Here is a 288,358-nt window from a genome sequence, read left to right on the forward strand (position 1 = left end):
GGGGAATTGATCTCTGTTCTGGTCCCTGCTCGACTGTGACACTTCTCTTGGCTGGTCGACAAGTTGGCTTCAGTCCTCCCGCTTGATGAACAACTTCAAAAAACCTCGGTGTATCAGCTCCGCAATCTTGTTTTTGAGGTTATGGCAATTCTCAGTGTCGTGGCCGATGTCCCGATGGAAGTGGCAATATTTGTTGGGGTTCCTGTTGGTAGTGTTCCCTCTCATCCGAGGCGGCCACCTGACGTACTCGATCGTCTTGATCTGCATCAGAATCTCTCCCCTCTTCATGTTTAGTGCAGTGTAGTTATGGTTCTGGATGGGAGGGGTGCGAAAACGTTGATCCAAGGACCTATTGTTTCTGTACGGAGACCTGCTTCTTCGTGGCGCCCTACTACAATGGTTGCGGGGGGACTTGTTGCGCCTTGGTGACTTGCTCTTCCGACGTTGTTTGCTGCTCCCTAACTCGTCATTCGACCTATTCTGCTTACTGCTTAGCTCCAATCGTGATCCAAGTGCTTCTTCGGCCTTCGTAAACTTGGTCACTTGGTTGAGGAACTCCTCCATAAGGCCGGAGGGTTCTACTCGATCTCCCAGCGCAAGTCGGGATGCCAGACCCCGTTGCCTACTGTGTTGAGCTGGACAGTTGGGTCGGGGTTGGGAACCTAAAGTCGCTCCAGGTTGAATTGTTTGATGTAGTCCCAGAGCTTCTTGTCAAGTCTCTTGATGACATTCAACAAATAGATTGCCGACTTTGGGCACCACTTTCTCGTCATGAAGTGTGCATTAAACAGGTCGATGAACTGGTTCTAACGTTTCGAATATCACATCCGAGTTGTGCCCTAAAAGGTGGTTGGGAAAGTTGTGCAAAATTTTGCGTCGTTTTCCCTGTGTATCTGCATCAGAGCCTAGAAGCTATTGAGGTGGTCGACCGAGTTGATTGTCCCATTGTAGGACTCCAGGCTAGGGGCCTTGAAATCTTTCGGTCGTGGGGCTATGGGGATCTCAACAACCTGTGGTGAAGTTCGTGACACTGGCTGTGCTGACGAGGTGCTAATTTGACTCATTTCTTTCTTTTCTTCCTCTTTCCTTTCCGCCTCCTCGTTGTCATTCAAAGCCAGACGACTCCTTCCTGTGGTGAGATGTTTGCGTCTGTGACGCCTTCTCTGTGACCCCTCGGTCGAGCTGGTGGCCTCGGTCCTGATCAATGCTGTGGCTCGGATCAGTTCCTCAACTGGGACCTGGTTCTAGTCATTGAAGCAATGAGGTGGGTTAGGTTCTGGGTTCTTATTCTAGTTGTCGGGCTGCTAGTTTTAGTTATGACCTGTGTTCTACCAGTGGCCTAATCTCGCTAATGCTGTTGCTATTGCTTTTGCATCCTTGCTAGGGCGACAAAGCGTCATTGCTGTGTCCTAATTTGTAGATTTATCCCACGGACGTACTGCATCAACTCATTGAACTACCGCGCATCGAACCCGATAGGGATTGCTTAAGGCTCAACTAGTGGGAGAGGCATGTTCATGTTAGGCAAAGGAAAATTGGGATTCTACTTGATGGGGAGCATTGGTAGGGTCAGGGGCACAGTAAACTGTCCAATAGTCATAGAGGGGATCTTGGGGTGCAGAATGGGTTGATCCTGCCCCCCCTGTGACTGAGTTGTTGTTGTTAACAGGGTTGTTGATGGGCGTATTGCTGGAAGATGCCATTGAAGATATACTTGGAAAGGAAGTGTGAGAGTACAACTTTGTGTTTCCCATAGACGACGCCAATTGATGGTGCACGATTTGGAAGCTCTTTGTTGGAGGATAGCTTGGATGCCAGATAATGTAAGTCGCTTGGTCAAGCTGTAAAGAAAGAGAGAGGATAAGTACCCGTGCTACTTTACTCGGTGTGGGCACTCCGATGCTTCAATCAGCGAACTAGAGTTTTTTGAGAGTTAGAGAGCTTGAGTGCTAAATCGTGTGTATTTCTTAGAAAATGGGGGCGCCTTTATATAAGCATCAATTGGCATGAGCTTCACGCACCACGCCCAAGATCCCCGGGAGGACGTGACTTACCGGTCTGAAGTTCTCAGAGGTAGTTTCGCATGTGAACTAGGCTTTCGTGCCTTATTCAGTTGCCTCCGGAATGATCAGTGCGGGAGCTGACTTCCAGAGGACCTGGGAGTGATAAGACGCACACAAAGGTTGGCGAACACGTCTCGTAGGTCGCTACCTGGACCTCAGTTAGGTCAGTAAGTTATTTGGGGGAGGTCACTCTTTACGCCGAGGTCCCTTGGACCGGTATTGACAAGATACCACATGTCGAATCTAGATGAGGTGCTGCTAGCCGTTCTCCTAAGGTGCCTAAGCTATAGAAAATGCTCGGACTGGTTCCGAGGTGCACCTCCTTGATTTAGTGAGATCCGCAGTTGTTTATATGGCACTGAGGTGTAATGCGGCGGCCCTATCGTGTCACGTGTGTTGCGATATCATTGGAGGGACAAATCACCTTTCATCAAGGGTCAAAATTGAGAAACGGAAAGTTCATCCACTTGATTTGAGCGATTCCCGTTGAAAAGATCTAGTAAAATCAAGTTTGTCGGATCCGCATCCAGTGATGCCTACCGTGAGATGAATTTGGCATGAAATCCGTACTCGCATCATCCTCTCAGACCTCACTGCGGTGCATTTGAAACATCTTTGTACGTGTACATTTTTATTCATGTGAAATTCGTAATGCATGGAGGTCCTTATTTCTGATTCTTTCTAAAATGTTTTTTTCCCGCTTCATGGGGCTACACAACAGGGGGTGGCCCATCCCCTTTCCCTTAAACCCCCCAACCCTGGTGGCAACGGGATTTTATACCATGTCTCTACTTCGACGAGTCAAAGAACCTACCAACTGAGCCACCATTAGTTGGTATTTTCTAAAATGTTAATGTAACCAAAACTCATGTTTCAAACCATGGGAGTCCGGATCTCCTTAACATGTATAAAAGTTCAATTCCAACATGATCTGTGTCCCTACATCTCACCATGAAATTTTGAAATCTATTATATAGGCGTATATCATATATGAAATGTGTCGGTATCAAGGTTCAAAGTATCAATATGTATCGGGTTGTATTGGTTGATATATATCATATCAGGAGCTTTTCGATATGTCCCTACAGAGGGTGTATCAGGGTTTTGATCGATTCAAGGGGTGACTGAACCTTAAACTAATCCCTCTGAACCATATTTAAAAAAAAGGGAAATTGTCTAAAACTCACCATGAATTTTCAACATGTCTCTTAAACTCACCACAACTTTTCAAAGCGTCTAAAACTCACAATGTCAATAAGTTTTTATTTTTCAAAATTCACCTTCCGTTAGTGCACTGTTAATATTTCTTAACAGAGGTGTCCACGTCAGCATAAATAACAATTTTTATGACCAAATCACCCTTGAATGGTGAGTTAGAGGAAAATGGGTCTTTTTCATTTTTTCAACTTTCATTTTTTTTTTACATTTTAGTGTTTTGTTATAATTTATAATGTTTTTTTTTTACATTTTTCTATTTGATTATAATTTTCTATTTTCTACTACCTATACAATTTCTTGTATTTTTTGTTATTTATTTGAAATTTCTGTGTTTTTCTATGATTTTTGGTGTTTTTTCTACATTTTTTATTTTCTGATTTTGTTTTTAATTTCTATAGTTTGAAAATAATTTTTTATTTTGTGTGCAATTTCTATAATTTATATATATATATTTTGCAATTTCTGTGTTTTAATGTATTTTATATTTGAAAATATAATTTGAACTTTTCCTTTTTTCATATCTAAATATTGAAATATATGTATATATTTTATATATGTTTATATTTTATATTTAAGAGAAATGCTGAAAATTCATGATGAATATTTGACAATTTCCCTAAAAAAATAATAAAAAAGAAAACTATCCATACTAGATACATCTCTACCGGCGTATCAATATTTTGGCCGGTATAGATCATATTACAATTGTTTTCGGACGGTCTTTAATTTGTTGGAGGAGAACCCAACTCCAAAATATCATAGACTATTCCAGTCACACAGATTTTGTAATAATTTATAAGACAACCGTGAATCCAAAGGGTGGCTCGTTGGTAGGTTAATTGGTTTGCTCCAGTATCGACGTAAAATCGGCAATATCAAGAAAAAAGAAAAGAAGAGAAAAATGAGGTGGAGGTTGGAGAGAGCTGGAGAAGGAGATTAAAAGCCTGAAAGAGATACCGAGACACTGACAACGGTGGCATCGAAGTCTCAACGAGCGAGGGAGGGATATAGAAACTCCATCTGAAACAAAACGGGAAAAGGAATCGTAATTAACGGCTTTCCTTCTCATTTCCCCCAATTTTTTAATGCTTCTGTTAGGGTTTTTATGGCATTGACTTGCAGCAAAGAAACAAATCGAACCCTAAGCGCACGGTAGAGAGAGAGAAAGAGATTCCCCAACGAGGTAGGTTTGGTTGCTTTTTCTTTACAAAGGTCAGCCACCCCTTTGAGACATGTACGCATCTATAATATCAGAGCAAATATTTTTATCGAAGGAAACCCTTCCTTTTTTTCTGCTTCTTTTCTCCTTTCTCTGTTGCATTTTATCTACCTTTACACGTAAAACTCCTAACGTGCGCCTTAAGTTGATTTAATTTCATAACAGCGTAGTGTCATACTTGGTTGACTGTTGTCCCATATAATATATAAGAAAGATGATAAGGTTATCTGAAACTCCTTTTCACTCCAAAACTTCTTTTTAGATTTACCCTCTTACCCTCACTCTCATGCCTTTAGAGATCCCTTTGTAGATATTTGCTTTAGAAAAATGAATAGTATTTGTAAGATTGCAACAATGTGAGGAAGATAAAATAAATTAGAGGTACTTTTTGTTAAATAAAAGGAAAAAGAACAATGATGTTCGAGAGGCTTTGATCAATCAAACCCCAAATAAGTTGTTATCATGTTTTCTGGCATCAAAGTGAGTCTTACTATAGGAGTGCAATCTGGGTACGATTTTTGTCAAAATTTGAATGGACCAACCCGATAGCCCAGGCTCAAAAACCTGAGTTGCACCTTGCTCAGTCGTAAATTTTGGTATTAAAGGATAACAATGGTGCATGTAGATCAATTTTGTTATGGTCACCAAGAGACTAATGTTTTACTCCGGGGAGGGTACACATGCTATAAATAAAAGCTAATAAGGTGTCTTTAGAGTTAGAGGTGTTATTATGTTAAAATAAGTTCAAGAGAGTGCTAGAAGAGTGTAGGGAAGTTTCAGTAACTCAAATTGATATTTTGCTTTCTGTCTTTGTATATGTTGGATAGGCCAGTAACTAAAGCTTTCGCATCTTGGTTTCTAGAGCGGAGAACTGTACATGAGGCTGGTTTTATGGAGCATTGAACATCCGCCACTCTTATCATTGGCAGATAAATAGAGCCTGATCCAGCCAACCCGAAAAAACAGGGATAGGGTCTCATATTTATCTACTTGAATGTGAGAATGATCTGACCCGGAAAAATTAAGGTTGGGTTGGGTTGGATCATGAGTCAAATGCCGATCTGATTGTCAAGTCTCATTGGGATTATTTATTCATTATTAGAAGTTTCCACTCTTTAATTTTTTTTTATTTAGTCTTTACTCTTTATTGTTTACTCTTTAAATTGTTAAATATTCAAGTTTTTTTGTTTTATATTTAGAATTTTATGATTAATTCTTTTAATTTTGGCATTTTTTCATGTAGTTTTTTTTTTTGAATTCCACTTATTTTTTTGGGATGACCCGAATTGACTCATGGGTTGATCCTAACCCGAACATTTAGGGTTAGGGTTTAGCATTTGATAACCCAACCCGAAATCAACCCGAAGTGTCTTGACCCAACCTGAACCCGACCCACCCAACCCAATTGCCAGGTCTACTGATGAATAGGGGTGTAAACAGATCAAATTTGAAATGAATTAGGTAATATCTGAATTTGAATCCGATTAGAAAATTCTATATTTGAAATCAATTTGATTAATTAATTCTTTTATATAATTAATAAATATTTTATTTATATAAAGTATATGCATATATAAGTTATTATATATAAATTATATATAATATTTAAATATTTTATGTATTATATAAGAATTATATAATCAGTCAAATTCAGATGTTTATTGAATCGAATCAAGTCATATCTGAATTCAAATCCGATTAACTAACCGGTATGAATAGGATATTAGAATTCGACCAGTTACAACATTCAAATTATCTTAATTCGATTCGATTATGTCGAATCTCAAATTCAAAATCGAATTTTTGAATACCGTTGACACCCCTATTGGTGAATTTAAGTTTTGAATATCACCTTTAATTAAGAACCTGGTTCTAGTTGTGTTAAAGTAGAAGTTAGGGAAATTCATTCTAGAAGCAAAAATTTTTTAGACAATGTTTAATTTGAAAGAAAAAGGGGGGAAAATGTAGGGAAACTTTTACAATGAATGGTTTTTGTAAAGTGGAAACTAGGGCTGTCCATGGGCCAGGTTACCTGACAGAACTAAATTGATCAAACTGATTGTATTGGTTCTGGTTATGTGATTTTGTCCCAATTGAAAATTGGAAAGAGACCGGTTCTTGATGTCTCTAACTGATTCAGACTTGAACTGATTACTTAATGAATAATACATAAAAACATCATGGTTTTCTTGTGATTTTTGTTAATCACTTGTTTTATAAGGTCTATTTGTCTTTTAGTGAGTTGTACTATTGCTTACCTAAAAAACACTTGTTTTATCAATATAATCATTTTTATTAAGGTTATTTGATCAAAAATAAAGTTTTAAATTATTATTATTATTGAAAATTGTAAATCTTAAATAATAATCAGGTCTTATTGGGTCAGACCCAATTGTCCTTAATAAATGGGACAGTTCTAGTTCTGGAGCCAAATAATTGGCTTGGGACTCATACAACCTGTCCCGAACCAGACTGACCCATTCACAGTTCTATAGGGGTCAGGGGTGTTCACATTAAATGTCAAACCAATTAAACCGGTCCGACCCAACCTGAGTTGGTTGGTTTTGGTTTGTATGAGAAAATAAATTGACAATTCGATTTGGTTTCGATTTTTATACATGAAAACTGAAATCGAGACGAATCGAATTGATTCTATATGTTTAACTGTTTAAGTAATTATTAATTAGTTCCTACCCTATATGTTAAAGGTTGATATATTTTATTTGTGTTTGTTTGAACTTTGAAAAAATGGTTATTTATGATAAAAACTAAAAATGCAAAACCAATACAAATATAATACAATGGTACAATATTTATGTATAAATTTAAATATATATTGACAAAAAAAAATCAGTTTTACATAAAAAATTAATCGGTTTAAATTTATATTTTGATTTTGCATAAAAACTAAAAAGAAATAAACTTAAAACCAATACAAATATAATACAATGGTACAATATTTATGTATAAATTTAAATATATATTGACAAAAAAAATCAGTTTTACATAAAAAATTAATCGGTTTAAATTTATATTTTGATTTTGCATAAAAACTAAAAAGAAATAAACTTAAACATAATTAGATATTTTAGTTTAAAATATATTTAAAAACCGACTAAACCGATAAACCGACCCTTCATGTTTGGGTTGGTTTTGCTTCAGAGTCGATCGGTTTCGATTTAATCAATGAGTAAACCGACTAAATCAAATCGGTTGAAGAAAATAACTCAAACCGACCCAACCCGACCTATGAACACCCCTAATAAGAGTTTCTTAATTCAATGAAATACCCATCAGTGATCATTTATAACCTTATTTGCAAGTGATTTAACTTAGGTCAAATGAGTTCACTTGTGATGTTATAAATCAAATAAAAAAAATTAAAAGATATAAGAATTTTGCAAAAAATGAGCGTATTTATTAAGAAAAATCTATAATGCTGTAAAGATATTGGAAGAACTTTAGCCAATTAAAACCCATCCGTAAATTTTGATAATTACCAACTGATTGGCTACCATATTTATAATACTAGTTGATTTGTCACAAATTTTTTAGATAGTTAGTATATCCTTCCCGTATCAGTTTAAAAAAACTAAATATGATAGTTTAAATTATTATTATTATTATTATTATTATTTATAATGAGAATGGTTAAATAAAAAGAGAATTAATGTCTGATTCATCACCCACAGACAGACTCAGTAAAATGGTTCAAGAGTTCAACTGACTAGATCACGTGGTTGTTGATAAAACTAATGTTTTTTTCGTAACTAATAAATACACTCTGAAATTTGACCGGGTTGAAAAATCAACCGGTTGAACTGGTCAATTCAACCACAAGCCAAAAACATTGTGCAAATTATTGAAAATTAACAACATACATTAAGCATGGCCATTGGACTAAACTACCCATCTAAAATAGTCGCTTACCGAGAGAAGGGTCGTGATAGTGTCCTTTTAAGGAGTGGATCATACCAGATTACAGAGGCTGTGGTTTAATCTAGTAGATTGCGAAGATTTTCGTATAATACTGTTGGTTACTTAAATTTATTCTTTCTTGATTTTATTCATAGAATTAACACTGTTGATGATAAACCTCGGCACTACTACCGAAAAATTAAAAAAAAAACTCAGCACATTATATCAATCTGAGAGACTTAAATTTATTAATCAAATTCATTTAGGCTAAGGATTAAGGTGGACAGTCTTCACTGTCTACATAAGGACGACGCAACAATGGCCCTTTCGGCGTACTTCAGAAAGAAAAAGAAGGGGGGGGGGGAGAGAGAGAGAGAGAGAGGGAGAGACAATAATTCAATTTTTCTTTGGTTCTCTTTTGATACCCTCTGCAGCGTGCACGGTGCACCGTGCAGCAGGGCTCCTTCTTCGAACCGATCATTGTCAGCTGAAGGTCACATGGAGCCGGACCGGTTCGGATTCCGGCTCACCATCTCTATACAACTTCTGTTTTTTCCCCTCTCTGTCAACGCGAACAAAAAGAGCCGGAAGCTTCGTCCTTCCCCCCTCTCCCTCTTTCTATCTTTATATGAATAGAACGCCTGTGTTTGTATAATATATTTGTTGCCAGGAAGGTAGAGCTGTTTACCTTTCATTCTCATTCACACGTTCTGGGGACTGAAGGGCCAGGAGCTCAGCTAACAGGTAAATTTCCTGTAATCCTGTCTCAGATAGGTTCTGTTTCTCATCGATCGATTTTTGAATTTTCGAATTTAAGAAGCTTTCATCTTTACACCCCACTCCCCCAAAAGAAAAAAAAAAGAAAATAATTTATGAAGCTTTCATCGGGCATTTTCCTTTTCAAATAGGCTCATGCTTTTCTGTTCATGGAAACATTTTATTTTCTGGGTATATATGAGTTCTCTGTAAGGAACAGATAAGGGTAACCTGGATTTGACTATTCGAGGTTTTTGTTCCATATTTTTAATTTTGGTTTATGCCGCTTTTTGCGTTGTTACCTAATAATAATGCTTCTACTATTCCATCTTGGTTTTTGATTTTTGATTTTAAGTGCCCATTTTTTATCAATGAAGTTTTTTGGGAACTTGCTGAAACGTGCCACATGAAGTTCATCTCTTCTGATACCAAAAAAAGGTTCATCTCTTCTATCTAATGTCCAGTGTTTAGAGCTATTGATCGAAAAAGGTTTACCTTTTGCTGAAGTTTTAACAATCTTGTTAAAAGATGCTTGGTTTCTTTTTAAGGTATGATTGCAGCAGATGCGATTTAAACTATTTTCAGGTTCCCTGCCAGACTTGAGAGAGAGAGAGAGAGAGCGTTCTTCTGCTGCGACGTATGTAAAATGTTTTGGGGTTTTCGGTACATTGTTGACGAACTACATAACTGAGAAATTTCTTGGGGCTCTCTTATGTCTAAACAACAAAAAGAGACAAAAAAGAAGAGTTTATTTGTTCGCTTTGTGACGGTGACCTCTGTATTTCACATGTACTGACTCAAGAAGAGATCCTTATCTTGCGTTTTTTCTATTTTGTATGAACCGCGACTATTTTGCGGGTTCCTTCATTTTTCTCACACTTGGTCTTTTTGGTTCTTGGGTTGGAAGGACTGTGATAAAAATTTCTTAAAAATTCTGAGTTATCGTGATGAAGTTATTATTTCTTCCTTAATCTTCTGTTTCATTTAGAACTTTCATTCTGTATTTTTTTTTTTCAAAAAGAAAGGAGAAAAATCTAATTAATAAACAGAATTCTTGAATCTTGAGTTATAATTTTACGGAGTTGCTAACATCTTTTCATTTCTAACAATTTTGGTTTTCAAAACACAGAATTGTCTTAAAATAACATTTTCCCTAACTCGTCCCGCAAATTCTTAAATTTGATTTGATCCCCACGCATTCTTCTCTTATATTTTATTATTTCTAGTATCTACTTTCGGTGCCTCTGTTGACAGACAGAGAGATTCCTTTTACTGATAGAACTGTCATCTCCGTTCATTCTTGCAGTTTTTTTCTTATATACTCCCAATTCATGGAACGAGATCAGGGTTGGGCGTCGAAGAAAACCCGGAAGAGAAAACTACCAGAAGAAGAAGATCGTGGGATGTTGGACTTGTCGTTTGACGAGTTGAATCAGGACCTGCTCGAAAAGGTTCTTGCATGGCTGCCAACATCGAGCTTCTGCCGCCTTCGTTCAGTGTGCAAAAGATGGAGTTGTGTTGCAGAGTCTGCAACTTTTCTACTCGCTTGCTCTCAGATTCCCTCCCGGGATCCCTGGTTTTTTATGGTCGATCCCAATCTTGACCAATCCATTGTCTTTGATACTGCTGAAAAGAACTGGAAAAATCTCAATCACTCCCTTCATCTCCAACAAAACCCCGGCCACAATTCCATTCCAGTTGCCGCTTCTGGTGGTTTGATCTGTTTCCGCACCGTTTCAGGGGAATTCGTTGTCTGCAACCCAGTTACAGGTGCATACCGTGAACTTCCTCCGGTGTGTACAACCAATCAAAGTCAGACACTTGATGCCATTGCAATGGTTTCATCCGCCAACCGCTCCTCTTACAAGCTTGTCTTGGTCTGCGGTGACCTCCCCAACCTCTCCGCCAAGGTCTACGATTCGGGGACAAATCAGTGGGAAGAAGAGATTACTCTAATTCGGAACACCAACAGAAATTCACTAGAATCTGAGTCTAGCGGAGATGAGACTCTTTATTTTCTGAGTAAAGCTGGGGACGTTGTGGCTACCAACATGCAGAGGAGCCCATCTAAGCAATACTCATCGGTTATAACTGTTAAAGATGGCGAAGAGATTATTTATTTTCTTAGCTCAACGGGGACGGTTGTGGCATGCAACCTGGCCAAGAAGTGCTTCTCCGAATATCCGAGATTGCTGCCTCTCTATTTTGAGTATTCCATCGATGTCATTGAGTGTAGGGGTGAGATGTTGTTGGTTGTTTTGTCGGAATTACTGGAAAGCGCAAGTCTTAGGGTGTGGAGGTTCTCTGAAGAGAACCGATTGTGGCATCAGATTGCAGTTATGCCTCCGGCCATGTCACACGAATTCTATGGCGGGAAAGCGGATATTAACTGTGTGGGGTATGGAGATCAGATACTCATCTGTGTCAACTCCACGGGAACGGAGTTTGGTTCTTGTTTCTTATGTGATTTGGTGACAAATGGTTGGATTGAATTGCCCAAATGTTTTGTGAATGGGAAGCCTAGGGAGTTCATGTCTGCCTTCTCATTCGAGCCTAGGATTGAGGCATGTGTGTGAACTGTGAAGAGGGAGATGGCCGCGCGATTGGGGGAAGAGGGGATCAGTGTAACTTGTAATGTTTTCTTTATTTTTTTTCAATATTTTGTTTATTACTGCGGATTTTCTCTTTTTTATTATAAGATAAGATTCAGGCCTTTAGCTTTAGGGCCGGTTTTAACTGTCATACCTATATCTACAACTGTAGTATCATAAAGCTTTATGGATGTAAGGATTTTCTCTAGATGGTTTCAGCTATTAAATTCGGTAATGTACAACTGCACCTTCATCCATAAGCTGGGATCCATGACTCGTAACCTTGTCGAATAGCTCGCCTTATTGAAATTGCTTTGGGGGGTTGGGGTTTGAGTGTAAGGGAGAGATGCCTTTTTGAAGAGTTTCATCCTCTAAGAAAGGGAAAAGAGAAACATATGCGCATATACAGAGAGGGGTGCCCTCAATTCAGAATATCTCAGGAATCTTTATCTATCCATACTTTTGGTACCTTTACTTGTCAAAATATGTAGCTTCAACTCATCATTATTAAAGCTAAGTGGTGCCGTGGTGGTTCACATACATGGCCTCCTAAGAATCTCTTTACACTTTTGCAACGAATCCAGCTTGCCCACCTAAGAAAATGAAGCAATTGTCCTACTGATCAACTAACCTTCTCTGAACGTAAAGGTGCAATAGAATCAAAATGGGAATTGCCTTCTCGCCCTATGATCCTTCTACGTAAGTGCAAAGTCCCGACCCCATTTGAAAAGTATCGAGTGGGTGGGGTCGAGACTCCCTTCCCAGTTCCCACAATTGCCCAGCCCGTGATATTGAAGGAACTGCTACCTAAATTACAGTGCTCGTGATGTTGAAGCAGTTGCATTCTCGTGCTGATATTTTTTTATTGACCAACCTATAATGTTGCAAGTAGAATCGACAAATCAAACACAACTTAAGTGATTCTTCCTCCCTTATCTAGAAATCGGTGATTTTTAAAATAAGTGATTTTTGAATGATCACCAAATATTGTTGTTTGGTATCATTTATGTCATATAAGTAGTTTGTTTGGTACTGAATTCTCAAAGATGATTTTACTTTTCTTGGAATAATTTTTTGGAGACATGTTAGATGCCATGCCATGTCATCCACCAAAGAATGGAATCACCAAAAATGGTGATCCCTCAAGATGGATTGATTTCAGGAATCGCTTTGTTTTTTTGTTTTTTTTTCCCAAAAATCACAAAAAAAAAACAAATTAAAAATCACTAATTCTTCTTTATCCCATGTGTCAACCTCAGTTTTGCTTTTTCTTTCTCACATTACATCGTCTTCCCATTGTTCTTTCTTTGATTAAACTGTAGCTGGGATGTCAAATGATCGTGTTTGGTTTGGGACAAGATGTACTAATCTTGAACCAATTATTAATCGAGACAAAACCATAGACCATGAAGCGCCTGATTATTAATTGAGATAATCAGGTCTTACCCAATTGTACTGATTATGATTATAAGGACTTCAAACTTTATTTTTGATAATATAACCTTAATAAAAATGACAATAAAATAGTAAAATTTTATATATTAATAAATCAAGCATTTTTAACTAAAATGATCTTATTATCAAATTTGCTCTTTGAAATACAAAATATAATAAAAATTATAAAAAATAGAAAACTTTTATATATTATTAATTTAATAATTGATTTGGAGCAAGTGAGAACCAGAACTGATCCAATTACCAATCGGGACAAAATCACAGAATCAAACCAAAACCAACACTATCGGTTTGGTTTGGTCGGGTAGGGATTGAATGATCTGGCAACCCTACTTTCGCATCTTCTTATCCTATTGGCACATTAACCCAGCCCTTTGTATGATTGCCTCTCACTTATGCTCTTGTCCATTGAAATATATGAAACCGGATGGGCTGGAGACAAAATCACAAACACCGGTCTAGGTAACCTATCACAAGTGAACACACACCACTGTTCCATACACGTGGAATCCACACTTTATGCATCCATAACACTAGTGCTATTCACACATGATAAGTTGTCCAGTCCGATGTGTGCCAACTAATTTGAATTCCTGAAATACTATTCTTTATTTCTAACCTATTTGGAATAGATCTTACATAGTAGTTTCTGGCTTTATAAGGTGGGCCCCATTCAAATAATATAAAGCATTGTTTGGTGGGGTCTGAATCTGCTGACCATAACACAGCTTGCCATATTTACCCAACTGCACACCAGGAATATCAGTGAAATAAACAAAAAAAAATAAAAAATCGTTTTCCACACATGCATCTTTTTAGTAGCTTCTCCAAAAAAAAAAAAAAAACTCAATCAAATCTTTCAGCCCTCCTAAACAGACCCTTAATTGTTCTTATGAATCTAATTAATCATTTTATTAATAAAACTTTATGCTTGTGAGCTTTTCATTTCTTCTTCTTCCGACATTTCTATTTTTTTTATCTTATGGCTGCAAATAATAGTATCTAATTGTCTAAATTTGAATTTGATCTCATTAACGATATTCTGAATTCAATTAGTTTATTATTAGATCAAATGTGATTCCGCCCCTATTTGATTAGATAAAATCTAATTTGATTCAATTTATATATGTTTTATCACATATACTTAACATTAATATTAATGTATCTACTAATAATTGTTGGAGAATATGAACTAGTATGGCTGTAATAGAGATAAAACCAGAATCCAAACAAGCAAAACCGAACTATATGAAAATAAAATAGTAATATGATAAAGAACTGATGAAAATTTATCGGTGTAGCTGAGTCGTGGCAAGTGTCTGCTTTCCTTAAAACCAATTTAGCTGTCTCTTGGAGTATTTCTGTTAGTGCAGAAGGATTCTGGTGGTCGGCCTCCAAGATACAACAATTCTTAGTCTTGGCATTGTGTGCACTCACAATCCAAAACAGTGAACCGGTATGTTATGTGTGTCCAAAACGATTCAACCAATGAAAGAGGAAAAACACAGTACGGGAGAGCAAAAGTTGCATTCAGAAGAAGAGAAAAAGAAGTCCTCTAAAAGGGCAAAGTTCATGCAATATAAACATAGATGTCCTGACCACTAAGAAAACCCAAGAAAAAAATGTTTACCAACAACTCCCATAAACTTTGGGAGTTATTTTACGCAAAGGGAGAGTGGGTGGTTACAAAACATTTAGAAATGAACTCTTGGTTAAAGCGTTAAAGATTTAATGGAAAAAATAAAATAAAAAATAAATAAAAATAGGGCAAGAGTCATGGACCTATGTGCACGGCACAACACAAGACAGTGTGGCGGGCAGACACGCATAGAGGAGTGCTCTTCCTAACCCATGTAAGACTCAAGGTAATGCCCTAGCAGACAAAGCAGAAAGGATAAAATATTAAAAAGCAACAACAAAAGACAATTAATTTGAATCACACAAAAAACAAGAAAAATTACCAATAATAATAATTGCTTAAATGTTGTGTTTTTATTAAATTATCACATATTCAAGTTTCACACAAATAATTTTCAACTCATGTTCATAATATACAATATTAAAGTCATTTTAGTTGACTTTATTTATAATTAACATATGATATTTTGATCAATTTTAGTTTATTTTATAATACCATTCAATATCCGATTACAATTGTTTTGAATCCAGTAAATCCGATGGATAAGATTCAAATTTGCCTATTTTATCCTAGCAAGGTGTTTTTTTAGGTGTGGCTATTAGGGAATAAAAAGACATTATATGAATAAATTATAGTTACCTCTGCTCTTTATAGTGGTGAAACACCTAACCCATGTTATATTTTGATACATCTATTTATTATTGTCGATTTGGAGGGGGTGTACAGCTGGGCGTAGTCCCGCCTAAAAGTTTTTACCCACGAATAGGTGTGAGCAAAAAAAAAGCAAAAAAATTGAATCGATTGAAAAAATTGACTAAACCAAACTGAAAAATCGGTTAACTGAGTCGGTCAATTCGGTTTCGATATTTTTAAAAAACCAAAGGTACAGGTTTGGTTTTGATTAACCAATAAAGTAAATAAGCGGTTAACCGAACCGACCGGTATACATATGTTTCTGTATATCATATATATATTTATGTATATTATATATTTCATATTTTTTTATATATTATAAACTAATAAATATGTATTATATATAAATATATATTTATAATATATGATATATTATTTATTATTTAAAATATAATATTATATATTTTTATAAAATATATTGTAAAAATTAAAAAACCAAAAAATCGCTGAACCGAATCAATGGTTAATTGAACCGGTCAACTGGTTAACTGATTGGTTTCGGTTACTGGTTTTCCAAAAATCGATAAGTACTGGTTTCGTTAGAAAATATAACCCATGGTTCTGTTAATCGAACTATGAGCACCCCTACCCACAAACCCCACTGGGTGGCTATAGGTTTTGATCCCAAGCCTCCCTATGACTAACTAGAAAGAGTCTGGATATGTTCCTAACATAGCATGCCTCACACCAACCTCACAGCATGTCCTGTTTGCACATTGGGAACATCTCCCATACTTATATTTATTATTCATGGAGAGATGTTCCTAATACAAGGTGGGATGTGATTGTGAAGTTGATATAAAAGCATGCTTTGTGAGGAATGGATCCCAATTCAGCTAGAGACCCTACCAAGAGAGTCACCATCCCTTTCGTTATTTTGCATACTATGGGTAGGGAGATAAGGCTATGTATAGGGGTCTCCTTGAAGGACAAAGGAAAGTTGGGAGTAGGTGATAGGCTAAAAGATAGGGCAAATGAAGTGATAGAATGATGATCTCTCTATTTATAGGGAGAGATCCCAAGGTCCCGATAGGAAAGAGGCAAAAGTGTTTGATTCCTATTAGGGAAGGGAATCTTGGATTCGGTGTCAGTTGTCAGGGAACACTGCTAGGGTTTCGCCATGTGTCTTATGAGATATCTCAAGGACGAGCTTTCCTTTCATTTGAGGATTCTCATAATACAAGTGTGCTACTTCCTCTCGTGACCCTTTTAAATTGACGTGAAGTAGATGACATCACTACTTATCTCGCGTGTCCTCTTTAAGCCTACGAGGCATCCCATGACACGCGTTATTAGCGCACACGTATTTCATTTACTTGTTTCTGGCCTACGATAAACTTGCACATGTTGCGGTTGTGCGACGACCTTAATCTCATCGCAAGTTCACGTGGGTCCTAAGCTCATCTCAGGTCATAAGTTCATCGCATGCTTACGCGAGTTCCAAGTTCATCACAAATGTGTGATAAATCATTACAAACATTTGTATAATATTCGTTTAACATTGTTTGTGATGTACCTACACATACATATATCATACTTAGGTCACATGACCTACTACATTACCAAAAGGATAGATATTGCAGAATATCTCCATTTATACATCACATGCATTATTAGACAGTACTCAATTTCTATGGTGCGCTGTCCTACTTCGTACAACCCTTCACCAAATTATTGTTATCTATACTGTAAATTAAAAACTCAATTGTCCACCTAACCAACCCTCTTTGTTCTCTTTTATTATTTTACTAATTTTGTGAAATTTTTATAAATTTATTATTAATAAAAATCTAGATTTTAAGTAGACCTGTTCATGGGCCAGGTAGCCTGATGGCCTAGCCCGCACCCCGGTCGGGCTTGGACATGTAGTTAAGCTTGCGGGCCTGACCTCAAGCCCAAAACACCAAGCCTAGTTGTGTTTTAGGCTGGGCTCGGGATTTATCAAAAAAGTCTGGCCTGAGCCCAACCCGACTAATTTATATAATATAAAATCTATAATATTTATTATCATATATATATATTAATAATTTAATATATACATTTTTTTTTATTTTTTTCTCTCTCTGTTCAATGATAGAGCGACAAAAAGTTAAGCTTGACTTCGGGCTCGGGACCAAGGCCGGGCTTCAAGCTTTTTATGAGGGTCGGGCTTGGGCCCAAGTTGTAGGTGTTAGGCAGTTGTATGCCCTTAGCTACAATCAGTTTGATGTACTTATGACATTTATTGTAAATGTATAAAGTGCATATTTGATTCATGTTCTTGCGGTGTGTTTCTGTGTAATACCCTTAAATTGGACACTTATTGAGACACGTGTTAGTTTAGAATGTTCACAGCCGTTGGATAAGTCTGGGGAGATTTATCTTGCTAAGGCTGACGCTGGTGTGCTGCCAAGTGTTGGGGTGGCCTGTTTCAGCTGCCAGGGTGAGACCCAAAGCACATGCAGTGTAGGATCACTTGAAACCTTGAACCGGACTAGATTTCCAGTATTGCCCTGGACCTTGGAGATTAGTGGGCAAAACTGGAAAGTTACACCTGACCCCTAGACTCGATTATGATACTGCACTGGGTGTCGGATTGGGCTGTCTTTGATATGCCAATCAGTGAGATCCTTAGAGGGGGTCAAAACCTGGGTATGTTGGGACAGTCTGAGAATTCATCTGAGTGGGTGATCATAGTGTTAGGATCAGCCCCTTTGTCGGACAAAGGTAATGATCGGGGATGCACTCTCTCTGATGGAAACCAAGACTGCCGCAACCGATTTCAATCGTTGAGATTTGTTTTGCAAAATATATTTTATATGAGATATAAAAGTATATATATGTTACGGTTTCAAATTGTTTGTAAAATGTTTTAATTCCCGGGATCCTTGTGAGAAGAGAGTGCAACATTGTTCCTTGCAGCCGAGGGAGAGGTCTTCTCTTGTTGAGCAGTGTATGATCATTATGGGCTGAGAGGTTAAGTGTAAGACCATTGAGGGTAATACCTGATGGGCTAATCTTGCATCTGCCCACAGTCCCTGGGTGTTACAAGGTGGCTTGGCCCAGGGACCACTTAATGTAAGTGTTGGGCCCATAGAGTCCACATGATGGACTCAAGGGGTTCACTGGGTTTTCCAGTGAATTCGGCTAGGCCTTGTAACCAAAGGCTGGGCCAAACCCTTATGGCTGATGTGTAGATCAATGCTTGGGTCCCATGCCATACAAGGAAGCCCAACTGGGCAGCAATTTGGAAGGTTAAGTGAGCACATACTATTAATGGGCCTAAAGCCCATTTCGAACTGGGCTGATTTGATCAGTTAAAGAAGGGGCGAATCTGAGATTAGATTAGCAGATAGGATAGGGTCTTACCCTATCCACTCAGAGAGTCCAAATCTGAATACAGATTCAGATCTGGAAACCTCCTAATAGGATTAGGAGAGGGTTGATCTAATCTGCAGATAAGATAAGGGTTTACCCTTATCACTTAAAGGGAATTCTGATCCAAATATGATTTGGATCAACAATTCCTAATGGAATTAGGAGCTGATCCTTTTAAGGTTATAAAAGGAGGAGGGGGCGGCAGTATTTAGAGATTCAATTCACATTTTCTTCATAGCTGAAATCATAGAAGAAAGAATACAACACCATTGCGCTAATTCTTTCTTGCCGCTTCCTTCCTGTCGCCGCCACAACTGCCAGTTCGATCTCCTCTTCCCAGTAGGAGTGATCAAGATTGGATATTGATATCAGTACTTTGTGAAAGGACTGATTGGAAGTCATGCTCATGTGCGGTCTAGTTGATTCTTGCGAAGGATCTGGTTCTTTTGAAGAACGTTGCTGATTCTGCTCCATCTTGCACTGCGCCATCTTCAGTGGGCGCAATCTTTGGTTCCTTCCTTGGGCGTGAACACCTCCATTGGGAGATATTGTTTCTTCGTATCAGGTATATCCCTTTCCTACTGTTTTTGTTCAGATTTGGTTCGGTTCTTGGTTCAAGATTGATCCTTGAAAAATATGATTTTTCTAAAAGAGGGAAAGCCTGGCCCAATTTTAAGAGGCAGCTTGACTAGGTTGTTCCACGTTTACATCTATTGCAGTTGATGCTTATGTGAATCAAACACGAAATGATTGAAGAATGGAATTTGGATCTCGTAAGTCCTATCCACAAGAATCCTACCCATACCTCTATAGTTGTACATTGGGAACATCTCCCCATGAATGGGGACATGTAAATACCAGAGATGTTCTCAATGTACAACTCCAGTGACATGTGAGTCGGTTTTGATAAGCTTGTCCTGATCAAAACCGACCTCGAAATTGAAATCAACAGGAGTGAGATTTCATTAAGGCTGCAACTTGGGCCAGGTTGGCCTGAACCCAACCCGAAAAAGTTGGGTTGGGTTGGGTCGGGTTGATGTTCGGGTTAGGGTTAGGGTTGAAATTCATGAACCCGACTTTACTTCGGGTTGGATTAGGGTTGACCCCTTAGCCAACCCGACCCAACCCGAACCCGACTCTATAGTACATGTCATATATAAATATATGTTATATGTAATATATAATATACATTGATTTGTTTAGATGCATGATATTTGTATAGCCCCCACCACATAGTATCATGTATATCTTTTAAGATAATGACTTCACTTAATCCTAATCAGAAAGACTAAAACCTTAATAACATTATTTTATGTTTTTTGAAAATTTTATTCTTCATCTCCTCTATGTTGTTTTCCACCCAAGAAAGATCTATTGTAAGTCATAACTCATAATAAACTATAGTCATTTCTAACACTTGTTTTTCTAAATTTTGTACTAAATGAACAAAAAAATAATGTCAACAAACAAATGCTAATGAAACATAGGATTAATATATATAGTGAAAGTTGAGTTAATATCTAAAATCGAGAAATTCTATAAGGTTTTAAAGGATGGGAAGAAGGTTGGGTTAGGGTTGAAGGAATTTAGTTAGGGTTAGGTTGGTTGGGTTGAAGGTCGGGTTGGGTTAGGGTTAGGGTTGGGCTAGGGTTGGCCTCAACCCGACCTAACCCGGCCCGACTTGTAGCCCTAGATTTCATTCCCAAGAGAGGGGAAGGGAATAACCATTCCCTCAAATGGGGAATGCCATTCCACCAATAATGAGAATGGGATTCCAATTCCATCCAACTAAATAATTGGAATCGGAATAGTCCATTCCAATTCTGATTCCAGACCCCTGTTCTGGTGAACCTAATAGGGCCTTGAGAGGAGTTTGGTTTTGATTAGGGAAAGCCCGTGCTCACACCGTCCCGACAGCCTCTTTCAACCTTGCATCGTGAATATCTCCCCATGAAATAAATCACACAAGTGTGGAGATATTCCCAATGCAATTATGCAAGGCTATAAAGGCTGCTCGAACGAGCGTTACCCTGATGGAAGCCTAACTCTTTAATTTTCATTCTCATTCCTGTTTGAACCAAATAGACTATCGAAATAGATCATTTCAAAGGATTTTAATTCCGATTTTGATTCCAATTCTGACTATGAACCAAACGCACCCTATGTTTATTCAATGAATTGGGTTCTTTAAAATGTATCAGTGATGGTCAAAAACTCGTATATGGGGGAGTATTTGGGTTCCCAATTTAATCCTGATGCAAGGTTGGAAGAAGATAGATGTTGGAAGGTGAATTTGTTGCAACATTATTTTACAGAGTAGTAACACGATACACAACAACTCTATATTAGACGAGTTGATGTTGCTTCCGATAGTAGGCGTTGGATACCTGATGGTAAAGGGGCCTATACGGTGAAGTCTAGTTATGGTTTACAAATTAATGTGCCAGTTAGGGTGGACCAAATGTTATAGAGGAAGTTCTGGTCACCTAAATGCTATTCTCAAATTAAATTGTTTATATGGAAATTATTACAGGGTGGGATTCGAACTCGATCTTCATTGCTATGTGAGGGTGGTGAAACAAACTGTCTGTTTGGATGCATGGAGGAAGCAGTTAACTATTTATTTTGTAGATGCCTATTTTGCATATGTTGTGTGGTTTCAGACTGTTGGAAGCAGGGTTGATGGGTTTCACTCACCATTACAGCAATGGGTGGTGGATTTCATCTCTGCAGTTAATAAGAAGGATAATGAGGAAACCAATATGCTGTTATTGGCGTTTTGTGTATTATGGAAGTAATGTTTAGTACGCAGCAGATCGGTGTTTGATGGTGTATAACTCACTCCTTTGCAAACTGTTGACTCTATTCATCCATTTTGGTTGGAATTTCACACTTCTAATTCATTTCATGAGAAAATGGAGAGTATCTAACTTCAGTTAGAGTGTGGTTTGATGGTGCTTGTAAGAATGACAAGGTGTCTATTGCTTGTGGTTTGGGGATTGTTTATCCATGATTTCTTTCTTGCCAAACAGGTAAAGTACTCCACCTTGACGCTTAGCATTTCTCATTGCTGATACTTGTAGAATGGTTGGGCAATTTGGCTGTATCTCCTTTGTCTTTAAGAAGCAGTTTTTTTTTTTTTTTTTTTTTTTTTTTTTTTGGGGGGGGGGGGGAAATAGAGAGCAATTTAATAATGCGGCTCATTTAGGGGGTGTTCTATAATATGGATGAGAAATTAGTGGGTGTAGATTGATCCATATTATACTCTATGGCAGGGACCAATCCACACCACACTACTATTTTACAGTTATTTTTAGTTGTGGACGAAATTATGTAGATAGAAATTGTCTACACCCACAAGGCATTCTACCGATGTAACGTGGATTGGTTTGCACCACATCTATTGATTCCATACATTTTATGTACAAATTGTGGGATAATTTACACAATTGATCATGTCAGACTGGATGGGGGTGATTTGAATTAGATTCGATTTCAATAAAAAAATATGACAGATGGTTATCCGAATATGACAAAAATAGTATCGGATTTTAGAGTGATCCTATCCATTTGAACCTGTATGATCATGAATGAAAAAGAAACCTAATTTAAGCCAAAAATAATTTGAAATAATAATATAAAATAATAATAGACAAAATAAAACACCAATGCATAATAACTAACAAATATAAAATAAATATATTTGCCATTATGATATTTTCTTCACCAATAAATAATTTAAAATATATTAAACAATTAAATAAAATGAGAGTAGTTGGATTAATGTAACACAAATGTCCTCTTCCCACAAATTGTTCATATCATAGTGTGGTCTATCTATGAGAAAATACCGTGGATGATAAATTGGGGTGTGACTCGTCCTTGTTCATGCTATTTTGTGGACGATGACCATCCATACATCGCAAACACCACATTCTACTATGGATGAGACCGTTTTCACACTACTGAATGCCCTCTTACTAGTTGCATCAATTCCTAGTTCTGGGTGTATGGGAGGAGTGGCATGTCTGTATTGCTTCCATCGTTCATTTGGCTCAGTTTGGCAGTTTTGAAGGAGTACAAGTACAAATATGTAGAGTGCAAATCTGTGGATTTTTGTATTATTTTGCATGTATTTGCACTGTACATGTTTGTATTTGTACTTTTTCCATATTGAACCTTAATAAATTATCGGATTCAGTTATAACCAAAAAAAGGGTTCTTTGCCTTTAAACCTTTTAACCTCAAAAAGCTTAAACTTAGACACCATTTAATTCATGGGAATAGGGGTATGGAATCGGAACCGGAATGGGCTATTCCGATTCTAACTGTTTGGTTGAGTGGAATTTGAATCCCATTCCTATTCCTGCTGGAATGACATTCCCCCATTTGAGGGAATGACCATTCCCTACCTCTCCCTTGGGAATGAAATTCCTTTCTTACTGATTCCAATTTTTATTCTCATTCATGTCTAAACCAAACAGACTATAAGAATGGATCATTCCGATTCTAATTCTAACTACGAACCAAACAGACTCTTAATTATGTCAATTAGGCTTTGTTAAATGGATTAACTTATCTAACCTAATTTTTTCCTTAATTGAATTCATTAACTAACATACTTAATCTGTTTAACCTAATTAACCTAGGATAACATAAAACGTAGCTTGAAAGTTTTAGGATTAGGCCAAGGCTATGACCAATCAAACATGAGCTCAGCCCAGCTCGCAATATATTGATATATGATGCAGAATATACTTTATACATCCAATCATCCAATATCATGAAAACGGGAAACCAATCAAATGGTTTTCCTCAAAATTCATTGGAGCTTTTGATTGGTCAAACCTCATCTGTTTTGACATCAAACATTTATCTTATATAACATTTTTTTTAATGTTTTGACACATATAATACATATAATATAATATAAACTACAAACTAAAGGCATGGCCTTTGTTTGTTTCATAAGACTTATAACCTAATATCATTTAATAAATTCTGCCCATCGCATGGGTTTCAACTAGTTATGATCTAAATTCTAATGCTTATTCATATAGCATCACACCAGTCACCAGTGACTCTCAAATCCACAAATTTTGTAGTTTATAGTTTCCTTTCCCCTCGCCGCACATCAGTTTCTTTAGATTGATCTGTCTTTTCTTGTTTTAGTTACATTGCAGATAATTATCATATACCTTGGGGTGGCATAATTCCGTTAAATTAGTGTTATGGCAAAGGGTAAAATTATGAAAATACCCATCTTCGGACACTTACCGCCTTTGGTTTGTGTGCAAAAGTAGAAGAAAGATAAACAGCCAAAATATGGGTATCTTTGTAATTCGCCCTCATCGTAACGTTAATTTAACGAAAGGTAAGTCATAAGCGTAGAAGCCACAACAATGCAGTCCAATCTGTAGATGTAAAACGAAGTGAATTTTGAAGCAGCAGGACTTTTTTCTTCGGATCCATGGCTGCCAAAGCAAGCTCTGCACCTCTCCCCAAATCAGGTGCTGTTTCGAAAGGCTACAACTTTGCTTCTACCTGGGAGCAGGTATTCGAATTTAGCTTCCCCCCTTATCTCTTTGCTTCTACGAATACAATTATTCTTTAGGCCATAATTATCCTAAGCTTTATAAGTAATTTGGAGTGCTTTTAGAAACCCCAATTTTCTCAAATCAAATGCTGGAATTCTTATTGTGGAATGTAAAAACGAAAAACTTGCAGATCTGTATAGGCAATCTCGAAATGTTGCTCATTTTTTACCAGTATCTTGACTATTCCCACAAGAGCGCGGATTCGTTATTGTCTACTCCCTGTATTTCTCTCCATTTTACATTAACTGGAATAAATTGCGTAATCTGTAGTAAAGTTCAATAGCTGTTTCGCCTAAGCAATGGATGAATGGATCTCTTCACTGAAATGCAATATTCTAGATCTATATGAGTACAAGATGTAATTTTCCACTTTATCATGAAAAAAAAAAAGAGTTTCAATTTGCTTAGTTGCATTGTTCCGGAATTAGATTGAAATTGATAAAATATAGGTCGGTTTCTTTCTAGAAGGTTTGTTGTTTTGACAATTTCAATCTGGTGGCTTGAATAGATTTTCCATTTGGATAAAATTTAGTATGCAAATTTGGAATTTGGATGGTTGAGCAATTTATTTTGATCATATAATTTCATTTCTTTCTGAGCATAGAAGTTATACAAATACGCAACCGGTAACTTGCATTTTTCTCATCATTTGAAGTAATGAAGTAATCTTTTGTATAACATAACATTTATTACTTGGCTTTGGATAAATAAGTAATTTATTCGTGTAAGATGCATAACATCATGTACTCTGCTCTTTCATGATTGATTATTTTATCAGTTGCTTTTTTACTTCTCATCTGAGTCTAGCACATATTTTTGTCTTAAAAGTGCATTTCAGATTGTCTTCAACAGGTTTTTTGCCTTCTTTCTTGTCACTGCTTTACTCCTTGATTTATTGGTTATATTCCATTTGGCCACTTCCATTAACTTGAGTTATAGCAAATGTGAGCTTCATTGCTTTTGTTCATGTTCCTTAAATTGGAATTTCTTAGTTGGGTATTTATACTCTGCTCCCTGTTTTACCATCTAGTTTCCTTGAGCTAATTTGTATTAGGCTCTGTTTGGGAAGAGTGCAAATACAAATATGTACAGTGCAAAACTGTGTAGATGGTATTTCTAAACCTTGTATTTGCACTCTTCCCAAACCGAGCCTTAACTCCACATTTTTCAAGCTCTATTGTTTGTTCTTGTTTATGTTTCCTTTGGTTGTAGTATAGTACCAACCCAGCTTGTTTTAATTGAATATGCTCTTTCCCTTGGGAATTAGTGGTTTACTTCCTGCTTCACTGTTTGTTTTCTTGAGTTCACTTTCAAAACATCATTCTTTTCCAAATATGAACTTCATTGCTCTTGTTCACGTTCCCTCACTATATAATAGTATATATAACCCCATAATATATACAACTCTAGTAGGTAGCTTGCTTATCACCTTCTTGCAATCTTGTTTTGCAGAATGCTCCATTGACAGAGCAACAACAAGTGGCGATAGTATCACTCTCTCATGCAGTTGCGGAGAGACCATTTCCAATCAATGTGGTAGGCGTTTTTTTTCCACACTGGCTTTGTTAACAATACCAAATTATTTCTGAAAATGCTCTAGATGATTCTCTTGAATTCCTTTCCTTCAAGCTTAAATTTTCATTTCAGTGTTTCATCATTGATTTTGGAAGATTTTTCATTTAATGGTTTTTTTGGGTGTGTCTTGATTGATGCCTTATTTTGTTTAAGTACACAAGTGGTAATGGAATTTCTATCTATCATCAAATCACTATTGGTACATATTTTGCAGTCTCAAGAACATATTTCAGGGCAAGAGAATGGTTTGTCAACTTCTCCGAAGGACAAGACTTTAGAAGACTCGGGAGCTATTGAAGCAGTTTTGGTCAACACACATCAGGTTTGCTATTGGATTTCCATCATTGTTTTCTTGCCCTTGCTTTTTTATTCCCTGGAGCAAGTTATTCTATTCTTAGTGACTTGAAGAATGTAGCGAGGTAATAAAAGGGAGTTATACATTTCTTTGTAGCTACAAGGTGAGATGTTTTAGGGGAATGCGCAAATTCCCCTACAACATAAGCAATATCTAGGCAAGTCATAGATCAGTACACCAACTTTCCTACCAACCTTTGGAACTGTCTCACATCTAGTAGCACTTCACCGTTTCTCCCAAATTATGGTTGAGATTCATATGAGAATCTATAGGCCTAGACCCCAACTTCCTTGTATCCTTAAGAAGATCTAGGATGTACTTTGTGAAATGAAGATGTCTTTGTAAGACTTGGCAGCTTCAATTCCAAGGAAATACTTCAATGGACCTAGATCTTTTACTTCAAATTAAGTAGCTAAAAGAAAATTACCTACATCTTTTACCTACCAAAACAAGTAGCTAAAAGGCCTATCATCCGGTGGACTAGGAATGATAAGTTTGCAGCTAAAATGGAAAACTCTTATGGAGTTTTTGTTGTCAATTGGGGCAAATGTTTCAATGTAACCAACCCTGTGCATTTGGGTGAAGCCTTTGACTACTAAGTATGTGTTTGGTTCCTTCGGCGTTTATTGAGTAAACGTTTTGTACTTGATGTGGCTGCAAAACCAAGAAAAGCAATTAATGAGGGGGTTTATGACACATAGGCGCCATTAGGCATCACAGTAGCAAAAGTGCCAATAAATGCCTACCCGTTGGGGGAAGCTCCAAAATGAAGCTTCCTGAAACGGGAGAGGCGCATAGAAATCGATGTTTGCTTTTGCAAACATTGATACGTATGGATGCGCATAATGAGGCCTTTGCTGATGGGGCACCTATGTGGCAGCGTTTACTCAATAAACACCAATGGAACCAAACACATACTAAGTTGGCCTTGTATATCTTTGTAGATCCATCAACTTGGTATTTCAGTAAGAAAACCCATTTATTTGTTGCAAGTTTCTTTCCTTCAAGAAGATCAATCAACTCCCACATGTTCTTATGAAGATCATTCATTTCTTCTAGCATAGCTTTGCTCCATTCAGGGGAATCTAAAGTCTTTGCAACACATTTAGGAATAAAAACACTACAAATAGCTGATGCAAAGGCACACTAAATGTGGATAAAGCAGCAGAAGAGGTAAATCAAGCAATAAGATGTTTGTTACATGATCTAACACCATTATAGACTAAAATGTGAAGATCAAGATCACTGAATCCAGTTCTACTACCCACAAGACGCTACCCACACCCTCCCTACTCAAAAGACATTACAACCACACATCGGTAACATCTCTTGTGCTTGTATGTTTTCAGTCATGGGAGATGTTCCTAATGCGTGGATGTTTGTCTTGTGGGTAGTAGATTCAAGCTCCAAGATCATTAGGTAGGGTACCAAAATTACCTGGCTGAAGTGAGAAAGTATTACTTGTCTAGTAAGACTGCAATCAGTCCTTGTTTAGATGTGAAATAAACAAGGAAGAATGCAGAGAATAAAAAAAGAAGAAAGAAGAAGAGGAGAAGGAGAAAAGAGAACACGAAGAGGAGAAAAAAATTCAAAGAAGAGGGTGGGTCATAACTGAGGTTGTCGCCCCACTCAATTATTTATATTGATGATTTAAAACAGGGTAAAAAACCAGAATTACCCCTATTGCTTACATAAGCTAAAAGATAACAGAAAATAACTATCAACTAATCCAACTAACATACTAATATAAGCAACATAAACAGACATGCAGCAGTGGGGACCACATTATTGTTCTACATCTCTAAACTCCTCCTCAAGTTGGGATTAGATATTAGTCATTCCCAATTTGCATAAGTCTGTCTCCAACTTGGTCTTTGCAACTGCCTTAGTGAAGAGATCTGGAAGCTACATATTGGAGGTGATATATGGAAGACACTTCTTGGGAAGCAATTCTCTCTCTGATAAAGTGTCGATCCACTTCAATATGCTTAGTTTTGTCATGTTGTACCAGATTATGGGCAATGTCAATAGCAGCCTGATTATCACAATACAACATCATGGGCTTCTCATAAGCAATACCGAACTCAAATAGGGATCTCAACCATAACACTTCAGCCACACCATTCGCCATAGACTTGTATTCAAATTAGCATTGGAGCGAGCAACAACATTTTGTTTCTTCTCCAAGAGACAAGATTTCCTCCTACAAAAGCACAATACCTAGAGGTAGACCTCCTATCATCAACACACCCAGCTCAATCAGCATCTGTGTAAACTTCTATTTTCATGTGACCGTTATCTTTGAAGAATATACCTCTGCCTGGACATCTCTTCAAATAAGCCAGTATCCTCTCAACTGCAAGTAAGTGAGTGGTTCTGGGGGAATGCAAATACTAGCAAACAACACTGACTGCATAAGAAATGTCTGGTCGTGTGAGGCAAAGGTAGAGAAGTTTCCCAACCAACCGTTGAAACATAACTTGTCTTCAAGAGGCTCTCCACCTTCAGTGCTTATTTTATGATTTTGTTGAATAGGTGTGTCAACAGGTTTAACACCTAGCTTCCTAGTTTCTTCCAAAAGATCAAGAACATGCTTCATTTGGGAAACAAAAATCCCATGTTTAGACCGTGCTACCTCAATGCCTAGGAAATAACGGAACTCTTCCAAGTCTTTGACCTCAAATTCTTGGTGAATGAGTTGCTTAAGAGAGTCAATTTCACAGGTATCACACCCTGTCACCACAATATCATCCACATATATAACAAGTAGAGTTAAGGAGGAATCCATTTTCTTAAAAAAAAGGGTGTGATCTGATTGGGCTTGCACATGGCCGATTTTTTCAAGAGTCTATCTAAATCTATCAAACTAGGCTCTGAGAGACTATTTTAGTCCATATAAGGCCTTATTAAGCTGACAGACCTTCTTCATTGCTTTTGTACTATAGAATCTAGGAGGTAACTCCATGTACACCTCTTCTTGCAAATCACTATTGAGGAAGGCATTTTTAACATCCATTTGGAACAATTGCCATGAGAAATTGGCTACAATAGATAGTAAGACTCTGATAGTGTTCATCTTTGCTACTGGTGCAAAAGTCTTCAAGTAGTCAATGCCATATGTCTGTGTAAACCCCTTTGCAACTAATCTGGCCTTATACCTTTCAATGGAACCATCAGTATTACGTTTCACTGTAAACACCCATCTACACCCAATCGGTTTCTTCCCTTTAGGCTGATCAATTAACTCCCATGTATTGTTCTTTAGAAGAGCATCCATCTTTACCTTCATTGCATTCTTCCACTCAAGTACTGACAAGGCTTCTTGCACTGTTTTGGGAATGGAAATAGCAGTGGTAGATGTTGAAAAAGACTTGTAGGATGCAGACAAATGATCATAGGACAGAAATTGGGGAATACAATGAGCTGTAGATGGGGTACAACAACACTTCCTTTTATAGACTACAATTGGAAGATCAAGATCTTTCAATGGAGGAGGAGAAGGCTCATCAATGGAAGGTATTTCATCTGTAGTGGAAGATAAAGGAACTGTGGTACTTGGATCTAGAGCCGTAGAGGAAATTGGAGTTGGCTTGGACTGCTGATGGCCGAAACCAACTTGCCTCCACCGCTTGTGATATACCCTCAAATCCCGACACCTTTGACAACCCTCCTCACTACACTCCCCTTTATTGATTGGAACAAACAATGGAATTTCTAATGAATGAGACCCCATCTCACTACTCTCCCCCTAAGAAGAAACTCTAGGATAATCAAGTACATCCTCAAAAAAAGTGACATCCATAGAAACAAATCATTTCCCAGAAGTAGGTTCATAGCAACAATATCCCTTTTGATTTTGTGCATACCCAAGGAAAGTGCATTTTGAAGCTTTAGAATCAAATTTGGAACGATGAGGTTCAAGAATTTGAATGAAGAAAGTACATCATTAAAGTCTTAAGGGGAATAGTAAACAACTCCTGTCAAGACTGCTGGAACAGACCAACAGAAGGCAGTTAATCAGTTTTACAAGAGGAACAAAAGGCAGTTAATCAGTTTTACAAGAGGAGGCCACATCAGTACAACTGCCATCCACTTGTAACAACTGCCATCCACTTGTAACAACTGTAACAATCAAGATTGTAAAACTATAAGTAGTAGAGCAGAAAAGGAATAAGGGAAGGACTCTTTCAGCATTAAACTCTCTCTCTCTCCTTCCAAGAATTCAGGAGGTTGGCCCCTCGAAGAGCCCTGAGTTAGGCATGTTCCTAACAATTTGGTATCAGATCTAGCATGACCAACACAAGAAACACGTCAGTAGACACCCGAATGGATCAGATGGAGGTAGAGATCCATCGAATGTCTTCAGATCTCAAAGAAATGAAGGAAGGCTTCACTGCTCTCCTCCTTCGACTGGAGCAGGGGGCAATGAACACTGATAGAGGAAGCCAAGAAGAGCGCAGCAATGAAAACAACCGCAGAACAGGGGCGGCAACAAGAATAGCCAAAATCGACTTCCCCATCTTCTCAGGCGGCGACCCAACTCCTTGGATTCTCAGAGCCGAAAGGTATTTCGATTACCATGAAACACCGGGGCAAGATAGGGTAGCTCTAGCTTCTGCACATCTTGAAGGGGAAGCTATCCTCTGGTTTCAATGGTACAGAAGGGGGCACCCTCGTCAAACCTGGGCAAACTTCACCGATGCCATGACTGTCCGTTTTGGATCATCTGGGTTAGAAGATCTTGATGAAAATTTGGCAAAGCTGCGGCAGGTGGGATCAGTAAAGGAATACCAGATGGAGTTCGAAAGGCTGGCCGTGAGAGTCCAAGGGTGGACGAAGAAGGCGTTGGTGGGAAGCTTTGTCGACGGCCTAAAAGAAGAACTGCGACTGGAAGTGAAAGCGATGCAGCCCACTTCGGTCATCAATGCGGCAGCACTAGCAAGATTGTACGAGGACAAGTTCAGTCAAGCAAGAAAGGTGCAGCGACCATGGGGTCCAGAAGCAAGAAGGGAGCAAGAAAGGACGATAGCACCAGACAAGGAGGAAGGAGTACTAGGCCCAGACCCACTGGTTCCTTTCAAACGGCTGACCTGGGCAGAGATGCAAGCCCGTAGAGACAAAGGTCTCTGTTACAATTGCGAAGAGAAATTTGAGCCGGGCCATCGCTGCAGGAAACAACAAGCGTTTCTCCTTCAAACAGATGCCGAAGAGGAAGACAACATCACTGGTTGCGGAGAATCTAATCCAGGGTGGGAAATACAATCCAATGGCACGCCTGAAATATCCTTACAAGCCCTTACAGGACTTGCGTCCCCTCAAACAATGAGAGTTGCAGGGTTGATTCTAGGAAGCCAAGTGTCAATCCTCATAGATAGTGACAACTCCCTTAACTTCATAACTCAAGTCTTGGTGGATGAAATGGGACTTCCGGTTCAACCAACAACGGCCTTTACGGTTCATGTGGCCAACGGTAACAACCTATCTTGCAATAGCATTTGCATGGGCCTACCACTAAAGATTCAGGGTCATCAGTTTGCGGTGGACCTATATCTTCTCCATCTCAGTGGAGTAGACGTGGTGCTAGGCATTCAATGGTTAAGACAGTTAGGACCCGTGGTCTGTGACTGGGCCCGTCTCACCATGGACTTCACATCAGGAAACTCTACAGTCCATCTACAAGGGCAAATATGCAAGGGCCCAAGGCCCATAAGTCTTGCAACCCTGACAAAGCAAAGAGGAGATCCAGATCAACCCGTATTCATGCACATGGACTCAAATTTTCCTACTTAGATCTGTAATCAAATTTTCCTACATTAAACCTTGAGGGCAAGGTCGCTCTAAAGGAAGGGGGGATTGTCAAGACTGCTGGAACAGACCAACAGAAGGCAGTTAATCAGTTTTACAAGAGGAGGTCACATCAACACAACTAACCATCCACTTGTAACAACTGCCATCCACTTGTAACAACTGTAACAATCAAGATTGTAAAACTATAAGTAGTAGAGCAGAAAAGGAATAAGGGAAGGACTCTTTCAGCATTAAACTCTCTCTCTTTCTCTCTCTCCTTCCAAGAATTTAGGAGGTTGGCCCCTCGAAGAGCCCTGAGTTAGGTAGGTTCCTAACAACTCCTAATAGGGTAAATGGAACTTTCATGTCTAGAACCTGTGAAGAAACTCAGCTGATGAGATACACAACTATATGAATAACATCTCCCTAGAAATGTATAGGTACATTGGAGTTGAGCATAATGCTTCTAGCCACCTCCAATATATGCCTATTCTTCCTCTCAGCGACCCCATTTTGCTGAGGTGTATGGGGGCAGGTGCTCTGATGGATAATTCCATGGTCAAGGAAATATGAAGCCAATGGTTTTGCAAAATACTCTTTAGCATTATCAGATCTGAAAATTTTTATTTTGACCCCAAACTAGGCCGAAACCATTTGATGGAAGATCCAAGTCAAGGTAGGAACCTCATCTCGTGAACGCATAAGGTAAACCCATGAAAAACGAGTATAGTCATCAATAAACAACAAGAAATATCTGTATCCCCCCATAGCTATGATGTGATATGGTCCTTAAACATCAGTATGCACAATTTCAAAAGGAATGCTACTTCTTTTATTGCTCAAAGAATATGCTGTTCTACAATGCTTTGCAAGTTTACACAACTTTCACATTTCAAAAAAAACTTTTTAGCTCATTTTTCATGGGTTGTTCAACAAGAAATATCTATGAAAGTTTTCACAACTTTCACAAAGAATAGGCTGTTCTACAATGCTTTTTAGCTCCCTCCTTTGTAGTTCTGCTCAGTCATGAATAAAATTCATTGTTATTGATAAAAAAAAAACTTTCACATTTCAAACTAGACATATGGAATGACTCAAACAAACTGGGAAACAAACTCTTTAAAGACCTAAATGACAAATGACCTAATTGATTATGCCAAAGCATAACCTGACTCACAGGTTGAGAATCAAAAGACCTCCCAACTTCTCTATCTTCCCTATGTGAGCTCCCTCCAAGCAGGTAGATTCCATTAGTCTCACGAGTAATCCCAATCACCTTCCTTGTCTCCAAATCTTGAAAAACACATCGATCAAGAAAGAAAGTCATTGAACAGTTTTGATTTTTAGTGATGCTACTAACTGAAAGCAAGTTAGTACTAAGTTTAGGAACATGCAAAATTGAGGACAAAGAGATGGCATTAGACAATTTTATATCTCCCTTGCCAAAAATGGGAACAAGGGAGCTATCAGCAATAGACACTTTGTCTCTGCTAGAGGATAAGTAATTAGTAGTAAACAGTGAGGACAAGCTAGTCATATAGTCAGATGCACTTGAATCTATAACCCAACAAGGTTCATTTGTACTTGGGGCTGAGGCATGATATGCTGAAGCCCATGTACCTGAATGAGAAAATGCTGAAGTGGGAGTAGCAGATGTTGTAACTGGTGGTTGAGATGAGGATGCTAAGTGCCAGTTTCACTTTCCAATTGAGTCGGAGCAGCCCGGACAACAACTAAAGTGTCTAGGGATGCGGCTCTTGTGCTGGATGAGGGTGCACCATTAGTAGTGATAGCCACATTGGCATTTCCCTTTTTGTTTTTGAGCTTTGCTGGAATTAGATGTGGATGTAACTTCCAACAAGTATCTTTGGTATGCTTTGGTTTCTTGCAAGGTTCACACACTAACTTTCTCTTATCTTCCTTCTTCATATCCCTCTCCTTGTCACCCTCAAACTTTAGTTTCACTACTGCTAAGGCTGATTCCATAGGTTGATATTGGAACATAACCTTTCTCCTACTTTCTTCATTGTGCACTAAAGAGTAGGCTTGTGACAAGGTCACACTTTCTCTGGTGAGGAGTTGTTGTCTCACAATATCATATTCCGAATTCAGACTAGCTAGGAATTCAAAGACCCTATTGGTTTCAACTTGTTTTTTGTAGGTTTGTGCATCCCTATGACTTTCCCACTCAATTGTATCTAGGTGATCAATTTCATGCCACAAGGATTTCAAAGTAGAGAAGTAAATTGAGACTGGTTTCTCTCCTTGCTTAAGATTGTTTACTAAACATTTCAGCTCATAGGCCCTAGCAACATTAAATGGTTGGGAGTAAGTTTCTTTCATGATATCTCATATCTCCTTAGCGGTTTTTGCCCACAAGTAATTTCGGCTAATGTGAGGTTGCATGGAGTTGCGTAGCCAAGTCATGACCAAATGGTTCTCCTGAACCCATTTGGCATATGTTGGGTCTTCCTTGGTTGGTTCCTTTATATCCTCCATCACATAACTCAATTTTCCTCTACCCCCAATAGCCATCATGGCTGACTGAGCCCATTCCAAGTAATTTGATACGTCAAATTTGATAGTGGTAATCTGAAACGCGTTCTCAGTCATGTTTCCAGTACCACCAGCCCCCAAAACACTTTCCGCTTGATTTCTAAACTCCATTCCTGCCATCTCTTTCAATAAATTGATCAAAAGGGAGCCCCTTTAATGCTGAAACAGATGTAATTAGACCCAGAAAGCTAACAGCCGACCTAGAAGGTTGAAATAGGTCTAGCAATCACCTAGAAATATTGGGACAGGTCTAATAGTCTCCCAGAAATCAATATCACTCGATCTGAAATACTGAGGCAGGTCTAACTGTTACCCAGAAACTGATAACAGTCATAAATTTAGGATTTAAAAATGAGAACTGGTTGTAGGTAAAAAAAATCCTAAAAAATTCAAAGAAAATAGAAAAACTCCCAGCTACTCCTTCCAGATTACTCAAATCAAACTCTGATTGAAGTCGATCTCAAAAACAAACAGAAACTTTCTCAGAAAAGTCTGGTCGCCACCTCCAATCCACAGTCTGAACCCTAATCTTGAACTTTCTTCCTTTCCCCTGATTCTTCCTGATCATTGGACACATTCCAAGGCTCTACAATCCCTTGGGCATCTGCTTCACCCTACCAGCAATCTCCAAGAACTATCCAATTGACTTATCTTTGCTAAAACTTCTAACCCTAGGAAGTTCTCATGCAGTCGCCCTGATTAGACTCACATGAGAAGCCTTAGGTTGGCTCTGATACCAACTTGTCTAGTAAGACTGCAATCAGTCCTAGTTTAGATGTGAAATAAACAAGGAAGAATGCAGAGAAGAAGTCATAGAAGAGTGTGGGTCATAACTGAGGTTGTCACCCCACTCAACTATTTATATTAATGATTTAAAACAGGGTAAAAAACCAGAACTCCCTACTGCTTACATAAGCTAAAAGATAACAGAAAATAACTACCAACTAATCCAGCTAACATACTAACAGCAACATAAGCAACATAAACAGACATGCAGCAGTGGGGACCACATTATTGTTCTACATCTCTACAGCATTTACATTTGCCTCATGAGAGTTTGATGGCTTTTGAATATACACTTGATGGCATTGGTTGATCCTTGTGGCGGTGAATATACATGTTACTCTCAAGATGATGATGTGATGAAGGAGCTGACTTAAACTTTGGAATGGACAATTGAAACTATACTTGCCTCCTCTCCATACACTTTCCTTGAGGAGAGGTGCGAAGAATGGGTGAGACTAGAAGAATGAGACAACCATGGAGATAAATGTATTCTAAGAATTGATTGTAAATATGTACAAATGTACAAATACTAATTTTATACATGTACACTTGTACATAAAATTAGAAAAAAAGGTATTTTTATATAAATATAATACATATATGTATGTATTTGATTGGATGGGCTCGGTTGGTTGGGCATGCTCGGGCTACCTATGGCCTTAACCCAAGCCCAACCCAAGTTTGGGTCAGACTGAAGTTTTCTGGCCCAAGCCCAGCCTGCAACTCGAAAACTTAGGCCCAACTCATGCAAAAACTTGGCTTGGGTCCGGTTGGTCTCAGGTTGGCCCTGCCCAAGTTGCACCCCTATTTGTGGATAAAACACTTACAATTGAAGACATGGATGAGGTTTGGGTGTATTGCTTGGGTTTTTGTTGGGCTTTGGGCTATTGTGTTTTCTGTTTATTTCGTCTTTTTGCTGTCTTGGATTGTTATGGGTAAGGGGTTTTCGTTTAGTTGGTTTTTTTTTTTTTTTTAGTTTGATGGTTGATTTGGGTTTGTTTTGTTCTCATCGGGTTTTTGTTTGGTTTTGTCTTTCTTTCGGGTGATTGCTTATCACCTTCCTTGTATCTTCTTTTTTTGTTTCAATAAATTTTATGGTTATCTTCAAAAAAGAAAGGAGACTGAGGAAACAACAAGTTGTGCACAAAACACTTAAACTAACGACATGGATGGGAATGGAGTAAAAAGGAGATTGAGGGAACAAGAACTGGTAAGGAGCTTGAAACTATAACACTTCAATTAGCATGTGGTAATTAAGTCAAAACTACATCAGCCAAAAAACATTGAAGCATATTTATTTGGAACAATAAGCTATGTGCCACCTCCAATTGATGCTTGTTCTTCCTCTTTGCAACTCCATTTTGTTGTGGGGCTCTAAGACATGGGCTCTGAAGTAGTATACCTTCATCAACTAAGACTTTGGTCAAGTCACCTCTATAATACTCCTTGGAATTGTCAAATTGCATATTTCGTATCTCAAACATGAAATTGAGTGAATACATTGAAAATTTTGAATAATCTAGGGAACTTCATCTTGAGACTGTGTTAGGTAAATCCAGTGTAGTCATCACTTTTTTTGGAAAGATTACTGAGTGTAGTCATCAATAAAACTAATAAAGTATCATTAAGAATTAATGGAAGCAGGACCCCATATATCAGATTGCACAAAATAAAATAGACAAATATTTTATTAGTAAAAGGAAAGGGTTTCTACAATGTTTGCCTGCTGAAGTACCAGTTAGAAGAAGAAAGAAGGAACCAGGAGAAAAAAGAGAAGAAATCAAAGAAGAAAAATTTGATATATTTCCAATTCAAAACATAATATACAACCTAACATAATGCTAGATTTATAAGAAACCTAAAAAAACTGAAAATTACAATCATTCTCCTATTAAATATGAAAATCAAACGTAACCCCTCTGAGAAAAGAAAATTACAAATAAACCCAAATTCTACATTAAACAAAATAAATCCTAAAATAATGTCATCTGTGTCTAGTGTAAGTGGGAAACGTGTGTGGCTCATCAGTCTCAATGTGATCTCCATCATTGCCCAACTGTCAAGTTTAGACAATTACACTCAAGATATGGCATAGACATGGACTTAAAAACAATTAGTGAACAAACTTTTAACAAAGAAAAAGGCAAGTGACCTAATCGAAAATGCCATAGGTAAATTGGATTCTTATTACAATGATAAACACAAGTTTCAGGAAGAAAATTATATGAAATTTTAAGGATTTTGTAATACTACTGATAGAAAGGAGATTAATAGGTGTGCTAGAGCAGCCCTAGTTTGGACAGTTTGGGAGGAGAGGAATGCCAGAATTTTTAATGAGAAAGAAAGAAATGTGGGACGCTTTGTTGGATTGTGTTGTGAGTAGGGTTGTTCACTGGATTAACACTATGGAGGAATTGGGAAGCTGTAGCTAAGAGCTCAGCCAACTATAACAGGGCTGTGTCAGTTTGGTTACCACCTGAGGAAGGTTTTATAAAACTCAACTTTGATGGTAGCAGTCTAGGAAACCCTAGGCCTTCTGGAATTGGGGGAGTCTTCAAAAACAACTAAGGAAATTCCATTGCTTTATATTTGGGTCTAGTTTTCAAGGCGCCAAGGTGAGGCTAGGCGACAGGGGGTGCCTTGTCGCCTAGGCAATGGATCTTTTTTAAGTAAAAACCACATATGATAGGGTAGTTCCCTAGGTTCCATAACCATCTTTCCTTAATAACTATCCATAATTTTCAAAGCTTCATTTTAAGTCTAGAAAATCAACATATTTATGAGAAGAAAAAGAAGAAAGAACAGAATATTAAAAAAATATAGGGGCTGAACCCCTATTTTTGTTATAGGAAAAGAAGAAAAGAAGAAGTGCAAGAAGAAATTGTGTTGATTAGACAAAGTTCTCTTATTGGTTCAGATTTTGAAGTCTTTGAGGGTTCAATACAGCAGTTAGCAATGTTTGTGTTGATTAAACCCTAACAAATAAGAAAATAATAAAAAGAAATTAGTTTACAAACACAAAAATGAATGTTCTTATTTAATAGTGTCTATTTTATAATTATATTCTAAAAAAAATAACAATATAAAAGTGTTTTATATGACAGTATACAAAACTGCTTGGCAACTGGGCTAGGTGAGTCTCCAAGGGCGCCTTGTTGCCTAGGCGTCGCCTTGACAACTGTGATTTGGGTCCAGTAGGATTGGGGGGCTTGATAAATGCTGATTTTCAAGCAGTTTTACAAAGGGTACAGATTGCTAGAGAATTGAACTTTGACAGACCACTCATTGTAGGGGATTCCAAGCTGGTTCTTGGGTGGCTGAATGAGCTGGCCTCGGTAATTTGGATTTTGGATTTATAGGGATGCTATTCAATAGGTTTAAATGGCTGACCTAAAACATGGTTATATGAATTCAATGTGAAAGGAGGTTTGCAAATAGGATGGCTGATTAGCTAGGCGAGGGGTGAATAGAGACTATCTGTACTGGACTCAATTGTAATTTGTCCTTTGCATTTGAGGCTGCATCTTGCACCTCTGGTTGGGAAGTTTTGATTGTAAAATCCTTTGTTTTATTTATTTGAATGAAATATCTTTTACCTATCAGTTATCACAAAAAAAAAAAAAGAAACCAATCCGAAATACAAGAAGCAAAAAGGGCAGGAGATTAGCAAGTGATAGCATGTTTAATTAGGATAGAATCTTCACCTTTATCATCTAAGCCTTGTTCCAACTATATGGGGTCAACTGCATGAATCATGTTTTTGCCATTCTGTTCTGTTTAGTGCCATATGCATTGTTAAATTATTGACACAAACGATTTCTTATTACAACCACCCAAGTTCTTTTTTGTACTAGCTCTTCTAGCACCTTCAACTTGTACAGATCACTTTTTCTAACAGTTGCTGTAGATGGTCTTAAATGCACACAACCAAACCATCTCAATCTACTTCCTTTCATTTTATCACCTATTGGAGCTACTCCTAGGTTTTTTTTGTATGACCATTTGTTGGACTTGCTGTTTCTTGATTGCCCAACACCCTGCTCCATACAACATAGCTGGCCTTACAACCGTTTTATAGAACTTTCCTTTTAGGCTTTTATCTGAAGTGGTATTTACCTATCGCATAAGGCTCCAGATGTAACCCTCCATTTTGCCCACCCCCTCTAATTCTATGGGTGGCATCCTCCTCAATCTGTTCTTTGTTATGAATTATTGAACCAATGTAATTGAAAAGGTAACATTTAATTATCTATTGGTCTCCATAAGTGCACCTTAGTTTTCTGCCCTATTATTATTAAATTTATATTGCATATATTCTGTTTTGGTCCTATTTATTTTAAAATCACGTTTCAAATGTAGTTGTTTATAAACCTAGTTTTGCATTTAATGCTTTTTTAGTTACATGGCATATATTCTGTACATTGCATTCTTCACTTTTAGAACAGACATGTGCCTCTCTTCAGTGTGGCATATTTCCTTTTTATGAACTATGCACCATATCAGAAAATTTGGAGAAGAGAAAGAGTAAGCATGTGTTGGTTGTTGATGCTGTTGAAGGATTAACAACCAATGAGCATGAACTTGTTATGTTGCTATATGATAAATAATTGCCTTGATGTTCTTTCTTCATGACAAACTTTGGAAACCCTTTTAATTCTTTTTTTTTCCCTCTTTTCCTGTAAGTTCCTATTTTTCTTGTTTGGTAGCATATAGCTTACTTATACTTTTTTTTTTTTATTCAACAAGAAAGCTTTTGTAGTTTGAGAACTTAAATTCTTAATTCTGTTGTAGATTGCCAAATTCTTCTCTTTAATTTTGTGGGAGTTATGAATATGTATATCCCGGGGGGATTGCCTTCGCTCCCCTTTCTGGTTGTATATTGACTCTTTTTATGCAATAAAATTACCTTACCTTTTCTCAAAAAAATGCCAAATTCTTCTCCCAAAAATTTCAGTTCTGTAAACACATCATGAAACCTTTGCCTATCACTAAGCATTGGCTGTTCATTGTCTATTAATGTGCAGTTTTACAAATGGTTTACAGATCTTCAATCAGCGATGAAGTCCGAGGTAAGTGCTAATAGGTCAGTTTTTTCAGCAAATGCTGGAATGGAAAAATGGGCTTTATTGCGTCTGATGATTTTTCATTCTATAAACAGACAGAGGAGAAGTATCGCCACTATGTCAACACATTGACAGAACGCATTCAGACATGTGATGATATCCTTCATAAGGTAAGTATTAATTATATTGTTTCTAAAGTTTTATTATAATATGGTATTTCTGCTGGAAAAATATTAGGTTAAGTTAATTTGGGAAAATTTCTGACTGGTTACTTTTTAAGTTAGACTTCAAACTAAGGAAGCAGGATCGAACCTTTTGTGCGGCTTTTATAGGTTGCAAACTTTTACCCGCTAAGTGCTTCCCTTAACTTAAATATAGTTGCATTATATTTTTGATTAATCTCTCTTTCTAATTTTTTATTCCTGTTAGAGAGATAAAACAGCTATTGGGAGAAAGGTCTGGTATGAGGTATATTGGGAAAATCCCTCTGTCAAGTGCAAGAGAAGCTTTAGCATAAGCTCTGGTTGTGTTGTTGTGATTATAATGATGGTGGGTGCTTTTGTTTTGAGATAAACACTAATTGAGTATGCACAAGGGAAAAAGGAGTAATAACAGGAGAGGATATGAGGGTGAGATACATCAATAGAGAAAGGAGAAGAAGACAAGAATGGAGGTGAATATACTTTTAATGTTTTAGGGCAGTGAACATTTAATATTAGTGGGCATATTGAATGCTATGGACCTTTTTATAAAGCCAAACTGCTTATTGGATTCCCTTGCTCTAAGGCTATTAAGTAAAGTGAATTTTTTGCTTTCTCTTCTGTATAATTTACATCTATTGATTACTTAGAGGCCAATACTTTTCTATAATTGAATGGATATTTTTCTTGTTCTGTTCTTTTTTTTTTTTGTATTATATATACATGCTTAGTGTATTGTAGAAGTAAAACTAGTACCTACTTAACCTCGGTTATGGAATTAGACTTGAGTTTATCTATGGAGCTGATAGAATCACAGAAATCTAATTGAATGTGTAAAGAGACTGGGCCGAATGGGTCCTAGTATCTTCTCTTGTAATATTTTTTCTTTTATTGTTGGCTAATGGGCCTCTCTTAATCGGCCTGTTATTTCTTTTTGTTTAATCTCTTTATGTTACTGCCTAGCTGGCCGCCCACTTAAGGGCATACTTGTCATTACTCTAACTTTAATTCTTAATAAAAAAAGGATTAGAGGAGAAAGGGAAGATAATTCGATTCTTCTTTTTCTTCCTTCTCTTTTCGCCATCTTCTTCTCTTGTGTTGCTGCTCTTACTTCTCTTCTTCCTTTTTCTTCTAATATTCAAATTTACACCTAATATTTGAGGACTGATTTACATCTTGGTATCAGAGCAGGTCTATTTCTTCTTTTTTTTCTTTCTTCTTCTTTTCCCATACACCCTTAGATTAAGAGAGTGTATGGAGAGATAAATTCTCTATAGTTCAGACGATCTCTGGCCTAGTTGGTAGAGGGTTTGGAGAGTTTAAATCTAGCTGGATATTGCCAAGAAGCGGTGCTATTCTGTTGCTGCCCAAAACCCTAGCTGATTAGAGATTTTCGAAGGTACAGGTAAAGGTGAAGCTTTGGGTGTGGCGCTCTGTGCTTGGGAGGTGTCTTGTGACTCCTAAAGGAGGGCGGTTCAGGTTTGGAAGAAATTGGGAAGTTCTGGTAGGAGCGGCTGCATCTTCTTTCTTCCTCCCCAACAACTGGACGGAGTAAAACCCTAGTTTTCAAGCATCTGGGTTCTGGTTTGACTTCAAGTAAGTTTATATAGACAAAATTTCTGGTTCTTTGATTTTCGTTTGATTAATGGAGCCATACGGAAGTGAGTTCAAGCAAGTGTCGGTTTTAGGCCTTGGCTCGGTAGATTCCGTTTTGACTGGTGTAACCACAATCAAGCTAGATGGGACAAATTATCTTGCTTGGGCACAATCTATAAGAATTTGTCTGTAGTAAAGGAAAACTCGGGTATCTCACAGGTACCAAAGAGACAGACCCTGAATTTGAGAAATGGATGCAAGAGAACTATACTGTCATAGGATGGTTGGTCAATTCTATGCAACCTCATATAAGTCAACATTATCTCTGGATGTCTTCGGCTAAGGCGATATGGGACAGTGTTACTGAGACCTATTCACAGAAGTTGAATGTAGCCAGAGTCTATAAGTTGAAAAGTGATGTAAAGAACCTAAGACAGGGGGAGAAGAGTGTAGCAATCTACTACTCTATACTAAAATCCCTATGGCAAGAAATTGATGTTATGAAGACAGTTGTATGGGAGAGTAAGAATGATGCTGAAATGTATAGGAAGTTGGTGGAGAGAAATAGGGTGTTTGAATTTCTCACTGGACTCAACCCTGAGTTTGACATCATTTGGCAAAATATCCTGGCCAGATATGAGGTTACTCTTTCCCAGGCATATGCTATGATAAGCAGTGAGGAGAGTAGGCGGCAGGTTTAGTTGCAGGGTCCACCTACAGAACACTTTGCACATGTTGGAATAAAGCCAAAGGGTTCTACTGAGAAAAAGGAGCAGATATGTGAATATTGCAAGAAACCGAGGCATACAAAGGACACTTGCTGGAAGCTTCATCCTGATAGGTTTAAGAATAACAACAACTCTAAGAAGGGCAGTCAGGTAGGAAAGCCCAAGGCAGCTAATGTTGCTACAGTACCTGAAGGAGGAAATAAGGAGAGTGAAGAGAAATCAACCATTGAGCAGTAGGCAGCAATGAAGGCGGATTTTGAAAAGTATGGGAGGCTACTAAATCACTTGGAAGCTACTGTTTCTTCATCTCACTCTTCCAGCAACAACACATCATCTTCATCAGCATTTGCTCACTCAGGTATTCGTGCTTCTGCAAATCATGCTTCAGTTTCAGGTAATCATAAAATCCCTTGGGTTATTGATTCCGGTGCATCAGACCATATGACCAACTTGTCTAATATCTTCTGCTCATACCACCTTCTCTCTGGCAAAGAGAAAATATCCCTTGCTGATGGGTCTCTTGCTCCCATCTCTGGTAAAGGAGATAGAAAGACCTCTGACACCCTTTATTTATTCTCTATCATTCATGTCCCTAAACTTAACACAAACCTTTTATCTGTTAGCAGCTTAACTAAATCCATGAATTGCAGCATAACCTTTTTTCCCACTCATTGTGTTTTTCAGGACCTGCAATCTCAGAGGATGATTGGGAGTGGCCATGAGGTGAACGGAATATACTTGCTAGACACATCGGATCGAGCTTTGGGATCACCTCATGGAGTTGCCTTAGAGTCAGTTTTGTCAGAGTCTGTTAACAAAGTCTTGTTATGTCACTTTCGTTTGGTCATTTGTCATTTTCTACTTTGAGTCATTTGTTTGTAGATATGTTTAAGGGAGTGTCTTTATCAAGTCTTCATTGTGAGTCATGTGAACTGGCAAAGCATTGTAGACATTCTTATTCAGTAAGCAATAAATGATCTCTTTCTCCTTTTCATATTGTTCACTCTGGCGTGTGGGGGCCATATCATTTGCCAACTATGGGGGGTTACATGTACTTTATCCTTTTTATTGATGACTACTCTCGTTACACTTGGATTTATCTCATGAAATCTAGGGATGAAGTACCAACTATTGTGCAAAAAATTCATGAACTCATCCTCACTCAGTTTAACACTCATATCAAAATATTCCGTTCTGATAATGCTAAGGAGTATTTTGAGAGAACCCTCTCCACCTATTTTGAAACTTTTGGGGTTATTCATCAAAGTTCTTGTTCCTACACTCCACAACAAAACAGGGTGGCGGAAAGGAAGAACAGACATGTGGTTGAAGTTGCCAGATCCCTCTTGTTTTCATCCCATGTTCCTATAAAATTTTGGGGAGATGCTGTTCTTACTGCTACTTTTTTGATCAACCGTATGCCCTCCCGGGTCCTTGACTTCAAAACCCCCTTTAGCCTTCTCTTCCCGGATGAGGATATTTTTTCTCTTCCTCTCCGTGTTTTTGGGTGCACTTGCTATGTGCATATTCACAGTCTCTTTACAGAATGGGTTGCTCAAGGGTAGAGGCCTAATAATTTAATGTGGTATTTTTGTTGCCATCTTGTAGCATCTTTGGTCGATGGGTTGTTCCTGGTTTGTTGGTCTTTTTATGTTTTGTTTTTGTCATGGAGTTGGACCAAAGTAAGTTTTAATTGGATCCGGGTTATAAGTGGTATGGGGCTTTTGTATATCTGTACATTAATTGTTGGTCTTTGGTTGTGTGCTTAGGCTGCAAATATGACATCAGTTTTATATTCTCATTCTTTTCTTTTCTTTTATATATTTCCAATTATTATAAAAAACTTTTTTGATTGTTAAATAAAAAATTTTATTAAAAGGAAAGAAAAAAGATTACAAGAAAGGTGACAAGAAATCACCCTAGAGAAATAAAAGTAACCCTTCACCCAAGCAAAAAACTTCTGTTTGATTGCAATCTGTTTTAAATCCAAGGTAGAAAACAGAATAGGGAAGCCAATGCTGCACTGGATCATCAGTGTAAAATCAGACTGTTTATAGCTAAAGAACTTGCTTGTCTGCATACTGGGATGGAAGTAACCATAACCTATGGGAATTAAAGAAATAAAACATATCCTAGTTTTTGTTGTGGCTAGGATGTCAGAGCAATGCTTAAAACTAAGGCATGTAGCAAGGTCTGGGACCTTTAGATGTGCTGGACTTGTGCCTTATTAGTTACCATCTTATTAAGAAAAACATGAAACTAAAATGAGAATAAGTGTAGAACATGCACGAGAGGCAGGTGGCAGCAGAAAAATATGGATCCAGCAATAGAGGATGGGATCCAGGTCCAAGCTTCTCTCCTTTGGGATGTACAGTCTGGAGTGGAATCCACAAATCCTCCCTGAATTCCAAAAAGGCATTAAATATACGATTTGTAGGGGCAACATGGTTCTCTTTTGGACTGATAAATGGTGTGCTGACTCCTCCTTAGCTGAGCTTTTTCCTGGACTTCATGAAATTGCCCAGGACAAAAAAGCTACGGTAGAGGAAAGCTATGAGCTGGATGATGATGGGGTTATCTGGAGACCGGCCTTTAGAAGGAGCCTGAATTTCTGGGAAACCAATCCCATTGCTGAACTACTGGGTATCCTTCACTTTACATCTCCAAATTCTTCAGAAATTGACAAAAGGAATATTACAGGCCTTTTATTCACTGCAAATAAAATTATGACATAACTGTACTAAAGATGAATATTACAGGCCTTTTATATTCATGGCTACAACAGGAATATTGGGGTCTTGAGCCACATTTGTTTTTGGATACTGGACCCTATTCTCTTAGTTTGATGTTGGAAAGTGCTATATAGCAGGTGTAGGGGGCGTTCTTCAAAATCACCTTGGTGTGGTAGTGGCACTGTTCTCAGGACCAATTGGCTTTGGTGACTTAATTCAGGCTGAAATTTTGGCTCTCTGACAAGGTTTAAAACTTGCTGAGCATTCAGGAGCAATAGAACTGGAGATTGAGGGAGATCCACTCTTGGTTATATCTTGGGCAAAGAAAATCAATTCAGCACCATGGAAATTCAGATTTTCCCTTAGAGAAATTGACCTACTTGCAAAGAGATTCAATTCTAGTTTTGGTTGGGTTAAAAGGGAAGCAAATGGGTTGGTGGATGTTTTAGCCAAGCAGGGTGCTGATTGACCCACTCTTTTCTGGACATTATTGTAATCTGTTGTAACTTTGGTTACCTCCTTGCTAGAATGTTTGTACTAAATGAGTATCCTTTAAATTAATGAAAATATTAATTTGTTGCTCAAAAAAAGTGGTATGTACAGTCCCTCATTGTACATGAGCAGTTGTATATGCTCAAGGTTCAAAATATCGATACTCCCAATACGCCGGTAGGGGCGTATCGGGCTATATTGGTACTTTTATTTATTTATTTTTTTCAAAACCGGTTCAGGGGGGCCGATTTAAGGCTCCACGCCCTGAACCAGTCCGAACCCCGATACACCCTCTGTAGGGGTGTATCGGGGAGCTCCCAAAATGATACATATCGTGTCGATACTTTGAACCTTCTATATGCTGATAGTTTTGTAATTCTTCAATACAATATCATTTGAAAGAAAAGAAACATGCACGAGAGGAGCATATTATATACCATAGTTTTCAAGGTGCCAAGGCGAGGCTAGGCGACTGGGGGGCGCCTAGTTGCCTAGGTGATGGATTTTTTATGTTAAAAATATAGATCGTAGGGTAGTTTCCTAGGTACCATAACCATATTTCTTTAATAATTATTCATGATTTTCATAAGAAAAGTATAAATTTTATATTAAAGTATAGAAAATCAACATATTCATGAGAAGAAAAAGAAGGAAAATAAAATTCAAAAAATATAGGGGCTGAATCCTTATTTTTGTTATAGGAAAAGAAAAAAAATAAAAAGTATTGGTAGTAGTAGTAATGTGCTGATTAGATGAAATTTTTAGTTCTTCCTTATTGGTTCAGGTTTTTAAGTCTTTGAGGGTTCAATGCAGCATTTAGCAATGTTTGTGTTGATTAAACCCTAATAAATAAGAAAATTATAAAAAGAAATTAGTATATAAACACAGAAAATGATTATTTTAGTTTAATAACGTCTATTTTATAATTATAATTTCAAAAAAGAATGAATAAATTTTTTTTTTATAGTAGGAAGTAGTAAACTGTTAGGCGATTAGGTGAGGCGAGCCTCAAAGGGCGCCTTGTCGCCAAGGCGTCGCCTTGACAACTATGTTATATACACAAATTATTAATTATATGAACAAAATTTTTTAAAATATCAATGAGCTTATGGACCATTTAATAGCTATTAGAGTTTTAAATGTAAAATATTATCTCTTTAAGTGTGTATATGTACGCAAAGTAATACCTCTTTTAATATGTAAAAGAAAGGCATCTCAAGGTGTGAGGAATGTGCCTTATGCTTTCAGGCATGACCCTTGAGGCATTTCTTGAGTCTTGCATCTAGGCGGGCTGCAAGGTCTAAGCTTCACTCTTTTTAAAACATAGTGGCTTTGAGTTTTGGCTAGACAATCTGTCTGTATTTCCTATTGGTGATGAAACAGTTGCAGCAACAAAGACTGATAGTTAGCAGGCTCTAGTGCTACAGAGGATGAAGAAGTAAAAATTCATGTACAGGTTGGGATATCACTGTTGGAGATTTTGATTGGGAATATGCCTGGTTAAGTTGCTTGAACTGGGAAACTTGACTTGCCATTACTAGTGAAGGTGGCAATTTTGAAGGAGATGATGATGGGAGTTTTTGGTGTGATGTTGAAGGGAATCAGGAGCCCCACGGAAGATGGTTTGTTTCAATAAAAGCTTGCAATAGTATGTGCTTTGGTAGCCTCAGACGGGCATATCATTGATGAAATTGTTGATCAATCAAGAGAATGAGCTCCTTAATGGTCTCCTTTGTTATAGCCTCACTGAAAGCAGTACTTGGAATTTTTGAAAGGTGATGGTTTTCCTTTTCATTGTCAATGTGGGTTCTCCATCTTTGGCTGACAGGAGATGAATATGAGGAGGGTTGATTAGTCTAATAGCTATTTGTAGCCCTGGTTAGACTTAAGGAAAGGACAGATCAGGCACTTATTTGTAACCCTGGAAAATCCCCATAGTCTATCTTGAAATGTATCCATATGAGCTATTTTCCCAATTAATTTTGCATATCTTGCCATTTTGCCTCTATAATCAGTTGGAAGTTACTATCTTTGCAGGTGGATGACACCCTTGATTTGTTCAATGAACTACAACTACAACATCATGCAGTAGCAACAAAGACTAAAACTTTGCATGATGCATGTGATCGATTGGTAAAATCCTGCTCAAGTATCCTGGTTTGAATTTGTTGTTTGGCTTAGTTGTTTTATAAATTGTTGCTGTTAAACTTCAATGTCATGATTGGCTATGTTGACATTACAATACATGGATGATTGGTTTAAGGTATGTGTAATTTGCATGGATGTATCATGTCTATATCCATTGGATTTATATTTCTATATTTAGGTGTATCTTGTGATATTGAAAACCAGCGCCTGTAGGTGTATAGGATCTGAATTTAGTATAGTTGGTCTTGAGTATTTCATGCTGAACTAAAAGGTAGAGGCTATATTTAAGATTAAATACTAAATTAAAATGTTATAATAGCAGGTTTTGTCTGCTATTCAAGGAGAAAGCAAATTATACCGCAATGGTTGTTCCCTCAATAACAAGGGCATAGTTGTCAGGGCATATAAGCAATTCTATGTGACAGGGAGTTCCTAGTTCCTAGGTCTTGCCTAGGCAATAGAATTTTACAAGGAAAAAACTAAACTCTAGATTAGTTTGCTAGTTTTGTATACCAATCAATCTGCATATAAACTGAAAAAATATCAATGCTCTTTACAAATGACATTGATTTCCTATGAAAACATGGCAAATCATCATATTCCAAAGGACAAAAGCATGAGTATTTAATAAAGCAATTGCATGTGCCATTTATGAAGCAAAATGGCAGGATAGGATTCGTGTAGCAGGTCTCAAACAGTTGGGATTATGGATGAATTAAGTTTAGTATTGTTGAAGTTTGACCTGCCATAGAATTCTGTCTTGTTCGTTGACTGTAGAGTAAAGTAGACAGCAAGAAGTAGGAGAGGAAAGAAGAAAAGAGAGAAGAGAGAGAAGAGAGAAAGGCTGGTTCGAATTAGGGAAAAAAGTTAATCCCTTGATTCGGCCAGACCTGTTATTATATTATTAACTTATTGGAAAAGACTTGAGTGCCCTTCTTTAAGTAAGAGGCACTCGAACTAATATAACAGTACACATCAGCATTCTCAACAAGTACAAAGACTGAAATACCCCTTCACTAACACCACTAACACTCCCCCTCAAGCTGGTGAGTATATATCATATAATCCCAGCTTGTTACATATGTAGTCCACTCTCCCCCGACTCAAGCCTTTTGTAAACAAGTCTGCCCACTGGTTTCCCGTACTAACATATGCAGTTTCTATCACCCCATTCAGCACCTTCTCTCTCACAAAATGACAGTCAACTTCGATGTGCTTGGTTCTTTCATGAAACACTGGATTGGGAGAGATATGAGCCGCTGCCTGATTGTCACAATAGAGCTTCATTGGAGTACTGATGTCATATCCTATCTCCTGTAGAAGGTTCCTCAGCCACACTAGTTCACAAGCAGTATGTGCCATGGCCCTATATTCTGCTTCTGCACTGCTTCTTGCCACAACTGTTTGCTTCTTACTTTTCCATGTTACCAGGTTACCCCCCAGAAAGGTGCAATAGCCTGTGGTAGATCGTCTATCAGACATAGAACCTGCCCAATCAGCATCGGTGTATCCTTCTACTACCAGTTTTCCACCACTTCTGTACAGCAAACCACGACCAGGAGCTCCTTTCAGATACCTCACAATCCTTAGCACTGCATTCCAATGTGGGACCAAAGGTTTCTGCATGAACTGACTCACCACACTAACCGCAAATGAAATATCTGGCCGAGTAATGGTTAGATAGTTTAGTTTGCCTACAAGTCGTCGGTATCTGCCAGGCTCTTCAAACACTTCACCTATATCACTGCTCAGCCTCGTATTTGTTTCCATAGGTGTCTCAGACGGTTTAGTACCCAACAATCCTGTTTCTTCCAGTAAATCAAATACATATTTCCTCTGGCACAAATTAATGCCATGCTTAGATCTTGCTACCTCTATGCCCAAAAAGTATTTCAACTTGCCAAGGTCCTTTGTCTGAAAGTGTTCCTGTAGGAATGCCTTCAATCTGTCAATTCCCATTTTATCATTCCCAGTCACAACGATATCATCCACATACACCACCAATATTATTTTACCTGCCGAAGAGTCAAGACTGAAGACAGAGTGATCAACTTGGCACTGTTTCATACCAAACTTCTTGACCACCTCACTGAACCTACCAAACCATGCTCGAGGGGACTGTTTAAGTCCATAAATAGCCTTCTTAAGTCTGCATACCTTACCATCCTCCCCCTGAGCAACAAACCCGGGTGGTTGCTCCATGTAGACCTCCTCGAGCAAATCCCCATGCAAAAAGGCATTTTTGATATCGAGCTGATGGAGAGGCCAACCAGACATAGCTGCAAGAGAGATGACGACACGAACTGACCCTATCTTAGCAACCGGGGAGAACGTCTCCGTGTAGTCAATGCCATAGGTTTGGGAGTACCCTTTGGCAACCAGCCGCGCCTTCAGGCGCTCAACACGACCATCTGGCAAGTACTTAACACTATACACCCACTTACAACCGACAGCCTGCTTCCCAGGAGGAAGAGCGGTGAGATCCCAAGTGTGATTATGATGCAAAGCAGAGAGCTCTTCTTCCATAGCACGGCACCACTCTGGAGAGGTAAGGGCTTCCTGGACATCCTTAGGAACAACCACGGAGGATAACAAAGATATGAACTGGCGATGGGAAGCGGAGAGATGGGTAAGTGAAACAAAATTGGAAATAGGGTGAAGGGTGCAAGTATGCTTACCTTTCCGTAAGACAACAGGAAGATCTAGGTCGGAGGCTGGTGTCGGAGCTGGAGCTGGATCTGTCGACGGTGATGAAGCTGGAGGAGCTGCAGCCGGTACACGTGGGCGATGTGTATACACGTGACGGATGGGTGGACGGTCAACCAATGGTGGCACCGGAGGCAAGGACGTAGGCATGACTGGAACCAGAGGAGGTGGATCAGCCACAGGAAGAGGAAGAGGAGGTGGTGATGTGGGGGAAGCAGCAGCACCGGACTCCACGAAGAACGGAGTAGACTCGAAGAATGTAACATCAGCACATACCAAGGAACGACGAGAACTAGGATGATAACACTTGTACCCTTTCTGAGTTCGGGAATAAGCAAGGAAGATACACTTCACGGAACGTGCATCTAACTTGTCAGTCCCGGGACTCAGATTATGAACGAAGCAGACACACCCAAATACCCGAGGAGAAAGCGGAAACGGAGACATGTTGGGGAATAAGACACTAAAAGGAGAACGACCATCAAGGATAGACGTGGGCATCCGATTAATTAAGAAACAAGAGGTGAGCATTGCATCGCTCCAAAAAGTTTTGGGAACATTCATGTGGTGCATGAGGGAGCGTGCCGTTTCTACAAGATGGCGGTTCTTTCTCTCAGCAACCCCATTTTGTTGCGGAGTATAGGTACATGAAGTTTGGTGTATAATGCCATGTTGATCCAAGTATTCTCGAAAAGATGAAGACAAGTATTCACGACCATTATCAGAACGGAAAATTTTGATGTGAACACCAAATTGATTGCGGATCTCAGCATAAAATTTCTGGAAGATGGAAAATAATTCACTTCTTTCTTTCATTAAATAGAGCCACATCATTCTTGAACAGTCATCAACAAAAATAACAAAATATCGGTATCCATTATATGACATCACTTTATAAGGACCCCAAACATCTGAATGAATTAAAGAAAAAAGACTCGACACACGGTTATCGACCCTAGAACGAAAGGGAACACGATGGTGTTTCCCAAATTGACAAGACTCACAATCTAAAACAGAAAGTTGACTCAATGAAGGGACTAAGGACTGCAACACTTTCAGCGAAGGATGACCAAATCTACAGTGCCACTGGAGAGGAGAAATGGATGACTGAAGAGCCGTTGACGTTCGTCCACCACCATCAAGATAATATAGTCCACCGGCTTCATGCCCTCCACCAATCTTCATCCCCGTCTTGAGATCCTGAAAAACACACATAGAAGGGTAAAAAGTGATGGAGCACTTAAGGGACTTGGTCAGCTTACTAACAGACATAAGATTAAATGGAAGCTTAGGTACATATAAAACAGAGGATAGGGATACAGGGTCTAGGTCAACATTACCAACACCATAGATAGATGACGTGGAGCCATTAGCAAGGGTAACAGATTGTGATGTTGAGCAATGAGTGAGAGATGAAAACACACCTGGAGTTCCCGTCATGTGATCGGAGGCTCCAGAGTCAATAATCCAGGGGTTGGGTGTGGATGCCAAACAAGCCATACCTGAGTGTGCAAAGGAAGCTGTGTTCTGCTGCGACTTGGATTGAACAAACCTCTCATACTCATCACGAGGAACACTCACCATCTCCTTGCCTGGACCATCTGAGGGAGTAGAAGGCATCGGGTCAGCTGACCGTTTCTCCTGTGTAGAGCTGAAACTGGTGTCACTAGTCATGGCATGGTTGGCCCACGTCGAGGGAGGACCATGTAAGTCATAGCAGTAGTTAATGGTATGTCCATCCAAACCACAGTGAGTACACTTCCGTGGACCCGAGCCACGTCCTCTACCACGAGCTCCCCCTGAATCTCTGCCTCCAGTACGACCACCACCACGGATATGTGTAGATCCACCACTACCACTCCTGCCAGGCTGGGTTCCTCGAGTCCCACTTCTGCCACCTCGGCCTCTTGACACTGCAAATGCTGATTTATCGGAGACATTAGAGTCCATAGATCCAATGGAAGCCCTCCGAAGACGAGCAAACACCTCCTCTAAAGATGGAAGAGCAGATCCCCCTAGTATCTGGGCTCGTACAGGTTCATACTCAGACTTCAGCCCCACCAGAAACCGTGTCACATCAAGCTGCTCTCGCTGTTGCTGTTGAACTTTGACATCTGAAGTGAGAGGATGATAGACATTTAACTCATTACGGATATTCCTCACATTGGCATAGTACTCCTCAAGGCTCTGATTTCCCTGTTGCAGATTGAAGTATTCCTGATACAGTTGATATACCCTAGTGGTATTATCCTGACCTGAATACAGTTTCTTAGCATGATCCCACACCTCTTTGGCTGTGTCAAGAAACATGAAGTTCACACTGATTTTGGGTTCCATACTGTTCCACAACCATGTAATGATCTGTGCATCTTCCTGTTCCCAGTCTTCATACTCCTGAGAATTAGCGGGGGGTTTCTCCTCTCTTATATGCTTCACTTTCTTCTTCGCCTTCAGAAAAACCTCTACAGACTTGGCCCAAGGGACATAATTCTCTCCATTCAGTTTAATGGAGGTCATTTGGACATTCAGGTAGTCAGTAGATATCATGACACTAGGTTTACTATCACTGTTATCTGCCATTGCCGAACTCCCTTAATTCTGAGCACTGAATTAGGAGCACTACACACTGCACACTACACACAGACACTTCACCGAAATCTGCACACTGATTTCAACAGCTGAGAACTGCAACACCACAAACCCTACTCACCGAAATCTGTACACTGATTTCGGCAGTATTAAATGCTGAAAACTACAACACCACAACCCCTACTCACCGAGGTCTACACACTGATTTCAGCGATATCAAAAGCTGAAAACCACACTTGTAACACCACCAACATTAATCCACAACTATAGGAAGTTTCACCATTCAGTAGACACTATTGCCATTCGAATCACACACAAACCAGAATAAACCCTAGCATACTGCAATCTGAAAACCCATCATGCGAACTGTACTACACCTCTCATGTATTCCAAAAAAAAATATATAAAAAAAACTTTACCTCATCGCCTGAAGGCCAACCATACGAAGGGCTGAGACACCACTGCACCACACGTACCAGCCCTAACTAGGGCTTAGAAACCACAGCAACCAATCACCAACGACACAATCGGAGGCATAGAGACCTCCTAGGGAAGAGGGCGATCACTCCTTTTCAGCCCTTTTCCCAGTCTCCAACTCACAACTGAGAACCCCAAGTGAAACCCTAATTCGAATGCGCAGAAGGCAGAATTCTAGCAAGTCTGATTTGGTGAACCTAGCTCTGATACCATGTTGAAGTTTGACCTGCCATAGAATTCTGTCTTGTTCGTTGACTGTAGAGTAAAGTAGACAGCAAGAAGTAGGAGAGGAAAGAAGAAAAGAGAGAAGAGAGAGAAGAGAGAAAGGCTGGTTCGAATTAGGGAAAAAAGTTAATCCCTTGATTCGGCCAGACCTGTTATTATATTATTAACTTATTGGAAAAGACTTGAGTGCCCTTCTTTAAGTAAGAGGCACTCGAACTAATATAACAGTACACATCAGCATTCTCAACAAGTACAAAGACTGAAATACCCCTTCACTAACACCACTAACAAGTATAAAGAAGGCTATAATTTATACCAATAAAAAAAGGGAAAATAACAAGGGGCAGAGAGAAACTGTAGAAAAAAGAAGAAATTTTGTTCTTCTATTTTTTTTTTTGATCAGCAAGAAAAGCATTAATCTAATCTGCACCCACAAACAATCAGTTACAGTTCTTCCCAGTACAATGTAGATCTATTTGCCCCTTGTTTTGCTACGGTATCCGCCATCCTATTTGCGCTCCGTTTGACCCAACCAAACTGAGAGTTGATCCTCGTTGTAAGTATGTCAATTTCTCTGAAGATAAATTTGAGCTTCCAAGGTACTGAAGTTATGCTTTTAGCCAAAGAAATGACCAGTAGTGAGTCTCCTATTTCTAAGTCTGTTATTCCTATCTGCTCAGCCATCTTTAGACCTTGAAGTAGGGCTAGAGATTTAGCCTGTATTGAGTCACCAATACCTATTGGTCCTGAGAAGAGTGCCACCACCACACCCTGATGATTTCTAATCACACCCCCTATAATTTTGTCCTTCTATTTCTCTTCTCAAAACTCTTATAGGTTGTATCAACACACTTATTAATAAGATGTAGCCATAGTTATAATATTGTGAGGTGCCTGCCTTATAAGTTTTGATCTTATTTGTGTTTAGGCTAGGTGCCCCACCTTTAGGGCTGTCAATGGACTCTGAAAGTCCCATACCTGATTTGACTCTGAATCCAACTATCTTGGATTTGGTTGTTAGAAGTTGCGTCTGGTTAATAATCAGATTGGATGTGGATTTGATAATTGAAAATGATTTCATTAACCAGAAGGAAATAGATTTTACAGAAGCCCTTGGAGAGGCACGAGATGCAGCCTCCCCTAACCGTTACAAGAGATCAGAAATAAACTTACAATGCTGCCCAGAATAAATTGTCCCTAGTAGAACCCTGTTTGGCAAGATGATCAGCCAAAGCATTTGCCTCCCTACCCACCCACTGATATCTACATGTTATGTGCCTTGTTAACCATTAACTTTTCTGATGAGATCCCTATAACTCCAAACAACTGAGTCTGGATTTGACAGCCAGCCCAAAATCACCTTAGAATCCCCTTCAACCAATAGGTTCTCCACTCCTAGTTGATTAGCAATCTGAATTCCCTGTACTGCAGCCAATATCTCAGCTCTTGTAGAGTCCCCTATCCCTACCGGGCCTGAGAAAAAGGATATGATGTTGCCATTTTCATTCCTCAAAACTCCTCCAATGCCAGACGGTCCTGGATTACCCTGGCTGCTACTGTCAAAATTCAGTTTAAAAAAATCTTCTGGGGGAGTTACCCAAACTGTAGTGGCTCTGGTTTTTCTAACTGAAGTGTGTGCAACTGTGGTCCAATTTCTCCAGATATCATCAAAAGAAAAAGAGCTGAAAGAATCCAAGGATTTCAGCCAATGGATAGTTCTGGTTAAGATACATTCCTTCACTTCTGTCATGGACCTCTCTTTATCTTGGAAAATTCTAGCATTTCTTTCTTCCCAAATTGTCCATAAGGTGGCTGCTCTGAAACATCTCCACATACTCCTTCCTCTTTTTGTTAGGCAACCAAAGGTGGTTGATGCGAATAATGATTTTACCTCTGTTGGTTGATTCCACCAAATCCAAACAAAACAAACATCCAATCCCAAAGAGCTGCAGCAAAGGAACAAGAAACGAGTAAGTGGTAACAGTCCTCACTATGAGAATTGCACATTACACACCAGTTTGGGGACAAACAAATAAAAGGCTTTTTCCTTTGTAAGTTCTCCAAAGTATTGATCTTACCATGGTACACTTCCCAGCAGAAAACAACAATTTTGGGGGGCACAGGCTTTGTCCAAACTTCTTTCACTGGGAAAGGCTCAAAAGAAGTGCTCAAACAAAGGGATTTGAAGAAGGAAGCACAAGTGAAAGAACCTTTTGGGATAGGAGTCCACACCCTTTTATCAAGAGAAGAGGGGTCCAAACAAACACTCTCTAGAATGGATAGAAGTTCAGTAACACAAGCAAGCTCCTCCTCCCTTAAGCCCCTACAAAAACCAAAGTCCTAGCTCAAGGATAAAGGTAAAATTGGAGGGGGAAGAAGGACAAAGATAACCTCCTTTTTATGAAGGGAAAGGGCATACAGAGAAGGAAACAAGTCTTTTAGAGGTTGATTACCCACCCAAGTGTCTTCCCCAAAAAGAACCAAATTTCCAGAGCACGTATCATACCTTACATACTGAAGGAACTTGGGGAGGACACCATGTATTGCCTTCCACGGTGTTGTTTGGGTAGCCCGATGAGATACCCCAACATCCCAACCAGAGACAGAACAGCCGTGAATACTAAGCACAACCCTGTGCCACAAACTTTCTCTTTCCAAAGGCCATCTCCATAGCCACTTTCCCAATAAAGCTTCATTTTTTAAAACCAAATTCCCTAATCCCAAACCCCTTGCCTCTTTACTCCGACAAACTGTCTCCCAATTAACTATGTGATCCTTTTTCTCCTCCTCTGGTTCCCAAAGGAAATTTTTCATCATCTTTTCTAATTTCCTAGCCTCCCTATGGGGGATCCTAAACATAGAGAGGTAATAGACTGATAAATTAGAAAGTGTAGCCTTAATCAAAGTTACCCTTCCTCCCATAGTGATATAATTCTTTTTCCAAGTTGCCAACTTTCTTTCAAATTTCTCAACAACTGGGTACCAAAATCTACTTTCCCTAGGATTCCCATCCAAAGGTAAACCCAAATAAGTCAAGGGCCAAGAAGAAATAGAGCATTCCAAAGAATTAGCAATAGACTCAACTTCATTGTCATCCATATTGACCCCTACCACACAGCTTTTTTCAAAGTTGATCTTTAAATTGGAAACTCTCTCAAAGTGTAATACTAGATCTTTAAGGGTTCCCACTCTTCTTGGCTCACTTCCCTCACAAAAAATAATAATGTCATCTGCAAACTGGAGATGAGTTACAGAGACATTATTCCTTCCAATCTTCCAACCACCTATTACCCCCTCCCTCTCTGCTTTTGATATCAATATACTCAACTCATCCGCCACCAAAGTAAATAGAAAAGGAGAAAGAGGATCACCCTGTCTCAAGCCTTTGTAGGCTGGAAAGAAATCCTTTACCACTCCATTCACTAGCACAAAGTAATGAATCGAAGTGAGGCAACCAATCATCCATAAGCACCATCTCTCCCCAAACCCACAAGTCCTAAGTATCTCCAAAAGGAAACTCCAGTCCACCATATCATATGCCTTCTCAAGGTCCAACTTGCAAGCAAAGCCTGGGCCCCCTGATTTCCTCATATCCTCTACACATTCGTTTGCTATTAGGATTTGATCGGTTATCTGCCTACCTTGTATGGAGGCTCTTTGAGCTTGACTAATGATAGATGGTAAGACCACTTTGATCCTTAAGGATAGCACCTTTGCCAAGATTTTATAGATGCTTGTCACCAAACTAATGGGCATGTAGTCTTTTGGGTGTTTAGCATCAATCTTTTTCGGAATGAGAGCTAAAAAAGTGGCATTTATTCCAGGGCTAATCACATGTCTCTCTTCAAACTCCTTGAAAACCTCAACCAGATCCTCCTTAATTATTCTCTAGCAATCTTGGTAAAAGGCCATGGTGAAACCATCCAGGCCTGGTGCCTTTGATCTATCCATAGAGAACACTGCTTGTTTGATTTCTTCTTCTTCAAAGTTCCTTTCCAGCCACCCTGAAATGTTCTCATCTAGCCTTGGCCACTCTAATCCTTCCAGCCTCTCTCTAAAGTTTAGCGGTCCTCCCATCCTTGACTTGAAGTGATCCACAAAAATCCTTTCTATCTCTTCTTGAGAGGAGAATATTTCACCATCAATTTCTAATTTGGTCACAACATTTTTTCTCTGTCTCCCATTAGCCAAAGCATGAAAATATTTGGTATTCCCATCACCTTCCTTGATCCACTACATCAAAGATCAATATCTTGTTGGCATCATCACTCTTCCCCATGTCTCATTTGGACTTCAACTCATAGAAATCTTTACGAAGGCCATGACACGTCCTTACCACAAAATTTTAGTTGACAAACTAATGCTTCTACCTTGGCATCAATTTGGGGGGGGGGGGGTGTGCAGAGAGGGGCTGATTCTATTGGGAGCACTGTTTTACCACATGCCCTATGTATTGTATCTTTGCTCGTATATATGTTCTTTTATTAGTTTATTTTAGAGAAGGGCACAGTGGTCCTTTCTCATTAATGTACACTTTTAACATATAATATATTTCTTGGGTGTGTGATCTGTTAGACACACCCATTCAAACCCTTGTCTTTTTCGAACTGCTGTCTCTGACACTTCAAGCATCCTCAATTCCAATTAACTAGTCATCTATTTAGGATGAATTGCTATTTTTGGTTCATTGACCATGCTTAGTCTTTTTTTTTTTGTTTTGATCAGCAGGAAAAGGATTTTATTGATGTAAACTTAGGAGTTAGAAGAGATTGGGTTAAATTCCACCCAAAAACAACAAAAGATTACAGATTTTCCCAAAATGTTTGCTGTCTTACAGCCCCTTGTTTGGCCAAAGAGTCTGCCATTCCGTTTGCTGTTCTCATCCACTTAAATGCAACATTTGCTCCCTTGTTAGGCTTACAATATCCCTGGACTTATACCGGAAGACACAAGGAATCTGGGTACTGTTTCTAGTCCGTGAGATGATTACTTGAGAATTCCCTTCCACCTCTAGATTGTGGAAACCCAATTGTTTAGCAAGCCTTAACCCCTGCGGTAGACTGACCTGTTCTGCTGTCAATGCATTACTATGCTCAAAGGTCCTGAATACAGGCCACCATTCTTCCTTCTATATATCTGAAAACATTGACCTTGTTTAGTTCATTCACTTGATTACAACAGGTTAGTAGGAGAGGGGGATTCTGAGGTTGTGAGTGGCTGAGGATTGGAGGGGACAGCCCTTTGTTTCTCCTGCATCAACCTAGAGAAGCAAGGGCCTTGGCAGCTGGAAGTTACATATTTTTTTCCTGGGTTAGAAGATCATCTAATGAGTTATCTGACTCATTGGCTTGAAATTCAGGCTGCAACTTGGACGGGCTTGGGTTGGAATTTTGCCAACCTGAGTTGCACCCCTACTTGAAATGGAGTGGAGAGGGTTGAGCTAGTGTAGTGCCTGTCCTTTCTGAACCAGGCTTTTTTTCATCTTTTCAAATGGTTTATGGGAGCTTGGCATGCCAACCTGGGGTGATTTCTCTGCTTCTTTATTTTCTTGTCTTTGTATCAGGATTCCCTTTCTTTTTCTTAATTAACTTGTTGATCTGGTTACCAGTAAAATGGAAAAAGAAAAGGTTAGAAAATCCAACACTTAGTTTATACCCAGAGTCATGGTAGTTAGAAAAGAAATCAGCTCAGAGTTTTCATTTGTTAAAGTTGGTACAGACTGACATCTGTATCCTTGTATAACTGTTTTCTTTGGGTATTGTTATATTGGTAGTTCCTGTAAGAAAATGACTTCTTCATATTGTTGAATTTGGGTTAATTTTTATTTGGATACTAAATATTTCTTTTTTGGGATGCAGTTGATAGAGAAGCAAAGACTGATAGAGTTTGCAGAAGCACTTCGCAGTAAGCTTAACTATTTTGATGAATTGGAGAATGTAAGGTTTCATTGCTACCTTAAATGTTACAATTATATTTTACTTCATGAAGTATGATATATTCCAAATATATGTTTGACTTTCTATCTAAATTTTCAACTTTATGTGTGCTATTCAAATAAAAGACTTATAGAAAGAAATAACTTAAGTGGAGTTTGAGATTTACACCTACTAACCAGGGTGAAAACTAGACTACACTTCACCTACTCTATTTGGCAATAATCTGTTTTCGAATGAAAGTCAGTTATATAATACTTCTTTGTATTGCAAAGAATTTTATTAATAAGATAAAAATATTTGCAAGTAAATGTGGATGAGAAACCATGCAGTATAAAGCACAAACTATTCATAATATACCTCTAATTCTAGCTTCCCAATGTGTTCTGAAGTGAAACCTTCATAGGTCCTTGAATTTCTTTGATACCAGTGACCCGTCCATCAGCATGGCACGCACGTCTGCATACATCATTTGGAGATATCTAGATACATCTTTAAAAATTCTTCTGTTTTCTTTCTTTCCAAATCTCCAAGCATATGGTGAAAGATAATACCTTGCTTTCTTGGATCCTCAGATAAACCAATATAACCACTTGCTTGCATGAAGTAGGGTTAATAAAGATGTCTTGTATTATGGATTTTGCCTTCCCTCAATGTTTTGCCCTTCTGATTGACACTTCAAAGTTCTTCTAGTTTTTTTCTCTTCCATTATTAAACTTTTCTATTAACAACAGAAAAAGAATCTGCAAAGCCATGCCAACCAGGGCATTCAGTGTAATAATTTGACTGGCTGGACTGATTTGACCTTGTGAACTTTAGTTTGTTTCTTTTACTTATTAATCTTTTAATAATATTTCATAGCTATCCATGTATCAAATCACAATTATTCTACCTTATTCTTCTCTAAATGTTTCTCTGCCTGCATGGTATATTTTGCCAAGAGTTTCTTTTTCCTTTTATGCTTTTCTTCTGTGTAATGTTTGGCTGTTGAAGTTTGTGATTGAACCTAAGTTAAGCATCTGGAGTCCTATTGATGGGAGAATACCACTTAAGCTAAAATGAAAATTTTGTAAAATGGTTATAAGGCCAACAATATTATGGAGAATAGTGTTGTGCAGTCAAGAAACAACATGTCCAAAAACTAAGCATAGCAGAAATGTGAATATTGAGATGATGAGTGGGAAAACTAGAAAGGATGGGAGTAGAAATGAACTTATTAGGAACTAAGAGTAGCTTCAATAGTTGATAAAACGAGGGGAAGTTGTTAGTGTCGAGTATGTAGGGGTATTTCTGTCTTTGTGCTTATGTTTAGGTGCTGATGTGTAAGTTTATGTTAGATCTAATGTCCCTAACTTAAGTAGGGGCACATGTGACTTTTCCACAATATTTTAGTAATATAAAATAAATCTGGTCGAATGGGAGAGTTGACTTTTCCCTCATTCGAACTAGACCTTTTCCTCCTTGTCTTCTCTTCTACTCTTCTCCTTTCTCTCTTTCTCTCTTTCTCTCTTTCTCTCTTCTCTCTTTTCCTTGACTGTTATCAGTCTAACAGGTAGGCCGAACTCTAATATGGTATCAGAGCCAAACTGAGCAAATCGGATCTGCCCAGAATTTTGTTCTCTGCGCACTCAGTCTAGGGTTTTCTCTTGCTTTCTTTGCCAGTGGCACTGTCGATTTGGTCATCCTTCACTGAAAGTCTTGAAGTCTTTGGTTCCTTCATTGATTCATCTTTCTGTTTTGGATTGTGAGTCGTGTCAATTGGGGAAACATCATCGTGTTCCCTTTAGTCCTAGAGTTGATAACCGTATGTTGAGTCCTTTTTCTTTGGTTCATTCAGATGCTTGGGGTCCTTATAAAATAATGTCATACAATGGATATAAATATTTTGTCATTTTTGTTGATGATTATTCAAGGATGACGTGACTCTATTTAATGAAAGAAATGAGTGAATTGTTTACCATTTTCCAAAAATTTTATGCTGAGACTCGCAACCAATTTGGTGTTCACATTAAAATTTTTCGTTCCGATAATGGCTGTGAATATTTCTCTTCATCATTTCAAGAATACCTAGATCAACATGGCATTATCCATCAGGCTTCATGTACCTACACCCCACAACAAAATGGGGTGGCTGAGAGAAAGAATCGTCATCTTTTGGAAACAGCTCGATCCCTCATGCATCACATGAGTGTTCCCAAATCTTTTTGGAGTGATGCTGTGCTTACTTCTTGCTTCTTGATTAACCAGATGCCCACGTCTATCCTTGATGGTCATTCTCCTTTCACCACATTGTTTCCTACCTTGTCTCTGTTTCCTCTTTCTCCTCGTATTTTTGGGTGTTTTTGCTTCATTCATAATCTGGGGCCAGGAAAGGAAAAGTTAGATGAATGATCTATTAAGTGCATCTTTCTTGGCTATTCCCGGACTCAGAAAGGGTATAAGTGTTATCATCCTAGCTCTCGACGTTCCTTTGTGTGTGTTGATGTTACCTTCTTTGAGTCTACTCCATTTTTCTTGGGGTTTGTTGATGTTTCTTCCTCTTCATCACCTCCTCCCCTTCCTCTTCTAGTTGTGGATTTTGTTCTTCTTGTCCAGCTGTGACCAAGTCCTTGCCTTCGGTGCCACCACCTATCCATCACGTGTATACACATCGCCCTCATGTATCGGCTCCTCCTCCAGCTCCATCATCGTTGACAGATCTGGCAACCGTTCCCACACCAGCCCCAACCCCAGTATCTGATCTTGATCTTCCCATTGCCTTGCGGAAAGGTAAACGTAGTTGTACCCTTCATCCTATTTCTAATTATGTTTCACTGACTCACCTTTCCGTTTCCCATCGCCAGTTTCTCTCTTTGTTATCCTCGGTTGTTATCCCTAAGGATGTCCAGGAAGCCCTTGCCTCTCCAGGATGATGCCGTGCGATGGAAGAAGAACTCTCAACTCTAGCTCATAATCATACATGGGAACTCACCACTCTTCCTCCTAGTAAGCAGGCTGTTGGTTGTAAGTGGGTTTATACGGTTAAGTACTTACCTGATGGTAGTGTAGAGCGGCTGAAAGCTAGACTGGTTGCCAAAGGGTATTCCCAAACCTATGGTATTGATTACACATGGACTTTCTCTCCGGTTGCTAAGATTGGTTCAGTCCGTGTTATGATTTCTCTCGTTGCGATGTATGATTGACCCCTCTATCAGCTTGATATCAAGAATGCCTTCTTGCATGGTGATCTGCTCGAGGAGGTCTATATGGAGCAACCACTGGGATTTGTTGCTCAAGGGGAGGATGGCAAGGTGTGCCGACTACTGAAGGCCATTTATGGGCTTAAATAGTCTCCTCGAGCATGGTTTGGTAGATTTAGTGAGGTGGTAAAGAAGCTTGGTATGAAATAGTGCCAAGTTGACCATTCTGTCTTCAGTCATGACTCTTAGGCAGGGAAGATCCTATTGGTGGTGTATGTAGATGATATTGTTATTACCAGAAATGATAAAATGGGCATTGACAGGTTGAAGACTTTTTTGTAGGAACATTTTCAGACAAAGGACCTTGGTAAATTAATGTATTTCTTGGGGATAGAAGTAGCAAGGTCTAAGCATGGTATTAACTTGTGTCAGAGGAAATATGCTCTTGATTTGCTTGAAGAAACAAGTTTGTTAGGTGCTAAACCAGCTGAAACACCTATGGAAACAAACACTAAGCTAAGTAGTGATATGGGTGAAGTGTTTGAAGACCCTGGCAGATACCGGCGACTGGTAGGTAAATTGAACTACCTAACCATCACTCGGCTAGACATTTCATTCACAGCTAGTGTGGTAAGTCAGTTCATGCAGAAACCTTTGGTTCCACATTGGGATGCAGTTCCAAGGATTGTGAGGTATTTAAAGGGGGCTCCTGGTCGTGGTTTGATATATAGAAGTGGTGGAAAACTTGAAATAGAAGGATATACTAATGCTGATTGGGCCGGTTCTGTATCTGATAGGAGATCTACCACAGGCTATTGCACTTTTCTTGGGGGTAATTTGGTGACATGGAAAAGCAAGAAGCAGACAGTTGTGGCAAGAAGCAGTGCAGAGGCAGAATATAGAGCTATGACACATACTACTTGTGAATTAGTGTGGCTAAGGAATTTTCTACAGGAGATGGGATACACTGTTGATACTCCGATGAAGCTCTACTATGACAATCAGGCTGCAGTTCATATTTCCTCTAATCCGGTGTTTCATGAGAGAACCGAGCACATAGAGGTTGACTGTAACTTTGTTAGAGAGAAGGTGCTGAGTGGAGTGATAGACACTACATATGTCAACATAGGGAACCAGTGGGCAGATTTGTTTACTAAAGGATTGAGTCGGGGTAGAGTGGATTACATATGTAACAAGCTGGGATTATATGATATATACTCTCCAGCTTGAGGGGGAGTGTTAGTGTCGAGTATGTAGGGGTATTTCTGTCTTTGTGCTTATGTTTAGGTGCTGATGTGTAAGCTTATGTTAGATCTAATGTCCCTAACTTAAGTAGGGGCACATGTGACTTTTCCACAATATTTTATTAATAAAATAAATCTGGTCGAATGGGAGAGTTGACTTTTCCTTCATTCGAACCAGACCTTTTCCTCCTTGTCATCTCTTCTACTCTTCTCCTTTCTCTCTTCTCTCTTTTCCTTGACTGTTATCAGTCTAACAGGCAGGCCGAACTCTAATAGAAGTAAAATAAGATGATTTGTTTACATGCAGAGAAGATCATCTGCAGCACCAGTGAAAAGAATTGATGTGTTGTAATTCGAAGGGTCGGTCTATAAGAGCTAGGGACAGACCAAAAAATACATGAGTTGTAGCAGAGAAGGATTCATGTAGCTGAACCCATATAGTTGGGACAAGGCTTACTTGAGTTGATTATCTTTTGCATTAGGTCCTCAGATATCATATAACCCATCACAAGTAACTATTGGTTTGTGATCTATTCTCTTCTGCATACATTCTTACCCGTAGGATCAGATTTTGTTCCAACTCTTTGATTATCATAAGTTAAATTTGTTTTTATGTTGTTATTGATGGAAAATCTTGCACTGATGAATAAAATATTACCCTGTGCGTCTTTGTTAAATTATATTGATTGTTTAATTACATGCTTCTTACTTGTATGCAGGTTGCTACCAATTTTTACTCTCTGAACATGAATGCTGAAAATGGAAACTTTCTTCCGTTGCTAAAAAGATTGGATGAGTGTATTTCGTAAGTGAAGATAGATTTTCAAATCAGTGTATATATCACTATATCTATGTGCTTCTGAAAATTTTAATCTGAACTTTGCTGCTTTATCAAAACTGATAATCAATGGTTTCTTATGAATTTGTGAGGCATAGATTTTGCACTTATCTTTTTTTTCTTTGACAAGCTTAGGTATGTCGAAAGCAATCCACAGTATGCTGAATCAAGTGTTTACTTGGTTAAATTTCGACAACTTCAGGTAGCCAAGTACTTCTGATTTTTAAAAGTTTATCATTATGATCTAGTTGATTATATTAAAAGGCAGGTGGCCATGGGTAAAGCTTCTTTGGTTTTACATCCTCCTCTTGCATCCTTTTTACAGTCTCGAGCATTGGGAATGATTCGGTCTCACGTACTCTCTGTTCTCAAAAGTGCTTCTTCTCAGGTAGCTATTCCCCCTTCCAATGTTGATAAGTCTTTGCACAATGTATTGTTTTGGATATGTAGTATTTATTTTCTTTATCAGGTCCAGGCTGTAATTCGGGGTAGTGGTGGTAGCAAAATAGCTGTTTCTGAGGGTGTGGAGGCATCTGTTATTTATGTTCGCTTTAAGGCAGCAGCTGGTGAGGTATAATAGATTTTCTTTATTCAGCATGTTGGTTATGACTTATGACTTACAAGCTAGTGTACCTTACATACGTATCCATGCTTTTGGTGTTTAATACAGTCACTGAAATATGATAATTTTTTGTGAGAGTGATGATTGAAGCAAAGTGGGGGGATTAAAGCTGATGGTGAATTTGTTTGTGCAGATCTAATCTGAAAATCAATATGGACAAAAGTAGTATGGTGGGGAGGGTGCTCAGTTACATCGTGGCCTATGAACTATTTAGGTCTTCTGTTAGGTGCAAACCCCAAGGAGAGTAGATTTTAGAATCTAGTTGTAGTAAGGTTTGAAAGAGGTTAGCCATTTGGAAGTAGAATTACACCTATTTGGGGGATAGGATCACTTTGATAAAGTCCACTCTTTGCAATCTATTAGTCTACTATCTCTTAGTTTTTAGGATTCTTAGAAGGAGGCAAAAAAGTTAGAAAAAATCATGAGGGATTTTCTGTGGGAGCTAGGAGAAGGCAGAAAGGACCGTTTGGTTAAGTGGGAGATTGTTTGTAGAAGTAAGAGAAAGGGTGGTTTGGGGTTAAGGAATGTGATAAAGAAGAATACAGTTTTGTTGAGGAAATGGCTAGGGGGGGGGGGGGGGGGAGAGAGAGAGAGAGAGATGTTGGTATCATCCCTCAATTCTTTGGCTTTGTCATGGCTAGGAAGGTGGTTTCTGTCCTCGGGCAACTTTGGCTTTGTCATGGAAAGCTATCAATGGTATCATCCCTCAATTCTTAAGGTTTGTCAGGTAAGATGTTGGTACTAGGATTCTATCTTGTCTTGGGAAGATGTTTGGATTGGTAATTCTTCTCTTAAGGACCATTTCCCTGCTTTGTATTCTATTTCTTTGTTTAAAAATGAGCCTATTTTAAGGTTTCTCACTCATCCTTTGTTTCTTGTGAATTCTAATTGGGATTTTGGCTTCAGAAGGAGACTAAGAGACAGTAAGCTTACTAAGGTTGCCGAGTTGTTAGAAGCCTTGGGGAAAGCTTGTTTTGATTTATCTTTTCTTGATAGATGTGTTTGGACTCCCCATCCAACAGTTTTTTCCCCTCTTGTGCCTCTTTCTTTGGGTTTCTGTGTTCTTGTACCCTTGTTCAACCTTTCTCCAAAGAAATTTGTTTTAGTCCTATTCTCCCTAGAGTTGGTGCCTTTTGTTGGGAAGTTTTTCATGGGAAGATCAATACTTTGGATAATCTGCAAAAAAGGGGATGTCTTCTTTGTGTGTCCTTGAATTGGTGCATTCTTTGCAAGGCTGATGGGGAAAGTTGTTACCACATACTAATCTCCTGTCCATTTGTTGCAGGTATTTGGGAGTGGTTCATATCTTTATTTGGGTGCAAGTGGGCCACACCATTGGATATGAGTGGGTTGTTTGGTCCAACCACCTTTTAGCTCCCAAGGAAAAGTGGGAGAACTTTATGGAGATGTACAAGGGCAACACTGTTATGGGCCATTTGGGAAGAATTGAATCCAATAATTTTTCTTGAGCCAGCAAGAAGTAAGGAAGATGTGAAAAATTGTGCTATGACGAGGGTATACATTGGGTTAGAACATTGGATATTTTTTCATACCTCTCCTTTGATGACATTTGGAGAAATTGGGGTGAGGTGGCAAGAAGTTCTTCAAGAAGGGGGAGTGTGTGACTTTATCAAGTTAAACTTTGATGGAAGTAGCCTCGGTTACCCGGGCCCTCAGAAATTGGAGGGGTTTTCAGAAATAAAGATGTAAATATCATTGCTTTATTCTCAAGGCCAGTGGGCGTGGGGGACTCAAGGCTATAATTCAAGGGCTACAGATAGTGAAAGAAATGAACTTGAACAGGTTAATTGTTTAAGAAGACTCATTCCTATATTTTTTATCACACCAGTTAAAGTGTTGGCCATGTACAAGGACCCTTGGAGATGGCTTGACAATTAATTAACAAAGAGATCTAGAGAATGTAGCTTAAATTATATAAGAAATAGTTTTAGAAGGGAATAAAAATCACTGTTAGTGTGCAATTCAAAAGCCAGACTTTCAATGTAGATCTCTGCAATTTACGGGTCACAGTTCTTGGAGAAGAATACAATTGTATTGGTGAAGAGTAGGAGATAATTTCGAAGTACTTGCAGCTACAACAGTATCATCCTTCTTCCAACCTCCTCCTTACCGTTTCAAGATCAAGATGTTTCTGGACCAAACTTCTGTACCTGGTCGTATCCTGCAACTCCAAAAAAGTTCTTCTGCAGCTACCACGTAGTTTTCCTTCCTGTAAGTGGTATTCCAGCACAGTATGGAAATTATGTCTTTTTGCAGAACCTTGTTAAGTGAAAATTAGGAATCTGAGTATGGGTATTTATGTCAATTTCCTCTCAGCATAATGTCAGTTATGCAGAGTTGGACTTTTTTTGATCAATAACAAGTGAGTTTCATTAATCATTACTAAATTTAATACAAAAGGGGAGATAAACTATCTTAACTCCCCAAAGAGAGGCAGGGGCCCCATAAGAAAATAAAAAATACAGAACTACAGTTGAACCCAGAACAAAGAATCCCTAAGCACCCCTTGCTTGGCTAACCCATCTGCAAATGAGTTAGCAAATCTCTTCACCCAGCTGTACTTTATCTCAATGTCCTTAGCCAGCCACCTGAATCTTTTCCTTTCATTGCTGTAACTCCACATTCTGCCCAGTCTCCCACCTGGTTCAGATGAAACAGCTCTACTAAGTTTACCAGGGCCACTTCCTTTCTTGGCCACATCAGCATAAGAAAGCCTGCCCCATTGTCCTCCTTTAATTAAAAAAAGGTTGAATTTATTACCTTATATGGATGACTTGTTGATTGGTTTTCCTCTTTTGACTGTTCCACTTCCTTCTAAATTCTTTCCTTCGCAGCATCCTTCTCCTCCACATCCCTATAGCCACGTGTACTCCAGCCTGCCACCTCATTATTGTCTTCAACCTCAGTCTGTCTTTCCCACAGAGACGCTTCAGCTTCAGATGCCAACGATACCTGATACCAAGCACCATCTAAGAAAACTTCGAATGATCGAGGCATATTTTCTGGTTTTATTCCTGCAAATCGAAGCTCTACTGCACGCAAGTTCCTCTGATATATTTCCAGCAGAACTCCTCCCAAGGTTTTCACAATATTTCCAAGGATCAATTCATCCATAAATTAAGAGGAAGTCCTAACAACTTTAATATGAAGCTGCCTTCGAGTTCGATCTCATTGCAGATTGGAGTCCTGTTTTGAATCTTTACCAGACCTCCATCTACATTTACCATATTAAAACTAAGCTCCATGTCACTGACATCGAGAACTGTTTTCCTTTATGCAAACAGAAGTAAAACTGCATCTATTTCAATTCCTACTTTCTGTGCTACTGCATCCAAAATTTTTGTCCAATTCTTAATCACCTTATCAGCCGTTAGGGTCATTTGCCTAGTCCACTTATCTCTCCCTGCTTCAAACATCATTCTCCGCTCTCCAGTGCCCAGTTGAGCATGCTACCACCACAAGTCCTGCAGTGGGGGACTCTGTTCCTCACTATCCTCTTGTATGCTGGGATTTTCCAGAGCCACCTGACTCCCTTGGGTTTGCTCGTCGTTATCTTTGTTAACCATAATCTTATTTTCACTCACCTTCCTTTCAGCAGCTAGAAGAAAGAGATGCGGTTTGTTAGCAAAGGAGGTCCATCCCTGCCCCTTCATCTCCTCTGGCATGCAAATCATTTTTTTTTTCTTGGTGCCAAAGTTCTCTGTAACAAAAATATACCATCCCTTTCCATTCCTTCTCAACTCCACTTCAAAGCTTTCTCTGATAACACCATGGAGTTTTTCCAACCTTCTTCCCTGCAAGAATTAGCTGCACCATTGACAAAGCCCTTCAACCAGAGCGTTGCTTTTTCTGGTAGGAGGATTGTCTCTCTGCTGCCTTCTCTAATTTCAGCAGACTCTTACTTTAGACCAACTATGTTCGAACCTGAAGTTTTTTGCTTCAATCATCGGCTCAGATCACCACCTATCAGCCATCCTGAAATCACTGTTGCCTCTCACCTCTCGCTCCATTATCTGTGGGAGGCGATCTCAAGTGCTAGCAATTGAGCATTTTCATCCAACTTTGCCCTGTTCCAAGCCATGTCCCCAACATGAGAAATTGCATTAAAATGAAAAGCCTGGGTACCACAGGGGAGAAGTGATGGGAGTTGCCAGATGTCAAACCCTGTAAAGAAAAGAATTCGATTGATTATGCAGAGTTGGACTTGAATGTATATTTCTGAAAATTCTAGGTACTTGATTGTTGCACTTGAAAGTTCAGACCCTTAAGTGTTACTACCCCCAAAGTACTGGATGCCTATCTTGAATTTACCCTTTTTTTGTTTTGAATTAATGAGCTGCCTTTTTGAGGCTTGGTGTAGGATGGGTAGGGATCCCTACAGATTTAGCAATGGTGGGCTAGAAGGGAGTAAATCTGATATGAGATACAGGGAAGAGAATTAAATCTGTAAATAGTGAGATGTTCAAATCTGTATAGATGGAGAGAGAATAAGAAGCTTGACCTGGAATTATATCTAAACTCTAATTAGCAGAGTTTTCAACCTGTCATTGACCCGGATGGTTGAACCATTCAAACTGCCACCTGGTCTCAATTCCAGGTCCGGTTCTCCTAAAATCCAGAGTTCCTTGAAAACCCGTTTACTTGGTCAAGAACCATCCGACTCAGGCGGTTGAACTGTTGACCTGTTCAACCTGGTCAATGGGTCATGGGTTGCACACTAAAACTTATGGAGGCCATAACTTTGTTTTTGATTGTCTGATTGGGGTGATCTTTGTATTGGTGTAACTTTTCGCAAACTACACATCCCAAGGAGCTGAAGGCACCTTGCCCCTCTATTTTTGCCAAAAAAATCCTTTTGGGCTCAAATCCCAACTTTTAGCATTTTTATAAATAAAAAATAAAAACTGAAATAAAAAGATAAATTAAACATAAAATAATACTTATATATACATATATTATGTGTAGAATATAATTATACATTATTTATTAATATAATACATGTTTATACATATATATACACATATATGCATATTAATATGCATTATTATATGCTGACATGTCCTGGTCTGACCTGTCCGACCTGGACGGTCAAACTGGTGACCCATGACTTGGAGGCAAGAATGGTTCAGCCTCCAGGTTGGTTTTTAAAACATTGCTAATTAGAAGACAACAGAAAGAGTTCCAGATCTGTAATACTGAAAGAAAGAGAGGAGCAGAGAAGAGAAAAGAAGAGATGACAGAGAGAAGAAATCATAGTCTATTATTCAAATTCCAACTCAATTTTATTTCACATTCAAATTCATTGCAGTTAGGTCAGCCAGTCCAACAAGACACATCATCAAAGGCAGTATTTAAAACACTCCAAAACACCTAAACTAACAGATCAACACTTACTAATACGATTCACCATCATCACCTACTAGAATGCTTAGAGGCTTAAAATCAATAAAACTTAAATTACAAAATTTCCCTTTTGGTGCCCAAAGAATAGGTTGAATATTTTTCAAACTACTAACCTTATCAATATGCCCAAGACCATTGATAACTTAAATAGGACCTAATTTAGAGATCACTTAGGTTAGTTGGACACCTAGGAACCTTGTGTGGTCCCATGCGTGAAAACCCCAAATTTACCTAGGAGCCACCTGAAATGTGGAAATTGCATGAAGGCCTTTTTCCTTCTTTTTCTTATTTACCTGGCATTAAGGTCTGAAGTCCATTCCTTTCTTGATTTGATTTCCTCATTTTCGATTCTCCTCTATATGTTTGTAGAGCAAGAGCAAGTGAAGAGAGGAGAGGAGAAGAGAGAAGAGAGGTGAGTCGTGTGACTGAAAGCCCTCTAGAATTTAGGGGGCGAAAGAATGATTTTATTATTTATACAAGTACAGTCGAACAATATAAACAGAGGAGAAATTCCAATAGTACCCTTATGGTACTAAACCTGAATACATAAACAACTGTCAACACTCCCCCTCAAGTTGGAGCATAGATATCAATCATGCCCAACTTGTCACAAAGATCATGATGTCTGGAAAGGTTTAAACCCTTTGTAAAGATGTCTGCAAGCTGGTTCTCAGAAGTGACATGGGGGGTACATACTTCGCCTGTGATAACTTTCTCTTTGATAAAATGCTTGTCAACTTCGATGTGCTTTGTTCTATCATGTAGCACCGGATTGGCAGCAATGCTTATAGCTGATTTGTTATCACAAAATAGAGTTATAGGTTTGGTCACTAGGAAACCCAACTCCCCCAACAAATTCTTTATCCACATGCCTTCAGCGACCCCGTGGGCCATAGCACGATATTCAGCTTCAGCACTGGATCTAGCCACCACATTTTGCTTTTTACTCCTGACAAGATTCCCTCCTATAAAGGTGCAGTAGCCATTGGTAGACTTTCTATCACTTTGGGATCCAGCCCAATCTGCATCTGTATAAACTTCAACTTTCAAATGTCCGTGCTTTTGAAATAACAAACCAGTACCCGGATACTTCTTTAGATATCGGAGGATTCTCTCTGCTGCTTCAAGATGAGAAGACCTAGGAGCATGCATGAACTGACTGAGGACACCAACAACATATGCAATGTCTGGGCGAGTCATAGAAAGGTATAACAATCTCCCTACAAGCCTCTGAAACTGTTTCACATCCTTGAGAGATTCACCATAGTTGTCACCTAATTTATGGTTGGGGTCAATGGGAGAGTCAACTGGCTTCACCCCCATCTTCCCAATGTCCTGAAGTAAATCTAGGACATATTTCCTTGGAGAAATGAAGATACCCTTCTTTGATCGGGCAACTTCAATTCCAAGGAAATATCTGGCAGGTCCTAGATCCTTCACTTCAAACTGAGTGGCAAGAAAAAGTTTCAATTTCTGAATTTCATCCTCCCAATCACCAGTAACAATTATGTCATTCACATATACAATTAGAGCAGCAATTTTACCTTCTCCATTTTTCACAAACAGTGTGTGATCTGATTGACATTGCCTGTATCCTTTCTGCTGAACTGCCACATGGAATCTGCTGAACCAAGCTCTTGGTGATTGTTTCAGCCCGTATAAGGACTTCTTCAACTTGCACACTTTCTGTTCATTGCCATGGGCTAGAAAACCAGGAGGTTGAATCATGTACACTTCCTCTTCAAGGTCACCATTCAAGAATGCATTCTTGATGTCCAGGTGGTGTAAAACCCAATCCAGATTAGCCGCAAGAGAGAAAAGGACTCTAATGGAATTCATCTTGGCAACAGGGGCAAAAGTTTCTGCATAATCAACTCCATGCACTTAGTAAATCCCTTTGCCACTAAGCGAGCTTTATACCTTTCCACTGTTCCATCAGCCTTATGCTTGACTGTGAACACCCATTTACATCCAACTGAAACCTTTCCCTTAGGAAGATCAACAAGTTCCCATGTGCCATTTTTGTGAAGGGCATTAATTTCTTCCCTCATGGCATTTGTCCATTCAGGAACTGAAAGAGCTTTTGCCACATTCTTAGGGATAGGGACACTGTCAATAGAGGTAAGGAAAGCACGGAATGAGGGTGAAATGTTCTCATAGGAGACAAAGTTGGAAATGGGATGTTTAGTGGTGCACAATCTAACACCCTTCCTGTGAGCAATAGGACGGTCAAGATCATTAGCAGTAGAGGAATCATTTTCAATAGATTCAAGAACATCATTGGGAGCCAAAATACCTGACTGAGTATGATCCTCCCCCGAGGAGTCTGGTGGCACTGGAGGTACAATTTCCGGATTCTCTACAGCTCTTGAATTTGGTTGGTCTTTGCGACGACGAGAAAAAACACGAAAAGGTGGAGGGTCAGGGAGAGAGGGAAGCTGAACCAGTTTCTCCTCATGCCTACATTCCCCCTGAGGATAAACAGGATAGAAAGGCTCATCTTCGAAGAAAGAAACATCCATGGAGGCATAGAATTTACGAGAAACATGATCAAAACAACGGTATCCCTTTTGAGTGAAGGAGTAACCAAGAAATATGCAAGGGATAGCACGAGAATCCAATTTCCCATGGGTGGGAGACAGATTTTGGACAAAACACCGACAACCAAGGACACGAGGAGGAATAGAAAGAAGGGGAGCCTTAGGAAAGAGAAGTTGATGTGGGGCTTTGTACTCTAACCGACGAGAGGGCATACGGTTTATAAGGTAAGTGGAACAAAGAATAGTTTCAAGCCAAAACCGTTTGGGAACATTCATATGAAGTAGTAAACCCCGAGCCACTTCAAGAAGATGTCAGTTCTTCCGTTCGACCACACCATTTTGTTGTGGTGTGCGGGCACAAGAGCTACAGTGAAGGGAACTATGCGAAGCAAAAAATTCCGTGAGGTCATTATGAAAAAATTCTTTTGCATTGTCTGATTGAAAAATTTGGATTTCAGTTTGAAATTGAGTGAAGACCATCCGCTGGAAATCTTGAATGATTTTTGGTACTTCTTCCCTGGTTCGCATCGGGTATACCCAAGTATATCTAGAATAATCATCAATGAGGGTAATGAAATACTTGTAGCCACTCTCAGATGGTAAAGTAATAGGGCCCCACACATCAGAATGAACGATGTGAAACGGAGATTCATATTTACTATTTCTTTGAAGAAAATGAGTTCTACAATGCTTACTCAACTGACACGTTTGACAAGAAAAATAAAAAACAGACGTTGACTTAAACAGTTTTGGGAATACAACTTTCAAAGACTCAAAAGACAAATGACCAAGATGACAATGCCATAAATAGACTTTTTTCTTACAGGACTGACTCATAGACTGACTCATAGACTCTGTAACATGAAGACCAACCTTATTCTCCAGCATGTAAAGTCCATCAGCCATACGACCCCTATCAGTCGTCCTCCCCGAGGCCAGATCCTGAATCACACAATGAGAAGGGAAAAAATTCACTGAGCAATTCAAGGAATTAGTAACACTACTAACAGAGAACAAATTAATGGGAAAATTAGGAACATGAAGAACATCAGAAAGGGTAAGGCCAAGAGGAAGAAAGAGAGTTCCTTGACCAGTTATGGAAGAGTATGATCCATCGGCTAGTCTCAACTTGTCTCTTGCAGAAAGAGGGTGATAGGTTTGAAAGTAAGAGGACGTACCAGTCATATGTTTTGATGCTCCAGAATCAATGATCCATGGAGAGTTAGGGGTGTGAGAAGCAACATGGAAAGCAGTGGCAGGGTTACCTGACGTGGATGCAAATGAGGTTGAAGGAGGAGCATCCATCTGACGAATTGCTCTACCATAGAGCTCTAAATGGTCACGGAAGGAATTCATAATGTCCTCCCTTGGGTCCAGTGAGATGTGTCTGAGTCACAGTAGAAATGGGGGGCTGATTCTCCCGAGTAGCCATGTTGGCCATGTGATGTTTCTTTGTATTTTGCTGTCCGTACTTCTTATTCACCTCTGAACCTTGCTTCTTAGTCAGATCTTGAGCCCATTTTGGTTTCCCATGAAGATCCCAACAGGTATCTTTGGTGTGTCGGGGTTTCTGGCAATGAGTGCACCACAATTTTTCCTTATCTTCTGTTTTTTTCTGGAGATCTCCTTTCCGGGAAGAAGATCCCACACCAGTAGATACACCCCCTTTTGCAACCAACACAACAGCATCCCCACCAGGGCTGTTCATCAAATTTCTCCTGCTTTTCTTCAGACTGTACAAGAGCATAGACTTCCTGAACAGATGGGAGATCCTTAGAGCTGAGAATCTGAACCCTGATAGATTCATACATAGGATTCAGACCATGTAAGAATGCAAACACCCTTTGCTGGGAGACAAGCTGTTTGTACTTCTTAGCATCCTCATCACACTTCCAATCCACACTCTGGTAGTGATCCAACTCCTTCCAGACGAATGTTAAGTCAGAGTAATAGACCGATAAACACCTCTCCCCCTATCTACAAGTAGAAGATGCTGCCTGCAGTTGATAAATTTTGGCATAGTGTCGCAATTCTGAATATGTAGACTTTGCTTGTTCCCAGATTTCATTCGCAGTTTCAGCCCACATGAAATTCTTCCTGATTTGAGGTTGCATGGAAACCAAGAGGCAGGACATAACAATACTGTTCTCCTGATTCCATCTATCATATTCAGCACTCCCGGAGGATGGTTTTTTTATCCTCCCACTAATATAGCCTATCTTCCCCCTTGCAGTGATGTATAATTTGATCCCTCTTGACCACTCCAGGTAATTTAAACCATCAAGAGGGACAACAGCCATGGGAAAGGATAGGTCACCCCCACCCATTCCATTCAGCATTGAGGAAACTTCAGATGTGGTTGAATCTTCACTGCCCATGATATCTGAATAAAAAAAAATGAAACAACAACCAAAAAGGTACAGCCGTACAAGGCTATTTCAGAGATAGGTCCTTCTGACCACCGGTTTCACTGAGAGCAAAAAAAAAAAGAGCACTGCTGTTGGAGTACAAGAACAGGTCCTTCTGACCTACAGTTTCACTGAGAACAAACAATAAACTGAACACTGCTGTTGCAGTACTGAAACAGGTCCTTCTGACCTACGGTTTCACTGAAACAAGTCTGCACACTGCTGTTGCAGTACAAGAACAGGTCTGAATGACCTAATTAGTAGGCCTGATAGCTAACCAGTCAAGGAGATCAATAGGGTAGCTGAACAGTCAATCAATAAGATTAATATTGAGCAGACAATCAATCGGCTAAACAGACCATCAACAGTCCACAATACCAACAAAAAAAAGGTTTGAATACAGTTACTGTGTTAAGGAATACAGTCACTTAACAGTAGGGCAGCCGAACAGTTCATCAAACAGTAGGCAGTCGAACAGACAACAGTAGGGTAGCCGAACAGACAAGGATGATAGTACCTCTTTTAGTTTCAGATGATAGTCTCCCTTATGGTAAACCAGAACTCCTGCTGCGAATCCTCAAACAATAGGCAGCCGAACAGAAGATGAGCAATACTTCTTTTAGTTTCAGATGATAGCCTTTCTGAAGACAGAACACCCTCTACAAACTGCAAACAATAGTCTCTCTACAGTCGAGCAGACAGGAGGAGCAATTTCTGGGCTGGAAGACGAAAAGACTCTGTAACTTCTGGGTCGAACTGACTTCACCAGATTAGGAGTTCTATTGGAGACAGCACTGGATGCAACAGTAGTTAGCTTGACATCACCCTTCAGGCCTGGACGACTTGCTCTGATACCATGTTGAGCAAGAGCAAGTGAAGAGTGGAGAGGAGAAGAGAGAAGAGAGAAGAGAGGTGAGTCGTGTGACTGAAAGCCCTCTAGAACTTAGGGGGCGAAAGAATGATTTTATTATTTATACTAGTACAGTTGAACAATATAAACAGAGGAGAAATTCCAACAGTACCCTTATGGTACTAAACCTGAATACATAAACAACTGTCAACAATGTTTTTTTTTTTTTTTTTTCCCCTTGGTGCTTAATAATATTTTCTTTGTTGTCTATGGTGAAATAAAGCCATTTCTCTAGAATAAAAAATACCCACCTCTTGCCCTTTGTATGCATGTCTGGAGGTTTGGCGTTAACAACAGGACAAAATCTGGCAAAATCCTCATGACTGGGTCTTGATGCTATGGAGATTAAATTTTGATTGGTTGATCTCTCTTTTGTTTGACTAATAGAAAATCAGAGATGACTAAATTGTTTTAAAATTTTGCAGCTCAAGCCAGTGTTGGAGGAAATTGAAAGCAGATCATCAAGGAAAGAATATTCTCTGGTTCTTACAGAGTGCCACAGATTATACTGTGAACAGCGCCTTTCCTTGGTGAGTTGATGGTTAATCATTCTCTCTCTCTCTCTCTACATGCGCACACACATACGCACCATAAATAATACTATTTCTTCCCTTCTATTTAGTCATCTATTGCTATTGTAATAATTTATTCCTGTTTTGTTTATGGCCTTTAGGTACGAGGCATAGTGCATCAACGGATCTCTGAATTTTCAAAGAAAGAGGCTTTGCCATCATTGACTAGATCTGGATGTGCGTACTTAATGCAGGTGGACCTTACAATTAAAGTGTAGTTCTTTTTCATTCAAAACAGGATGTCCAGTGGCAAGTGGTGGAAAGAAAAAGATGTAACTGTTGTTCCATTTGTTTAAAAATTCATCTCTTGTCCTTCACAGGTCATTTTGTTTTCATGATAAGATCAGGATATTTGAGTATAATCTTTAGAAAATAATAGAAATTTTGTTTCTCCCCTTCTATAATCTATACACAAAAGGGATCAAAGTCTTTGGTTTTGCTAGCTTCAGACAATTTTGTTGACTAAAATTCTTATGGCACAATTTTAGATGCACAGATGCTCATGGTATAGGAATCTGGATTAGCTGCACTCAATGGCCGTGTCAAGGGCTGTTTCGCCAATAATAATGCCCCATGTCATCCATCAAGTGTATATGCTCCACAACCACTCAATGGTTGTGGGGCATATACACAGCCATCGAGTGCTGCTTATCCAAACTTGAATTTTAGCAACTTTTGTAAATGGGATGTGGCTCTTCTTACATGTATTAATACAATTTAGCTTATTCAAATTCATCTGTCCCTGTGATATGGAGTGCTTGTGTAGAAACCACTGATGTGGTCCCCACCTCTTTCTATTGTACTCGTATACAACTATTAGTTATTTAAGTCAGTCCACAATTAGTTATTAGTCTTTTATTAGGATTTTATTTATTAGTCTTTATTATGATTTTATTTTTGCCATGTAAGCAGTCTTATCCTTACTTCAGAATTAATATAAATAGAAAGAGGGGGCGGCAGATTAAGTTTCCTCTTCTTTTCTAAAACCCTTCCTTTGAATTCTTCTTCTTCTCTCTTTCTCCTCTCATTCTCTCCTCTCATCTTCTTAATTTCCTGTTGATTATACACCACAGCTTGGGCTGTTAGTAGTCTCATACGACTACAGCTTGTGCCTGTCCAGTAAATTGTTATTGTTACTTTGATTTACTGATTTTCACTGGTTGTTAAAAGCAAGATGTTTGGACAGTCGATGCTGATATCTACTTATGGTGTATGGTTGTACTGAAAAGATAATGATGGCTCTGTTCAATATCAGAAGGATGTAAAACACTTTCAGAATACCATTATACCTACAATTTCTTGTGGCAGATCATGTTTTTCAGAGTTTTGTTCTCAACAGCAGCAAATTATATTTGTCATTGATTTTGAAGTATTAAGAGCTAGATGTTTACGTGTTCATATGCTCTTGGTGTAAAGCTATCAGCCCCTTTTTTGTATGGTTTGATCTTGGAGGGTCCCTCTTCTTCCATCTATTATAATGTGATACTTACCTTCATAGAGAAACAAAAAAAGAAAAAAAAAACAATTTCTTGTGGCATACCTGAAGGGGGCTTGAGATCCACCGGTTTTTATGTCCTACATAGATCTTGTGATTAAAAACATATCTGACCTTTGGCATTAAATGGTTGGAAAATATTAAAATTCTTAGTTCTATATATCAAGTCAAAATTGACTTGAAAGGCTTGTAAGTTCAGTCCATTGAAGGGTGGGCCTCAATCTCCTTGAGGATTCCATTTGTATTGGAAAAGGATTACAGATGGAAGCTACTTCTGCAATTGAATGCTGTATATTTAATGAAGCCCTGTAGCACATCAATTAGGGTGGGCCTTGGCGAAACGGTTGGGTTGCTCCATTGCTACATGGGTGACCAGGGTTCAAATCTTGGAAACAGCCTTTCTGTATGTGTAGGGGTAAGGCTGCGTACATCTGTCCCTCCCCAGATCATGCATTGGTGGGAGCCTCATGCACTGGTCAAAACCCGCTGACTGACTAGTTTAATTGGAAAACCAGTAAGCTGGTCCTGGTTTTATAGAACCTCCCGGTCACCAAATGAATGGAAGTTTCAAAATGTTAATGATAAGGCTTGAACCCGTAACCTTTTTATTATGTGTATTGTCTAATTGCCATTAATCCATCTCTTTAATTGTATACACTTCCGATTCTTTATTGTATATATTGCTTTAATACACATGTTTTTTAAAGAAAATGCAAGTTAAAAGACTTGAACCCCGGTTATTTACTTTAAAAACTAAAGTTTTAACAATTTACCCATCACATTCAAGTACGATAACAGTTGTATAATGTATTTATATAATCTGCAATATATATGTATATATCATCATGGTTCAACCTCCAGTTTGACTGCAGTTGAACCATTGATTCGTGAACCTTTCCCTTTTCTGGTTCTATGCCCATTCCAGTTCTCTGAACATTGGTTTTATCATTATTTTGTGAGAAAAAAGGTGACTGTTAATTGTTTTGTGAGTAGTGACTATATGTCAAAAAGTAAGAAAATGACAAGATGCGTACCAATATGCATTTTAGGAAAAGACAGTACTCCTCTTTAACAAGAGACTAACCTCTAAGGATCTGCCACTGTACAAAAGGACTATCTAGCTAGGCCATCAATGGTTGTTCTTAAGTTCCTAGAGATCATTTAAGTTGAGCATTCATACTGGACACATTCTCCCTGTTCTCATTTAGATACTATTCCCCATCATTTGGCCCTATTTTATCTCTATGTAGAAGTTATATGATCATGCCTAATATAGTATTGAATATTAGAGATCTTGTTTTTTGTCGTTATTTTATATTCTTTATTCAATCTTCTATCAACAGTTTTATTTATTTGTCTTTTTTCGAAACGTCCTTTTTGCATCCTGAATCTGATTCATGGTGTGTATAAGAAACTTTTTATATGGTGTAAGGAAAGACACATTCAACCACACCACCCTATTTATCTTATAAACTACTTTTTGCAGGTCTGCCAACTTGAACACCAGCTCTTTGATCATTTTTTTCCTTCGTCATCTGAGGATGTATCAAGTTTGGCTCCTTTAATAGACCCCCTGTAAGATTTCTTGCTTGTCATTATAATTTCAGTTGCTTACTTAAAGTGAGCAAATGTGTCTTTTGGTAAGAAATACTATAACATGCCAATCATAAGCATTGATCAAAGAATTAAACAATTGTGCCTTGTCATCAAAGTTAATATTTGGAAGAAGATTTGATATTTAGAATTTGTGAATAATTATGGGTGTTAGAGACCCTGAACAGGTTGATTTTATTAGAGCAAGGCCTATTACTGAGAAGGTATATTCGAAAAAACAAAAAAACGAAAAATCTAGAGGAAGGCCAAGTGCCATATGACACCAGCTGCCTAACGGCTTAACAGATTGTAACCAATTGTAATCAAGAGCTGTTAGATCTGTTAGACATGATGCATGCAACATGTGTAAGAATAAGAAGGGAATAACAAAGGATGCCTTGATTCAGCACTTAATTATCTCTCTCTTTCTTTGTATCTCTCTCCCATTCTCACTTTCAGGAGGAAGCACCCTCTCAAAGTGGTTCTTGAGTTGGGCAAGATCCCAGCATAATTGGTATCAAAGCCTGGTGGTGGAGAGGTTGCCATGCCAAGCACATTATCAGTCATTGGATAAAAAGTGGGGAATGAATCTAAAGTAAAATTCTGGAAAGACCTATGGTCGGGAGATTCTACCCTAGCTGCATCTTTTCCCAGACTTTTCAACCTTTCTCAAGACCAAGAAGCTACTGTTTCTTCCTGCCTTCCGGACCTAACTGCTGAAAACTCCTTGAACCTACACCTTAGAAGACCCCAAGGGACAAAGAGATTTCTGACCTAATTGCTCTTTTACAGACCCTTAAAGAAGTCTACATCTCCACCTCCTCTGACACCCAAATTTGGACCCTCCACCCAATAGGCAAATTCTCTTCTAAGTCTATGTTCAAGGTTCTAACTGCAGGTGAACAAAGCTCTTCCCCTTCAAGAAGATCTGGTGCAGCCATATTCCTTCAAGAGTCTGTTTCTTTGTCTGGGAAGCTTGTCTTCAGAAAATAAACACTTGTGACCTTCTTCAGAAGAACTTGGGAAGACTATTTATCTGTCCTCATGCTTGCTTATTATGCCTAAATGAAGGTGAATCAGCTGATCACATTCTTCTTCATTGTAAATTTTCAAACGATATGGTTCTATTTCTTGAGTCTGGCCTTTGGGGGGGTGGGGTGATTTTAATGCAATAAGAAGGATGGGGGAGGAGAAGGGGGGAAGGGAGGGAAGCGAGAATGTGACAATGAGAAGGTTCAACAACTTCATCCGAAGAAATGGCCTGATAGATCCCCCATTAAATGGGTGCAAATTTACCTGGAAGAATGGGCAGGAGCAGGACCCAGCAATACTCAGAAGACTTGACTTGACAGGTTTTTGTACTATGAAGACTGGGAGGGATATGTAGGAAATATGATTCAAGAAGCATTGCCATATCTGATGTCAGACCATAAACCTGTTGTGTCGAGACAGCTTATAGCACTAAGTGGTCCAAGACCTTTTAAATTTGAGAACATTTGGTTAGGACACCAAAATTTTTTAGGGTGGGAGAAGGAAAAATGGGAGGGTTTCCAGGTGGAAGGATTGGCAGGTTTCAGACTAGCCAGAAAATTTCAGCTACTAAAAGAAGAAATCAAGAAGTGGAATGTCTCAGTGTTTGGCAGGTTTGAATTAAGGAAGGCGATTGTGGATAAGCTGGGGAGGTTGGACAAATGGGAAGAATCAAGGCTTCTGCGCAGGGAGGAGAGGGTGGCTGGAGTCAGATTTGAAAAATCTGATATTCAGAGAAGATGAGAGCTGGAGACAAAAGTCCAGAATGATTTGGTTAAAAGCAGGGGATAGAAACACAGCTTTCTTTCACGCCTATGCCAATGGAAGGAGGAGAAATTTCATCTCAAGAATCAGGAAGGAGGGGAATTGATAGAAAACTGGTTGGAAATTCAGGGGAAGGTGATAGGTTTCTACAAAACATTGTACACATCAAGGATAAGGAGAGAATTAACACTTGGAGATCTGGCACCAAAAATGATGTGTGAAAATTCTGCTATGTGGTTGGAGAGAGAGTTTGGGTCAGAGGAAATCAGAGAAGCTCTTAAAGGTATCATTGGAGACAAAGCACTGGGTCCAGATGGGTTCAATTTTACTTTCATCAAGGCTGGCTGGGAGTGGCTTGAGAAAGACTTTGAGCAAATGTTCAAGGAGTTCCACAGAGAGAAGATTCTAGAGAAAATGATGAATGCCACCTTCATTTCCTTAATTCCTAAGAAGGAAGGTGCAGTGGAGTTGAAGGACTTTAGGCCTATTTGCTTAATCTGTAGCCCGTACAAGCTGCTGGCTAAGGTTCTGTCCAAAAGGTTAAGAAGCGTGCTCCGTGAAGTGGTTGGTGAAGCTCAAATGGCTTTTGTAGAGGGGAAGCAGATGTTGGATGGGGTCCTAGTGGCTAGTGAGTGCATTGATTCCCGCTTGAGGAGTGGTAGACCAGGCCTGATTTGTAAGATTGACTTTGAGAAGGCTTATGATCATGTGGAGTGGGGTTTCTTAGAAGAAATACAAAGCTTGATGGGGTTTGGGGAGAAGTGGAGGGCTTGGATGTTTGCATGCATCTTTCAGGCTTCTAGAGATTGAGGCAAGGATCCTGCGTCTCCACTGTTGTTTGTCATGGTGATGGAGATATTGAACTTATTTCTAGAGAAAAGTGGTCAATTGGGCTTAATTGAGAATTTCAAGGTAGGAGGAGATGGACCTTGCATTACTCATCTGCAATATGCAGATGATACTCTAATTTTTCTGGGTGCAAAGGTGGGACAGCTGCTGGACTTGAGGGCAATGCTGGCAAACTTCAAGTTGTTATCAGGTCTGAAGATTAACCTTTCAAAGAGCATAATAATTGCAGTTGGGGAGGTGGGGAGGGATGTGTTGAGGGAGTGTGCTGATGTCTTGGAATGCAGGATTGGTGTGCTCCCTTTCACTTATTTGGGTTTGCCGATTGATGGTGCAACGAAATCAGTAAATCTGTGGAAACCTCTCTTGGAGAGAGAGTAGAGATACGGCTAGATGGGTGGGAAGACAAATATCTATCCATTGGGGGGGGGGGGAGTGACTCTAATCAGAAGTGTTTTATCTAGCCTTCCAACATACTACTTGTCTCTACTAAAGGTTCCACCTAAGGTAGCTGAAAGGATCGAGAAGCTCCAGAGGGACTTTCTTTGGGAAGGTGTGGCTGGAAGAGGAGGGGGTAAGAAATTTCACTTAGTACGCTGGGATAAGGTGTGTTTGCCAAAGGAGAAGGGTGGGCTTGGGATAAGGAGATGAGAATCTTTAATAGAGCACTCATGGGGAAATGGTTGTGGAGGTTTTATTTAGGAAGAGAAGAGAATTCACTGCGGAGGAGGTCTGTGGCTGGGAAATATGGAATGGTAAGGTTTGGCTGGGAAGCAAGGAGGGTGAGAACTTCATACGGGGTTTGGAAGGGGATCATGGTTCTAAAATCAGATTTTAGGAGGATGAGTAGTGTAGGGTGGGTAAGCTATGCGAGTTATGCCCGACGCTGTACAGATTATCAGAGACTGAGATCACTAAGTGAATGTTATGAAAGAAGGGAGGACCAGTTGATTTGGAGCCCAAAATTTAGGAGGCCTCTGCTGGACAGGGAAGTTGAAGAATGCATCCTGCTATTAGAAAAACTTGAGGGGACACAACCTGTATTTCTGCAGAGAGATAAGCTCTGGTGGAAGGAGGGGAAGAATGGAAAATTCACAGTTAAGTCATGCTATATGGCTCTCAGTGGTTCTATCTCAGCCTCAAGTCACATTAAAGGCATCTGGGGAAACCTAGTCCCCCCAAGAGTTGAGGCTTTGGCCTGGTTGGTAGCCATGGACAGTGTATTGACAGTTGATCACCTGAAATCTAGAGGCTTTAGCATGGCTAACAGATGCTGTCTGTGTGAGGGGCAGGAAGAGGATACTACTCACCTATTCATTTCTTGTAAGTTCTCAAGCTTCTTATGGAAAGTATTCACATCTATGTTTGGGGCCTCAGACTTTCACCCAGCTTCAACAGCAGAAATCTTTTCTACTTGGCCCAGGCTGACTGGGAGCAAGAAGGTAAATTTTCTATGGAGCTGCATACCATTTGCAATCTGTTGGAACATTTGGAAGGAGAGGAACAGAAGGATATTTGATGATAAAGAGTGCAGCACGGACAAGATGGTTGCGGCTGTGGGCAGATCAGTGGTAGACTGGTTGCTGGTTCTTCCAGAGTTCAGCCAAGCAGAAAGAGAAGACTTGGGTTTTAGATTAGGAGAATTCCTGGATTTTCAGATATGTACTGTGGAGAATGTTCTTTAATCTGAATTTTGGTCTTTGTATTCGGGTGACGTCTTGTCACCTATTTGCTGTAACCTCTTTTTCTCTTTAATATATATATATTTTTATTTTTACTTATAAAAAAAAATTCTTGAGTCTGGCTGGTTACAGTTGGGTATTCTCAGGGCATATTCTGGATTTTGTGCATCAGTGGCGAGGAACAGGACTAAGCAAAAGAGTCAAAGTTTATTGGCAAACTATACTACAATCTACATATAGTAATGTGGGGAGTTTGGGAGGAAAGAAACAAATGCCTGTTTGACAAAAAATCCAGGCCCATTGACGAGCTGACCTTAGACATCATCACTTGCCTCTGTAACCTCTGGGATGTCAACTCGGATCTGTTCAGAGGTCTCAGTCAATGACATCAACATAGATGCTCATACCTTTCTGTTTCATCCACACTCTCAACAAGCAAGCTTGAGACAACTACATGTTTTCAATGAAGGTGTGACGACCCTAAACTTTGATGGAAGCGCTTCAGGCAATCCTGGTTTAGCTGGAATTGGAGGTTGTTTAAGGGATGAAAGGGGGACTTTCAGTGGTCCAATTGGTTTGGCTGACTCTACAAAGCTGAAGTAATGGTGGCTCTTATAGGAATCAGAATAGTGAAAAACCTGGGAATTCAGAACTTAATAATTGCAGGGGACTCAGCAACTACCATAAAACGTGTAAAGGAAAAGGAAGGGGGGACCTTGGAGACTGAACTGTTACTTGGTAGAGGCTAGGGACTCCCTGTACTGCCTAAATGCAAGACTAACTCGGATTCCTAGGGAACTAAATCACATAGTAGATGGATTAGCCAAATGGGGTATATTTTTTGGAGAGCTGTATAGTGATAGTATTCCTCCTCTCTAAGCTTTGGGGTTCTACCCCAGCTATGTACATCTTCTCGTGTACTTTTCTTTCTTTAATGAAATTTGGTTAAACTTCCCTAAAAAATGATCAGCCATTGGAGGACAGGATTGATCAATGGAGACTGGTCTGTACAAGGTCTCTGGTGAGCTGAAAAAACTCAAGGAGACGTTGGCGACAATAGTGGTAGGAAGAAGAATGCCCCTGCCACAACACACAATCTAAACGCTTTCCCTCAAGCTGAATATAGATATCTATCATGCCCATCTTGCTACGGTTTTTATTGAGCTTCGACTTGTTGATGCCCTTGGTAAGACAACTAGCAAGTTGATCTTCTTACTTGTCAAAAGGCACACAAATTTCTCCACTGGCTATCCTTTCTCTAATGAAGTGTCTGTCAACCTCAGTGTGTTTTGTGCGATCATGTTGGACTGGATTATGAGGAATGTTTATAGCAGCTTGGTTATCACAGTATAACTGCATTGCTCATTGGAACTTCAACTTGGATTCCAATCTCAGATAACAAGGTCTTCAGCCAAAGCAATTCTGGTACACCATGAACCATAGCTTTATATTTTGCTTTTGCACTAGATTAAGTTACAACTGATTACCTTTTACTTCTCCAAGACACAACATTACCTCCCGGCTCCCACCAAAGTACAATAACTAGAGGTGGATTTCTTATCATCCACAGGGCCTACCCAATCAACATGAGTATAAGCCTCAACCTTGAGATGCCTATGACTAGAGTACAACATTCCTTTGCCTGGGCACCTCTTTAAGTAGCCAAGAATTTGACTTCCTACATATGTGAAGTTATGGGATTATGCATATACTGAATCATCACACTTACTGATGCAAGAGATGAAGAGTCAAAATTGGAATTTTATGAAAAATTATGTATTTTTGTATTTTTGGACAGTAGGGGTATTTTTATCATTTTGCAAATTTTTGTGGGGTCCAAGAATAGGGTTCGATTTTCTATTTATAGTTTGTTTATGTTTAAAATTTCTCAGTCATTGCATAAGTAGGATTAGAGTTTTCGAGTCTTCTTTGAATTGAAATAGGATATGACAACTTGGTTTGAGTCCTACTAGGATTATTGAGTCTAATAGTTTGACTCCTAAGACTATTATGAGTCTAACAGTTTGACTCCTAGGATTATTATGAGTTTAGAGTCTATAAATATGTATGGACGTTTTACACAAAAGGCAATGAAGTTTATTGAGTTTTCTTCAGCTTATGCTAACTATGGTGAGTGATTCCCATGTGCCCTAGAGTGATTCTAGGCACCCTGTGAGTGATTCTAGGTACTTTCTCTCTTCTTTCTCCCCATATTTTCTCTCTTATTCCTTTAAGAAACCATTACAACCATTAACAACCATGAAATTCTGATCAAAGAAGACCATTTAACATTCTCTAAGGACTAGAACTGAGCTGGTCCTACATCACTTACGACATAGGATATATCAGGCCTAGTCAAGGACAAGTAGAGAAGTTGATCAACTAGTCTCTAGTAGACACCCTTAGTTTATGATTGGGGTCAATTTCAATTGGTTTGCACCCCAACTTGCCAACCTCATGAAGGAGGTCAAGCACATACTTTCTCTGTGAAATGAAGATCCCTTTGACCTTGCTACTTCAATTCCAAGGAAGCCTTTTGAGCTTCCCAAGATCTTTGATCTCAAATTTAGAAGCAAGAAATGACTTTAGTTGGGATATGCAGTGACAAGAATGTCAACAACATACACTATCAGCAAAGTCACTAGTCCATTAATCCTTCTTACATATAGAGTATGATTAGCTTGTTATTGAGTGAAACCGGTTTTAAAAACAACCCTTTTGAATTTGTCAAACCAAGCTCTAGAAGACTGCTTGAGCTCATAAAGGAATTTCTTCAGACGACAAAGTTTCCCCTCATTATTAGGGAGGGTTTCTCCTAGGGAAAGATCCATGTAGACCTCCTCTTGAAGTTCTCCATTGAGGGAGGCGTTCTTCACATCCATCCGATAGTCAATCCCATAAGTTTGGGTGTACCCTTTTAGCCTAGCTTGTATCTTTCAATTGAGCCATCAGCTTAGTGTTTAATTGTATACACCCACTTGCAAGTCATTGGGATTTTACCCTCAGGAAGTGGAACAATCTCCTAGGTTTAGTTCTTTATGAGGACCTCCATTTTTTGGTTCATAGCATCCTTCCACTAAGGGGATTGTACATCTGTAACATTACGAGGAAGAGAAATAGAGGAAATGACAGAAATATAAGCATAGTAGGAAGGTGAAAGGGCATCATAAGAAGCATAGCTAGTGATGGGATAGGCAATGCATTTCTTTTTTCCTTTTCAAATTGCAATGGGAAGGTCAAGGTCAAGGTGTGAGATGTGAGGCTAAGTAAAAGTAGGAATAGGAATTCAGAGTTGATAGGAGTTTTAAGTTTAGGGTTTCTTTCAGAAGTACCTGAAACCGGGAGGTTAGATTGTTGTGGACATTCAGCCTCATAAGTAACCTCCTTTTGCTCCTTTTGAATCTCTACTACTATTACAAGTGGGAAGAGAAGAACATGAATTAGGAATATCCACAAAGGTAGGAATAGGGAGACAAAACAGAGTCCGATCTTCATTGATACTCCCCCTTGAAGAGAAGAATGAGGTGATTGAAAGAACGGGTTAAGTCTTAAGAAATGTAACATCCTTAGACACATATTGTTGGCTAGTGTGAGGATTAAAACACTTGTACCCCTTTTAGACTGAGGAGTAACTCCAGAAACACACTTGATGGACTTGGGATCAAGTTTGAGGCGAGGACTCAAGTCATGAACAAAGTAGCTACATCCAAAGACTCTAAGAGGATGACAAAAAAATGGGATCATTAGGGAAGAGAAGATGATGAGGAGACTAGAGGTGAAGAGTCCATGAAGGAAGTTTGTTAATAAGATACACTACTTCTTCAGCCACATTTCCCAAAAAAAAAAAGAATGGACACATGCATTTGAAAGAGTAGCCCTCTAGAAACTTCAACCACATGTCTATTTTTCCTCTTTGTTATACCATTCTATTGTAGAGTATGGGAACATGAGCTTTGATAGATTGTTCCTTTTTCTTCAAGGAAGAGTTGTAGATGCTTTTCAAAATACTCCTTGGCATTGTCAAACTTTATTATCTTGATGTTCTTCTAAATTGAGTTTCCACCTTTCTAAAGAAATTTTGAACAATGGAGGGAACTTCATCTCTACTCTTCATCAAAGAAAGGCAGGTGTACCGAGAGTAATCATCAATGAACAGTGTTAAAATAATGTTAAATTATTTTAGTTGCTGATGTTAGGGCCTGTTTGGCTAATTAAAGTGTTTTTTATTTCGTTTTTTCTTTTTATGTCTGTTATTGTACTCAGGGGCACAAGGGTCTTTTCCCTTGTTATTTCTGCCACCCTATATATATTAAAATAAAGGCTGGCGCCGCCAGCACTGTTACATTGCAAAACCCTTCTTTCTTCCCTTCTCTCTTCTCTTCTCTTCTCCTCTCCTCTTCTCTTTTCTTCTTCTTAATTCTGGCCGGCCATACTGTCAAGATGGTATCAGAGCTGGAATACTGATTAAAAGAGAGCAGATCGAACAACCCTTACTGAGAGAACAAATCAAACAAACTAGCAGAACCTGGGCGGAACAGAAATCTGATTCGGGACTGAAAAAACAGCTACAACTGGTACAGTTCTCCCTGTTTTCCTCTTCTTTACCCTCCTTGGTCATGTGCCGAGTGAAAACCCTATGAGTTTGGGCGGCTGAATGCTGTCGAATCTGTGTACCCCCTGTTTTTTTTGGATCGTGTGATCCTGTTCATGTGTTAGGACAACTGTAGGTTGAAGATGACCTGTCTTCTCAATGGTTTGATTTGACTATAAGTAAGAAGGATCTCTCCTGCTGATTAGTGGCTGTTAGACATTCTGGAATTCTGGTAGATTGGGACTGTTAAAACTATGCAGGTCTAAAATTTGCCAAATACTACCTCTGTTTGTCCGGAATTTGGTACTGTTTGTGCTCAACCTGGTTGTTAAACCCAAGTGTGTGGGTGTGAACTGAGTGGAGCATTGTTTTATGGAGTAAGGAGGGGTCCTAAGTCCGGTGGTTGGGACTGATTTACTGTTTGACCATGTCGACTGAGAATTCTGCTACTTCAGAGATTACAGGGAGCCACAATGGAGTGAGTGGGGGAATGGATATGAGCTTTCCCATGGCTGTTATTCCCTTTGATGGTCTGAATTACCTTGAGTGGTCTAGGGGAATAAAAATCTACATCACTGCTAGGGGTAAAATAGGATACATCAATGGGAGAGTGAAGGAGCCGAAGTATGGAAGTGCTGAGCATGATAGGTGGAACCAAGAGAACAGTATGGTGATGTCTTGGCTCTTGGTTTCAATGCTGCCACAAGTAAGGAAGACTTTTATGTGGGCTGAAACTGCTTGTGAGATATGGGAACAAGCGAAGTCCACCTATTCAGAGCAGAGACACTATGCCAAGATATATCAACTACAAGCTGAATCCTCTACTTGCAAGCAGGGGGAGAGGAGTCTCTCGATGTACTATTCTGATTTGACATCAATATGGAAAGAACTTGATCACTATCAGAATGTGAATTGGAAGTGTGATGAAGATGCAAAGGCCTATGAGTCACTTGTATCACAGCAACGTGTGTTTGCCTTCCTCCTAGGGCTGAATCCGTCATATGAGTCCATCAGGGTGCAAATCTTGGGTAGTAAAGACTTGCCATTAGTTCAGGAGGTGTATGCCTTGGTACAGTCAGAAGAAAGCAGAAGAAGTGTGATGAATGGTGTAGAAGGGGAGTCAGTTGCCCTAGTTGTCCGGGGAAACTCAGATACAAATGTCGGAGGTGGTTTTAAAAAGGGTGACACTCAGAAAAAATCAGATGATAAGAGCAAGCTTTGGTGCACTCACTGCCAGAAGACACGACACACGAAAGATACATGTTGGGATCTCCATGGAAAACCTAAATGGGCACAGGATTTGGGTAAGAAGTCAGCTCCTGATCAGGGCAAGAAACCAGGCCAGCAGAATAGAAAAAGGTATAACTCAGCTAATATGGCATCGACAGAGACTAGTCCTTCGGTAACTCAGGAGAGTCATCCCAGTTCTGACCCTAAGGAAGATATTATCAACTCCTTCCGTGAACATTTGGAATTGTATGGTAGGACTCTCCGCCAGATGGATTTTGGGCCTACTCTTTCTACCTCGTTTGCGTCTACATCAGGTAATGCCACAGCCTTCCATGTGTTATCTCATACTACTGATTCTCCTTGGATTATTGACTCCGGAGCCTCAAATCACATGACTGGTAAGTCTAATTTGTTTTAGACCTATAACCTTCTCTCTGGGAGAGATAAGGTAAGACTGGCTGATGGTTCTTTTTCTACCATAGCTGGCCAAGGCACCATACCTCTCCCACTTGGCCTTACTCTTCCTAATGTACTGCACGTTCTGAAGTTACCTATTAATTTGTTGTCTATTAGTAGTCTGACTCACTCCTTGAACTGCTCAGTCACATTTTTTCCGTCTTCATGTGTGTTTCAGGATTTGACCTCGGGGAAGACGATTGGTAGAGGATGGTGGATGGTCTCTACGTGTTGGAGAATAATGTTGGTCTAGAGGCGATAGAGTCCACGAGTTCGTCAAGTGAGAGTCAAGCCTATTTATGGCATAGTCGTTTAGGTCATCTTTCTTTTGAGTTGTTAAAAGTTATGTTTTCAAAGTTGTTTGAGTCCTTGTCAGTGAGTCAGTTACAGTGTCAAACTTATCAGTTGAGTAAGCATTGTAGAAGTTCTTTACCTTTACGAAATAAAAGATCTGAATTTCCTCTTCATATTGTTTATTCTGATGTTTGGGGCCCTATTACTCTACCTACTGCGGCTGGCTATAAGTACTTCGTTACCTTGATTGATGATTATTCTAGATACACTTGAGTTTACCCTATGCGATCTCGAGATGACGTGCCACAAATTGTGAAAGATTTTCAACGCATGGTGTTCACTCAGTTCCAAACGGAAATCCATATCTTCCAGTCGGACAATGCGAAGGAATATTTCCATAGTGATCTCACGAAGTTTTTTGCTTCGAGTGGGTCACTTTAGCGAAGCTCTTGTGCCAGGACACCCCAACAAAATGGTGTGGCTGAACGGAAGAACCGTCACCTTCTCGAAGTTGCTCGTGGCTTGTTGATACATATGAATGTGCCAAAACAGTTCTGGATGGATGCGGTCTTGTGTGCGACATATATCATCAATCGCATGCCCTCTTGGCTACTAGAGTATAAGGCCCCACATCAGCTCTTGTTCCCTACAGCCCCGCTGTCCACCATTCCGATGCGTGTTTTTGGGTGTTGTTGTTTTGTCCATAACTTGTCCCCTACTCGTGGTAAGCTTGATCCTCGGGCTATTCCTTGTGTTTTTCTTGGTTACCCTTTATCTCAAAAGGGGTATCGTTGCTATGATCCCATTGCTCGCAAGTACTACGTTTCCATTGATGTCTTATTCTTTGAGAATCAACCTTTTTTGTCGGTTTCTCCTCAGGGGGAGAGTAGGGTTGAGGAGAAACAGGCGATGACTCAAATTCAACTACCTCCTTTACCCGATCCTCCTCCATTCCAAGTTTTTTAGCGTCGCCATAAGAGCCAGCAGAGTTCAAGAGCCGTGGAGCCTGGCACTATGCAACCAACATCATCGGATTCACCCGAGGCAGATCCGTCTCATCAGCCAGGTACACTTGCTCCCATTGATATATCTGCTCCTTTAAATGTTGATTTACCTGTCACCAATGATCTTAATATTCCTATTACTAAGAGGAAGGGTGTTAGGTCTTGTACCACTAATCATCCTATCTCTAATTTTGTGTCCTATGAGCATGTTTCACCATCATACCATGCCTTTCTCTCTTCTGTGGATAGTGTCCCCGTTCCTAAGACTGTGGCAGAAGCTTTGTCAAAACCTGAATGGACAGATGCAATGCAGGAAGAAATTGATGCTTTACACAAAAATGGCACTTGGGAGTTGGTAGACCTTCCTGAAGGGAAGGAACCAGTGGGGTGCAAGTGGGTGTTCACAGTGAAACACAAGGCTGATGGAACTGTTGAAAGGTACAAGGCTAGACTGGTAGCAAGAGGCTTCACACAGGTATATGGAGTGGACTATGCAGAGACTTTTGCTCCAGTAGCCAAGATGAACTCTATCAGGATTCTTCTTTCCTTGGCAGCAAACCTTGACTGGGATCTTCACCAATTGGACATCAAAAATGCTTTCTTGAATGGTGACTTGGAAGAGGAAGTGTACATGACCCAACCCTCAGGGTTCTGTGCCAAAGGCAGTGAACAAAAGGTGTGCAGGTTAAAAAAAATCTCTATATGGGTTGAAACAATCACCTTGGGCTTGGCTCGGTAAGTTTCATTTAGCAGTTCAACAGATGGGTTCAAACAATGCCAGTCAGATCATACTCTATTTGTGAAAAGAGGTGAAGGTAAAATTGCAACCCTTATTGTGTATGTGGATGACATAGTGATCACAGGAGATTGGGAGGCTGAAATCCGGAGACTGAAACAATTCTTAGCCACTAAATTTGAGGTGAAGGATCTAGGCCCCTTACGATACTTTCTTGGAATTGAAGTTGCCCGCTCTCACAAGGGCATCTTTATTTCCCAACGGAAGTATGTACTAGATCTACTAGAAGATACAGGCAAGTTGGGGGTAAAACCATTTGATTCACCTATTGAACCTAATCACCATCTGGGAGACAGCCAGGGAGAGTTTTTGAAAGATGTGAAGATGTTCCAGAGACTCGTGGGGAGACTTTTGTATTTGTCTATGACTAGGCCTGATATTGCCTATGCAGTGGGTGTCCTTAGTCAATTCATGCACAGTCCTAGGACAACTCACTTTGAGGCTGCAGAGAGGATCTTGAGATATCTCAAGAAGTTTTCTGGAGCTGGTTTGTTGTTCCAGAAATGCAGTCACTTAAAAGTGGAAGTATATACTGATGCAGATTGGGCAGGAGCAGTCAATGACCGAAAGTCTACCAGTGGGTATTGTGCCTTTGTAGGAGGAAACCTTGTCACATGGAGAAGCAAAAAGCAAAGTGTGGTGGCTAGATCCAGTGCTGAAGCAGAGTATAGAGCGATGGCTCATGGGGTTGCGAAAATCATGTGGATAAGAAATCTGTTAGGTGAACTGGGTTTCGTAGTAAGCAATCCTATGTCACTCTACTGTGACAATAAAGTGGACAAGCATTTTATTAGGACGAAGCACATTGAAGTGGACAAGCATTTTATTAGAGAGAAACTTGAAAGTGGAGAAGTGTGTACACCATATGTCAGCTCAGAAGAACAACTTGCAGATATCTTCACCAAAGGGCTCCATCATGTGTGACACAAAGATTTGTGTGACAAGTTGGGCATATTGACATCTATGCTCCAACTTGAGGGGGAGTGTTAAAATAATGTTAAATTATTTTAGTTGCTGATGTTAGGGCCTGTTTGGCTAATTAAAGTGTTTTTTATTTCGTTTCTTTCTGTTATGTCTGTTATTGTACTCAGGGGCACAAGGGTCTTTTCCCTTGTTATTTCTACCGCCCTATATATATTAAAATAAAGGCTGGCGCCGCCAGCACTGTTACGTTGCAAAACCCTTCTTTCTTCCCTTCTCTCTTCTCTTCTCTTCTTCTCCTCTCCTCTTCTCTTTTCTTCTTCTTAATTCTGGCCGGCCATACTGTCAAGAAACAGGATAACGTATTTATATCCATCCATACAAGGAATATAATATGGGCCCCAATCCCAAACACTAATATGTATCAAATGGAAAGCAAGATCACTTTTTCTATTACACGCAAAATATGTTGTTCTACATTGCTTTAAGAGATGACATACTTTACATTGTAGACTCAAGTTGAACATAGACTAACACAAATTTGGGAACAAAATCTTAATGGGCTAAAAAGACATATGACCAAGATGACAATGCCACAACTTCAAAAGACTCAAATTTTTACTTTAACATGACTTGATTTGGCACAATAATCCTTGCTCGGGAGCTTGATCAAAAAGTTAAACTCCATTAGCTTCATGTCCAGTTCTAGTCGTCATCACCATGCTCAGGTCTTGAAAAACACAATGTAAAGGAAAAATGTCACTAAACAATTATGGTATTTGGTAAGGGAGCTAACAGATAACAAATTTTTGTGCAACTGAGGAACATGAAGGACAAAGCTCAAGGAAAGATTATGAATGAGCTTGACTTCATCGAAACCTGGAATTAGAGTTTGGGATCCATCAGCTACTGTGATTTTACCTTTCGCTAGAGCCAGTTTATAAGAGGTAAAGAGGTACCAAGCAGTCATATGAGCACTAGCTCCAAAGTCCACAATCCAGGAGCTAGGAAAGGAAGATTGACAAGCAAGTGTAGTACTTGATTTAGCGAAGGCATTGGAAGGATTATCAGTGCCAGCTTAGGTAGAGGACCTAGACTTCTAAAGCTGAGTCAATAGGCTCCTATGCTTCTCCATCACATAAGAGGAGTCATGTGAAGGAGACTAAACACTAGGAGAGGGTTGGTCAACTCCAATAGTATCAAGATGAGCAATTCCCTTCTTTGTTGTTTTAAACTGCCCAGGCTTCAAATGTGGGTTTAGCTTCCAACACTGGTCCTTAGTGTGTTTGGGCTTCTTGTTGTACTCACACACCACCTTATCATTCTTCTCACTAACACCCTGTTTTTTACACTTTGCTTGAGTTTAGAGGACATGCACGCTGAATGTTCAACTACAGAAGTGTGCATCATGGCTGCCCTCCTACTCTCTTCTCCCTGTACCAAGGAGTATGTAGTGGTAAGTGAAACAATATTTACGCTCAAGATGTGTTGTCGGGTAAGATCATATTCAGGATTCAAGCCTGCCAAGAAATCAAATAATCAGTTCCCAACATATTTCCGGTACTGTTCACCATCCTTAGGATTCTTGCATTGCAAGGCCTCTAGATGGTCCATCTCTTCCCTAAGAGATTGTAAGTTAGAGAAGTACATAGCCACAATCCTCTCCCCTGACGCATGTTGCATGCTTCCCTGTGGAGTTAGTAGACTCAAGCAATATTCTTAACCTGGGAGTATGTAGCAATAACACAATCCCAAATATCTTTGGTAGTAGAAAGAAACATGTAATTGCGATTAACATTTGGCTGCATTGAACAGACTGGCCATGACGTAACCAAAGAATTATCCTGTTCCTACTTGGAAAACTTGGGGTCATCAGATTTTGACTTTACCACTTTGCTTGTAATGAATCCTAACTTGGGACTGATGAGAGCCTGTACATTGGAATATACAAAAAGATTCAATTAAAGAAAGGTCCAGCTTTCAAAAAAGAGAAAAGTTGGACACCCATGAATGCCCTTTGTACACTTAACCAAGAACATAAAAATCCTACAACCTTGCTTCTAATTGAAATTACTTCAGAATAATTGTTATCATAGATTTGGCTGTTTCATTCCTTCCAGAGAGCCCATAGTATGGTAGATGGAAAAATCCTCCAAAGTAGTTTGCTTTGCCCCTAGTTTTCAAACCCTTGAGGGAACCACCCTTGCAGAAGTTGAAGAACTTATTGAGGTAAGCATGACTGAACACCAAAGCAAGACCAAGCCATTTCCCACAGTTGGGAAGAAAAACTGTAATGGATAAAAAGGTGATTGGAGGATTCGGGAATCTCATTGCACAAGGGGCACAAGATATTCAAAAGAAGCATCCCCCTTCTGAGAAGCTGATCTGTGGTAGCATTTACCAAGCACTGCAGTCCAAAGCGGGAAGTTAACCTTGGATGGGGCATGGGAATTCCAGATCAAAGCCCAAGGGAAATTAATGTCCTCGCAAGACACCAAGTTGTTGTAGGACTGAGGGGAAAACTTGCCTGAGGAGCTCCAAGACCAGAATCTTTCATCTTCAATCTGAGGATTAGGCGGAATGCTTTGAACAAGGCTTAACAGCTCAGTCAGTGGGCTGATTTCCCAATCATTGATACTTCTTCGAAAAGTGGGGCTGCAACAACCTCTCCATTCACAGAATCAAAGCAGTCTTCAACCACAGCATCCTTATCAAGTGCAACGTCAAAAAGAGAAGGGAATTTCTCCTGTAGAGCCAGGTTCCCACACCACCAATCGTGCCAGAATTTGAGGCGATTACCCTTACCAACCTTGCACCTGTTGCCCTTTAAGAAATCAGGGAGAATAGAGGCTATGTTGCTCCATATAGCACACCTCTTTGGGGATAGGCCAGGGCCTGAATCCCAACCAAGCTTTGTGAGCCCATATTTGTCTTCAATAATCCTTCTCCATAGGCTGTATCTCTCTTTACTGAATCTCCAACACCATTTACCCAGAAGATCTTTTTTAACAAATTTAATATTTCTGATGCCAAGGCCTCCAAATTTTCTAGGCTGGCACACAAATTTCCAGCTCACCAGATTGAATTTAAAACTGTTCCTCCATCCTGCCACAAAAATGCCCTCATTTTCTTCTCTAAAATCCTTGCAACACTTGTAGGTATTTGGAAAAAAAACAAAGTGGTGGGATCAGAATAATTGTGGTGGGAAATATTACTGAAATGAACCGTTGCTGCCATCCAAGAGTGAATGGTACCCATAACCTTCTTAATTAGCTCCTCAAGTTAACAGATCAGATTCTGAAATATCCACTGATTTCTCTCCTTCCATATGCACCAAGTAGATGCTGCAGGGACAGTATTCGATAACTTTCTTCATTTCACATTCAGACCCCTTAACTTTGAAGAGTTTAAGTACTTTTCAAAGTTTCCAGGAAAGCACCAAGACAGATTTAACAACTGACAAAAATGAGAGTAGATCTGTCTCACAAATTTATATTCAGAAACAGGTGATTAGAGGATTCTCTTTGTAACCCAAGGGTTTAGTTAACCTCATCCCTTGTAAATGGGAGAATAGATATGCACTTATGAAGTTTCCAGTTCCAGTGGGGCCAATATATTATGACCAAAATCCCTCTATTGTGGTTCCAAAAAACCCCTGCAGTACCTGATCTTAGTGGTTTTCAAGGCTATTGTTGTCAAAATTAAACTTTATGCTATTCCATTTAGGAGGTACCAAAGAGGTAAGAGATGCAACTCTGCTTGGTTGACTTGCATTATATTCCAGTGGCTTTTGGGGTTAGGTAACAAGTTGCGTTGTTTAGTCAAACCGAAGAAATTAGAATTTAGAAGTGATTACAGGGTACAGGAGGATCTAATGTGCCCTTGACTGCCAAGAAAGTGGATACAACTTGTCTACAAGATATCAAGTGATTGAGCTGCTTCTGTATGCTGTATTGATATATCATTAGTAATTTTTGTTTTTTTAGGTAATTTTTCTTCTCTTCATATCTCTATTTGTTATTTATTTCTTAAACCCCTTCCATCCCTCTCCAGTTATCATGTCTGATTTTTTGTATGTCGTTCATGATAAGTTTCATCAATTAACCACATGGATTTGCTTTCTTATGTCACTACTCTCACAATGGTTAGCTAATTTTTTGCAGGTGCATTTATTTATATGATACACTTCGCCCAAAACTTATTCATGAAGCAAATCTTGATTTTCTTTGTGAACTTGTTGATATTCTTAAAGTTGAAGTCCTGGGAGAACAACTGAGTAGAAGGAGTGAGTCTTTAGCGGGGTTGCGTCCAACATTATATAGAATTCTAGCAGATGTTCACGAGAGATTGACTTTTCGTGCACGAACACATATTCGTGATGAGGTATTCCACTTAAGTTTTTTTTTTAATATTTTGTTCATCCCTTATTTTGTTTATTTGATCATCTACATCTGTGTCCATGCATGTGAGCATGTGTATGTACCTTCAGTCTGGCTTGGGGATGCAATAGATGTGCCCCATCAGATGCCACATGTCTCACATTCCGAGGATTGTGTCAGCTATTGATAATCTGTACATAAGTAATTTTTTTGGTAATAAATAAAAAGAAAAAATATTAATAAAAGAAGGAAGTAAATCAGATCGGCTGATGAGAATGAGATATCACCACAATTTTCTCCAGCAATACAATTTCAACAAAAAACATCCAGAAAAAAACACAAAAACAACACTTTTATCTATTTCAAAAAGAGACCAAAAACCATCTCCAAGATCTTCTGACACTCCTTCAAATTCTGGTAGTATGAGAATCCAATCCATAATTCTTCTTTCACAAAACATTGCATTTGATCTCTTCCTGGAGCTGTCTTAAAAAATCCTTCTATTTGCCTCTTTCTAAATTTCCTAGAAAATGGCAAAGGGGACACAGCTCCAAGCTATCTTTGCTTTAGTGTTTCCATGTGATGCAGGCTAATGGAAAAAGATCTCTCCCTGAGATCTAGGATCAAAGAAATCCATTTTGAACTGACCATAAAAGAAGTTCATTCGCCTCAGCAGCTTTGCATAAGTTGCACCTACCAGCCAACTGTGTGCCCCTATGTTGAATATGATCCAAGGTAAGGGTACTGTCCAAAGCCAGCCAAGCAAATTCTTCAACCCTTGGTGGAATAGGATTTCCCTAAACCCATTTTACTTCTGATCTCTCCACTTGATTCCATATTAGAGCCTTGTAAAATTATTTAATAGAGAAGACACCATTTTTAGATTGAGCTGCAAAACTTCTATTGAGATGGACCTTTCTCCTTCTCAGCACAATCATCACCAGCAAATTCCTTGGAAGATGGATGCTGAGAGGAACTTTGTTCGTGCAAATGTCTGGAGAAAGAAAATCAGAATTGAGGCCAAAACCTTTGTCTTGGAAGAGGTAAAAACTAGATGAGGGACTGTTCTGAAATTCATTGAACACTTGAAGGTGACTGTACTGCTAAAAGGGAAAGCCATGTTGTGGTTCAAAGGTTTCATTGAAGGAGCCATACATTCACAACGGAAGGTAAACTGGAGAGGTTCTTATAGGGAAGGTGATACCACTTGCTGGGCAGAAATTCTGGAGAATACATGTGGAATGTATGTGCAACTGGCTGAGTTCTTCAACCCTGGGAAGAAAAGGTTGGTCTGTATCCCAGAAGGTAAAGAGAGTCTAAGCTGGAAACAGATAGAGTAAGCTTTTCAATATTTCTTGGTCTTGACAGATAATCTGAGTAAATCAATCAACAGACCTGTAGGGGACACTAAAGATCAAATGAAGGATTTGGTAGATGTTAACAGATGCTATTTTATATATGTATGGTACCGCAGGGGTTCTTTTGTAATTTCTTTCTTATTTTTAAGTTGTACGGTCGCCCTAGTATAAATAATAACATACTGCACGCCTGCAGGATTCTCTTTGGGCTCTCAGTCCTCTCGTCTCTCCCTTTCTCTTGTACAACATGGTATCAGAGCAGGTCGTCCAGGCTTGAAAGGTGAAGTCGAGCAGTCTGTCTGTTCATCTTCCAGTTGTGTCCATCTGCTGTTCGGCTTCCAGCATGTAGAAGGTTTTGTTTCGAGGGTGACAGGTTCTCAGAAATTATCATCTGCTGTCCATCTGCTGTTCGGCTCCCCTGATGTTCGACTGAAACTTTCAGAAGTTATCATCTGATGTTCACCTGCTGTTCGGCTGCCCTGGTGTTCGACTGAAGTAACCTCCTTTTTTTTACTTTGTTCTCATTGTTAGAATGCTCGAGTCAGGGGTATTTTGGTCATTCTGGTGTATCTTCTTGAATGTGAAAGGTCTATTGTATCTGAGTTTAAGTTATGTGTCCCATCTTCTATGAGGGACAAAATTGTCTTTCTTGTAACTCTAAGTTTTATGAATAAAATTCAAGTGGGTCGGCTAGGAGAGTGATTTTTCACATTCTCTCTAGTCTGGCCGAACACTCTTCTTCTCTCCTTCTTCTTCTTCTTTCTCTTTTCTTTCTTCTTTCTTCTTCTCTACTTTGACCTAGAATCAACTAGGGTTTATTCACACTCATTAACTGTTCGGCTGCCCTGATGTTGGACCAGTTCCAGGTCTACCGATTAGATGTGTGGTGAACTTCACCTCTTTCTTTCCTTTCTGTTGTGGGGTTGTTTGATCCCTGTGCAACCGTAGGTCATAATGGCCTGTTTATGTGCTGCAAGAGCAGTCTTGTTTTTGGGAACCCTGTGAAACCGTAGGTCATAAGGACCTTGTTTGTGTGCTGCAACAGCAGTTTTTTGGTGGACTAAAGGTCTGGAAGTGGCTGGTACCTTTTGTAATAACTCTTTGAGGCTGTGTTCCTTTTTTTGGGGGTGTTGTTTTTAAATCTGAAATCATGAGTGGTGAAGATTCTGCTACATCTGGAGTTTCCTCAATGCTGAATGGAATGAGTGGGTAGACCTATCCTTTCCCATGGCTGTTGTCCCTCTTGATGGTTTAAATTACTTAGAGTGGTCAAGAGGGATCAAGCTGTACATCACTGCAAGGGGGAAGATAGGTTATATTAATGGGAGAATTAAAGAACACTCTGGGAGTGCTGAATATGATAGATGGAATCAGGAAAACAACATGTTTATGTCTTGGCTCTTAGTATCTATGCAACCTCAAATAAGGAAGAATTTCATGTGGGCTGAAATGGCAAATGAGATCTGGGAACAAGCCAAATCTACATACTCAGAACTGCAACACTATGCAAAGATCTATCAACTACAGGCAGAGTCGTCTACTTGTAAACAGGGGGAGAGGTGTCTATCGGTATATTACTCTGACTTGACTTCTGTCTGGAAGGAGTTGGACCATTATCAAAGTGTGGATTGGAAATGTGACGAGGATGCAAAACTGTACAAGAAACTTCTCCCAATAGAGAGTGTTTGCCTTCTTACATGGTTTGAACCCTATGTATGAATCTATCAGAGTCCAGATTCTCAGTTTTAAGGATCTTCCATCAGTTCAAGAAGTTTATGCTCTTGTACAATCTGAAGAGAGCAGAAGGAATTTGATGAACAGCCCTGGTGGAGATGCAGTTGTGTTGGCAACAAAAGGGGGTGTCTCTGCCAGTGTGCGAAATTCTTCTAGGAATGGAGATCTCCAGAAAAAAACGAAAGATAAAGAAAAATTGTGGTGTACTCATTGCCAGAAACCCCGACTCACCAGAGATACATGTTGGGATCTTCATGGGAAACCGAAATGGGCTCAAGATCTGAATAAGAAGCAAAGTTCAGATGTGCATAAAAGGTCAGGACAGCAAGGTACAAAGAAACACACTGTGGCCAACATGGCTAATCGAGAGAATCAGCCCCCCATCCATACTGTGACTCAGACACATTCCTCTGGATCTGACCCAAGGGAGGATATTATGAATTCCTTCCGTGACAATTTAGAGCTCTATGGTAGAGCAATTCGTCAGATGGATGCTCCTCCCTCAACCTCATTCGCATCTACATCAGGTAACTCTGCCACAACTTTCCATGTTGCTTCTCATACCCTTGACTCTCCCTGGATCATTGATTCTGGAGCGTCAAAACACATGACTGGTATGTCCTCTTACTTTCAAACCTATCACCTTCTTTCTAGAAGAGACAAGGTGAGACTAGCTGATGGATCATACGCTTCCATAGCTGGTCAAGGAACCATCTCTCTTCCCCTTAGGCTTACCCTCTCTAATGTTCTACATGTTCCGAAATTTCCCATTAATTTGTTCTCTGTTAGTAGTGTTACTAATTCCTTAAACTGCTCAGTGACCTTTTTCCCTTCTTACTGTGTGATCCAGGATCTGGCCTCGGGGAGGACGATTGGTAGAGGACGTATGGTTGATGGACTTTACATGCTGGAGAATAAGGCTGGTCTTCATGTTACAGAGCCTATGAGTCAGTCTTGTAAGAGTCAAGTTTATTTATGGCATTGTTGCCTTGGTCATTTGTCTTTTGAGTCTTTAAAAGTTGTGTTTCCAGAACTGTTTAAGTCGGTGTCCGTTTCAGATTTCTCTTGTCAAACGTGTCAATTGAGTAAACATTGTAGAACTCATTTTCTTCCAAAAAATAGTAAATCTGAATTTCCATTTCACATTGTTCATTCTGATGTGTGGGGCCCTGTTACTTTACCATCTGAGAGTGGTTACAAGTATTTTATTACCCTCATTGATGATTATTCTAGATATATTTGGGTATATCCCATGCGAACCAAGGAGGAAGTACCAAAAATTATCCAAGATTTTCAGCGGATGGTCTTCACTCAATTTCAAACTGAAATCCAAATCTTTCAGTCAGATAATGCGAAAGAGTATTTTCATAGTGATCTCACGGAGTTCTTTGCTTCGTGTGGTTCACTTCACCGTAGCTCTTGTGCCCGAACACCACAACAAAATGGTGTTGCTGAACGAAAGAACCGACATCTCCTTGAGGTGGCTCGGGGTTTAATACTCCATATGAATGTCCCCAAACGTTTTTGGCTTGAGGTTGTTCTTTGTTCTACCCACCTCATTAACCGTATGCCCTCTCGGTGGTTAGAGTACAAAGCCCCACATCAGCTTCTCTTCCCTAAGGCCCCCCTTCTTCCAATTCCTCCTCCTATATTTGGTTGTCGGTGCTTTGTCCAAAATCTGTCTCCCACTCATGAGAAATTGAATTCTCGTGCTATTCCTTGCATTTTCCTGGGGTACTCCTTTACTCAAAAGGGATACCGTTGTTTTGATCCCATTTCTTGGAAATTTTATGTTTCCATGGATGTCTCTTTCTTTGAGGATGAGCCTTTCTTTTTTGTTTCTCCTCAGGGGGAGTGTAGGCATGAGGAGAAAATGGTTCAGCTCCCTCTTCTTTTGATCCTCCGCCTTTTTGTGTCTTCTTCCATCGTCGCAAAGGCCAAGCAAATTCAAGAGCTGTGGAGAATCTAGAAGTTGTACCTCCAGTGCCATCAAACTCGTCGGGGGCGGATCATACTCACTCAGGTAACTTGGCTCCCAATGATGTCCCTGATTCTATTGCAATTGATACCTCTGTTGCTAATGGCCTTGACCTTTCTATTGCTCACAGGAAAGGTGTTAGATTGTGCACCACTAAACACCCCATTTCCAACTTTGTTTCCTATGAGAACATTTCACCCTCTTTTCGTGCTTTTCTTACTTCTATGGACAGTGTCCCTATCCCCAAGAATGTGGCAGAAGCTTTTTCAGTACCTGAATGGACAGATGCCATGAAGGAAGAAATTAATGCCCTTCATAAAAATGGCACATGGGAACTTGTAGATCTTCCTAAGGGAAAGGATCCAGTTGGATGTAAATGGGTGTTCATCGTCAAACATAGGGCTGATGGCATGGTGGATGGGTATAAATCTCGTTTAGTGGCAAAGGGGTTTACACAAGTGTACGGAGTTGATTATGCAGAAACTTTTGCTCCTGTTGCCAAGATGAACTCCATTAGAGTTCTATTCTCTCTTGCTGCTAACCTGGATTGGGATCTACATCAGCTTGATTTCAAGAATGCATTCTTGAATGATGATCTTGAAGAGGAAGTTTACATGATACAACCCCTTGGTGTCCAAGCTCAAGGCAATGAACAGAAGGTGTGCAAGTTGAAGAAGTCTTTATACGGGCTGAAACAATCACCAAGAGCTTGGTTCAGCAGATTCCATGTTGCGGTTCAGCAGAAAGGATACAAGCAATGTCAATCAGATAACACACTGTTTGTGAAAAGAGGAGAAGGTAAAATTGCTGCTTTAATAGTATATGTTGATGATATAATTGTTACTAGTGATTGGAAGGATGAAATCCAGAGGTTGAAGAGTTTCCTTGCCACACAGTTTGAAGTAAAGGATCTAGGGCCTCCCAGATACTTCCTTGGAATTGAAGTTGCCCGCTCAAAAAGGGGTATCTTCATTTCCCAAAGGAAATATGTCCTAGATTTACTTCAGGACACTGGAAAGATGGGAGTGAAGCCAGTTGACTCTCCCATTGATCCCAACCATAAATTAGGTGACAGCCAAGGTGAACCTATCAAGGATGTGAAACAGTTTCAGAGACTTGTAGGGAGATTGTTATATCTCTCTATGACCCGCCCAGACATTGCATATGTTGTTGGTGTCCTTAGCCAGTTCATGCATGCACCTAGGTCCACTCATCTTGAAGCAGTAGAAAGAATCCTCCGATATCTTAAAATGTTTCCTGGTGCTGGCTTGTTATTTCAAAGACACGGGCATTTGAGAGTTGAAGTGTATGCTGATGCAGATTGGGCTGGACCTCAAAATGACAGAAAGTCTACTAGTGGCTACTGCACCTTTATAGGAGGAAACCTTGTTACCTGGAGAAGTAAAAAGCAAAGTGTGGTGGCTAGATCCAGTGCTGAAGCTGAATTGGCTGAAAGTATGTGGATAAAGAATCTGTTGGGTGAGTTGGGTTTCACAGTGGACAAGCCTGTGACCCTATTCTGTGATAACAAAGCCGCCATAAACATTGCTGCTAACCCAGTGCTACATGATAGAACAAAACACATCGAAGTCGACAAGCATTTTATTAGAGAGAAAGCCATCAAAGGCGAAGTGTGTACTCCCTATGTCAGCTCTGAGAACCAACTTGCATACATCTTTACAAAAGGACTACACCACTCAAGACATCATGATCTTTGTGACAAGTTGGGCATGATTGATATCTATGCTCCAACTTCATGCCCAACTTGAGGGGGAGTGTTAACAGATGCTATTTTATATATGTATGGTACCACATGGGTACTTTTGTAATTTCTTTCTTATTTTTAAGTTGTACGGTCGCCCTTGTATAAATAATAACATACTGCATGCCTGCAGGATTCTCTTTGGGCTCTCAGTCCTCTCGTCTCTCCTCTCCTCTCTCCTTTTCTCTTGTACAACAGTAAATAAGACAGCAGGGGACGGTAGCTTTCATGAGAGAGCATGGACTCGGGAGATAAGAGAGCAGCAAGTTGTACAAACATTGCTGTGCCAGTCTGATTTTCAGCTACAGAATCTAAACTATCTGTGGTGGGAGAGGAGATATGTGACTAAAACAAAGAAAGAAATCCCAGGCTGGGGAAAAATTTTGGAGGATTTGATAAAGAAATTGGCAATAAACAGAGCGATTCGTTTTGAACCCTTCCAAAGTGGCAAAGCATTACTAGACGTCAGCAGTGTGGTACTGGAAACTTCAGCTGTTGAGACCAGAGGGAGTAGTGGTGTTAAATCATTAGTGCCCCCTGTCAAATGAGATTTTGATCACCAATGGTGCTTTTGTTCTCAATCTTTGTAGTCTGCCTTTCCATTTGTGGAAGGAGGCCATCCTCCACAAAGCCGATCTTGCTCTGGGAGATCTGTTACTAGCTTTCAATATCAAGGATCTGAGTTCTACAAGGATTAAGACTCTTGGAGTTAAGCCAGAGATGGTGCCAAGGGCTTTGAATCTTCAAAACTAGGGTCTACGGTACAAGGTGTGGCTAGCTTCAGAAGTCAAAGCATCGTTCTGGGGAGGGAGGAGAAAGGAAGAAGAAGATGGTGAGGTGGATTGCTGGGATACATGTTGCTAGGAAGTGAAAAATGATAGGCACCATGTGGAGGTAGGTCGGTCAAAAGGATTTTCGAACAGGTTTTTCAAATTGGAAACCCAAATGTTGCTTGAGAAAGAAGGGCTACAACAGGCACACCATTTTAATGAATGTAGGGTTTTTAATAGCCAAGATTGGATGACTCAATTGAAATCCTTTGTAGAGATTGTCTCAGAAAAAGGTGGTGTGCCTAACAAGCTGCAGTGAAGGGTGCCTCTGTTAAATTTAAAGAGATCAGTTCTCAAGCAGTGTAAGCGGAGTGGACCAGCCCAATCTGGTTTAACTGTGGGGAGGGGTCGACCTTTCGTTGTAAGGTGCATGACTCTTTATTGAGTCATGTGCCTTGTACACTGAAGTTGATTGGGGGTGATAAGCTGGCTCTATCATCGTCCCCTTTGATTGGTTCTATTGCTAATTGATAATCAGAGAGTTGCAGCGGTAATGATGAAGGCCAAGTGGTTGGTTAGGGTTACTCAGGAATTGGTTGACCGGACGACGACTAATTTAGCTTGGAAGCCGGTAACAGAAAAGAACTTTACCACCCTAGGTTGACCAAATCTAAAGTTTAACAGGGAAGAAAGAGAGGAGTCAGATGCAGACAGTGTCTGGAACAATGTACAATTTGAGGGGAATGTAGAGATTAACAAATCGTCGAGCATAGAAAGCCTAGACTCGACTAAGGTATGCAGGAGGTTAGGGGATGGAGATATTCTTTGTAGAAGACTCTTGAAGTGCCATGGTTCTGTTGAAGGAGGTTGGGCCTGGTGAGACTGATGCTGATTGCGGAGAGGTCTCGTCAGTGGCTAAGGGAGAGAAAAGATGGTCTTACTCTGACCGAAGGGTGGATCACAACTTTGAGGGCCTGGGTTGCGTCCTGATGCAAAGCGAAGTACCACAAGTTCACCTTTCCCAAGAAGTTGTGGAGTCCTCTTATTTGCAGGATCCTGACCAGCATGAGGTTGTATCAGATCCAGCCTCAGCTCAGAAGTCAAAGGATGCCTAAAATCTTTTTTCCTCAAAGCCTAGAACTGCTTTGTAAACAGACGAAGCGGGGGAGATAGAGGTGGTAGAAAAGGAGTAGAAGGGGAAATTAGAAATTCAGAGTTTTCTGGAGTTAGAAGGAGAAGAGAGGGAACAGGTTGGTTCGGGAAGTTAAGCAAGAGAATGTTGTCACCCTAGACCTGAAGAGAGTGATATAGAAATTAGGAAAAGTCTGGTATAACTTAGGGTTTTTCCTAAGAAGAAAAAGAAGAGGGCCAATCTAGAGAAACCTTTAGGTGTGAAGGTGTACACAAGAAAGGTAAAAGGCTGGAAAAGGAAGAAAAGTGAAGTGGAAAAGTTGATTAGTGAAATTGACTATGATAGAGGAGAGCAGGAGGGGTAAAAGAGTGGAAGGTTGTTAGATTAGGCTCTATTTTCTGGGTGGGTCCAATCTTTAGTGTAGGCATGAAGATTCTAAGTTGGAATGTGAGAGCGTTAGGGAGTGCGAAGTAATAAGAGAGGCCCTTAGAAAGGAGAAGCCAAATGTGGTATTATTGCAAGAAACAAAAATTCAAGAGATGGACAGAAGATGGATTAGGAGCATTTGGGGTACAAGGGGTCTGAGTTGGGTATCTGCACCATCTTGGGGAGCCTTAAGAGGACTCCTTACTATTTGGAAGAATGAATAGTTGGAAAGATTGGAGGATTTAGTAGGGCAATTCCTAGTGTCAATCAAGTTCAATAGACTGACAAATGGTAAGGAATGGGCTTGGACAAATGTGTATGGTCCAAACTCGTAGAGACAAGATTCATTTATGGGAAGAGTTAAGTGTAGTTAGAGGATTGTGGGAGGGGACCGTGGTGTTTGGGTGGTGATTTTTATGTGATAAGGTTTTCATTAGAGACAACTAGTCTGAGCCAAATAGTCGCTATAAGTATGAGGAAGTTTAATGAGTTTGTGGATCTTTTTGAACTGAAGGAGCTCCCCTTGTTGCAAGTTGACTACACTTGGCCAAACTTCCAAAATTCTTTGGTTATCTCTAAATTAGATAGGTTCCTTTTTTTGTGGATTGGAAAATTATGTTGAAGCACTTGATATCCAAAGCCTTGGTTAGAGTTACCTTGGATCATTGCCCTATTTTCATAGCTCAAGGAACTTCGGTTGGTGCCCTTCTCTATTAGGTTTGAAAATATGTGGCTGGAGGACCCCCACCTTTGTAGGGAATGTCAAATGTTTCTGGTAGAAGTTAGGAGAGGAGGAGTGAAGAAAAGGATCAAATTCTTGAGGAGAACAAGGGGATTAAAAGAGAAAATAAAGTCTTGGAATAAGAATCTCTTTGGGAAGTTGGAGGAGACTAAAGAAAAAAAAAAATTAATTCAAGGATTGAGGAGTTAGATAAGAAAGAAGATCTTAGAAATATGAGAAGAGAGAGGGGAAAGGAAGAGGCTAATGTATGATTTAGAAGAGGTTCTTAGAAAGGAAGAGATCTCCTAGAGGCAAAAATCTAGATGCAAGTAGCTTCTAGAAGGGGATGGTAATACAAAATTTTCACTCCTTAGCCAATGGAAGAAGGAAAAACCTAATTGATAGGTTGGAAGTAGATGGTCTGAGATAACCAGGGAAGAGGTGATTGTCAAGACCTTTTTCAGTGAACAAGGTACCTATTTGACCTTTAGATGAGATAAGAGAGGTGGTTTTATCTAAGGCCCTTAGGCTGAACAACTTCTCCTTGGCCTTTTATCAAGATTGTTGGGATTTGATAAAAGGAGATTTACAATTCAATGAATTCTATCTGGAAGGGGAAATCTCTCAAGGAATAAATTCAATTTCCATTGCCCTAATCCCCAAGAATAAGGAAGCAAAAGTCCCAAAGGGTTTCAAACCAATAAGCTTAGGGGGTAGTCACTATAAAATTATAGCAAAAGTTCTAGCAAGGAGACTGAGAAAGGTACAGTCCTTGGTAATCTCACAACATTGAGGAACCTTTGTTGAACGAAGGCAAATTGTAGATCAGATTTTGGTGGCCAATGAATGTGTAGTAGAAAGCAGGAGGAGGAAAGGAGAAAGGGCTTGTCTACAAATTAGACTTAGAGAAGGCCTATGACTTTGTGGATTGGTCTTTCCTTCTAGAAACCATGGAGAAAATTGAGTTGGGGAAGAGGTGGAGGATGCGGATGAAAGGATGCTTAAGTTTTGTACAATATTCGATTCTGATTAATGGTGTGGCTAGAGATTACTTTCCAGTAAAAGCGGGGTTGAGACAAGGGGGTTCGCTATCTCCCTTCCTGTTCACCTTAATTATGGATGTCCTAAGTAGGATGATCTTGGAGGCCAATCAGAATAATCTGTTTAGAGGATGAAGGGTAGGAATATTTGAGGTCGCAGTCACACATTTGCAGTTTGAGATGATATCATTTTATTCTATGAGGGAAGCAATTAAGAGTCTATAATAAATCTGTAAGAAATCATTAATTCCTTTGAACCGGTCTCCAAATTGGAGATTAATTGAGGGAAGAGTTGTATAGTAGGAACGAATTTGGAAGATGAAAGCATGAGAGTGATAACCGAGACTTTGGAGGGAACCTTGAACTCTCATTGGTGGAAGAATAACCTTGATAAGAGCAGCCTTAGCCAACATACGAGTTTATTTCTGTCCACCTTTAGAGTTCCAGTGAGGGTAGCAAGGGAGTTAGAGAAACTTATGAAGGGACTTTCTCTGGGAACCTGGGATGAAAAGGGAGACCATTTAGTAAAGTGGGAACAAGTTTACAAGACAAAAGAAAAGGGAGATCTAGGGCTGTGGAACATAGTTCAAAGAAACACTTATCTGCTAGGGAAATGGCTCTGGAGGTTTCATTGGAAAGAGACGAGCTGTGACACAAGGTTATAAAAAGCATTCATGGACTGGTGAATAACAGCTGGGATGCAAAGGTAGCTCCTACATTGACCTTGAACTCTCATTTGAAAGCAATACAAGAGGTATATCCATTTTTTTTAATTTCATCAGGTTTGTTGTGGTTTGTGGTTCTAGGGTTCTTTTTTGGGGAAGATCTTTGGTTGGGTGGTGCCCCTTTCTGGTGTGGGTTGCAACCTATATCAAATTTTGTCATCTTTTCTCAAATTGGTGTCGGTTGGGACTTTGGTTTCAGGAGAGGTTTGAGGGATAATGAGTGTGAAAGCTTTATTCGGTTGTTTGGCAATCTAAAATCAGATTTCTTGCTTCAATCTATGGCGGACACTAGAGTTTGGTCCGCCTCATCTGATGGTATCTTTTCCTCTGCTTCTTCTTTTAACTCCCTTGTGCAAACAACTGTGGGGGGAGAGGATTTCCCAGTGAAAGAGATTTGGAGCAAGCCCATTCCACCCAAAATTCAAGCTCTATGTTGGGAGATTTTTCTTGGAAAGTTGAACACCTGTGACATGCTTCAAAAGAGGAGGCCATATACATGCTTCTCCCCTCATGTGTGCTATCTTTGTTATGCAAATGGTGAATTCTTTCCTCACTTATGGATCTATTGTCCTTATGTGCTGTTTGTTTGGGAGTTTTTTTGCTCTCTTTGGTTGCAGGTGGAGCACTCCTTAGGATGTAGTGAGCCTCTTCAACCCAAACATTCTAAGGCAGATGACAAAAAGGGGAAGGACAATGTGGAAATCAGTTAGGGTGGCTGTGGTGTGGACTATTTGGGAGGAAAGGAATGCAAGACTTTTCAATGAGAAGTGCAAATGAAAAGAACTGGTGGAAACTAGGTGGAGGGCTCCCCAGAATGTAATAAGCCTCTTTGGTCCAAACTTTCTAAGGCAGCCAACAAAAAGAGGGAGGGTGATGTGGAAATCGGAAAGGGCAGCAGTGATTTGGACAATATGGGAAGAAAGGAACGCAAGAATTTTCAATGAAAAACATAGGACAAAAGAGGCCATTGTGGAGGCCATAAAGATAAGAGTTGCACATTGGGTGAAATCACTCCATCTCTTCCAAAATATATCAATTACGGATATTGTAAGAGCTTGGAATGAAGTGGCACACACTATAGAGGTGAAGGAAAGAAAGTGATGGAGTGGAAGCCACCAGGTCACAATAAGTTAAAGCTGAACTTTGATGGGAGCTCTATAGGAAATCCGGGTATGGCAGGCATTGGTGGTGTGATCAGAGACTCCTCAAACAAAGTGTTGGCTATGTACTCAGGACCTTTAGGGGAAGGTGACTCTTTAAAAGCTGAACTGTTAGTGTGAAAATTTGAGAGAAAAAATGAATTGATTGTATTGTCTTGGAAGGAGCATATACACAACTTTATATAGAATTATAGAGCTAATTTACAGGGTGATAAAATAGGAAACTAACTTTTCCTAAAAAACTAATTTCTATATCAGTGGGATTCTCCAATTAATATCCCATGATTCTAGGATATCCCATGATTCTAGGAAATTAAGTTTCCTAAACTGATGGACCTAAAATTATGGAGAATCAATCAGAGAGTCAATCTTCTACTTTCCAACACTCCCCCTCAAGCTGGTGAATATGCATCTTTCATTCCCAGCTTGGAGATAAGTCCTTGGAATGCCACACTGCAAAGCCCTTTTGTCAGCACATCTGCCAGTTGACCATTCGTTGAGACGTATGGAGTGCAAATTCATCCGCTATCCAGCTTTTCCTTTATGAAATGCCTATCTATCTCAATGTGCTTTGTCCTGTCATGTTGGACGGGATTGTGAGCAATGTTAATAGCTGACTTGTTGTCACAGAATAATCTCATTGGACCTTCCCATCTGATCTTTAGGTCTTCCAAAATTATCTTGAGCCATAGTAATTCACATACTCCCTGAGCCATTGCCCTGAATTCTGCCTCCGCACTTGATCTAGCTACCACATTCTGCTTCTTACTCCTCCATGTCACAAGATTTCCTCCAAGGAATGTACAGTAACCTGTAGTGGACCGCCTATCCATGGGAGAGCCTACATAATCTGCATCGGTGTATGCCTCTAGGGTTAATCGAGTATTTCTTTTAAACAAGATTCCTTTGCCAGGATTAGCCTTTAGGTAATGTAGTAGCCTATAGACCGCCTGTAGGTGAACCTCTTTCGGGTTGTGCATAAACTGGCTAGCCACGCTCACGGCATTTGCTATGTCTGGCCTTGTGTGGGCAAGATATATAAGTTTTCCTACTAATCTTTGGTACATTTCCCTATTCACGGCTGGATCTTCATTTGCTTCTCCCAATTTGTGATTTGGCTCAATCGGTGTGGAGGATGGTTTGCATGCTAACTTTCCTGTCTCTCTTAAAAGATCTGTTACATATTTCTGTTGTGAGATAAAGATGCCTTTTCTGGAATGAGCTACTTCAATCCCTAGAAAATACTTCAATCTCCCAAGTTCTTTTATTTCGAATTCCTTGACTAGGCATCTTCTCAAGGCTTCCTTCTCCTTTTCATCATTTCCTGTCACAATTATGTCATCGACATATACCAGAAGAGCCGTGACTCCCCCTACATCCGAATGCTTTATAAAGAGTGAATGATCTCCCTGACTTTGTTTGTATCCAATGGCAAGCATAACTTTAGTAAATCTTCCAAACCATGCCCTAGGTGATTGCTTGAGATCGGTCAAATAGTGCTTTTTTCAACCTGCAAACTTTATTTCCTTTTAGATTTCCTTTGAAGCCCGGAGGAATATCCATGTATATCTCCTCCTCTAAATTACTGTGAAGAAAAGCATTCTTTACATCAAATTGCTCCAAGTACCAGTCGAAGTTAGCTGCTAGTGACAACAAAATTCTTACCGTATTCATCTTAGCCACTGGAGCGAATGTCTCCTGATAGTCAACACCATAGGTTTGTGTATATCCTTTTGCCACGAGTCTTGCCTTGTATCTTTCTAGAGAGCCGTCTGACTTGTACTTTACTGTGAAAACCCACTTGCAGCCCACGGGTTTCTTTCCTGGTGGTAGGTCAACAATTTCCCATGTTTGATTCTTATCTAGAGCCTGCATCTCTTCTCTCATAGCATCTTTCCATTTCTCATCAGATAATGCCTCAGATAAAGTATTAGGAATATGAATGGTGTTTAGACTAACTAGGAAACTCCTATGTGATGGTGAGAATTTTTTAAAGGACACAAAATTTGCTAAGGGATATAAGGGATGTTTAGTGCATTCTCTTGTGCCTTTCCTAAGGGCAATAGGAAGATCTTGGTCAGATGCTAATTCAGAAGAAATTTCTGGAACTGTATTTACCTCATTCTCAGGATTAGGAGTTGAATCTTGAACCTGCACAAGATTAGGATCCTGGTTTCTTCTTCTTGAATATACCTGCAATCTCATAGAGTCACAAAGTTCATCATTCTCTGTCATGGGTCTGGTATGAATGGGTGAAGAAGTTGGTTTGGTTTGAGGTGGTTTGATAGGTGCAGATACGGATTGAACTGGTATAGATGCTGAGTTTGGGTGTTGAGAAACTGTAGGTAGACCAAGCGGGAACAATTCTCTGTCCTTATCTTCAATGAATGACAAAGACTCCCCCTGAAGATAAGGTTGAGTGAAATATGGTGTTTTTTCTTCAAAAGCGACATCAATAGAGACAAAGAATTTTTTAGTAGGTGGGTGGTAACACTTATAACCCTTTTGGGTGGACGAATAACCCACAAAAATACACTTGATGTCTCTTGGATCTAACTTCCCTCTATTATGGGTATGAACATGGACAAAAGCAGTGCATCCAAAGATTCTTGGGGTGAGATTATTTGTTGTACGTAGATCGGGATAAAATTGAGAAAGTGTTTCCATTGGTGTTTTAAATCCCAAAACCCTTGAAGGTAATCGATTTATAATGTATGCGGCTGTAAGCACAGCTTCCCCCCAATAGGTTTTTGGAACATGCTGGTGGAAAAGTAAGACTTGGGTTGCAGCTAGTAGATGACCATTCTTCCTTTCTGCTACTTCGTTTTGTTGTGGAGTATTAATGCAGGAGGATTCATGGATAATCCCTTCTTTTTGAAAATATGGGGATAAAGTTTGGTTGAAATAATCCCGTGCATTATCCGATCTAAATCTTTTGATTCTGACCCCAAACTGATTTTGGATCATGTTATGGAAATTTGGGAGTACACTACTTACATCTGATTTAGATTTAAGAAGAAAGATCCAAGAGACCCTAGTGCAATCATTAATAAAAGAGATGAACCATCGTGAGCCAGACACATTTGAACTGTGGAGGGTCCCCATATATCACTATGGATCAAAAAGAATGGGACTGAACTTCTCTTGTTACTGATTGGAAAGGGCACACACTTGTGTTTTGCAAATTCACACACATCACAATGAAAATATTCAACACTCAATCCTTTAAACAAGGAGGGAAACATAGTTTTCAGAATTCCAAAAGATGGATGTCCTAGTCTAAAGTGATGAAGCCAAATGGTGTCTTTGTTGGATGATGAAAGGAATGACAGAGATAACTTATCCTGGACAATATTTGATTTGCATGATTCTTCAAGATAGTAGAGTCCATTCTTCTCCTTAGCAAGTCCAATCCTCTTCCCCGAATCTTGGTCCTGAAATATACAGTAAGAAGGATAGAAAAGCACATTACAGTTCATGTCATGGGTGAGTTTTTGGATGGATATCAGGTTAGTGGACAATTTTGGAACATGAAGGACACTTTTTAGTGTAAGTGATGGATTAATATGGATATCCCCAAGGCCAGCTACGGTAGTAAGGGAACCGTCTGCAATGGCTATTTTTCGATTGCTTGGGCAGGGGGTGTAAGTGCTAAAATGTAGTGAGGAGTGAGTCATGTGATCTGTGGCTCCTGAGTCAATAACCCATAAATCCCTAATAGGTTCATCTGAGACATTTAGTCCGTGAGGAATAGAAAACTTACCTGAGATTGCAAGAGAGCCTATACCACTAGGTTTCTCCAACGATCCCAGAAGCCCCTTTAACTTTTCGATCTCCTCCTTATTGAACTCGGTCTTGTCTGGAGGCTTTTCTTGGCTCGGCTGATTTGTGGTGAAGTTAGCTTGACTTCGACTCTTCTGTTGTCCTCCTCGGTAGCCCCATTCCCTATTCGATGGTTTACCATTCAGCTTCCAACACTTCTCCTTGGTGTGCCTTGGTTTCTTGCAATAGGTACACCAAAGAGACTCCTTGTTGTCCCGTGCAGAGGACAAATCTGTCTTCATTCCTTCCAGTATTTTCGGTTGTTCCATCCTTGTAGTCATGGCTGAACCTTCTAGTACTTGAGGTTCAAGCATAACCCCCCTACGGCTTTCTTTAGCACGAATCAGAGAAATAGTCTCATTTAGAGATGGTACCTCTTCTTTGCCGAGAATCTGGACCCTAACTTGATCAAATTCTGCGTTGAGTCCTGCAAGAAAGTCATAAACATGATCTTTTTCGATAAAACTCTTTAGGATTGCTGCATCCGCTGCACATTTAGTCTCAATGCACCGATAATGATCGAGTTCTTGCCACAGGTTCTGCAGTAAATTTGCATACTCGGTAACTGTCTTGCTGCCTTGTTTAGTTGCTCTAGTCTTGACTTTGATTTCGTACACTTGTGCTGCATCACGTGCTTTTAAATATGTTTGTCGGACGGCATCCCAGATCTCTTTAGCCGTGGATAAAAACATACACGTATCGCTGATTTCAGGGTTCATTGAATTCCATAACCATGACATGATCATGGAGTCAGCTTCGTCCCATGCATCAAATCTTGGATCTCCTTCCTTCGGTCTCGTCCCTAAGAGATGGCTAAGCTTTCCTTTTCCCTTTAAATATGTTCGAACAAACTGAGACCACTTCAAATAATTTTTCCCGTTCAACCTATATGCTGCCTGAATGTTTTGCAGGTCGCCAGATGCTTGATGTGAGGAAACTTCTTCCGATTGTGCAGTAGTATTTGATACGGTGGCTTCTGACATATTGGGTGGGCTTCAAGAAAGAGAGAAAAAAACAGACAATGAAGGTCTGAAAAACTTAGTAAGGATTGGCGATGAAGGCCTAAAGAATCTTTCAGCCAATGTAAAAAAAAAAAAAGGTAACTGTAATGCTCCACCAAACTGAAGAGTGGATCGAAACCACTCAAAATCAAAACTGATCCAAATGAAACCAAAGGGATTCAGTAAATCTGCTCTGGGCAACACCAGATCTAAGATTTCAGACTGATCTGATGTCTCTACAAAGAGATCCAAGAAAAAAAGGATGAATCCAATGGCACAACAGTCCAGAAGAAGCAAAAATGTAGAGTTCAGATCTGTAGCCGATCTCGAAGAAGAATCAAGGACACTCAAGAACCTCCCAAATACTGTTTGAGAGTTCTTGAATGCAGCAGAGATGACCAAAGAGATACTATGTGTGGATTAGGTCGTAACCTGGCTCTGATACCATGTGAAAATTTGAGAGAAAAAATGAATTGATTGTATTGTCTTGGAAGGAGCATATACACAACTTTATATAGAATTACAGAGCTAATTTACAGGGTGATAAAATAGGAAACTAACTTTTCCTAAAAAACTAATTTCTATATCAGTGGGATTCTCCAATTAATATCCCATGATTCTAGGAAATTAAGTTTCCTAAACTGATGGACCTAAAATTATGGAGAATCAATCAGAGAGTCAATCTTCTACTTTCCAACAGTTAGCTCTACTTCAAGGGCTAAAAATCGCCAAACAAGCTAATTTTAAAAACTTGGAAATAGAAGGGGACTCAAAAACAGTGATATCTTGGACCAATTCAAGCAGTTTCCTTGGTACTACAGACATCAGTTAAGGGAGATAGTAACCATAGCAAGGGAACTTAGTGCCTCGTTAACATGGGTTAGGAGAACTGCAAATGGAATGGCTGATTCTATAGCTAAACAAGGAGTTCAAAGGCAACAGCCTTTTTTGGGCTGTATTGTAAAATTTCTATGTTGAAATGTCTTCTTTTTATCTGCTGATTTGCAAAATGCTCATTTTTGCTGAAAAAAAAAAAAAAAAAGAACTGGTGGAAACAATAAATATAAAAAATTTCACATTGGGTAAAAGCACTTGAGCATTTCCAAAGCTTCTCAGTAGCTGATACTATGCGGACATGGAGAAGTGGCTTACTCCTCTAAGAAGAAAGAAAGTATGGGGATGGAATGGAAACCCCCTGCTCTGAACAAATTAAAGCTGAATTTTGATGGGAGCTCCATAGGAAACCCAGGATTGGCAAGCATTGGTAGTGTATTCAGAGACTCAACAAACAAAGTGTTGCCAATGAATTCAGGGCCTATAGGGGTTGGCGTCTCAATAAAGACTGAGCTACTAGCACTTCTTTGGGGTTAAAAAACTATCCAAACAAGCAGATTTTAAAAACTTGGAGGTTGAAGGGGACTCAAAACTAGTGCTCTCTTGGTCTAACACCAGGGGAGCTATTCTATTTGTTTTTGCATATTTCTAAACTACTTGATTAATAATTTTTTAATTTATTGTAAGAAAGTTAAATTGTTTGGGAAGAAAAAAGTGTCTTGGAAACTCGACTATCTCTCTAAACAGCATGGTTGAAGAGTTCATGAAAAGAGGAAGAGAAAATTTTACATTTTTCAAATGGTTACCTTTTCTAGTCTTTTTGCATTGATCTACCTAAGGCTCTTACATAATGAGCTGAGAGAAGTATAAATTACACTCCATTTTCTGAAACCTGAAAAGAGGTTGTGCACATTTTAACGTGTCACATACATGCCAATACTTATATAGAAAAAATAATGATCTAATTTAACATATTTCTCCTTTTGCTTTTCAACCAATATTTGTTCACCATTTCTCTAAATTCCATATATACCAGCTTATTCATTAAAGAACATGCTTTTTTGTTTTGCATTCTATTAAAACATTGCCTGGTAATATGGAGGTCATGTACATTTTAACATGTCAAATACATGGCAAAGCTACATAGAAAAAGAGAATATCTAATTTATCATATTTATCCTTTTCCTTTTCAACTCTTTTTTGTTCATTGTTTCTCTAACTTTCTCAAGAAAAAAAAATATAGTTTATCATATTTATCCTTTTCCTTTTCAACTCTTTTTTGTTCATTGTTTTTCTAACTTTTCATGCATGCCAACTTATTAATATTTAATACAAGTTCATTCTTTTTTGTTTTACAAACTATGAACATTGCCTGTAATATACAAAAAAAATTGTTGGAGTGTGTCAATTTTTGCTATCCAAAATACCATGTCTGGCACCTTTTATTAGTGTCTAGCATTTACTGATGTATCTTTTCATTACATACTTTCATTTAAATATGCTACTTCAATGCTGTAACTCTCTTTTGGTTATTATGTAGATAGCAAACTACATTCCTTTCGATGAAGATTTGGATTATCCTGCTAAGTTAGAGAGGTTGCCTGGGACAGTGTCAGGAGCTACTTCAGTAAAATATCCTATCCCACTATATTTTTATGCTAATAATGAAAGCAACAAGTGATATTTATATGTTGTTGACTGTTTTCTTTGTTTTTTTTTTTTTTGAGACAAGATTACCAAAATTAATTAAAGGAAAAAGAGATACATGAGATAATGTACAACAGAGAAATAGCAGAACAGTGTACCACAGAATTTGCACAAGCGCAGTTCTACCACTATACAAGATTTCCCTATGAGACCCTGATTTAGCTAACCCATCAGCTATATAATTCAGCTCTCTATGTTTCTGTATATTCATAACTAATGTAACCTGCATCAGTTTACTCATGAGCTCGCATCCATGAGTAGTAAACCCCTCTGAGCAGATAGCTGGATTTGATTTGACTTTTAGGTTGTTATGCTTTGTTAATTGGGCACTTACCACATATTTTACTAGAATCTGAGTTGAGAGGCTTCTATTAGCTCTACTCCTGTATTTTTATGTGTTTATGACAGTTTTTATTACTTTAGGTTCCTATGTATGAAACCTGTTTAAATTACACCATTGGCTTTTTTTTATTAAAACTACAGGGTGATGAAAATTCTGATGTATTTAAAACTTGGTATCCACCATTGGAGAAAACTTTGTCATGTCTGTCAAAGTTGTATCGATGCTTAGAACCAGCTGTTTTTACCGGGTTAGCACAGGTATTTGGATGTTTTAAAAGAGATTGGTGCATAATTTGTTTCTTTGTGTTTTCCTCTGCAGGACTTGTTATATATATATATATATATATTATGTCTGTATGTGTGTGTGTATTTCTGTTAAAATTTCTTTTGAATTGGTTTCTTTGTTGTCACTAACAGGAAGCAGTTGAAGTTTGCTCAATATCCATCCAGGTCAGTGAACTAATTATGGTTAGATCAGTATGCATACTTGACTTTTTTAGCACATATTTGGTAAAATAAGAACAGTTATGTAATGCCTTCTTGTTCCATGATTAAGTGGGGATTCATCATGGCTCTTGAGCCACTGTCTTAATGAATGATTTGTTGCTGCTTAATTCTTGTACATCTGTTCTTTGACACTTTTTTCTTTTTATGGTACAGAAAGCGAGCAAACTCATTGCAAAGAGATCATCTCCAATGGATGGACAGCTTTTCCTTATCAAACATCTGCTTATCTTAAGGGAGCAGGTTGTCTCCTTTCTTCATTCTTGTTCTTAGCAAAATGAAGTTATTCATTAATATATGTATAGATATGTCTATATATGTGTTGTGTGTGTTTGCACATGTGCATGTATGTAAAGCTAATGGGGTGAAATTCTTTGCATTTCAGATTGCACCTTTTGATATAGAATTTTCAGTCACGCATAAGGAACTCGATTTCTCTCATTTGTTGGTTAGTAGACCATGCTGACACTTTCTGTTTTTGCTAAATTTCTTATCTTTTTTTTTATTTTCTTCTAAATTACCTGCACATGCCAACATTTTCAAGTTTGTAATAAACTACTCCTAATTTTCTTTTACATTTTTTAAGCAATTAGACTTTTGAAATGAATGACAAGATTTAGCTGATAATGATGCAAGTCTAATAGGGAAATGACTATTGACTTGCTTTTAGTTTTCTTTATTTTATGAATAGGGATGAGCATTGGGGCTGGTCAGCTTGAGGTAAGATATGGCCAGGCCTACACTAAAGTATAGGCCTGAAGTTGATCTTGGCCTTCCCCATATGTATGTGGAGCTTCCTTACATGGTTTAATGAATTCCTGAAATGTATATAACCATCTAACAACTAGGGGAAAATATCAGTGTTGGCGGAAATATGTTCACCCAAATATTAGGAATTGTCAGAAATAACAGAATGTCATATAGAAATATTGTAAAAATTATGGACACTGAAAACACTGTGAAATATGCATAAGCATAAAATGGTTCTGATAGACCCTTTTAAATTATTAACTTGTTCCAAATCATCAAAACTACATGATATTATGGGTTCAAGCAAAGTTTAAAACTCACAGAAAGTCAAATGGTTCTGATAGATCAACCAAATTGTTATGATAAACATCAAAAAACAAAAAGAAAAAAAAAAGATGTAAACTGAGGAATCTCTTGACAGCTTAAGAAGACTATGTCCTCTACTTCTACTAGCTCTAGTAATCCCACCAGTGCTTTTGCTAAAACAAGTACTGCACATGCATGCCATTCTTCTCCTTCTAGTTCTTGGGTTGTGGATTATGAAGCTAATGCATACATAACTGGTATGCCTTCTCACTTCACCTCATGAAGTTAGCTCTAGGGAAAGGTAAGATCATAGATGCTAATGGATCTTAGATCCAATTTTGGGTCAGGGTGAAGTCAAGATTACAGATAACCTTTCCTTGAGTTCTGCCATTCATGTACTACAATTATATAAAAGTTTTTTTATATGTTAGCTCTCTTACCAAATCCTATAATTGTTCTATAATTTTTTTCCCTTCATGTTGTGTATTTTAGGACTTGAGCATGGGGAGGATGATTGGAACTAGAAATGGGGCTAATGGAGTTTACATTTTTTATCATACCCTTGAGCAAGGACTATTGTGCTAGATCTAGTCTTGTCAAAGTGAAAACTAAGCCTTGGAATTGTGGCATTGCCATCTTGGTCAAGTGTCTTTTATTTCCATCAAGTTTTTCTTTCCCAGTTTGTGTCAACTTGTGTCTCATTCAAGCCTACAATGTGAAGTTTGTCATCTTTCCATGCAATGTAGAACCATATATTTTGCAAGTATAGAAAAAGTGATGTTGTTTTGATACATATTGATGTCTAGGGCCCATATTATGTTCTCTTGTTACTCATTATTGATGGCATTTACATTTGATGGATGTGAAGAATGTCTTCTTCAATGGTGATAATCAAGAGGAGGTCTACATGGATCTTCCCCCATGAGTAGGTTTCCCTGATAGTGAAGGAAAGGTATGCCATCTAAAGAAATCTCTTTACGGCCTCAAGAAGTCCCCTAGAGCTTGGTTTGATTGATTCAAATAGGTAGTTCTAAAGATTGGATTCACCCAATCACAGGCTGATCACACTCTTTTTATAAGAAGGTTTGATGTCCAAGTGACTATGTTGATATTATAGTCACTAGGGATGACAACTCTAAAATTGCCTAGTTGAAGTTCTTTGCTTCCGAATTTGAAATCAAAGATCTTGGGAATCGTAGATACTTCGTTGGAATTGAAGTAACAAGGTCAAAGGAAGGGATTTTCATTTCATAGAGAAAGTATGTTCTTGACCTACTTTAAGAGGTGGGAAAGTTGGGGTGCAAGCCTGTTGAAACTCCCATCGACCCCAATTATAAGTCGAATGCTGATAATGAGGGCATTCTTTCAGACCAAGGTGTTATTCAAAGACTTGTTGCTCAACTTCTCTGCTTGTGTTTGACTGCCTGATATATCCTATTCAACAAGTTCGGTGAGCCAATATATGCATAAACCTAGAACTTCACACATGCAAGTTGTCAATAGATTCTTTCCTACTTAAAGGGATGTCCTGGTAAAGGAATGCTATACCCCAACCATGGACATCTCGAGGTTGAAGCTTGTACTGATGCATATTGGGCAAGTTTTGTGGATGATTGGAGATCCACCTCTGGTTATTGTGCATTGGTGGGAAGTAATGTTGTGTCATGGAAGGGTAAAAAAATCTATTGGGGCCTGATCTAGTGCAAAATATGAATCTAGAGCTATGGCTCATAGTGTATTAGGATTACTATTGGCTGAATAACTTGTTGACATAGATTGGAATACAGGTTGATGTTCCAATGAGATTGTATTATGACAATCAAGCAACCATAAATATCGGCCATAATCCTGTCCAACATGATTGCATAAAGCACATTGCGATGGACAGACACTTCATTAGAGAAAGAATGGCTAGTGGAGAAATATTCTTGGATTTTGTCAAGTTAGAAGATCAACCATGGACATCTCGAGGTTGAAGTTTGTACTGATGCATATTGGGCAAGTTTTGTGGATGATTGGAGATCCACCTCTGGTTATTGTGCATTGGTGGGAAGTAATGTTGTGTCATGGAAGGGTAAAAAAATCTATTGGGGCCTGATCTAGTGCAAAATATGAATCTAGAGCTATGGCTCATAGTGTATTAGGATTACTATTGACTGAATAACTTGTTGACATAGATTGGAATACAGGTTGATGTTCCAATGAGATTGTATTATGACAATCAAGCAACCATAAATATCGGCCATAATCCTGTCCAACATGATTGCATAAAGCACATTGCGATGGACAGACACTTCATTAGAGAAAGAATGGCTAGTGGAGAAATATTCTTGGATTTTGTCAAGTTAGAAGATCAACTTGTTGATTGTCTCACCAAGGCAGTTCACAATCCCAAGCTTGATAATAACCTAGGCAAGCTGGGGATGGAGATATCTATGCTCAGCTTGAAGGGGAGTGTTGAGAATATGTATTTGGGCAAGGGCACTTTAGTCCTCATATCATATTCAGTCACCTAGTAGAGGGCAAATCTGTAATTTTCTATCTAAATATAAATTGTTCACTTTGAGGGTGTGAATAGTAACTGAACCCTCTTTCTCAACATCTTTGTTCGTCTTCTTCCTCTTCTTCTTTTCACTTAATAATTGTTTCCATGTGTAAGGATTGGAGAACAGAATCTTTTTTTTTTCTCTTTCATAAAGGGTGGAATTATAACTGAAATGTTGCATAGTGAAAAGTTTCCCACCCTGTTTATGTGAAACAAGCAGAGCCTGACAAGTGTTCACTAGTTGGGTCTAGAAGGGACCATTTCTACATGTATTCACCTTAGGGGAGCCACTGGACTGGCCACATGTTCAATCCCAGTGTTCCATATAGGCCACATGTCCCACCTTGTATTGGTTTTCCATCTAATATTAGCCATTCAAAGTTATAATTTTCCATTATGAAACTTACCTTGGGGCTATTATATACAAACGACAAGGTGTTCTGGGATGAAAACTTTTCCATGGATATAAGGTGGGGAGAGGATCTTGGAGACTCCTTTTGAGCTCCAAACTAATTTGCCACATATAAGATTCCTTGGTTGTTCAGGAAAATCTCATTTAACAGTCCAAGTAGCAAACTTGTTTGATATAATCTGGTCAATTAGGGAAGCTCTCTAGTGACCTATTTTTGTCACTTCAAACAACTTTGTGGCTTATCCAGATCCAGCCATTGAAGAAGGGATCCCTCTTCACTGGTTATATATTCAGTCTTCAGTACATATTATCCATATACTCCAGTTTGTATCAGAATTGTGCCCAAATAAGAATAACCATCCAATCTCTCAACTTTTTAAAGTTGCCTACAATGATGGGTTTACTTTAGATTTGGAGCAAGTCTTTTTGAACAGAAATTATCCCACAGAAGGCAGAGAGAGGAAAATTGAAGATTCTTTTGGGCCAAAAAAGTTGGTAGAGAATATTATTGGCTCATTTTGATTCCTTCTCTAAACATTCAGACTAGCATAGGTGGGTAATGGAAAGTTGGGTTGCTAGTGATCCATCATCACTTGATGGGGAGAAACTTTATGGTTTATCTGTTTTAAAAGATGTCTCAAGTTTTTATTTTTTTATTTTTTATTTGTTTTTTTGCATTCATGGGGCTACACCAGGGGAGAACATTCCCCTGCCCCAAACCCCCCAACCCTGGTGATGATGGGATTTGATCCCAAATCTCTGATACAACCAGCCAGTTGACTCCGTTTGGGAAGAGTGTAAATAGAGTGCAAATACAAATATGTAGAGTGCATTCTGGTCCATGTTAATGCAAGGTTGGTTTAGTTTTGCATTTATAAATTTACTTTCTTGCCAAATGCTTTTTAGTCGTAATAGGTGCAAACATGAATCTCAAGACTAGAATATACCTTTTTAGCATTGATCAACTTTGAGTACAAACATGCCTTGAAATTTGTGAAAACTGCCGCTTTCAATACATAAATGCATTTTTACCATACACCAGCAAAACTGAACCAGAGTGCATATATCAACTGAACTGGCATTTGCACTCTTCCCAAACGCAGCCTTAGGTATTCTTGTTGAGACAAATTAACTAACAAAAGCTGCAGGTTGTAGGACCTGGAGTGACAAGAAAGAGTAGAGAATAAGTTATAATCAAGGTTTAAAATATCGATACAGGCCGATTCGCCGGTAGGGGCATATTGGCCTGTATTGAAACTTGCCCACCTTTTTTTTCCTTGAAACTGGTTCAGAGGGGTCAGTATGAGGCTGGTCTACCCCCTGAACCAGGTCACCCAATATGGACCCTGTAGGGGTGTATTGTTAAGCCAACACTACGATAAGATACGCCTCGTATCGAAATTTTGAACCTTAGTTATAATATAGCTGAACGTTTCTGTAATGAGAATAGGGAGATTTATGAAACTGGAGTTACCATTCTTCTCTGAGCTATAAATGTTCATAATAAATTTGGATTTGATCTTATCTTTATCTTCCATTTCCAGGAGCATCTGAGACGGATTCTTAGAGGCCAGGCCTCACTGTTCGACTGGTCAAGATCAACCTCATTGGCAAGGACCTTATCTCCACGAGTTTTGGAGAATCAAATAGATGCAAAAAAGGTAAATGCTTTTGCCTTTTCAACAAGTAATATCACATTCTTCATTACCTTTGCTTGCGAGGATCCTCTATCACTACTGTTGGTTAATAATTTATTTTTCTCTCTGCTGATCTTTAATAATTGAAGTAAGGTATTTGGTGATAATGTAACTACTGTTTTTTTATCAGCAAGGAAAAATAATGTAACTACTTTTTCATCCATCTTATATTTTGAAAGTTTTGTTTTGGGAAACTGGGGATGCACTATAAAATTTCATGCCTGGTTGCATTGATCTGTAAACGAAACTCAATTCTTCCATGTTGCCCTGCTGATCTTGACATCCAAGTTTGGTATAAAATGATTGTTGTCATGCACCTTTAATTTCTTCTCCTGCAAGCACTATGTATGGGCTGTGACTTGTGAATGTCTTTAATCCGCAGGAACTGGAGAAGAGTCTCAAAACAAATTGTGAAGAGTTCATCATGTCAGTCACAAAGTTAATTGTAGATCCGATGCTTTCATTTGTCACCAAGGTTATATTGCCCCTTATCATAACACAAAAAAACAAAAATAACTATCCATTTGTACAGTGGTGACTAAGTAATAATTCTTGTTTTTCTTCATTTTTCCTTCAGAAATCATGTTATGTCCATGTGTATGTCTGGAGGGGTCAATCTTTAGCATTGAACTTTAAAGAACTTTGTTTGTAGGTGACTGCTGTGAAAGTTGCATTGTCCTCAGGCAGTCAAGATCAGAAGTCAGACTCCGTTTTAACGAAACCTCTTAAGAATCAAGCTTTTGCCTCTCAAGATAAGGTTTCTGAGCTTGTCCAGAAGGTATGTGGTAACTGTAGAGAACACTGATGTTGTAGAGAACACTGATGTGGACCCCACTGCTGTGGTCCCCACTGTGTTCGTATGGAAGCATAGCATATGTTTTTTGTTAGTTGTGTCAGTGTTAGTTGGTAGTTATTTCAGTTTGTTATTACAGCTTGTTATTTCAGCTTTTTTATTAGTTTATTTGCCATGTAAGCAATAAGGGCAATTCAGCCCTTTTACAATTAGTCAACATATATAAATATTAAGAGTGGGTCGGCAGATCATTATGATTGACCCTCTCTCTCTTTTCTAAAAACCCTTCGTGTGCTTCTTTTCTCCCTCTCTTCTTCTTTTCTTCTGAAATCTTTCTTTTGCTTTCGAATTCAAGACTGATTGTAGTCTTGATCGACTACTTGGTATCAGAGCAAGGATTAGGGTTTCTCATGTGAGTCTGATCCAGCCAACCACATGAAAGTTGCCTAGGGCTGGAAGATTAAGAGGATCCCTTTTTCGGCTGATTCTTGGAGGTTATCAGAGACTGTAGCAGCTGTCCAAAGAGTGGATTGTGTTCTTGATAATCAAGAAGAATCAGAGGAAGATAAAGAGTCCAAGATCAGTTTCTTTATCAAGACTGAAGGTGGCGATCAGAATTTCTGTTCAAAACCTAAAACTGGTTGCAGAGAATGAGGTCTTATGTTAGTCTAATTAGATTGACTACATGAGAATTTCCTAGGTTTAGAAGTTTTTCAACAAAGAAGGAGGATCGGCTGATTCTTGGAGGCTACTGGCAGTGTGCGGCTACTACTAAGAAGATTGTAGAAGGCTGGGAGAGTTCCAGTAGTCAGGAAGAATTAGAAAAGGCTTTGGATCCCCAAGATTAGGGTTCTGCATCAGACAGAAGGTGGCGGCCAGAGATTTTCTTTCATAAAGTAAGTTTTTTTTTGCTTGAGAATAACCTTGAAAGAATCATCTTGGTCTATTCTGAGAGGTGCGGCTGGAAAACCTTTTTTCTTTCTAGGGTTTTGAGAGAAAACCCTAAAATTCAGAACTGTCGTTGGTTTCAGATCAGATTTGAACTGGTTTCATACAGAATTCTGTTTTTCCTTGTTTTTGGAAGACCTAGGCCGGCTGTTATCAGTTGTTTAGGTGCTATTTTTCTATTACAGTAGCTTCAAAAGTTTTTTATTGCTAATTCTTGACCAAGAGTGGAGTTCAAGAATCAGGGGGAAGGTGTTTTTGGGACTAGCAATTCTGGTAACATGTCTGAGAATGCCTTTCAAATTACAACTGTGAAGTTTGATGGATCCAACTACTTAGAATGGGCCCAATCGGCCATGATGGCCATTGGGGGTAGAGGAAAACTTAGCTACCTGTTGGGAGATGTGAAAGAACCATCTAAGGAGGACCAAATGTATACCAAATGGGTTCAGGAGAACTATTTGGTTATGACATGGTTGTGCAACTCTATGCAGCCACATATCAGCTGGAACTATTTGTGGGCAAAAACAGCCAAGGAAATCTAGGATGTCATGAAAGAGACTTACTCCCAACCCCTTAATGTTGCTAGGGCCTATGAATTGAAGTGTGAGGTTAATAACCTTAAGCAATGAGAGAAACCAGTCTCCATTTACTTCTCTACTTTGAAATCTGTGGCATGAAATTGACCACCTAGAAACACTTGAGTGGGAAAGTCAGAAGGATGCACAGACTCATAGAAAGCAAGTTGAAACTAATAGGGTTTTTGAATTCCTAACTGGTCTAAATCCTGACTATGATATTGTGAGACGACAAATATTAACAAGGGACAGTGTGACCTTATCTCAAGCCTACTCCTTAGTGCATAGTGAAGAGACTAGGAGAAAGGTTATGATGCAACATCAGCCCTTCCCACCAGCCTTGGCAACAGTTAAACCTAAGTCTGGGGGTGATACAGAAAGGGATATAAAAAAGGAAGATAAGCGGGATCTAGTGTGTGAACATTGCAAGAAACCTAAGTATACTACACATGTTGGAAGCTGCACCCTCATCTAGTCCCAGCAAAACTGAGGAACAAAAGGGGTTATGCCCATATGGTTGTCAATACCGATTTTGCATCCTCATCAGGCACACCCCTAGACACCTTAGCTGTTGTTCGGGCTGCCCTAACTCATTTGGAAAAGGAAGTTGGGAATTCAGCTCAATCATCTCAGTCATCATCAGCTCCTTCCACATCAGCCTTTGCTCATTCAGGTACTCGGGCCTCAGCTTACCATGCTTCATCTCCAGGTAACACTGAACATTGTTGGGTAATAGACTCAGGTGCATCTGACCATATGACTAGCTTGCTATCACTGTTCACTACCTATCACTTATCTTTTGGTAGAGATAAAGTGTCCATTGCTGATGGTTCCCTTGTTCCCATTTCTGGCAAGGGAGACATCAAGTTGTCTAATACCATTTCCTTATCTTCAGTTCTACATGTTCCTAAGCTTGATACGAACTTCCTTTCAGTCAGTAGTATTACAAAACATCAGAATTGTTCAGTAACTTTTTTTCCTGACCGATGTATTTTTCAGGACTTTGAGACAAGGAAGGTGATTGGGACTGACCGTGAGACGAATGTGATCTATCTGCTTGGAGAGAGTTCTCATTGGAAAGATCATGAAGATAGGAAGTCTTTTGTTTCTCAGTCTGTTAGTCCGGTTATGCTTTGGCATAATCGGTTAGGTCATTTATCCTTTCGGTCTTTGAAGAGTTTGTTTCCAAATTTGTTTGAGTCTGTTTAGATGTCAAATTTGAGATGTGAGAGTTGTGAGCTTGCAAAGCATTGTAGAACATCTTATTCCTTGAGTAATAAAAGAAGTAGTAATTCTTTTGATGTTGTGCACATCGATGTTTGGGGCCCGTATCACATCCCTTCTATGAGGGGGTACAGATATTTCTTGTTGTTTGTTGATGACTATACCCGTTTTTCTTGGGTTTACCTTATGCGCTCCCCAGATGAGGTTCCTGCTCTGACCCAGATCTTTCATCAGATGATTTTAACCCAGTTTGGGGTCAAAATCAAAATCTTCAGATCCGATAATGCGAAAGAATACTTTACCAAGCCATTGGCCTCTTATCTACTTGATCATGGGATTATTCACCAGAGTACTTGTCTTTATACACCACAGCAAAATGGGGTTGCTGAGAGGAAGAATAGGCACATATTGGAGGTGGCTAGAAGCATTATGTTTAACTCCAATGTGTCTATCCGTTTCTGGGGCGATGCTATTCTTACAGCAGTGTATCTCATTAATCGAGTTCCTTCACGGGTTCTTGACATGAAGCCTCCCTTTACCCTTTTATACCCCGGTAAAGAATTATTTATTGTTCCCCTTAAAACCTTTGGTTGCACTTGCTTTGTTCAGATTCTTGGACCTCATCGTTCCAAATTTAATCCTAAGGCCTCCAAATGCATTTTTCTTGGTTATGCACAAACTCAAAAGGGTTATTGCTGCTATGAACCTACTTTTGGGAGGAGATTTGTCTCGATGGATGTTACTTTCTTTGAGGAGGTACCCTATTACCCTAGGGTTTCTCCTCAGGGGGAGAGTAGTGAGAGTGGGGTTAACTCATCAGAAGTTCCTTTACCTGTTCCATTGAGTGGGGTCAGTGAGAGTGGGGTTAACTCATCAGAAGTTCCTTTACCTGTTCCATTGAGTGGGGTCAGTGAGAGTGGGGTTAACTCATCAGAAGTTCCTTTACCTGTTCCATTGAGTGATGAGGGATGTAATGGGGAGGGTTGTCAGAGGTGTCAGGATATGAGAGTCTATCATAGGTGGTGGAGGCAGGTTGATTTCGGTCATCAGCAGTCCAGGCCAGCCCCAGTTCCTTCCGTGGATCCAGATCCAAGTACCACAGTCCCTTTATCAGATCCAGGTCCCCCTGAGATACCTTCCACTGTTGCTACTTTTCCTTCTTTGGATGACCTTGACCTCCCCATTGCAGTTCGTAAAGGCAAACGGCATTGCACCACATCCACAGCTCACTGTATTTCCCAGTTTCTGCCCTATGATCGCCTGTCCCCCTCTTACAGGTCCTTTCTCACATCCATTGCTGATATTCCTATTCCCAGAACAGTGTAGGAAGCCTTGTCAGTTCCTGAGTGGAAAGATGCAATGAAGGTTGAAATGGATGCCCTTCTGAGGAATAATACTTGGGAGCTAGTTGACCAGCCTAAAGGAAAGAAACCGGTTGGATGTAGATGGTTATTTACTGTGAAACATAATGTTGATGGTTCCATTGAAAGGTATAAGGCCCGGTTAGTTGCAAAGGGATTTACTCAGACTTATGGTATAGACTACTTGGAGACTTTTTCTCCAGTAGCAAAGATGACCACTATTCGAGTTTTGCTATCCCTTACAGCCAGTTATTGGCCCTTGTTCCAGATGGATGTTAAAAATGCCTTCCTCAATGGAGACTTATAGGAAGAAGTCTACATGTAGTTACCTCCTGGATTTTATGATGCAGAGACAGGTAAGAAGGTTTGCCGGTTGAATAAAGCCTTGTATGGACTAAAATAGTCCCCTAGAGCTTGGTTTGATAGATTCAGACAAGCCCTTGAAAAATTTGGCTATGTACAGGCCCAGTCAGACCATACATTGTTCATTAAAAGAGTGGACTCTTCCTTGACTTTGCTTGCTGTATATGTGGATGATATTGTAGTGACAGAGAATGACAACAGTGAGATTGAGTCTCTTAAACAACTCCATCAAGAGTTTGAGGTGAAAGATCTGGGAGAGCTACGATACTTCTTGGGTATTGAGGTTGCTAGATCTAAACATGGGATTTTTATTTCTCAAAGGAAGTATGTTCTAGATCTATTAGCAGAAACTGGAAAGTTGGGTGTTAAGCCTGCAGATACACCTATTGAACAGAATCACAAGATTAGTGCAGAGGGTGGAGAGCCTCTTGAAGACAAAGCTATGTTCCAACGATTGGTTGGAAAACTCCTCTATCTTTGTCTCACACGACCGGACATCAGTTATGCAATCAGCGTTGTCAATCAATATATGCACTCTCCTAGAACTACTTACCTCCTTGCAATTGAGAGAATATTAACATACTTGAAGAGATGTCCAGGTAAAGGTATATTATTCAACAATAATGATCACATGAAGATAGAGGTCTATACAAATGCTGATTGGGCTGGGAGTGTTGATGACAGAAGGTCTACCTCTGGATATTGTGCATTTGTAGGAGGTAACCTTGTCTCCTGGAGGAGTAAGAAACAAGGTGTTGTTTCTCGTTCTAGTGCTGAAGCTGAATATAGATCTATGGCTAATGGTGTGGCTGAAATCCTATGGCTGAAGTCATTATTTGAGGAGTTGGGTATTGCTTATGAGAAGCCATTAATGTTGTATTGTGATAATCAGGCTGCTATTAATATAGCTCTAATCCGGTACAGCATGACAGAACTAAACATATTGAAGTTGATCGACATTTTGTCAGAGAAAGGGTTTCGTCTCAAGAAGTGTGTCTCCCGTATATCACCTCCAGCATGCAGCTCGCAGATCTTCTCACCAAGGCTGTTCCAAGGAAGAAATTAGAGGCAGATTGAGGGGGAGTGTAGAGAACACTGATGTTGTAGAGAACACTGATGTGGACCCCACTGCTGTGGTCCCCACTGTTCATATGGAAGCATAGCATATGTTTTTTGTTAGTTGTGTCAGTGTTAGTTGGTAGTTATTTCAGTTTGTTGTTACAGCTTGTTATTTCAGCTTTTTTATTAGTTTATTTGCCATGTAAGCAATAAGGGCAATTCAGCCCTTTTACAATTAGTCAACATATATAAATATTAAGAGTGGGTCGGCAGATCATTATGATTGACCCTCTCTCTCTTTTCTAAAAACCTTTTGTGTGCTTCTTCTTTTCTCCCTCTCTTCTTCTTTTCTTTTGACATCTTTCTTTTGCTTTCGAATTCAAGACTAGTTGTAGTCTTGATCGACTACTGTAACTATTAATTTTTTTCTTGGATTAATATAGAATGAGTGCTTTACTATTAAACAATTGAAGGTCAAAGTTTTTGGTTTATACGCAATTGGTTGAAAAAATGATAAAATGACAAGGATACAAAGAAGGTAAATTTTTTTGTGGGTCACAATCTGAATGTATGCAGCTAAATGAAAATTCTAGTTAATGTGTGTATTCTGGTTGGAGCAATGACTTTAAAAGGCATGCCTAAGTGCACAGGCGAGGCACATTTTAGGGTATGTGCCTCGCCTAGGTCCTAGGCACTAATGAGCCTTCAAAGACCGTAACCAGCATTGGGGCTATAGTGCCTTGTGGTGTGGTTGAGACCACAAGAAAAACCTGTGGCCGATATTTTGGGCGTGGCGAGGAACACACCATGATATGGTGGGTTCGAACCACAACACACCAAAACTGAATGGCTGAATGAGGTGTGGTGTGGTGTGGTGTGGTTTGAAACCCAATATATTGTGGTTTCACCACACTCCCAAACACTGCCTCAATCTTTCAAAAGGGTGGTGATCTGCCATTTCAAGAAAGAGTTCTTGCTCTGGTGGAGTCGCATTCGAGAAGTACAAAGGAAGAAGTTGAAGGGGTAGACTATAGAGTCAGGGTTGGGGGCAGAAAAGAGGACCATGAGGAAGAAGTTGAAGCTCATCTGAAAGTTAAAGAAGCTGAAGATGCTATAGAGGGAGGCTATGTCACAGCAGAAAATGGCTATTTAGGAAGACTGTCCATCTGTTGTTCTTCTATCTTTAGAGGAAGTGGCGGTTGAGTAAGTTGGGAGTTTATCTGGGTCGCAAGAGGAAAATTGAGGAGAGAAGTGAGGCTGATGTTGTTGAGGTGGTTCCTAAGAAGTCTCGTGCTTCTGGTAAGATGCACATCGTCCACGTTACTAAAGTCTTCCCATGGTCGAAGTTTGGTTTGGTTGGGGCAGGTCCCACAAAAAACTTTAAGGAAGTTCAATGTTTATAAAAGAAATGGTCTGAAGTTGAAAGCGCTTTCAGAAAGCTTTGGTGGGGGAGACTCTTATCATCCCTATTAGTTTGGATATGCAGAACACCAATTTGCTTCAGAATATGAAGAAAAAGTGTGGAAGGGGATAAAGTAGCTTGTTTTGGTAAGAGTTTGTTATTGGTTGCTTCTGAGGCTTTTCTCCTCTTGTGGGTTAGCTTGTCATCATTTCTTTTGTATTCTCTTTTTTCCTTTTATAAATTTCTTTTTAATTAAAAAATTCAAAATTATATGCAAGACATGCAAACTGGACATAATCAATAGAATTATGATGATGTGTATTCACACATTTCTTAAAGCTCATATTAACCATCATCATCATCTGAATCTTATTTGAGATGCATGAACCCTTCCCTGCATTTGCAGTTGATTTAGTGCCATATTTTCTGTTAAAGAATTGAGATTCAAATCTTTTTTCACTTTGTCAGTTCTATACTTGCACTAAATCATTCTTTCTCATTGATGATGTTTTTGGTCTTTCTTGTACATGCTACACCATTCCAATTTATGGACTTGTTCATGCCTATTGACAATTTATTTCTTGTTCATGCCTTTTTCTATTTGGTGTCCAAGTTACATTCAGTTTAAACTGACCAACATCATATACATTATTGGAGCAGGTTGGTGCCAGTATTCAGCAAGAGTTGCCTACAGTGATGGCAAAGATGAAACTTTATCTGCAGAATCCATCTACACGAATAATTCTTTTCAAACCAATCAAGTAGGTTACATACTGACTATGAAGGGCGTGCGTAGTTTAATCTTCATATCAATTCTAAAGACTAAGATGTTAACTTTATTGCAATTACAATTATGAGGTTTATTTCCTAAGACATCCCTAACCATTAAAAATGAAAAAAGATACAAAGAAAGGGAAATGAAATAAATAAATATAATTAAAAGGTTTGCTGGGTTTACCTAAACCACTGAGAACTCAAATACTTGAGCAAATATATCAAAGCTCACCTAGGAACTTGAGAACTAGACAATGATGACTAGAGACCAAATTTTCTAAACTTAGTAACTAAAATAAGTTTCATTATTTTGTGAAAGATATCAAACATGGACTTTCATATTAGAAAAGTTTCTTAATATTTTATAATTTGAATTGCACCAGGCAATGGCCCCTTTTGGGCAGAAAGTACTCTCCACTGCATTCTCTAAATTTGTAAAATGCAAACATTGCATACATGCACATTTTTAGCGGCCCATATGGAATGGCTGAGCTGAAGTAAGCTTGTTCAGTTGTTTTGAAGTGCTCCAGATAAGTCATTCAAAGAGGCTGAAGCAGACATCCCTTAAAATGGATGAAGGACAACCAATTTGGGCTCTGTAGAGAGACTGGGCCGAATAGGCCCTAGTGCTTGTTCTCTTGTTAAGTAGTGTTCCTTTTATTACTTATGCATTAATGGGCCTTTCTTTATGGGCCTGCTAGCTTCTTTTTATTTTTCTTTTAAGTTATTGATGAGCTGGCCGCCCACTTAAGGGCAGGCTTGTAATTAACCTTGATTAAGTCTGATTAATAAAAGATTAGTTAGAGGAGAGAGATAACTATCGAACTCTCTTCTTCTTCTCAACCTCCTTTCTCCTACTGTTTTCCCCTTTTTTCTTTTCTTTTTGTTGCTGTTAATCAGAAACTAATCTCAGATTTGGAGGACTGAATCACATCTTGGTATCAGAGCACCTCTTCCTTCCTTCCTCTTTTCCTTTTTTTTCCCATACATCCTTCGATTAGAAGAGTGTATGGAGAGATGAGTTTCTGATTGTTCAGAGAACTTTTGTGCCTAGTTGGTAGAGGGTTTGGAGAGTTAGAATCTGGCCATACATTGCCAAGAAAGTGAGGTTGCTGATTTTTGCCCAAAACCTTAGCTGACTAGAGAGTTTACAGTTACAGGGTAAGAAGTCTCTTTGGGTGTGGCGCTCAGTGCTTGGGGAGTTCCTTTTGATCTCCAAAAGAGGGCTGTTGAGGTTGGAAAGAGTTTGAGAAGCTCTGGTATGTGTGGTGTTGACTCTTCTCCCTATTCTCCCATGGAGCCGAGTACAGTGAAACCCTAATTTTGGGACTTGTAGGTACTGGACTGACCCCAATTAGGTCCATATAGACTAAAATTCTTGTTTTTTGATTTTCATTTGGTCAATGGAGCAATCTGGAAGTGAGTTGAAGCAGATTCCAATGTCCAGGGTTGGTCCAATAGATTCCTTTTTGACTGGTGTGACCACAATTAAACTTGATGGAACAAATTACTTGGCTTGGGCAAAATCTGTAAGGATTTATGTTTGTAGTAGAGGTAAACTAGGGTATCTTACAGGCAATAAGAAGAAACCGGAAGAGACTAATCCCACATATGAAAAATGGATGTTGGAGAACTATACAGTAATTGGGTGGTGGTTAGTCAACTCTATGCAGCCTCACATAAGTCAGCATTACCTCTATAACACTATCCCAAATCTCCTTGGATGAAGTCATCTAGAGTAATACTTGATAGTGAATACCCATTTACAACCAACTCACTCCTTCCCCTCAGGCAAGTCCACAATGTCCCAGGTATGGTTCTTATGCAAAGCATCTAGTTTTGTCATCATAGCATCCTGCCATTCAGGCTTATATAAAGCTTCTAGGACAAACCTAGGGACATCATATGTAGAAACGGAGGCAAGAAAGGAATAATAGGTTGTGGAAAGAAGGTTGTAGGATAGGTGGTGTTGTACAAGAGAAAGGGAGAGAGAAGAGGAGATACGAGAGGACTGAGAGCCCAAAAGAATATTGCAGGCGTGCAGTATGTTATTATTTATACTAGGGCGACCGTACAACTTAAAAATAAGAAAGAAATTACAAAAGTACCCCTGCGGTACCATACATATATAAAATAACATCTGTTAACACTCCCCCTCAAGTTGGAGCATAGATATCAATCATGCCCAACTAGTCACAAAGATCATGATGTCTTGAGTGGTGTAGTCCTTTTGTAAAGATGTCTGCAAGTTGGTTCTCAGAGCTAACATAGGGAGTACACACTTCACCTGTGATGACTTTCTCTCTAATAAAATGCTTGTCGACTTCGATGTGTTTTGTTCTATCTTGTAGCACTGGGTTAGCAGCAATGTTTATGGCTGCTTTGTTATCACAGAATAGGGTCATAGGCTTGTCCACTAGGAAACCCAACTGACCCAACATATTCTTTATCCACATACTTTCAGCCAATCCGTGAGCCATTGCACGATATTCAGCTTCAGCACTGGATCTAGCCACCACACTTTGCTTTTTACTTCTCCAGGTAACAAGGTTTCCTCCTATAAAGGTGCAGTAGCCACTAGTAGACTTTCAGTCATTTTGAGATCCAGCCCAATCTGCATCAGTATACACTTCAACATTCAAATGCCCATGTCTTTGAAATAACAAGCCAGCACCAGGAAACCTTTTAAGATATCGGAGGATTCTTTATGCTGCTTCAAGATGAGTGGACCTAGGTGCATGCATGAACAGGCTAAGGACACCAATAGCATACGCAATGTCTGGGCGGGTCATAGAGAGATATAACAATCTCCCTACAAGTCTTTGAAACTGTTTCACATCCTTGATAGGTTCACCTTGGCTGTCACCTAATTAAGGTTGGGATCAATGGGAGAGTCAACTGGCTTCACTCCCATCTTTCCAGTGTCCTGAAGTAAATCTAGGACATATTTCCTTTGGGAAATGAAGATGCCCCTTTTTGAGCGGGCAACTTCAATTCCAAGGAAGTATCTGGGAGGCCCTAGATCCTTTACTTCAAACTGTGTGGCAAGGAAACTCTTCAACCTCTGGATTTCATCCTTCCAGTCACCAGTAACAATTATATCATCAACATATACTATTAAAGCAGCAATTTTACCTTCTCCTCTTTTCACAAACAGTGTATTATCTGATTGGCATTGCTTGTATCCTTTCTGCTGAACCGCAACATGGAATCTGCTGAACCAAGCTCTTGGTGATTGTTTCAGCCTGTATAAAGACTTCTTCAACTTGCACACCTTCTGTTCATTGCCTTGAGCTTGGAAACCAAGGGGTTGTATCATGTAAACTTCCTCTTCAAGATCACCATTCAAGAATGCATTCTTGATATCAAGCTGATGTAGATCCCAATCCAGGTTAGCAGCAAGAGAGAATAGAACTCTAATGGAGTTCATCTTGGCAACAGGAGCAAAAGTTTTTGCATAATCAACTCCGTACACTTGTGTAAACCCCTTTGCCACTAAACGAGCTTTATACCTCTCCACTGTGCCATCAGCCCTATGTTAGACGGTGAACACCCATTTACATCCAACTGGATCCTTTCCCTTAGGAAGATCTACAAGTTCCCATGTGCCATTTTTATGAAGGGCATTAATTTCTTCCTTCATGGCATCTGTCCATTCAGGTACTGAAAGAGCTTCTGCCACATTCTTGGGGATAGGGGCACTGTCAATAGAAGTAAGAAAAGCACGAAAAGAGGGTGAAATGTTCTCATAGGAAACAAAGTTGGAAATGGGGTGTTTAGTGGTGCACAATCTAACACCTTTCCTGTGAGCAATAGGAAGGTCAAGGTCATTAGCAACAGAGGTATCAATTGCAATAGAATCAGGGACATCATTGGGAGCCATGTTACCTGAGTGAGTATGATCCGCCCCCGAGGAGTTTGATGGCACTGGAGGTACAACTTCTAGATTCTCCACAGCTCTTGAATTTGGTTGGCCTTTGCTATGACGGAAGAAGACACGAAAAGGCGGAGGATCAGGAAGAGGAGGGAGCTGAACCAGTTTCTCCTCATGTCTACACTCCCCCTGAGGAGAAACAGAAAAGAAAGGCTCATCCTCAAAGAAAGAAACATCCATGGAAACATAAAATTTCCGAGAAACAAGATCAAAACAACGGTATCCCTTCTAAGTGAAGGAGTACCCTAGGAATATGCAAGGAGTACCACGAGAATACAATTTCCCACAAGTGGGAAACAGATTTTGGACAAAGCATCGATAACCAAATACACGAGGAGGAATGGGAAGAAAGGGGGCCTTAGGGAAGAGAAGCTGATGTGGGGCTTTGTACTCTAACCACCGATAGGGCATACGGTTAATGAGGTAGGTAGAACAAAGAACAACCTCAAGCCAAAAACGTTTGGGGACATTCATATGGAGTAGTAAACCCCGAGCCACTTCAAGGAGATGTCGGTTCTTTCGTTCAAAAACATCATTTTGTTGTGGTGTTCGGGCACAAGAGCTACGGTGAAGTGAACCACGCGAAGCAAAGAACTCCGTGAGATCACTATGAAAATACTCTTTTGCATTATCTGACTGAAAAATTTGGATTTCAGTTTGAAATTGAGTGAAGACCATCTGCTGAAAATCTTGGATAATTTTTGGTACTTCCTCCCTGGTTCGCATGGGATATACCCAAATATATCTAGAATAATCATCAATGAGGGTAATAAAATACTTGTAACCACTCTCAGATGGTAAAGTAACAGGACCCCACACATCAGAATGAACAATGTGAAATGGAAATTCAGATTTACTATTTTTTGGAAGAAAATGAGTTCTACAATGTTTACTCAATTGACACGTTTGACAAGAGAAATCTGAAACGGACACTGACTTAAACAGTTCTGGAAACACAACTTTTAAAGACTCAAAAGACAAATGACCAAGGCGACAATGCCATAAATAAACTTGACTCTTACAAGACTGACTCATAGACTCTATAACATGAAGACCAGCCTTATTCTCCAGCATGCAAAGTCCATCAACCATACGTCCTCTACCAATCGTCCTCCCCGAGGCCAGATCCTGGATCACACAGTAAGAAGGGAAAAAGGTCACTGAGCAGTTTAAGGAATTAGTAACACTACTAATAGAGAACAAATTAATGGGAAATTTCGGAACATGTAGAACATTAGAGAGGGTAAGCCCAAGGGGAAGAGAGATGGTTCCTTGACCAGCTATGGAAGCGTATGATCCATCAGCTAGTCTCACCTTGTCTCCTCTAGAAAGAAGGTGATAGGTTTGAAAGTAAGAGGACATACTAGTCATGTGTTTTGACGCTCTAGAATCAATGATCCAGGGAGAGTCAAGGGTATGAGAAGCAACATGGAAAGCTGTGGCAAAGTTACCTAATGTAGATGCGAATGAGGTTGAGGAATGTGTCTGAGTTACCTGATGAGCTCTAAATGGTCACAGAAGGAATTCATAATATCCTCCCTTGGGTCAGATCCAAAGGAATGTGTCTGAGTCACAGTATGGATGGGGGGCTGATTCTCTCGAGTAGCCATGTTGGTCATAGTGTGTTTCTTTGTACCTTGCTGTCCTGACCTTTTATTCACATCTGAACTTTGCTTCTTATTTAGATCTTGAGCCCATTTTGGTTTCCCATGAATATCCCAGCATGTATCTCTGGTTTGTCAGGGTTTCTGGCAATGAGTACACCACAATTTTTCTTTATCTTCCGTTTTTTTTTGGAGATCTCCTTTCGTGGAAGAATTTCCCACCCTGGTAGAGACACCCCCTTTTGCTGCCAACACAACTGCATCTCCACCAGGGCTGTTCATCAAATTCCTTTTGCTCTCTTCAGATTGTACAAGAGAATAAACTTCCTGAACTGATGGAAGATCCTTAGAACTGAGAATCTAGACTCTGATAGATTCATACATAGGGTTCAAACCATGTAAGAAGGAAAACACTCTCTGCCGGGAGACAAGTTTCTTGTACAGTTTTGCATCCTCGTCACATTTCCAGTCCACACTCTGATAATGGTCCAACTCCTTCCAGACAGAAGTCAAGTCAGAGTAATATACCGATAGACACCTCTCCCCCTGTTTACAAGTAGACGACTCTGCCTGTAGTTGATAGATCTTTGCATAGTGTTGCAGTTCTGAGTATGTAGATTTTGCTTGTTCCCAGATCTCATTTTCCATTTCAGCCCACATGAAATTCTCTTTATTTGAGGTTGCATAGAGACTAAGAGCCAAGACATAACCATGCTGTTTTCCTGATTCCATCTATCATATTCAGCACTCCCAGAGTGTGGTTCTTTAATTCTCCCATTAATATAACCTATCTTCCCCCTTGTAGTGATGTACAGCTTGATCCCTCTTGACCAATCTAAGTAATTTAAACCATCAAAAGGGACAACAGCCATGGGAAAGGATAGGTCTACACCCCCACTCATTCCATTCAGCATTGAAGAAACTCCAGATGTAGCAGAATCTTCACCACTCATGATTTCAAATTTAAAAACAACACCGAAAAAAAAAGGACACAGCCTCAAAGAGTTATTACAGAAGGTACCAGCCACTTCCAGACCTTCAGTCCACCAAAAAAAAAAACTGCTGTTGCAGCACACAAACAAGGTCCTTATGACCTACGGTTTCACAGGGTTCCAAAAACAAAACTGCTGTTGCAGCACATAAACAGGTCCTTATGACCTACGGTTGCACAGGGATCAAACAACCCCACAACAGAAAGGAAAGGAAGAGGTGAAGCTCACCACACATCTAATCGGTAGACCTGGAACAGGTCCAACATCAAGGCAGCAGAACAGTCAATGAGAACAAAGTAAAAAAAAGGGTTGCTTCAGTCGAACACCAGGGCAGCCGAACAGCAGATGAACATCAGATGATAACGTCTGAAAGTTTCAGTCGAGCATCAGGGAAGCCGAACAACAAATGGACAGCAGATGATAATTTCTGAGAACCTGTCACCCTCTGTTAGCATAGGGGTATTTCTGTCCTTATACCCAGATTAAGGTTGCTGATCTGTAATGTTGTGTTAGAACCAGTGCTCCTTCCTTAAATAAGGGCGCATATGTCTTTTCAATTATTTTAATAATAAAAAGCACTGTCTGGCCGAATGGGAGTTATGTTCTTTAGACTCCAGTTCGAACCAGACTTTCTCCTTTTCTCTTTCTCTCTTTCTTCCACCTTTCTACCTCTTTCTACATAATCGATCTCAGACAAATAGAACTCCAAGGCAGGCCGAATCATAACATGGTATCAGAGCCACTTGAATCTGCCTAGATTTCTCTGCGCACCCTATCTAGGGTTTCTCCTGATTTTTCTGCATTCAACTGGAAATAAGGGAAATGACTGAAAAGGAGTGATCGCCCTCTTCCCTTGGAGGTTTCTATGCCTCCAGTCGGGTCTTGTGTGGTCGGTTGTTGTGGTTTCTAAGATCGCCCTCCCCTAATCGATGAAGAATAGAGGGCCGATCTGTGTGGTGCAGTGGCTGTCTTGTGGGGATTGATTTCCTGCTCGTGTGGTTGTTCCTTCAGTGATAAGGTAAGAGATTTTTGTGCATGATATCTGTTATGGATCAAATAGGAAGTGTGTTTCAGATCATATGCTAGGGTTTCAGACAGTAGCGTGCTAGGGTTTATGCTGTTTTTGTGTATTTCAAAGGAAGAGTTGTGATCATATAGTGGTGAGATTTCAGGTAGTCGTAGGAGTAGGGTTTGTGGTGTAAAGAGCACACTTTTCAGCAACAACAAGTGCTGAAATCAGTGTGACGAGTGTGATCTAGTCGTGTGCAGTGTGCAGAATTCAGTGGTCATAGAATTCAACAAGTGTGCAGAATCGGTGATAACAGAATGGGAGATAACAGTGATTGTAAACCTAATGTGATGGTGCCTACAGACTACCTGAATGTTCAGATGACCTCCATTAAACTAAATGGAGAGAATTATGTGCTTTGGGCTAAATCCGTCGAAGTCTTTCTGAAGGCAAAGAAGAAGGTAAAACACATAAGAGAGGAGAAACCCTCCACTGACTCTCACGAGTATGAAGACTGGGAGCAAGAGGATCCTTAGATCATCACATGGTTGTGGAATAGTATGGAACCCAGGATTAGTGTAAACTTCATGTTTCTTGACACTGCCAAAGATGTGTGGGACCATGCAAAGAAATTGTATTCGGGACAGGACAATACAACCTGAGTGTATCAGCTGTATCAGGAGTACTTTAATCTGCAATAGGGCAATCAGAGTCTTGAGGAGTACTATGCCAGCATGAGAAACATACGTAATGAGTTGAATGTCTATCACCCTCTCACTTCTGATGTCAAGATTCAGCAACAACAGAGAGAACAACTTGATGTGACTAGATTTCTGGTGGGACCTGAAGTCTGAATATGAACCAGTACGGGCTCAGATATTAGGAGGATCAACTCTCCCCTCTTTAGAAGAGGTATTTGCTCGACTCCGGAGGATTTCTCTCGGATCTACTGAGAACTCTAATATCTCCGATAGATCTGCCTTTGCTGTATCGAGAGGCCGTGGTGCTAGAGGTGGAGCTCGGGGAGCTCAGTCTAGCTGTGGTGGTAGTAGTGGTCCTGTGGATGGCCGAAGTGGCAATGGTGGGCCTACTTATAATCGTGGTGGTGGTCGTACTGGGGGCAGAGATTCAGGGGGAGCCCGTGGTAGAGGGCGTGGCTCAGGCCCGAGGAAGTGCACTCATTGTGGTATGGATGGACATACCATTAACTATTGTTATGATCTACATTGTCCACCCTCAACCTGGGCCAATCATGCCGCGACTAGTGACTCCAGTTCCAGGTTTAGACAGGAGAATCATTCATCTGATCAGATACCTCCTACATCCACAGATGGTCCCATGAAGGAGAGGGTGAGTGTTCCCCGTGATGAATATGAGAGGTTTATCCAATCACAGCAGAACACGGCGACTTTCGCTCACTCAGGTATGGCTTGTCTGGCATCCACACCCAATCCTTGGATCATTGACTCTGGAGCCTCCGATCACATGACTGGAACTCCAGGTGTGTTTTCTTCCTTATCTCATTGCTCAACATCACAATTTGTCACCCTTGCTAATGGTTCCACATCCTCAATTTGTGGTGTTGGTAATGTTGACCTAGACCCTGTATCCCTCTCCTCAGTTTTGTATGTTCCTAAATTGCCTGTTAATCTTATGTCTGTTAGTAAGCTGACCAAATCACTTAACTGCTCCATTACCTTTTATCCCTCTATGTGTGTTTTTTAGGATCTCAAGACGGGGATGAAGATTGGTGGAGGGCATGAAGCTGGTGGACTGTATTATCTCGACGGTGGTGGCAGAACTTCAACAGCTCTCCAGTCATCCCTTTCTCCTCTCCAGTGGCACTGCCGATTTGGTCATCCGTCGCTAAAAGTTTTGAAGTCTTTGGTTCCGTCTTTGAGTCAACTTTTTGTTTTGGATTGTGAGTCGACAGTTTGGGAAACAACATCATGTTCCCTTTAGTTCTAGGGTTGATAACCGTGTGTCGAGTCCTTTTTCTTTAATTCATTCCAATGTTTGGGGTCCTTATAAAGTGATGTCATATAATGGATATAAATATTTTGTCATTTTTGTAGATGATTTTTCAAGGATGACGTGGCTCTATCTAATGAAGGAAAGAAGTGAATTGTTTACCATTTTTCAGAAATTTTATGCTGAGATTCATAATCAATTTGGTACTCACATTAAAGTATTCCGTTCTGATAATGGCCGTGAATATTTATCCTCATCATTTCAAGAATACCTGGACCAACACGGCATTATACATCAGACCTCATGTACCTACACCCCACAACAAAACGGGGTGGCTGAGAGAAAGAATCGCCATCTCCTGGAAACAGCACGATCCCTAATGCATCATATGAATGTTCCCAAACCCTTTTGGAGTGATGCAGTGCTTACCTCTTGCTTTTTGATTAATCGGATGCCCACATTCATCCTTGATGGTCATTCTCCATTCACGGTCTTGTTTCCCGCTTTGTCTCCGTTTCCTCTTACGCCTAGGGTATTTGGGTGTGTCTGTTTCGTCCATAATCTGGGTCCCGAGAATGACAAGTTCGATGCCCGTTCTCTCAAGTGCATCTTCCTTGGCTATTCTCGGACCCAGAAAGGGTATCGGTGTTACCATCCTAGTTCTCGACGGTCCTTTGTGTGTGCTGATGTCACCTTCTTTGAGTCTACTCCATTCTTTTTGGGGTCTGGTGATGCTTCTTCCTCCTCATCATCTCCTCCTCTTCCACTTCCCGTTGCCGACCCTCTTCCCCTTGTTCCAGCCGTAACCAAACCCTTGCCTCCGGTGCCACCACCTGTTGAACGCCCACCTATCCGTCATGTGTATACGCATCGCCCACGCGTACCGGCTACTACTCCTCCGACTACATCTCCGTCGACAGATCCGGCACCAGACCCGCACTTAGCATCTGAGCTTGATCTCCCCATTGCTTTGCGGAAAGGTAAATGTACTTGCACCCTTCATCCTATTTCTAATTATGTTTCACTTACTCACCTTTCCGCCTCCCATCGCCAGTTTGTCACCTTGTTATCATCAGTTGTTGTCCCTAAGGATGTCCAGGAAGCCCTTGCCTCTCCAGGGTGGTGTCGAGCGATGGAAGAAGAACTCTCTGCCCTCCATCATAATCATACTTGGGACCTCACCACTCTTCCTCCTGGGAAGCAAGTTGTTGGTTGTAAATGGGTTTATACGGTTAAGTATCTGCCTGATGGTAGTGTTGAACGCCTGAAAGCGCGATTGGTTGCAAAAGGGTACTCCCAAACCTATGGTATTGACTACACAGAGACCTTCTCACCGATTGCTAAGATAGGGTCAGTTCGTGTTGTGATCTCTCTTGCAGCCATGTATGATTGGCCGCTATTATCAGCTTGATATCAAGAATGCCTTCCTGCATGGTGACTTACTCGAGGAGGTCTACATGGATCAACCTCCGGGGTTTGTTGCTCAGGAGGAGGATGGTAAGGTGTGCAGAGTAAGGAAGGCTATATATGGGCTTAAACAGTCTCCTCGAGCATGGTTTGGTAGGTTCAGTGAGGTAGTAAAGAAGTTTGGTATGAAACAGTGCAAAGTTGATCATTCTGTATTTAGTCATGACTCTCCGGGAGGAAAAATACTGTTGGTGGTGTATATAGATGATATTGTTATTACTGGGAATGATAACATGGGTATTGACAGGCTAAAGACTTATCTGCAGGATCATTTTCAGACAAAGGATCTTGGTAAACTGAAATATTTCTTGGGGATAGAGGTAGCAAGATCCAAGTATGGTATTAATCTGTGCCAGAGGAAATATGTGCTTGATTTGCTGGAAGAAACAGGCTTGTTGGGTGCTAAACCAATTGAAACACCTATGGACACAAATACCAGGCTAAGTAGTGATATGGGTGAAGTGTTTGAAGACCCTGGCAGATACCGACGACTTGTGGGTAAACTGAACTACCTAACATCTCATTTGCGGTTAGTGTGGTAAGCCAGTTCGTGCATAAACCTCTGATTCCTCGTTGGAATGCAGTTCTGAGAATTGTGAGGTATTTAAAAGGGGCTCCAGGTCGCGGTCTGATATACAAGAGTGGCGGAAAACTTGAAATAGAAGGGTATGTTGATGCTGACTGGGCCGGTTCTATGTCTGATAGGTGGTCTACCACAGACTATTGCACTTTCCTGGGAGGTAACCTGGTGACATGGAAAAGTAAGAAGCAGACAGTCGTGGCAAGAAGTAGTGCAGCAGCAGAATATAGGGCTATGGCACACACTGCTTGTGAATTAGTGTGGCCAAGGAACCTTCTACAGGAAGTAGGGTACAACATCAATACTCCAATGAAGCTCTATTGTGACAATCAGGCTGCAGTTCATATTTCCTCTAATCCGATGTTTCATGAAAGAACCAAGCACATTGAAGTTGACTGCCACTTTGTTTGGGAGAAGGTGCTGAATGGAGAGCTAGACACTACATATGTTAATACAGGAAACCAGTGGGCTGACTTATTTACAAAAGGCTTGAGTCGGGGAAGAGTGGACTACATATGTAACAAGCTCTTGAGGGGGAGTGTTAGCGTAGGGGTATTTCTGTCCTTATACCCAGATCAAGGTTGTTGATCGGTAATGTTGTGTTAGAACCAGTGCTCCTTCCTTAAATAAGGGCACATATGTCTTTTCAATTATTTTGATAATAAAAAGCACTGTCTGGCCGAATGGGAGTTATGTTCTTTAGACTTCTAGTTCGAACCTTTCTCCTTTTCTCTTTCTCTCTTTCTTCCACCTTTCTACCTCTTTCTACATAATCGATCTCAAACAAATAGAACTCCAAGGCAGGCCGAATCATAACACCCTCGAAACAAAACCTTCTACATGCTGGAAGCCGAATTGCAGATGAAGATAAAAAAAAACAGACAGACTTTTACATGCTAGAAGCCGAACAACAGATGGACACAACTGGAAGATGAAGGGACAGATTGCTCGACTTCACCTTTCAAGCTTGGACGACCTGCTCTGATACCATGTTGTACAAGAGAAAGGGAGAGAGACGAGAGGACTGAGAGCCCAAAAGAATACTGCAGGCGTGCAGTATGTTATTATTTATACTAGGGCGACCATACAACTTAAAAATAAGAAAGAAATTACAAAAGTACCCCTGCGGTACCATGCATATATAAAATAACATATGTTAAAAGGTGTTTGGAGATGCAATGGGTTGTACACTTCCTTTTGCCTTTGCGAAGGGCAATAGGAAGATCAAGGTCTGTGAAAGTATCAGAAGGGGTAGAGGAGGGATGACATGTTATCTCAGTAGTGACAGGAAGTGGAAGAAGCTCAACTGAAGGAGGGGAAACAACTTGCTCACACCTTAATCCTCGTCTTTGGTAACACCGTTGTTGTACAGGATGAGAAGTAAATGTGAAAGGATGAGCCGAAGGAGGCAAGGGAGATGGAACATGTGAAGGAGATTCAATGGAAGAAGACCAAACAGAAGTAGACAACTCAACAGATGACTCAAGAGGAACTGGAAGAGGAACAGCTGGGGACATAGCAAACAATTCATTCGAATGCTCCCCTTCAGGAGAGGTGCAAAAGAAAGAAATAGACTTTGCAAATGTGACATCCCTAGATACAAGACGGGTGCCACAGACTGGATCAAAACAACGTCCCTTTTGTGTGGAGGCATACCCTAAGAAAACACACTTGCGTGCTTTAGGCTCAAATTTATGTCTCTAGTGACTGTGAACATGGATGTAGCAAGTGCACCCAAAAACTCGGAGGGGAAAAGAAAAGAGCTCCTCATCAGGAAAGAGGAGGCTAAAGGGGGTTTTGAAACCTAGAACCCAGGACGGTATATGGTTTATCAAATATGTAGCTATAAGGACAACATCCCCCCAAAACTTAACAAGAACATGAGATGCAAAGGGGAGACTTCTTGTCACCTCAACTACATGTTGATTCTTCCTTTCAGCCACTCCATTCTGTTGCGGAGTACAGGAACAAGAACTCTAATGAATGACCCCAAAGGCATCAAAGTAGGATGAAAGATTCTTCTCAAAATATTCCTTAGCATTATCAGATCGGAATACTTTGATCTGAGTGTTAAACTGGGTAAGGATAAGTTCATGAAACTTTTGCACAATAGTCGGTACTTCATTCCCTGATCTCATAAGGTAAATCCAAGTATAGCAAGAGGAGTTATCAATGAAAAGGATAAAATACTTGTAACCCCCCATAGAAGATAAATAGTATGGCCCCCACGTGCACAATATGGAAAGGAGAAACTGATCTTTTATTACTTATTGAATAAGAATGTCTACAATGTTTTGCAAGTTCACATGACTCACAAAGAGGAATTGACAAAGACACTCCTTTAAACATTTTCGGAAACAAATGATTCAAAGCAGAAAAAGGCAAAGGACCAAAATGTAAATGACATAACATGACTCTATCAATAGACTCCGATGAAATAGACTCCAAAGCTACTCCACTAGGTGGTCCAAGACATCTATCAGGTGTGTCTAGCAAGTATATTCCGTTCACCTCATGACCACTCCCAATCGTCCTCTGATATTTCAGGTCCTGAAAAACACAATGAGTAGGAAAGAATGTTATACTACAATTCATGGATTTAGTCAAACTACTAACATATTGGTGTTAAGTTTGGGAACATGAAGAACAAAGGATAAAATAAGGGAGTCAGAGGTTTTGACATCCCCCTTATCGGAGATGGGAGCAAGAGATATCTTTTCTCAGCCAAAAGGGAGCTGATATGAACAAAAAAGATTAGACATGTGGTCATATGGTTTGATGCACCAAAAACAATAATCCAAGGGATTTTATGACTACCTAAAACGACAGCATGGTTTGCAAAAGCACGAATACTTGAGTGGTCATATGGTTTGATGCACCAGAATCAATAATCCAAGGTATTTTACGACTACCTGAAACAGCAGCATGGTTTGCAGAAGCACGAATACTTGAGTGAGCAAATGCAAATGAAGAAATGTTGCCTGAGGAGTTGGATGTTGCAACAATAGTCTCCAAGTGATTCTCACCTTCAAGTACCATACCTCTCAAATTCTGCTTTCACTGCTGCTAGCTGCTCCATAGCAGATTTCACCTCACTTTCTCTATTTCCACCTTCAGGTACCATAGCAACATTTGCATTCTTAGCCTTCCCAGTCTGACCACCAGCCTGACCATTCTTCTTAGAATTGTTGTTGTTCCAAAACCTCTCGGGAAGAAGATTTGGATGTAACTTCGAACAGGTGTCCTTGGTATGTTTTGGTTTCTTGCAATATTTACATATCACCTCTTTCTTTTCAATCGGTCCCTTTGTCTTTACTCCAGCATGTGCATAATGTTGGAGGTGGTCCCTGTAACTGTACTTGTTGCCTACTCTCTTCACTACTCACCATAGAGTATGCCTGAGCTAGAGTTACTTCATCTCTAGCCAGAATGTTTTGCCTTGTAACATCAAACTCAAGGTTGAGTCCTATGAGAAACTCAAAAACCCTGTTTCTTTCTACCAGCTTCTTGAATGTCTCTACATCCTTGGTACTCTCCCATACAACTGTCTTCATTACATCAATTTCTTGCCACAACGATTTCAGCATAGAATAGTAAGCAGCTACATTCTTCTCTCCCTGTCTCAAATTATTCACATCATTCTTTAACTTATAAGCTCTTGCAACATTCAATTTCTGAGAAAGGTAATCCATGTGGGACACATTTCAGAAAGGTAATGGTTATTTCTGATTCTAAAATCCTTCAATAAGGTAATAATTATTTCTGATTCTAAAATCTTAATGGATATGTTGAATTGTAAGAACTACCCTCCTTGGAGTATTTGGTATTGGCTGGAATCTCTTTATAGGGAAACTTGTGATATGGAAATCCGCTTTATACATAATTATAGGGAGGGCAATAAGGCAGCAGATGCTTTGGCTAATTTAGCTTTGTGATTTTGGGAGAGATTTTAGTTACTTTTAGAGGTGTAAGGTTTCTATGCCCCCCCCCCCCCTTCCTCATAGGCTTTTCTTTTTCTTGAAATTAATAAAACTTTACAGTCCCCTTCACCAAGATAATGTTTGGGGTCAAAAAAAATTAAGCAGCTCAATTACTGTCTATGATGCCCAAATACAAATATAGACATGGACATGGATATGTGAAATGGGGATACAACTCTCCACTTCCTAAAACCTTGAACACTTATACAGGTATGTATATCCCATGTAGTGTCTTAAAAGCGCAAGGTGCAAAAAAAGTGCAAGGGCCATTTTGCACCCAAGGCATAAGGTGCAAGGCGAGGCACGTGCCGTTTTGAAGCAAAGTGCAAAAATGCAAAGCATGCCAAAAGATTCAAAAAAATGCAAAAAATGCCAGATATTAAGCACAATATTTGTTAAAAGATAAACTTAAATTTTAAAATAAATGTTTAAAAAACATATTATCTCAAATTAAAATACATAAACACATTTAAAATGAAAAATTAAAAATAAAGTCAAGCATAACATATAAAGCATATTCAAGCATGTAAACTCTTAATCTCAATTTTTTCCCCAACTGCATTACTTCAAATAGCTAATGTGATAAAACTTCTAGGTGAACTGGTTCACTAGGCAATAAGCATTTGCAGGTGGAATACCATCATAGAGGTATTTTGGCTGTTTGCTCAGAACCAATCAGCCAAGGGAGATTGTCAAGAAGATTGATTGTAAAAGAAATTATGAAAAACGTTACAAGGGGTAGGGAGTTGAGGCTAGCTTGTGCTTTTTCCTATTTATATTAAAAGAAACAATGTACAGAAAATACACAGAAAGATACAAAGAGGAGCCCAATGGTTTTTTTTTTTTTTTTTTGAGGAGAAAGGTATCGAATTACTTAAAAGAAAATCCAAATCTGCACAATAAAGAGCTGTGCAGTGCCAATCAGATCTGTACATCTTCTAATCTGTATATTCTGTGTGCATAGATACAAAAAGAGCTCCAGAATCAAGAAAGGAGCTACAAGGCCTATTACTGAACAATCTGTGTTCCTACCCATGAACACAACCTACCCCAAAATCCTTTCAGTAAATTCTCTTCTGTAATAAACCTGTTTTCAGTCTTTTATTCCTTTCCGTCCGTATTGTCCAAAAAGAACTCCATAATAAAAAAAGGAACCCAATGGATTGTTACCTCCATACACCTGATTAGTGCCTTGGTCTCCTTGATCTCTTGCCTGAAATGTCACAATCCTAAAACAGTATTCTTTAGCCAATTAACCACCACTTGAGAATCTCCTTCCAGCACATTTCTTGTTTAATTCAGCTCCGTTGCTAAACAAAGAGTCTGCAGTACAGACATCAACTTAGCCTTCAAGAAATTTCCATTTCCTATTGTGACAGAGAAAAGAGCAAGAACCTCACCCTCTTCATTTCCAAACACACCCCCTATACCAAAGGACCTTGGATTTCCTACGGTGCTGCCATCAAGATGGGGTGATTGATACATCTTAAAAATTGTTGCTCATTCTTTTATTATTCCTTCATCAACATTTTTATTATTACTGATAAAAAATCGAAAAGTTACCTATCAAAAAACTATATGGGGCTGGCTACTTGGATCTTGGTTCTGCCAGTTAGCTCTTTTTGGTGCCATATTAATACATATTATCATACATAATATACAGGAATACATAATTGCAAGTGTAAAACATTTGGTTTGGGTTAGTTTGGGTTGCCCAAAGCATCAACCCTAACCCGACCTGATTCTTTCAAGTTGGCATTTTCCATCCCCTGTCCAATTGTCAACCCACCCAATCCAACCTTTCTTCTTCTTTTGGCTTAGCTTGGGTTGGATTGGAGTTGGCCCAACCCAAATTGCACTTAGCCCAATGATATTGGGGTTTAAAGCCAATTTTTCTTTAAAAGAAAAAATGGCATGACAAAGTTTCTAGTATTTTCAATCACATTCTAACCTCAAGTTAATCAGTTTAGAGCATTTACTATTGCAAGTGCAGTTAGGAGTCCTGAGTGCATTGTTATTTTCTTGTCTTGCATTTTTCAATATTTTATTTAGTAATGTGATTCTTATATGTAGGACAAATATCGTAGAGGCCCACTTGCAAGTGCAATCCCTGCTAAAGTCCGAATACTCCCCCGAGGAGATGCAAAGCATCGGTATGGTATCTATTCAGGAGTTGCAAAACCAACTGGACAGCCTTCTATAGATGTTGTCAAGGTCTATCTCTCTGCTTTCACCGATTTCTCTTGTGATCTTTTTGTGACCCTGATCTAGGTATTTGTTTTTGTTTTTAGGAATTTTCAGTTTTTTTTGTAGAAAATTTAGGACTTTCTTGCTTAGGTTCCATAGATGTTGGGCGCATATGCTAACTTGTTTGTTTCTTTCTGATGATGATGTCCATTACTGGCTAGATGCATAATGTAAAAATCAAGTCAACTGAAGGTGAAATGACATTACAAATTTTGTTCTTCTACAATCTGCTGAGTGTTTGGAGTTTGGAAATGGTTGAAATAAAGGAAGTTGGATGTAAATGTATGAAAGCAAGGTTCAAAGTATCAGAAACGCAAGGTGTATCGGAAAGATAATTTTAAGAGGCATATCGGGATATGCTTTGGATATGTATGGATATGGACGAAAAATCAAGATATGCATAAATATGGTAAAATTTTCAAATAAATCTTAAAAAAATATATATTACTAACTATATTTACAAATTTTATATGATTGTAAATAAGTCATTTAAATTTTAAAAACCATAATTTAATGGTTTATATGAAGTGTGACATATCAGGACACAATTAATATTTATGAGTATGTAAATTTTAATAATTAATTATAGCTTTTATTAATAAAAACTTGTCACTCATTAGCAAAAGTGAAAATTTACTTAAAATTAAAAATGCATATAATCATAGCAAACAAATATGTGTGGCTCATTGGCGAATTTGTGGTTGTTAAAACTTAAAATCAAGTGACCAAGGTTTGAATCTTGCTATAGCTAAAATTTGAAGTTTTTACACTAACAAAACAAAATAAGTGATAGGGGATTATTAATTAAAGGAATTAATAAGAGAATTTGAATTAGGTGCTAAAATTCAAGTTTAAATTTAAAATTGTCTTGGAATAATCGGCTAATTAATGAAAGAGAAATTAGACTTAAATAAACAGCATTAACAAGAGATTCGATATTAAATATGTATTAACGATACATATGTGAACTGCATCGGACTATTTCGGGCCCCTATCAGACTGTTTCGAGCCCGTATAGGCTGATACAGATCCGAAACAGCTTGATACGGGCTCATATCGACTGGTATGTACGAAAAAAAAAACGGAATGAATGATTTATACACGTTCCACGTATCGGGTTCTTGTCGAAATTGATACGTTGCAATATTTTGAACACAGTTTGCCCTTATAGTGTATCGGCATCCAGCTTTGGGTAATAGCCTTCTAGCGGTGATAATTGGGTCATGTCGGGTCCAATAACATTCTTTGTAATATACCATGAGAAAGATGGGTACTGAAGTGGGAGTATCTTTCCAGAACCTATATAATACAGTCAGTTTGGTTTGGTTCTGTCAGATCCGCCAACCCATTGGCAACTCTAACAAAGGAAACACAACCCAGAAAGGATTAGAATAATTTTGAATTTGAAGTAGAAAAGTGGTTATTAGACATGAAAGTGAGCAGGAAGAGTGGTTATGCAAAGTGGGATGAATCTCCTTGAAAGCTTGAAGTTAATTATTTGATGTTTTGTTTAACATTTTTAATCAAATGAAAAAAAAAAAAAAAGTCTATGTAGAAATTCTCTAAATCAAGAGGTTCTGAAATAAATTTCATTACGACGTATGCCAATGCAAATCTAATAATAGGAGTGATAGTAAGGGTACAATTAGGATTAAAAACCAATATATACATCAATGTCATCCTTTTGGTTATTTTGATTCAATAATAAATGAGAGGGAGGTTAGCAAGTATGTTGTATATAGGGTTAGAGCGTGATGGACAAAATGGAGGGGTACATCTGGAGTATTGTGGTTAGTGGTTGCCATTTAGGCTGCAAGAAAAATTAAATGAACAGATTTAAGGCTAATAATGCCCGATTCAGGCCAATTGTAATAGTTGATGTTACTTTAAGCTTCATCCAATATGCAATTGAAGCATAAAGGATTTGCATGTATTTAATAGGTTATTGTGGTGTACCAACTACCATGCTATGATCCACGATATAAGTTTTCCTCAAAAAGAAACCTTTTTACTGGCATGATTGGTCTTACGTTACTAGATTATAGCCTCCTAGGTGCTATTTTATTAATAAATATAATATTGAGTTACTTCATATTTAACTCATTTTGTGTACCCAAGATTGTAATTTGGAAGGAATCCTTCAAGACTCCAATGTCTAAACATAAAACTTTTGACATTTTTGGGGTGCGAATTGGGTGGTAAAAGTCCAACAAGGTTTAAAATACCAACAACTTGGTACAGGGCATGTGTGCCGGTTAGTATTTTCTGTGTCGCATCATATCTTCTAGTGGAAATGTGGAATGATTAATGTTTTCTAGTTAAATTTCTTTTTATAGCGTATTTTTTACTAAAAAATTTTGTGTCTTCACAGTAGACACTTGCAAGAGAGTTCCTTTATTCAAAAAACAAAACAAAAAAGAGATCTTGCATTAAAAAGGAGGAAAACTCATTCGAAACAAGAAGAAAAAGAATGCAATTTTTTCATTTAATTCTTCAATATTCAATAGATCTATATATTTTGGTATGTAAAATGTAAAAAATATTTGGGTTGGTTGTTGGATTTATGATTTTTTTTTCTTTTCTTGTATTAGTAGATCCATGGACCCCCACCAAAAAAAAAGTGGGGAAATCCAAAAATTGTAAAAAAGTATTTTCTTTTAAATGATTTCGATGGTAGGAGTGAACTATAAGATGGTTCTCTAAATGACCTATCAAATCCATTGATCCATCAACAATCTGTAACAACTTTTATATTTTTTTACCTTACAAAATAAAATAATTATTTTAGTAGCAAAAACTTATGAATTGCATATAATATGATATGCATCATAGAAGTTTTAATGGATAAATAACAACATATAAATATAAATATATGCATTTTCGCTGACATAACATTAATGTATTTTGGTAATGATGTAAACGCTACACTCCAGGTCATATGTAGTGTTAGAATGTCCTTTTGGGCCTTAAAATTAGTTTTGTGTCCTTTGTGAAACTTTGTCATATTGATACTTTGAATCTTGCTTGTAGTCCAATCAATATTCGCAAATTTACATATTATAAGTGCATAGACATTAAAAAAAAAGTACATCTGAATTTTTGTATATTTCAAAAATATAAAAACTAGGGTTGTTCATGGGTCGGGTTGGGTTGGTTCACTAGCGCTTTTCCAATCGACCCGACTTGGTCGGTTTACCTAGAAATGAAATCGAAACCAATCCAATATAAAGTAAAACCGACTTGGTCAGTTTGAATCGGTTTGGGTCAGTTTTGTTAATGATTCTCTCGGTGTGAACGATAAAGGATTCAAGTCTAACAAAGCAAAGGCTGGATGCCTGGAAATTAAAAATGATTTTATGAATTAAAACTGATATTTTATATATTAGAAATTTTATATATAATATGTATATTTCTGAAATAAAGCTGAAATATATATCCACAAATATATATCTGAAATATATATTAAAATTGAAATATATCAGACATATATATATATAAGTCAATTCGGGTCGGTTCGGTTTCGGTTTTCATGTGTGAAAACCAAAACCGAACTGAACCATCAGTTTATGTTTTTTTGTAACCTGAAACCAACCGGTGCTGAAGAAAAACCGGCCAACTCGGGTTAGATCGGACCGGGTTGGTCGGTTTGGTCAGTTTGGGTCTTGTTATAAACAGCCCTAATAAAAACTACTCAAATGGTTCAAGAAAAAAAAAAAAAAAAAAAAAAAAAAGATGACGAAGATTTTTAAAAATATCATCGCAACTATACAAAGTCGCCTTATATAAAGTTAAAGCACTTAAATCATTTATTATTAACTCAAGATATGTCTTTTTTTATCTGTCCCTAGCCTTTTTAGCCCCTTCAACTTTAAGATTTTCAAAAATGAGAAAAAAATAAAAAATTATTAATTTTATATATTATAAAATAAAATAAAAATGCAAACAGGTAAAATATGTCAAACTCTTTTTTCTTTTTTCTTTGTTTTTGAAGGCTGTCAAACTCTTTTTTAATTCAAACTTCTGAATGTGAATGTAATAAACATGAAAGCGCACTTGAGTGATTGGTCCCATGTATAACAAATACATGGTTAAAACTTAAAACTGCTAATACGTATTGTACCATATACCACATAAGAAATCCAATTTTTGAAAAAGTGTCTACTGTTTAGTTAACCGTTTTTTTGAAAAACGTTTTTTCAGACAGTCTTGAAAATCAGGAAAGTGTGGTTTGAGTTTTACTACTGTTTGCTAGCGATAGTATGCTGGCATAACAATTAAAAGTGCCTATATGACAGCAACAGAAACAGCAACGGTATCAAATAGAAAACCCAAAAAAACATTTTCTGAGAAAACATCATGCTTATGCAACACCATTTTCTGAGAAAATGCCTCTCAAGAAACAGTTATAGTTCCAAACAAACATTGCCCAATGTATTTGTTTGTGAATTATCAAAGTGAACAAAGATAAAATAAAAAGATTATATAGATTGTTGAATCAGTACATTGAACCATACTGCGAATGCAAAAATTACATTAAATTACAAATTACGAAAAGAATAGGGAAAAAACAAGATGACATCTATATCTATAATATAAAGAAGAAAGAAGGGAGGTAAGGGGACCTCTCCCATAGGCTCACACGGACTCCTCTCAATTCTTGTACAACGCGTGTGTGGCCTCAAAAAGGTAAAAATAAAATATTAAATTCCTCTCCATTACAATTTAGTACAGTGCCCTATTTAATTCCCACAACCCATTAGTTTCATTTTAATCCATCCCATTTAATTACCTAAATTCAAATTTAAGTTGATAAAATTTGATTCCCACCACTTCATTATTATATTCACTTTAATCACTCCTAATAGTATGTTAGATAGTACTATTTAATTCCCACCACCCCATTAGTTTCACGTTAATCCTTTCTAATTAATCACCTAAAATTAGGAAGTGTCTTTAGTCTTTTTTAATCTTTTGAATATAATAATTTTATATTTGCTATTCCGTGTCATACTATTCCTTCTATCAGGATCAATGCTTACTCTATTTCTTCTATTTTATTTCAGTGAAAATGGTGACTACTCTCATATTTGCTTAAAGTAATTATTGCTACACATAACTTGCTAGAGATTACCATATATCGACCATCACAGTAAGTTTTGTATCTTTTTTCCTGTTTTTATTTTACTTCATGGAGTCAATAGCTACCCTTTATTGTTTTAGAGTGCTTATGTTTTTAATTTCTTTTTTTTTTTTGTTTAATTCACTAGAATTATCAGTTACTTTTTAATTTCATTTTATCTGAATCACTTTTGATGTGATGATGGCAGGATTTGGGTGGTGCATGATAGAAGGGAAAACAAATGTATTTTATTTTCTAATATTTGCCGTCCTTTTTTCCTTGGAAGTGCTTCATCAACATGGGCTAGGCTTCTATTTTTATGGGTTTAGTTTGGTTTAGGCTAGGTTGTTTTGTTTTTATTTTTTTAATTTGTTGGTTCCTTTTATGCTTTATTCTATTATTTCCTTTGACATTTTCTCATAATTTTATAGTTGTATTTATGCATTTCATTTGTGATTTTTGGTATTTCCTTTTGACATGGGATGCACTTTATTGCTATCCTCTAATTCTTCTAATTCTTCTTTGTTCTTGTCCTTCTCTTTCAGGCAAAATATGCAGAACTTCCTATTGTCGTCATCAAATCAAGAAATCTAAATCCCATGGTTTTGATGGATATTTACCTTTTTCTTGTCTAATTCCTTTTAACTACTTGAAATGTCCTAATTTCAGTTTAGTTTTAATGTTAATAATTTACCATTTTCCTATATAACAACATAAGGGGAAATAACCCGTAACCATTAGATCCTTTACCAGCCTATGCAAAGGGCATGCCATCCCATCCTTATGCTACTTTAAATTGCAAAATTAATAGCGCACTTAATCTTTTTATGCTTGCTTCCTTTTTACTTCTCTAATTTGATTCCTATCAAAAGAACCACATTCTTAGAAATACTTTGCCCATTGATAGTTGGATCTCTATATGAATGAGATTTTTTCAGAGATTTTCCCGAAATTTGTTGTTGTTTTTGGTGTATCTCATTTTCCATTTTATCATAATTTTGCAATTCCCTTTATAGTGGGGTTGGGCATTTATAGTGGGGGGGGGGGGGTATTTATAGTGGGGATGGGCATAAATACATTTGGGAAACTAAAACAATTCTGAGGGGAACTTAACTCTAAAAGGCATTTATTTAAATGTTTCATTTATTAATTTAAATATAATAGGTTTGATTTGATTTCATTTGTTAATTTTGTCATTTTCTCTATCTTCAGTGCATCGCACGGGCTTCTCGCTAGTATACATTAAATTGCAATAGATGAGAATTTTACAGCTAGAGGTTTCAATGATTTGAAACACAGCAAAATAATTGATTCAGGCGGTCAGGCCTTTATCCATGATAAAATTCCTTTGCTAGAACTGGAAGACACTCGAAACGACGATATATACACAAGATAAGCCCCTTGACAGTGGGGAGAATTAATGCCAGATCCAATACAAAGAAATTGACTGATGTATTGTGACGAATATATTGCAAATGATGCATACATACACAAAAAAGATATTATACATGTAACTGACAGACAGAAAAACAATTTAATATTATTCCTCCGTCGTGAATTTCTTGGCATCAAACCGCCTTGTTCATTCTTCTAACAAATCATTGACATATATTTTCCTAAGAACAGGAATACATCTACCATCCTAAAGAAAATATAATGGAGAAAAGGATAAAGTAAAATTCATCAAAAAAAAAAAAGGATAAAGTAAAAGAAGCATTGACAGACTGAATAAAAAGGGGTTAAAAAAAATAGAAGAAAAAGAGGGCATTGAACCCCAACTTACATATCTTCACATATACAAGAAACTTTTTTTTTTCATAGTATCATTCAAGTGAAGCCCCACCTTGTGCATTCTCTTCACAGACGTCCAATTGGGACCCATTGGGGATAATGGTTGAAGGAGACCATTGGTCTGGTACCATGAGGAAATAAGCAGACATGGCTTTTCTGAACCGTTTCTTGTATTGCTTGGGAGAGATTACAGTTGGAGATGAATTCTTTGGACCACCAAGTATCCCTGAAGCCTTCACCCATGTCTCGAGGTGTTTGTCCCAGGTGTACTGCCTCATGAAATCAATTATCCCCACAACCAGCTCATGCTTCACCTCATCCACCCCGACCAGTAATGAGTAATCCATTACATCAATGGACTGCCATATTGTTAATATGAATCAAATATTAAAAGATGTCCAACAAAATATTTCTTTCCTACTTAAAAGACATGGAAACATTTTAGTCCAATCAAAATGCAAAGAACCACAACTGATCTCAGCAAGAAGGATTAACAGATTTGTCAACTTTTTTTAAATTTACTAGATATACTTGGACCAAGAAATATAAGATACTTCCCTGTAGATTGCCTAAAATATCTACAATAAAATCTACTGATTCTGAAATAGAAGAGGGACCAGTCAAATGAAACCCAAGTACAAATAAATATTAAAAGGGAGAGGGACCTGATCAAATGATTGTTAACAAGATTTAGTGATCACAATCTGAATAAGTATGGCATAGACAGGCCCCGTTCATCTGATCAAATAGGTGTTTTTGCATATTTATACTGATCCCTGTCCCATACAGGTTGCCCCACGTTCACCTGAAGCAGTTGGTCCTGGGCTGTTCAATAAATGAGGTGGGGCTGGATCTTCTATCTTAAAGAGTCCACATTGGGAACATGGATACTAGTGTCATAATTTGACACAAGTATAAGCTTTAAGACTCGGCAAATCCAAAATAAGATTCAGGAACTCCACAGAAATACTTTAGTTCTACGTTAAAATTTTTAATGACTTAAATGTTGTATAAATAATGGGATAATTGTTCAAAAAAAATCAAATGCAGATGCATAAATCAGTGCAAACAACAAAAGGAAACAAAGATGGATTATACTAAATTATTAAGTATTACAAATTTACAATCCAGGTTAAAGTTTTACCAAGAATTAAAGGTTCTTTAGTCACATATTATAAATGAGGCAAAGAGGAGTCCCCTCATGTATTGTACCCATTTTGAAGTTTCCATGTAACATAACTGGTGGTAACCTAATATACCCATCACCAAACCCATGACTATGTGCACATAATTATAGTAAATAACAGTTAAGAAGGTCCAATTAGTAAGTATTTTATTTTTAGCTTGAACAATGAAAATTACAGCAATTGGTTATTTTGAGCTTACCGCAAGAAAAGAAGTATCATTCCAAACAGCTCTCTCCAACAACCGCTTTGCCTTGTTTCCCACAAAAATCGGAGAAGTTGGCATTGCTTCTATGAGGTTCTGATCCAGCAAAACCTTATTGGTCCCACTTGAATCTGGATTATACCGTGACCGAGAAGATCCCTTAAGGTCATAAAGTCTTGTAACATTCCGCCCAAACAGAAGATTCTCCATGACTAAAACATCCATCCTTGACTCCTTCCCCCCTTTAAGGTGCTTCGATGTCACCTGACATAAAATAAATAAATAAAAGTAGCAACAATATCAGGACTCAGTCTTGGAGATGGTTGATCGGTTTATTCTAAAATATGAAAAGCTTGGTCCTTAAATCAAGAAGGAGGTTCTTAACTTAGATAAGGTCATGGTTGAGCCTCAGTGACATAGCTTAAAGATCAATATTCTACCTGGTAAATCCCCAGAATCTTTGCCAGACATGTAGGACTTCCTGTGCCAATCGAATCAGAGAGGTATTTGAAATACTCAGGAGCAAACTTGATGAAAGATTCTAGCTCTGTCTTTGTAACCTGTTTGACGATAAACCGATCATCCAAGGTTTTTGCAAAAAAGACATTGCTCTTGCCACCTTGGGCCCCCCACTTCTTACAGCGACTGAGGGACCTTATGAAATCTAACTCAAATGGGCAACATGTTCTCCTCAAGGCCTCAAACCGCTTAGCATAGTAGCAAGTAACAGTATACCTCACCTTCCCTAGAGGGCCATCATCTGTAACAGAAACTCTCACATGCAATGCCTTTGTAGATAAGAGTGGTTCCAACATCAGAGAGCTCCGGGACCCAGACATAGATAAGATGCTATCATCTGTGGACCCAAGACTTCTAAATGATTCGGAGGTCATTTCATCAAATAGATGAAATGAATGAAAATTCACCAAATCAAAAGATGGTAAGGAGACTAAAGAGTCTCCCCCATCTTTTGGTCTATCCCGCTCATCAGACATCTGGGCATGATAATCCTGAGAGACCAGGGCATATGATATAATACTTGTGGGTTCATCATCATAAACTGGCACAACAGTGTCATTGAAACCTATAGGCAACAGAAATCTGGTACCACCTTGACGCTCTAAGTCCCGAAACGATGTGACATAGACAGGATCATATCCACTAAGCGTATCGAGCTTTGGAGCACTTCCTGAAGAAATTTTGTTGAAAGAACGGTAGAAGTTTAGGAAAGGCATGCTTACCCAGCTTGTAGTGTCATACACATTGTCAGTTCCCTTGATTGCTCTTGCAGGTCCAAGAGATTGAGATATCTCAGCTCCATCTCGGTTTTCCAAATGCTCTTCCAACTCCGGTTTTGCCACTGCAACATCTATCATGACTGACGAATCAACAACAGCTGCATCAGGAAATGTACAACTATTCTCTCTTGGTGTTGCACTTCCTGGGTGATTTTCACCTGTCCATGCTGCATCAAGAGTGTCTGACAAACTTGCCATAATTGGGAAGTGCCCCTCTGAGAGAACCCTACGAATTACTCCAGATTCCAAAGGATCAAATTGATCATCAAACTTTTGGCCAGTAGACAAATAAACCATGCCTTCCTTCTCATTGTTTGGATCTTGATTCATCTCTCTTCCTTGACTAGCTAAGGCATCCTGATTAGGCTGCTCACCAGATCCTCCTTGATTAAGGCTTTCATCAGGCTTCCCATCCCAAATTGAGTCACAACTGGATAAAGCCTTACTTGTATTATTAGAAGTGTTCATCTCAACAAGCTTCTCAATCGAATCAAGGGTTTTCTCCTTGCTTTTTGCCATAGAGCTGCTTAGCCCTTCCTGATGGTCGTTGTCTAAATTGGCTGTATATATCAAGCGGCGGTCCCACACGTAAGACTGAAAGAGCAGCTGCCTCTGCAACCGATTAATCTCAAGGATATCAATTATAGGTTGGCCCTTCTTTGCCTCCCTGTTCAGAGCTTTATGGAGAGATTCCTAAGACAATGTTGAGAAAATAATCAGAACCTGATAAAGTGGAAAAGCTGACTACTTAATCACCGTATATTATAAGATCTACTATTCACCAATCTGGCCAGTTCAACTACTTGGCTACCACTTGGAAAAATCAGCAGTTCATTAGGTTGTTTCTTTCTCGGTTACCTCCTTAAAAATAACTAAAATAATTTAGTTTGTTTCCTTTTCTCGATTGAACAGATTTATAAGCTAATCACATGATATTGGCATACATCACAACCCAAGAGATTGCCTACTCATTGAAAGGTCCAGCTAGGTACACAAGTGGACCTGACAGAAAGCACAAAGTTGAAAACCAAAGTCATTCTGCCAACCAACAGAGTTTTAGCTCTAGACCAACATGCAAGTAGACAGTGTCATTTTTTGGGGTGGGTGGGGTGATATGTGGGGAGAAAAGCAATCAAAAGGCACCACCTCAAATTCTGCCTTCTCCTTTTGTATTATCCCTTCTAGTTCTGCAACACGATGTCTTGATTCAGCTGCTTTCACACCACTTTTAAGGAATCCTAAACCTGATCTTTTCTCAACAATCTCATGGAGACTGTTGAGTACTTCAGTAAAAAGAAGTTCTGTCCTGTCAACCACCTGTTAAAAGCAAGACCAATGAATCATCCACAATGAACAGGAGTTTCAAACATATATTTCTGGAATCAGATTTATGATAATTAGACCTCTTTTGCTTCTTTCTGTATCCATTCTTGACTTCCATAGTTAAAGTCAAGTTTAGAGGGTGGAAGATAAACAGAATGAACATCAATTGAACCATAACGAAAGCATGCAACCATTCTCCCAAACCTGTACACGTAAAAATTTGGAAATCAAGTAGAGTGAATAATGCACATATAGGCTGAAACACAGTTAGACATGGAAAAATAAATTTGTTATTTGTCCAGAGAGTTATTACCATATGCACATGGAATATCAGGACATTTAGTTAAAGTTTGACAGTGAATAAGAATAACTATGATATCTCCAGGGACAAAATTCTTATGAATATACCTAATGGGTTGACCAAGGTTATCCAACAATACCAATCATTCCTCTTTCTTAAGTCTTAGTCATGTTGAACAAGCAAGTCTTAAATCTCAGAAACATTTAAATATCAAAAAATATCAAGTAACACCTATTGTCTACATATACTAGTAATAGTAATGTGCATGCATCACACATCACACATGACAATTTTCAAATATTATTTACAATAGCATTTGATCAAAATAATGTCCAATTAGAATAGTTAGGAAAGGAAAAGTAATCTGATTTGACTGTTCTTGTGAAATAAAATAATAAAAAATAGATAATATGGATTGCAGGAGTAGTTTTCATCCTTTTCTTTTCTTTTCTTTTCTTTTCTTTTGGTATATAAATTCTCTGCAAAATAACATGACTAAAAAAGATAGCAAGGCTGGCATGCATAATTTAGCTTCCACCCCACCCCCTCCCCCCCCAAAAAAAAAAAAATACACTTAAACCTTTGGAGAATGCAAAGCATTACAAGTATTCAAGCAAACTTGTTGAGGTCAAGATTCAGTAACCTTTAGCTGTTTCAATAAAAATCTTGCATTCATAGTACAAAAGATACACAGTTTTGTGGCTTGGGCAAGCCAGTGAAAAGGGCAGCTGTGAATTTAGCCCTAATTAAATGAAAGCCAAACATTGTCATCATATAGGAAACAAAGGGGGAGGTTTGGGATAATCAGGTGGTATCAGAGATAATAGGGTGCTAAAAGTTTTGGGTGGAAGTCCAAGCCACTAATAGGTTCAAGTGGTATAATATTTTTTATTTTTTTGATAAATGGTAAGTGTTTAAATTATGTTACTGAAAAGGAGGGTGAAACACCTTCAGAGTTCAAGGTATACAGAAGGTATAAGAGAGTGTGCATTCACAAAACATACAAAAAGTATAATATGCACAAACCAAAAAATGATAGATGACCACTGAGATTAGATGAGTAAGCCCATTTCATCATACTCTATTCAGCCTTGCCAATGATTTCTTACAACAGAGCACTCTGCCTCTAAGATTCTGCTATTTATTTCCTTCCAAACTGTCCAACCAATGATAGAAGACTGAGAGTTTCATAGCAACTTCCCCTTAGCTAAACAACACAAACTCTCAAAGATGATAGAAAATCAACCATGGTGGGGGGAAGAACCTAGCACCAGTGTTTTAAAAGTGCAAGGGGTTTTTTGCTCTCATGGCACAAGGCACAAGGTGATGTCTGCACTTTTTGAAGCAAGTCACAAAAGATTAAAAAAGAAAACAAAAAATTCATAAAAATGAAAAAAAAATAAAATATTAATTAAAAATGCATACTTAAATTTTAAACTAAATGTTTTAAAAAGCATAATAGCTCAAATTAAAATCGATAAACATAGCACATAAAACATGTTTAAGAACTTGAAACTTTCAATCTCTTTATTTCTTTCCCAATTGCATTACTCTAATTCTATAAGCCGCTTTATACTTAGCCACTTGAGGTAAGCCCAACTGAGTCCATGCTAGGTGCTCCAGGCACATACCTTTCTAAAGGAGGTGTGCCTAGGCAGCAAGGCACAGACCTTCAAATGCATCTCATTTGTGTGCCTAGGCGCACCTTTTTCACTCACTGCCTATTGCATCTGAAATAGTTGGATAAAAGTTTGAAGCAATCACCCAGAGCATGGTTTGACAGGTTCCAGGGAGCTTTGATTCGTTTTGGATACATAAAGACTCAGATCGTACACTCTTTGTGAAAAGGAAAAAATCACTTTTGTCAGTTCTAATAGTATATGTTGATGACATTGTAGTTACAGGAAATGATCTACCATACGTTTCATCTGAATTATAGATAGCTGATATCTTCACCAAGGGAGTTACTAAAAGCAAGTTGGAACATGATCTATGCAAGTTGGGAATGTGTGATATCTATTCCCAACTTGAGGGGGAGTGTTGAGGATTTGTTGAGTAGTTGTTATTTATTTGTAGGTTTTAGTTATTTAGCTCAAGGCCCATTAGTGTAATGCTGTTTTTATGTTTTTATTGGTGGATTAGCAGAAGGAGCCCTATTAAGGGCATATTGGTCATTGTAACTCTTTGTATTCTCCATAAAGAGGTGGGCCCGGGCCTTTAGTTCTCTACTATGTTTTTTTCTTTTGCTAAGTGTATGGGCCTGGGCTTATTATGTACTTCTTATCTTTACTTGCTGCCACCTAAGCAGGGGCGGTTTTGTCGCTTATTCAAACTCACTTATTTTATAACATTACTGGGCTGGACAGTAGAGATTACTTCTCTAACCAAGGGCTGAACGCCTTCATGGTATCCAAGCACTAAACCTGTCCTAGGTCCTGTTGTTTCTCTTTCTTTCTTCCTTCATTTTTCCTTCTTTCTTCTTGTTCATTCCTTACTGAAACCCTAGTTCTGATCGTAACTTACTGAACTTTGTTCTCTAGGGTTCTGCCTTGGTATTGTAGATCAAGGAAACCCTAAGCTGGTCATATATGGCCTGTTAGTGTGCAAGCTAAAGTGAATGGTCAAGGAAACTACTAGAGAGACCTTACTGCAGGTCTAGATGCTGGACTCTTAAACCCAGGTGCTCAAGAAGCTTTCTGGAGATTGACAGTGAAGGGGACTGAAGTATACAGTTTTTTTTAGATTGAACCAGAAAAGATTTCCTCTTTTCTCCCACTGTAATCTGAATATTCTGCTGATACTTGGACCAAAGGGGAAAACTCTTGCTTTTTGTGAAGAAGTACTGCTGGACTCCAGCAAGTTTAGATGTCTTCAGATTTAAGTGAGGTGAAACAGGTCAGGTGAGGGTTTCTCCAACATGAAGAACCCTAGTTTTCTTAGTCTCTTTTTTATTGGAAACGGTAACTTCATTACTGTAAAATTAAGATACAATGTCAACCCCTAGGATAGGAGTTGGGCCCAAGTAATTTGAATTACAGAACTGCCCAGAACAAACCTTCCCTCTCTGTCCCTTGTTTGGCTAAGGTATCAGCCAGACCACTAGCTGATCTTCTTTTCCACTTGAAGCCTGCATCAAGCTCCCTTTTCCTGTATGGGCTGTCGATACATCCATGCTCCCAAATTGCCTGATTGCAGCCAGTCCATTAACAATTTAGAATCTCCTATCTCCACTTGGTGTAATCCCAATTGCTTGGCATATTTTACACCTTGAAGCAGAGCCATCACTTCTGCTCGTAATTAGTCTCCCACCCTTGTTGGCCCAGAGAACATAGCAACAATTCTCCCATCTCCATCTCTAAATACTCCCCCTATACCTGAAGGCCCTGGGTCACCTCTAGAGCTCCCATCAAAGTTCAACTTTAATCTTTGTTGTGTTGAAGGGGATCACATTTCCTGCTGTCAACAGACCCAGAGCAGAATACAAAATTCTGGGGATGAAGAATGGATGATTCGGCCCTACCACAAGGGTCCTTTATATAGAAAGTGAAATTATAGAAATTACAGAGAGGCCCTTGTAGGGAAACACAATTTAGAGAATTTACAGAGAGGCCCTTGCAGGGCTGAAGTGAAAATAATAATAAATAAGAAAACAATACAATAAGGACTACAACAAAATGGTATATCAGGGAGTTTCTTCACACTCCCCCTCAAACTGATGTAGAGGCATGAGCATCAGTTTGCTTACTAGAAATAAGTGTCTGGATCTCGTCATGGCCTTTGTGAAGATGTCAGCAACTTGCATATCAGAGACAACATGAGGGAGAGAGATAGAATTTGCAAGAAACATATCGCGGATAGAGTAGTAGTCCACCTCCATATGCTTTGTCCTTTCATGAAAGACAAGATTAGAGGCAATCTTAATAGGACTAGTGTTATCCGCATGCAGAGTAATGGGCGTAGGAGAGGAACCTGAAATAAAGATTGAAGCCAAACAACTTCACTACAAACAGATGGCATTGCCCTATACTCTGCTTCTGTAGAGGACTTGGAAAAAGTCTGTTGTTTCTTGGACTTCCATGATATTAGAGAGTCACCCATGAAGACATACCACCCGGCAGTTGAGTGTCGTGTGCCGGGGCATCCAGCCCAATCTGCATCAGCATAGGCCTTCAGTTGGAGAGAAGAAGATGAAGAAAAGAAAAGACCCTGTGATAAAGAACCTCGAATATAGTGGATAATTCAATGCACTGCAGTCAAATGAGGTTGATGAGGTGCAAAGACAAACTAACTAACAACTTGAACTGCATGTGAGATGCCAGGACGAGTCATGGTCAGATAGATGAGAGACCCTACAAGTTGCCGATAGTGGGAAGCATCAGGAAGCAGGGAGCTTTCTGATTTGGATAATTTGACATTCAGCTCCAAGGGAGTATCAACTTGTTTATTATCAGTGAGGTTGGCCAACTTAACAAGATCAGAGGCATCCTTGTGTTGGCAGACAAAATAAACTCAGGAGCTCCGTTGGACTTCAAGTCCCAAGAAATAGTTAGGAGGGCCGAGATCCTTCATGTGAAAGGAACTATGGACAAGAGACTTGAGGTCCTAGATTCCTTCTATATCATAAAGTAAGAGAATGGTAAGGCCCTAGGGTCTTTTCCGAACAAAGAGAAAGTAGTCTGATGCACTTTGGCTATATCCTACTTGCACGACAACATCTCTGAATTTTTCAAACCAAGCTCGAGGGGCTTGCTTGAGCCCATAGAGGGACTTCTTTAGTCGACCAACGAGGGAGGGATCACTACAGTACCCTGGAGGAGGAGGTTTCATATATACTGTTTCCTTTAGATGCCCATGTAAAAAGGCATCTTTCACATCCAGTTGAAAGATTGTCCAAGAGTGAGCAGCAGAGAGGGCTAAAAGAACACGGACTATAGTAATCTTGGCTACTAGAGAAAAAGTCTCTTCATAGTCAATGCCATACTCCTACTTATATCCCTGTGCCACAAGCCTGGCTTTGTAACGGTCTAGAGACCCATCAGATTTCAGCTTGATGGAATAGACCCATTTTCTCCCAATAATAGAGCCATCTGAAGGTGTTGGGACAAGGTCCCAGGTGTCATTCTCATGCAAAGTTCGAATCTCTGCATTCATGGCTTCTTACCACTGAGGGCTTCTATTAGCTTGTTGGTAAGAATGGGGAATATCTGTAGAGGTCAAAACAGTAGAGAAGGAACTATGGTTTGAAGGAAAACTATATTGGTAAGGTGGTCTAGAGATACGAGTAGAACGACGTAAAGGAACAGGAGGAATAATTGAGGAATCTTATTAGAGTTCGGCCTGCCTGTTAGACTGATAACAGTCAAGGAAAAGAGAGAAGAGAGAAAGAGAGAAAGAAAGGAGAAGAGTAGAACAGAAGACAAGGAGGAAAAGGTTTGGTTCAGATGAGAGAAAAGTCAACCCTCCCATTCGGCCAGATCTGTTTTATATTACTAAAAATATTGTGGAAAAGTCACATGTGCCCCTACTTAAGTTAGGGACATTAGATCTAACATAAACTTACACATCAGCACCTAACCATAAGCACAAAGACAAAAATACCCCTACATACTCGACACTAACAAATCTAAAACTAGGGCATCACTTACAGGGTTGTCTATGATGGGCGAGGGATCCAAACCAGGAGGAAGAGGGGTCATAGGCGTAGGAGCTGGACCACGAACCCGCTTGCAAGAGAAGATGAGAAGTTCCTTCTTAGCAGTGGATGATGGAGTATCTTGTTGTTCAAAATCATGCAAAACTAAAATAGAGGGTGCAAATAACTTGGCAATTCCTGGAAAAAAAAAGAGATATGCTCAAGAAAAATCACATTTCGAGAAATACGAATTCGACGTGTTGAGGGATCATAACAAATGAATCCCTTGTTGTTCGGGCTATACCCCACAAAAGCACACATGACAGATTGAGCCGAAAGCTTTGGACGTTCACGAGAAGGAAGATGAACAAAGCTTAGGCACCCAAAGACATTTAGATGGGAAAGATCTGGGGGTGGGGGGGATCCAAACATCTTTTGATGAGGAGAAATGTTAGCAAGCACAAATGATGGGATACAATTGATCAGATATACTACAGTGCTAGCAGCCTCAACCCATAATGTGGGAGGCGCGTGTGATTCTTGTAGGAGAGTCATTAAAACATTGAGAATGTGACCATTCTTTCTTTCTACCACACCATTTTGCTGAGGAGTGTCTAGGAAGCATCATTGGATTTGTATGCCATGATGTTTCAAGTAAGCCAACAAATTCTCCGTCACTGTATTCTCCCCTTGAGTCTGAGTGTAAGGTATGTACATTCACTTGGAAACGAACTCAAACCATGTTATGAAACAACTTAAAGGTTCGAAAAACTTCTGATTTATGTTTGAGAAAGTAGATCCAAGTGTATCTAGTACAATAATCAATGAATAGCAAAAAATACTTGTATCCCATCCGAGAAATAACAAAAGAAGTCCAAACATCACTATGAATAATTTCAAAAGGCAAAATAGCATGTTCAGCTCGGTGAGTGAACGGTAAAATATGACTCTTACTCAAACAACAAGAAACACAAGATGTATCAAGGATTTCATAGAAGGAATTTTAGTTTTAATAAAACCAAACTCGAACAAGTATTTTAGAAATGGGGTGGCCCAAGCGTTTATGCCACAAATTCCAAACATAGTTTCTTTAGCTCAAACCAGGACTCAATGTAGAAGATCTCAAAAAAGCAGAGGATGATGCTGATGGAGATTTCTCAAACTCCAATGCAAACAAGCGGCCCATCTTACGCCCCTTCCCTTTCACCTTCCTAGTGCATTGGTCATGAATCAAATAACCATTAGAGGAAAAGGTTAGAATATGACCTTCATCAACTAATTGACCAACTGAAATAAGGTTGGCAGTAAGTTTAGGAACAAGGAAGGTTTTAGCAAGAAACAAGGAATTTGAGGGGGAAAGTTTGATACACATGTCATCACTCCCAATGATGTCAAGTTTCTCACCATTAGTAGTGACAATGTGTCTATAGTTGGTCTCAGACAATCTGTTTGAAGGTTCAGGAATAGGCCCCAGTCATATGATTTATAGCACCATAATCAATTACCCAAATGGGAGAAGAGCAATAACCAGAGAACTCACCAGATAGGCCGACCGATAGCAGAAAAGGCGAATGAGATGGCAGAAATACCAATTGTTTTATCTCTTCCTTATTCATGAAAGCAAAAGATTCTCCCTTGGCAATAAGGGTATCGGACACTCGTCCCTCAAACACTTGATAAGCTCGTGGCTGATTCTTCTTCATGGGTCCTTTGGGTGGACGAATTGGGCAATCTAGAATGATATGTCCATTTTGTTTGCAATATGTGCAAACATTCTTCTTTTTGCAATGAGAGGCTATATCTCCATATCCTTTACATTCATAGCATTGAGTTTCAAAAGGGTCCTTCCCACTAGATTTCTTATTCCCTCGTTCAAGAAAAACAATATCAATCCCTGAATCAAGATGTTTCCCTTATATGTTTGCAGCAGTTAGGAGTCTAGCTTCTTCCCTCAACAACTCTCCCATCACAGAGTCTAAGTCTAGAGGAGTTCCTCTACTCAAAATATTTGACTTAATTATTTCATAGTTAGGTCTTAGCTTCATGAGAAATTGGTTAACTTTCCTATTTTAAAAATGTTTTTTGCAAATACTTGACACATTCAACAGGATCAGAGGGTTCGGTATGAACAAGTTCATATTCAGCCCAGAGATCAATAAAGCCTAAATAGTATTCTTGTATCTTTTTGTCTCCTGGCAATAAGCAAAGATTTCATATTCAATCTGGTATTGCCGTGACATATTGGACTGATGATAAACCTTTTTCAAGTAGGCATACATCTCATAGGTAGTCCTCAGTCTTCTCATAGGAACACTAATGTGAGGCACAATGGAGCTCAAAATCCAGGAGACTAACTTTCCGTTGTCAAGCTTCCATTGTGTATAGGCTTTACTATCAGCCTCAGCCTCATCAGGTTTACATACAGTTCCATTCAAGTAACCTTCAAGTCCCTTTCTCTCAACAAAGAAATCAAAATGAAACTTCCACATATTGTAGTTAATTCCATCAAAGCTAGACTGTTTGCAAAGAGATTCACTCAAAAGGAAGGTGTGGGCTACAAATAGACATTTTCTCTAATGGCTAAACTAAACACCATATGGGTATTACTCTCCTCAGCAACAAACTTTTCTTGGGAGTTTCATCAATTGGGTGTTAAGAATGCTTTTCTGAATGGAGAGTTATAGGAAGATGTTAAAATGGATTCTCCTCCATGGTATGACATGAAAGGAAAAGTGTGTAAACTGAAGAGGGCCTTACATGGGCTTAAACAATCTCCAAGGGCTTGGTTTGAGAGATTGTGCAAGGCAATGAAGACTGTAAGGTACAAATAGAGCAATGCCAACCACATATTGTTCCATAAAAGAAATGGACGAAGCCTAACAGCACTGATTGTATATGTTTATGACATGATTTTCATTGGAAATGATCCAAAGGAGATTTAGAGGTTGAAGTCCTTCTTAGGCATAGAGTATGAGATTAAAGACTTGGGACCTGTAAAATATTTTTTGGGAATAGAGGTAGCTAGCTCTAGTGAAGGGGTTTATAGTTGTCAAAGGAAATATGCATTGGATCTTTTGAAGGAGACAGGAAAGATAACCAAACCGGTTCATACTCCTATAGAACAAAATCATGGGCTGCAACAAGATGATGAAGAACTTTACCCTGATAAAGAAAGATACCATAAATTTGTTGGTAAACTGTTCTACCTATCTCTCACCAGACCTGACAGTATATTCAATTCTTATGGTAAGCCAGTCTATGCATGCACCTCAAGTTTCACACATGAAAGTGGTAGAAAGGATTTTGAGTTACCTCAAGACATGCCCTATAAAAGGATTATTATTCAAGAAACATGATAGAATTGAAATGGGGGCCTATACTGATGTTGATTGGGTTGGATCTCTTGGAGATAGGAAGTCTACATCTATATATTGTACCTTTCTAGATGGTAATTTATTACTTGGAGAAGTAAGAAACAAACTGTGGTATCTAGATCAAGTATTGAAGCTGAATAAAAAGCCATGGCACATGGGGTTGCTGAGTTACTGTGGCTTCAAATTCTTCTGAATGAAATGGGGATAAATGTGAATGGACCTCTAAAGCTCTATTGTGACAACCAGACAGCGATTAACATTGCTAATAATCTAGTCCAACATGATAGAACTAAACATATTGAAATTGATAGATACTTTGTGAGGGAAAGGATTGTTCTAGAGATCTCTATATTCCTTACATGCCTACCACAAAACAGCTAGTTAATGTATTCACCAAAGGCCTTACCAAACCAAGATTTGTGGAGCTTCTATGCAAGTTGGGCATAACAGATATTTATTCTCAGCTTGAGGAGTATTGTGGGACATAAAGAGGTGGGTTTGGACCTTTAGTTCTCTATTATGTTTTTTTTTCTTTTGTTAAAGTGTATGGGCCTAGGCTTATTATGTATTTCTTATCTTTACTTGCTGCCACCTAAGTAAGGGCAGTTCTGTCTCTTACTGTAATATTCAAACTCAATTATAAAAAACATTCCTAGGATGGACAGAGGAGATTGCCACCAATTCTTCTTCTCTAACCTAGGGTTGAATGTCTTCATAAATATTAACGGGTTGAGGAAGCCAGGCCATCTACTCTCGAGCACCCTTCTCCTATCTCCTCTTAATTCTTAAACCTTTTTTTTTATTTCTGTTATTTTCTACCAAGTCTAACACCAATATAGTTGTCCATTTCGGATAAAGAAGACTTCTCCTTAGAAATTCATCAAATATATTTAACGACCAAGATGAGTGTGGTACAAGAAGAGGGTTGAGAACGACTAATTGATCTATGTTTCAACCAGTAAGATCTCCAATTTAGATCCATCAAGTGGGAGGTCCATAGTGTTTGCATGTACACTACTACTGATATGCCATCCATATATGACAATTGCCTGTAATAATACCAATAGTGCATATTTACCAATACAAAAGCATTGATTGAGCAAAAGTTAAAACATACCCATAGAACCGAAGACAATCTCTGTGTAATGAATGACCACAGCTAGCTACCCTGCTTGCAGCAGTATGGTTTGAAAAGCTAAGCTCCAAAAATTTTCCAAAAGATAAACCCCAAGCAGCATCAGACATCACCACTCTCTGAGTTGCTGGAGGAAACCCATTGGTCCGAGGACATCTCAGGCATCTATGCCACATCCAAATCTTCCCTTCTCGTTCGCCCGGCAAGAGAAACTCTGGAAGCTTCTTAACAGAAATTGTAACACTACCTTGCCGATGGGTATAACAATGAACATGTGCTTCTGATGGCATTTCACAGGAATGACAACAGTAACTCTGAGAAGAAAAATCTACTCAGTCTCAAATGTAAGTGCAATTTAGGAAAATATGTAGATACACAAAATAAGAAAAGATGACCTGGTCAAACAAATGGTCACGTAAAAAACGCCCCAAAGGCTTGTCAAAGTTACCATAGTATTTGATCCGGAATAAATGCGCCCGCTCACAAACAGTACCCTTCCATACGCACCGGGTTGATAAGGAAACCAAAATACTCTGATTATCAGAAGGAGATGGAGGAAACTCCTCCTTAGAAGGCCCCTGCCCCTCATGGTAGTTATTACTATCATGTTGCAAGGATGCTAGTTCTGAAGCATTAGGATTATTCGTAGCAACTGCATTGCAATCGATTTGAGTGCCATTACCTACAAACCCACCATTCTCTGAGGTTTCTAGGACCCCAAAACCATTAGAAATTAGGTGGCTAGCCACGTTTTTATGGCTGCAGTTGGATGCAGAAGGTTTGACCTCAAAAGATTCCTCACAGCCCATCCTATCTTTATCCTCAAAGGCATGATGTGGATCAGGCTCATTAAGGTAAGAATCAGACACAAACTGCCTTGATGGAGTTAAGGCATGGAAAAAACCAGAAGAGTGGTAGCTTGGATCTTGTCCTTTATACTGAGAGTCAAGATCTTTGGGTAAGCAAGGTGATAAGGCCATTTCCATTTTGCTATTAGATCCATTTCTGATTGGTAAAGTCACATCCGATGTGAGGACTCTTCCAGATTTTTGCAGTTCAGTACTGGATTGTGGTCCCTGACACTTGCCAATGGCAGCGATAGCAAAATCAGGTATAGTGGAAATGGACTTGTCAATACTTGATGGTTTGTCTGGAAGTGCAACAGTTATTGGGGACTTTAATGGGAGTTCTGGCAGAGAAGCCCCTTCATCGGCAAGAAAAGATGTCTCCAACGCCAAATGGTATGCTGCAAAAACTCCATATTGAACCACATGCTTCACCTTTTTCAACTCATCCCCATTGGCACCCTTCAGCAAAATCTGAAACAATAACAGCAAATAATCGTCATCTAAGTCTTATCTCAATTATATGGGATCAGCTACACGAATCCCATTTTACCATTCTGTTCTGTTTAACGCCAATAAAAGCAAAGAATATCACTTGAAATTTATTTTGACAGTTTTTATCTTCAATCAAGAAAGATAAACTATAATTCTTTCTAACAGTTTCAATCTTTCAACCACCAACCTATAGTCTATAGATAAATTACTGAAACAGTTCATGATGCATGGCAAAAGATATGGAATATGCAGAGCTCTTAAACAATAATCTTCATCATTGGTTTTACTCATCCATGTATAGCCTTTTCCTTCTTGGTTTTAGGGATGCACACGAATCAGATTGAATTCAAATCGGGGCATATCCAAATCCAATCCAGTAATGTAAATCCTATATCCAATCCAATGATTCAATGGATCTTACAAAGATTAATCCGAATTCGAATTCACTAAGGATGTCGGATATCCGAATCTGATCTAATCCAATTTAATTACCCATAGGTCTGTAAAATTTAACAAATTATTAACAGAGAATAAAACAAAACAGTCTATACAAGAAAAAAATACATAAGCATTTTTTCAACCATTTTTGTCATATATATTTTAAACAAAATGGGGGTATACATGTCTTTTTACAAAATAATATAAATAGTATAAAAATCAAATTACAAAATGTAATATAAATATATTTATATATAATATATGTATATATGTATATATATTTATATATCGGATTGCATAGGGGTATCCAAATTTGATCTGATTTTAAACAGTCCTATATTTTTTTATCGAATCCAATCCAGAAATCTGACAGAGGGATATCTGAATCCGGAAAAATAGGATCAGTTTTGAATTTGAATCGGATCATGATCCGGTAACTCCTTGATTTGCAGAAGAAGTTTCTTTTTTTTTTCTTTGGATAAAATTCAGTATTTTGTTTTTTGGCACATAAATCTCCAGTGTGGACCAAATTTATTGGTTGGTCCCAGCTACCTCCTCTGTGGTATCATATACATTTTATCATACGAAATGTACTGCAGCTTGTATGACCTAGACCATAGATTGCTCCATATAGAAATATGACAACTTGAGATAAAAGAGTTTTGAAGAGCTTACAGTGCAACCCAATGGCTTTGGGCAGTCTTCAAAGAACATCAGTGTCTTCACCAGTTTCTTCCCACCTTGCCCAGCACTGCCATGCTCTTCAAGAAACTTCTCCACATGAAATGAGTCACAGTACCCCAGCTTCTGTGATGACAAATGATCGATTGAAGGGACAATTTGTGCACCCATACAACGAGCTATTCTCTCTAAAAGTGGCCTCTTAATATTCAGAACAAGTGATATGTCTTTCGCAAGGAGGTAATCTTGGGCAAAACGAGAAACCGACTTCTCTACCAAAAGGACATTGGGATGGTGTGCATCTATCTTTGCAACTGCCATCTTCAAGTGGTCCATTTCCTAAATAAGGATGTAAAAATTCATAAGGACAATCTGTCCAGAAAAAAAAAAAAAAAACCCTATTTGATTGGTGGCTTTTCAGTTTATAAAAAACAAATGCAAGAGAGAAGTAAAAAATAAACATAAGGAAAAAAAAAAGATCAGCAAAGGAGGCTAATGACAAATACCTGCTGCAACAAAGTATCAAAACTTGAAAGGAGGTTAGAAACTCGCTGATACTCAAGTGCTCCTCCAAGGATTAAGAAACGGGGTTTCTCTATCTTTGATGCCATTCGCCTGTGTGCCACATTCTTCTTACAAACAACTCCTTTGACCACCATACTAGAAGAAATGAAATCAAAAGCTTCAACAAAAAAGAGAACTAGGAAAAACAAGTTGCAATAAAGAAATACAGAATTGAACAGCAAACCCTGAAGTTATTACAGTCCCCAGAAATGTCCTGAAATTAGTTCCAAACTAAGGTCATATCTATTCATATGTCCAATTCAAACCTAGATGCCACAATTGATCACTTTCACAAACTATGGATGCTTGTGTAAATCCTTCAAGAAGCTCCAGTGAATCAAACAATAAAATGTTCAATAATCTTTAAAGAGAGATTAGAAAGTCCTTCTATTTCTACCTTATTGAGGATAAAAAGGAGAACACCAGTTAGAATTTCCAAAGGTAAAACATCAAAAACAATATGATATGAAATATGATTAAATCAAACTCCATAAGAAACCATTATAAATCCCATACAAGCAAGATAGTCAAAGTCAAAAAAAAGGAAAAGACAATCAACAACAACAATGTATCTTTTTTTATTGGTAACCATTACATTTTACTGGTTATGAAATAAAAGAATGGTTTACATAGAATGCATGCCAAGCATCCCTTGGTTTTAGGCTAGAATTTGCCACCTAATCCTTTCCTTTACCCAAACAATCAGAGTTCAGACAATTGACACCAAAACAATGAGCCATATAACTCCTTGTTCAGTCATTTTATAAGCCAAACCTTTTCTTGACCTTTGGACCCAATAAAAGGTGGTTACTAATTCCCTCATCGGGCATTTAACCTCCTCCATGATATTCAATATTGCCACAAACCTTGACACATAACCACTCTAGAATCCCCTTCCACCATAGTGCTTGTAAAGATGGGATGGAGATTTCCGTAACACCATTGGGAACCTGGTTGAATCATAAGTCATAACCACTCTAGAATCCCCTTCCACCATAGAGGCTTCTAATGAAATAGTTCTATAATTCAGTAGTTATAGAGTCCTCATAACCTATGGGTCCCCTTCCCATCCTTGGTCCTTGTAGCACTGCTTACAATTCAGTAGTCATAGAGTCCTCATAACCTATGGGTCCCTGAGTATGGATAATAGACCTTGGGCCAGGATTTACCACTTATTAACAGAAAATGTCTAGGCCCAAGCCCAAGCCCAACCCAATTATTGGGCCTATTCTTGAGCACAAGCCCGGCCCTAATATAAGGTCCAAAGCCCAGGCCCAAGCCCGAGCCCAAAGTCAAATGTGCGTTATGCAATATCTTAGCTCTATCTTCTAATTCCATATGTTTTATCAAAAAAAAAAAAAATCTTCTAATTCCATATGTTTTAACTTGTTCCTATCCAATCACACATTTTTTGCAAATCAAAAATATTGCTTCCCAAGATACAATTATATGCCTGAGTTCAAACAAAAAAAAAATCACACATGAAAAAGACAAAATAGTAATACAAGTTATTACCTAATACCTATTACTAACATATATTTTTATTGTTTATAATATTACCTATTGGGCTTATTTAAAAATGTCCAAGCCTAGGCCAAATACTTACAGCCCAAGCCCATGGGCCTCAAAATGGGTTGGGTCAGGCAAGCCTGTCAAGCTACCTGGTCCATATGCAGGTCTAGTGGATAAGATTGCACCCTAACAATCTCCGATCAGCTCTCCTATACCTGAGACACTAGGATTACCCAAGCTACATCCTTCAAATTTCAGTTTAACTCGGTATACAGCTCATGGAAACCACTGCAATGAAACTGTAGATCTAGTTGATAATGAGAAAGCCACTCGTTACCACCCTCTAAGTGCCCATTTGGGAGGCCTAAAGTGCATCGACTTCTGGCTCTCCTGGGATACCTGGGATATGCCCAACAGCAAACATCTCACTCTTTTTTTAAATTACTTTCAGCCCAAATACCACCTCAAACCAACTGAGAACAAATCTTAGATTCACCAGATAGCCCTGCTCCACCTCATGGAAAAAATAGTGTATCATCTGCAAATTGTAACAGTGCAACATCACCCACTCCACACCCCAATCAAAGCCTTTTATGGCTCCCCCTTCAAGGACCCAAGCTATCATCTTACTCAGCATCAGCAATGCATCTATACTATATTTTAAAATGCAGTTGTCCATATCAGACTCCGCATATTGTTTCTCAATCCTTTTAGAATTTTGTTGCTTTTTGAACTTTTAAAAATATAAAATTAAATTTGAGGGTATTTAAGCTCACCCATAACCAATTCAGTTAAGAAACTGAATGTCATGGTTTTCAAAACTGGACCGGACCGGACAGTCAGACTGGAAAAACCGGGAACCGGTCAGGTGACCGGTTCTGTTTTTCCCCAAAACCAGATTTTTCCCAAAAAATGTTGGTTTTGGTCAGAAAACCATTGACCCGGGCAGTTAACTGTTCGAACAGTTTTGACCATTTTTATTTTTTTTATTTTTTTGTTAGAACGGGCCGACCGTTCAACCCGGGAACTGGACCCCTAACCAGTTCGTTCTCTAGGTCGGTTTTAAAAACCTTGCTGAATGTAACATGGGAATTTTTTAACACAAGCCCATGCATCATGTAGATCTCTTCTAGTATAAAATGGAGAGAGAACCTTAGAACTCTTAAATATTCCAAATGGAGATCCATTAAGCAAAATAGAGAATGGCTAGGATGTAACACATACCTTCATCCAATTTCTCCACCTATCACCAAAATTATCCGTTTTGAAATGTAGTCAAGGAAATTCCAGTTGACATTATTGGCACTTTCTCCATCTTCACCTTGCATACAACTAGGGGTGATCATTCTTGGCCCAACCTGGCCCAACCTGGCCCAACCTGCAAATTTCCAAGCTTGGGGCAAGATTTTTGTGTGCAGCCCAGGCCCAGGCCCACATCAATCCTGGAAAATTCAGGGCTGGGCTTGGGCCTAATGCTTGAAGTTTTAAGTTTTATTATTTTATATTTCTGAGCTTGGGCCTAACGTTTATTATAAATAAATATTTATGGATTTTAATACATTACCCATTTCTCAAAAAAAAAATATTTATGAATTGAAACATGTCAACACTTGAATCAATTCAAGTATGAGAATTGTCCTCCTAAGCAAGGGCTTATATAGGTGAAGGAAAAGCCTTCATTCTCAATCGGGAAAACACTCAATGGTTGCACTAACTATTTAGTGTTATTCCAAGTCCCACATTGCTCAAGATTGGGAATATGAAGACCTTGCCTCATCTATAAAAGGATAGGTAACCCAAGCCAAATCAATTCTAACAATAAAATGAGGCCCATGCCTTGTTTTTTGTGTCATAGGTCTAAAGCCTTGCCAAGCCCAATTTAGCTTTGGCTTGTTTAATTTTTTTGTATGTATTGCATTTACATATTATTTAATTTAAAAAAGTAAATTAATTAAATTTTATTATTTGATGTCCTAGGACCAAAGTCATTACTCGCTAGGCCTAGAAAGCCCGTAAACCCAGCCCAGGCCCATGTAGGGCCGAGTTTGGGCTTGCAATCTAGGCCTAGGGTGAGGGCTGGGTTGGGCCTAGCTTAAAGCCCTTATTATTGGTGCTAAGCCCGACTCGGGCTCGGCTCAGCCCATGATCACCCCTACATGCAACTCTTTCACTCAACCTTGAATCAATTAGTTCACGTGCTATCAACACCCCAACTAGTATCTACCTCCCTTCTACAAATGCTCCTTGGTTCATATTACATTCCTTAATACTTGGCTCATCCTTTTAGCCAACACTTAGGAAATGATTTTATAAACACTTCCAGTCATACTTGTTGGAACTGGGAAGGAAGTCCCTAATATTCTCTGCTCCTCCTTTCTTTGGAAAAAGAGTTAAGAATAGGGAGTTCAAACTTCTCATCATGCTTGCTCTCTTATGAAACTCCTCAAAAACCTTCACCAAGTCCTGCTTCAAGAAATGCCAACATACTTTGCTTAACTTCATTGTGATTCTGTGAAGCCATCTGGACCCAAGGCATTGTTGCCCTCCATTTCCTAGACTCCATCATAAATTTCCTCCTCTGTGAATTCCCTTTCTAGTTCAATTACTTGGTCATTTTACAACCTTTCAAACTGCATCCCCTCTAGTTTTGGCCCATTCTTCCACTTCTCCTTATATAAATTTTCACAAAACGCTACTACAACTTCCCCTCTAGTTTCCCTCATCTTACACTCCTAGGTTCTCAAGAATAAGCTCATTGCTAATATTATCTTTTTGGTTCTACTAATATTTTATCTAAATATCTGCATTTTTTTATCAATTATTAACATCCACATCTACACCACCCTCACTTTTTTCAATGTGCAACACACTGATCTTTACGAAATTGCCCTAGCCATCTTATAAATTTTTTTTAGATTAATTGGCATTCCCCAATCACACGACACTCCTGATGCACCCTTCCATTTCATCAACCAAACTCTAAGTCAATGGACAACATCATCATCAATCTCTCCCTCAAGGTAGAAAAAGTGGTTATATTGAGACATCTCTTGGTCTCCAATCCTATAATTGTAGAGTCCTTTCTTAGTTAAAATTCTTACAACTTATCAATGATCAAAAAACCATTACAACTTAACTTATTTCCTTTTGTGTCTCCAATCTCTCTTCTCCCTCTACCCATTAAAAGCTCTACATGCTACATGTCCAATCTCTCTCTCTTACCCTCCTTTCCCCCTCTCTATCTCTCAAAAACACAAGCAAAAGCAAAACGCATGTCCACATGGATAGCAAATGAAAAGGTAAAGGTTTACTACTAAAAAAAGGTGTAGGTGGTACAAATAGAAAAATCCAGAAGTGTTACAATCCAATCCAAAATGAAAAAAATGTAAATATCCTCCTAAAATTCTTACGTGCAGGGGTCAATTTGCGCTTGAGCTGCAAGGTGCAGGGCAAGGTACACGCCTTTATAAGCAAGGCACAAAAAATTTAAAAAAAAAAAAGATAAAATCAAAAAATTGTCAAAAATAAAAAAAGCCAAAAAAATAAAAAAATGCAAACAAATAAAAAAAATTATTAAACATAATATTAATAAAAATATAAACTTAAATTTTAAAATAAACGTTTTAAAAAACCTATTATCTAAAATTAAAATACATAAACATAACATGTAAAGCATATTTAAATGAGAATTTAAAAATAAAATCAAACATATAAAACATTTTCAAGCATATAAAACCCACAATCTCTTTTTTTTCTAAATCGCATTACTTCAAGTAGCTAATGTGATGTAAAACATATTACATTCCTGATTCTACAGGCCGCCTTTTGTGCCATGCCCTCAAGCCCAAACAAGTCCATGTTAGGTCTTAAATTCTTAGTTCTCACACAAAAAATAATGATTTTATAGTTTTAATTGATTTTTGAGAAGATATTTTATTAGGATGAATGAATGAACAACATTACCAAATAGGGGGTTCTCGAAGCAAAAAAGGTGCACACCTGGGTTGAGGCACAAGGCACACCAAGTGACGCAGGCGTGCGCCTTTTGAAAGGGCTGCACCTAGGACCTGGGCGAGGCGCCTACCCTAAAATACGCCTCGTCTATGCGGCTAGGTGCGCCTTTTAAATCACTACATCAAACATTCTTTTGTTCCTTCACCAAATCCCCCAACAAACAGAAAAAGGAATGATACTCCAAAACATCTTTGCCTATTCCTTCCCTCCATTTAAAATTTTATATTTTTCTCATTTAAAAATGCCATAAGGAAAATATCTCTTGGATGTTAAAGCAATTAACTTGAACATTCTATAAGTGGTTGATAAGCATGGAAGCACTCATTGCAATTGAAAAAAATCGATCACCTAGAATCATTGAAAGTTCACTGAAGCCTCGAATGGCCTTTTTTTTAGCAAGATTGTCTTGTCAATAGTCTTCTTTACTTTAGTGCAAATTATATTTAAGTGCTTTTGTTGATTTTGATGTCACCCTTTTCAATTAAGGAAAATATATTTAATTCATATAAGGGTCTAACTACTATAATTCCTTAATTATCTACACTAATCAAAGCTTAACTTGTGACCAATTTGGGAACATACAATTTTTTTATGAAAAGAGCACATCCAAGAAGTCCTTAGAGAATGTTGAATAGTCTTCTTTGATCAGAATTTTATGGTTGTTGATGGTTGTAATGGCTTTTTGAAGGAATAACAGAGAAAATAGGGAGAGGAAGAAGAGAGAAAAATACCTGGAATCACTCACACAAGGTGCCTAGAATCACTCTAGGGCACGGGAATCACTCACCATAGTTAGCATAAGCTGAAGAAAACTTAATATATTTCATTGCTCTTTGTGTAAAACGTCCATACATATTTAAAGACTCTAAACTCATAATAATCCTAGGAGTCAAACTATTAGACTTGTTGAGTGGGCCAGTTTGTTTTGTTGAGTGGCCCGGTTTGTCTTTAGTTTGTTTTTATTTAATTAGGAAGTTGTTGGGCCTTCGGCCCATTAGTTTTTTATTTTTTAAAGTTGTGACTATTCAGTTTTAGTAGCCGTCCTACTAAGGGCATCCTTGTAATATCTCATCTTTAAGTTAAATATAAATATAATGAGGGACTGGCGACTAGGGTTAACTTTCTCATAACTCTAGTTGACCTCCTACTCTTTTCTTCTTCTCCTTCCTTCTCTACTGCTGAAATCTTCACCTTCCCCCTCTTTCTTTCACAAGAAGCTTGACTGAATCAGCAAATAGTGATTTCTACTTGGTATCAGAGCAGGTTGAAGGTTCTTGAAGTTGTTCTCTCATGCAGCCCTAGATCGGCCGACTACATGGTGATTTAAGAGGCCGATCGAAGCTCTCAGGTAAGCCTAGTTTTTGGATTTTCTTGATGGATCTATGTTCCCTGTAGCTGGTCTAGGGTTTCTCATCAGAATCAGGAAAAACTGGAGAAAGGGGAAGAGTCATGTTTTTCTGGACTCTTCAATTTTGACCTAGGAAGTGGTGCCCTAGTATTTTAGGGTTCCTTGGAGTTTTTTGTAAGGGGCGATTCAAGTTCCACGAGGTTTGGAGGCTTCTAGAGAGGGCAGTTGTCTTTTCTCTCTCTTCTCCCATCCCACAGAAAAGGAATCTTTTGTGGGAAGAAAGCCCAGGACACCAAGAAAGTGTTGTTGGTTCCAAAAGGTGTCTTGTTTGATCTTGCTGCATTTTTTAGTTATTTTCTTTACCTTTGTTGAGAAGCATGGAGGGCCATAGAGTTGAAAATAAGCCCGGGAGTGAAATGGGACCAGTGGGAGGGGGTGTTGGAGACCCCTTCGGGGCTGGAACCATTACTACAGTTAGGTTGGATGGTGCAAACTACTTGGAATGGTCACAATCTGCAAAGATGGCCAATGGGGCTCGTGGGAAATTAGGGTATATCACTGGTGAAGAGGTGAAACCCGAAACTAGTAACTCCCGGTGGGTGCAGGAAAATTATATGGTGATGACTTGGTTGTGTAATTCCATGTTGCCACATATAAGTAAAAATTTCTTATGGGCAAACACTGCTAAGGAAATATGGGATGGGGTTGCAGAAACCTATTCACAAAGGGAGAATGTTGCTAGGGCTTATCAATTGAGACTTGGTTTGTGATTACAGTAAGAAGCCTAAACATACAAGAGATACTTGCTGGAAGCTTCACCCACATCTTGTGTCGACTAGATTGAGAAATAAGAAGGGAAATGCGCACATGGCAGTTACCGGTGACACTCCGGCCCCTCCTACTACAGCTGCTTTGGAGTCTGTTGCAGCTGCTGCAGTAAGGGCCGAACTTGAGAGGTATGGACTACTTCTGAACCAGCGGGATACAGCTAGTTCCAGTTCAGCCGCAAGAGGACAACAAGGTACAGGTGGCACTGGTGAAGCTCACTCTACCTCCTTTGCTCACACAGGTAGTTCACACGTCACTGCAAATTATGTTTCCACTTCAAGTAAGGAGGGACCTCCTTGGATTATAGATTCTGGAGCCTCGGAGCACATGACTCATAGCTCCACTATTTTTTCCTCTTACCAGCTCTGTTCTGGCAGAGATAGGGTCTCCACTGTTGATGGATCCCATGTTCCTATTGTTGGGAAGGGATTTGTCAAGATTAATGATTCTATTTGTTTACCCTCTGTCCTTCATGTTCCCAAATTGAGCACAAATTTGTTATCTGTTAGTAGTTTGACTAAGAATTTGAACTGCTCAGTAATTTTTTCTCCTAGACGTTGTATTTTGCAGGATCTGGATTCAAAGAGGACGATTGGGAGTGGTCGTGAAGTGAATGGAATCTACCTCCTGGACAAGACTCATAATAATCTTAGCAGTTGTTAGACTTAATAATCCTAGTAGGACTCAAACTAAGATGTCATATCCTATTTCAATTCAAAGAAGATTCAATAACTCAAATCCTACTTATGCAATGACTCTGAAATTTTAAACATAAACAAACTATAACTAGACAATCAAACCCTATTATTGGACCCCCACAGAAAATTACAAAATGACAAAAATACCCCTACTGTCCAAAAATACAGAAATACATAATATCATAAAATTCCGATTTTGACTCTTCACCTCCCGCATCATTCTCCCCTGGTGAAGATGAAAAGTTGATATGCCCCAATTACAAAAGGAGTAGAACTTCCCACAGCTACATGCTTGGATTGTAGAGTAGAGGCCACACAGATTTAGAAAAGGAACTTGACAGAAATGTATTTCTGAAACACTGCCCTCCATAACCATCTTTGTTAAATCATTAATAGCATTAGTTTCTTGAACACTTAATTCATCAACCAGCGATTGTGATGAATCTTCCCCTCGCTTATCCAAACTCTCAACTACAACATTTGGAACTTTTCCTTCAACCTCTATCTTAGGAATCACCATCTCTATGTGTTCTACTATCCTTGGTTCTTCAACAAACTCTAGGACTCCTTCAATTGTTGATGTTGGTGGAACTTATGCTATGTTAGGTTGTAATTCTTGAATTGGTTCTAGTTGAACTTGAAAGGTAAATTCATTTACTTCCTTACTAGGATCTACTACTACAATCAACACATTTGTATCTTGCACCTGAATTTCTTTTAACTTGCTCCACTTCTATTTCTTCTTGATCATTAACATCAAGCTGATCATGGGTGTTGGAAACTCCAGCAATTTCTATTTTTTCTTGGCCTGCACCCCCTTGATTTTTAATATCTACAACTTCTATAGCTTGAAATTCTTCTTCTTTAACTTCATCCTTAACTTCAGCTCTAGGATAGGCATCAACAAGCAAGGAATCATCTACTTTCTTTTCAACTTTGTACCTTCTTCCAATTGACTTCAAGTTCTTTGTTGTAACCTACTGCTTCTTCTTTTGCTCAAAATTAGTCAACTCCATATGTAGATCATTATGGAACTCTAGTGGGATGTACTTTTCTTGCAAACACCTCTTCATCTCTGCCCATGTACTAATTGGATCATCGCCCTTATTTTCTAGTCGTTGCTCAAGAGTTCTCGACCATACTTTAGCATGACTCATCAGCTTCATGTGCGCAAATCTAATCCCTTGTTTATCAAACATATCATGCCAAGAAAAATATTCTTCTAGTTCAGAAACCCAATCAAAGAATGCTTGTGGATCATCATCTCCTTTGAAATCTGGTATTTCCCTTTCTCTTCTAACATATTTGAAAACCTTACTCCCGCAGCTAACATTATTAGATCTATTTTCTTCCATCATCTTCTCAAAAAAGTCAACCAAAGACCCTTTATATGGTTCAGAAACCCAATCATCATTGATTCTAGACCTATAAGATTGTCTATAAGATAACCTAGGCCTATAGAATCGGTCACTTTGTGAGAACATAGTGAATAAACCATTAGCTCTGATACCAAACTGATGTAGGACCAGCTCAATTCTAGTCCTTAGAGAATATTGAATGGTCTTCTTTGATCAGAATTTTATGGTTGTTGATGGTTGTAATGGCTTTTTGAAGGAATAAGAGAGAAAATAGGGAGAGGAAGAAGAGAGAAAATACCTGGAACCACTCATAGGGTGCCTAGAATCACTCTAGGGCGCATGGGAATCACTCACCATAGTTAGCATAAACTGAAGAAAACTCAATATATTTCATTGCTTTGTGTAAAACGCCCATACATATTTATAGACTCTAAACTCATAATAATCCTAGGAATCATACTGTTAGACTCATAATAGTCTTAGGAGTCAAACTGTTAGACTTAATAATCCTAGTAGGACTCAAACTAAGCTGTCATATCCTATTTCAACTCAAAGAAGGTTCAATAACTCTAATCCTACTTATGCAATGACTCTGAAATTTTAAACATAAACAAACTATAACTAGGCAATCAAACCCTATTATTGGACCCCACAGAAAATTGCAAAATGATAAAAATACCCCTACTGCCCAAAATACAGAAATACATAAAATATCATAAAATTCCAATTTTGACTCTTCAGATCCTGCATCAAGGAGCTTCTATGCCTTTACATCAGAGATCCGCCCCATTTATCAAAAGTGGGATGCATCCAAATCAGTCCCCTTCTGAAAAGATCCTTGATTCTTTAAAGTCCAATATGATCCATATTTTTGTTCCTGTTTTCAGTGTTGTGAAATTAAAAATAAAAAATAAAAAACTACATGAGCTTCCTTGAACTGGAGCTTCTAAATCTGAATTTTCTTAGTTTCAGAATTTCTTCCTGCCCTGGATCCTTAAATTTGATTTCAACAGTTCAACTGCACCATATTATTAAAGATCTGGTCAACCTTAAAGCTGTCCTACACCACTAGCCCATAAAATGCCCTTATTTGTCTAAAAATAAGAGACTAGACATTGAATAACTATAGGAAGAGTTTAATGGTAGAAGAAGGAATATGTAACATAACTGTTGTGAAATACAAACTATACAATAAACAACCGGATCACCATTTCAACAGTCATTTAGTTGCTGACAAGAAAAAATATCATTGCTTTACAATCAAAGATCCTTACCAACCATAGTCATAACTCATAAGTCAATTAGTTTCTGTTGGAAGACCATAACTGGCTTCATAATACAGGTCTAACACTACTGGATGATCTCAACTTTCTGAACACTTAAATATTGATCTTTATATAAGACAGTTAAGATCATCCAAGTGTTGTGATGTTTAATGTAATCCAGGCCCACAGACTGAAAAATCTTCCTCTGTTTTTAAGATAGCATCAACTAAGACCTCTATCAAAAAAAAAGGATAGCATCAACTAAGATAAGTTGATCGGTTAAGCATCTGGTATAGGATAGTCAGCTAATTATATATAAATCGTCATGTTCTATTCTATGACATATTTACCTCTCACTGCGGTGCCCACAAGCTATGCATTTAACCTTCACATATCCACCAGGATCCATACCTCCACTCTTGCTCGTATCTGGCTTAAGAAGTGTAGCAGCCTCCCAGGACAAAGATGTAACTATCTCAAGCCAATTTTCCTTGTCATCTTCCTCAACCATAGGTAGGTTTTCAACCTGCAACAGCTGAGATACCAAAGCCCTGAAATGCCCATCAACCACATTTTTCATGGCTTTCCTGTGCTCCTCACTTGACCGGTCTCTACTGCGATATTCCCCACTGCCAAGGTTGCTTGAAGAGCGTAAATATCCCCATTCTCCCGTGGCACCATCATCATCATCATCATCATCATCACCACCAAATAAAACAGCTTCTCTCTCATCTTCTTCATCTTCTGGTTCAGGAGGTACCCAGAGAAGCCCATTATTCTCAAAATCTACGGGCTCAGCCTCCATACCCTCCACGCCATATAAAGAAGCAGAAGCTTCACACGCATCACCACGGTCGTGTCCTTCAGTTTCTTCCCCCTGCTTCTTGATTCCTTCCAGCCCTTGTGAATCTAAACTCTCATGTAAAGAGGAACTGCTCAAACCTGTTCTTTCGATGTTTTCAGCATCAGAGTGCACATCATGTGGTTCATAGGCATGATCAATCTCATCAAACTCAACAGAACCATAAAAGTCATCAACCTGATTAAAATGCCTTGCTTCAGAATCTGATTGATAATCACCATATTCATCGTCTTCGTCATCATCATCACTCCTGACAACAAAGACAAGCATGCAAACGAAGTAATCCATAATAACATATTAAGAGCGTAACTTGTTTAAAACAGACATGATAGTAGTTGTGAACTACTATGATGCTTGGTAAAACATATGATAGAAAAAGAGACAATACAAAAGCAAAACAAAAGGAAATGATCAGTGCAATCACAAAATATCATCTAACCCTAGTACTTTTCCAAGTTGAAGACAAACAACCTCTTTTGTCAATTAAACAGAATACATATTGCAGGCAAATCCATAAGAGTATAAAAGAGCATAATACATACATACATGGCCCCTTTCAATCAGAGGCTTGGCCATGAACTGAATGGCACTCCTACCATTGTTTAGTACAACTTCTGCTATCTGATTAATAAAACACACTAAATATGCGGAACCTAATATATATCAAATTATAAGGTGGAAAACATTATGAGATAGATTATTCTTGCTCATGTAGGTACCATTTGAAGGGCATGAAGCCAACAGAAACTAATAACAAGGGCAGAGGAAAAAGGATACCTGTTCATGCAAAATACAAATTGGCTAGGAGATGGATCTCCTATGTCTGCAATGGGATCTGTGCTGCTCCCAGATGCTGCTATGTCATGTTTGTCTGTACCAAATTCCATTTGAGAAGACTGTCTAGGACTGAGACTAGAACTATATTGCACCTGTTGGTAAGGCCCAGTAGAGAATGGCATTGAATTAACAGTGCAGCTGCTGCTGTTACCAGTAGCTGTAGATTTGGTACTGACCAAACTTGTTGCTGATGGTGAAGGACTGAGACCTGGACTTGATGCTTGAGCCCCATTATTGACCACTGTTTTACCCTGTTCCCATTGCTTGAAGCAATAGTTACAGACTCTTATCCTCTCCCAATCTTCACAGCCAGTATTTGGTTCATCAGATGGGGCAGGAACCGAGTTTGCAGTACACTTTGCACAGAATACTCGACCACATAGTCGGCAATGGTGCCTACGGTTAAATAATGTAAACTGGGAGTCACAGTCATAGCATACCCTACAGCTTTGATCAGGCATCCAAAAATCCCTCGACAAATTTGCTGGCTCAGTCCTTCGAGGGATCCAGGATTTTACAATGCCAACTAGTTCAGAGAACCTATTGTCAGGGGTGCCCATTGATGGATCACCATCCATGACTCAACCATTATAAATAGCTCATTGGCCACTGCTAAAAGTACATAGCTAATTACCACCCTGGGACCAGCCAATATCAAATTCCAAATGATCCAAGCATGATATGAAACCACCTAACAAGAATTTAATTCAACCTCACCAACTTCATGCCAATACCTCACAAGCCTCTGAAACTGAATCTAATCCATGAAAACTAATCACATTGCAAAAAAAAATTTAAAAATGAAAAAAAGCATTGGCTTCAGTGTCTCCAGTTCTTGCTTGTCCAAGTCAAGTAAAAAAATGGGACCTGGATCAAATGCTCAGAACCAATTACCAACTGTTGAGCAAAGCATGTATACTTCAAATTAGAGGGAGACGTACTCCTAGAAAGGAAACATAAGATAACTGAAACACCATAAATTATTCCTGCTTCTGAAATTCAAAGCCAAATCCGTACAACAAAGCTACAATTTCAAAATCTTGAACTGACACCAAGGAGCCTCTTTGGTCTAAATTATTCATATAAGTTATGTTGTAAGCATCAAAGTCAAACTCATGATAATTCTCTTGGAACTTCAGATTAACCAATTGAAGACACAAGATACTTCAAAGTTTAAAATTGCATCTCAACCAAGAAAAAATAATGAAAATAAAACCAAGCCTGTTATTAGCCTGCCCAATCCATAGAAAACAAACCCACAGAAAGAAAGGTTAACAAAATTGACTACTGATTGCAATTCAACTTCTAAACCACATCTCAGGTTAAAAAGGCACCCTCACAAAAAAAAACTGATATCTATCTGTCATCAATGAAATCAACCCCTGCAGAATCGAACAATTGGCATTGCAGACATCCATGTCACCTCTCCGAGTCCAATCAACTGAAATGCTTCGCTATGCCAGTCCCGTTCTGTAACTCCTGAAAATCAGCACTTATGAACCACCGTCTGTTCCATTGTACCCAATTCCAATATGGAGCCTTCGGAAACAAGTGAGACGTGAATCAGGACATTTAAAACCAATGTTCCCTACAAGACCAATGATAACCCATCTAGGTCCTCCAAATTCTCGTCGAAATCACCTTCAAATCCAACCTAAACTGAAATTAAATAAGGACGTCGATTTACGACACAGAATCAGAAAAAGAACAAAAAAAACGTCAAAGGTTCATGCACAGAAACCCTGGAAATAATAAACTGGAAATTAGAGAAAGAGTTTTTGAATTGATCGCAGACGCAAGGTTTCTCGTTCTCAGCCGTTGAAAATCGGACAACAAGAAAATGGAGAAAGGAATACACATAGATGTCAACCGGCACCTATAATTCCCCGCATTTTGGAGAAGTATTGCAGCAAGTCGATGAAATGAGATTTTAACAGAATTCACGGTTATTAAATGAACATAATCGTGAACGAAATTTCAGAAAAAAAAAATATTACCTTTGTAATTTATTTTGTTTTTTGTCTTCCGATCTCCTGCCTCCCTTGCTTTTTTTCTTTTTTCTTTTTTCTTCTTTCTTCTTTCTTCTTTCTGTCTTTTGGTTTTTTCCCCTGTGGCAGAGAAAGAGACCCACGGTTATTAAATGAACATAATCGTGAACGAAAATTCAGAAAAAAAAAAATATTACCTTTGTAATTTATTTTGTTTTTTGTCTTCCCATCTCCTGCCTCCGTTGCTTTTTTTTCTTTTTCTTTTTCTTTTTTCTTTTTTTTTTGTCTTTTGGTTTTTTCCCCTGTGGCAGAGAAAGAGACCCTTGTGGCCTTGTCTGTAACCGAAATTTTAAAAATTTTAAGAGAGAGAATCTATATATATATTATTAAAACTGATACTGCCATGTCAGCATAGCTTTCCAAATCTCCTTCCTAATTTTCTATTTTTTTTTAATTTTTTTATTTTTTTAATCCATCTAATTATTACAAGAACCAATCTTATAGGAAGCGTGTTTGGACTTCCAAAGCCCCTCTCGCCCACGTCTGCCATTAAATCTTATCTTATAAGAAGCCTAGGAATTTTGGACTTTCAAGCTTTTCTACAAAAATTCTTGGACTCCCATGCATGTTTCTCTTTTCTTTTTTTCGATCTGACTTTACTCACGTCTCAGATTCGAATTCACTCGAGCAGACGTGATTTAGCTTGGAAGAAGAATCTCAGCAATTTTCAATTTGCTTGCTTAAATCAGGTACGTATTTTTTTTTTTTTTTGCGAAAAAACAGATTTGATTAGGTGATTTTTTTTTTGCATTATTGGGTGAATTATTAAGTGTTTTCTGATGCTGATTATCAAAAATAAAATCGACTCATTAAAAAGCAGAGAAAACAACAATAAAAAATGAAAAAAGTTAACCGGGTCGTCACAGAACCCGTTTCAACGGTCGGGTGAAGAAGACAACAAAAATCGGGACCCGTTTTCGATAGAATACCGGGTACCTTCGAACCCGAACCGTTTTAAAACGGTTCGCACCAACCGTGCATTACACGATTAATTACAATAATTAATGTTGATAAACATTAATAATAATTAACGCCAACAAATTTAATGTTGATTACGTGGATTGGTTGTGAGATAATTAACGTCCAAACGTTAAAAATTACAGTATTTATTAATGTCAGCAAATTTAGTGTTGATTACGTGGATTGGTTGTGAGATAATAATTACAATATTATTTATTAGTTGACGTTAATAGTTACTGTATTATTTTAGTTACAACACCTTTCATAATTACAGTATTTTTCTAATTTTTAATAATTAACATTATTTTAAAAATACAGTATTTCTTAATTAACAGTATTAAATTAATTAACAGTAATTTCAATAAATACAGTATTTTGTTAATTACATTATTTAATTAAAAACAATTTATTTATTAAATAACAGTATTTTCAAAAAAAAATAGCCAAAAACTATGTAACTATGTTTCTGAAAATATGATAGTATGTAATTAACAGTATTTAATTTAAACTATTTAATAAATACATTATTTTTTTAAAATATATATATTTTTAATTAAAAGTAATTAACAGTAATCAATTATGTTTATTAACATTAACAATAATTAATTACTTTTAATGAATTAATTATTGTTAGTACAACATAATTGATTACTGTTAATTCATTAACAGTATTTATTAAATATAGTATTTACTGATTACAGTAAATAATCACGTGGCAATCGTAAACCACTCAAGCTGGTAGGTGTAATCTGAATTAGAGAAAGATCACACGAAGTGCCAGCTTGATCTAGTTCTCTGGAATTTGAAATTATAGAGGAGCAGAGAAGAGAATTTTGAAAGGAAGAAGAAGTATAGCAATGTGTTTATTTATAATTCTGTAGAGGTAATACAGCCAATTTTATAGCCAATCAAAGAAACAGAAATGGAAATGTCAATAACAACTCAAAAGGAAACAATGACCTAAAAAGCAACCAGCGATTTCTCGCCAAAATTAACATTAGCTCCAATGGCAATTCACTGTAATTATGCCGGATTTGCAGAGATTCCAAGGATACTGCATCAAATCTCCCCTCCTCCAGAACCTTTGTCCTCAAAGGTGAAAGAAGGAAACTGTTGTTTGAGGTCAAAATAGAACTCCCAGGTGGACTCTTCAGCAGGGTGATTGAGCCACTTGACTAAAACTTGAGTAGCGGCAACACAACCTCTCTTAACCATGCGCTTATCAATAATGGCTTCAGGAACCTTAGGAACACTCTGATCAATCATAAAAGGAGGCAAAAGAGAAGTTGAAATTGAGCCATGACATTTTTGGAGCTGGGACACATGAAAAATGTCATGAATCTGGGCACCGGCAGGCAAGCGCAACTTGTAGGCCACAACACCAATCTTATCAATGATCTAATAAGGACCCAAGTACCTAGGACTTAATTTCTGTTGAGGAGAAGAATTAAGAGTGCTTTGGCTATAAAGTTGGAGCTTTAGAAACACCATATCTTCAATTTGGAAGGTGTGTTCACTCCTATGCTTATTAGCTTGTTGTACCATGCGGTTCTGTGCATGATGTAAATGGAATTTCAAAGACTTAAAGGATGATTTCTCTGTGCTGCAAGCTTTGATCAACCTCAACTATCTTAGACTCCCCAGGAAGATATGGCAGATGTAGAGGTGGTGGTTGGCCGTATAAAACTTCATAAGGAATGGTTTGTAGAGAAGAGTGGAAGGTGGTATTATGTTCTTTAGTGAACACATATCAAGTATGTTTTCTATTTTTCTAGGGGTTAAATACTAATTTTTGAAAGTAAACTCTGTATCATTCTTTAGTTTTTTATTGTTCTGTATTATGTTCACAGAAAGTAAACTCTGTGACAACATTGGATAAATCCTATTTTAATAGTTTCAAGTACATTGGAAATAATGTTTTGAAGAGGTTTACAGATTGGTAGTGAGAACATTGGAGATAAGTTTTATTTTTCTTTGTTTTTCGTTTTTCATCTTATAGTAAGTTGGAGAGATAAGTTTCATTTTTCATTGCTTTGTGTTTTTCTTCTGAAATGCATCATTTTTCAATTTTAAGTTGGTTTTTCTTTGTTTTTGGTTTTTCTTCTTCCTTAGATTCTCAAATGTGACTTCGGTAACTCTTCTCCATTTCAGGTTGGTTTTCAGGCGCGCTTTCCACCAAGAAACATTTCGTTCAAGTTGGTTATGGCCTATAAAAGCTTAAAGAAACAACATCAATACACAGGTACGATTAAACTTCGTTCAAGTCGGTCCTGGCCTTTGAAAGCTTAAAGAAATAGTAGCAATAAACAGGTCTGACTCACTAAAATGTCAAAATCTGTAAAAAAAAAAAAAAAAACGAAAAAATGATAAAAAAGCGGGTCATTGCAGGACCCGTTTTAGCGTGTGGGTGAAGAGAACGATCTAATTGGGTTGTCTTCCACCCATTTTCAAAAATGTTGTTCAGATTATGATGCGGGTTTAGATATCTGTGTAATACACAGGTAAAGCAATTCGGGTATTACGCGGGTAGAGCAATCCGTGTATTATACGGATAGAGCAATCCGTGTAATACACGGATTACATAATAATAATAATAATAATATTAGTAATAATAATAATACTTTAAAAATTATAGTATTTTTAATAAATACTATATTTTATTAATTAAAAGTATTTTATTAACACTATTTATTAATTAACAGTAATTAACAGAAATTGTTTAACACTAATTATTAATTAACAGAAATTGATTAACACTAATTATTACTTAACAGTAACAATTATTAATTAACACTAATTAACACTAATTGTTACTAACAGTATTTATTAATTAACAGTAATTGAAAGAAATTGATTAACACTACTTATTAATTAATAGTAATATAATACACAGTACTTATTAATAATTTAGTATTTTAATAATTATAGTATTTACTGAAATACAGTATTAAATGTAATTTAGTGATATAATTTAGCATAAATGGCATTAGTGATGTAATTAATACTGTATTTTTTAAATACTATTAATTTTTCAAAATATTGAAACTGTAATTAAATATAATTTTATACATTAGTGATATCTATTATGCTATAAATAGCATAAAATTACAAGCAATAAATGATTTAATTAGAAGTATTTATAATTGCAGTATTTTTCTTAATTTCTAATAATTAACATTATTTTAAAAAATACAGTATTAATTTAATATTATTAGCTACAATATTTAATTAGAAATATTTATAAATACATTATTTTACCTTTTTTTACCAAATCCCGTGCATCGCACGGGTTCCCATTAGTATATATATAAAAAAAAAAAAAAAAAAAAATAGACGAACTTAAATCAGTGGAAAAGCGCTAGCGCCATACGCTCCAAATTATAGATACAAATTAGGGGCCATTAGATAGCAGCTGAAATCTGAACTGAATGATTTATTACCTCGTTTTTTAGTATATTAAGTCGTTAAGTGACTAATCTATGCAAATAGATTCTCTTCGATAGGATCTTTAATAAGAGATATGAAAATGCCCAAAATACCCATATAATTAGTATTGAGGCTGGTTTCTACAAAAAGAAGAATACAAACTTTATAAACAATAAACAAATAGATAATATATAATTTAGTACATTATACATTATATATATCGGGTCGGATCTGAATTGATTCGACACTAAGTGGAACCAATAGTAATGGGACCTTTATTAGGACCCGGAACCAATGAATCGGTTTCAATTCTTGGAACCAAAGTCGGCCCAATTGGTTCAAATCCATCAGATCGGGCCAACCCATTGACAACTCTACTCACATAGTGTGCCTACATCGGCCTCACAACCACATCCTACCATGTATTGGAAATATCTACCATAAATATCAATGGAAGTATAGGAGATATTCTTGATGTGCGGCCAGAACATCCTATGAGGTAGGGCTACAAGTTGGGTCGGGTTGAAGCCAATCCTAAATTCTAAACCCCCAACCCTAACCCTAACCCTAACTAAATTACTTCAACCCTAATCCAACCCAACCCAACACAAAGTCAAGTTCGGGTTGGGCTGGGCTCGGGTTTGGCCCAACCCAACCTTATTCCCATCCCTTAAAATCTTGTAGAACTTTTTAATCTTAGATCTTAACTCATCTTTCATTACATATATTAATCCTATGTTTTATTAGTATTTGTTTGTTGATGTTTTTATTGGTTCTTTAAGTACAAAATTTAGAAAAAAATATTTGAAATGACTTTAGTTTATTATGATAACTTATAATAGGTCTTTTATGGGCAGCAACCTATGGGTGGCAAACAACAAAGAGGAGATAAAGAATAAGATATTCAAAAAAGCATAAAATATGTTATCAAGGTTTTAGTATTTCCATATAGGATTGAGTGAAGTGATTATCAAAAATGACATAAATAATAGTATGTAGGGGTGGCTATACAACTATCGTGCATCTAAGTAAATCAATATATGATATAATCATATATGTACTATAGAGTCGGGTTTGGGTTGGGTTGGGTTGCCCGAGAGGTCAACCCTAACTCAACTCAAAATAAAATCGATTTCATAAATTTCAACTTTAAGATTGGGTTCAGGCTAACCCGGTCCAAGTTTTAGCCTTACTATGAGGTCGGTAGGAATGGCAACGGGGCGGGTTCGGGGTGGGGAATGTAATCCCCACCCCGACCCTGACCCCCAAATCACCCCCCATCCCAATCCCTGATCCCTTGTGGGGAAAGGAATCCCCCCTCCATCCCTGACCCTGATGGATATGGACTCCCATCGGAGACTCAAATCCTCGAATTCCCCATCTTCTCTCTTTTTATTTTAATTATAATTTTCATGTACTACTAAAAAATTAGGAACTCTCTTGTATCCAACAGTATATAGAGATGATATACAAGCAGCTTAAGCTGATTGAACACTAAGTTGGTGAAATGGGAGACAGTTCTTTCGAGGCCATAAATCTCTGTAATTGAATATGTTGAAAAAGTTTGATGAAATTGACAACCATGAGATTTAATAAGTTGTAATCACTTCAAAACAAAATGATACAAAATGATTGAAGATAAAACGGGTTTGGGAAAAAAAAAAAAAAACTAAATCGAAACTTATGGGTGTCAATGTCGGACAAGGAAGAGAAATTAATCAAGGTTGCTAGAGAACAGCATAAAGGTGATGTCTATTTTGCTATTATGCTATAAATAATATAAAATACATTAGTGATATCTATTATGCTATAAATAGCATAAAATTACAAGCTATAAATGATTTAATTAGAAGTATTTATAATTGCATTATTTTTCTTAATTTCTAATAATTAACATTATTTTAAAAAATACAGTATTAATTTAATATTATTAATTACAGTATTTAATTAAAAATATTTATAAATATATTATTTTACCTTTTTTACCAAATCCCGTGCATCGCACGGGTTCCCACTAGTATAAATAAAAAAAATAGACGAACTTAAATCAGTGGAAAAGCGCTAGCGCCATACACTCCAACTTATAGATACAAATTAGGGGCCGTTAGATAGCAGCTGAAATCTGAACTGAATGACTTATTACCTGTTTTTTAGTATATTAAGTCGTTAAGTGACTAATCTATCATAAGAGATAATACATTAGTCTCTTTTTACCCAAAAGTTACTCCCGTTGAAACATTAGTCTTTCAATTAAGCCAATTCAACCATTTTCTTTTTTTTTTTTTTTCGTAAATTATTGAAACCTCTCCTGAAGTTTATGCCATTGCTAAAACTTCTCTAAAGTTAGATAGTTACACCCATTTCTTTTTAACTTTTTGACATAATTGCAAATAGATTCCCTTCGATAGAATCCTTTAATAAGAGATATGAAAATGTCCAAAATACCCATATAATTAGTATTGAGGCTGGTTTTTACAAAAAGAAGAATACAAACTTTATAAACAATAAACAAATAGATAATATATAATTTAGTACATTATACATTATATATATCGGGTCGGATCTGAATTGATTCGACACTAAGTGGAACCAATAGTAATGGGACCTTATATCAGGACCCGGAACCAATGAATCGGTTTCAATTCTTGGAACCAAAATCGGCCCAATTGGTTCAAGTCCATCAGATCGGGCCAACCCATTGACAACTCTACTCATATAGTGTGCCTACACCGGCCTCACAACCACATCCTACCATGTATTGGAAATACCTAACATAAATATCAATGGAAGTATAGGAGATATTCTTAATGTGCGGCTAGAACATCCTATGAGGTAGGGCTACAAGTCGGGTCGGGTTGAAACCAATCCTAAATTCTAAACCCCCAACTCTAACCCTAACCCTAACTAAATTACTTCAACCCTAATCCAATCCAACCCAACACAAAGTCAAGTTCGGGTTGGGCTGGGCTCGGGCTTGGCCCAACCCAACCTTATTCCCATCCCTTAAAATCTTGTAGAACTTTTTAATCTTAGATCTTAACTCATCTTTCATTACATATATTAATCCTATGTTTTATTAGTATTTGTTTGTTGACATTTTTATTGGTTCTTTAAGTACAAAATTTAGAAAAAAAGTATTTGAAATGACTTTAGTTTATTATGATAACTTATAATAGGTCTTTTATGGGCAGCAACCTATGGGTGGCAAACAACAGAGAGGAGATAAAGAATAAGATATTCAAAAAAGCATAAAATATGTTATCAAGGTTTTAGTATTTCCAATTAGGATTGAGTGAAGTGATTATCTTAAATGACATAAATAATAGTATGTAGTGGTGGCTATACAACTATCGTGCATCTAAGTAAATCAATATATGATATAATCATATATGCACTATAGAATCGGGTTTGGGTTGGGTTGGGTTGCCCGAGAGGTCAACCCTAACTCAAATCAAAATAAAATCGATTTCATAAATTTCAACTTTAAGATTGGGTTCAGGCTAACCCGGTCCAATTTTTAGCCTTACTATGAGGTCGGTAGGAATGGCAACGGGGCGGGTTCGGGGTGGGGAATGTAATCCCCACCCTGACCCTGACCCCCAAATCACCCCCCATCCCAATCCCTGATCCCTGGCGGGGAAAGGAATCCCCCCTCCATCCCCGACCTTGACGGAGATGGATTCCCATCGGAGACCCGAATCCTTGAATTCCCCATCTTCTCTCTTTTTATTTTAATTACAATTTTCATGTACTACTAAAAAATTAGGAACTCTCTTGTATCCAACAGTATATAGAGAAGATATACAAGCAGCTTAAAGGCTGATTGAACACTAAGTTGGTGAAATGGGAGACAGTTACTTCGAAGCCATAAATCTTTGTAACTGAATATGTTGAGAAAGTTTGATGAAATTAATGATTGAAGATAAAACAGGTTTGGGAAAAGAAAAAACTAAATCAAAACTTATGGGTGTCAATGTTGGACAAGGAAGAGAAATTAATCAAGGTTGCTAGAGAACAACGTATAGGTGATGAGAAAGAATCCAAAGGGTGACGATGACGATGACAAAGGTTGAAGGGAGATCTTTGAGTAGCTCTTCTCTGTCCTCTATCGAGACTCGAGTATCTCTGTCCATTCCTTTGTCCAATGTCCGACGGGTGAGTAGTGGCAATTAGCGATGGCGATCGATGAATCAGCGCCAAAGACAAAGCTAGGGTTTTCAGTCGTCTCTCTAGTCTCTTCTCTCTATCGAAGACTCGAAGTCAATTTTTATTCGAAAGGTTTTACTATTCGAGTGTTTGTGTTTTACTTTTTTTAAGTTTTAATCTTTTAAAAAACGAATAATAAATTAATAATAATTATAATTATATAATATAATATAAATATTATATTATATATAATTTATAATTATAATATTAATCGAGGCCAAATTGGGGCAGGGATTGCATTCCCCATCCCCGTCCCCGAACCTCATCGGGGATTCAGGGATCCCCCCATTCCCGGGGAAAATTGCCAATTTGCCACCCCTAGAGGTTGGTGTGGACGCGTCCAGATCTACTGGCATTTCTTTTTTGAGCGTTATACGTATCTTCCAAATTCCAAAGCACCTCACTCTCGACTCCTCCACTGTACCATCATAGATCATCTAGTATTTGATCGGATGGCCCAGTTTTGAGAAGCAACAAAGTAGTTGCCAGATGATCCTAATCCTATGGTTGACCAATCCATCGATTGAACAAAAACAAAACTATCCAAAGAGACCCAGTTGTGATAAACTTCTTGGGTTCTTCCGTTTCCATAAAATAAAGATCAATGAAAGAACAACACGTCAACACGGACACGGATCATCTTCCAGTTCCAGGCTTCCAGCCCTCCCCTCCTCTCCGCTCCCCAGCCTACTAAATACTAAAAGTCTAAAACGGTAAAGAATGTAAAAAAAAACCCTTGGCTAAACCTAAGCAGAATTAGAAAGCACCTAAATTAAAATTCCAGGGAGGAAGAACAACATGGGCAACACCATGCCAACTCCAGGGAGACGACGTCGTCGGAATCCCAGAAAGCAGGATGAGCAAGGGGAAGAGCGAGAAGAACAACAAAGAGAAGCAGAGGCGGAAAAGCTTCCATGCTTCACCTGTGAGATTTGTATAGAGCCCACCCCACAAGACAAGAAATTCAAGAATAAGAAGAGATGTTCTCATCCTTTCTGCTTGGATTGCATATCCAAGTTCATCGATGCAAAAACTGACGACAACATCACAGCGGTTAAATGCCCAGACCTAAATTGTAACAAGGTCTTGGACCCTCTCTCCTGTCGTCCGATCCTCCCCGCCCGAGTTTTCAACAAATGGTGCGACCTGCTTTGTAACGCGACAATCCTCAAGTGTGAACGCGTCTACTGTCCTTACCCAGACTGCTCGGAGCTGGTGCTCAACGAGTGTGGGGGGAGAGTTAGGAAATGCGAGTGCCCAAACCCAAATTGCAAGAGATTGTTCTGTTTCCGCTGCAAGCTTCCATGGCATGCGGGTTACCGGTGCGATGAGAGCGGGGTTACCAGAGATAGCAACGATCTTTTGATCGGCCAGGTCGTTGAGACTAAGCAATGGACAAGATGTCCGGGCTGCGGCCACTCCGTGGAGCTGCTTCTCGGTTGCCCAATCGTTCGATGCAGGTCTGCTTCTTTTTTCCACTGCCCTCACCCTCCTCCCCAATCTTCTGTTTCTTATTATTTCATTATTTTTTATTTTATTATTATTTTTTTGTAGAGGATGGGTGGTGGTGTTTGTGACTTACAGCTTGATCAAAAGAACTTCTAATGTCTTACCCTTTGATAATGCAGGAGCAGAACAGCCCTCGTTTTGATTTTTGATTTTTTGATTTTTTTATTTTTTGGGAAACCTAGGGTTTGGAATTTTGGGGTTCGTAGAAGACTCGAACAAACAAATCACAAATCTTCTAAGAATAATAATCGGTCCCAACTGAGAGACATGTACTATATGTTAATCAAAGCCGAAAAAAAAGAAAGAAAAATAAGAATATTTACAAAATACACTAGTGTTCTTCCTCCTATAGAATTTAGAAAAAATAATCTGGGCTTATGGAGACTGTAGGTGAGGATGTTAAAAATTATTGCTTGAGGATTGAGAAACCCCGTGCTCAGCATTATTCTACCACTTAGTTTTATTAAAATGATTTAATAATAATGGTGTAATTGTGACGGGGAATACTGAATAGTTAAAAGTTAAAACTATCCTAAATGGAAAAATATAAATTTTGGAAAATCAAGCATTAATTATTAATTAATTATGAATTAATAAAGCAAATTAAAAAGGAATGAGGGAGGGAAGAAATGGTCAAAAAGAAAAACTGGAGAATGGAGGAGTGCAGTGGGATGGGCATGGGCATTAGCCTACAAAGAAAATCAATAAGATAGGAGATACAGAGACAAAAAAGATAGATTAAAAGTACTGGCTGCAACCACTACTCCAAATGTTTCTTAGCAATCTCCAGATTTATATATAATAATCAATCAAGAGAACAAGTTCTCAAATAATTACATCTGGGTCGTTGGCCCCAAGTCCCCAACTCTTGTATGTTGCATTTTTCTCTCTCTTTTAATTTTCCTTTTCCTGATTTCTTCTCTGTTGATTGGTGTATTACATGATGTGTTGTTTTCAAATCCTTGTTGATGCAGATGCGGCACCCTGTTCTGCCATGCTTGTGGAAGAAAGCTCTCTTCCCATTGGTGTTGGTGCAAAAGAAATTTGAGGAACAATCTACTTTTCATTTCTCTTATGCTCTTTGTGTTCTTCCTGCTATGGATGTTACTTTTCCGTTTTCGAAAGTTTAAAGCCTAATAAGCAAATTACATGCTCAATTCTTTAGTTATAGTATAGCAAAACCTTCTTTTGTTTCAGAGAACGTTATTCATACATGCATATACACTTGGAAATAGCCTCTCTAGTGCAGGGTAAGTCTGTATACATCTGTCCCTCCGCAAGGGCTGCTCTTATTTATATATACACGTATAGATGAAATTATAATGAATTTTTTGTTTCCATTCCACCATGCTTTTTGCTTCATTTCATTCACCTGCTGATAGCAGGAATATTTCCAACTCTTTCTCATTTGTTTCTTAACCATTGGAATAATTCAAATACGTTACTCTCAATCCCAAGGAGATGTCAGGCCAGGTGCTTAGTAAATTGCTTGTAAGACGTTGGTTAATGATTCAGTACCAATAACTACTGACTACCTTTCGATCTTGATACAACATTTTCTTTCTTAATCAGCTCAACTCTTTTTTTTTTAATCTTTTGATAACTAAATAAACTTCATTAACCAACGGAAACAAAAGATGCAGTATTATTATCCTTCATCAGCAAGCCAAACCCCCTTATCTTGCGATCATTGCATAAATTGCGGTATCTGATGTGCATGTGCACCACTATTAATTTTCAGCCGTTATAATTCTGCTTTTTAGTTATCAAAAAAATAAAAAGATTTTTGGGAGTGGGGACACGAACAAACAGACTCAACTCAACCGCTCAGAAGTGTTACAACTTAAACATCTAATGCCTCATTGGTTTGTAGTTAAATATATATGGAAAAGTTTGGTTAATGGGTAAATTTTTTTCATTCACTAATTTTTTTATGTTCTTTTTGCATTAAACAATAAGTCCTACAAGTAATAAAGTTATTTTTACTTTTTTGGATAAAATTTATCCATATCTTAAGTGGATGAATAATTTTTCCAGCTGGGAAAAATTTTTACAAAACTTGATGGGACCATTTTACTCATTTTAATAGTTACTTTTGGTGGATAGAAATGTCATTTTATTACTTACCCAGGTAAGCTTCACCCTTACAAACAAATGGGGCTTAAAATATCAAAAGAAGGCTAAGAAACGCCATTTTCTCTCTTCCACTCAGAACCAAGATTTACTGCTCACTTTCTCTATCCACACCCTACCCATGGTACACTTCAGCCGCACATCTCACAATAAGATGGTTATTTGTGGCTGTAATTCAAGCGGGTAAAGTGTGGGGGCATAAAGAGTTGTGGGCATTCTCTTTTGCTTGGAAAAAAAAAGAAGAGAGTTGTGGACACTGGACAGGAAATCCGTAATGTTCCATTCAAGGCCTAATCCACAAGCAGATAATAAGGGAGCTGCAAAACAAATTGCTTTGTAGAACGCTGTTAGATATGCATACACCGCTCCCATTTATCACAAAATTTGACTATGTGAAACATCATAAAGCGAATTATGAGTAGAAAAAAAAGGAAAATAAAGGGCAAATTACTTATATGTACACTGCGGCTTTCAAAACTATTAGTGTTGGATCCTTCATTAGTGAAACGTTTTAAGACCGTTTCCACTGCATCATACATTTTGTCATAATCCCTGTTTTGCCCCTTCCATGGTTGAAAATATCATTCTTTTAAAGATGGAACCCAAACTTTGGTTTACGCCTTTTTGTATTTGTCTTGCATTCTAGAGAGAGATTTCTGGGGTTGTGTTCATATTCCTTTTGGTTCACAAACACAATCAGTGTTCTAAAAGATTATGAAAAATATCTTTTTAACTCAACAATATGATTCAAAAAGAAGGCTGATGTGACTAAGTGATTTTGTGTATCTTGAGGGATGTTACCACATAGTATAAAATAATACATATATATATATACTTTTTAACATATTATTATACATGGATATAACATTAAATAGAACAAATTGGTGAAATAAGATTCTGTGTAATTGTAGCTGATTCCGTATAAGTGAGATAGGGCTTGGGTGATGACGATGATATTTATTTTTTGTATATTATATTATATTTTAATGTGATATATAATTGTTGACATATGATGATAAATGGCCGTATGATCAAAATTGAATGGTGATAGATGAATTGCTATTACACAAAACAGGTGACAATGTATTGAGTTCAAAAAAATGAACCATGAACATAACAAAAGTTATGGTTCTATATGATTTATAAAACAACCACAACTATACATAGCAAAATTGATTAAAAATCATTATTTTCGTTTTAAAAAAGAGGTGGTATGGTTGTGGTTTGGAACACAACCATTTTTTCAACCATAAACCGAACACCAAAATTACCCTTTTCATTTTTAAATTCTCAGTGCTTCGTTTATAACCGGCCAAATCGAGCCTCCAAAAAAAAAAAAAAAAAGAATCACCTTTTCTTTACGTAAATGAGCTTATTGGTTAATCCAATCAATGTCAAATTGTTACAAATTATATAAAATAATAAATTAAACAAAAAAACTAAGCATATTTATTTTTCTTACCAATCCATTATGCACCACAGATCTACAATACTATATGTGGGATCCACATATTTTGATAGATTAGAGTTGCAATGGATTTGAATTGAATCTTATCTGTCGGATTCGGATCAGATTGGGATCCATGTGATTATCTCATGCAATTAATAATTAATCTAAAATAATCAGATTACTGAACTAGAAATGACTGATGTTATATATCGCGAACAAAATAACTCCAGCGAATGATATTCAAACCAATTTTAATATATATATATATATATATATATATATATATATATATATATTAATGAAATTGGAGATTGTTTATAGCTCTATGATAAATGGAGGATCCACTTAGAAAGACATAATATTTGTAAGGCATATATGAAAATAGATTAGCTATCTGGTGGTACAGTGGATGCCATGCAGGGATATTCCATCTCTGTGGTGTAAGGTGCATTTTTTATGGAAGAAAAAAAAAAGAAATTTATGCTTAACATTTTTCATTCAAAAAACCCTGCTTAATTAATCTTCTCCTTCCTCCTCTTCACTTCATTTCCCATTTCGTGTTTAATTTCCAAACATGTAGGTGATCCAATTTCATACATTTTATCTACAGAATTTATTAGTTAAAACTGGTGAGATGACAATCCTATTTTATTTTGCACAAGCCATCATCTTGGAGTATATTTTGCCTTTGATTAATTTCTGTTGATTCTTTTTAGATATATATAGTTTTTTTTTTTCCTTTTGGAAAAAAGAGTGTCACTATGGGGTGCTTTTTGCTTTTCCATTGTTAGCTGTAAAAGTATTGATGTACTACGTCACATGGATGCTAGCTAGCTAGGTTCATTTGACACAAACTATAAATTAAAAATTCTCTTTTTATCTTTCGGCTATGGGCAAAATGTCACTTTATGTTGTCTTAATGGCCAAGGAATTCAATTTATTTTATGTTTTTTTTTTTCTTTTTCCTTGCATGCATAACTAGAACTTTTAGTTCTTTATTTCTTCTTTTCCGTATTTATTACTATTATTAGTTAAGCCCCCACTTCATCTTTTTCTTTTTAGTTTTTGATTATATGTAATCCTAATTATTCACTATGAATGGTGACATAAAACGGTGGATGGATATGTTTGATTAAACAAAAATGTAAAGGGACAAGAGATGGATGGAAAAATGTTACAGATAATAAAACTTGTTTTGAGTGCAAAATTATCACAGTAGGAGAGGAGAATGAATTGTTAGTAATAAATGATATTCCCTTCCTTGCCCCTTACTCCAAACAAATTAACTCAAAGCAATATATATTAAGGATATATCATAAATAATCATGTAAAACAACAAGTTAGAGATGATGATCTACAAATCTATGTCCTCTCTCAAATCTCAATCTCCACTTTGTAATTCTATCTCCAGTACTTGCTATTAAACATGTAGACATAAAACTTATGAGCAAAGCATATATATATATATATATATATATATGCATGCTTCCCATAACCTGGTAGTGCCTTGACTCTCTAATTCCAGTTCACCACCACCACCACCACCTACTACAACTACTCTCTCATTCTTGTAATATTCAAGGTTTCAATCACTCCTCGATGGAAAACCCACCTTTGGATGAACTTTACTTATCTGCTCTCGCAGATGGAGAGGTGATGTTTCCCATATCAGACGAAAAATATGCAGAAGAGTTGCAGTTTCAGGAAGTTCTAATGTCCTCAATAATCTCTTTTCGAATGGCAGCTGCTGGAACATCGACAATGGAAGGACAGCTCATGGAAGGTATCACGTCTTCTCAAATGGATGCTGGCTCGTTGGGAATAGTAGAACCGCCCATGGAAGAGGTCGGCTGTTCTCAAATGGGAGATGAAGTATCCAGATTGGAGGCACAAGAGAAGCACAGGATAGATACGAAACTAATGATCAAAAGACGAAAAATAGAACCCGGTGAGTCCTCTCAGTGCTTCTGCGAGATTTGCATGGAAGGCAAAGCGGCAGCAGAGATGTTCAAAAACAAGACATGCACTCATTCCTACTGTACCGACTGCATATGCAAATATGTCGCAGCAAAAATCGAGGAGAACGTTAACATGGTAAAGTGCCCAGATGTGAATTGTGAAGGGTTGCTGGACCCTGATCATTGTCGGGCAATTATCCCAGAAGAAGTGTTTGATCGATGGGGTAAAGCCCTGTGCGAGTCAGTTATTCTAGGGTCACTGAAGATTTTTTGTCCTTTCACGGACTGTTCGGTAATGCTACTGGACGATGGAGGACAAGTTGTCAAACAGTCGGAGTGCCCCAATTGCCGGAGATTGTTTTGTGCTCAGTGTAAGGTTCCATGGCATTCGGGAATTGGGTGTGAGGAGTTTCAGAGTTTGAATGAGGGTGACAGAAAGAAAGAAGATCTCATGATGATAGAACTTGCTAACAACAAGAAATGGAGGCGATGTCCACAGTGTCACTACTTTGTGGTGAAGAAAGATGGTTGTTTACATATTACTTGCAGGTCATCGCAAAACACACCTCAAGGGGCTTTGTTTAATTGTGCTTATCTTTGCCTTAATTATTTGTTTTTTTTTTTTTTCACTTTTTGCAGGTGTAAGTTTGAATTCTGTTATGGATGCGGCCGTAGATGGTCGCCATCTGAAAATCATGGAGGTTGCCGGAGCGAATAGATCTAGTAATAAAGTTGGGAGAGAAAGAAACGAAAACAGTTTCGTTGGAGTACTGGATGGATGGTGAGGATTGAATTATAATGAATGACATCTCAGTTTAATTGTAGATGTATGTTTAAACTTTAAATTAGGGTGTGGAACTAGAACGATTCTGGTGTGCAACTATCTATGAATTGAAGGTTTATGCAAGTCTTAATCAATTTATGTGAATGTTTCAATGAGTTGCTACTTACCAAAATTGTCTAGATTTTTCTTTGGGTAAAAAAATTCCAAATTCTTGCCACTAAAGACAACATTAATTATTAAAAGAACTGATTTGTTTATTTTTTCGGTGTAATCAATTTACAGTCTAATTGATTGAAAAAAAAAAAGTAAAGGAAAGTCCACCTTCTTTTGGTTAAGAATATGTTGGGATAAGACTTGACTTAGACAATGAGAATTTATATATGATGATGACACCCTCTGAGTTTAGAATTAATTACAAAGTAAGCAGTCCTTGACTCCTAAGGATGATCATACGACATGATTAATGTATTGTCTAGGGACTAAAATGATATTAAACCTAAAACAAAGGGTATTAATTAAAAAATTTTCTATTCTTTTTTTTTCTTGCTTTTCATATCTCTGTTTTATATCATTATTTTGCACAATTTGTATATGTATTTAGTTTTTGCTTGGTGTTTTTAAGGAAATTGACCGGGGGAAGTTGATTGGTCACAGCTCTTCCAATCCGGCAACATAGATTTTTTTTTCCCCAAAAAATACGGTTTTTTTAACTTGTAACCAATGAATATCAATATCTTTCCGCAACATAGATTTTTGATGAAGTTATATGTTAACATGAGAATTAGATCCTCGATCCTTCTTTAATGGCTAAGATGGAAGGAGCGAAATCGTATTTACAAAGTGAAACTAGCATTGCTATATACCCCCTAACCCAATCCCTATCCCCATGGGCCCATACGCCCACACGCCCATACCAATTGACTCCTCGTGGGGATTTTTACGGATCAGTCCACTTCAGAATTGGGAAATTTTTTTCCCAAATGTATTTACGCTTATTTCCACTGGCCTCTTTCCCCTTGATACTGATCCAAACTGTACGATGAATTTTGAGATGGAGTGGATCGTAAAAAACCCCTCATTATGACAATCGGGATTTGATCCGTCCCATCCCTGCTATCACCGGCAGAGACTGTATTCATTGTCAACTGATAAGTAAGATTATTTTTTTACATGCAAAAAAAATTCAACCCCATTAACCCACACTTCGCTGTAAGGCTGCAAGTCGGATCGAGTTAGTCTGGGTTGAGGCCAATCCCAACCCTATCTTTAACCTTAATCCAATCCGACTTTCATCTTGATCTACCTAACCTTAACTCTAACTAAATTCTTTCAATTCCAATTCAACCTGAAGTTTAGACTGGGCTCGGGTTGGGCTCAACCCAACCTTCTTCCCATCCCTTAAAATCTCATAAAACAATTCAATCTCAAATTTTAACTCACTTTTCATTATATATATTAATCCTATGTTTTATTAGTATTTATTTGTTGATGTTTTTATTGGTTCTTTTAGTACAAAATCAAAAAAATAAGTGTTTGAAATGATTATAGTTTACTATGAATTATGATTTATGATAGATATTTTATAGGCGCCAAGCATTAGAGAGGAGACGAAGAATAAAATATTCAAAAAATATAAAATATGTTATTAAGGTTTTAGTCTTTACATTTAGGATTAAGTGAATTGATTTATCTTAAAAGAAAGACATGATAGTATGTGGTGACGGCTATACAACTATCGTACATCTAAAAAATCAATGTTATGATAATATATATATATATATATATATATATATATATATATGACATATACTATAGAGTTGGGTTCGGGTTATCCAAGGGGTCAACCTTAACCCAAACCAAAATAAAGTCGGGTTCATGAATTTCAATCTTAACCCTAACTCAAGCATCAACTCGACTTTTTTAGGTTGGGTTTGAGCCAACCTGGCCCAAGTTGTAGCCTTACTTCGCTGGAGTTGGACACCCTCAAGAGAAAGATGAATGACCCATATTTAGAAAAAAAAAAAAAAACGTCAGTACTTAAATACATGGGGCGCATCTTTTGATGAGGGTAGTTTCCAATGACACGTAACACTCTGAAATCGTCTCATGGCATTTCAGAAACACCTTAGGCACACTTCGCCCACCTTCAATTGTTCTAGAGCCACATCATCTGAGCCGACCTACGGACATCTTGACAGGGTCAAGTCAGCGTAGGAGGCGATTTGCCTAAGACCCGATTGGCAACCTACGTGATGTGGAGGTCGATCTCCTTCAAATGTAGGCTTCTGTCCCCAATTCCTCTAGGATCACGTCGCCTCGACAATAGAACTGACTCCCGCCCTACCCGCTTCAGAGGCATAGAATTACCAACGAATGAGATAAGTTGGAGATTTCGGACGCACTATGTGAAGCCCAGCGCCTATATAAAGGCATCCATTGTTAAGAGAAGGGACACAATTTATCTCTCAAATTCTCTTTCTCGCTTTCTACCTCTCTCATACACTCATCACTAACTTAAGCATCAAAGCACTCACCCCGAATAAAATGCCCCAAATACAATAACAGTTTTTTTGTAGTTTGACCAACCAACCTAATCAACCCAATGTCTGAACTGTCATTGACCAAGGAGTTCTAGATCGTGCTCCATCATCCACAGCCCGCTGAACACCTAAAGCGTTCAGCTAACCCGAATTCCATTGGGAGAGGAGTCCGTGTTCTGTGCACCCATGGGTGCACTGCACGCATGAGCCCACCAATAAGAAGCTACCACGTAGCATTTTGCATTTTGGTTTTAGTTAACGGGCGTTCTACCGTTAGCAATTGGAATCCGGTTGAACCGGATACAAAAGGACAAAAAATACATTAGATCCATTTGAACTCCCCCTTCCTCATCTCAGAAACATCCCACATCCCACAAACAATCTCACTTTACACTGGCATTCGTGGACGCGAAATCCACCGGCGGCGGTCTATCGGTAAGAAGAGAATCTTCTTCCTTCTTTAAACTCCCTCTTCCTCTTCCTCCTCTCCTCCACCAAGCCCTAACCCAGAAACATCTCACATCCCACCGACGAGGGTATGACAAGCTTCCATGTTGCTGGCATCTGCAAACTGTTTTAAGAATCAATGAGATGATTCAGACCAGTTTTTTCCTTTCACGGAAAAGGCTTTTAGAGAGGCTTTTGACAATACGAGAGGATGAAGACATAAACTATGAAATCAAAGATCAGAGAAAAATTCAAAAGGTTTACCACTAATTACTTTTAAATCAATAAAACCAAAAGGGAAAAATCAGAGCCTAGAGGAAACAAATCCTCTTCTGTTATTTTTCATCCTAGTAAAGTTACTAGAAAGAGATGCAGCCATTAATCAGGCCGTTAGAGAGAAAGATTAATAAGAACATTCATAAATTTGGAAGGACATGCAGCAGTGGAACTGAGCTTGTATAAAATAGTTCAAATTCGGGACGTGTTAACTCATAAAAGAGGAAGAAGAGGAATAAAGAGAGGAGGAAGAGTAATGGGAGGAAGAAAAATAAGAAGAATATTGACCACTTACCGCCGGACAGCTGCTAGTGGATTTTGCGTCTACGAACGCCGGTGTATAATGAAATCGCCGGTGGGATGTAAATGTTTATAAGTTAAGGCTCGGTGAAGGAAAGGAAGGAGTCTGATGCTGCACGATCTAAGCACTCTTAACTGGATGAAACTTGGCTCCTACCAGTGACAGACGACACCTGAGATAAAGAGGAACGTGAAGGGTTCCCGGGGAGCTTTCCCGGTGGGAACACTCCGATGGCTAAGTTAGAACTCTGAGGAAAACTCAAGGAAAACACAGAGAGAGTTAAGAGTGCTGAAAGTTTGAGCTTCAATACCTTTGCTTCGCAAGGGTCGGGGTCCTCTTATACCGGAGCTCAATCACATCAGGCGTAACCACCACTGCCCTAGCCGTTACTACCAGGGCTGAGATGGCGGGTGCAGGCTGCTGCTGCAGGGTACAGACCCGTCAGGCGTGCCATGCTTTTCAGAGATGGCAGGCATGACGCCGCCTGGCGAGAGACGTGGGCGCTGCCACCAGATCCGGCAGGTACGGATGTCAGGCAGATCTTACCTGCAGGTTGCCGAGCTACTTTGCACTGAACCGCCTGGGGCTGAGTTACCCTGCACCGAGGTGCCGAGGTACCCCGAGGTGCTCACACTGGAGGCGAACCTTAAGCAAGTAAGAATAGGAGTGTCGACGGTGCTGTCCCGAGGTGTTTCTCCCTCGGGACACTTAGCCAAAAGTTGGGGTGCTCCCTTCTTAGGAAGGGAGAGCTCGGAGCCCCTTAGGAGGAGCTCAGGTCCCTTTGCACGGAGGGAGCTCGGGGCGCTCCACCCTCAGGCTTGGGGTGAGCTGGGCCTTGCTTCTCGGCGAGATGTCACACCCGCCGAGCCGTTCGGCTGGGCCTTGGTGAGCTTGTAACGCCGAGTTGTGGCCAGGCTGTCGCGCCGAGTTGTCACTTATGCCAGGTCATGCCCACATGTCCCCGTGCTACAAGGTCGGGCCAAATCACCCTACATCAATTGCCCCCCACTCCCCGTGCTGGGGGTTCTGACCCAGCGCGGGGAGTCCGCGGTCTACCGGGTGGATTTGGCTCGAGGCCTGAGCCTTCTTGTCCGCCAGCTCATCGGTTGGACCGGTTCTCTGCTCGGCTCAACCAGGCGCAGCCCGGGTCGCGTATGGTTATGGTCTACGCGCGGACGTCACACGACTTATGGACTCCGCGGACGTCAAAAAACGCGCTAAACCGATTTCGCCTCGAGGGTCTCGCAACCGGTTTTTATGAGGACCGTTAGATCGCTTCGATCCCAACCGTTGATGCTTGCGTACAGTGGCTATAAATAGCGGGTGTCCTGGCCATTTTTCCTTCGTCACAAATCTTCAGCCATAGTCTTGAGCTCGCATCCAAAGCCTCCAGCTCGGGTCAGTTCGTCCCATCTTGGTCATCTTTCTTTGGTGAGTCACCCTAGCTCCTTTTCCTTCAAATCCGTTATGTCTTCTTTTGATAGTCAGCTAGATGAGCCCGAGGTGGGTACCTCGGCTCAGGGTGACCCTGCTGGAGTCCAGTCTCCCGAGGCGCGGGAGGCCTCGGGTAACTTGGCATCCACCTCTCACCGAGGTTGGATGCCGAACAGGTTCGAACCCTCCACTATGACCCTGGAGAGGCTCCGCTACCTCATTCGGCAATACAACCTGCCCGGGGATTACACCTACAGTTTACCTGCGGGTAACTTCCCATGGGAGCACGGCCCCGACGAGGTCGTGATCTTCCGGGAGCAGCTCATAGCCGGGCTCCGTCTTCCCTTCCATCCACTCATAGTGGAGGTCCTAAACCACTTTAATGTTACGATAGAACAACTCCACCCGAACTCGGTCCGTAACGTGGTCGGGACCATCTCCCTCTGCCACGAGTATGTCCTCCCCCTGAACCTGGACATATTCTGTTCTATCCTTACAATAAAGAAGAGCGCTTCATTAGTTCTCCCCGAGCACAGGAGGGCCTATTAATTGTCTCCTCGCTCGGGCTTCAAGTTGCTGCACAAGCTTCCGAGCAAAATCCGGCTTGGAAGTAGGACTACTTCGTAGTCCGGAACCACGCGGGGTGGCCCTTCCCTACTCAATGGAGGGCGGCTATCCAAGACCCCGGCATCATCCTTGACAAGAAGACAAGGGAGACATTCCAGTCGTGGGCTGAGATCGGGTGTAGTTACAAGGATTACATCACCGAGAGCAAGCTCATCTAGGCCGGCTTGAGCCCGGGTAGGTAGTCTTAGTACCTTAGTTGTTTGGCTTGCATCTTTTTCTTCTACTCGAGTACTAATGCCGAGCTCTGTTGCAGGTCCCATGGAAGCGGATAAGCTCAAGGGGGATAGACTCTTCAACCATATGAAGGGGAGGAAGAAGTGGGCTGCTAAGAGAGCTCGCGTTGAGTCACCACTGGCCCCCATTCCCGAGCCCAAGCTTCCACCAACTCCCTCTTCCGAGCCCAAGCTCCCTGACGCTCCTCCGATCATTGACTTGGAGGAGTCCATACCACCTCGGGAGCCTGAGACCTCGGTCGAGCCTACCACGAAGGCGACAGCTGAGCCTAAGATCGTCGCCGAGTTTTCCGACGTAGTAGCTGAGGTCTTTGTCGAGCCCATCCGCACAGCCGAAACGGCAGTTTCCAGTTCGGGAAGCCCAAATGGAGCCCGAAGTGTCTTGGTCCCCTAGTGCAGCCTTTGGAAGAGAAAGGGGGTTGTTTACGCCGAGCTCACCCCTTCTCAGCTCGGAGCCCGAGCTGCTACCCACACAATGGTGGTAAGTTCTGCTTTCTCTCTTCTTATATATATATATATATATATATATATATATAGATATATACATCTCTTCGGTGCAAACCAACTTTCTTCGTCAGGCGAACTCTGCCGTGCACGCCCTGACTCTTCAGTCCGAGAGGAACCTAAAGCGGGCTCTGAACGCCGAGGAGTCGTCCCGCGCGGCCCATGCCAATCTGAGGGCAGATCGCGGCCAATTCCACCAGCTAGAGAGCGACGCTGTGTTCCAGAAGAACGTCATCACGACATTGATGGTGGAGAAGGACGTGCTGAGGGGCGAGGTGGACGCCCTCAAGGCAGAACTGGCATGCTGAGGGGCGAGCTGGACGCCCTCAGGGCAGAGGCAGAAGGCCTTAAGGAGAACAAAAAGGCCCTTCTGCACGAGGTGGAGTTCCTCAAGGCTGACATCGAGGAGAAGACCGAGATCTTTACTCAAGCCATAGAGGAGACAAAGATCAAGGCTGTCGTGGAGTACATCCAATCGGACAAGTTCGATACCGTTCTGGGGGAGGCCTACTGTAAGGGGTTCAAGATCAGCAGGTGGCTGATAAGGCATACATACCCCGAGCTTGACACGAGCGCCATCACCACCTCACAAATCACGGATGAGATAGCCCGTCAAGCCACAGAAGATCTGGATTCCGAGGAGGAGGATGGTGACGAAGAAGCAGACGTTACATATCAGCCTGAAGCTTCTGAGGAGGTCCCACGTGGAGATGACGAGCCCCCGAAGTAATTGTTCTTTGTACTCCGAGCCTGCGAGCTCAGTTTTTTTGTTTTTTTTTTGAAGCTCATTGTACAAAACTTATTTGTTAATGAAATCAACTTTTTCTTTGCCAAGTGTTGTTACTTGCTAAAGCATTTGTTTTGTCCGAGCTATCGTAGTAAAGTGTACAAAGTAGGGTTCCTAAACCGTTGCCGGCCCGAGCTCTCCTAGTACCACGCGGGGGTGGATCTTGGGACGTACACCGAGGTGATTGACATAGTAAGGCATATGCCCGAACTGTCTTCCGGTTGTACGCCGAGGTGAGTTAAGTGCCGCGGAATCTACCGGTCTGCTTGCACCCTTGACACATTATGTACTATGGTGCCGAGCTCCTTTGTCAGCTCGGTATTTTAGCCCCTTGGCTAGGGGGGAGTGGCTTTAGCCACCCTCGGAGTTCGTTCGTGTCATAGAGGCGGCTAGGTTATTACGTCAGAGTCTGTTAGTTCGGCATTTTGGAGTTCGCTAATGGCATAGAAGCGACTAGGTCTTATTGTGCTGAGGTCTTTGTTAACTCGGCATATAGGCCCTTTGGCTCTGAGAGTGACACGTGGTGTACTCAGCTATTTATAGGTAATATTGCCTTAGGTTGAAAATATTCCATGTCCGAGGTACTTGTTTCCCTTCCAGGGTTTCGAGCCCGTATGTTCCTTCCCCAAGTACTCGCTTTACTCGGTAGGGTCCCTCCCAGTTCGGATTGAGCCTACCAACACCGGGCTCAGGCACCATAACCTTACGGAGAACCAGGTCGCCAATACGGAGAGTCCGCTTTTTGACCCTGGTACGAGCTACCCTTTGCTGGTAGGCCGCGGTCCTGATGTATGCGAGGTCCCGTACTTCGTCAAATAAGTCGAGGTTGGTACATAGCTCGTCATCATTTGCCTTCTAGTCTTAACGAGGGAACTTCGATCTCGGCTGGAATGAATGCTTCGGTGCCGTAGGTGAGGTTAAAGGGAGTTTCTCCTATAGCGGTCTTTTCCGTGGTACGATAAGCCCATAATACGCTGGGCAGCTCCTATGCCCATAGTCCCTTAGCTCGGTTCAAGTGCACCTTTAGTCCGTGGAGAATAGCTCTGTTCATGACTTCCGCCTGACCGTTTGCCTGAGGTATGCCACTGAGGTGAAGTTCTGCTGAATTCCCATGTCTTGGCACCAGTTCTAGAATTTGATGTCTTCGAACTGCTTACCATTGTCGGAGATTAGTACCTGAGGTAGTCTGAAACAACACACTATGTTCTTCCAAAAGAAGTTCTGCACATTCCAGGCTGTGATTGTCGTGAGGGGTTCAACCTCGACCCACTTCGTGAAATAGTCGACTACCACCACTAGGAACCTTCTTTGCCTTGTTGCTGGTGGGAATGGCCCGAGTAAGTCGATCCCCCATTGTGCAAATGGCCACGGGCTAGTGAGGTATTTTAGGTCGGCGGCAGGCTGGTGGTGGATGTTGGCGTGCTTCTGGCACTTGTCGCATTTTTTGATGAGCTCGGTCGCGTCTGCCTTCATCGTTGGCCAGTAATACCCCTGTCGTAGTGCTTTCTAAGTGAGGGCCCTGCCCCCCAAGGGTCCACCGCACAAGCCCTCATGAGTATCGCGAAGGATGAGCTCGGCTTCAGAGGGACGCAGGCAGTGCAGATAGGGGAGCGTGTAGGATCTTCGGTACAACCGTTCGTCTATCATGACGTATTTGGTTGCCTGACGCTCTACCCTCCTGGCGGCATTACGATCTGCAGGGGGGGTCCCATGTAGCAGGAAGCTCGCGAGCGGATCAATCCAGCTCGACTCTGCTTGAACGATAGGAGCGACCTCCTCTACCCCCCTGAGAATGCTAGGTCGAGGAAAGTTCTCTATATACACAGTTCTCATAGTGTTATCGCTAGTGCTAACTAACCGGGATAAGGCATTGGCCTCGGCGTTCTCTGATCTTGGGATTTGCCGGATGAAGTGTGACTAGAAGTTGAGCAGGGCATCTCTTGCTTTGGCTAAGTAAGCTATCATGGTTGGTTCGCTAGCTCCGTACTCACCCGTAACTTGGTTGACCACGAGCTGGGAATCACTGCAGACGACAATGTGCTTGGCTTTCACTTCCTTTGCCAAATCCAGCTCGGCTAGTAGTGCCTCGTACTCTGTTTCGTTGTTGGATGCCACGAACTCAAAGCGCAATGCATACTCCAGTTTCGCACCGCTGGGTCCATACGGAACGATCCCAGCCCCGCTGCCCCGCTGGTTTGACGAGCCATCTACGTGAAGGATCCAGGGCTCCTCGTCCTAGTTCGCGCTTGGACTAACTAGGAGAGATGCCGCGCTGGTTGCAACTTCACGACGCTCAAGCTCAACCGACCTGGGAACCCCGGGCTCACCCACACTGGGGGCCTCGTGTTTCATCGACCTGGGGACTTCAGAGCTAAAGGTGCATTCTGCGACGAAATCCGCTAAGGCCTGGACCTTGATAGCAGTTCGCAGCTTATACTGGAGTTCGTACTCGCTAAGCTCGATGTGCCACTTTGTCAACCTTCCCGAGACCTCGGGCTTGAGCAAGACTTGCCTCAGAGGTTAGTTGGTGAGGACAACAATGGTGTGAGCTTGGAAGTACGGGCGGAGCTTTCGGGCTGCTATGACTAGTGCATATGCTAACTTTTCTATCTCTGGGTACCATGTCTCTACTCCTTGCAACACTTTACTAACATAATAAACGGGTCGTTGGACCCGATCTATTTCTCTTATTAGTACCGAGCTGACCACCTCGTCACTTGCCGAGAGGTATAGCTCTAAAACATCACCCTCTTCGGGTCGGGTTAAGACTGGGATGCTGGCGAGGTGTTTTTTGAGCTCGTCGAACGCGAGCTGGCACTCTTCGCTCCATTCAAAGCCTTTGCTTTTTATGGCCTTAAAGAAGGACAGGAGGCGGCTCAGAGCGACTAATCGGCCGTTCAACTTCTGAACTTCCTTCAATTTCCAGGGTGGTCTCATTTCTATGATGGCTTTAATTTTGTCCAGGTTAGCCTCAATGCCGCGCCGGTTAACGATGTACCATAGGAATTTACCCTAGGTGACACCGAAGACACATTTGTTCGGATTTAATTTCATATTAAATCTATGCAGAATTTCAAAAACTGAATGTAAATCTTGTATTAAATTATGTGAAAGTTGGGTTTTGACGACCATGTCGTCTACATAACACTCTACTTTTTTGCCAATTAGTGGCTCAAATAGTTTATTTACAAGTCTTTGAAAAGTGGCCCCGACGTTTTTCAACCCGAAGGGCATGACCTTGTAACAGTATAGGCCCAGCTCGGTTATGAAGGCAGTTTTCTCTTCATTAGTTGTGTCCATCCTGATCTGATTGTAGCCCGAATAGGCATCCAGGAAACTCAACAACTCATGCCCCGAGGTCGCGTCCACTAGACAGTCGATCCTGGGAAGTGGGAAGCAGTCCTTTGGGCAAGCTCGATTTAGGTCGGTGTAGTCGACGCACATGCGCCATTTATCGTTAGCCTTTTTCACCAGAACAGGGTTGGCCACCCAGCTCGGGTAATGGACTTCTCTGATAAAATCGGTCACAAGGAGCTTCCCGACCTCCTCGTCAACTATCCTCCATCTCTCTGGGGATAGGTTGCGTTCCTTCTGTCTAATGGGCCTAACTACAGGATTAGTATTGAGCTTATGAGTTAGGATGCTAGGGTTTATGCCGGGCATTTCTGTCACGGACCATGCAAAAATATCTAAATTTTTGAGTAAGAAACTTACTATTTGAGACCATAGAGGTTCCTCAATAGAAGCGCCGATCTGAAGTACCCGAGCTGGGTCCTCTGTCGAAACTAGGATGGGGATAGTCTCTTCGGTGGGTGCGGCTCATTCCGCGAACTGCTCCGTGGGTCGTTCTAGCTCGAGGTTATCTGCTACCTTGGCTTTTCCTTTGAGGGCGGCTACATAGCACTTGCGGGACTCGAGCTGATCGCCTCGCGTCACCCCGACTCCGAAGTCTGTAGGGAACTTCATCGCCAGGTAGTAGGTGGAGACTATTGCTCGTAAGTCGTGGGTGATGGCCGACCTACTATTGCCTTGTACGGGGAGGGAGTCACGACCACTAGGAAGTCATGGTTGAGCCTTACCACGCTAGGCCAGGTGCCGACCTCCACAGGTACAGTGACTCTCCCTAAAGGCCTGACCACCTCTCCACTGAATCCCACTAGTGGAGTGCTTGCGGGCTTCAGGTCGCTTTCCCGGAGCTAAAGTTGATCGAAGGCCGCTTTGAAGAGAATATCCTTCGAGCTGCCTGATTCAATGAGGATGCGCTTGACCTCGAAGTCGTTAATCTTAATCTTTATGACGACCGCGTCGTCACGGGGATTATGGACCCCTCGCACGTCGTCTTCCGTGAAGAAGATCGGTCCCTCCATCCTTAGCCGCTTCGGGGGATTCTGTTCTTCCCTAGCAGCCTTGCGGGCTGATGACCAAGCTGCAGCCGAAGTGCAGCCTACGACAATTGATCCTCCAACAATTACATGTATAGTCCCTCGGCTGGTCTCTCATCGGGAGGCTGCCTCTGCGGCTATTCTGCCTGCCTGCTGGACTCGGGAGCATCCTTACTCTACTCCCCCTGCCAACCTGCTTTATTATTATTATTGTTCTGTACAAAGTATCTCAGATATCCGCGACGGATGAGTTCCTCTATCTCGTCGCGGAGGTTTTTACAATTTTCGGTACTATGACCGTGATATCTATGAAAGCTACAATACAAATTTTTATTCCTAACATTGGGATCGGCCTTCAGCCGAGGTGGCCACTTCACATATGGGGCGTCCTTGATCGCCATGAGGATCTCGGCCCGCTTCGCGTTGAGGGGCATGTAGTCCCTTTCCGCTGCCGGAGCTCGGAGAGGCTGAGTTGGCTTTGCCCCCCGAGTTGGGTCCTTCTTCTTCTTGTTGTTGGTTGGAGCAAGGGGCTCTGGTTCCCTCTTTCTTTTTTCAAGGACCTGCTCGCCCTTCTGGTTGATCTCCTCCTCTATCCCTATGAACCGATCCGCAAGTTCGAGGAACTCGGTCACAGTCTTGGGTTGATTAACAACCACGTGCCACTTGAATTCTTTGTGGGTTATTCCCCGCTTGGCCACAGTGAGTCGGACTGCAGGGTCTAGGTCGGGTATCTGTAAGCAAGCGTCATTGAACCGCTTGATGTAGTTTCGGATGGAATCTCCTTCCCTCTGAACTATGCTAAGGAGGCTTTCTTGGGTCCTCGGGCACCTTTTACTGGTGATGAAGTGGGAGGTGAAGACCTGTACGAACTGCGCCCAATTCTTTATTGAACCTAGTGCGAGGTTTCGGTACCAGGTGCGGCTACTCCTTTGAAAGTGGTGGAGAAGGCCACACACATACAAGATTCACTCGCTCTTGCCAAGTGCATCTGGGACTGAAAGGCGTCCACGTGGTCATTGGGATCGAAGGATCCATCATACTTGTCCAGTGGGGGGAGCTTGAAGTCCCTTGGCATGGGGACAACAAGGAGCTCTGGTGACAGAGGGAAGGAACTGAAAGAAGTGGAGTAGCTTTTACCTCGTCCAAACTTACCTCTACCTTACCTCCGAGTTCGGGCAGATCGCGGGTGGCAGTTCGGCGAGCTCGGCAATGCCTTCGCTGCTTCTTAGCCGGCTCGACGTTGGTACTGCTGGCCTCAGTATTGCTGAGCTCGATTGGCCTAGGGAAAGGCTCAGACGGCTGTCGGTAGCTGCGAATAGAGGGACATTGTCACAGGTCGTCAGCCAGCACTTTGAACTGGTTTTCGGCAAGTGAAGGTCCGAACTGCGAACGCTGAGGTGATACTGTTATGGTCCCGCGCGTAGGATCTCGTCACGGGTCGGTCCCCGGGGAGAAAGCCCTGCTTTCCCTTGCGTGCGGCCTTGCGTGCATAACCTATTGTTGAAAACCGAATGGGTGATTTGTCCAAGAGACCACCCGAACTCTCCTTACTCTTCTCTTGACTGGGAAAACTGAATGCCTTTATTTCAATTCGTGGCTCCTTAAATAGGAGATTACAAGAGGAGACATTCGACTAAGCTAGGACAATCCAACTTTAAATCAAACTCCTACTTCTAACAGACTTCTAACAACACTCAGTTCTTATCTAATAGATAAAAACAAAACTAGGTAAGTAAGAACAAAACTCCTACTAAGAAGATAAGATAAGATGAGATGAAGATAAGGGATGAGGAATGGACTAGCTGGCGGCGAGTTGGCGAGCAGATCTGACATGGTTAGATAAGTGTGGACCCACCCTGATGAGTTGTCGTGTGGGTCCCGCCCTACTGCTGCTGCCGGGTGGCGTGCGCGTCTCACAGTGCTGCTGCCGTGCAGTGCGTGCTGCTGTGCGCGCAGCCGGGCGGTGCGTGCTGCTGTGCGCGCTGCCAGGCGGTGCGTGCGACGCGCTGCCGGGTTGTTGTGCGGCGCTGCCGGGCGGTGCATGCTGTTGGGCGGCCCACTATGCGTGTTGTTGCCTAAGACTGCGCCGCAGTGCGCTGCCGGGTGGTGTGTCCATAACATCACACCCCTCCCGGACTCCGAGCTTGTCCTCAAGCTCGAATTGGGTGTCGAAACACCCTCAAAGGAATCCTGGGTGGTTTTGCCCTCCTGAATCGGGTTCCCATGGAGGGGGTTCATCCTCATCTTCCTCTTGTTTCACTAGGAGGCAGAAAAGTCTCTTGCACCTGTGCCCTGCTGAGTAGAGTTCATAACAATTAAAACATTGCCCCTTCGCTTTGCGTTCTGCCATCTCAGCCCTGGACAAGTGCTTAATAGGGGGTGTACCGCCGCTGCTCCCCACACTGGATGCTGCTCTGGAATTGGTGCTTATCTGTGGCTTCCGCTTTGGGCTGGCTACGGGATATGGAGCCATTCTGAGTGGTTCCCCGTTGGCTGCTAGCAAAGACCCTCCTCCAGTAGGCTTCGGGTTTGTCCAAGCCGCTGCTGGGCATCCCATGCTGAACGGCCCTTGGCTAATCTGCAGTTTGTGCTCGAAGGCTAGGGCTAAATTCATTGCCGTGACCAGGTTAGGCGGGCTCTGCATCTCTACATCAACTCTCAGGGGTTCGGCTAGACCAGCTGTGAACATATCCACCTGCTGGTCTGGGCATACTGAAGAGGCCCTGGCGAGAAGGGTCTGGAACTACCGTTGATACTCTGCTACGGTACCGGTCTGCTTTAGATTAATGAGTTCCCCCAAGGGGTTGTTTGTTAGTGGGGGTCCGAACCGAAGGAGGCAGTACGACTTGAACTACCCCCAACTAAGACCTGGTTCCTCCTGCTCCACTCGGTAGAACCAGAGCTGCGCTTCTTCGGTCAGGTGGAACGCGGCCAAGCTGACCTTATCCCTGTCATCGGTGTGCTGGTTGCGGAAGAACTGTTCGCAGCGGTGCAACCATCCCAGTGGGTCTCCAGCGCCGTTGTAGGATGGAAATTCCAGCCGGCTATACTTGGGAATAACAGCGGCTGTTGGGGCAACGATCTGCTGTTCGCTGGACGTCTCCGCCCCGTCCGGACAACGGTTGTTGGTGGTGGCGGTTCCCTCAGAGCTTCTTTCTTTGTTGGAGAGGAATGCTTCCAGCAAGCGTCGCAGCTCCCGGACATCATCCTTGACCTCACGAACTTCCAAGCAGGTTTCAGCGAGCCTATGCTCTAGCTCGTGGACCCTGGAAGATAGCGGCTCCTGTTCCCCCATGACGGTAGGCTCTGATACCAAATGTTATGGCCCCGCACGTAGGATCTCGTCACAGGTCGGTCCCCGGGGAGAAAGCGCTGCTTTCCCTTGCGTGCAGAACCTATTGTTGAAAACCGAATGGGTGATTTGTCCAAGAGACCACCCGAACTCTCCTAATGGGTGATTTGTCCAAGAGACCACCCGAACTCTCCTAATGGGTGATTTGTCCAAGAGACCACCCAAACTCTCCTTACTCTTCTCTTGACTGGGAAAACTAAATGTCTTTATTTCAATTCGTGGCTCCTTAAATAGGAGATTACAAGAGGAGACATTCGACTAAGCTAGGACAATCCAACTTTAAATCAAACTCCTACTTCTAACAGACTTCTAACAACACTTAGTTCTTATCTCTAATAGATAAGAACAAAACCAGGTAAGTAAGAACAGAACTCCTACTAAGAAGATAAGATGAGATGAGGATAAGGGATGAGGAATGGACTAGCTGGCGGCGAGTTGGCGAGCAGAGCTGACGTGGTTAGATAAGTGCGGACCCACCCTGATGAGCTGTCGTGTGGGTCCTGCCCTACTGCTGCTGCCGGGCGACGCGCGCATCTCACAGTGTTGCTGCCGTGTTGTGTGTGCTGCTGTGTGCGCAGTCGGGCGGTGCGTGCTGCTGTGCGCGCTGCCGGGTGGTGCGTGCTGCGCGCTGCCAGGCGGTGCGTGCGATGCGCTGCCGGGCTGTTGTGCGGCGCTGTCGGGCGGTGCGTGCTGTTGGGCGGCCCGCTGTGCATGCTGCTGCCTATGACTGCGCCACAGTGCGCCGCCGGGTGGTGTGTCCTTAATAGATACGAGCCTAACCGGATGGGAAGCCCCCGACCTAACTGCAGGCCGCGAGGTGGGGTAAGGGGTCTTTCCTTTCTTCCATGAGACGATACCGAGGTCTCTCCTCAGCGGGAAGGAAGTTTGCTTCGGCGGTGAGGCTTGGTTGGCTATGCAGCTAGATGCCGAGGAGGGAGTGAAGGAAATTGTTGCTGATACTAGTATTGGGAAACCTGGTGTAACATTTGCTACTGGTGAAACTGGAGTTGCTGAAACTGTTGCATCTGAGCCTGCATGGCTCGCATGCACTGCATCAAATCCTCGAGCTGACCTTGGCTGGCCACCAGAGGGAGAATGGTGGGTTCAGTGAAGGTTATTCCGACTCTAGAGGGCAGTGGAACAGTCACGGGTGCCATCGTCTAAGGCACATCCAAACTAGGAATCCCGTCCACAGAGAGGGGGACGATGAACTGTCCGATGTAGACGGTGGGTAACTGGGGTTGTTCCTCAGGGGTGTTTCGGCGCCCGGCGTTGCTAGAGGAAGCCATGGGTGTCGGTGATGCTTATGAGTTCTCTGGAGAAAGTTGCACAGAATTTAGAGGAAGGCCTTTTGAAGCATTCCCACAGACGGCGCCAAATGATGCTGCACGATCTGGGCACTCTTAGCTGGCTGAAACTTGGCTCCTAGCTGTGACAAACGACACCAATGGCACCTGAGATAAAGAAGAACGTGAAGGGTTCCCGGGGAGCTCTCCCGGCGAGAACACTCTGATGGCTAAGTTAGAACTCTGAGGAAAACACAGAGAGAGTTAAGAGTGCTGAAAGTGCTAGCTTCAATACCTTTGCTTCGCGAGGGTCGGGGTCCTCTTATACCGGAGCTCAGTCACATCAGGCATAACCGCCACTGCCCTAGCCGTTACTGCCTGGGCTGAGATGGCGGGTGCAAGTTGCTGCTGCAGAGTACGGACCTATCAGGCGTGCCATGCTTTTCAGAGATGCCAGGCATGACGCCGCCTGGCGAGAGACGTGGGCGCTGCCACCAGATCCGGCAGGTACGGATGTCAGGCTGATCTTCCCTGTAGGTTGCCGAGCTACTTTGCACCGAACCTCCTGGGGCTGAGTTACCTTGCACCGAGGTGCCGAGGTACCCTGAGGTGCTCACATTGGAGGTGAACCTTAAGCAAGTAAGAACAGAAGTATCGACAGTGCTGTCCTGAGGTGTTTCTCCCTCGGGACACTTAGCCAAAAGTTAGGGTGCTCCCTTCTTAGGAAGGGAGATCTCGGAGCCCCTTAGGAGGAGCTCGGGTCTCAGGGGGAGCTTGGGTCCCTTTGCACAGAGGGAGCTCGGGGCGCTCCACCCTCAGGCTTGGGGTGAGTTGGGCCTTGCTTCTCGACGAGTTCACACCCGCTGAGCCGTTTGATCGGGCCTCGGCGAGCTTGTAACACCGAGTTGTGGCCAGGCTGTCGCGCTGAATTGTCAATTATGCCAGGTCATGCTCACGTATCCCCGTACTACGAGGTCGGGCCAAATCACCCTACATCAGAGTCCAAATGAAATCCTTGAGTGGTTTGATGTATTTTTTTTCCTTTTGTATTCGGTTCAATTGGATTTTAGTTACTAACGTCAAAAAGCCCGTTAACTAAAGCCGAAACTCAAAATACTGACGCGATAACTCGTGGATTCACGCATCTAACAAAACTCAAAATGCTAATGCGATAACTCCTTACTAGACCTATTCATGGGCCGGGTAGCCCGACGGCCCGGCTCGGCCCGGCCCGCACCCCGGCCGGGCTTGGTCATATAATTAGGCCCGTGGGCCTGACCTCGGGCTTAATACAGTAAGCCCGACTGTGTTTCGGGCCGGGCTTGGGATTTGTCAAAAAAGCCCGGCCCGAGCCCGGCCCGGCCCGACTCAGTATTATATATTTTATAAAATATATAATATGTATTTTATATATTATATAAAATATATAAATAATATAATATTTATTAAAAAATATATTTATAATTTAATATATATATATATATATTTTATTCTTTTTTTTATAATTTCAATCTATCTCTCTCTTTATTCAGCTGCTTCAACATTAATAATAATAATAATATAGGCTAAATTTCGGGCCCGGGCCCAGGCTCGGGCTCGGGCTCGGGCCTTAAAAAAAATTGTTAATACACAGTAAAAGCCCGGCCCGAGCCCGGCCTGGCCTGGCCCATGAACAGGTCTACTCCTTACTGGTGGGTTCACGCGTCCGGTGCATGGTGCAAAGAACGCAGACTCTAAAACCCGGGTCTCCCGAAGAAGGCAAAATCCGTGCGAACACTCTGAGTGCACGGCCACGGCGGCATCTGCAGCCGCCCATTGAGAATACCGAATACGCACACAAGAAAATAAAATGAGAAATTATAGAAATTAAATTCGAAAAAATAGATACAGGCTCGATGTATATTTCTGAATTCTACTACAAACTTATAAACATTTAAAATATAGAAAACCCTCACTTTATACACCGACGCCCGCTCATAATCGAATTCTGATCCTGAACTGAACCGTCATTCTCGAAGAGAATTCGCTACCTCTCGAAACTCGAAACGTTTATGTCATTATCCACTCTGTCTTTCACTCCACACTTCCCCCGATTTTATCTCATTTTAACTAACAGTAGAAAAGAATCCGCATTGACAGCTGTCTTGCCTATTAAAATCAAAACTCAGAAGCATTTGGAGTTCTTCCATTTCCATCTGAGGTTGAGAAAAAGCAGAAGGGAAGGTGAAGGGCCCATGGAAACATCATCCTCCTCGATCTCGACCTCTTCTGAATCCGATGATTTCTTCTGCTTATTAGCACAACTCTCAAATGAAAATGGTAACAACGAAGTCGTCGACGATGACCATAACCATGACAATGAGATGAACCCCATAGCAGCAGCAGCAATATCTGATGAGAAATACGCAGAGGAGTTGCAGCTGCAAGAGGTACTTGTATCGTCCGTCGTTTCATCGCATTACTCATTTGCTGGAAATGTCGAATCATCATCATGCACAATAGTTGAGGAAAAACAATGTACCAACGAAAACGAAAATCCAAAACAAATTGAAGGTGAGTCTTCGGCAAGCTTCTGCGAGATTTGCATGGAAACCAAATCGCATCAAGAGATGTTCAGTGGCATTAACAAGTGCTCACACTCCTTTTGTTCTGACTGCATAAGCAAACATGTGGCTGCCAAGGTCGAAGAGAACGTCACCAAGGTTATCTGCCCCGCCTTCAACTGTAAGGAGGTTTTGGAACCTGAGAGTTGCCGATCGATTATCCCCAACCAAGTGTTTGTTCGGTGGGCAGATGCTCTTTGTGAGTCTCTGATTCCTGGACCCCAGAAATTTTACTGTCCTTTCAGCAACTGTTCCGCTTTGCTGATGGACGATGGAGGGGAGATCATTAAGGAATCCGAGTGTCCAAGTTGCCGGAGACTTTTCTGCGCCCAGTGTAAGGTGCCATGGCATGGCAACATCAGTTGCGAGGAGTTTCAGAAACTAAACGAGGATGAGAGAGGGAGGGAAGATCTCAAGGTGATGGCCCTTGCTAAAGAGAAGGCATGGCAGAGGTGTCCAATGTGCAAATTCTACGTCGAGAAGTCGGATGGTTGCTTGTATATGAAATGCAGGTATTTTTTCTCTCTTTCTCAACTTTTACTTAGATATACATAATTTTTGTTTTTCATGACTCCACCTGTAATATAATCCTCCTTTATTTAACTGAGGAAACCGGAAAATTTTAGCAAGAGAGGAGAGTGCCGAAAGAGGGAAAAATGGAGAGAGAGAGAGTACAGATTTTCTTCTTCTTATCCCGTCCTTTCTTATTCCCACCCTTTTCCACACCAAATTTCAAAGTAACAAACAAACAGAACTTATTGCATTACTTACCATTGAGTCTATCTAATGTAACAGAACATATATCGTCCTATGTTTCTTTTTCTTAATTAAACAAAAAAAGGGAAGGAACAATTGAACTTTATAGAAGTGATTACCAATTAAACTATTTACCTATTTTTTTCTCATGTCAATTAAACTATTTACATAATTTTATAGAAGTGATTACCAATTTAAATTTAATGATGGACACAGGTGTGGATTTGCTTTCTGTTACAAGTGCGGAACACCATCAAAAGATCATACCTACCATTACTGTGCTACATGTAACCGTACTTTCTAGAAATTGAAATTGTATGGAAGTCCTATTCCTCTCTTTTTTGAATATATGTATTTACGCACTGGTAAACCGTCTGTCTTTTTTTTTTTTTGGTAACTGAAGGGTTGATAATCCAACTATTGAAAGCTCTTATCTTAGTCTAAACATTGTGTTTTATTTTGGTTGTGATTACTTGAGTGAACCTGCCATTTTATTTGGTCTTTTTTTTTCTTAATTTTCATAATTAATTAGGTTTGTTGACGTTATGGTCCATAGATTGTTGTATGGAACCCGCTAACAAGCAAGACTGGACTGTGGACTCGCATTTCCCCAGCCCCGGCCAGAATGGAAGATTGATACCAGGCCAGGAATTACTACTACTAGTTCTTAAATGCCAGCATAGCCACCGATCAATAGCTTTAGCCTACCAGTAAAATATTTTATGGCATGTGCAGTGGGACTAATGGAGATATGATCTCCAAAGACAAATTGCCAAGTCATTCGAGTGAACATCATCATGGCCATGGGGATTCCTATGAGTTTTAATTTTGAAATTCAAAGGAACTGAGTCCCAACTCCCAACTCTCAAAAGAGAAACATATGGCAAATCCATTTCAAGTTTGAACATCACATGCGTGCCAGATCAATACTTCTTTTATTAGTTTTCCTGTCAAGATTTTAGTTTTCAATTCACTCTTTCGAACCACCTTTAGGGGCTATTATTTGTGGTACATTTCGGCTTTGAATTCTGCTTCAGTATTGCGGATTGACATGGGCTGAGACTCGCCAGGCAGCCCGAGTTAGAGTGACTAAACAAGGGCAAAAGGAAATATGAGCAATCAACAGTATAGCAGCTATTCCCAATTCAGTAATTTCATGCGACTCCAGTCACTCCAGTCTCCACCCACCCTTTTAAGTTGCCGTGGTTATGAATTCTATTATCGACCTCATTGAATTACATTTCTCGACTTTATAATTAAGGGTCCATTTGGTTTGCAGGAATAGGGAACAGAAGGAATGGCATTCCCCCATTTGAGGGAACGGCCATTACCTGCCCCTCCTTGGGAATGAAATCCCACTCTTGCTGATTTTAATTCCCATTCTCATTTCTGTCTGAACCAAACAGACTATGGGAATGGACCATTTCGATTCCAATTCCAAAGGATTTTGATTCCAATTCCAACTACAAACCAAACGGACCCTAAATTTTAAAGATGGTTGTTTAACTTGTATTCATCCCTTTGAAGACGCTGGATAGCATGGACCAACGTTGGGTAATGGCCTTTTAAAGGAGGTTGTCTGGTTGTGTTCTCTCTTTGAAAGGCATTGAGAAATAGAATAATTACAACCAAAGGGGATGTTCTACAACGTGGATGAGAAATTTGTGGGTGTGGACTGATGCATATCATCCTGTCGTAGGGACCAATTCACACCACATTATAGTCTACAGCTGTTATGAAATGTGGGCAAATTGTATGAAATTTTTACATGACACTTTTTGATTCCATGTATCTCATTTATATTTTATGAATAATCTATACAGTTAATCATGAATATCTAATTTTTATATTTTATATAATCAAATATTGAAAAAAGACATCAATAAATTAATATTAACCAATAAATATTAATTTTAATAAAAATGATAGTAAAATAACTAAAAAATAAAAAATATATTTTAAATATTTAAAAATATTATTCTAATAAAAACAATAGTACAGACTGGGTTTACCATGGTCAATCAAATATACATTGGATTGGAATATTTTGAATCATTGTGAAGCAGGGTATCAAAATTTAACCGTGGATAGACCCCTCCACGAGAAAACGTTGTGGCCGATAATATGGGGTGCGGACAACCAGCCGAACACCCTGTTCATCCTGTGGCATGGACCAAAACGGTCCATCCACAAGTTGAACACGGAACCGAACACCACCTAAAGTGACTTGATTCTAAGCATTATCTCATCCACCAAAAATGCAAACTAACGAAGAGCAACTCATTGGAAGAACCATTAAAATGTTTTTGGCTGTTGCTGTGCAAGACACAAATGAAGACAATATAGTTATTCTAAAACTGATACAACATGGAGTAAATGAACGGAAATAAAGATATGATTTCAGTACAAAATATGCATCATACAATTGTAGGATGATAATTATCCTGAAAATTAAGCCTTTACATCTAGACATACATATACTCACCGCCACGTATGGCATTTGCAGCTCCTTTCCTTTCTTCTTCAGCCTCCTTTTCCCTCTCTTTCCGCCTCTCGTACTCATAATCATCAGTTTGTAGCTCATACCGACAAACAGGACAGGAGTTATTTTCATCCTGCCAATAGGTAGAACAACATGAGCTTTTTGATATTTCAAATACCATTCATTTCAGATGTCATAAGCATGTATATGCACACAAAAAATAAAAAGATAATGAACCCCGAGTTATAAAGAGTTGGAAAAGTAAAATATCTCTTTTTTTTCCTTTAGTGTCCTAATTATAAGTGAATGCAAAAGCAGCTTACCAGCCATGGCTTTAGACAAGGTGGGTGAAACATGTTTTTGCAAGGCAATTCCTGCAACTTGTCATTCGGAACAAATTTTTCCAGGCAAATGGCGCAGCATGTCTCACTTCCAAATTTTGCCAGAACTTCTTCTGTAACAGTAATGATTGGAAGTTTTGCAACCACCTCCTTACCAGCAGGGGGCCGTCTCTGATGCACAAATTCCTATTTGTTCAAGAGGGATCAATATGAGAATGTCCTTAACACCAATATGCTACTTACTAAAGTTTGCCATTTATTAAAGACAAAGAGAATGAAACCAAAGATAGGTGGCAAGTGAAAAAAAAAAAAAGAATAAAAAGCTTCACTGTAAAGGTAACTAACTTCAACTGATACTAACAGCCACACAATTTAAGTACGCAAGTAATATGAATACTCAGAATGTTCCAGCACAAATTTGGTTGTTACACAAAATTTTCTTGTTATCTAATGTTAAAAAGTCAAAAAAAGGAGCTAAGCATGTGATTTTTCAAGGTCCCAAATTGTATGGAAGAATGGATTAGTTGTATAAAATACCTGCAATGAATTCTGAATGACAGCCTCTAGTTCTAGTGGGTCAATCATATTTATCAGCTGCTCTGTAATTTCTGGTGTGTTAATATTCTCTGTCTGGCCTTGAGAAGATTCAGCTGCAGAAATGGTAGCCAGTAAATCCTGTGCCACAAGCCATGCAGGACGTGAGGGCTCAGGATCTACAGTCAGATGCCCTTCGAAGAGATATCTTGAATCTTTAGAAAGATACAGAAACAAAAGTAACCATTATTAGAATAAATTCGGAGAACATGAAAGGAAAGTTCACAGGAATCAAACGAGTGGGTTGAGAAAACGACTGCATTCCAAATTTCCAATAAAATGAATACCTCTAGGTCTGTTGTGTTCAGAGTCGGACTCCGGCCTATTCTCAAGCTCATGCAAATGTTCACGTGCTCTTGCAATGCAGGTTTTCAAGTGTTGCCTTTCAGAAGATTCAAGAACAAGGCGCTCAGCCTCCTGAAAAAGTCCCAGGCCAGCAAGCCAGAATCCGGGTATTGTGTATCTTGTTTGCAAAATAGTTGCAACCCTACAAACAGTAGAATAAATCTGCAAAACCCACATTCATGCTCATGATAAGAGGCCTGTCTAAACTAATTGTTTTTCTTTCCCTGAACCAGAAAGGGGGGGAAAGTTGAGGATGAGAATTCTGTAATAAACAAGGCTCTAATAGTATCTTTTTTATCCAACAGATTAAATTATTTAATAGAAAGAAGAATACAAATTCAAGGGATTTATGTCCCCATAGAATCAGCAATGAAAAGATAACTGAGATCAGACGAGAGAACATCAAAAACAGTTTGGCCAAATCCGGATAGGAATCCCATATTATTTAGCACATTGTTGCCCTCCAAAGGTGTTTTGAATATGCACCACCAACCTTTGCTGAGTAATGATTGAATATAGCAGAGTACGTTGGCCTATCTAAAAATGAGTGCTCGACCATTTTGAATAGCAAGGATAACAGACAAAAATTCCATCAGTAAACCTCCAAATCAGCGCAAGATCATCACAAATGGGTCAAAGTTCGGGAGGATGTCAGTAACAGAAACAATTTGAATCCAGCTCCAAAAGGCTTGGACGATTAGCTCAAGTCACGGATAATAGTTATAAAACAGCATCCTTTTTTTTTTTTTGTTAAGAAAGGGAAAAATAAATTTTCAGCAAAGGCATTAAAATTGATTAGAGAACTGGATAATTTATTATGTATATGTGTGACTGATTGTGTTCTCCGGTAACAAATGTCCCATTCTTCTCCAATTTTCAGAAAAAATTTCCCAGAAAGGAACGGTTAAAAATCAAAACAAAAATAATTGATTCAGATAGTTGGAGGTGTGAAAGGAATGCGATTATGAAACGATAAACAAGACCGTACGCAAAAGAGAAAGAATTAAAGAAAGAAAAGGGAGTGCATACAAGCGAAGGAACGAACCGGTTTGCGGAGGGTGGGAGAAGCAGAGGGATATGTCTCGATAAGCAAAGATTTAATGGATGAGACGGCCTCTTCAAACTTCTGTTTCTTTCCCAGTTGTTTCTGCAAATCCTGTAATCTCTCCTTCAACGAATCCTCAGAAGATGCCATCTTTATCGAATTTTTGCAATCCTGTTGTAGTACTTACCAATCCAACTGTGTTGTGCTTCCTCTTCCTCTACGCCTTTCTTCATCTATTTGCTATTTATTATGTGTTGTGTTTCTTGCGCAACAGGAAACTTTCGAATACCTGACAAACCTCTAGCCTCTAGCATCGGGCCGGGGCGGTCGACCCACAAACCCACGGAGATCCGGAGAAGAGTAATGCCATTGTTTCAGTTGAAATTCGAAACTAATGCCGATTTTTTTTGGGTAAATTATAAAGACCCCTGTACTTTATTTTGCGACAAAGACCCCTGTACTATGACCGTGAGATAAAGACCCCCTTGACCGTTAAGTTAAATGACAGAATGCGTTAAATTACCAAAATATCCCATTAAACTTTTTCTATCTTCTTTTTTTTGCCCTTTTTTCTCTTAAAAGCTATTTATTCTATGTTTCCCTTTCTTCTCTTCTTTTCCCCTCCTTCACCGTCCTCTCTCATTCTTTCTCTCCCAACTCTCCGAAATAAAAGGACGGAGGAAACCCATTTTTTGTCTTTCCTTTCTTCTCTTCTCTGTCTTCAATCTTGTCTCTATAGTCGTCGCCGACGATGCCGCGATCATGTGAAACTGCAATGCTTGAGAGGATAAGGATGAAGATGATATCACATTGTTGGTTGGAATAAGACGGAAGAATTTGAGAGGGAATAAAAGGGAAAAGTGCAAGTATTGACCACATGCTTTTTGCATAAAGGAAAGGAGGAAGATGACCAGAGTGAGCGTTGCCAGTACTCCAACTTGAGGCTCTGTATCACCATATTTGCTAAAGTCTCCTCATTTCCCATGCCCTTGAAGGGTGATTTACCAAATAAGAGCTCGTAAAGAAAGATCCCAAATGTCCACCTATCCATAGCACTCCCATGACCCTCTCCTTTGATGATCTCAAGAGCTAAGTACTCATGGGTCCCAACAAAGGAGTTGGACCGGGCAATGGTTGGTTCTGCCACAAGTTGTGGTATAGAACTCACATGCATTGCCAAGTCGGATTTTAGTTTTCAGGTCTTCGCTGTAGAAGATATAAGCCTTAGTGAAAAGCATGAAACCTGCGCCCAGGATGGTTGGAGACAGAAAGGATCTATACAAGGGGATTCTGCACATGGACTTGAAAAGTTTTTTGTGGGCAACATCCATTCTTTGAGGGCCTGAACTGTGCATTAATACGGTGTGCCATCCCACCGGAGCTACCAAAGTTTTGTGATCTCGAAGTTCCATTTATGCCTTCCCATGAGAGTAAATGTTTGGAGTTCAAGTCTAAAAGAGGGCATATGGAGTTCGAATTGTTCTAGCATGTGATCTCTCTTCTATGGGGAGCTATTTGATTTGTAGGGTCCCCATTAAAATGCTCCTTATTGTAATTGATAAATGATAATGTAGCTCATACCTCAGTGTAAATGTAGTCTCACATAATTGGTAGGAAGCATTGCGTGCTTCCTGAGTGCTTCTTGCAGAAACACAATGAATAGATTTTGCCAGCCTCCACTTTCCAACTTCTAAATGCACTGACAGTTACTTAGGGAATTGAGTTTTGGCTTGGACTGGTTAATACTCAATGGGTATTTTTTGGGGCCTACAATCCTTGCATTAATGTGTAATTCATGTTCTCTCCTATGCACAAGCGCTCCACTATGCCGTTCACGGTCTTCGTGATTGTTCGGACTCACGCTTCCTCATCGAGGGAAAGAGAGGGAGGACTTCCAAAATCTGTTGCCGCTACTGTTCATGAGGTCAGGGAAGATGAACAATGTTACAAGGGTAGTATGGGGATTTAAAAATATTGCAACAACGAATTGTAATAAAAGTCTAATGGAAGGGGGTCTTTGTCTCATGGTCATAGTACGAGGAGGTCTTTGTCGCAAAACAAATTACAGGGGGGCCTTTGTCACAGACTCATAGTACAGAAGGGTCTTTATAATCTACCCTTTTTTTTATAAATCATGGAAGAATTAAACAAGTTCAAGTTTGCGCCCCACGGCCGGACCCCCACACAATCGGAAGGTGCCAAGTATCCTTCCACACGATTTCCCCCTCAGCGCGTGTAGAGCTAACAGGACGGACGTTAACTCATCCCGTTAGCTCCAAATTCCCGCTACTCTCAACTCTTGACCTGGCCTCGTCTCTTGACCCTTGCACTCCTCCATCCGAACTAATGGCAAGAAGTTCGGCAAAGACGACCATCCGACAAATACACCGGAGGTACTGTCCGTCCCTCTCATCCCATCCCTCTCTAACATCCTTTACATGTTTTGCTGAGTTATTTTTTATTTTATTTTTTCTCAATACAAAACACAGAAGGGAAGGGAGATCACCAGCGACCACCCGACCATTATACAGGTTCAATTTTTCCCTATTCATTTTCATCTATTTTTTTATTGCATAAAACTTGGATTTTCTAATAAAAATAAAAAAAAAGTGAATTCTATGTAAAAGCACCCACATTCAAAATTAAGAATATATATATATATATTCAATGAACGCCTCAAACTTTGTTCTTTTTCTACCGTTAAAATAAGATGAATCCTATTTTGTGAAAGAAGAAGAAGAACAACAACAACACCCATATTCAAGTGACACGCCAAAATATTGATTTCTAGTGATCCAATACTCTGACTCGCATAGATCAATTGACGCTCACCTACATTGGCGATGGAACTAGAGCCTGGCGAGAGAACTCTCACTAGGGAACACCAGATCATTCTCCTCCAAAGCAAGCGCTTCCCCGAGGATTACAGCATGTGAATGCGAGATCTTCCCGAAGCTAGATAGTAGAACCGCCAAGGGTTCAACATACCAGAGATAGTTCGACGTTTTTAGCTTCTTGGCCCCATCCGGTGTGGCCATCGAAAACAAAAAGTTCCATCCTGGAGCAGAAGAAGAAAAGGAGCGATTGATGAATAGAAGGTTGGAGGACAAAAGTGGAGACTACTAGCAAACTGGGAATACCTCCGGTGTGTTTGTCGGAACGGTCTTCATCGCCGGAGTTCTTGCCGTTAGCTTGGATGTAGGAGTGCAGGGGTGGGTCAAAGTTAGATAGAGGAGGCCAGGTCGAGAGTCGAGGGTAGCGGGAATTTGGAGCTAACAGCCGTCCCATTAGCTCCACGCACGCTGAGGGAGAAAATCATGCGAGAGGACACTTGGCGCCTTCCGATTGTGTGGGGCATTTGTAGGGTGCAGATTTGAACTCGAATTAAACAAGACGGATGGAAGGAACACCCCATAAATCAAAACAACAAAAAAGACCTAGAGTTTTAGGGAGAAAAGAACCAGAGAACATTGGGGAGCACGAAACTAGCCAGCCAGTCAGCAACCTTATTCCCTTCTCGAAATGTATGACAATACTCCTCCACATTATAATAGTTTTCAATCTTCATGGCGGATCAACACCGTTGTTTAGGCTGTCAATTACAAGTTAGAGTCATCTTCAATTATAATATTTTTATTCTAGAAGTTGAGCGCTAAATTATTAGATCAGATCTGCTTCTCACACAGGACGTCTCACACCCATCTCACAGGCACATCTCATCATGCATTAGTAACATTTTTCATACTTATATGTTATTATTCATGGTGAGATGTGCCTGTGAGGTCGATGTGAGGTGCCCTGTGTGAGGAACAGATCCCAATTCCTAAATTATGGGCTTCCCACAAAGCCCAAGCATCAACAACATTAATAGAATGTCGAATTAGAAGTATAATGAGTCCTAGCCAAGCCCAACGAAAAAAAAAACTGTGAAAATACCAGAAAAATAGAAAGAAATGAAGGAATGAAGGTTTAAATGGATAAATTGCTAGAATTAATTCCATACCATTAGATTGTTCCCACCATCCACAACAAAAAATCAGATGCATCACTTTTTCAAGTTGATCAGAAGATATCACTGCACCTAGGTATTTCATATTTATCTAATTTTCTTCATGTCGATGACTCCAAAATTTTTTTAGGTCACTATTCTAACTGTCAGTTTCTCTATTTGAATATTAGCTGAAGTATGATAGTTCATGATTTTAAAGTAATGATTAAAGTGAGCTTATTAATAGGACTAGTGAGAATAATTACTGACTGAGATTGATCAGATTAGATCTTAAATTCATAATATGAGAAAAATCATGTGAAACACAACAACGGAGTTAAGCTTCACCTCTGTTCAAATCAAATGTCATGGTCTAAACTAAAAACCTGTTCAATTTCTGTGTTTTCCTTTTCTTCATGATTTAGTAACCAGAAAAAAAAAAAAAACAGTTCCCTTTGACCTTTGTAGTAGGCTAGTAGCCCATTACCCCCATTTAAACGGTGGTGCCAACGGTGGATTTTAAAGGTTTGAGAACTGAGATCCTCTGTTTAGAGATCAAAATTCAACTACAAGACCAGTATGGATCTTTAAGGCCCTCTTGTCCCTTTCCTTGTCCCTTACGTTGCCTAGGGCCAAAAGGCATTTATAATGAAAAATCTAGAGAGTCCATATAAATTACAAGAGGAATGGAGATCAGTTTCCACAGAAAAAGGCCAGCATAAAGCTTAATATAGTGTTGGATATCAATTTCTACAATGAAAAAGACTTCTTCTAGGATGAAAAAATAATCCATCTTCAGAATTTTGTTTTGTTCTTATTTGTGTTTTAGATAGGTCATGTATCTTAACGTGAAGATTAGTGAGACAGTTATCTTGTCATCACACATCATTTCTATTTGCATTTTAGATAGGTCATGTATCTTCACGTTGGTTTCTGATTGTTCAAAATTTTGCTCTACAATAGGATGGAATCACGTCCTACCTATGTAGACCCTGCCATACCAATCCTCCATGAGGAAAATTTTCTACCCACTAAATTCCGGGTGTCAATGGATATAAAGGATGCAATCATGTCTGCGTTTAAAATGACTCCACTCCAAGAGTATTACCAACCAAAGCCTCAAATCACTAAAACTAGTGAAAATAAAGATGCATTAAAAATTTAACTCTATCATACAATTGGTAAAAGGCAAAGCTGGTAAAATTATTTATTTATTTACTCGTGTAAATATATGCATCATAGATACATATGACTAGCCAAGTCTAATATATGCATGTACATATGAAATCTATGCAATATAATAAACCTAGTTCTCCATAATCAGGGCAAAAAAGAAGTAAAACAGATGTTTCGTTATGACGTGACCACCCAACTCAACAAAATATCAGAGAGAGAGGGAGAGAGAGAGCAATTCAACTACGCCTTATGTTTTAGCTCTGTTGTAGTGCATGAAGTGCCCTTCAACTCTTCCTGTTTAATAATAGCCCTGTTGCAACCGTCAGTTGTGATGCCTTCTCTGTCGCAATTCCTGGCTACATTCTCCTTCCTCGCAATCTTACCATCTGACGGAACTTGTTGGCTCATATCACCAGGGGAGCAATTACCATAGAGATTAAGACTATTGGTCAAGCTGGGTTTCTTCCACTCACCAAAATCAGGGCCTGCTGATGACTTACCACCAGAAATAGCAGTTGCAAGGGCAATAGGCATAAGACATAGGCCTTTGCTCTGAAGATACTGCATGGCCATGGTCACATTGGTTTCCATCAGCTTCACCACTTCTTGCTCAAAGGCAATATTGTCTGGAGACTCCAAAAAATCATTTGTGTGACCAGTTGATGGTGATAGAAGCAGGCCACCAGAACCCTGATGAAAGAGCATTAACTGAAATGAAGAAATCACCCTAGCAACAAAGTTGAATAGGAAACATTATAAATGTTATTATTCAAACTTTCACAGGCGCTGTATCAGTTTTTTTCTTGTTTTCATCTATAAATTTTATACATTAAAAAAATGTATACGGACAATAACTTGACTCTATTCTTATACAGTATTTACAATGTATATAATATGGATAACAGGATATGCAAAGAAAACGCTGGCTGGTTTTCTTTCTCTAAAAGATGATGCATGCACCTCAAGAACCATTTAGATAGAAAATAAAACAACCTGGTCAGATAAAAAAGCAAGAAGTATTAATCATATTTCATATTCAAAGAGAAGGAAAGAAAGCAATAAATACATGCTCAAAATTCATATATCATTTTGATAATCTGTAAGCATACCGTCTTCATGTATCTATACTAGCAGGGAGGAAGTCTGTTACATGTGACTTCCACAAGAGACTTAAAAACATGTGAGAGATTACGCAGAAGTGAGGTTTTTGCTTGGGCAAAGAAGATTTTCCACATCTATCAGACAAGTGGGTATCAAATTTATATAGTAAAAGATAGATTTATACACACAGGCATTCCATTAGAAGTCTACAACAAAATAGTAGGATATTTCCCTGAAGAACCAAAGTTGAAAAAGAATAAGAACAACCAACTAGAGGCAATTTTTAGTACATAACAGTGGCTAAGATTATGATAAACTTAAATTTCAAGAAATGAATATAGAAGTAATACCTCAGCTTGACCTTCTGTGATGAGGGGAACAACTGCCCCTGCAGCACCCAATCTACTCATGCTTAAAACCTGCAACTCATATCGAATAACTAAGCATCCAAGCTGATTGGAATAAAGCAGTTGTCTAAAATATGTAGGTTTTACTCAGACTTGAACAATTTAGCTCAGATTCTAACTAGCATATCCAATGTTTCTAGGCAATATTTGGGGGACAAAGTTCCCTTGGTAGGTGTCGAGAAACCTCCACTAATTGTGAAAATTTGATAAACCTCCCCTATGTTTCTTAAACATCACAATTTCTCCTGACATTTTCAAGATAACATTAGTTACCTGCCCTATCTTAGAAATTCAGTGCTTTTAATTCACCAGAAAATCTAATGTAAAAGAATGTCCACTCTAAAGACAATCTTGCCTGAAAAATACTTTTTAAATATAACATGTTGATTCAACACCTCAACTGCCATATTTTAAGTATTAAGACAGAGCAGACTAGTGACTCAAAACATCAAAACATCAAGGGACTGCAATGATATTTTATCTGAGAAGAGGTTTATTGAAGTTTTCACAAACCTTGGCTAAGCTTTAATATACATGAGCAAGATCAACAAAAAATATAACTATGATTTAATAAGAAGTGAAAAGTTTTAAAACTCAAAATGGATGTATTTAGCCTGACTATGGCAGATGTCACCATCATCATCAACCACAGAACTATCATCTCTTTGATTCTTTCCCAGTTGGTAAGAGGGAAAATTGGATTGAAGTATAAGAGAAATATGGAAGAAAGGTGACTTTTGATGATGATCCATACATCCCCCCTCCCCAAGAAAAGGTGCTGAAACTCATAAGGATTAAAGCTTCAAACATGGATTAAACTTGAAGTTCCATACCTTGACTTGAAGCTGGAGAAATTTGACATACTCAATGATTTCATCAAGCATCGATGCCTTATCCATCTGCACAAATGAGGATGAAAAATTAGCCTCTTATTGCACTTTGTTTCAAAACAGCACGCCCTTTCTTTCTCCTACAATAAATTTTGGTTGAAAGTTCAAGCTTCAAAAAAACTCACAGAATATCAGATAAACATCAAACCAAAAAGTTCATAAGCATCATCCTACAGACAGATAGTTATTAAAGCATCAAACATCAACAGATGCTAGGTAAGGGTTAGTGAGAGTGACGCTTGAAGCCAGACACAACCGGGAAATCAATCTTAACATTCTCAAGGATGATTTTGCAAGTTAATAACCATACAGCCTGACTAAAATAAGTTGGATGGTCAATTCCATTTCAATATACAAAATATTATTTATCTCCTAGGAAACAGCCTCTCTGTATGTGCAGGGGTAAGGCGGTGTAAATCTGTCCCTCCCCAGACCCCATATTGGCGGGAGACTTGTTCACTGGACTGCCCTTTAGTCCCATCAGGTGGAACTGACCAAGAAAGATCAATGCAAATGCAATATTGATGAGCAGTAGTTAATTTGCACTTAGCTGCTCATGCATACACAAAGGTAGTTAAACCCTGATTGATGATATTATTGGACCCAGACTCTTTCCTGTTAATACGGATGTTAGTTTTGTAGGATTCAGTCGTGACAGAAACTAGAATAAACTTTGATTTGAGAATTCATCGGTCTCAGGCTAGACGAATCTGAATTGGACAAACCAAATATGATTCAAAAATACCATGTCTGCCAAAATAGGCCATCATAGAGCAACTTCTCATCCAAGACAGAGAATATCAGTTAGCAGAGTGCAGGGACCATGGGAAAAATAACAAAAATAAAATGGAATCAGCACCTCAATAAATTGATTCAATTCCAGTAGTGCCTGAGAAGAGACCACTGGAAACATCACCTGTCTTTTTCCATGGATACAAGTATTGATGAGTGCTAGTCAATATGAGCCTCAACATATATAGGGCCCAAGTACAGAACTGGGGAAAAAATTTAATGTTTTTTCTGATATATGGATTTAAGTGGCATTCGTCTCATGGATCAGTTTTATTGTGGTTGTGATTCGAAAATGTGGAACCACATTTCTGAAACAGAAAACATGAGGTTTTGAACCACAAAACACATATGAGAGTGTTCTACAAACTTGTTATTTTCTGTCCTTGAACCAAAAACCCAATAAAGGTGTTATTGAAATGGTTGTTTCACTTTTCTAAACCACATGGTCAAACATCCATGCACAAATGGTTCCAATTCAATGTGCGAATTGGAAAGAAATGGTACAAATGGAAAGAAAGCATAATGGAGAATGATGACATCATGTTTAGCTAGTGGAAATTGTTGCCTGGTTGAGAACACTAGGATTTATAGTGTTCACAAAATGGGGGTGTTTGGTATTCTAGGGCTACTGGATTTATGATCACATTACCACAAACTGAGCCTCACGATTGTAAAGGCATTTCATAGCTCAAAACTACTTAAACACAAAAATGAACCTAGCAGAAACTCCCTTAATAGTGTCTATAAAACAAAAATATAATGTTGTTTTATCATTTTGTGTTCTGTAATCCCGTTAAGCTTAAGGATCTTGTGGAAGCATTTCTCTAGAATATTTTAACTTGATACAAGTTCAGGGTGTCTTAATTGTTGAATGAATGAATGGATAATAATGATAATCATAACAACAACAAAAATAACCAATATATGGGAGTACCTTATTGGAATTTGGAACAAGTTCTTGCAAATTCTTCATTCTTTCAGCAATTTTCTCCCTGCGAAGCTGCATTTATATATTATTGAAGAATTTCAAGATCTTAAGGATGGAAAAAATATAATCATCTTTACCTAGAACTTCTACTTAACAAAATAGAAGAACCTTACAACAAAGTAGGCCTTTAATACTAACCCGCTCAGCAATGCTGTGTGGATCCGTGGCCTGACCCCGTCGTGCTCTTACTCGAGGCTTTACAGAACCATTACAACCGCCAGCAGTTGTAGCCGGTGTAGACTGTAACTGACAAACAGGAGACTGGTTCATGTAATGCTTGACAGAATTTCCTTCACTAAACTGTGATAGCCAGATGTGAACTTACATCAGAGAACATTGAGTTATTGACAATAAACATAAAATCTGCAGATAAAGACTTCAAAAAAAAAGGTTTAAAAGGAAACTCAAATATATAGTGCACCTGCAGCTCAGACTGTAACCCTGTTGTTCTTGTCAATGTTATAGGGGGCCCAGCAACAGGGAGCAAACAGTTATTGTGCAGATCATCTTGCATCTGGAACATATAGCAAGTACAACATAAGTAAAGTCAAATGGATGTTGGAAACCAAGCCAACCCAAGTGAACTTTATCAAGCAAGAACAGTAAGATGTAATCTCCAACAGTATGGAGGAAATATAGATCTGGATGGTGTCATCAAGTGAATTGTGGATCTTTGTCCATCCCACAATTTACTGGATGAACCTTGAACATAGACATTCTCAAATGTCTTATGCAAATATTAAGAAAATTAGAAGAAGGTTCAAATCATCATGTTTCTGCACATATTCAATTAAAGCCCAAAACTGGATGATCACAATCAAGAACAAATAAACTAAATTGTGCAGGAGGAAATGCAGATGCAAACCAATGCTGAGTCAGAGTATATTTCCTCAATTAATGCGCAGAAGTTAATTGTAAAAATTATATAAAATTTGTACATTGATGGAGACTGTTGAAGGAAAGTTGTCCAGTTGCAATATTTTCTCATCCCTGACATATCTGCTCTGCAAAACGTTACTATTGCTATCCACATATTCACCATGCAAATCATAGCCTTGCAATTTATCCTGGACTATAGAAGAAGCAAGGGAAGAAGCAATTCCATAAGATAATGAAGGCCACAACTGTGGTACTGAATTAAAAGAATGAGTATCTCCAAGAGACAGTTGACACCCAGATGGTTCATTGCCATTGCTCCCAACAGAACTAGCATCCGGCACTGCACAAGGTGACTTGGGTAAACCCTCAATCACAGGAAGCAACTTTGGAGAAGTAAGATTTGGGTCACCTTGGGATGATTCAGTTGTATTCAGTTGCAGACCCAAATATCCAGCTCTCAAACCACCATTCACCATTCCTTTCAAAGAATGCTTTTTTTCATGGTCTAATCCTTCTTGTTGCGGTTGAGCCTCATTGGGAATTAAACTTTTGTCAAGACCATAATTTGAGCCCCTACCAACGACAATAGAAGTGTTTTGAGTGGCTAAGCTCTCCATAATCTCAGTTGAAGGAATCAAGTTTACATTTGAATTTTTTTCATTCCCTTCATATTCCCCCATTAAATCAGGAAGGAGCCCATTTGTTTGAGCAGGCCCACTGCAAACCCAGGATGATCTTTCAGTGCCATTTGCATCTGACCATGATGAGGATGAGAAGACATGGTCAAGAAATTCATCCATTTGCAAACCCAGGATGATGTTTCTGTGAGGTAGGGACTCCGCCTATCTGACAACACAGTCCTTCAAAAACACTTCTCAGAATCTACATCCAACGTTGGCATCTGAGATGATTCTGTAATTTATCAATCCATCCATCAATAATGAGCAATTTATCAAAGGTGTTAGTGGGAACGAAACAGAGTTACTTCCCACATATTTTCTTGGCTCCTACCTGAAGGGACAAAAGTTAGAGATGCATTAAATTCTAATAAAAAGTTAGTAAAGAAATTTCATGGGAAAATGTCAGATGTAAAAACACTAGTTTTCAGAACACCAAAAACAAGAGAACTGACCATAAAAGGTGAGCAAAGAAATATTTGTTCTTCCAGATTTATCAAAAAAAAAAAGTTCTCCCAGGAACACAACAAAAATTTCAACAATCAAATAATCAGCATGTAACCTAACAGCTATACAATGGACGTCTATAACCATTTAATAGGAAATGGTTACAGAATAGGTGGCTCAACAGGAGAAATTTCCTCCTCCACAAGTTCCTCTGAAGGTAAAGGCATCATGCTATCAGCAGAGCAATGTTCTTGTCCATGCTAAAATGTGTTGTGGCAAACGGTCATATAAAGGAAATGAGATATTATTTTGGCCCCTGCATAAAATTAAGCACCCAACCAGAAGACTTGTGATTAATTCTTGTCTTCCAGATATAGAGAGAACCGAACAAATGGATCTATGACTACACAGTACAGGAGCCACTTAATATGGCTATTCTAAAACAAAGATATAGTGAAATATAAACTCAGCTGTATAAATAAATGGATAACTTTATAGATAATGTAAATACAATCAGAAAATAGATGCTCTTCATCATCAAGAAGGATCCCATTTTCCCCTGGCTTTCCTAATTGATTTATCTAATATCATATTCCTCATCTGAAACTCTGAAAGGCATGGTTATCATATATTTATATAGTAGGTAGTTCCAAGAGACAGCACCTAAATCCATACATCAGAGTAATCTTTTTGACTCTTTTCTAAATATAAAAAGCATTGTCTCCAAATAGTATGCAATTATCACCTCCTATGTATGGTGGACTGGTTGGATTTAAACATGCCTCAGTCAGCTCACAGATGTATGGATCGGTAAGTAGCATTCACAGGAAACTTGAACAAACAAACTGATGTCTACTCAAGCTTCTCTCTTACGATGCAGGACAAAAAAAAATATGGCACTTAGGGCATGTTCTGTACTGTGGTCTCAACCAGGTGAGGTATGTTCTAGACTACTAGGCCCCACAGTAGTGTGTTTGAAATTATGCATTTTGGAACTCATCACATCCTTAGTGGTTTTATGTACTGTGGAAGTGTGGTGTGATCCGAATTATTGGGATTTGAAATGGATTGATTCATAGGTGAAATGTACTGAATAAAGTCTGTGTTCTGTAACATGAGAAAAAAAAAACGTGTTCAAAAATTGACAATATTTTGTGTTCCAGAACCATGAATTGTTGGTTACAGAACATGTCACGCTCTAAAAGAACATGGGTTCAGTGTGGTACCTTCCAGAACTAGTTGGAAGTTGGAATATGAATCCACCACAGTACCGAATAGCCCCTAAGTAAAGAACTTGTCTAAGCTGTTACAAAATAAGTTTTGGAGCAGATTACATGAAAATTTTGCCGAGGACACGTCGGATGGTCACATTTTATTCCAATGGATAGACTGATTATGTGCCATGACAACTACATAGCCCCTTGACGTTATTATCTATTTAGGATCTTATGAGAAGATACTACAAATGGAGGAAAATACACTTGGTAGACCAAGAAAGAGATATAAAGCAAATAGGTAGACCTGACTATGAAGAAACAATGGTGTGCAGAGTGCTGGAGATTCACAAAAACTATTCGTGAATATTGAAGTATCACCGGATGCACACATGAATTCTGAAGACGAGTTCCAATAAAAGATAAGTTATAACTTTCTGAATTAGACGTGAGCAGCATTCTTTTTTATGCTCTAAAAGTTCAAAATAAACAAATAATTTTAGTTATTGTGTCCAATTATTCTTCCAAATGTCAAACAAATTCCAGTAGAGTCTTCATGACCTATTTGTCAAAAACATGATTGGGATAAGATAACAAAGTGATTGTGATTTAAGGCAGCATCAAATCACTGAAGACTGTCACTTGGGAAATATAAGGGATGCATGGAGTCGAAGTCAGTTTGACAATTAGAAATGGAAATTAGAAGAAGAAGATGATGATGATGAGAAAGCCACTTAATATTCCTGTAGCAGATATACATACCCACATCATTTTTTTCTTTGGGTTACTATCACCCACATAGAAATTCAATATTAGCATAACTGCATGCAATCATTACAACAAATTGGACCAGAAAAAAAGGACCTATCAAACCCTTTTATGGCCCTAATTATTTCAATCAGAAAAGAATCGTTTCATAACAATAAAATAGGAAGGTGCCACATGCCCAGAAGAGAATAAATCGTCATAGCATAAATGAGTTAAGTTATCAGCTAATTTTCGATACGTATAGGAAAAAACAAAAAGATGCTCTTCCAACAATAATGTTTGTCATGCAAATGCTAATATACACATAACATACGAAGGGAAAATAAGAAATAAAAAAGAAAAAATAGTAAGGAAAAGAACCATAAACCTGAGAGAGGCATTTCCAAAGGACCCAATGAACGACATGCAATTTAACTGAACATTTACGCTAAAACTACTGAAAATGGAGTAAATCTCCCATGGAGAGTGAATGGAAGGAACTCACAGTTACAAGCAAGAGAGTAACAAGGTCCTGAGCATCCGAAAAAGTAGAGAAGAACCGAAGAAGACGAAGAAGAAGAAGGAACGTGAAAAAGAAGTTTGCCTTTTTGACGAAAAACCGCTTTTTTTTCTAAGAGCTGAAGTGTCGTCCTCTGATTTGTCATCATAATCAGGCAGGTCCTCGTTCCTCCGTTTGATTAGTAACCAAATTTTATTATTTGATTATTATATAAAAAATGGTTTTGGATTTTTTTCTTATTTTATTATTAAGAAAAAATATTTATGAAGGAAAGTCATCACATTCACATACATGGGATGGAAACATATCTTGAGAGTTGAGTTTCGTTAGTGCCTAGCAGGACGCTGGGGAGCTTAGGCATTATGGTCATTTTAATTTTGATAAATGGCATTATTGTCATTAGGATACGGAGATTTTTTACGCATCCGCATAATGCGGAGCGGTTTTCGTTCTGGTCCCACGCATCCTCCTCAGTAACATTGGATGAGAGATCAGAGGTGAATAAGTTCCTTCTCTGACCTTCAATTGTGATATATCATAGCACGCACTTGAGGGCCCATCACCAAATCAAGGGTAGAGATCGTAATAGAGGTAGAGGTGTCGATAACTCATTACTAGTTTACTACTGATACTGACGAGAGGCATCATTTGTTTGATTTTTGGTACTATGACGAAAATAGCCCTATAATTATTCAAATTGGAGGGAGCTGGGCTTTTACGCTGATATCGCGGGAAGGTTTCTTTATGTTTTCCCTGATAATGCGCACTGAATTAAATGATATGCCCATGATTCCGGATGTTGGGAACCTCAGATTGTGACACGTAACCATATTCCCTAATTTTAAGGTCACGTGTATTATTAGGTGCCCTATTTGAGAAGGCTTCTTTTGGTTCTGGCTACGATAAGTGACCCCACACGGACAAATTTTGCTGTGCAACACGGAATACGCAAATTTGGCTTTCTTCAAAAGTGAAAGCAGCTCAGGCAAACTGAAAGCCCTCTCAAACGACATCTAAGTGTCCATTTGGGAGGGCTTAAGCGCAAACTGGTTCTGGCGTTTAAGTAGGGGTGGATTCGAGCCAAGTTAAGTTAAATAGTATCAGGTTCGAGCTCGACTCGAGACTATTCTATAAGGTTCAAGTTCGAGCTTGGTTCAAGTCAGAATTTTGAGCTCGAGCTAAGCTCAAGTTCAGCTCGGCTCAGCTAGTTTTATATTTTATAAATATTTTATTATAAAATATTTAGAAAAAATATTTTATAAAATTAAAAGTTATAATAATTAATAATGATACTATTTTTTATATATATTATTAAATATCATATATATATATATATATATTCAAGCCGGCTCACGAGCTGAATTCGAGCAACTCGTGAAAAAACTCGGCTCATTGCCACCCCTACTTTCAAGGTGAGCCCTACATTGATAGTGTTTTATGTCCGGTGAAAAATCTGGAGAGCTCCAAATCAGCTTTTGGCCAATCATCTTTTGGACCCTATGCTTCAGTCTCTTTACATAATTTATCTAGAGTGACTCAAAAGCTGTTGAATCAATTTAGCTTTTTCAAAATAGCTTAGTGAAAGCAATTAAATCAAAGCTTCACCTTTCTAATTTTGAATTACCGTTTAATAAATAATTAACATTTATGCTTTTAATTCTATTAAAGTATTATTCTTATAGTTAATTATAATTAACATAGAGAGAGAAAGAGAAGGGATGAAATTTTCATGGGAATTTTTGAATACCTAATCCATCCCAACCCCCAGACAAGGGTTGGGACTTTGACATTAGGATATATGATACCTGAATGCAGTTATATTTAATGTAGGTACCCCACTCCTAATACTGGATTATAAATCCATATTTGTATTATTAAATATATCTCATAAGAAATAATATACATGATAAAAACGGAACCAGATCTGCTCCTCACACGAGGGAGCCTCACATGTACATCCAACGTGCATTAGAAACATCTCCCTGTGAATAATTCAATGCATAATATGATGTGTACGAGAGGCACGAGTGAGGCGCCCTGTGTGAGGATCAGATCCAGTCTCGGTAAGAACATGTACTGGCGAGGCGAGTCTAGTCGGTGGTCAGCTATGGACCTCATCTTTATTGAGTAAAGATCTAAATTGTAACCGTGTTTCTACTCATTGATTTCAGCCTCAACTCCTAGGGCTCTTTAAGAAACAAATCATTCAAGGTTTTGTCTCATACGCTTTTTCTCGTTGTACAACAATAAAACCATGTCTGTCAACATTAAACAATACGCAAACACCACAAAAATCTCAGTCCCAGCCTACTAGGTGTGTTCTGGGCTGGACCTGATGGTCTCATTTATTATCTTGGCCTCCAGGTTGGGCCGGATGATTTCAGCTGGACAGTGGACATACCAAATTTGACCCATTTTTTGGTTGTGGGGGTTTTGAACCCAGCTATTTTTAGTTTCATACACACATTAATCCATTAATCCAATTGTACTTGAATTAAAAAAAATACCAACTCTATGATAGACATAAATTTTGCATTAATGTGATATTGTTGCATTGAAGATGATGAAATTTCAAAGATTCATTTTAGACGTATGCACAAATACAAAGGGCCAAACCTCGTTAAATCTTTATATTATTCTCTCATATTGTGTTTTTCTGTCATGTTTTATTAATCAGTTGTTTTTATTTTCTAGAAAAGAGGAAGAAAAATTTATTTTACAAACAGCTCTAATTAAAAGAAGTGATTTATTACAAGTGAAAGAGATTAGAAAAACTAGAGGTAGATAAAAAAGAACATGACAGAAGTAATAAGAAATTATTTAAATACTAAGGCTCAGTATAAAATATAAATTTTTGCATTCTATATATTTGTATTTGTACTCGTTCCAAATGAGCCTAATAATTTAATAGTGGATATAATTTTAAAATAAAAAAAAATTACAAAACAAGATTCATGTAATCAACACCATATAATTGGGATAAGATATGGATGGTAATGATTGATGAGGAAGAAAGATTCATTACCTACCTTGGTTTTTGTTTTTTTTTTGTTTTTTTCTTTTCAATATGCATGTATTATATGCTACCGCATGAACCAACACATTACATATTTTCGTTGAATATACATAAATTTACAAATTAACTTTAAAAGATTGTGAGCTGCTTAATTTTAGTAAAAATTGTTATATCCATTTAACTGGTATAATCATCTACTTTATTTAGGTTGCATTTGGCATTCCTTATTTTAAGGATTTTTCACCTTTTTATTGTTAAAAATTCAATATTTATAAAGGCATAAAAAGGAGATTTGTTCTTATTAATGCCAAATGCATCCTTAACTTACCATGAAAGCTGCAGTGCACATTTTTTAAAGGAAAATACCAATGTTTTAGTATTTGGTTGCTTGAAAATTCCAAGGGAAGCAACATATAATTCAAAACTAGAATGAGAAAAGGATAATAATGGCATGGGGCATTTTCAAAGATAAATCGTTTTACCTTTTACTTACACCAGATGTTGGATGAAAATGTGTGTTTTAGATTCAAATGTGCATATCCTATGGAATTATTGCCCCCTTAAATTGCTCACATTATGTCCTCTTGACTAAACCTAAAATCTAGGATTTCAACCTATCATACTATTTTTCCAAGTTTTCTTTAAAGTTGCAATCGAATATTAGGGCGGTAAAATGTTGATAAAGGTTGAAATTTCCATTGAGTTCTTGTCATAGGGGCAAAATTTTATTTTCCAATTATGTCCATCACATCACATGGAATGTCCAGGTTTACAGGTCCTGCATCCTTTTTTTTTTTTCTCTTTTATATTCAAATCAAAGTTCATTGAAATTTTCATGGAAATGACATTTCCAATTTGAAATTCCCCCCACCTTCCTCTGCCCACACCACCTTGTCAGCTCGTCTCTTCTCTCTCACTATCGCCATGGCCCATGGGCCTTGTAAAAGAAGGGAATGCAATACATGGAAGGGGAGGGTAATTGGGCTACACAACGGGGGATAGCCCATCTCCATACCCATAAACCCCAGGCCCCAACCCCTTGCTGCCAGCGGGAATTCCCTCCTTTATTTTCTAGGGAAAAAAACTTAAACTTCCCTTGACATTTATGTTAAATAAATATTAAAGATCTTCCCTCTCTTTTCAAAATGGAATAAGAGTATAAGACCTCCCCTAGTCCATTCTAAGAGTGTGACTGTGTGAGATGCTTTAGCCGTTAAGAAACTAAGCAAAGACCTTCTGTCCTCTGGTATTCATTTTTTTGTGTATTAAGAGAAGTCGTCAAAAGTTGGGGGTTCATACATGTATATATATATATATATATATATATATATATATATATAAGACTTACACATAAGAAATAGACATACTTACAACCCAAAAACCTAAATTATTGAGGATTTGGGTTATTCTTGTATATAAGGTGATGTTTGGCAACGTTTATTGATTCTTCCTTACCGATTTGAAATCAGTGTTTTTTCAAAAATCAGTAAATTTGTTATTTGGCATCAGTTCTGCCATGTAAACCGATTTTTGAGAAATTGGCTTTGAATTTATTTGGTATTGATTCTCGATGGCCGATTATTTTTGTATTAGAGTTACTATTCAGCAAGGTTCAAAATATCGATACACCCGATACGCCGGTAGAGGCATATCGGGCGTTTCGGTACTTGTTTTTTTTTACTTTTTTTTAATATTTTTTCAAAACTGGTTCAGGGGAGCCGGTCTAGGACCCTTTCATCTCCTGAACCGGTCAGACCCCCGATACACCCACTGTAGGGGCATATCGAAAGGGTCCCAGAACGATACGTATCAACCAATACGTAACGATACTTGAACCTTGCTATTCAGTGCCATATCATTCTTAAAAAAAAAAAAAATCGGAATCAGCTAGAAATAAGGAAATGATCACCAAAAATGGTGATGCCTAAAAAAAAGCTGATTTCAAGAATCAATTTTTGGCCGATTTCCTGAAAATCACCAAACAGCCAACCAAATAGAAATTTTAACATTGATTCCTCTAATGCTGATGTAACTCCAACATGACAGTATTTTCAAAAAATCTTCATCCATATCAAACATCACCTAAGTCCCTTGCACTGCTTATTCCTTTCCAAACTCTCACCATACACTATTCATGTGAATCCCAACACATTTAAATCGCCAATCACAACCCAACTCTCTTCTGCAATCTTGTGAATCAAATGAAGATTATAAATTGAGAAGGCAAATAGAACCCGAATAAAAACATCGAACTAGTCTTTAAAACAAATAAGATAGCTTAGACCTCATCCATAAGAGCGTTTGGCATGGAAAAGGATTCCACACCTCCAAGACTAAAACCACTATCGATCCCTCATAAGCACCATAGAGGTGGCACTACTCACTAGAATCAGTCATGCATCGTTCAAGAGATGAAGGTAATTAAATTATTACTCTTGCCTAAAAGTTACCTAAAGAATAAAGGTCAAAAACCACATAATTAACTACTTGAAGAAGAAAACAGAAAACAAAACTCGGAAGGATTCCGGCACCGAACTGAATAATTGAACACCATAAGAAGGAAGCAGCTGTCAGACAAAATTTCCAACTTGAATGTAAGTGCCCCTTCTTCGTTGTCATATTAACGCACAAAGACCCACCACCCCAACAACAGTCATATAGATAAAGATGCCACAAAACACACCATCTTGTCATCATATGTTTCCTACTAATTATCGTTGCTGAAATAATTGTTATATTTTGTATTTATTATTATTGGATACCTCCAAAAAATAACAGAAAAGTATGAACAGGCCCAATGCAGATTTCTGAATTCCACTGTAGATGTATAAACATTCAAAATGTCAAAAACCCCCACTCTATACACTAGTATCTATCCGTGAATTGGCATCAATTCTGAGCTAACACCTATCCCAATTGTAATTTGCCTACAAATTCTGATTCTAGACTGATGATGATGATGATGATGATACACATATGAATGTTCTACTTGCAGACAATCAGTAATTGCATAAAATTAAGCAGCACAGGCCCAGCCAAAAGCCCTTTTTCAACATACTGTAACTGCTCTCAAGTCAATGCAATATGAATGGAACAAAGAGTGCCTTTTCATTTTTTTGGGAAAATAACAGTTCAACCCAGGGTTAGAATTTTTAGGCCTAAAGTACAGTTGAGATAGGTATCAACTCAGAATTGATTTCAATTTACGGGAAATATTAGTGTATAGAATGGAGATATTTGACATTTTGAATGTTTATAGGTATGTAGTAGAATTCAGAAATCTGCATTGGACCTGTCCGTTCGTTCTTTTTAATCTTTCTATCTCGACCATATTATGTATTTATGTATATACATCCACATCCCATTATATTCCTCTACCCTCCTGCAATCAGACCCGAATGCGTAAATTGAGGAACATCGATTTACCTGATATGGACTGACCAGGATCCGAAAAAAAAGCAACAATTTGTTACCCGACCTGTATTACTGATGTGGCGTGTGTATGGTTTAGCAGGGCCTGAGTCTGTCTACAGACTCAGGCCTATAGTTTATATGGTGGCCTATGCTATGAATGTCTTTTCGATAACGTCCATGTTTATATATGCAGAAGCCTGAAGCCCCTGAAGCATGTCTACCGTCTAACACCCCCACCCACAATCAAAAAATTAGAAAAAAAAGAAAAGTAAAAGAAAGTCACCGCCATCATCAGATCACCAGTGGGTGGAGCGAATGGTTTTCGAAAATGTCCACGTCCAACACTATTTGGATGCTTGGACCTAATTACCTAACCCAAGACAGAGGGCACCCATACACATATAGTCTAGAGTAAAAGTCAAAACCCCAATACAATATTAGTTATTTGAAGCACTTCACAAAAGATCCGAAATTGTAGGGAACAAGGAGTAGGGAGGGATTCGGATCTCCTATTCACAGGACACATTACAGTGTATTGGGAATGTTTCCCTTCGACATTCATGGGAGATGTTCTTCATACACGGCCCGGCCATAGTGTTGTATGTATTTTATTTTTCTTATGTTTTTTGGGCATCAGATTTATGGTCATCCAACAGTTGTAAAGAAAAGAAAAAATGTAATCGATTTGATTTATGCAAAAAAATAAAATAAAAAATTAGGAAAAGAAATGAGAAAAGCAACAAATTTGAGATGTTAAATTAGAATATTAAGAAAAAAATCCATTAGATTTATCTAAGAAAACTAATAACTTGATTGGTCGTTTTTTTTGCATTGAACTCTCTTAGGCTAAAATACAAAGAGAAACTAATAGAACTTGATTTGCCTTCATGGTTTTTCATTTTTACTCTTTTTATTTGGCCAATAATTATTAAAGTGCTTTTTCTATGTATTTTGAACTATAAAAAATACATAAAAATATGTATTGTTTTTTGCATGAAATCACTAAATGATGTTGATATTTGAGGCTTACGCTTTTTTTACGCCTCATGTTACACCTCACACCTTGAGGCTTGAGGCTTTGCCTCATTCTAACAAAGGCTTAAGCCTCAAACCAAAATTGTGAGGCTTAAGCATTGAGGCAAAATCTAAGTGCCTTGCTTCAAAACGTATACCTCGCACCTCAAGGCTTAAGCTTTTTAAAACAATGTTGGTGTCAATTTGGATTTGAGCTAAGGTTCATATTTAAATTAGGGAAAAATTATGTTTTGGTTGACAATTTTTGGTTTTTTTTTTTGTGTCAATTCAGGTTTAGGCTAAGGTCCATATTCAGAGATGGTTAGAAGTTAGATTTTGGTTGGCAAATTTAGGTTTTTGGCATCAAATTCGGTTTAAGCTAAGGTCCATATTTAGAGTAGGGCAAAAATTATGTTTGGGTTGACAACTTTTGGTTTTTTATTTTTATTTATTTATTTATTTGTGTCAATTCAGGTTTAGGCTAAGGTCCATATTCAAAGATGGTTAGAAGTTAGGTTTTGCTTGGCAAATTTCAGTTTTTGGCATCAATTTCGGTCTAAGCTAAAGTCCATATTTAGAGTTGAACGTCAACTGAGTGGTGGCTTAGTTGGTACATTAGCTGGTTTGTTCTAGCAAAGACATGGATGTTGTGCTATTCAAATAGCCCCTACGGAGATTTAGGCAAATGTTAGATTTTGCATTTTGGCTTGGAAATTTAGGTTTTTGGCATCAATTTCAATTTAGGCTAAGGCCATATTTAGAGTTGGACTCCAACTAAGTGGTGGCTTAATTGATACATTAGCTGATTTGTTCTAGCAAAGAAATGGATGTTGTGCTATTCAGGTGGCCCTTATGGGAGATTTAGGCAAAAGTTAGGCTTAATTGATACATTAGCTGAGAATTGTGTGTGCATGAGAGAGATAGTGAGATAGAGAGAGAGATAACAATGATTTTATGGAAGAGAGTAATAATCAACCTTATCAGAGACAATTAAGATTCAAGAGGGTTTTATTTTGACCTTTTATATTTTTAATCATTTAATTTAAAAATAAATAACCACATGTGTAAGAAATGAGAAGAAAAGGAGGTTTGAGAAGAAAATGAGGTTTGTGTGAACCGTTGTTCAAAAATGTATTTTTCAAGGGAAAAATGAAGTAACATTGAGAAGTGCATAAATAGAAGAAAAAATATTAATTAAATAGAAGAAAAAATAGCTTTCTTTTTATTTTTCTTCAAATTTATTCCTTTTATATAAGTTATGTATTATGATTAACAATTTTGGGGACATGCTACCCCCATTTTTGCATTCTGTATTATTGAATCAAAATAATCCATAAAACGAATTTACATTAAATTAATAAAAGAAGAGAGAAAAATGTGATAACTCATTGAAAGGAGCACTGGTTTCGTTCAACTTCTATAAAAGAAGAAGATTGGTTCACCCTATGTATTGGATGAGCAAAATTGGATTTTGACATTCTCTTACTTCATTAGATAGAGCCAAAACGGATTGAAATATTTAAGAGGAAAAGAGGGATTTAATGGGATGGGGGAGATGTTACAAACATTGACTATATATGGGAGATGTTATTTCATTAGAAAAAGCCAACAAAGACCCATGTGGGTTTTAATTTTGAGTTGTTATATTTTTAATGATTTAATTGCACCACTTCAACATTTTCTCTCTCATCAAAAATGAGAAAAACTCTTCTGCATGCATCGAAAATAAAAAAAAAAGTCAACTTTGATTTTTGTATACCAACCATTTGTGAATATTATTTTTTAAAACCTGATGGTGCCTAGTTGTTGTGAGGAACATTAGGAATAGATTCCAATTCTCATATTAATACAAGTCCCTATCTGTTCCTCACACAGCATTCCTCACAAGAATCGAAATATGCTCCTCACAGCCCCATCACAAAGCAGCTGTAAAAGCTGTGAAAATGGTGCGAACATGGTCATATGAGCACTAAATCCGATCTCCGATGGGATAGGACTGTGAGATCGGTGTGAAATGTGCTCTATGATGAACAAATCCCGATTATTAATACATAGTGAGTAATTATCAGAAGTCATAACAAAATTGTAAGTGATTAATACATAGTGAGTGATTAAACATGGTATGGATGGTGCAAACAAAATCATGAGTGACTCGCTGCATCTTTAGAGTTCAGACCCTGAATTATGATATATGTATGAGTTGGGATAGGACTGAGAGAGGTCAAATGGATTATGGATGGATGTAAGGAAAGGATGAAATAATTGGACCAACATACATAACAAACATCTGACCAAAATCGCTTCATTGATTCCAATTATGATCCCTCTCACTCTTGGTACCACATGTCTTGACTGCACAGCGGGAACATCTTCCATACCTATATTTGTAATGTAATTGAGAGGTCATTATGAGCAGCAGATTCCAATTCTACGTTGCCTTGCCTTTTTTTTTTCTCTATCCATTAAAATTCAGCTCCCAAACTATTATTATAACAAGGTAGATGAAGATACCCTCCAAAAATATGTAAAGGACTTATGGTGCATTAACTCTTAAGTGCAAATCAAGTTTATAGACGGGGCAATATCGAGTCGAGTTCATCTTTGAATAGCCAGCTGACAAAGATAGTGCATTAAATAATGGCCCTTGGTTCTATAAATCAAGCTGGATCCTTCTGGAGGAATGGACCGACTCGGCCACTGGAACAGTAGAGAAAATTTGGAACAAAGAGTATGGCTCCAAATTCACATGGTAAAGGAATCCAGGATTTGCTTCCTAGCCAGCTATGCAGGTCAGGTACTCCCAAACTAGGAAAAATATCCCAACAGGTCACCTGTATAGAGGAATATGTGCTCGGAAAAAAATCATGGTCGAAATCAGAGCTTCTTTGTTTACCGGATGTTTTATCATTTACGCAAGATACCAATCTGGCTCAGGTATTGTTAAGAATAGTTGCCACGAACCTGTGCCAACTGTGGTTTAGTAGGACATCTCTGGACCAACTACAAGCATAAGGAAGCATCCATCACCAACTATAAGTTGTTCTTGGAGAAGAGAACAATAAACCATCCAGGTGCATAGCTCAGGGCTGAACATAGGCAAGAGCAACCCTTCAACATTCCGATTTACTCTCTGAATAACCCACCCAAAGAAGCTTGTAGGATAAGACACGGAGATCACGGGTCGGGTGAAGACACAGAGGATGAGGATATGAGTATGCATAAACGACGATGTATTGAAGCACCAACAAACAAACATTTTCCCACAACCGGAGCCATCAATGAGTCAACTCAGCAACAACCTGATTCAGTCACTCAAATGCACACAACCACTTTGCATGTTGGGACACTTGCTCATAACTCCATGCCACGTATCAACCACGCAGAGGCATTCGTTTATAACTCCATGACACGTATAAACCATGCAGATATCAACAATAATATGTGGGTTACTCCTGCCAATCCGGGCTTAAGTTACAAATGTCATTATCTCACTAAAACAGGGAGACTTGGAGTGATGGACATGCAAACGGGAAAGAGAAAGAGGGGCCCACCCTACAAATACTTCTTGGATGCTGAATCGAAGAACTTATTGACAATTCAAGATGGACAAGTCATCAATATTTTTCCAGATCCACTAAGTACTGAACCAACCAGTCATGGTAATTAGGGTACAGATGCACAAAACAAAGAAGAAAACATGACATCTAATGAACACATGGCATGCTTACCACTCGAGCTCTCCAATCAAACCCCAAGTCAGTGAGGAGTCTCAAAAACCTGTGCTGCAAAGAAAAACCAGATGTCCTCTTTTTGTGTGAACAAAAGTTGGGAACTATCAAAAAGCCTGAACTACAAAAACTTCTGCTATCAGGAAGCAGTAGGACAGTTAAGGGGTCTTTTTTGTAGTTGAAAGGATAATCTCCAAATTACGGTTTAGTTTGTCTCTTATCACCTCATCCATTTGAAAGTAGAAAATTACCCACCAAACCATACATGGAATATACTGTTTTTCTATGGCCCCCCAGAAGAATCATAGAAAACATTTATGGGCTGAACTTACCTTTTTATCAGAAAACATACAAACACCTTGAATCCTAATAGGGGATATTAATGATATTTATCTTCCCCAAGACCAAAAGAATTACAGAAATGCCACTCCCAAATTATCCAAACACATGCAATCTTTCATCACCCAATTTCAGCTCTTGGATTTCACGTACATAGGCCCACCCTTTTACATGGACCAATGGACAATCAGGCTTAGCTAAAGTACTTAAGCGTCTTGACAGAGTCCTAGTGACACAAAAATGGTCATACATATTCCCAAATTTTGTTCTGTACAATATGACAATTATTAACTCAGATCATGGACCCATCAAGTAAGACACTCACCCGCAACCCATGCGCCTCAAATCTCAGTTCCATTTCCTTCCTTTCTGGACTAAACACCCAGAATATAAAGAAGTTTTCTCAGAGGCCTAGAACTTACCAATTCATGGTAACACATGCTTTAAAGTCACAACCAAGCTCAAATATTGCAAACAACTCCTAAAGACATGGAACAGAAATTGTTTTGGTCGCATCCAAGATCATCTGAGCCACCTATCATAAAAAATTCCAACTCTCCAGATGAGTAATACCATTGCCCCAACCGATTCAGATTTAAGGTACCTCCGGAAACAACACCATTATTAGCTCCAGAAGGAGGAGCAACTTCTAAGACTCAAGTCCAGAGAACTCTGGTTACAAGCAGTTGACAAGAATTCAAAATATTTTCACCAGGTGGTCAAGCAAAAAACCCTCAAGAATAACACTTTTTGGATAAAAGAATCCAATGGTGAGTGGACATCAGACAAAGAAAAGGTCTCCAAAGCCTTTCAGGCTTACATTTGGAACATACGGGAAGAAAAAGAGAACTTTAATTCTAATGCCATGGCAAGCCTCACTCTTCCCCAATTACAAGATGAGCATGTAAGTTTTCTCTTATAACCCCCAGAAATTGAGGAACTGATAAGAATTACTAAATAGATGAATCCTCATAAAGCACCGGGCCCAAGCGATTTCACAGCCTACTTCTATCAATTTCACTGGCACACTATTGAGAAAGATATATTTGATATTCTTCAAGACTTCTTCTAGACAAAACAACTTCTAGAGACAATCAATAACACCAACTTGGTGTTTATACCAAAATGCACCTCACCGGTGGGTTAATCTCTTTCATCAGTGTATTTCAACCCCTACTTATTCAAATAAGCTGGGAGGGGAAGTTTATGAACATTTTCAGCTCAACAGAGGGTTAAGACAAGGTGATCCCTTGTCTCCATATTTGTTCATTTTAGGTATGAAAGTCCTCTTCTGAACAAAACTTCATCTGAGGGGAGTATTCATGGGGTGAAACTAACAAGGGATGGGCCAGAAATTCATCATTTACTTTTTGTCGATGACATTATCTTGTTCTATCAGGCGAAGATCAGTCAAATTCACGTCCTCAAAAGAATCTTAAAAGAATTTGAAGTTCTTTCTGGTCAAAAAATCAATTTCAGCAAGTCATCTGTCATGTTCAGTAAGAACATTACATGACACCACCAAAAGTTCTTTGCTAAGTTACTACATATAAAGAAACAACCGGGAGGGTCTAAATACTTGGGGATAAAACTTGAAACCAATGACAAAAGTTGTGCCACTTATAAAGATCTTCTTGAGAAGATAAAAGCCAAAATTAACTCATGGAGTTCTAAGCTGCTATCTCAAGCAGGGAGAACTACACTAATAAAATCTGTGGTACAAGTATTGCGTATGTACCCAATGCGAACCACCATACTTCCATCCAAAATACTAACAACACTTGACAAATAGTTAAGAGACTACCGGTGGTATAATTACAAATGAGGGTCTAAACATACCATTTCCTGGGAAAAAAAATGTGCCTTTCAAAGCCAACGAGAGGCTTGGGACTGAGACACAGTTCTCAAATGAATCAGGCAATGTTTAGTAAACAGATTTGGCGACTTCTCACCACAAATACTCTTTGGAGCCAAGTAATTAGAAACAAATACCTGAAGGAAGAGAATAATTTTGAAGCATTAAAAAAACAGAAAAGTTCCTTATGGTGGAAACAAGCCCATGGTTTGTTACAAAAAACTCAAGTCCAAGTGTCTTTGGATAATAAGAGATGGGTCTAAAATCAAAACTTTTTAGGACCCTTCCCTACTAAATGGGGTACCATTGCCTAAACCAGAAGGTTCCTCATTTGATCGAAAATTAAGAGTAAAAGACCTTCTAAATGCTGATGGTTCTTGGAAAAATCAATCTCTTCAAAATTTAATTCCCCTTGATAACATCTAGAGCATCCTAAAGATTCAACCGAATCTAGAGCTTGAATCAAATGAACTAATTTGGAAGGGTTAAAAAAAAAGGACTTTAGAAGTATCCTCAGTATATCATTTTCTGAACAACAAGAACCCTTAGACGTCTTCACCACATTTTGATTGGAAACTTTTGTGGAAAACAAGAATTCCGTTCAGATTCCAAATTTTCATCTATAAGCTGCTTTGAGATGGAATTCTCACGAAAGACAAATGCATGGGCTGGATCAAAAAGGAGGAGCAACTATGTGGATTCTGTAGTGAAGAACAAGAAACAGTTCATCACTTATTCTTCACATGTCCATATGCTCGTGCAGTATGGTGTCATGCATAGGTGGGTATTAATCCAGAAAAAATAAAAAACAGGCCCCCTCTCCACCACATCTTCAAGGGCTGGATCAACTCAATAAGAGCTATCAATAGCAAAGAAAATATGTATTATCTTTTGGGGAAAGGCTGCATTTTGCTTTACATGATATGGAAAGCAAGAAATAAACTACTATTTGAAAGAGATCTTATCTCCCCATAAATGACTGTGAATAAAGGAGAGTTCTACCTCACTTCCCAGTTTAGTCAACCAAATCGAAATGTAATCACAAACCAAACAACAAATCATGCTACCTTGTGCACATTATACATTGATGGCTCTTATGATCCTGTAACAGGTAATGCAGGAGGAGCATTCACCCTCCAACTTGAATCAGGGGAAATTCTGGCAGAAGGAAAACAGTTTTGGGCAGCAATAGCTTATGAGGCTGAAATAAAAGCTCTCCAGAACGGTTTAGAAGTAGCTGCTAACAGATCAGTGAAGCTACTCACTATATATAGTGACTCTCTCAAGCTAGTAAACATGCTAAAGGAAGGAAAGGAACCAAGCGAATGCACATGGAATCAAATAGTTAATTTAACTTCCTTTTTTGATACTCTGTTTTTTGTTCGTGTAAATAGATCTAACAATCAGGCCGCTCATATATTCGTGTATCTTGCATGTAAGGGTCAAATAGTAGTATCGTATAAATAGACAGTATCTACTGTTGTACAGTTTAAAGCTATCAATACATAGTGCAACTGCTTTTTCTAAAAAAAATGTAAGGTACAACATAAATTCCAATTCAATTAATAGTAAAAGACTACTTTCTGCTTTCTAAGCACCAGCTTTTGATTATTGAATTTCTTTTTCCTTCTTTTTAATGTTGTATTATTACCTTGTACTTTACCTTTGGGATAGTGGCACTTGGCCCTATAAACTTTTATTTGTAACAAAAAGAAACTTGAATTTTTAAATTCTAACACTTTGCCCCTTCTCATTTACTGAATTGACAAAAGAAATTAATTTTTTGAAATGCCCTTTCAAAATTAGCATGACCAACAAGACAATCTATACTACTTTAAAAAGCACCAACGGCCTCAAAAATATTTCTGGAATTTTCTAAGGACAAAATTTACCCTTTTATATTTAAATTTATTACTAAAAAATGAGGGCAAATAGGATAGTCAATTCTTGATGTTAAATGAGTTTAAAATAAGTAATTTTAAGATATTCAATGCATTCAATTCTCTCTCATTAAATCCAACATTTAAGTTATTAACTTGCATTCATGTTCATTGATTCATATATTTAAGTCACTTTTGTTTCTTTTCATCATTAACTTTTATTAACCCTAACAAAAATAGTATTTTCATCTAGGTGATGGTAAGAAATTAAATCATTTTGGGTCAAATAGGTCAATCCATGTTGCCACGATTAAACAATAAATTTCAAAAATAGATCAAATGAAAAAACAGAAATTAAAAAGTGGGAACATTTTTAATATACATATTAAACAATAATAAGTATGATAAATAAGAAATGCTTTTATTAATGATGGAAATAGAATGTAAAATTTAAAATCAATTAGAAATAAAAATATTTTCCTATTCTACTCATTAAATCCTATAATTAAGATATATTTTTCTCATCATTAAATTCTTGTAATTAAATCCACAATAATAATTTTAATAGTATAAAAATAAATATTTTGAAAAGTAATTTGAAAAAAAAACCATTTTCTTCCCTCCAAGTGGTGGGCAAGCAATTTGACCATTTGGGGTCAAATGGATTAATAAATAATGTCATAATTAAATATAAAAATTTAAAATAAATAACTATAAAATGTAAGAAATATTTTTATTAATGATGAAAATGGATTACTAAATTTAAAATTTAACTAGAAATGAAATGATGTCATAATCAAATAACAATTTTTTTAATAATAGAAAATACAAAGAATCACAAAAATAAAAAGATAAATAAAATTTTGGTCACATATCTAATGTTATATATTTATAAAAAATAAAATATTGGGTACATCTCTAATATTATGCATTCATTATATTAAACAAAAATAAGTTTTATACATAAGAAACAATTTTATCAATGATGGAAAATTGTAACAATTTTATCAATGATAGAAAATTTAATGTATAGGGTATCAATGATGGAAATGGAAATTTAATTTTATCAATGATAGAAAATACAAAGAATCACAACACTAATTTTTTTAGATTGTGGGTTAGTGTATTGAGTCAAATGATGCCAGAGACAAACAAAAATTAAGTGCGATAAGTAAAAAAAAATTATAGTCAAAGTCGATTGTACATTTAAAATTAGGTTACAGGTTGGTCCAAAAACCAACAAAGATCTGACAACTGACTCTACATTTCAAATTATAAAAAACCCCCGCCATATCATCGAAGGCTTATGTGGTTGTTGCCAAGATAGGATTCTTAGTCCATGTTGGACACAACAAAAAGCTTATACCAAAAATAGGTTTTCAGTTACTCTCCCACTCCATCTGTCTCTTGATCTCCCTCCTTCTCTCTCACACTCACGATCATCTCTTAATCTCCCGCTCCCTCTATCTCTCCCACTCTTTCGGCTTTGGTCTTTATCCAAATGAAAACCTCTCTCTCTCTCTCTCTCTCTCTCTCTCTCTCCCTCAATCTCTCATTTTTTTCTCCCTCACTCTCCCTCTCGGTCAATATCTCCTTCTCCCTCAATCTCTATCATTCTCCAATTTGTTTAAATTTCATAGCCAAGAGTTTCTTGTAAATTTTTATCAAATTGTTGTAATGATTTTTGAACCATACCAACTTGGTCAAATGTTCATTTATACAATCTGATTAATATCATATGTGTGTAAGAAAATAAAAAAAAGAATGAGAGAGGGAGTGGGAGAGAAACTGAGGGAGAAAGATAGAAATTAAGGAAGAAGGAGAGATCGATTAAGAAAGAGAATGAGAAAGATTGAGGGAAAACGATAGGTGGAGAGAGAGAATGAAAAAAAATTGATATAAAGAACATAAATACAGAAACCAAAAGCCATTTTTATTTGTTTTCAAATCACATAATCGTTGAGCAGATAAAGATGATTGTGAGAGTGAGAGTGAGAGTGAGAGAAAGAGAAAGAAACTAAACATTTTTAAAATTTTCCAATCACCCACCATTAAAGGGCAATTTTGGTATAAACTTTTTGTTGTATCCAATATGGAATAAGATTCCTATGTTGGCAACAACCACATAAGCCTCCAATGACATGGCAAGGGTTTTTATAATTTGAAATGTAGAGCTGGTTGTTAGAGTTTGTTGGTTTGTGGACCAACTTATAGCCTACTTTTAAATGTACAGGCATCTCTGACTATATTTTTCCCTAATTTAAAACAAATCCAAAAGCAAAGCTATTTTCTTATCTAGATGGTGGGTCAATGGTCCAACTTTTCAAAGAAACCCATTATGTCCTAATTGAATAATAAATATTTAAAAAAAGATAGAACACCAAAAATGAAAATGTACAGAATTTTGTCAAGAACATTTCTGATGTTATATATTCATCAAATTAAATAAAAAATAATTGTTAAAATAAAAGTTATTTCTGTTTATGATAAAAATGCAATACAAAATTTAATAATAATAGTAATAATTGTTATTTGTTATGAGCATTTAAGTTTATTTTTAATTATATTGTTACTTTTGTTAATTTTCAATTTCTATCTTAACTATGATATATCTAAAATTCAAGTAATTAATATGAAGAAAAAATTCTCACATGCAACACATGTGCTAAATTACTAGTTAAGGAAATGGTAGTTTGAGGTTTTACAATTGTTTAAAAGTACATGCTAGTTACATGAGAATCTTTTTCAAAATAAATCAATGAAGACACTAATAGTAATGGAGGGGGCAAGGTGTTAGAATTTGAAAATTTAGAGGGGGTCTTCAAGGCAAATGAAAGTTTGGGGAGCTAAATGTCACTATCCATGAGCTATAGAGTGACAAAATGTAATTTACCTTATTTTTTTAACTTAAGTAATGTGTTTACTATCGCATAATTAAAACTTTTTTTTTCTCATTTTTCAATCTCACGAGATAAAAGAAAAGTCGGTCCTATGATTACTTTTTGTTGAATTTAATGTAACTCAAAGAAAATCTATATCTATATTTATATCTATACATAGTACCCATATTTTTGAATCATCACATTTTAATTGTGAGGGCTAGAAATGTAATTTGAACCATGACTATTCAACTCATTTAATTCTCTCTCAATAACTCATATATTTAAGGTATTAATTTTCACTCTCTCATTAAATCCTTTATTTGAAGCATTTTTTCTCACCATTAAATTCTACTAATTAGATCTACATCCAATACTTTTAACAATATAAAATCTATGCTTTAAAACAACCAAAACAAAACCATTCTTTTGTTTAGGTGGCAGGTGAGCAATTCAACCATTTGGGTCAAATGGGTCAACCCATGATCTCATAGTTAAATAATAAATTTTTAAAATAGAAAAGAAATATAAAAGTTTGAAAAAATATATAGAATAATTGTGCACTTATTTAATACTCTATTTATTAATTATATTAATGAAAATAAGTGTTTTGCACAAAAATTATTTTTATTGGTAAATAGAAATGAAATAGAAAATTTAAAGGAAAATGAAAAATGAAATTATTTTCCTATTTGATGTTATAATTAAATAATAAAAAATTTAAAAAGATTATTTAAAAATGTTAAAATGAAAAGATATACATTGCTTTTAAAAAAAAAACACTTGAGCACAACTCAATATTGTATATTCATCATATTAAACAAAAATAAGTGTGATAAATAAGAATTAATATTTATGCATTGAAATATAAAAATTGTAGAAAAAATTGAACTATGGATATATCCATAGCACTATTAAAAGTATGAATGAGTTTGTAGGAGTTTTTTGACTAAATTAATTGTCCTTGCTTTTGAATTTACTATATTTTTAATTGCGAGGGTAGAAAATGTGATTTGAATTGTTACTTTTCAACTCATTCAATTTTTACAAATAATAAGTTCTTATGCTCAAGGTATTAGTTCTCATTCTCTTTCACTAAATCATATATTTAAGGTCTTTTTACTCGCAAAAAATTATAAAATGCATAACTTTTGTGGAAATAGTTGGGCACATCTCTAATATTATATATTCACTATATTAAACAAAAACAAATGTTATAAATAAAAATTATTTCCATGCAGATAGAAGCAAAAAATTGTAGAAATATTTCGATACATATTATTACTATCAGCATCTAAAATTGCCATGTACACAATTGACAGTAATTAAAAAGGGAGCAATATTGGTTAGAAATAATAAGAAAAAAAATAGTTTAGAGTGGAAAAAGTAAAGCAAAATAAACATATATTTTGTAGCCGAGAATGAAGTAAATTAGGTTGATGATGTGTACGATGTTTCTTTCTTAAACATGAAGTTGGTTTTTGTGGTACATCATAAAGTTGGTTGTGTATACATGTCTCTATTCTCATTCTTAAATCACAATCTTATTATAGAGAAAAGAAATTAAAAAGGGGAAGGAATGCACTTGCAATTGCAGACAAGTTGCAATTTTGAAAATCTGTAAAAAGCCCAAACAGCCCAGCCTGCACTCCCCACTAATCAATCAAATAATATAATAATTAAGTTAAAAGTTTGATTAACAACGACACCCTAGCTACCAACAGCAATGTGGACCCATGAGCATGCATTATTTAAGATCAGGTTGGTGTTACAAATTTAGAATAATAATAATAATAATAATAATAATAATAATAATAATAATAATAATAATAATAATAATAATAATAATAATAATAATAATAATCAGAAGAATAATAATAATAATAATAATAATCAGAATAGAAATATAGAATAAATAAATATAATAGGACAGCTAGGGTGGCACTGCCAGACCGCACCAAAAACAGTCCCAAATTAAAAAGCTCCAACCCCAATCCTCCTCAGTCCCCACTCACGCTTACGCACGCCTCATTTCTCATTCACCCTGCAGATTTATTTATATGCTTCATCTCCACTGATGATGACTCATCCTCATCCGAACATTGTTTGGATACAATAATTCTTTTCCCATTTTTCATTTCCAAATCAATGAAAGCCATGATCGTCCCGAATAAGATCATCGTAATCTAGCTGCTGCTAGTGCTATATTAGGCCTAATAGTATCTACAACACCACCCAATGACCCACCTGCTTTGTATTATGTATTGTTCCTTTCCTTGGTTACCAACCGGTGACTGTCTTGGACGACTTATGCTGATGTTGATTGTGATTTGTGAAGTTGGGTAATAATATAAACAAGTGTATATGGTTATTGAGTATTAAATTGGGTATTGTTAGTGGTAAGTGAGTGGGGTGGGACGAAACACACAAACATGGAAATACTTGGCCTTATTCACTTTCCGTGCCCGTTTGAGAGAGAGAGAGATATTTCAATTCTCGCAGCTCAAAAGCTTTTGGCGTTGAAAGGAAATCTCGTATATTGTGTTTGACAAAAAACCCCAAAAAACAGATGTATTATTGGGCTGAGAAATACGAAACTGGTTTTGGTAACTTCAGCCAACCCAACTCAATCAACGATAAAACCCTCCCAAACGGCCCCTCGTTTTCAATCTCAATTTTTTGTTAAAGGTATAAAGGAGTAGGGAGTAAGGTGAAGGTGGGGGGAGGGGAGGGGAGGGAACCCAACCGTTTCTATTAGTTCATCTGTCGCTGTTCTATAGTAAGCCTACTCGGGTGTCCTACCCACCATCTCCTCAATCATGTATTCATGTTTTATCATCTCACGTTTGGGGCAGATTCCATGCATGAACCGGGTTTTCAGCTTTTTTCAACTCTTTCTAACTTTTGGCTCCTATTAAGTTGTAGGTACAATCATTTATCTACGGTGGATGTTAATGTCATTTTATCAACATTCAAATATTTTTTTTTACAAAAAATAAATAAGTCGTGGCCTCATCATCTATCGCATAAAAAAGCTATCGTACCACCCTTCCTAGACCTAGACCTGGCAATCGGATTGGGTGGGTCGGGTCAAGGTATTTCAGGTTGATTTTGGGTCGGATTGAATTTCGGGTTGGATTGTCAAATGCTAGACCCCAACCCTAAATGTTTAGGTTAGAATTGACCCATGAATTAGTTCAGGTTATCCCAAAAAATAATTGAAATTTAAAAAAAAATAAAGAAAAATTACATGAAAAATGTCAAAATTAAAAGAATTAACCTTAAAATTTCAAATATAAAATAAAAACTTAAGCATTTAACAATTGAAAGAGTAAACAATAAAAAATAAAAGACTAATTAGAAAAAATTAAAAAGTGAAAACTTCTAACAATGCATAAATAATCTCAATTAAACTTGACAATCGGGTCAGCGGGTTGATCCATGACCCAATCCAATCCAACCCAGCTTTTTTTTCAGGTCGGGTCATTTTCACATTCTGGTTGCTAAATATGAGACCCTAACCCTATTTTTCGGGTTGGATTGGGTCAGATTTGTGGGTTGAGTCAACTTTTTGCCAAGTCTAACCCTGCCCCTCCCCTCTCTTTTTGTCATTTTTCGTGTCCTTTTACACACAAGCATTTGCCTTGTTTTTTATACAATCTGGACTTGCTCATCACGGAGCACTTTAAACCGACCTCACAACCCTATCCCACTGTATATGAGGAATAACTTAATATGAATAATAGTATAAAGTACAGGAGATGTTTTCAATGTATTCTGTAAATCAATGTGAGGAACTAGCACTCTCTGATAGGAATTCCACAAAACATCTCAGTGTGTATTGAAAACATTTAATCGTATTTATCATTGCAAGATGTTTCCAACATAAGGCACATCTTATCATGCATTGGGAACATCCCTCGTATTTTTTAGTTATTATTCATAGGAGATGTTCTCAATGCACGGTAGATGTACCTGTGAGACACCCATTTATGAGGAACAGATCCTATCACTCCCAACACAGGGTTGGGAAGTACTGTAAAGCATTTGTGAGGCTCAAATGTGAATTCCTATGACAGCTAACTCTTTTTATACAAATGCTACTACTTGGAAATCATTGTCTGCTTAGTAGACTTGATGCTATAAAAATGAATTGTGACCATGCAAATCCTCTTGTATGGGCACGCATGCAATTTTATGACCTGATGAGTGATGACCTTAGCTCCGAAGAAATGAGAGGTCGAGATTTTTCTATTTACAAGATAAAGGAACTGAACAAAAGTACTTAATACATGATCATATCCGGATCTCTTCCAATATGATCAGTGTCCATACATCTTATACATAATTGGTCCAAATCTTATAGTAACATTTACATACATGATCATGCATGTTAGAACTTGGGTTTTGGAACAGCTTTTGTTAGGAGAGAGGGGATCTAGACTCACCCTAACATGATTTTAGGAACCTCTACTCAGTTATCAATACTCTTCCCTATGTAGTCAGTTGATAGTGTCCTCTCTAGCTGCTAAAATTATATTAGTCCTGTCCGCCAAACTTGGTCATCTATGTTACACGTTGTAAAAATACTGATAATTAAAAAGGGATTTATAAGTTATATTAGATATCATGGGTGTTTATTGAAAAAATGTCACCAAATCAGTATCATATTGGCGTTTATTGTATATAAAACTACTGTTTGATTTCATCATTTATCAAATAAATATTAAAAAATTGAAACATTTTGATTTATGTGCATAGAGCATTTGGGGAAACGTCAAATTCTCATTTGTCCCAATGCTTATTGAAATGAAATGATAATGTAGCACACTTTAAACTAAGATGTAAAGCAACTTTATGGAATATTACTTGAAACGCCCATAAAATGCTCAACCAAATAAAAGAAAAAAGAAAAAAAAGCATTTGAAGTAACAGTTTTTAAATAAACTTTTATCTGATAAATACTCCCTCAACAAATACCCATGAAACCAAACATATACATAACGCTATGTTTTGAAACGAGGTAAATACAAATTTGCGGAGTGTAAATTAGCATTCTACCAGTTTTGAGAAATGCAAACCGGTTTGCATTTATATGTTTGATTTACGCTCTTCACGTTTGGCACCAAGATGCAAAACAACCGGTGTGATTTTGCTAGCATTTGAAAACCTACACCGATATAAAAAAGTGTTTAGACTATTATCATACCAAATTTTAAGACCTTTTGACTATTAAATAGCAACTCTTACAGCCTACCCATGGGCCACTTGGAAGATAGAAACAAAAAATTGAAAATGAAGTATTGTTTAGGGGAATATGGAATATCAATCTTTGTGTTGGATTTTAATCTCATAAGAGATTAAATTTAATGGGTTTGATTGGTCAATTACATGAGAAATTGCACCTGCATACTTGATTGAAAAATCAGTTTTTCTCTTATAAAATCCAGTTTTGAATTTGTCCCACATTGGAAAATTATAAGTTTTGTTTTCAGTATTTCAATAGGAGCTGATTTACACTTCTTAGAATTAGTAAAGGAGAGTATGGGGATTCGATACCGTGCAATGTGTGCGCACGCGTGTGTGCGGCGCAATGAGGCGCACTTTGCTCGCGATGGGCGGCTCTGGTTTTGGTGCATTGCTGACCGTTGATGAGATCAACGGTCACGATTCAATCGGGTGTGATCAAAAGGTACAATTCAAAGTTAATAATCACTAACTGTTAACTACATTTTAAACAGTCACAATGTTTGAAAATGTGACTGTTCAAGGTGTCTTCTCTAAACCAACACCTACCTTTTCTTCATACCTCTTCACAAATTATTTAAGGAGCACGAATCAGACTCCAAAACACACAATTTCGAAATTCACTCTCTCTCTCTCTCTCTCTTAGTCCGGTCTGCTACAGTCTCACAGAAGGTTTCTTTGGAGACTCTTCAACTTTGCTGGTTGCAGATTCTCGCCCAATGCTCTATTGTATCCTTGGAACGATTTTGCCTGTAGCCCAACAGCAAACTCAGTAAAACTGAGTGGGGGCAAATAACGTTCTAAAGACAGTGTCTTCAGACGCGCCTCAAAGCTTCTCCTCCAAAGTTACAGTGACCCCTTTCTCTCCAACACTTTGTACTTTTTCTTTTTTGAAAAAAGATAAAGTAATTAATTTACTGATGGATGAAAAAAATACAAACAGGCTACCAGGCAAATCAATGAGAACCTAATACAGTAAGAGAGTGTATATAAGAAAAATCCCCATCTCTGTTGCAAGACCATATATTAGTTGTGTAGAGATGTTGGGACAAAAGAAAAATGGATTGATAGCTTTAGGTGATGTGGCTTTATGTTCAAAGAGGATGCTGGACTGAAATCCTATTAATAAGCTTGTACTAGATTGGTAGATGTACATAATAAGCAAATAAATGCAAATTAATGGAGGAGACTAGTTTAGATTCCACCAAAAAAAGAAGAAATTGTCAATTTGCATGCACTATGAACAACATGCTAGAAAGAAGTGAGATAATGATTGTTCTCACAATAATATAATAGACATTAATAAACATCATACCATTGCTAGGACCCAACAAAAAAGGTTAAACTAAAGTTGATTACTATCCTTGTTCCATATAATAGAAAGAAATCAAGGTGGCCCCACCCTTTCACCATGATGTTATTTCTTTCTTGGATCATCTAGGATGAATATGTTGGGGATGAGGACAATAATTAACTCATTTGTTGACTTTAGCTCTATGGTGCAGTAGGATGAGCAGATCCCCTGTCCATGAAATAGGAAAAAAAGAAAAAAATATATATATCAACAGAAAAGGGTATTTTGTAGATCCCCTGCATGTAAACAATTGCAGATAATAGAAGTTAAATATTTAGGATGTAACAGCAAACAATTGCAGATAATGGATGCAGATATAACTTTTCAACACTTTCTCTAGCCACCCAGTAACAGTATAGTTCATGGAATGGTTTGGCTGGAAAACATATGAAAAGTTTTATCTTTGTATGGTGACAAGATTTTGTGGTGTGAGTGGGTGGCTAGAGAATATATGAAAAGTTATATCTGCATCCTCTCCCTCATATACATCTTTTAGCATTTATTCCATAGATACTGTCAGAAGTTCCACTTAGAAATTAGTTCTTGCTACTTTCTAGCTGAAGTTCTGTTCCTTAAGTAATAAGAAGTTTCGATACTCATCAAAATGGTTTTCAAAATGACCCACTTATACACCAATAACCTTCTGGTTACTAACAAAATATTTTCATCTCCGAATCCTATTGGAAGGCCTAAAGTGGATTATCTCTTCAACTCCTAAACATGTCAAAGATGGTTGGTTTATGATTGTCTCAGTGCTCCTTGCTTTTTTATTAATTGGATATGATTTATATATGGTTAGTCTTAGGGAATGGAGCAAATTAAGTCAATTCATCTACCAAAACAAACTTCAGTTGCCTTTGTTCTATCAGTGTCCACAAGATCCATGATTTCCCTAATTTGCCAAGAGTTGCAATTGGTCACCAGCTAACAGTTGCCTTCTAAACTCTAAACCATGTATCCTTCAAGGTTCAATCTCTATCTAATAGGTAGGCACCATGATTAGTTGTGACTTGTAAGAAACACAATCTCCATATTCTTTTGACTTTTGACAATTAAAGCCTAACCAAAATATAGCTTGTTTAGAACCTGATGAAGGAAGATTTGGCCCGACCTCGCAATCACTCCACGTGGCAAAAACGAATAGCTCGGCACTTAAAACAGCGTACTCAGGGCACAAGCACCAAAGGGAAGAAACCAGCAGTCCGAACTCCCTTCGAGGAGCCCGACCTCTCTACTAAGAGCTCGAACTCCCTACGAGAGACCCGAACTCTCCTTAGGCCCCGAGCCACACCAAGCAGTGACCCGAACTGGCCCGCCTCATGGCAGTTCAGGACACTCCCCAATCCGAACTCAAGACTTCACCTCGCATACCACTCCAGCACTTCGCCTCCAGGACGCCGAACTAGACAAACCACACCGTACCTAACACCGAAGGAGTCCGTATCCAGGGGCGGCGCACCTGACTGACTCGGGATCTAACGCTTGACAGCCGCACTTCAACGGCCACCTGCCACCGCCATCTTCAGTTACAGAGACAGCTCCGACAAAAAGAGCAGTGGCGGTTCTGCCCCAGCAGAGGTGATGACATCCGAACTGGCAGAAGCATGGAAGTAATCATACCCGACCTGACAGAAGCTTAGGAGTGAGTGCGTGAGGTGGTTATAAAAGGCTCTCTACCCCCCAAGAACAAGGTATGCAAACTTTGCGCTATCTGGTTTTATCTTGCCTTTGAAGGATTCTAACTTGAGCTTCGGAGCCTTTACACCGGGTTCCCCCCGGAGCTTCCTCATCTTCTACGTTTCAGGTTCCCTGCAATTCAGTTCAGAGGCAAGGTCGTCAACAGCTAAGACCGGCCGGATTGCGCACCATCAATTGGCGCCGTCTGTGGGAAACGCTTCAAAAAGCCTCCCTCCAAACTCTCATAACCTCTTTTCTTCAAAAAACCCAACACTCATGGCTTCTTCCAGCAACGCCGGACGTGGCACGGAGACAAACACCACCGGGGAACAACTTCAAGTCCCCGTGGTGTGCGCCGGACAGTTCACCATCCCCCTTTCGGTGGATGGGATCCCCAGCTTGAATGCGCCACAAGCAGTGGTGCCCGTAAACCTTCCTGCCATGAGCATCCCCTTTCCTCCCCCTATCGAAACAACCTTTACTGAACCAACTGTCGTCCCCCTGGCAGCCAGCCAAAACCGGTTGGACGACCTGATGCAGTGCATGCGGGCAATGCAAGCCCAAATGCAACAGTTCTAGCAACACCAGTTCCATCAGCACCATGTACTGCACAACATCTCCCAGTATCACTATCAACAGCAGTTCCCCCAACTGCCGCTGAACCAACCACTACTTCCACCTCGGCACCCTGCTCCGAGGCCGGTTAAGGCCTCCCCGCAGGATGGACGCCCCCACCAGGGAAAGGCCCCCCGACCCCAGAACCCCCCTAACAGCCAGGCCTCGTCCCCAGGCCGAAGAGAGAGAAAAATCATCCCAGCCTCGCAGCACGCAGGCGGGTCAGGAACCTCGCCCGCAAGGTCGGCACCTCGGCGCTCCAAGCCCGAGTTCCCGCTCACGGAAAACCGATTCGGCGCCCTGGTAGCAGACTACCAGCATTCTGGGCCCATCGAGCTCGGCAACACAGAGGCCAGCAGCGCCAGTACCAGGCCCACTCAACAACGAAGACGCCGACGAAGTCGCCGAACTGCCACCCGTGTTCTACCAGAGCTCAGAGGCAAGGAAGAGACGAGCTCGGACGAGGTAGGAGCAGCCCCGATTCTCTCAGTTCCTTCCCCCCTCGCCTCAGAACTCCTGGCGGTCCCCTTGCCCAGAGATTTCAAGCTCCCACCTTTGGACAAGTATGATGGGTCCTTCAACCCTAACGACCACGTTGACGCTTTTCAGTCCCAAATGCACCTCACCAGGGCCAGTGAATCGTGCATGTGCGTGGCCTTCACCACCACCTTCAGGGGGGTAGCCCGCACTTGGTACAGGAACCTGGCCCCCGGGTCGATAAAATGCTGGGTCTAGTTCGTGCAGGTCTTCACCGCACACTTTGTCACCAGCAAGCGGTGCCCCAGAACAGAGGAAAGCATCTTCGGAGTAGTCCAGAGGGAAGGAGAATCCATCCGGGGCTACATCAAGCGGTTCAATGAAGCATGCTTACAGATACCGCGGTTAGACCCCGCGGTGCAGCTCGCGGCAACCAAGAGATGAGTAACGCACAAAGAGTTCAAATGGCACATGGTAGCTAACCAGCCCGCAATCGTGGCCGAATTCCTCAAGCTCGCGGATAAGTTCATGAGAACAGAGGAAGAAATCAACCAACGAACCGAAGGCGGGAATGAGAAAAGAAAGAGGGAAGGCGAGCCCTCCAACCCAGTCGACAGGAAAAACCTGGCCCGAGAGCTGAAGCCGAACCAGTCGTTCCGAGCTCCTCTAGCAGTTCGGACGGATTACACGTCGTTAAACACAAGGCGGACCGAGATCTTAATGACGATCAAAGACGCCCCATACGTAAAGTGGCCACCTCGCCTAAAGGGAAATCCGAACGAGAGAAATAAGAATTTGTACTATAGTTTCCATAGAGACCACGGTCATAGTACCGAACAGTGTAATAATCTCCGGGACGAGATAGAGGGACTCATCCGTCGCGGATACTTAAGAAATTTTGTACAGCATGACAATAATAACAATAAGGCAGGTCGGCAAGGGGAGCACGGAAAGGATGCCCCCGAATCTAGCAGCAGACCAGCCGAACCGTTGCAGCGACAAGTTACCTCGTATGGACCCAAGGCTGCTAGCTCGCGTTTGATGAGCTAAAAAGTTACCTCGCTAGTGTGCCAACCTTATCCCGGCCCGAGGAGGGCGAGGTCTTAGAACTGTACCTCTCGGCAAGCGACGAGGTGGTCAGTTCGGTACTAATAAAAGAAGCAGACCGGGTCCAGCGACACATCTATTATGTTAGTAAAATTTTGCAGGGAGCAGAGACAAGGTACCCGCAGATAGAAAAGCTAGCATAGGCACCAGTGATAGCAGCTCGGAAACTCCGCCCGTACTTCCAGGCTCACACCGTCATCGTCCTGACTGACAAACCTCTGAGGCAAGTTTTACTCAAGCTCGAGGTTTCTGGTCGACTGACGAAATGGGTCATCGAACTCAGTGAGTACGACCTCCAATACAAGCCAAGAACTACTATTAAGGCCCAAGCCTTGGCAGATTTTATCACCGAGTGCACGTTTAGCCTCAAAGCCCCTGAGCCGGTCAAGCCCGAGATCCCCAGTTCGGGCGAGCTCGGAGCTCCCAAGCCAATAGAGTCCGAACCCCGTGAAGTAGCAGCCAGTGTAGCATCTCTCCTGGTTAGGCCAAACACGAACTGGGATGAGGAGCCCTGGATCCTTCACGTTGATGGCTCCTCGAACCAGCAGGGCAGCGGGGCTGGAATAGTGCTACGCGGCCCGAGTGGGACGAAATTGGATACGTACTACGCTTTGAGTTCGTAGCATCCAACAACGAGGCAGAGTATGAGGCACTGATAGCCGGGCTGAACCTAGCTCACCAGGTCGGAGCAAAGCACGTAGTTATCTGCAGTGATTCCCAGCTCGTGGTCAACCAAGTTATAGGCGAGTATGAAGCACGCGAGCTCACTATGATTGCATACTTGGCAAAAGTAAAGGAGGTTCTGCTCAACTTCCAGTCACACTTCATCAGGCAAATCCCAAGGTCAGAGAACACTGAGGCTGACGCCCTGTCCCGATTAGCCAGCACGAGTCACAACGCCATGAGAACTGTGTACATAGAGGACTTACCTCGGCCCAGCATTCTCGATGGGGCAGAAGAGGTCGCTCCCGTTCTTGAAGCAGAGCCGAGCTAGATCGACCCACTCGCGAGCTTCCTGCTAGATGGCACCGTCCTTGCGGACCGCAATGCAGCCAAGAGGGTGCAGCGCCAGGCAGCCAAATACGTCATAATAGACGAACGGTTGTATCGACAATCCTACACGCTCCCCTACCTGCGTTGCTTGCGACCTGCCGAAGCCGAGCTCGTACTCCGTGACACTCATGAAGGTCTGTGCGGCGGAGACCTGGGAGGCAGAGCCCTCGCTCAAAAGGCATTTCGACAAGGATACTACTGGCCAACGATGAAGGCAAAAGCCGTCGAGCTCGTCAGAAAATGCGACAAGTGTCAGAAGCATGCCAATATCCACCATCAGCCTGTTGCCGACCTCAAGTACCTCACAAGTCCATGGCCCTTGGCACAATGGGGCATCGACCTTCTGGGGCCATGAGCTTGGCCTCCGTCAGATAATGTTGACACTTCAGCCCAAGCCGCGCTCATTGCCGGAGGCCCTTCACCGTCTCTTTGTCAAGCGTGACCCCGGAGTCAAGAGCGGCCATCCCCCACCCGGTCTGAAACGGCCACCCCAGCACACTTCACACCCTAAAATAGTCCCGCTTCCATGTTGGGACCTTGTAGGAGAGTTCATGTAAAAGCTTAAAGCCCGGGCGAGGAGATAGGTAATATGCCCGCCTACACCCGGGGAGGGGACCCGCTTGCTTCTTAAGCATCAAGATTGAAGAAAAAATCTCCAAGTCCAAAGGAAAACTCTCTTCGCAAAATAAGGAGATTGTCCCCACCAAATTTCGAATGGAGTTCGGGTGAAGCTGGCCGACCGTCACGCCGAAGTGGTTCAAGACATCGACAACGAGGGGATGGAAAGGCAATCACAGCCCCGCGGCGAGCTGCTCCCGAAATATCACGATCTCATCAGGACCATGTTCCCAAGGAAAGTTACCCGAAGGTATGAAATAAGCATACTCCCCGGGCAAGTTATAGTAGGTAATGAGGGATTAGAGCCCCTCGGGCGTCAGGGTCGAAGGGCCAAATTTGTCTAACATCTGACCCCAACGAGAGGTGGACGCCAAACTACCCGAAGCGCCTCGGCCTACGAGTTCGAACTCTTCCTCGAACTCAACCTCCGGCTCGCTAGGGCTATCAGGGGATGCAACTCGGTTCGTAGAACCTGCATCAAACCCGCTGGAAGGATTATCTGAGCTATCCGAGCTAGACATCGGGGAGTAAGATGGATTCCAGGAAAGTACTCACTCGGAAAAAGGCTGTAGACCACAGGAGCTCGGACGAGCAAAAGACCTTGAACGCGAATTGAAAAAACCTGGATGCGAGCTGAAACTCGGACGCAAGCTCGAGAGAAATACAGAAGTGACAGCGACTGGGGTCCCCCCCCCCCCCCGCTATTTATACTCACAGTGATCGAAAAGCGACGGCTTAGATCAAAGCCAATCCGACGGCCCACAGCCGCACTGACCGCACGTCCCCTGAGACCGAGACGTGATTGAAGCACGTCTTTCTGAAATTGACAGAGCACCGGCGCACGTCTTCCTGAAACTGACAGCACCGGCGCACGTCTTTTCGAAACTGACGGAATGCCAGCGCACGTCTCCTCACAATAAAAGCGGCAGCGGCACGTTTTTTCAAATTTGAAAAGATGCCTGCTATCGCGCCTCCCAAGTGTCGCGCTTTTTTGAAATTTCGAAATAAAGCGTGCATCGTTGCATCATCAGCGTTTAGGCAGGTCGGCACGTTTCCCGCCTTTTGGGCGCTCGAAGAAACCCAAGGAACCCTGACAACGCACCTCGCGCCATCAGAACCAAGATTCAAAGTACAGGGCAAATTCACATGACACCTTGCGAACTTCCCGCACCAGGGCAAGACCCTTAGCACGAGGAGTGGGGGCAATTGATGAAGGAAGACTTGTTCCGACCTCGCAATCACTCCATGTGGCAAAAACGAATAGCTCGGCACTTAAAACAGCGTACCCAGGGCGCAAGCACCAAAGGGAAGAAACCAGCAATCCGAACTCCCTTCGAGGAGCCCGACCTCCCTACTAAGAGCTCGAACTCCCTACGAGAGGCCCGAAGTCTCCCTTAGGCCCCAAGCCACACCAAGCAGTGACCCGAACTGGCCCGCCTCATGGCAGTTCGGGACACTCCCCTATCCGAACTCAAGACTTCACCTCGCACACCACTCCAGCACTTCGCCTCCAGGACGCCGAACTAGACAAACCACACCGTACCTAACACCGAAGGAGTCCGTATCCAGGGGCGGCGCACCTGACTGACTCGGGATCTAACGCTTGACAGCCGCACTTCAACGGCCACCTGCCACCGCCACCTGCCACCGCCATCTTCAGTTACAGAGACGGCTCCGACAAAAAGAGCAGTGGCGGTTCTGCCCCAGCAGAGGTGATGACATCCGAACTGGCAGAAGCATGGAAGTAATCATACCCGACCTGACAGAAGCTTAGGAGTGAGTGCGTGAGGTGGTTATAAAAGGCTCTCTACCCCCCAAGAACAAGGTATGCAAACTTTGCGCTATCTGGTTTTATCTTGCCTTTGAAGGATTCTAACTTGAGCTTCGGAGCCTTTACACCGGGTTCCCCCCGGAGCTTCCTCATCTTCTCCGTTTCAGGTTCCCTGCAATTCAGTTCAGAGGCAAGATCGTCGACAACTAAGACCGGCCGGATTGCGCACCATCAGAACCCAAAAGAAATTTCCAATAATTTTTTTGTTTTCTATATAACATGATGAATCAATAACCAATACAGAGGTTGCAATCTGAGTTCTTGACCCCACTTGAATCCCCACTTCTATGAAATAAACCACCAGCAGGAGTATATATGGAACCCAGACTGGTCTCTGGTTTCCCTAATTTTTTATTGGTTCAAGCCAATCTAAATAAATCTAGGCCGCATGATCTAGTTTCAGAATCTTCATAAACAAATCCAATGGATGGATTGGTATTCCTCCCTCCCCTCCCTTGAAAAAAATCTCATATGAAATCTTTGACATTTTTCTAGTTGGTTTCTTCTGCTCAACCCAAACAACCATCTAAAAACTCCAATCTATTTATTTTCTTATTTCCACTTTCTCCCCTCTCTCCTCTTGTACGTGGCATTCAATTAGTTCTCAGTAAAGCAAATGGCCTTGCAATTCTAGCTGGACCATGAATAGTAGAAGCCACCAAGAACAACTCAATGTGTTAAATATGGCAAAAGCAACCCCCTAAAAATATGGGAGTTTAATTCAATATTTTTTATTTGCTAAAGAAAATCAAATTCAACCTCCTATGACAAAACCATCCTATTACATCCCCAAAGAGAATCTATTTAAATTTGCCTATGGAAGCAACCAGTACCAATAAGAATAAACAATCAATGAACATTAACAACTATAGAGAAATACATCAACATTTGAATGGAACAACCCAACTTTTAGCAATCACCTAGTAGCCATTCACTAAAACTTGCTCAAGAATACTATACCATAAAAAGCAAGTCAAAGAAATAAAAAAAGATGGGAAGATAAACTAAAAACAAAGCAACAAGAATATGCCACTTAGACTTTGTTGTTGTGCGATCTAACTTCTCTTAGATGGAGGGTGATTTGGCTTCCAATCGAGCAGCGATCTGGATTTATCTGCAAGACAGTGGATCAGAGAATCTGGGTAGCTAACATGGCGAGGTCGTTCCGATGCTTAAGTTAGTATGTTGTAAACGTGAGCTGAGTGCTTGAGAGGTTGAGAGCTTGAATGCTAGAGAGAAGAATAATCACGCATACCTTTGCCTTGAGGTTCCCGTCTTTATATACTGGACTAGTCGTGGGTCTCACGAAAGAGCTCCGGGATCTCCGGGGTGTGGAGATATGGTTCATTCTGCTTCCGAAGGAGCACTACGTAGATAAGGATTTTCGTTTCACTTCCGATTCTGGTGGAGCCGGGATAAGTCCTTATCGTGATCTCAGAAAAATCGGGATATGTTAGCTCATCGTGATCTCGAGAAATTCGGGATCCGTTGGAGAGACCTCCGGAGTCAGTTACGTGGCAATTCGGGTTGTTAGCCCCAAGCTGATACTTTAGTTCTTTAGTTCCGAACTGGATTGGATGCCAAAGTGCCCCGACGCCGAGGTGAGTTTTAGGCTGAGGTGGCTGAATACCCGAGCTCAAACGTTGCGAACTAGGCTTGCCAGGCTGAGTTGTCATCCCTTAGTCAGGTCGTGTCCACGTGTCCCCTTCTTGCTAGGTCGGGCCAAATCACCCTTCATCAATTGTCCCCCACTCCCCAAGCCAGGGGTCTCAACCCGGTGCGGAGAATCCATGACGAGTCCAAGTGGATTTGGCACGAGGTCTAGGCGGCTTGACGGGCGAATCGTTGGTCGGACCTGTTTGACCGCCCGACTCAACTCAGGAATAACCCAGGTCGCATCTGAGTTACGCGCGGACGTCACGCCGTTTTATAAACTCCGTGGATGTCAAAACATGCGCTAAATCGATTTCAACCTCGGGGGTCGTGCAACCGGTTTTCCTAGGATCCATTGGATCGTGTTAATCTCGACCGTTGATCCCCAGATACACTAGCTATAAATAGGGGCCAAGAATCTCATTTTCCTCACCACAAGTCCGCTAATCCGCAATCTTTGAGGTCACGTTCAAGTCTTTCCGAGGTCGCTTTCCTTTCTTCGATCTTCCTTTGCTTTTTTCTTTTCAATTCCGCATCTTTTTAGTATGTCTAGTTTTAGTTTCGATAGTCTCTTAGATAGGAGCGGTGAATCTGCTAGAGCCGAGGTGGGTACCTAGACTCATGCTGTAGATCCTCGTCCTACCGAGGAGCTTACTTCGGGCCAGGATGCGGTCCATGGTCCTCCCGAGGTGAACTCACCTTGGCGAGAGCGAGAGGCCTCAGGTAACCTGGCTTCCACCTCACATCGAGGTCAGTTGCCAGATAACTTTGGCCCGTCGACAATGACGGTGGACAGGCTCCTAACCCTAGTAGCTCGGTACAGACTTGCCAACAACTTTTTATATAGCATCCCCTTAGGTAACTTCACTTGGTATCATGGTCATGACGAGATTGTGATCTTCGAGGAGCAGCTCACACCTGGTCTTTGCCTTCCACTTCACCCCTTTATAGTTGAGATCGTAAAATTTTTCAACATCACCATAGATCAGTTACACCCGAACTCTATCCGCAACGTCGTAGGGACCATTTCACTTTTCCACGATTACAATCTTCCCCTTGACCTCGACATTTTTTCTTCTATTCTTTCCATAAAGAAGAATTCGTCTTGTGCTCTGCCCGAACACAGGCGAACTTACTATCTATCACCTTGTCCTGGATTTAAACTTTTGCACAAGCTCCCTAACAAGGTCCCAGCTTGGAAGAGGCGGTATTTCGTGGTCCGCAACACTGAGGGTTGGCCTTTCCCGACTCATTGAAGGGCAGCCATCTAGGACCCCGGTGTTAGGTTGGACCTGAAGACAAGGGAGGCGCTCCGATCTTGGGCAGAGCTCGACCTGAAGTTCGAAGACTTCGTGACCGAGGAGAAGCTCGTGCAGGCCGGTCTGAGTCCTGGTAGGTCATTGTTTGCTGTACTTTCTCTCTATTTTACTTTGGTATTGTATCTAACAGCTCATTTTTTGTCACAACTATCGTGGACATCCCCGCCAACGAACTCTTCGGGAGCATGAAGAAGGGGAAGAAGAAGAGAGCCACCAAGAGGGCTCGCGTTGAGCACCCACCAGCTGCCATTCCTGAGCTCGAGCAGTTGTCAATTGCCGATCAGCCTCCAGCAATAGATCTGGTCGAAGAAGACTCGAGCATGCCCTCCCCACCCTGCGTGCCCGAGGAGGCTAGGTCTACAGAGCCCGCCCCGGCAGCTGCCGCTTCTTTGGGCAGCGACGGCGCAGTTCGGATTATTTTGACTCCGAAATTCGGCCTTCTCAAGAGCAAGGGTGCGGTATTTGCTGAGGAGGTCGCTAGTTAGGCTGAACTGCCAATTGCTCAGCTATGAGCCCGAGCGGCTACACACTACATGGTGGTAAGTTTTTGGACTTGTCTCTTCAATCTCTCTTGTACTTGGATTTTTATATACTGACGCTTGTTTTCTTCTCTTGGCAGGTGAATTCCACTATCCACGCCTTGGCTTATCAGTCCGAGGTAAACTTGAAGTGGGCCCTCGGAGCGGAGGAGTCTTCCCAGAAAGCTCATGCCGAACTGAACTTAGCTCGCAACGAGAATAACCAGCTGAAGAACGATGCGCGAGCTAAGAAGGAGCTGCTCACTTTGCTGATGTCGGAGAAGAAGGAGCTCGAGGAGCATGAGGTGGCATTGAAGAGGGAGCTCGAGGAGCGAGAGGTGGCATTGAAGAGGGAGGTGGAGAACCTCGAGGCTCATGTGGAGGAGCGAACCGAGCTACTTCTTCAGGCAATGGAGGAGGTCAAGGCTAAGGCTGTCGAGGAGTACAAGTCCTCAACGGAGTAGCGGAAAGAGATGGTCGAGGTAGGGATGGCGAGCTGCCGCAAAGGATTCAAACTTAGTAGGTGGCTGACCCAACGTGAGTTTCCCCAGCTCGACCTCAGTGTCATAACCACTTCGAGGATCACAAAGGAGATGGTTGTCGAAGCTGCCCAAGATCCGGACTCTAAAGCAGAAAGTGACGGCGACCTGCTCGATGAAGATGAGGAGACCGGTGCTGGCGAGAGCCGCATAGAGACGGATCCTCTTGCCAAAGCCTCCAACAAGGATGAAGAGCCTCGAAGTGACTAGATGCCTCTTTTTTTTTGTATCCAAAATTTCATATCAATGAAATACAAATGTTTTTGCAATCTTTGTTCTAATAACTTGACCCAATAAAGCAAACTTCTATTTATGGGAACCCATAAAATTAAGATACCCACCATTTTTTTTACTTTACTACTTTACATAGAGTTGAAAGAATTAATTACTAAAAAGAAAGGCTTTTCTTAAATTTTATTTCTGTATCATTTAATAGATTAATTACTAGTCTTGTTCGATTCCGAGCTATCTAAGCCTCAAGCGTGAAAGCAGGTCTGCATATGTCGAAGAGGCGACTAGGACTTGTCTACCTATGCCGAAGAGGCAACTATGACTTATCTGCCTATGCCGAAGAGGCGACTAGGACTTATCATAGTGCCGAGGTCTTATGTCAGCTCGGCACCATGGCCCTTAGGCTTCTGGGAGTGACTCGCAGTCCTCTCTCCAGTTCGGTGATCCTTTTTTACCAGTTTGGTGGTCACAAGTAGTACCTTCTTAGGTTGTCGATATTCCATGCTCGAGGTACCTATTTCCCTTCCAAAGTCTCGAGCTCATACATGTCTTCCCCGAACACCCATCTTACTCGGTATGGACCTTCCCAATTCAGTCCGAGCTTGCCAACGTCAGGCTCAGGTACCATAACCTTCCGAAGAACTAGGTCACCGACGCGGAAGTGTCATTTTCTGACCCGGGCGTTATAGTACCAAGCAACTCTTTGTTGGTAAGTTGCAGTCCGGATGTAAACCAGGTTTCATACCTCTTCTACCAGGTCTAGGTTGGTACGGAGCTCGTCATCATTCGTCTCCTTGTCATAAGCCTCCAAACGTAGTGTGGGCACTTCGATTTCCATTGGGTTCACTACTTTTGTGTCGTAAGTGAAGTTGAAAGGGGTTTCACCTGTAGCGGTCTTAATGGTAGTTTGGTAGGCCCAACGGACATTAGACAGTTCGTCTACCCACAACCCCTTGGCTTGAGCTAAGCAAGCTTTAAGCCCGCGAAGTATCGCTCTGTTAGTGACTTCTGCTTGCCCGTTCTCTTGGGGGTGTGCCACCGAGGTGAAATTTTGTTGAATTCCCATTTCGGCACACCAGTTTTGAAACTTGATATCCTCGAATTGCTTTCCATTATCAGAGATAAGTACCCGAGGTAGCCCGAAGTGACATACTATGTTTTTCCAAAAGAAATTATGTATGTTGCGGGTTGTGATCGTTACCAAATGTTCAGCGAACTGCTACAACCAAGAACCTTCTCTGTCTTGTTGCTGGCGGGAAAGGGTCAAGGATGTCGATTCTTCACTATGTGAACGACCATAGGCTAGTGAGGTATCTCAAATCAGTAGTAGGTCGATGGTGGATGTTGGCATGCCTCTGACACCTGTAGCACTTCTTGACGAGCTCGAGTGCATCTGCCTTCATCGTGGGCCAGTAATAGCCTTGCCGCAACGCTTTCTGTGCGAGAGCTCTGCCCCCCAAGTGTCCGCCGCACAAGCCTTCATGGGTGTCGCGGAGTACATGCTCAGCCTCTAAGGGTCGCAAGCAGCGCAGGTAGGGAAGAGTAAAAGAGCTTTTGTATAGCTGTCCGTCTATAAGGATGTATTTAGCTGACTGGCGCTCTACCCTTCGGGCCGCATTGCATTCTGCATGTAGGGCCCCGTGAAGCAGATAACTTACGAGTGAGTCGATCCAGCTCGGTTCTGCTTGTGATACGAGAGCAACCTCTTCTGCCCCCCTAAGAATGATGGGCCGAGGTAAGTCCTCTATGTACACGGTCCGCATGGTGTTACTACTTGTGCTGGCTAATAGGGAGAAGGCGTTGGCATCAACGTTCTCGGACCTCAGAATCTGTCTGATGAAGTAGGAGACGAAGCTGCGCAGGATCTCTCTAACTTTGGCCAAGTAAGCAGCCATAGTGGGGTCATGGGCTTCGTACTCACCAATAACTTGGTTGACCACTAGTTGCGAGTCGCTACATATGACGAGGTGTTTTGCCTTCACTTCCCTTGCTAGGGTTAACCCGATGACCAAAGCTTTGTATTCTGCTTCGTTGTTTGAGGCCGTGAATCCGAACCGGAGTGCGTATTCCAGTTTCACCTTGCTTGGACCATACAGAATCAGTCCTGCACCGCTTCCCTGCTGGTTGGACGAGCCGTCAACGTGGAGAATCCAGGGCTCCTCGTCTCAGGTCGGTCCTGCTCTAACCGGGACCGGCACCGCACTGGTTGAAGCTTACGTCGTGTGTTCGAGCTCGGCCAGCTCGGGGGTCGCGGTACTAAACGTGCATTCCTCTACAAAATTGGCCAAGGCTTGGACTTTGATTGCCGTCCGAGATCATACCGACCAGCGCGAGGTTCCGATACCAGGTTCGAACTACCCCCTTAAAGGTAGTGGAGAAAGCTACACACATGCAAGACTCATCAGCCCCAGCTAGGTGCATCTGGGACTGGAAAGAGTCCACATGGTCATTAGGGTCGAAGGACCCGCCGTACTTGTCTAAGGGAAGCATCTTGGAGTCTTTAGGCATTGGAGTCGCCAAGAGATCGAGAGACAGGGGAGACGACCTTTGTAGCCACCGAGCTCGCTTCTTCCTTACCTTTGGTTTGCCCTTCTCGTTGGCTTGGCTTTGCAAGCTGGCTGTTCTGAGCTGAGGTACGGCGTGCCTTGCGACGTCTCCACTGTTGTTTCTTCACTTGTTCGGCGTTGGTGCTGTTGACTTCGGTATGCTCCAGTACCGCTCTGTCACGAGGTACTCCTGGTTCCTTGTGGGATTTTGGGGTTGGCTATCACGAGGGACGGAGAGGCCCTGTCTCGAGTTTGCACCTCGAACCCCAAACTGGTTACCTGCTAGTGAACCGTCATTTTCTTGCTGTGAATGCCGGGAAGGATTGGTCCTATTAGGCTGAGTATCCCCGGACCTATTTCCAAGGTTCCCTTGCGAGGCCAGTGGAGTAAGCTGACTGTCTCTTCTCTCACGGGGCGAGACCTGACTCTTGAGAGGAATCGATACTTGTGAGGTCTCTTCACCCCGGTGGGGAGATCGACTAATGTTCTGGTTACTCCTAGGTCGGTTCTGATTCTGATGGGCCCCTGGGTGCCGAGGAGGAACCGGTTGCTGGTTCTGCGGTAGTGGAGGGAACTGATGCTGATACTGCTGGTAGAAATAATGCTACTGGTACTGTTGAAATTGCTGGACTTGCTGCATCTGGATCTGGATAGCCCGGACGCACTGAACCAGGTCATTGAACTAGGACTGTCCGACTCCGGGGGGAACCACAAAAGGCTTAGAAAAAGTTGCGCCTACCACTGGGGGAAGTAAGCCGCTCACCTGTGTAGCGTTTGGTGGTGCGGTCAGTGTTGGAAGTCCAGACGCAGTAAGCGGGATGGTGAATTGACCGATGCACACCGTAGGGGGTTGGGGTTGCCCCCCGGAGACATTCATCTCGCTGCTTTTCCCGGTATGGCTGGAAGATGCCATTGATGTAGAAATCAAGGTTGGTAACTGTGAAGAACGGGGATGACCTTTCGATCATTTCCCACAGACGACGCCAATTGTTGTTGCGCGATCTAACTACTCCTAGTTGGAGGGCGATCTAGCTTCCAATCGAGTAGTGATCTAGATCTATCTACAAGACAGTGGATCAGAGAATCTAGGTAGCTAACCCGACGAGGTCGCTCCAATGCTTAAGTTAGTATGCTGTAAACGTGAGCTGAGTGCTAGAGAGTAGAGTAATCATGCATACCTTTGCCTTGAGGTTCTCGTCTTTATATACTAAACTAGTCGTGGGTCTCACGAAAGAGTTCCGGGATCTCCGGGGTGTGGAGATATGGTTCGTTCCGCTTCCGAAGGAGCACTACGTAGATAAGGCTTATTGTTTCACTTCCGATTCTAGTGGAGCCGAGATAAGTCCTTATCGTGATCTCGAAAAAATTGGGATCTGTTAGCTCACCGTGATCTCGAGAAATTTGGGATCCGTTGGAGAGACCTCTGGAGTCGGTTACGTGGTGATTCGAGTTGTTAGCCCCGAGTTGATGCTTCGATTCTTTAGTTCCGAACTGGATTTGATGCCGAGGTGCCCCGACGCCGAGGTAAGTTTTGAGCCGAGGTGGCTGAATACGCAAGATCAAACGTTGCAAACTAGGCTTGCCAAGCTGAGCTATCATCCCTTAATCAATTTGAGCCGAGGTCGCTGAATACCCAAGCTCAAACGTTGCGAACTAGGCTTGCTAAGCTGAGCCATCATCCCTTAATCAGGTCGTGTCCACATGTCCCCTTCTCGCTAGGTCGGGCCAAATCACCCTTCATCAAACTTCTCTTAGAATCAAATTGCAACAACAATTGAATGAGTTTGTAACAGTTTATAGCAATTGTATAATCAGTTTATAAGAGCTGAGTAACAATTAATACGTGCCGAATACAGATTCTGAAGCAATACATGCAAATACACGGTAAATACAATAAAATTTTACCACGACTGTTGATTTCCTATTGTGCCACATGCAAGTATTAGCAAAAAAAACAATACATATTGATACGCTGAACTTTTGGGTTAACATTGGATTGGATTGTTGTAGGATCAAATTGTTAATAACTAATCCAATCCAACAAATAATGATTTATCTATAGTGGTCCAATTCAATCTGATAAGCATAATGGATTATCATAATCCAATTTAATTGGATGGGATCCAATCCACTGGCTGCCCTTATTGGCATACCACCATGTATTAAAGGGGTATTAACCAATGTAAATAGTTTTGCTTAACTCTGAGACTATGGTTGCATTTGGTTGTAGTATAAATTCCATTTGCATTGGTGTAAACGCATAGAAATACAAAATGGTTGAGAGTAAATTCTAATTTACTTTTGCTTTATATTTGATTTCTCTTATTTGTATGTGATAAGTAAAATGAAGTGGCATTCACTTTAGGTGAAAGAGAATGGAGGAAGGAGGGTTATTTGTCTAGGCGTAAGGTAGGATGCAAGATAATACAAGTAGATTGAAATCAATGCAATGATAAATCCTTATATTGTCTTGTCTTAGATTAAAATAGAAACTATTTTCATAGAAGCATTGCATTCCAATCAAAAAACTAAAATTTCTGCAATGATAAATCTGATAGAACATCTGATAATTGCAGCTCGTCAAACCACTTAAAATCTTACGGTATGAACCGTCATAAAAAATATATATAATATATATATATATATATATATACTTATTCATCCTTGCAATTACCCTTCCATCTAACAGAGGTAACCGAAATGATGAAGTAACCCACCATCTCCTACCTAAAGAGCCGTTTTGGTCGGACTCCTAAGATCTTAGAAGCTGCTATGGATGAGGGTAAATAACCGTTTTGGTGTGACTCTTCAGATCTCAAAAGCTGCTGTGGATGAGGGTAAATAGCCGTTTTGGTGTGACTCTTCAGATCTCAAAAGCTGCTGTGGATGAGGGTAAAATAGCCGGTTCAGACTCCTAAAATCTCAGAAGGAAGCTGGTGGATGTTTTGGACTCCTCAGATGTCAGATCTGAGAATGGGAAATAGGAAAATAGCCGTTACTCAGACCACCATGTCGGTGGACGAAGGTAAACTCATTGCCTATTTCCCTCGATGGAAGAAGAGAAGATAAACTCATTGCCTATTTCCCTTGATGGAAGAAGAGAGCATAATTTCTTTTTACTTGGAAAAAATCAATATAGTTTTCCACTCTCATATCGATGTCATGTAAACTCCAGATGTTTGCAAATTTACATCGATAATAAAGATGTTTTTACACTATTTCCAAACGCATGAAAATGTGGACTGAAATGCAATAACGCACTGAACAAGGGACCGGTTCTCCTCCCAAATCCCAACTAATAAAAATGGGTAATCGAATGGCAATTAGTCAGATCAGAGCTAAGAAAAATAACAGGTTTAGAGAAGTGATAAGAACGACAAATAGATCTAAGATGAGCATTTACATGGTAATCAACCGACTCACCA

At 39.6% G+C, this 288,358-nt stretch overlaps 8 protein-coding genes across 33 annotated transcripts; 5 read left to right on the plus strand and 3 right to left on the minus strand.

Moving 5' to 3' along the window:
- The first annotated feature begins 8,752 nt into the window (after positions 1 to 8,752).
- LOC104600455 (F-box only protein 13-like) lies at positions 8,753 to 11,973 on the plus strand. Of its 8 annotated transcripts, none has more exons than XM_088892484.1 (3): positions 8,774 to 9,162; positions 9,552 to 9,963; positions 10,481 to 11,973. In XM_088892484.1, the coding sequence occupies exons 2-3, from the start codon at positions 9,887 to 9,889 to the stop codon at positions 11,748 to 11,750; spliced, it is 1,347 nt and encodes a 448-aa protein (XP_088748610.1). In that variant the 5' UTR covers positions 8,774 to 9,162; positions 9,552 to 9,886; the 3' UTR covers positions 11,751 to 11,973. The 8 variants fall into 8 exon arrangements, with proteins under 8 accessions (XP_010261683.1, XP_088748610.1, XP_010261681.1 ...); XM_010263379.3 differs by having other exon boundaries at positions 9,760 to 9,963; XM_010263380.3 differs by having other exon boundaries at positions 8,775 to 9,162; positions 9,552 to 9,612.
- Positions 11,974 to 24,284: 12,311 nt separating this feature from the next.
- Positions 24,285 to 152,507, plus strand: LOC104600457 (sec34-like family protein). 5 transcript variants are annotated; one of them, XM_010263384.3, is made up of 25 exons: positions 24,285 to 24,463; positions 25,959 to 26,042; positions 26,296 to 26,403; positions 40,590 to 40,634; positions 40,724 to 40,798; positions 48,414 to 48,509; positions 60,380 to 60,457; positions 65,597 to 65,682; positions 65,851 to 65,917; positions 66,041 to 66,103; positions 66,191 to 66,286; positions 78,045 to 78,149; positions 78,293 to 78,385; positions 81,173 to 81,261; positions 99,057 to 99,276; positions 119,276 to 119,362; positions 119,926 to 120,042; positions 120,202 to 120,234; positions 120,445 to 120,531; positions 120,674 to 120,736; positions 125,846 to 125,962; positions 126,381 to 126,473; positions 126,651 to 126,776; positions 134,384 to 134,484; positions 152,108 to 152,507. In XM_010263384.3, the coding sequence occupies exons 1-25, from the start codon at positions 24,380 to 24,382 to the stop codon at positions 152,235 to 152,237; spliced, it is 2,343 nt and encodes a 780-aa protein (XP_010261686.1). In that variant the 5' UTR covers positions 24,285 to 24,379; the 3' UTR covers positions 152,238 to 152,507. The 5 variants fall into 5 exon arrangements, with proteins under 5 accessions (XP_010261686.1, XP_010261688.1, XP_088749426.1 ...); XM_010263383.3 differs by having other exon boundaries at positions 24,286 to 24,463; positions 66,185 to 66,286; XM_010263386.3 differs by lacking the exon at positions 119,926 to 120,042 and having other exon boundaries at positions 66,185 to 66,286.
- Positions 152,508 to 158,915: 6,408 nt separating this feature from the next.
- LOC104600459 (1-phosphatidylinositol-3-phosphate 5-kinase FAB1B-like) lies at positions 158,916 to 191,705 on the minus strand. 4 transcript variants are annotated; one of them, XM_088892840.1, is made up of 13 exons: positions 191,574 to 191,705; positions 191,386 to 191,496; positions 189,329 to 191,047; positions 188,040 to 188,801; positions 176,609 to 176,762; positions 176,097 to 176,441; positions 174,039 to 174,962; positions 173,626 to 173,957; positions 163,282 to 163,405; positions 163,025 to 163,195; positions 161,021 to 162,571; positions 160,578 to 160,844; positions 158,916 to 159,550 (listed from the first exon to the last, which is right to left on the minus strand). In XM_088892840.1, exons 3-13 carry the CDS (start codon positions 189,964 to 189,966, stop codon positions 159,224 to 159,226), a joined length of 5,595 nt encoding a protein of 1,864 aa, XP_088748966.1. In that variant the 5' UTR covers positions 189,967 to 191,047; positions 191,386 to 191,496; positions 191,574 to 191,705; the 3' UTR covers positions 158,916 to 159,223. The 4 variants fall into 4 exon arrangements, with proteins under 4 accessions (XP_088748966.1, XP_088748968.1, XP_088748967.1 ...); XM_088892842.1 differs by lacking the exon at positions 191,574 to 191,705 and having other exon boundaries at positions 189,329 to 191,042; XM_088892841.1 differs by lacking the exon at positions 191,574 to 191,705 and having other exon boundaries at positions 189,329 to 191,264; positions 191,386 to 191,474.
- Positions 191,706 to 200,408: 8,703 nt separating this feature from the next.
- Positions 200,409 to 202,882, plus strand: LOC104600460 (E3 ubiquitin-protein ligase RSL1-like). Of its 3 annotated transcripts, XR_016079261.1 has the most exons (3): positions 200,409 to 201,488; positions 201,657 to 202,407; positions 202,512 to 202,694. XR_016079261.1 is itself a non-coding variant. In XM_010263392.3 (2 exons), the coding sequence occupies exons 1-2, from the start codon at positions 200,827 to 200,829 to the stop codon at positions 201,677 to 201,679; spliced, it is 759 nt and encodes a 252-aa protein (XP_010261694.1). In that variant the 5' UTR covers positions 200,425 to 200,826; the 3' UTR covers positions 201,680 to 201,816. The 3 variants fall into 3 exon arrangements, 2 of the variants coding, with proteins under 2 accessions (XP_010261694.1, XP_010261693.1); XM_010263392.3 differs by lacking the exon at positions 202,512 to 202,694 and having other exon boundaries at positions 200,425 to 201,488; positions 201,583 to 201,816; XM_010263391.3 differs by lacking the exon at positions 201,657 to 202,407 and having other exon boundaries at positions 200,446 to 201,488; positions 202,512 to 202,882.
- Positions 202,883 to 206,560: 3,678 nt separating this feature from the next.
- LOC104600462 (E3 ubiquitin-protein ligase RSL1-like) lies at positions 206,561 to 208,017 on the plus strand. Its single transcript, XM_010263393.3, has 2 exons — positions 206,561 to 207,627; positions 207,718 to 208,017. Exons 1-2 carry the CDS (start codon positions 206,720 to 206,722, stop codon positions 207,794 to 207,796), a joined length of 987 nt encoding a protein of 328 aa, XP_010261695.1. The 5' UTR covers positions 206,561 to 206,719; the 3' UTR covers positions 207,797 to 208,017.
- Positions 208,018 to 225,986: 17,969 nt separating this feature from the next.
- Positions 225,987 to 227,823, plus strand: LOC104600785 (E3 ubiquitin-protein ligase RSL1-like). The gene is made up of 2 exons (XM_010263924.2): positions 225,987 to 227,146; positions 227,607 to 227,823. The coding sequence occupies exons 1-2, from the start codon at positions 226,083 to 226,085 to the stop codon at positions 227,692 to 227,694; spliced, it is 1,152 nt and encodes a 383-aa protein (XP_010262226.2). The 5' UTR covers positions 225,987 to 226,082; the 3' UTR covers positions 227,695 to 227,823.
- Positions 227,824 to 229,673: 1,850 nt separating this feature from the next.
- On the minus strand, positions 229,674 to 232,436 carry AIP2 (RING/U-box superfamily protein). Its single transcript, XM_010263394.3, has 5 exons — positions 232,198 to 232,436; positions 231,095 to 231,314; positions 230,751 to 230,962; positions 230,196 to 230,399; positions 229,674 to 230,005 (listed from the first exon to the last, which is right to left on the minus strand). The coding sequence occupies exons 1-5, from the start codon at positions 232,345 to 232,347 to the stop codon at positions 229,856 to 229,858; spliced, it is 936 nt and encodes a 311-aa protein (XP_010261696.1). The 5' UTR covers positions 232,348 to 232,436; the 3' UTR covers positions 229,674 to 229,855.
- Positions 232,437 to 237,363: 4,927 nt separating this feature from the next.
- On the minus strand, positions 237,364 to 246,162 carry LOC104600465 (uncharacterized). 10 transcript variants are annotated; one of them, XM_088893956.1, is made up of 9 exons: positions 246,009 to 246,144; positions 243,671 to 243,858; positions 242,478 to 243,429; positions 241,961 to 242,053; positions 241,678 to 241,839; positions 241,486 to 241,551; positions 239,703 to 239,768; positions 238,813 to 238,881; positions 237,364 to 238,051 (listed from the first exon to the last, which is right to left on the minus strand). In XM_088893956.1, exons 3-9 carry the CDS (start codon positions 243,216 to 243,218, stop codon positions 237,602 to 237,604), a joined length of 1,647 nt encoding a protein of 548 aa, XP_088750082.1. In that variant the 5' UTR covers positions 243,219 to 243,429; positions 243,671 to 243,858; positions 246,009 to 246,144; the 3' UTR covers positions 237,364 to 237,601. The 10 variants fall into 10 exon arrangements, with proteins under 10 accessions (XP_088750082.1, XP_010261702.1, XP_088750080.1 ...); XM_010263400.3 differs by having other exon boundaries at positions 243,663 to 243,858; XM_088893954.1 differs by having other exon boundaries at positions 243,551 to 243,858.
- Positions 246,163 to 288,358: the final 42,196 nt, after the last annotated feature.

This window comes from Nelumbo nucifera, chromosome 8 (genome assembly GCF_055504915.1).
Source record: "Nelumbo nucifera cultivar China Antique chromosome 8, China Antique-T2T, whole genome shotgun sequence".
Taxonomy (NCBI): Eukaryota; Viridiplantae; Streptophyta; class Magnoliopsida; order Proteales; family Nelumbonaceae; genus Nelumbo; species Nelumbo nucifera.

Excerpts from the sequence above, each read along its gene's own strand:
- LOC104600455 (XM_088892483.1), top strand. The coding sequence starts at position 9,455 with ATGCCGCTTTTTGCGTTGTTACCTAATAATAATGCTTCTACTATTCCA. Across the intron at positions 9,613-10,480 it reads TCTTCTGATACCAAAAAAAG|TTTTTTTCTTATATACTCCC; the intron begins GTTCATCTCTTC and ends TCATTCTTGCAG.
- LOC104600457 (XM_010263383.3), top strand. The coding sequence starts at position 24,380 with ATGGCTGCCAAAGCAAGCTCTGCACCTCTCCCCAAATCAGGTGCTGTT. Across the intron at positions 65,918-66,040 it reads TTAAATTTCGACAACTTCAG|TCTCGAGCATTGGGAATGAT; the intron begins GTAGCCAAGTAC and ends TCCTTTTTACAG. Across the intron at positions 120,737-125,845 it reads TCGATTTCTCTCATTTGTTG|GAGCATCTGAGACGGATTCT; the intron begins GTTAGTAGACCA and ends TTCCATTTCCAG.
- LOC104600459 (XM_088892840.1), bottom strand. The coding sequence starts at position 189,966 with ATGGATGGTGATCCATCAATGGGCACCCCTGACAATAGGTTCTCTGAA. Across the intron at positions 176,442-176,608 it reads TTGATACTTTGTTGCAGCAG|GAAATGGACCACTTGAAGAT; the intron begins GTATTTGTCATT and ends ATCCTTATTTAG. Across the intron at positions 159,551-160,577 it reads ATGATACTTCTTTTCTTGCG|TCCATTGATGTAATGGATTA; the intron begins GTAAGCTCAAAA and ends ACAATATGGCAG.
- LOC104600460 (XM_010263391.3), top strand. The coding sequence starts at position 200,827 with ATGGGCAACACCATGCCAACTCCAGGGAGACGACGTCGTCGGAATCCC. Across the intron at positions 201,489-202,511 it reads TGCCCAATCGTTCGATGCAG|ATGCGGCACCCTGTTCTGCC; the intron begins GTCTGCTTCTTT and ends TTGTTGATGCAG.
- LOC104600462 (XM_010263393.3), top strand. The coding sequence starts at position 206,720 with ATGGAAAACCCACCTTTGGATGAACTTTACTTATCTGCTCTCGCAGAT. Across the intron at positions 207,628-207,717 it reads TGTTTACATATTACTTGCAG|GTGTAAGTTTGAATTCTGTT; the intron begins GTCATCGCAAAA and ends CACTTTTTGCAG.
- LOC104600785 (XM_010263924.2), top strand. The coding sequence starts at position 226,083 with ATGTCATTATCCACTCTGTCTTTCACTCCACACTTCCCCCGATTTTAT. Across the intron at positions 227,147-227,606 it reads TGCTTGTATATGAAATGCAG|GTGTGGATTTGCTTTCTGTT; the intron begins GTATTTTTTCTC and ends TGATGGACACAG.
- AIP2 (XM_010263394.3), bottom strand. The coding sequence starts at position 232,347 with ATGGCATCTTCTGAGGATTCGTTGAAGGAGAGATTACAGGATTTGCAG. Across the intron at positions 230,963-231,094 it reads TGAACACAACAGACCTAGAG|ATTCAAGATATCTCTTCGAA; the intron begins GTATTCATTTTA and ends ATCTTTCTAAAG. Across the intron at positions 230,400-230,750 it reads TCATTCAGAATTCATTGCAG|GAATTTGTGCATCAGAGACG; the intron begins GTATTTTATACA and ends TTGAACAAATAG.
- LOC104600465 (XM_010263397.3), bottom strand. The coding sequence starts at position 243,218 with ATGGATGAATTTCTTGACCATGTCTTCTCATCCTCATCATGGTCAGAT. Across the intron at positions 241,552-241,677 it reads CACACAGCATTGCTGAGCGG|CTTCGCAGGGAGAAAATTGC; the intron begins GTTAGTATTAAA and ends ATATAAATGCAG. Across the intron at positions 239,769-241,485 it reads TTGTTCCAAATTCCAATAAG|ATGGATAAGGCATCGATGCT; the intron begins GTACTCCCATAT and ends TCATTTGTGCAG.